We start from the raw sequence: 265,352 nt of genomic DNA on the forward strand, positions 1-265,352 counted from the left end.
TGATCACATCATCCAACTAATTTGCAAAACTTTGAATAATTTTCTTCTCTTTGTACATTGATAATTAGGCGATCTTAGAAACTGTTGTTTAACTCAGATTGTGTCTGTTTGGAGCACAAAGGTTCAAGTCTTTCTAAATATATCTAGCCTAGCACACTGGTTTAAGCTTCTGCAAAGCAAATAGAACAAATACAAAAGGAGCCTAAACAAACATCGGTAAAAATAACTCTACAGCTCACCTCTGTTCTTCCACGTCGAGCATTTCATAACTAGAAACAAACCAATTTTGCGAGCCATTCATAAATCACAACTTAGAAAAGGCTTGAACAACAAAATACAGAGTCAGCATTTTCATAAACAACTATCTGAAATTCAAAGTAAAGCAAGAGTACATTCCTCTACTGGATTTTTGAAGCTTCGTGTTGCTGCCTCTCCTCTTGAGAAGCTTCCAGTAAGCCTCTATGTGGTTGGTCTAATGTGACTTCCTGTTACGTTAAGAGTGCTTGTGTCAGACCCGTCTAATGTGTGCAGTGGATAAGATGATTCATAATGTCATAAAGGACCACATCCAGCAATTGCTCCATTATTAGCCAGCAGATAAGAGAGGGGAAGGAAGGAAAGGAGGTACAGATGGATGGAGGGAAGGCGAAAGTGAGGGTGGTGTAAATTTGTCCTTCAAAGTGTCATGAGGGTTTGCATAAAGCGTTTAATTCATTTTGAAAGAAGCATCGCATCTATTCGCGATGGACTAAATCACTTCCCTCCAACCGGCTCAGAACAACTTCACCCTGTATATGTTGAGAGGTCAAACAAGTCTTTAGATGGTTATCACTACCAGGTTGTCATTGCCAGGGTCATTCAAAGGTCAAGAGATGTCAATGAAGATAATTCATTGTTTAATTCTGCTCATCTTTGAATACCTAATGCGTCAGTCTAATGGTTTGATAGGACTTAAAAATTATTATAATTTAAAAAACATTGCACTCTTTCTTGTAAGGAGAATACAGATACTTTCTTGCATTATGTCCAGTCTTTTTGATACGTTTATTAAATGTTTAGTATAAGTACATCATTTTTATTTACTTTTTCCCACTAATCTTTGAATGATCCTTATGCAACAATTTATGTCATACTTAGATGATGGTGATTTGTAGATCAGTTGTGCCTTCTGTGAGTGAATGCCAATTAATAGATAATGTCATGCCCTGACCATAGAGAGCCCTTGGTTCTCTATGGTGTAGTAGGTCAGGGCGTGACTAGGGGGTGATCTAGTATGTTTATTTCTATGTTGGTGCTAATATGGTTCCCAATTAGAGGCAGCTGTTTATTGTTGCCTCTGATTGGGGATCATATTTAGGTAGTTATTTTCCCACCCCTGTTTTGGTGGGATATTGATTGATTGTTAGTGTGTTTGGGCACTACGTCCTCACGGTCTTTGTAAGTTTTGTTATTTTGTTTTGTTAGTTTCACTTAAATATGTAGAATTATACTCACGCTGCGCCTTCGTCCGCTCATTTCCAAGAACGTGACAGATAATCTCGGTGACCCATTCTACCTTTTGTAATATGAAAACATCTTACTTTTTATTGCTTATGCAGTGACATAACTATTTTCATAGATTATTATCATCATGCCTCATTTGTTTCTGTAGATATTGGAGATGGCGAAGTGGATATGAAGAAATGCTTGACTTAACAATTTTTATTATATATTTTGTGAAAGAAAAACTGCCTGCCTGGCGGCCGATTATTTCCTTAAGACAAGCAATACATCTATGAGAGACAATTCCATTTTCAGGCTGGTAATAAATGTCACAGAAGATAACAAACAGCTGACAAAGAATTACATTTTCTTTTGTTTTCCCTCCTTGGTGGGTGTGTGTGTGTTTATTTGCTTTCATAAAGTCAATTCCATTGCAGACATTATGTCTTCATATAAACACATTAATGAGGGGAGAATCCTTGATATTTTAACACCAATTAACTCTGAAAATAAATCATGTGTATATAATTCCACACTTATAGTGGTGATACCATATCCTTCAATCTGTTCCACATATGTTCCAATGGAGACAAACCTCAGACAAACTGGTAGAAAAAGGGCAGATTTATTTAAAGCACTTTGTCCCCTACATAGAAAAATATGATTGATTTGAGTCGACAATAATAAATAGAGTGCCTGACTATCCTCAGGCCCCATTGGTAATGTACAGCAGTACAATCAATATCCAGTTACACAATACAGCAAAGGCACTAGCATTTACTGCAATCAGAACAGTCGACAGGGGTTGTGCGAGGCATGGAAGGTGGCAGGGGAGGTGATGTCTGGATCCATCTCTTGGTAGCCAATTCAATGGCAGCTCTGTATGTACCTAACCCATAGTAGCCATGTAGGGTATGTGCCCAGCCCATAGTGACATTATATGTAACCGTTCAGTCATTACAAAGTCATCACAGTAGAAAATAGGCTTGAACACTTGTGCCGTTTCTTGTGACCGTAGGTGTATACCTATTATTTGGTATTTGGAGTGGTAGGTTCATTGGGGTTGAAAGGTTGATTTGTTTCTGCCCGGTTGTCCCATGGATTATGCAGGGTGTTCAAAACAGTAGTAGTAGCACATAGAGATTTAGGAAGGGGTTGGGATTAGAGAAAGAAGGGATGGTTTGTGAGAACAGGAGTGGGTTTCAGGATGGCGCACGAAAAAACAAGGAATGGGTAAATAGAAAAAGGAAAGTTTTAAAGGAAAGGGGAAATGGTCATCGTAAAAGGAGAAAGGTTTGTTTGGTAGATGACAAGGTTTGTTACAGTAGATGGCACATAACAGTGTATCACTCATCTAGACATGGCACTGGTAATACTCCAATCGCTCATGGAATTTCCGAAGTGATTTTTAACAATTCAACAACAGGCCGTTTATTTGCAGCCATTTAATTTCTAGCAAGTGTTTTCTTTGATGCTATTTAAAAATTGGGGTCTGTTTGCGGTGGTCCCAATCAGTAGTGACTTGTATTTTTTGGCTGAATTTGGGCTCATATTTGGCTTAAAGGGGATAAATATATGCACGAAGAAAAAATATATATTAATATTAACACATATATATAGTACCAGTCAAAAGTTTGGACACACCTACTCATTCATGGGTTTTTCTTTATTTTTACTATTTTCTACATTGTAGAATAATAGTGAAGACATCAAAACTATGAAATAACACATATAGAATCATGTAGTAACCAACAAAGTGTTAAACAAATCATAATATATTTTATATATGAGAATTTTCAAATAGCAGCCCTTTGCCATGATGACAGCTTTGTACACTCTTGGCATTCTCTCAACCAGCTTCATGAGGTAGTCACCTGGAATGCATTTAAAATTAACAGGTGTGCCTTATGTTCATTTGTGGAAGTTCTTTCCTTAATGTGTTTGAGTCAATCAGTTGTGTTGTGACAAGGTAGGGGGGTATACAGAAGATAGCCCTATTAAGTCGATATTATGGCAAGAACAGCTCAAAAAAGCAAGGAGAAACGACAGTCCACTACTTTAAGACATGAAGGTCAGTCAACACGGAAAATTTCAAGAACTTTTAATGTTTCTTCAAGTGCAGTCGCAAAAACCATCAAGCACTATGATGAAACTGGCTCTCATGAGGACCACCACAGGAATGGAAAACCCAGAGTTACCTCTGCTGTCGAGGATATGTTCATTAGAGTTACCATCCTCAGAAATTGCAGCCCAAATAAATGCTTCACAGAGTTCAAATAACAGACATGTCAACATCAATTTGTCCTTTGGTCTGGAGTCCAAATTGGAGATTTTTGTTTCCAACCGCCGTGTCTTTGTGAGACGCGTGTGGGTGAACGGATGATCTCCACATGTGTATTTCCCACCGTAAAGCATGAAGGAGGAGGTGTTATGTGGGGGGTGCTTTGCTGGTGACACTGTTTGTGATTTATTTAGAATTCAAGGCACACTTAGCCAGCATGGCTACCACAGCATTCTGCAGCTACACGCCATCTCATCTGATTTGGACTTACTGCTACTGTAATTTGTTTTTCAACAGGACAATGACCCACACACCTCCAAGCTGTGTAAGGGCTATTTGACCAAGAAGGAGAGTGATGGAGTGCTGCATCAGATGACCTGGCCTCCACAATCCTCCGACCTCAACCAAATAGAGATGGTTTGGGATGAGTCCGACCGCAGAGTGAAGGAAAAGCAGCCAACAAGTGGGAATTCCTGTTAGAAAAGCATTCCAGGTGAAGGTGGTTGAGAGAATGCCAAGAGTGCAAAGCTGTCATCAAGACAAAGGGTGGCTATTTGAAGAACACTTTTTGGGTTACGACATGATTCCATATGTGTTATTTTATAGTTTATGTCTTCACTATTTTTCTACAATGTAGGAAATTGTAAAAATAAAGAAAAACCCTTGAATGAGTAGGTGTTCTAAAACTTTTGACTGGTAGTGTATATATGCCATATTTGTTTGTTATTAATTGATAATCATTTACATTGAGAAAAATACTGATGTCATTAAATATCTTATTAAATATAATGGAAAATTATAAGGCTTAAACGTTTCTCCAGTTCGATTGGTCACTCCGAATGTGATTCCGACTCGTCCCCTTGAAGAGACCAGGGAAGATGCAACTTCATTTTCTTTCAGTTCTGTGTTTCCCAAAATTCCTGTCCTTGAGTTCCAGGTCCAGATATCCCATGTGGACGGATTGGTTTGAAATGTATTTTCCTCAGAAAAGGCCCTGATTGTCAGAACAAATCATGATAATCGTCACTTACTCCCAGACTTAAAGCAGTCAACCACTCATCCCTTTCAGAGAAATGTCTTCCCAGTGAGCCCAATATCTTGTGACCACTGTCATGTCTGATCTGTTTGGTTCTTTGTTTTTATTCCAGTTTGGGTCATAACCCATTATAGCATAGTTGGGTGGGTCATCCCAGCCCAAACCACCCCAGAAAGTTTAGCTAACACATCTCCAGAATGTTCTACAAGACTTTAAAGCTATTCAAGCTTAGTAGTGATATTGGCTGATAGTTGCCAGTATTCCCAAACCCCTTTAGACTTGCCAGGGAGCAGCATGGGAGCCGTTGGGGCCCTAGGTATGAAGCCCAGTGGCCCTTGGGAGTCCTGGTTTAGATGTTCCTCTGAGCAGTAAGGTACTTGAGGGCGGCTGCGCCGTACTTCCGGGACAGGTCTTGGTGGAACTCTTCTTTTAGGGTCTGCAGGCAGTATCGGTAACCTGGGCTGGAGCGGAACTTGGAGATGTCGAAGCTGGGTGCGTGTGGCATGTGGATCATGAACGCGTTGGGCAGAACCATCAGGTCGTACTCCTGGGGGGTGGGAAAGGGGGGGAAAATGTATTATTTTATTTGCTTATTGGACATGGTCCGTGTACAATAGACACCACATTTCAGCATTTTAGCTACGTAGCTAATACTCTTCTGCAGTCCCAGCTGTGACTGAAATAATTTAAGACTCGAGAAACAAAGTCACAAACGTTGCTCTTAGGTGCTGAACACTGAAAGGTCACAGCTTGACTTTGATTTGTGGGCAGTTACAATAGCTATTATTCCTGACTTAGCAAAAGCATTAAACCTAATATCAGAGGTCTACCGCGAATCACATCTATTCTAATCATTAGCATAACCTTAACTGAATTCCAAAGATGAGTTGAGGTTTTGAATTAAACTTAAATTAAAATGAGTTATTATGTGCAGATTATTTGGGAGTAGAGTCTTTGAGGATAAAATGTGAACAATAACTTTAACGACCATTTTTCTTCTCAACAAGCCATAAACAGATAAGTATATCCAGACTTTAACTACATTTCTTTGTCTGCCCGTCTTGTCTGCTATGGTTGTTTGGTCTACCTAGTGTGTGCAAATGTACTGTGGTGTGATAATGTGTCCTGGAGGAAAATAAATATATTATATTCTAACACCCTACCACTATCCTCCCTACTGTACCTGCGCATCTAGCTCCATGATATGGGAGACCTTGTTCCAGCCAAATCCCACGAAGCGCTGGTCGTACTCAGGACAGTCCCGCTTCACCACCACATAGGGCTCAAAGTCCGCCTCCCACTCCACCTTATAGGGCGTGGTGGCTGTCCGCCACTTGGCATAGTTGGTAGGAGCATGGCCCTTGGTCCAGACGTGATACCTGGGAAGGCAAGGAGAAAGGTACGTGTACAGGTGTGTTAATAATAGTTTTGAACTAGATTGCATACAGTGCATTCGTAAAGTATTCAGAACCCTTGACTTTTTAAACATTTTGTTATGTTACAGCCTTATTGTAAAATAGATTAAATCAGGGTTTTTTTCTCATCAATCTACACACAATACCCCGTAACGACAAAGCAAAAACAGATTTGGAGAATATTTGGTATTCAGGCCAAATAGTTCAATCTTGGTTTGTCTGAGAGCCCTTTAGGTGCCTTTTGGCAAACTCCAAGCGGGCTGTCATGTGCCTTTTACTGAGGAGTGGCTTCTGTCGGGCCACTCTACCATAAATGAAGGAAAAGCAGCCAACTAGTGCTCAGAATATGTGGGAACTCCTTCAACACTGTTGGAAAAGCATTCCAGGTGAAGATGGTTGAGAGAATGCCAAGAGTGTTCAAATCTGACATCAAGGCAAAGGGTGGCCACATTGAAGAATCTCAAATATAAATTATATTTTGATTTGTTTAACACTTTTTTGGTTAATACATGATTCCATTTGTGTTATTTCATAGTTTTGATGTCTTCATTATTATTCTACAATGTAGAAAATAGTAACAATAAAGAAAAACCCTTGAATGAGTAGGTGTGTCCAAACTTTTGACTGGTACTGCATATATTATACAATTACTTCAACGTATCAATGTACTAAATACAGTATCAAAATCAGGATGGATGCTCCAAGTTATGTCATCTATTTCAGAAGGGCCAATCAAACCTCCTGATCAACAAGCCAGATTGTCCAATGGGGTGAGCTGTTAGTGCTGGTGTACCTGAAGGTGTAGAGGGTCCCCATGTCCAGCATGGAGAGCAGCTCAGCTTTGGATTTGGGAAAGGAGAGGCGGTAGCGCAGCGTCTCAAAGGCCGGTACAACCAGAGCCTTCTTAGTGTTGGCCATGTCTAACTGGACCACTGACTTTCTGCGGGGATAAGATAAAGAAACCATTCATTTACAACCAAAACTGTACATCAGCTAGAGCCACATCTGCCACTAGTTGGTTGGAATGCATTGCTGGCAACACCTTAGCTGTGGGTTCGACTCCCACATGGGCCATATATGAACATCATACAAACAGTTGAAGTCAGAGGTTTACATACACCTTAGCCAAATACATTTAAACTCAGTTTAACCACAATTCCTGACATTTAATTCTAGTAAAAATTCCCTGTCTTAGGTCAGTTGGATCACCACTTGTGAAATGTCAGAATAATAGTAGAGAGAATGATTTATTTCAGCTTTTATTTCTTTCATCACATTCCCAGTGGGTAAGAACTTTACATACACTCAATTAGTATTTGGTAGCATTGCCTTTAAATTGTTTAACTTGGGTCAAACGTTTTTGGGTGGCCTTCCACAAGCTTCCCACAATAAGTTGGGTGAATTTTGGCCCATTCCTCCTGACAGAGCTGGTGTAACCGAGTCAGGTTTGTAGGTCTCCTTGCTCGCACACGCTTTTTCAGTTCTGCCCACACATTTGTATAGGATTGAGATCAGGGCTTTGTGATGGCCACTCCAAAACCTTGACTTTGATGTCCTTAATAAGCAATTTTGCCACAACGTTGGAAGTATGCTTGGGGTCATTGTCCATTTAGAAGACCCATTTGCGACTAAGTTTGAACTTCGTGACTGATGTATTGCGATGTTGCTTCAATATAACCACATCATTTTCTTCCTCATGATTTTCTTCCTCATTTTCTTCCTCTATTTTGTGAAGTGTACCAGTCAATCCTGCAGCAAAACACCCCCACAACATGATGCTGCCACTCCAATGCTTCACGGTTGGGATGGTGTTCTTGGGCTTGCAAGCCTTCCCCTTTTTCCTCCAAACATAATGATGGTCAATATGGCCAAACAGTTTCATCAGACCAGAGGACATTTCTCCAAAAAGTATGATCTTTGTCCCCATGTGCAGTTGCAAACCGTAGTCTGGCTTTTTTATGGCAGTTTTGGAGCAGTGGCTTCTTCCTTGCTGAGCGGCCTTTCAGGTTATATCGATATAGGACTCGTTTTACTGTAGATATAGATACTTTTGTACCTGTTTCCTCCAGCATCTTCACATGGTTCTTTGCTGCTGTTCTGTGATTGATTTGCACTTTTTGCACCAAAGCACATATATCTCTAGGAGACAGAACGCGTCTCCTTCCTGAGCGGTATGACGGCTCCGTGGTCCCATGGTGTTTATACTTGCGTACTATTGTTTGTACAGATGAACGTGGTACCTGCAGGCGTTTGGAAATTGCTCCCAATGATGAACCAGACTTGTGGAGGTCTACAATTTTATTTCTGAAGTCTTGGCTGATTTCTTTTGATTTTCCCATGATGTCAAGCAAAGAACCCTGAGTTTGAAGGTAGGCCTTGAAATACATCCACAGGTACACCTCCAAATGACTCAAATTATGTCAATTAGCTTATCAGAAGCTTCTAAAGCCATGACGTAATTTTCTGGAATTTTCCAAGCTGTTTAAAGGCACAGTCAACTTAGTGTATGTAAACTTCTGACCCACTAGAATTGTGATACAATTAATTATAAGTGAAATAATCTGTCTGTAAACAATTGTTGGAAAAATTACTTGTCATGGACAAAGCAGATGTCCCAACCGACTTGCAAAACTATAGTTTTTTAACAAGAAAATTGTGGAGTGGTTGAAAAACGAGTGTATGTAAACTTGCGACTTCAACTGTATGTTGTCTGTAAATTGCTTTGGATTAAAATGGCTGCTAAATGACTATATATCAAAAAATCTCAGCCAGTGTTCTGTCTATTTTTATGATGGAACATCTTCAGGAACAACTACAACTCACCTGAGGTAATCATAGAGGCCGTACATGGGCAGGAAGTCCACGTCTGCCAGGAACACATAGGGTGTGTTGGCGTTCCTCAGGGCCACATTTCTCACCAGGTTGACGGGGTAGAACTGGCCCTCCTTGTAAACGATATGGTAGCCCACGTTCTTACGGTTCTTCAGCACCTCGGAGGCCTGGGCGTAACGCAGAAACTGTTGGGCCTCAGCGTCTGACATGTACAGGGACAGGCTGATAGGTCCTTCCCAGTGCTTACATATGGCCTCCAGCATCTGTAACCTGAGATAAATAGAGATGTCATAAAATAGAGTATTAGAGATACAGAAATGTATAGTACATAATGATAATAAAAGCAGTGGTGGAGGTAGAGAAGAAAAGGGTGAGGAGAGGGAAGAGGAAGAAGTAGAGAAAAAAGCAAAAATACAATCATATTTGTAGAGTTGCACTCCTCATTAGCCATATCGTAATAATGAATTCATGCTCAGGGGGGTCAGAGCTATAAGGTGAGTTTTTACCTGTCCATAGAGAGCTGTGCGACCAGCGTGACGTCTGTGTCGTCCCCGGCGGGCGTGTACTCGTACTGCAGAAAGTAGAGGTGCACGCGGTGCACTGTGATTCGCTCCCGCCGGAAGTCATAACACTGGTCGTCTTCATCCAGCTCCTCCAGAGCTCCTTGTAACTGGAGAGGGATGGAAAGAGGGAGGTCAAAACCAATGTTTAGACTGTAAATATTACCTCTGATAGGCTAACATGGTTTCATGACACCATGCAGTCAGAGGTGACGAGGCCATGCGGCTCTGTACACTGTTGTATTCTGGCTGGATGTCCATGGGTATCATAGTATAGTGAATAAAGGTATGGTGAATATTAAAACCTCCTTGAGGTGTTAGGGAGTGGTTTGTTAAATGTTATACCATGGGTGGTTCTAATCTTGAATGCTGATTGGTTAAAGCCGAATTCCAGACGGTGTCTATTCCACAAGTTACCACCGGCTAAATCTATGATGTTAAAATGCCTATTTACTCTGTTCCATCTGGCTGCGCCAGCCACTGTCTCATCAGCCCAGCTAGGCAATTTATGAACTTGATCTCCACTATAAAAAGCATCTAAACGATATATCTAAACATTATCTCATATTTCTTTTAGACTAACATTTAGTTTTCAACAACGAAGATTTGTGTAGAGCTTATTTGTGTAGAGCTTGCGGTCTGTCTCTCCAACATTTGCAACATTGTTTCAATATTCAAAATCAATCTCCAGCTGTCCCATAGTAATGAACATGTTGGGAGTCAGTACGAGACAGACAGGCAGGCAGCGTTTCTCAGCCAGTCGTAATCCTGAATCAGCTGGCATAATTTTTGGGGATCTATACAAAGAAATGTCAATAGAAAGAAGGTTAAACTAATGGAAGTGTAGCTAGGTCACAGTCTTTCCAGCTTCAGTTTGAAGTGATTGTGTTAGCTGTGTTGTTGGCTAGCTCCTCTGATCAACAGTGTCCTGACAAGAGAGCACAATTTCTATGCCAGGTGAAATCGCGCCTCATTATGAAGTGAATCTACAAAAAAGTGAATTGATGCCTATTAATCCTTCTGCCATGCAAACTTATTTTAGTCATGTGCTTTTAAGAGTGACTACGCAGAAATTGAAATATTTGGGAATTTGGGTCACAAACAACAAGATCTCTACAAAGCCAATTTCCCTCCCTTGATACTCTGCCTGAAACAGGATCTTGAACACTGGGATTTACTTTCTCTTTCTCTGGGCGGAATAGTTAACATTGTTAAAATTAATGTGTTAAGTTTTTATAGTTATTTCAATGTATTTCTTATCTTTCTGACAAAATCGTTTTATCTCCATAGATAAACTGATATCTGCTTTTATCTGGAACAAGAAAAACCCTTGGATACGTAAGAGCGTATTGCAGAGATCTCATCCCCAGGGTGGTCTAGCACTTACGAACTTTCAATACTATTAGTGGGCAGCTAATATAAGAATCATTCTATATTGGATGACAGAAATCCCTGATGTTACAGGCCCGAAACGGTTGATCTTGGAGATCTCATCCTGTGGCCCCACCTCCTTAGCTGACTTACTCTGCTCAAGACTTGCATTAGCTGAGCTTGTTTCCTAATACACGAAAAACCCTATTGTGAAACATTCTCTAAAAATCTGGAAACAGTTCAGGCGATCGTTTGGTCTCAGTGAATTTTCAACTTCTGCCCCATTATTAAACAACCGTACATTATCTCCATCATTATTAGACCGTGCGTTTCATATCTGGTCTGGAAAAGAGATCTCCTCACTGAACGACTTGTACATTGATATGGATTTTGCATCTTTTGAACAGTTAGTACAAAAAATAAATATTCTGAGATCCCATTTCTTTAGATATCTGCAATTGTGTAGTTTTGTCTCTTCATACTCTAGTCACTTGCCATCACGCCCCTCTACCTCCCTTCTAGATTCTCTTTTTAAAGTGAAACGTTATATCAAAGGGGGCATCCACTTGACCTATAATTTATTAAATTCGCACAATCTGGATTCCATGAACTCTCTTAAAAACCACCTAACGTAGGCTAATGTGATTAGCATGAGGTTGTAAGTAACAAAAAAAATCCCAGGACATAGACATATCTGAAATGGGCAGAAAGCTTAAATTATTGTTAATCTAACTGCACTGTCCAATTTACAGTAGCTATTATAGCGAAAGAATATCATGCTATTATTTGAATAGAGTGCACAATTATAAACTTGAAAATGTTTTAACAAACCAATTAGGCACATTTGGGCAGTCTTGATACAACATTTTGAACAGATATGCAATTGTGCATTGCATCAGTCTAAAACATTTTTTTACATTTTTAGTCATTTAGCAGACGCTCTTATCCGGAGCGACTTACAGTAGTGAATGCATACATTTCATAATTTTTTCCCCCGTACTGGTCCCCCATGGGAATCAAACCCACAACCCTGGCGTTGCAAACACCATGCTCTACCAACTGAGCCACAAAACGTTGCATATACACTGCTACCATCTAGTGGTCAACATTTAAATTGTGCCTGGGCTGGAATAATACATTATGGCCTTTCTCTTGCATTTCAAAGATGATGGTAAAATAAATACATATTTTTTCTTTACTTTATTACACGTTTTGGACATGTCCGAAATGGACAGATTTCTGGATATCATTTTTTTTAAACATTTTCTAATATACTGGAGAGACTTACAGAACCTTCTACCTTTATTGCATTATTTGGAGTGGCACCACAGGAGGCCCCTCTAAACAGTTCTTTGGGCAACATTTACTACTCTTCTAGCTAGACGTCTTATACTATTTAAGTGGAAATTTCAAAGGAAGTTATGCAACATCTCAAGCTAGAGAAAATATGTTACTCCGTTATGGGATCTGCAATAACATTTTATAATATAACTTTTTTACTAATTTTACAACTCCATTAACAAATTTTACAACTCCATTTTACAACTCCATTAACAATCCAGAAGTTGTATAATTATTTTTACAATTTTTTAACTTTTTGTCTTATAATATCTTTTTTTGCTGATTAATTATATCACTCATTGTATATCATGCCTGCTTTAAGTCTCATTGTTATGGATGTATCCAAATAAATGTAACTAGAAAACAGCTTAAACACATGCAAATTAAGCTACTTTGTTGTTATTCTGGCTGCACTGGTTGACATGACTGCAAGTTAGCCTTAGTTGGCTAGCTAGTAAGCAAAGGATAAGAACGTTGCCAGCCAGTACAGCAATAGAACATTTAAAATTAACGACTGGGTCACGTCCATAGATACAAAACAAAAGGACTGAACGACTTGGTTGCGTCTCTGACAACTGAACCGATAGAACGAACGACGGGCGGCTTCGGTAGCAACCCTAGATTTGTGTCAGGACTGTATCTTGTGGAAGGATGAAATAGTATGAATAAATTCATCAAAATAATGTTTTTAATTAAAATATGTGACTCGTTTCAGGAAACTAGGCGTAGGTCACGGGTCACTACTTCACAGGAGAGCCATTTGAACGTAAACCTTTTTAATCAAAATATAATTTTTTCGGCAGAAATGCCTTCTGGCACATGTGAATTTTCATGTGCCTTAATAACAGACTTGTATGCCGTCTGTAAATACAAATACAATTATTAAATTATGAACCTAGTTGGTTTAGCCACAGAAAAAGTAAGCAACCTTCTCGCTAGCCATGACTGGCTGAGATAATAAGTGGGCTGGAAATGCCGAGAGATGAGTTCGGATTGGATTGCCATATAGCACGCTTCTGTCTATTTGAGCTGGTCAGTATTTGTAGGTAATCCTGTCTAACACAGCTTTTTTTATGTCTCGCGTAGTAGAACTGCATAAGTGTTGCTCTCCACTTTCTGGAGGACCGAGTTTTGAAATCAGAGTTTGATAGCTAAGGAGCTGGAGAAAACGGCTGTCTCCGGATAACATCTTTAAATTAAAGGCAACCATGGCATCTGTGACAGGGAGAGGCGTCCATCCATGATGTATATGGGTAAGATAGTTTAGCTAGGTACATTTTCAGATATTACACGTTTCTAATTTTGACAGAAAGTAGTTTTCATTTCAAGTTAAATTGTACTGTTTGCTAGCCAGCTAACGTTAGCTCGTGTATGATCTTATTATTCGTATCTCAGAGCCATTTGCTTTGCTAGTTAAAGCCTAATGTTAGCTAGCTAACATTGAACCTGGTTGGTTAGGTACCTGCAGATTCATGCAGGGTAGTAATGTCATGAGTTGGGATAATGGTTCATTGTTTAGCTAGCTACATGTCTTAACAAAAGACTCCCCTATGCAAGTAATGATTTCAATAGAAAGTCACTGTGACAACTGTTGATAGACGTAGCTGGTAAATTCACTCTAGCTATCTACTCCAGTTTCAGAACACTCTCGTCTGAGTGTGCCAGAGTACAGAATAACTGACGGATTTATGAACGCTCAACACCCGTTGAATATGGTCGGTGTCAGTAAACTTTGGCAAAAAAAGTGCAAATTGTTGCCAGCAGCACAGTTGCAGTCACCAACACTCTTGATAACATAACAACAGCCTAACCAGCTCTGCTAGGGTGAGAAAATGGTGAGGGAGATGTTCTCTCATTTGTGTCTGGAAGTAGCTAGCCAACGTTAGCCTGTTAGCTTGGGTGCTTGACTGTTGTTGTTAGGACAGAACGCTCGGATCAAACCTTAAAGAGATGGGTGGGGCTAAAGTTTAAGAGAGTGTGAATGATACTGAACGGGTGTAGACAAAGAAGAGCTCTCCAGTAGGTACCAAAACATTTAAAAGCCATTTTCTCAAAAGTGAGGTAACAAGTTTATCAACTTTCAAAGCAGAATTACTTTCCCATTGTTCAACAAATGCAGTGTATGATATACCACTTTGTAGCTCTGTGTCTCTGCTTTTATCCAATGTAAAATAAAAAAAACACAATTTCAAATTTTGCTACATATGACAGAATCAAGGCGGTCGGTCACATATGTCAATCATTATTTGCATATGTTGGTAACCCTTTGTATAAAAGTGCTAACGCACTCGAAGCCAGTGTTTGGAGGATATATTGGAACGGTTTGCCGCAACACCCATGCCAATATACCCTCCAAACACCGGCTTCAAGGGCATTATCACGTAATTATGGTTAAAGTTATGGTAATGTTCTACTCACCCGAACGCTCTCTGAGGTGGCCTGGCTGGGGCAGCCAAACAGCTCTCGTCTCAGTAGGTTCCCATCGTACTCAAGGAAGGTAAGGTAGAGGTTCCTGAAGAACTCCACATGCTTGTTCTTCACACGAAGTTTCTTAGGAGAGTTCCAATGGATCACCTGACACGGGACATGAACATATTACAGTACCATGGTGACCAGTAGCCAGATGACTAGATGCAGTACATTCATAAGGAAAGAATTGAGGGATTTTGCTATAGTGTGTGTGTGTGTGTGTGTGTGTGTGTGTGTGTGTGTGTGTGTGTGTGTGTGTGTGTGTGTGTGTGTGTGTGTGTGTGTGTGTGTGTGTGTGTGTGTGTGTGTGTGTGTGTGTGCGAGTGTGTGTATTTCACTGCATAGCCCTACCTTGAGGTCAGACACCTCTGTGTAGCACTGTTCGGAGCGTGTGTGGTCAGACAGCTGAACGTTCCAGAAGCAGGGCAGCTGATGCACTAGGACTGGGTTCTGCTTAATGAAAGCATTAAAGATGTCCTGCACACAAGATTACCCACTCACATTAAAGACCTGTGTAATACACTCCTAGAAAAAAGGGTTCCGAAAGGGTTCCAGGTTGAACTCTTTTGTGTTCCATGTACTGTAGAACACTTTGTGTAAAGGGTCCTACATGGAACTCAAAAGGGTTCCCCTATGGGGACAGCTGAAGAACCCTTTTAGTTTCTAGATAGCACATTTTTTTGTAAGAGTGTATTATACACACTCATTTTAACATTAAGATCATATAGAACTCTGGCACACAATAGTAAACATTCACATTGACACATCCGCCAAATGTTCATTAGAGATGTCCTACACACTTTACCATCTGCCTTATACACAGTATGCTTTGAGGCATAAGATTACCCTACTGTATATCATGGTTCCACAACCTTTTTTGCCAGGGGGTGGATTTATTTGGACCCCAACATTTTTAGATATATATTTTTTTATTGTTAGACATAAAAGACTGTAAAAACACCATGAAATCAGCTCCAAGTGATTTTTATTCAAGACATCTGTTCCCAAATATTCCCACGCATAATAGAGAGACACGTGGTCGAATACAAATGTGAGCAAGGTTTGAAATGATTATGTTTTAGTCAAACATATCTGTTTGGGCTTCTTGCGGTCAATTTGCGGTCTACAAATTATTTGTGAATATGTTCCGGCCCTCTGACAATTCCCTCAAGAAAAAAAAACATCCCTCTGCTGAATCTAGTTGATGATTCCTGCCCTATATTAACATATGTTATCTATGTAATGATCTAAAGACTATTTAATAATATTCTGAATAAAGATAATAGACTAGAATAGAATTTTATAAAATTGAATAAACAGACCTGGTCCGCCAGCGAGGTACTGAGCATGCTCATTAGCTCTCTCTCGGCGGTCAGCCTCCACATCTGCTCCCAGCCAATCCGTCGCAGCCTCTCCAGATAGAGCAGGATGACCCCAGTGTTGAAGCCTCGTCCCAGGGCGGGCCAGGGTTTGTGGTTCTTCCACAGGTTACCCAGGTACCAGTCACTCTGGTTCTCCACCAGACCTATCACCTGCTTGTCTGCAATCACAGCATCACCAATCATCATTTTTCCAGATTTTAAAATGCTAATTATCATTGGTAATGAGGTGGAGTCTTCAACATATAGACCGTTTTTGAACTACTAGATTATCAAATGGTATTTTTCTCCTCTAGGGATTTTAATCACTCAACCAATTAATTAATTATTCAATAAATCAACCAGAAATGTTTATGAAGGTCAAAGGTCGTACCAGTGAACTTCCTGAAGATGGCCCAGAGCTCAGCGATGTCGGTGGCGAAGGTGATGTCCGTATCCAGGACGATGACCTTTGTGAGGTCAGAGGGCAGCGCTTTGGTTAGGGTCAGCTTCATCAGGCCGTAGATACCGGAGTAGTGCTTGTTAGGTATCCATGACACCTCCGACTGGAAGAGAGGAGAAGATGGAGAGAGAAAGCAAGAGTGAGGTTGAAGAAATTTAGACCTCACAGAAAATGTTGATTTCAAAAGAAAAGGGAATATAAAGTTGCAAGGTATGAAAAAGAATGTAATTAGAAGCAACACCACTGTGGCTCTTTGTCAGGTGTGTAAGGGTATTCGCCTTCCTTTAAATAGCTAACTTGCGCAGACACCCATTTGTTTCCTAAGATCCCTTTAGTATAAAAGACCCTTTAAACCAGAGGTGAACCAATTGGAACATTACTACTGTTCACTCTATAGCATCAATCTTGAAAAATATCATCTGTTTTTATACCCAGGATACCCAATGAATACTGAAACATGCACAACATTTGGCATGTAATCTGGGCAACCATGTCTGATCATTAATTCCTCTTGATTCCGCAGAACGGGATCTGCATAAGTGAATCATTTGCAAATATAATCAGCTCAGAAGATGCAGTGTTTCCTTCTTCGTTTGAACTGAGTTAATGAAAGCTGAGTAGGTTGAGAAATTTGAGAGCACAAAGAGCTTTTGTTCCCGCTAAGCTTGTGGAGGCTGAGAGAGAATGTGATGATGGGGGGGGGGGGGGGGGGGGGCGAGAGACGGAGCCAAGTCATATTGCAGGTCGAGGCAGGTTGGTATGTGAGTAGAGAAACAATATGTTACTTTATGAACCCCTTATCAATAGCAAAGAGCCAAAGATAGACGCACACACCCGCCTGCCCACACACCCACCCACCCACCTACCCAAACACCCACAGAACAAGCACGCAACGCACACATACCACACACAAACACACACACACAATTTTTCGATTTACACGGACACATACTGACTGAGAGGAGAGGCGAGAGGAAAAGAAGGACTGAGGTGACGCATCACTGTTGTAAGAGTAGGGAAAGGGAGGAGAAGGAGGGAGTAAAGAGCATGTAGAACAAGGACAATTGAATGAGAGCAAGGACGGTCTCTGTGTCTACTGGATTTCTCTTTCTCCTGCCAACTGATTGTTTGGAAAGTGGTGGAATTCCCCTTTAATGTCAATGGTTGCTCACAGAGGGCAGACAAATTATTTCCTGAACACTGATTTAAAAGATAGAGCAGACACTCAGGCCCCTGAGGACCATAGGTGCATATCACTGAGCTAGAGCTCATCAAAAGAAAATACTGTAAAAGTGGGGGGGGGGGGGGGGGTATTTACCTTGAGTTCGTCTGCGTCGTAGAAGCTAACTTGTACAGACGGAACCATCCAGGACTGGAACAGAGAACTCAGGATCTGATTGGCTACTGCGTCTGTGATGAAGTGGAAATGGAGAGGGTTTCTCCTGAGAGAGAGGAAGAGAAAGAGAGAGATAGAAATACATATACCAAGAGCTACTCAAGTGCTTAATCTCTCTGATTAAGAAGGGCCTGACCTTCCCTAAAGTCACAACTTCCCATGAGTCCGATAATTAATTAATAAATAATTCTAATTTTTACAAGTGGTCTTTGAATTGACATCAGCCTTATTAGATTAGGATTCATCAAGTAGAATAAACAACTACTGTTGCTATATCAGGTGTAGCTGTAGCTATAGCAGTAGGTGTAGTTGTATGTGAAGCTCTGTTGTGTTACCTGTGGAACAGGATGGACTTGACCAGGGTGACCACATCTCTGCTGGCGTTGTGACCGGCACACACGCACGCTACATGGATCAGCTGCACAGAAGAGAGAGGACAGAATTAGCCACAAGCTATGCCATCAACACTGTTGGGAATATCGATTCCCTATGTTTACCTTTTAGCACCTACAGCCATATTATTTAACTATGTCTATGTTAGTTTATCCAAAACACACGAACACCACTGACAGTAGATCTGACATACCAACTTAACACCAATGACCAAACAGTGAAGCTAAACAAACACAGCTAAAAAAAACGAGCTGCGCTAAAGTACGTTTCTGATCCTGGCTCACCTCACACTTCAGTACGGTGGGCGAACGGGGACACTCGGTGTGATTGGCTCTCTCCTCTGCCGTGTTCTCCACATCCTCGGGCCCAGTGTCAGCGGATGCCCCCCATGCCGCATTGCCGTAGTTACCGCCGTCGGCGGGCTGGCCAGCCGTGCCCTGCAATTGGTTGAGCTGCAAGCGGATCTGCCTGTTCTCCTCCTCCATCTCGCGCACCCGCGACTCTAGAACTGCCCGCTCTAGAACCCGTGCCTCGGGGGTCTCTGACAGACAAGGGGACAGGAGGAGAGAACGCCCATCTGGAGAAGGGGGGGAAGGGGGAGGGACAAGAGAAATAGGATTAGGGTTGAATGAAGTCTTTCATTTCTAGAGTTGTATAACACATGAGGGAAGAAAGTGTTCACTTCACTTGCATTGTTGAAAAGATAGTATTTCGGCTTCTTTATCTCTCTCCCTCTCTTTCTTTCTCTCATCAACCCATCTCTGTCTGTTTGACACCCTGTCTGAGGAGCAGCTGGCCGACAGAGCTGAAATGTCACACCTTGTTCCTGGTTGCTTAGAGGAAGGTGGGTGAGAGATAGAAATACTGATATGTAGACAGTCAGACCCAACACTGACACAGATACTGTACAAGGACAGCCTTGTCCTCTAGTGTGGACACAGTAATTCACTGCTTCCTACGGCTATTCCGTAGAGCTGAAGGGAACAGACTGCACTATAACACCCCATCAGTCATCTTAGGTACAGTATGTCTGAGAGAGGATTTGCATGCACATTGTGTGTGTGTGTGTGTGTGTGTGTGTGTGTGTGTGTGTGTGTGTGTGTGTGTGTGTGTGTGTGTGTGTGTGTGTGTGTGTGGGTGTGTGTGTGGGTGTGTGTGTGTGTGTGTGTTTATTAATTAGGGCGCGCATCTTTAATTGGATTTAGGAGTGTATGACAGTATGTCCAGGGTCTATTGTTTTTGTTTACAACAGGATACTGACAATCATAAACAGACTGCCTAAGAACACTTAAGCACAGACATTCTCCGAAGAGCCTTGCTTGATTCTCAGAAGTCACAAAAGTAAGCGAAGCAATTCTAGGACAAAGAAATCTCAGAATCTCGAACAGCCTACAAGATTGTTAGTACAGATGCTGTATCTTAATTTGAGCCAGTTTCACACAGCAGGATTATAATCCTGCAGCAAGAGGAAATGCGAATTGTTAGGGACAGATCGAAATTTGGAAGGGTGGTTTGTTTTTTTATTGGGCACAGAGGAGGGTAGGGTGTTTTTTCCCTGGTTTACATTCGCTCTTTTGCAGGATTTATTATATAATTTATTCTATCCTAGCAACATTTCCTCATCTGCTTGCCTGCGCCTCCCTACAGTTCCTTCGGAAAGAACTCAGACCACTTGATTTTTTCCCACATTTTGTAACATTAAAGCCTTTTGCTAAAATGTATTAAATTGTTTTTTTCCCTCATCAATCTACACACAATACCCCATAATGACAAAGCTCATAAAAAAACATGAAATATTACATTTACATAAGTATTCAGACCCTTTACTCAGTACTTTGTATAAACATCTTTGGCAGCGATTACAGCCTCAAGTCTTCTTGGGTATGACACTACAAGCCTGGCACACCTGTATTTGGGGAGTTTCTCCCATTGTTCTATGCAGATCCTCTCAAGCTCTGTCAGGTTGGATGGGGAGCGTTGCTGCACAGCTGTTTTCAGGTCTCTCCAGAGATGTTGGATTGGGTTCAAGTCCGGGCTCTGGCTGGGCCACTCAAGGACATTCAGAGACTTTTCCCAAAGCCACTCATGCGTTGTCTTGGCTGTGTGCTTAGGGTTGTTGTCCTGTTGGAAGGTGAACCTTCGCCTCAATCTGAGGTCCTGAGCGCTCCGGAGTAGGTTTTCATCATAGATCTCTCTGTACTTGGCTCCGTTCATCTTTGTCTCGATCCTGACTAGTCTCCCAGTCCCTGCTGCTGAAAAACATCCCTACAGCATGATGCTGCCACCACCATGCTTCACCATAGGGATGGTGCCAGGTTTCCTCCAGATGTGAGGCTTGGCATTCAGGCCAAAAAGTTCAATCTTGGTTTCATCAGATAAGAGAATATTGTTTCTCATGGTCTGAGTCTTTAGGTGCATTTTGGCAAACTCCAAGCGGACTGTCATGTGCCTTTTACCGAGGAGTGGTTTCGGTCCGGCCACTCTACCATAAAGGCCTAATTGGGGGAGTGCTGCAGAGGTGGTTGTCCTTCTGGAAGGTTCTCCCATCTCCACAGAGGAACTCTGGAGGTCTGTCAGAGTGACCATTGGGTTCTTGGTCACCTCCCTGACCAAGGCCCTTCTCCCCGATTGCTCAGTTTGGCTGGGCGGCCAGCTCTAGGAAGAGTCTTAGTGGTTCCAAACTTCTTCCCTTTAAGAATGATGGAGGCCACTGTGATCTTGGGGACCTTCAATGCTGCAGAAATGTTTTGGTACCCTTCCCCAGATCTGTGCCTCGACACAATCCTGTCTCGGAGCTCTACGGACAATTCCTTCAACCTCTTGGCTTGGTTTTTGCTCTGACATGCACTGTCAACAGTGGGACCTTATATAGACAGGTGTGTGCCTTTCCAAATCATGTTTAGTCTATTTACATTTACCATAGGTGGACTCCAATCAAGTTGTAAAAACATCTCAAGGATGATCAATGGAAACAGGATGCACCTGAGCTCAATCTCGAGTCTCATAGCAAAGGGTCTGAATACTATGTAATTAAGGTATCTGTTTTTTGTTTTAAATACATTAGAAATTTTTTTTTTGCTTTGTCATTATGCTGTATTGTGTGTAGATTGCTAAATACCTTGTTTTATTTAATCAATTTTAGAATATGGCTGTAAGGTAACGAAACGTTAAAAAAAGTATGCAGCTTTGAATGTAAAAATATGTATGCAACTTTGAATGCTTTTATGTGTGGCATGACAGCCAGTTAGCCTATTGCAGACCTTGACAAATGGTGCACCTACCACTGGTGTCACTATGAATGGTGGATAGAGGGCAGGATAGACTGGTAGACTACATTGAGTAAACCAAACATTAGGAATAAATTCCTAATATTGAGAGTTTTTAAGGTCTAGAAAAGCACAGTAGCAGACCATCCTGGCTGTATTTTTTCTTCTGATACTGAGATGTGCTGTCTGTTGCAGATAATTATTCTTCCAAGTCGTCCTATAGTAATGTGGCCATATACAACTGTATGCTCTCGGCAGGCCCAGCTATTCAGGAAAGCTTAACGCACGCTCTGCTTCCTCTCCAATCCAAGCGGCCTTTCCTTGTGCACCTAGAACCTAACGCTTCAATAATGCCTAAATATTGACTTTTAAAATGTTTTACCTTTCATACATGCTACTTCAAAAGTCTACTGTAGGCATGCGCAAGTTTATCCTAATTCTGGCATCATTGTCACGGTTGTTGTTGGTAAAGGAGGACCAAAATGCAGCAGGTATGTGTATGCTCATCTTGACGTTAAATAAATTCAAAATGAACACCAAAATAACAAAAGAACGAACGATCAACAAAACAGTCTGGCAAGGCACAAGGCTAAACACAGAACAATCTCCCACAAATGACAAACAAAAACACACCCTAATATATGGGACTCTCAATCAAGGCAAATAGACAACACCTGCCTTCAACTGAGAGTCCCAACCCCAATTAACCAAACATAGAAACAGACTCACTAGACTAAACATAGAATACATGAATATCAAACAGTGCCCAAACACCCCGGAATACTTAAATCAAATGCCCCTTCAACAAACACACCACCCCGAACCACATAAAACGAATACCCTCTGCCACGTCCTGACCAAACTACAATAACAATTAACCCTTATACTGGCCAGGACGTGACAGTACCCCCCCCCCTAAAGGTGCTAACCCCGGAAGCACCTCAAGAATAACAAAACCCCAAACAACAACAACAAAATCCCCCTAAACTAAAGGGAGGGAAGGGAGGGTGGCTGCCGTCACCGACGGCACTTGTGCTACACCCCCCCTCCCCAACCCACCTATGCAGGTGGTGGTTCAGGCTCCGGCCTATTGTCCTCCAGAGTGCCGACCGACCCGATCAGCCTCGGACCGTAGGCAGACTCCCCCTGCTCCGGATCATGGGCAGACCTCCACCTCTCCACCTTGTATGCAGACTCAGCAATTAAACAGTTAATCTCTTTAAGTTCTGAATTGTCAGGCTTACTCAGTTCAAGGTTGCTGCTAGACTCCCTTGGGCTTTGGTCATCGGCAGACTCTGGGCAGATGGGCCACTCTGGCTGATCCTGGCCGCTGGGGCAGTCTGGCAGCTCCGGGCAGTCTGGCCACTCTGGCAGCCTGGCCGCTCTGGCAGCTCCGGGCAGCCTGGCCGCTCTGGCAGCTCCGGGCAGCCAGGCCGCTCCGGGCAGCCTGGCCGCTCTGGCAGCTCCGGGCAGCCTGGACGCTCTGGCAGCTCCGGGCAGCCTGGACGCTCTGGCAGCTCCGGGCAGCCTGGCCGCTCTGGCAGCTCCGGGCAGCCTGGCCGCTCTGGCATCTCCGGGCAGCCTGGCCGCTCTGGCGACTCCGGGCGGCTCTGGCGTCTCCTGACTGACGGGCGGCTCGGGCGACTCCTGACTGACGGCGGCTCGGGCGACTCCTGACTGACGGGCGGCTCGGGCGACTCCTGACTGACGGGCGGCTCGGGCGACTCCTGACTGACGGGCGGCTCGGGCGACTCCTGACTGACGGGCGGCTCGGGCGACTCCTGACTGACGGGCGGCTCGGGCGACTCCTGACTGACGGGCGGCTCGGGCGACTCCTGACTGACGGGCGGCTCGGGCGACTCCTGACTGACGGGCGGCTCGGGCGACTCCTGACTGACGGGCGGCTCAAGAGTCGCCCGAGCCGCCCGTCAGTCAGGAGTCGCCCGAGCCGCCCGTCAGTCAGGAGTCGCCCGAGCCGCCCGTCAGTGCTCGTACAGGGCGGACTGGGCTGTGCAGGGGCCTGATGGTTGCCGTGCGTAGAGCGGGAGTTGGGTAGCCTGGTCCTAGGAGGCGTACCGGTGACCAGATGCGCTGCGCAGGCATCCTCCTACCAGGCTGGATGCCCGCTCTAGCACGGCACCTGCGAGGGGCTGGAATAACGCGCACCGGACTGTGCGTGCGTATGGGTCAGATAGTGCGCTCTTCAGCGAAACATGGCGCCCTCCACCTCATACGCTCCTCCATATAACCACGGGTAGCTGGCTTCTGGCTCTTCCTTGGCCTAGCCAAACTACCCGTGTGCCCCCCCAAAAAAATGTATTGGGGGTGCCTCTCGTGCTTCTCCCTCAGCGCTTCCAAGGCCTCGTACCTCCGCCTCTCTGCCTTGGCTGCCTCAATTTCCTCCCGTGGGCGACGGTACTCCCCAGCCTGGTGCCAAGGTCCAGCCCCGTCCAGAACTTCCTCCCAGGTCCATTTCTACTGCCAGTCCAACTCGAAATCCCTTTGCTCCTTCCTCTGCTGCTTGGTCCTTTGGTGGTGGGAGATTCTGTCACGGTTGTCGTTGGTAAAGGAGGACCAAAATGCAGCAGGTATGTGTATGCTCATCTTGACGTTTAATACATTCAAAATGAACACCAAAATAACAAAAGAACGAACGATCAACAAAACAGTCTGGCAAGGCACAAGGCTAAACACAGAACAATCTCCTACAAATGACAAACACAAACACACCCTAATATATGGGACTCTCAATCAAAGGCAAATAGACAACACCTGCCTTCAACTGAGAGTCCCAACCCCAATTAACCAAACATAGAAACAGACTCACTAGACTAAACATAGAATACATGAATATCAAACAGTGCCCAAACACCCCGGAATACTTAAATCAAATTCCCCTTCAACAAACACACCACCCCGAACCACATAAAACAAATACCCTCTGCCACGTCCTGACCAAACTACAATACTAATTAACCCTTATACTGGCCAGGACGTGACAATCATATCAACCAGGTTTCCATTCAACATTTTTATGCGAGTAAAGTGCGTTGGATAAAGATTGTCACGGCATCATGGGAAAGCATGCAGTTTATTAGGCTACAAATGAAATAAGTTTTGATGAACTTCACAGGGTGGTGAAAGTGCATGGTGATGAATACCAGAGTGGGCACATTTGCTATACCAACGCAATATTATTTGAGACAAAACCATAAGTAGGCCTAGAGTTTAAAATGCGATGGAACCCCATTTACCTTGTTTTGTTTTTTTGGTACACGGGAATTTAACCTCAAAAGTCATTTTTATGTAGACAACGTTTTTACGCAACAAGTCAATTTGATGGAAACAACTCTGATGGGAAAATGCGCATATAGTTTTGATGCAAATTATTTAATATGCACATTGAAAATCTGTCACCAAGTGGTCAAAATCCTTGCTATAGAGATACCCTAAAGATTCTGGCAAGTGTGCTAGTCCAGTGGTTCACCAGAAGCCCCAAACATCTAAAGAATAAGCTACAGACCAAGCCAAAATAAGCTTGTTAGAATTGTACTTAAACACCCCCCCCCCTCATACTCATCTAGAGGTCGAGCATGTTTTTGTCTGTGTCTCTGTAATGTGTCTCTATCTATGTAATTGTATATGTATCTATGCAAGAAAATTGGGACCACAATGGAAATAAGTCTGACTTTATTGTGCAATCCCAGGCATTTAAAAACATTGTTGTACTGTATGTGTATATGAATATTTTTTTACTGAATCAATCAAATCAATCAATCCAAACTGCGCAGCGCAGTATTTGATTAATGGAAAGAGACATCTGTTACAAAACAGCCATTTTTTTTAGGACATTCGGTGATTGTCAAGCCAAGCCTTTGACACTGGGTAGGCCTATGAAGGTATGGAGGGATGCATTTTCTGTTTGTCGAGATTGACATCTATTTATTGCGGTGTTGAAAATGCAGACCATGATATTGAAGTGCCCGAAGTCGGTATGCTTTGTTTATTGGTTGTGGAGTGCATTGGCACAAAAACTTGTTCGTGAAAAATGCATTGCAAATATTTTATATAATTATATGAAAATCTGATTTCCCCCTAGCTGATCATTGTCTGCAGCAGGCTCTGATTGTAGTGTTACTCTTCAGCTCCACTGTATGCTTTGCGTTGCTTTGCCATCAGTGTCACGTCAGTGTGAAGTTTTACCTGCTACACAGAGTTCGTTGTTTTGAGAGAGGATCAAAGTCTTTATTCTATTTTGCCTACTGCCCCATATCATTCATAGATTATGCGTAAGTACAATAGCTTTGGTCCAGTTTTTCACAAGTACTCACTAAATTGTTGTCTGGTGGTTGTACAAAATGATCCTCTAATTTCGCAAGCTGCTTTTGAACCTAGCTAGTCAACGTAACTAGCTAGTAGTAGTAGAAGTAGCTCCTTGACTAAAATAACCGGTGGTGTATAGTCGAGGCCATATGCAACCAACATCTACATCATTTGTCATTATTTCAATTCACAAGATAGAATGAACGTTTGAAGTCAGCCATCGAGAATTGAACCCCTGATTTCTTGAGCTTGGACGCTGACATTGGACGTGACACATCGCGAGCACAACACGGGCAGTGAAGCAGCTTTCATTGATTTCAAAGGAAGCATTTCCTCAATGGCAGATGGCAGTGCCGAACACGCAATGGCTATAGTGTAGCAGGGCCGTAATGAAACAGGCAGAGAGAGTGAGTTTGTCTGTGGTGGTCGGCGAACCCTCAACCTTCTCGCCCGTAGCCCTGTATGACATCGACTGTGCCACATAAGGCACAAAGGGGCAAAGTTGAGGGGCAAAGTCGATATCCAAGTTGATAAACAAAGGGTAGTTACAGTTATTGATATTTGAGGTCGTAAACATTATTTTGAGTTCATTTCCGTTAGGGCAAATCAAGTCAGACATCTTAAAATGGAAATTACAAACTTTAGAAGCCATTTTAAACCTTGAATGCACTACAAGTTTGCATTTCCAGATTCCTGCAACAACAGGATGATCAAATTAAGATACGGCGTCTGTATACCGTTTTAATCTGTTTTTAAAGTTGTTACAGTACATGCATACATGTTTCCCATTCCTTCCTACTGCAGTTCAATGGAAAAGTAGTTTCGGTCAGTCATGTAACCATGGCGACAGGCAGGTACTACTTACTCTCCAGGTTCCCAGCCAGCAGGTAGAGCCAGGTGAGCAGGATGACGGCAGTCAGAGATGCCACTAGCAGCTTCAGACGACCTCGAAATGGCAGGTGCATGATGGGACGGCCGGGTGGGGGCGGGGGTGGGAGGTGATGGGTCAGGGGTCAGGGCTCAGGTGGGGCTCAGTCGCTCATCTGCTTCCTGCTGCATCCTCTCATCTGGAGGGAGAGATGAGGAGAAAGAGAGGAGGAGATAGAAGGTTAGTATGATGCTATCACAAAATGCTTTAGTGGCATAACAGTGCAGTTTATATTTAAGCAAAGCAGAATATAGGACACGGAAATGTCATGGGCACAATTAAAATATGTAATCTCACAACACAAATACAAGCACACACACGAATGCAGAAACCCACACGCACGCATGCACGCACGCACACACGTGAACGCAAGCAAGCACTCACGCACATACACACACCCACACACAGTTTATTCACAGCCAGGTTCACAGCAGGGTACTGTGCACAATTGGCAATAAGTGCGGGAAGACTCTCTCATTCTCTTTCTCCATTTCCTTCCCTCTCTCTCTACCTCCCTCTATCTATAAGGGCTATAAGAGTTCCAGGTCCTCTCTTTGTTTTATGATGAGCTTAATTAATCACGTTTCACCTTAATTAGATGCAGGCCTGAAGGAAACAAGATCGGATGTAGCTGCCAATGAAAAAAGAGAATTAAAAAAATATTTGGGAGTTTATGAAAAGAAGTGTCTGGCCTTTGCTTTGTTGTTGTGAAAACTCTGGTGAGCGAGAGAGGAGAGGGAGGAAAAACTGGGATGGGTGGACAGTATAGGGGTGAGATTAAACTGAATTCGCTACTTGACCCAGGTTTTTATGCAGGTTGACGTTTATTGGGATGAGTCTTGTCCTGGAGGCAGAACTGTGCAATTTCCGCTAAATGGGTAAGCTTCAAAGTCAAAATTAGCAATATTGTAAAAATTCATGAAAACAAAAATGGGATTTTTGGTCTTAATTTAAGGTTAGGGTTAGGCATTAATGTTTACGGTGTGGTTAAGGTTTAAAATCAGATTTTATGACTATCAGCTAGCGACCACTCTGCAGAACTGACTCCAGCATAAGATTCATGACAAAAAACGCTAACCTGTGAATTTTATCTACTTGACACGCGCACACACACTCAAGACTGTCAAATGAACATCCTGCCCTTCAGTGTGCGACTTTACTTAACAAAAACACAGATGCTTAGCTTGGTTGCTCGAGGTGTGTGTGTGTTTGCTCAAGGGCTCTCATTCCAATGGATTCTCGTCACCCTGTTCAACTATCATCTTGACACTGCACTTATAGCTAGCAGACTCTAAAACAACAAGGACAAAGAGCACTGCTGAGAGAGAGAGAGAGAGAGAGAGAGACAAGCAACAATACCACAATATACTGGAGAGAAACTTCAACATGTGCAGTCTATTAACCAAACGTATAATTCAATAGACAATGATATTAGTAACATTAATAACACAACAACCAAAGCCATTGCTGGGTCACAGTCAGAGTAAGTGACGGCTGTTGAGAGACTTTGTACATTGGATAGGGAAAGAGAGCCAAGGCCTGCAGATACAGAAGAGAAAGGAGAGAGGTGATCAACCGATTCAGCCACCTCAACGAGCCCCTCTTCAGGACGGGGGTTGGCCACCCCTGCCTTAAAAGGATAGTTCAGCAATCACCTCAAATCTACAGTTGATTCAACTATAACATCAAAATACATTCATGTCTAATACCTCATACATTTCCTTGCTGTGCTTTTTTAAGCACAGTTACTGCTCTTTGCCTGCCAAAGTGCGGTAATAGTAAGTGTGATCCACCCAGTATTGAGGTTAGGCCCTGGAGCTACAACACCTGGTCAAGGTGAGATCAGGAAGGGGATTTTTTACAGAAAATCATGGCTGCATCGAGTGATAAATACTGTAAGACATCTGCTTTTTAATCTTTCATCAAATGTTTTCTCTTTTCTGTGTGTGTGTGTGTGTAAGTGCTGAAAATAAACCCATTCTGAAATGATTTACACCACAGTTGTAAGCCTCAACACTGAGGTCATATTTCGTATCTCTTTCTCTCTCTCTCCCTCCCTCTCTCCCTCTCCCTCCCTCTTGCCTAGAACATAAAATAATGTTATTACCGAGTTCCCATGCTTTTAAAACAAGGATTCCGTTCCGGAACAGCATGGATCACTCCCGTTACCGGTTTCCATTCTGTTCCTTGAAAAAGTGTTCTTTTACAGTTTTCGGCTCTATTCCCTGAACCGGTTCCAACCCTTGGTTTAAACCCTACCCCAAACCTTAACCCTTACCTTAACCATTTTGAATGAATGCCTAAACTTAACCGTCAAAATGTCTATGCTTATGGACAAAAGTCGAATACTGCAGTCAGACCATCAGATTTGGTTGGAAATAGAATGGAAACTAAACAGAACATAACAGAATACACTTCCTTCATTGTCTCCCAAAGTGGAAATGCTTAATGTGTTACAAAACAGCCAAAGTTTTCCATTCCACATTATTGTAGAGCATAGTTAATGGTGCCAAGGGAAACCTGCCGGTTCCTGTATTTCTAAGCATGGCTGTCAATCAAACATGGGTTCTGAGGAACATATAATAATGCAATTAAGAGCTGAAGCCATTGTGTCTCTATGTAAAGGCCTTTAGTGAAGAATGGTGGTGGCCGCATCATGCTGTGGGGATGTTTTTCCATCGGCAGGGACTGGGAAACTGGACAGAATTGAAGGAATGATGGATGGCGCTAAATACAGGGAAATCCTTGAGGGAAACCTGTTTCAGTCTTCCAGAGATTTGAGACTGGGACGGTTCACCTTCCAGCAGAACAATGACCCTAAGCATACTTCTAAAGCAACACTCGAGTGGTTTAAGGGGAAACATTTCAATGTCTTGGAATGGCCCAGTCAAAGCCCAGACCTCAATCCAATTGAGAATCTGTGGTATGTCTTAAAGATTGCTGTACACCAGCGGAACCCATCCAACTTGAAGGAGCTGGAGCAGTTTTGCCTTGAAGAATGGGGAAAAAAATCCCAGTGGCTAGATGTGCCAAGCTTATAGAGACATACCCCAAGAGACTTGAAGCTGTAATTGCTGCAAAAGGTGTCTCTACAAAGTATTGACTTTGAGGGGGGTGAATATTTATGCACGTTCAAATTTTCATTTTTTTGTCTTATTTCTTGTTTGTTTAAAAATAAAAAAATATTTTACATTTTTACATTTACATTTTACATTCAACAACTGAGACAAACTCCACAGACATGTGACATTTTACATTTTTACATTTTGCATCGTCAAAGTGGTTGGCATGTTGTGTAAATCAAATGATACAACCCCCCCAAAAAAATCTATTTTAATTCCAGGTTGTAAGGCAACAAAATAGGAAAAATGCCAAGGGGGGTGAATACTTGTGCAAGCCACTGTATAAATGTATAATTCTTGTGCAGTTTATATCTAGGCCTATAGGACACATTGAGGTTTGCATCTGGCATTAGTGCATAAACCTAAGCTTTAGGGCCTAACTTTACACCTGCCAAATAGCCTACAAGGCAATCCCCTAAAGCTTTTGGGAACAGGCAGAAAAAGTAGATCCACTGAGGCAAAAAGGACAATGTCAGAGTTGAAATCAATAACAGAAAAGCTGCTAAATGGAGAATTGAAAATAAAGAGTAGGGACGGGCCCTAAAATGTATGTTTTGGAAAGACGTTCCTGTAACAAAACCTACTTGAACGCAATTTCACTGTTGCCCCTTGTGGACAGTTTACACGTCATCGGCAGACATCCTCAGACATGGATGGACGTCGAATACTGACTTGTATCACAGGTGACCTGGCTGATTGATACACCCAAATGTAAATTTTGACTTGGGAACAGGAGTGGAGAAATATGATTTTTTCAGCATCTTGAGTGAATGCAAATGTGCAGTTAGGGACCATCTGTAGAGATGTTATCTTTATAAGCATTAAAAAAAATACTTATCACTGAAAATATGACCCTTTTTTTTGTCATTGCATTTCCTCCTAAACGTCTTTGCTCCACGAAGGAAGCAGAGATGACAGAGAACTTTAGCAATGTCAACTACACTGCAAAAGTAGAAAGTCTCAAAACACCATGATTGTGTAATGAAACCATGAAAACTAAGCTGAGATCTGGAGTTTGGAGTGTGCAAGTGTTTTAATGCACAGAATGTGTTTTAAACAGAAATGAAGTACTCTGAAACACCCAAAGTGGTTCTTCAACATTAATATGGGTGTTTTTAAGGGGTTTTAGTGCACATAAAAGGCAACATCAAAATACAAAAACTGTTTCTTATACAATCAATGGTGTATAGCTTAAATATTAATTGATGACATGGGCCTAAGGAGAATATTTGTTGTGGAATTCCACCTTTCTTTTTTCAATGCTTTACTAAGGCAGATGAGAAACAGGTGGGCATTAAAATGGTACATTTCATTGGAATTTCACCCACTCAACCACACTGTAAGAAATTATTCTGGGGTTAATTGAAATGAACTCAAATAAACAACCAACATATAAACTCAGCAAAAAAAGAAATATCCTCTCACTGTCAACTGCGTTTATTTTCAGCAAACTTAACATGTGTAAATATTTGTATGAACATAACACGATTCAACAACTGAGACATAAACTCCACAGACATGTGACTAACAGAAATTGAATAATGTGTCCCTGAACAAAGGGAAGGGGGGGGGGGATCAAAATCAAAAGTAACAGTCAGTATCTGGTGTGGCCACCAGCTGCATTAAGTACTGCAGTGCATCTCCTCCTCATGGACTGCACCAGATTTGCCAGTTCTTGCTGTGAGATGTTACCCCACTCTTCCACCAAGGCACCTGCAAGTTCATGGACATTTCTAGGGGGAATGGCCCTAGCCCTCGCCTTCCAGTCCAACAGGTCCCAGACGTGCTCAATGGGATTGAGATCCGGGCTCTTTGCTGGCCATGGCAGAACACTGACATTCCTGTCTTGCAGGAAATCACGCACAGAACGAGCAGTATGGCTGGTGGCATTGTCATGCTGGAGGGTCATGTCAGGATGAGCCTGCAGGAAGGGTACCACCCACATGAGGGAGGAGGATGTCTTCCCTGTAACGCACAGCGTTGAGATTGCCTGCAATGACAACAAGCTCAGTCCGATGATGCTGTGACACACCTCCGCAGACCATGACGGACCCTCCACTTCACTCCACGGATCCCGCTCCAGAGTACAGGCCTCGGTGTAACGCTCATTCCTTCAACAATAAACGTGAATCCGACCATCACCCCTCGTGAGACAAAACCGTGACTCGTCAGTGGAAGAGCACTTTTTGCCAGTCCTGTCTAGTCCAGCGACAATTGGTTTGTGTCCATAGGCAACGTTGTTGCCGGTGATGTCTGGTGAGGACCTGCCTTACAACAGGCCTACAAGCCCTCAGTCCAGCCTCTCTCAGCCTATTGCAGACAGTCTGAGCACTGATGGAGGGATTGTGCGTTCCTGGTGTATCTAGGGCAGTTTTTGTTGCCATCCTGTACCTGTCCCGCAGGTGTGATGTTCGAATGTACCGATCCTGTGCAGGTGTTGTTACATGTGGTCTGCCACTGCGAATTACGATCAGCTGTCCGTCCTGTCTCCCTAATGTCCTGTCTTAGGCGTCTCACAGTACGGACATTGCAATTTATTGCCCTGGCCACATCTGCAGTCCTCATGCCTCCTTGCAGCACGCCTAAGGCACGTTCACGCGATGAGCAGGGACCCTGGATCATCTTTCTTTTGGTGTTTTTCAGAGTCATTAGAAAGGCCTCTTTACTGTCCTAAGTTTTCACAACTGTGACCTTCATTGCCTACCGTCTGTAAGCTGTTAGTGTCTTAACGACCGTTCCACAGGTGCATATTCATTAATTGTTTATGGTTCATTGAACAAGCATGGGAAACCATTTACAATGAAGATCTGTGAAGTTATTTGGATTTTTACGAATTATCTTTGAAAGACAGGGTCAGGAAAAAGGGACGTTTCTTTTTTTTGCTGAGTTTACTTCATTAAAATGAATGCAAGTCGTGTAGAGCCTGTGGTCCAGCAATAACGGACACAGCTTAGAAACGCCACACCTCTATCCACCGAAGACTGGGGTTAAATTCCCCTCTCCAACCCTTCGATCCCGGGCTGTATCACATCCGGCCATGATCGGGAGTCCCATAGGGTGACGCACAATTGGCTCAGCGTTATCATTGTAAATAAGAATTTGTTCTTAAAACTGACTTGCCTCATTAAATAAAGGTTAAATATATATATTTTTTAAATAAACATTCTGGTGAGCAAGAGTTTATTTAGTCTTTTACGGCAACATATAATGACAGAAGCAAAGCTGCACGTATCTAAATATAGTCAAGTTGACTATCAAATAGCCTACCAAAATGTCTGAAATTCTAAGCAGAAACATATTTAAATTAGACAAAAAAACAATCCTGCACCCCCTGTTAAAAAATCATTCCGCCTTCCCTGACTGTAGCCTAGGATCAGGTGCGGGCCTCCGATTTTCACTTTTATCACATATAGTCGGGTGGTTGTGGATGGGTTATTAGCAATTTCAGGCGGGTGAACAACCACCAGCATGTGTGTGAATGTGTGTGTTAGTGTTTGGTTGGCTGACTGTGTGTGTGTGTCCTCATGTATTGTTGTTGCAACCTCCCTAGATCACTTCTGTTCATTTCAAATCAGGCTTTATGTCGCTTGGGGCAATATACGGTAATGGAGTCTGGTCAGGCGTGTATCAGGGAGATGACAGAGAGATGCAGCACACACACACACACACACACACACACACACACACACACACACACACACACACACACACACACACACAGACACACACAGACACACACACACACTCATTTCTCTCTTCTGCATTTTTCTCAGAGCAGGGTAAGAAAGCCAATTATCACCACGGTCAATAATCTGTGCTCACATGATGGTTCACACACTTCACAGTAACAGCAGGGAGTTTTCACATGAAACTACAATTTAGACAGTTAGAGCTGCAGCAGATGAGATATGAGCAGCAGAGTCTGACTGCTATCATAAGAGAAGCAAATCAAATCAAAGTTGATTGATTTGCAGATGATATCGCAGGTGCAGCGAAATGCTTGTGTTTTTAACTCCAACAGTGCAGTAATACCTAGCAATAATAATACAACATTTCAAAAATACATGCATAATTGAGAAAAATTAAGAAATATCAGAACGAGCAATGTCAGAGACAGGAAAATAAATATATATGTACATATAATAGAGTCGGCATTTGGAAAGTATCCCTCCCCCTTGACTTTTTCCAAATTTTGTTACGTTACAGCCTTATTCTAAAATGGATTACATACAACATTTTCCTGATCAACCTACACACAACACCTCATAATGACAAAGCGAAAACAGGTTTAGTCATTTTTGCAAAGTTATTAAAAAAATTTAAATAAATATTTACATAAGTATTCAGACCCTTCGCTATGAGACTCGAAATTGAGCTCAGGTGCATCCTGTTTTTATTGATCATCCTTGAGATGTTTCTACAACTTGATTGAAGTCCAACTGTGGTAAACTGAATTGATTAGACATGATTTGGAAAGGCACACAACTGTCTATATAAGGTCTGACAGTTGACAGTGCATTAAGGAGCAAATACTAAGCAATGGGGTCGAAAGAATTGTCTGTAGAGCTTCGAGACAGGATTGTGTCGAGGCACAGATCTGGGGAAGGGTAACAAAAAATGTCTGCAGCATTGAAGAGCAGTGGCCTCCATCATTCTTAAAACGGAAGAAGTATGGAACCACCAAGAGTCTTCCTAGAACTGGCCGCCCAGCTGAGCAATCGGGGGAGAAAGGCCTTGGTCTGATGAAACCAAGATTGAACTCTTTGGGCTGAATGCCAAGCGTCACGTCTGGAGGAAACCTGGCACCATCCCTACAGTAAAGCATAGTGGTTTGCAGCATCATGCTATGGGGATGTTTTTCAGCGGCAGGAAATGGGAGACTAGTCAGGGTCGAGGGAAAGATGAACGGAGCAAAGTACAGAGAAACCTGTTCCAGAGTGCTCAGGACCTCAGACAATGCAGGAGTGGCTTTGGGACAAGTCTCTGAATGTCCTTGAGTGGCCCAGCCAGAGCCTGGACTTGAACCCGATCTAACATCTCTGGATAGACCTGAAAACAGCTGTGCAGCGACGCTCCCCATCCAACCTGACAGAGCTTGAGAGGATCTGCAGAGAAGAATGGGACTCCTCAAATACAGGTGTGCCAAGAAGAATAGGCTGTAATCACTGCCAAAGGTGCTTCAACAAATAACTGAATAAAGGGTCTAAATACTTATGTTAATGTCATATTTCAGTTTTTGATTTTTAATACATTTGCAAAAATTTCTAAAAACCTGCTCTACTTTGTCATTATGGGGTATTTTGTGTATATTGATGAGGTGAAAAAACAAATGAATCTATTTTAAAATAAGACTAACATAACAATGTGGGAAAAGTCAAGGGGTCTGAATACTTTTCGATTGCACTGTATAAGGAAGATTCTCTATGTATGTATGAATTAATATATGAGAGAGAGAGAGAGAGATATACTTTTCTTTCTTTAACTGAAACTTTCTCATTTCATTTAAAATATATCCTGTACTGCATACATGTACCATACTCACCTTTCCATCTACCACATGATACAAACCAACATCACAATACCCAAAAACAATACCCACTTCTACAACCGTATATCCAAAACATCTTCCCCAGCTATACAGACAGCCCCTCCAACACACCATATCTCCTGAAACATCTCCACACTTTTTATCAATCTATAGTATTCAAATTCTTCCCTAAGGCACGCAGAGACCATCCCCATTAAATAGTAAAGGGTCTGTTATCCCCCCACCTTTGACCCTGTTCCTCCTTGTTAGCCAAATAACCAACTTTGCTTGAGCAAACAGAAAATTCAACAAAACACATATGGCCTTCTCCTTAATCGAATACCTGTATCCCATTATAAACATCCCAACAGTAAACACCACCCCCAACCTCTCACACAGACATTCCAACAGAGACATTAATGGCATTAACCTGGTGCACACAGAAAACACATGAATCACAGTTTCTTTCATTACACAGAAAGGACTCCCCTGCCCGATTCCCGGTTCAACCCGTGCCAACCAGATGTTAGTGGCCAAGGCTCCATGAAGAACCCTCCACTGGAGGTCCCCTGACCTCTTTGGTACTGGGGGTTTGTAGAGCCCCCTCCATCTAACACCCACCACACTCTCCGCCACACATATCCCCTGCCACTGATGTGTCTTCACTCCTGTTAGGCTCCTAATGTTCCTAACCTTACCACGGAGGTTGTAGAGGGCTTAAAATCTAACAAGTCCTCCAGACCCCCTTGTCAGTCTCCAGTCTCTGCCGTCACCTGCAGTGGCGGAAACATTGGTGGCCCCTCCCCCTTTGGCAGCTCAAACAACCCCCTTACCGGCTCAGACAGTGCCTCCTGGACCTCCTCCAGGAATCTCTCCAGCAGCCTAAGAGATGTTATTCCTGTTTGTTGTGCCAAGACTTCCGGGGTTTTCCATCCCTCCTCTCCCAGCAGTCTCAGGTCACCCAGTCGTTGTAAACCTGCTGCCATCAGTTGCCTCTGCAGGGTGGCCGACTGAACCAATCTCAAAGGGATGGCTGGGATGTTGAAGATAGGCTCCTCCCACACCCACAGCCCAGGCTCCACACCCCCTTCTCGTGTGGCCTTAGCAGCTGCCAGGCCATCAGCACTGCAGAGTAAAAATCTGAGAGACCTGCTGTACTCAGCCTCTCCAGCTTCATGAGGAACAGCTGCCGGTCCAACCCTAATCTGCCAGCTCTCCTCAGTAGCGCGCATGCTGGTTCCCTCCAGCCAACATCAGTATGGTACAGCAGTCTCTGCACCGCCTTTAGCCGGAAAGCAGCCATCCTGCTCTCCAGTTCCACCAGGCCCTGTCCTCCTTCGTGGACAGTCATGTACAACACTGCCGCCCTCTGCCAGTGATGGCCTGACCAGAAAAAGTCCACCAGCTTGTGTTGCAGGTCTGCGAAGGTTGAGGACAGCCAGTTTATGCCACAGGGAAGATGCCACCAGGTTGTTGATTATCAGCACTCTCCCTCTATATGACACTTGGGACAGGAGCCACCTCCACCTGGCCAGTCTTGACACCACTGCCTGTGACAGCCCCTTCCAGTTCTTCCTGACCAACTTCTCCGAGCCCAGGTACACCCCCATCACTTTAAGCCATTCACAACCCCACTGCAAACTCCCTGGAAGCAGAAGGGACCTATCCCCCCATGCCCCACATAACAGAGCTTTGCTCTTGCCCCAGTTCACCTTAGCTGAAGAAGCTCCCTCGTACACCTTCAGGCAAAATAAGTCCTGTCCAATTATTCCCCTACATTTTTTATAAAACTCCACTGGGAGTCCATCGACCCCGGTGCACGACTGGGGGACATCTGGGTTACGGCCTCTGCCAGTTCATGGGACAACAGAGGAATGTCCATTTCATCCCTCTGTGCCAGATAGAGCTTAGGGAGTCCTGCAAACAAGACCTGAGCACACATAGGATCACACACTACTGCCCTATACAATTCAGTATAAAACTCCACAGTCCACTCCCACATCTCCCCACCACAGAGGTCACCCGCCCATCAGACAGCCGTAGACAATGCATACCCTTGGCTTCACCGCTCTGTCTTTCCAAACCAAAGAAGAAGGAGCTGGGAGCATCCATCTCCTTGAGCATGGAGAACCTAGCTCTTACAAGTGCTCCCTTTGCTTTAACCTGGAAAAAACTACCCAGGTCCCTACGTAATTCAGCTAAATTAGCCTGAAGGCCTACATTGCCTTGCCCCACCATCTCTACCTCCATCTCACTAATACAATGCTCTAGTTCCCCCAATACTCTCCTAGCCTCTGAGGATGAGAGAGCTGTGTACTGTTGACAGAAAACCCAAATTTGGATTTTCCCTACATCCCACCATTGACTCAGAGACTCATACTCCTCTCTTCGCTGCCCACCCCTTTCCCAAAAGGTCTGGTAACCTGAGCAAAAAGTGGCATCTTGTAAGAGCTTTACATTGAACTTTCAATAGGATGCCTGCCGGGGCCCTGGTGAAATAGACAGCCGAGCCATGGTTATGTGGTGATCCGAAAACCCCACCGGGAGAATGGTAGCGCCCAACAGCCTATTGCTCCGATTCCTAGACATGTAAAACCGATCAAGTCGTGCTGCACTCACCTTAGACCCAAAAACCTTCACCCATGTATACTGTCTTGTGTTGGGATTTTTAGTTCTCCAAACATCCACTAGGTCGAACTGATTAATGAGGTCCATTAACACTCCCACTGACACTGAATGAGGCTCTTCCCCATTTCTGTCTTTCGTAAAATCCATTGTACAGTTCCAGTCCCCTCCGACCACCAGCCTCTCCTCATGTGCTACCTGTGAGAGTTCCTGTCTAAAACTCCCAAATAGAACCCCCCTCTCTCTCCCTGTATTAGGCGCATACACATTTATGAAGACATAACCCATGTTGTTAATTTCTGCTTTAACAACAAGCAGCCTATCCCTACACACCTTTGAGGAGCACATTTTTACAGACAGACCCGGTGAAAAAAAGACTGCCACCCCTGCACTAAAATTTGTCCCATGGCTCAACACACTTGCCCCTTTCCACCAGAGCCCCCAATCGACTTCATTCAACACATCACTATGTGTCTCCTGCAGAAACAACACCTGTACTTTTTTGTTGCTGTACATATTCACCCAACACACTCCTCTTTCCCGCATCTCTGGCGCCATTTATATTGAGCGATCCCACCCGAAGAGTCTCCATAAGAAGTGGGAGAAAAGCCAGCAAAGAAAGAGACCAATAGCAAAGCTCAAAAAGCCCCAGTGTCAGAAAGATAATATTCATCTAAAGTGTCTGAAGGTAAACCTTACACACTGTTGTGACCCACTTCATCAACCTAAACCGTTTCCTGGGTGAGAGGACACCATGCCCCTCGTTTTTCATAGCATGTTGTACTGATCTTACAAACTTTCTCGGATCAGAAAAAAAGCCTCATGATTAACCTTTTTCCCCTTGGTCTCATTCAGGAACCTTGTCAGTTCTCTCAATGTGTACTTTGACCCCTCTGCTTGATTGGCTGTCAGCTCCAGGCCCATTGAAGAGGATTCTGAAAAAAATAACTCAGACACTTTCCTCCTCATCTCTATCTCCCATCCTGACCACCTGCCCTTCCTCTCTGGTCAGGGCATCCCCCACAGCAACAGGCAAAGTTTCCAGGGTGCCTTTAACCACACCCGTTTTCCTTTTCCACGTGACACCCTCCTCCTCCCCCCCCTAGTCTCTTACACTTCCCTACTATACTCTCCTCATCCACTAGCATAACCTGACTAGACCCAGCCTCATCTACACCACCCTCCATAGCATAACTAGGCCCAGCCTCAGCTACCCCACCATCTCTAGCCTGACTAGACCCAGCCTCCGTTACCCCACCATCTCTAGCCTGACTAGACCCAGCCTCCGCTCCCCCACCATCTCTAGCCTGACTAGACCCAGCCTCCGCTACACCACCATCCATAGCCTGACTAGACCCAGCCTCCGCTACCCCACCATCCATAGCCTGACTAGGCCCAGCCTCATGTACACCACCATCTCTTGCATGACTAGGCCCAGCCTCATCTACACCACCATCCCTGGCATGACTAGGCCCAGCCTCTGCTGTCTGCATCTCATTACCCCCTGCACGTTGACCTCGATTTCCCCCACTGGCACTTGTACCCTCACCTTGTCTACGGCCTTTATGTGGGCACGCAAAGCTCTTATGCACCAAATCCCCACACTCAAAACACCGTAGACTATCTGTGCTGGCAAATCCTGTATAGAGCCCCTCCCCATGCCTCACTTTAAAATGCACATTTAGCTGTTGCTCATTGTTATTCAGAAACATAAACACTTGCCTCCGGAACGAAGCAACATGCTTAACAGCATCTGCTTGAAAACCTGCCGACAGTACACGAAAACCGTTAGCAAACTTACCAAAACGACTCAGCTCTTTCCTGATTTGATCATCCGTAATAAACGGAGGCAAATTTGTAACTACCACTCTTGTCGAAGGGGTAGAGAGAGGTGAAATTGGCTCCAACACACCCCTTACAAATATTCCACTAGCAATTAGCCTACCAACCAAATTTGCTCTTTTCATGAACACAACCACAGCTTTGTTCATTCTAGAAGCAGAATGTATAAATTCAGCTTCTACCTGTTCACCGACCGCGAGCAGAACCTCCTCCACCTTAACTCCATTCTCAGGAACACACTTGAATCCATGCCGTATCGACAGCGTCTCCTCCGCGCTAGGCTGAGAAGCCATCGTGCACACCACACCTTCCAAACCCCAGGAAACTTACTCTGTCCTCTTCCACCCTAACTTTGAAAAAATTGTGGATACCGCTAAAACAAATATTGCATTAACCCTCCACCATAGAAAATAAAATTGATGAAACAAAAATAGAACTGTTTTGCCATAATGACCATCGTTATGTTTGGAGGGAAAAGGGGGAGGCTTGCAAACCCAAGAACACCATCCCAACCGTGAAGCACGGGGGTGGCAGCATCATGTTGTGGGTGTGCTTTCCTGCAGGAGGGACTGGTGCATTTCACAAAATAGATGGCATCATGAGGGAGGAAAATAATGTGGATATATTGAAGCAACATCTCAAGACATCAGTCAGGAAGATAAAGCTTGGTCGCAAATGGGTCTCCCAAATGAACAATACACCAAGCATACTTCCAACGTTGTGGCAAAATGGCTTAAGGACAACAAAGTCAAGGTATTGGAGTGGCCATCACAAAGCCCTGACCTCAATCCTATAGAACATTTGTGGGCAGAACTGAAAAAGCGTATGCGAGCAAGGAGGCCTACAAACCTGACTCAGTTACACCAGTCAGGAGGAATGGGCCAAAATTCACCCAACTTATTGTGGGAAGCTTGTGGAAGGCTACCTGAAACGTTTGACCCAAGATAATCAATTTAAAGGCAATGCTACCAAATACTAATTGAGTGTATGTAAACTTCTGACCCACTGGGAAGGTGATGAAAGAAATAAAAGCTGAAATAAATCCTTCTCTCTACTATTATTCTGACATTTCACATTCTTAAAGTAAAGTGGTGATCCTAACTGACCTAAGACAGGGCATTTTTACTAGGATTAAAGGTCAGGAATGTAATTGGCTAAGGTGTATGTAAACTTCCGACTTCAACTGTACATACATACATACATACATACATACATACATACATACATACATACATACATACATACATACATACATACATACATACATACATACAAACAGAGGAATAGAAAGCACATGTAGTACTAGAAACACATGGCATGAGGGAATTACATGCTTGAGGGCAGACTAGGATATAATTCCTGGGAGAAAGAGATACATCTATGGAGGAGTTTAGTCTAGGAATTCTAAGTGGGAATGGGTTTCAGGTTACTAAGGGCCTAAAGAAGAGAAAGTGTGTTGTTTAAATGTAACTATAGCTCTGCAGCTGCCTGCAGAAATATGAGAGAGAGCAAGAAGCAAAATAACAGTTTCTGGACAAATATCTATGATCTTTGACGTATTACCTATCTGTTAGCTATCCCTTATATATCATAGATCATCGGCATCCATCACAGAGGCCCAGAAAAACAGACTTTCAGAATATGGTTTGGAAACGTTCAAGAAACCTCCTCTCCTAATGGAAAAAAAAGGTGATTCAGCAGTGTGTACGGTGTATTTGGCTTTTGCTGAACTGTGTGAAAATCTGTTAATCTTTAGGCACGCATGCGCGGACTCTCTCTCTCACACACACACACACACACACACACAGGGAGTGTGCAATCAGAGCCATAGTAAAGAGTAAGGCAAATCCTGGCTAAGATCATTCAATTCTAGTTTGAATAATAGGTCAATGTCATAATCGTATAACGTTTGTTGACAGTATGGAGGATTGTTTTCTGAGCTAAATCCCAGCTGTCACAGAGACACAGGGGAAGGAGAAACAATAAAGCTAGAGGTTACGCTAGGTCACCAACGAACTAATCTCACCTCAGTTTACACTCAATAATTCGCCTGGTTATGCATAAACACACACGGACGCAGGCAGACACTGATACTCACGCACACGCTCAGGCGTACACACAGGCACACACACGTCGCCTCCAGCCCCCTGTATGGAGTGACGCTACAACAGATTAAGCTGAGTATCCTTCAATGGCCTGCAGGAATAACAATAACAGCAGAGATAGTTACCTTGTCCCATTTTCCCTACTTTGTTGTTCTAACACACTGTCACCTCTGACGGCTCACTCGCTAAAACAACCACACACTGGATGACTCAATAACAACATACAACAAAGAAAGAAAACAGAACAGAATACACACACACACACACACATGCACACGCACACGCACACGCACACACACACACACACACACACACACACACACAGTCTAGAGAAGGACATCCAAGATAGTAAACACAGCACACACACAAAGGTCAAATTCCTGGGGAAAACCTTTAGGAGATAGTACCTTGAGGAAAACAATTATGAGAAAAGATCTCAGAAAATATAGAGCTGCAGGACACAAACATAGAAACAGAACATTCTGTAGGTAAACCACAACAGATAGAGATACAGTAGGATGAGAGGGACAGAAGAAAATAATGGGACAGAAGTAATACAATGACAGCACAAATGCTCTATTCACTCAAGGGGGGATGGAAGGAGAGAACAGGGGAGTGCTGCTCACCTCCCACTCCTGTTCACACAGGAACACACCACTTGTTCTGTCCCCCTCTCCCTCACACACAAACACAATCTCTTGTTCTGTCTCTCTCTCACCTTTCCATCTGTAAGACGTGCTTGTAGGTCTGACAAGAACATTTGACAGCTGACAGTGAAAACAAAGCCGACCTACACACACACAAGCGGACAAACACAGACCCACACAGTTGATAATATCAAGCTATGACCTTTGCACTTTCTTCCTACCTGCGTGTGAGTAAGCTCCAATCGTTTGCTCCCCTCTCCGTGTGTTAAGTGTCTGCCAAGCGGGTAGCGGCAAGTCCGCGTTGTTGTGCACAGCCACACTTTCAATAAGCCCCTCCCTTATCTTTCTCTCCCTAATCCTCCTTTTCTTCTGCGGATCTCTCTGTGTCTCTGTTTCTCTCGGTCTCTTCTCTCTCTGTGTGCTCATGAAAGTAGTCCAACTCGATAACAGAAAATGTGCAGAAAAGGGGGCGAGAGGCTGAAAGGAGAACTAGAGAAAGGGGGAGTGGTGTCACCTTGCACATGGCTAAGCCTCTGTGACAAAAGACAGGAGTTGGTCGGAGCTCTTATTGTCTTTCGCTCTCTTTTTCTTTCTCTTTTAACACAGAGACTGGGTTACCTATGCATTACTGAGTAACCTGATTCCTAAGAGTGGATGATTAACAGTGTGTGTGTGTGTGTGTGTGTGTGTGTGTGTGTGTGTGCGTGCGTGCGTGTGTGCGTGCATTCCTTCAATATAAATGTCATTCTGCTTCCTGCTTCCAAATGTATTGTTTGAATTAAATTACATTCAGAAATTCAGAATTGACCCCAACCCTGATGTGCGCACATGAATGCAGACATGGTTGGCTCCAAGTGGTTCTATGTATATTTATACGACGGGTGGGTCTAATTCTGAATGCTGACTGGTTCCAGCCGGTGTCTATTTCACAAGTTACCACCAGCTAAAGCTATGACGTTGAAATGCTTATTTACTGTGTTCCATCTCACTGTGCAATCCACTGTCTCATCAGCCCAGCCAGACAATGTATAAGCTTGATCCCCACTGTAAAAAGCATCTAGACATTATCTCCCATTTCTTTTAGACTAGCATTTGGTTTTCAACAGCGGAAAAATAATTGTGATCTCCAGTTGTCCCATAGTAATGAACGTGTCGGGACGAGACAGACAGGCAGACAGCTTTTCTGAGCCAGTTGAAATCATAAATCAGCTGGTGTAATTTTTGTGGAAATATATAATGAAATGTCTATAGAAAACAGTTAAGACTAAATTAAATGAAGCTAGTTTGCAGTCTTTCCAGCTTCCGTTTGAAGTGATTGTGTAAGCTGTGTTGTTGGCTAGCTCCTCTGAACGACAGTGTCCTGACGACAGAGCACATTTTATATGCCATGCGAAATCGCGCATTATTAGCCTGACTTCGTCTCAAGCCTAACAAAACCGTGCCAATACATCCTCCAAACACCTTCTCTGGCATTATCACTTAAGTAGGGAATGTGTGTCCGTCTCTGCATGTGTACTTACATATGTGCATGCGAGTGTGTGGGCTCATGAGACGGGGGAGTACAGCTCTCTAATTAAAGTAGGACACAATGTTGTTTTCGCTAAACAGAAAGCTAGTTGGAGCCTGCGTCTGGCCTGCTATCTAAATGAAGCTGTGATGATGGATCCCCCATTAGAGACAGTAATAAATGGAGAAAGTCTGGAGGGAGATTGAACTGAGCTGAAAGAGCAGAGAGAGGAGCAGAGAGTACAGTCTCAGCACTCCTTATCTCTGACACAGGAGCACAACGATACTGTATCTACCCATGCAAGGCCAGTCACAGGCATTTCTATGTACTGTGTGTGTGTGTGTGTGTGTGTGTGTGTGTGTGTGTGTGTGTGTGTGTGTGTGTGTGTGTGTGTGCGTGTATGTGTAAGAAAAAATATATATATATGCTGAAATGCAATGCAATGCAATCTCAGTCCCTAGAGCACCAGTTTGCCTTTGAGCCTCCAAGCTAAACCAAGCCAGTCAGATGTGGAAACAACTACAAACAACCACACACAAACAACTGGTAGCAGCACTAGCCGTTCTATACCATTACCAAAAAGAAAACACCCTGATGAAAGGACAGTGTTCCCTACAGCACTTTTACAGGCACCGGTTATAAGATTTTATATTGCAAATGGACATTTAGTGGAGTTCAAATGCTTTCACTGCTTTCCTCTCGTCTCCAATGCTCTTTCTCCTCTGGTTGCTTTGGGTAGAAGTTACCCATAGGCACAGTTATAGATCTAGGATCAGCTTACCTTCTGCCATCCCTCCCCATTAGAGGAGACGCAGCCAGAACTGACCTTAGATCAGTGTCCAGGGTTGTTGGCTGAGGATCCAGTGGCTGTCAAACCAGATGACTAACGCAGGTTAACACCTCTTCTTATCTCCTAATTATGGGGTTAAGGGTCACCCTGGCGGGGCCTTGGCCAGTAGACCCATAGTCCCCCTACCCAAACACCAATACAGGGGGTCCGACATAAACAGGAGGGGGGTTCCCAGGGTTGGGTTTCCCCAGCACCATAAAAGGAGTGGGAAGGGGGAGAGAGAGAAGGGAGCTTACATGGTTTAGGTTTCCCTGGCTCCCAAAGGGTGTCCCATATAAATAGGTGGGTAGGAAACAGTGGAGAGAGAGAGAGACAGAGAGAGACAGAGACAGACAGAGAGAGACAGAGACAGACAGAGAGAGACAGAGAGATAGAGAGACAGAGACAGAGATTGGGTTTCCATGGCACCTGTTGTGTTTCCCCTCCAAGAACATTCTGGAACGAGACCTGCGGGGATATCCACCCTGTCTTACCTCTCCATGCTTCCTAAGAGAAACCCAGTAGCCCTATCTCGGTGCAACTTGTCTGCTCTACCTTCCAAGGGAGACGTGGCAGGGAAGGCAGCTACAGTGTTAAAAACACAGGATAAACAAGCTGCCAGACAGCCAATCTCTTCTCCAAACTTTTGACTGGTACTGTATATGATGGAGTGCATACACCTTATGGACAGTATATGAATAGAACATGCGTGTACAGCAGTAGTTATATAGGATGAGCCTTGATTAGAATACAGTATATACTGTACATATGAAGTGGGTGAAGCACTATGTTAACACTACTAAAGTGACCAGTGTCTAAGGTGCAGGGTTGAGTGCCGTGCGGTAGCCGACTAGTAACAGTGACTAAAGTCCAGGGCAGGGTATGGGGCGAAGGCCGGCTAGTTGGTAGAAAATGTCTGTAAAATATGTTGGTAGTATGAGGGCTATTGGAAAGAACATTGGCTACGCTATCTCTGCGGCTCGGTGCCTTCAAAAACAACAGCATCATTAACTTAGTAGTTAATCATCCAAAACTAACCGGGGCTCAAATAATATAAATGAATCCCTAAAAACAGAGATCATGAAGGCAAAGAACATGTAATATCAGGTCAAATCTCCATGTATGAGAAAAGGAGAGAGTAAACCATAAGGGTTTTCTCAGCTGACAGAGAGCAATAGAGGAATAGAGCGGGAGAGAGCGAAAGCGCGAGAGAGAGCTGGAGAGAGGGGAAGAGAAAGCGAGATGGACGTGTGACAGTAGGCCTTATGGGAAAAGGGGGAGGAAAGAGGGACTGTTTATGGAGGGGAGAAGAGGAGATGAGAGGAGCGGAGTGCAGTGGGGAGAGGGATGATAAAGGACGGGGTAGAGTATATTTCCCCAGTGGAGCAGAAGCACAATTTCTTACCTTCCAAAGCAGAAGATGAGAGGCATTTATCTCTCTGAAAGAGTAGTGGATGAGAGGGGGAGGAGAGGAGGAGTGGATAAGATGGACAAGAGGAGGAGAGTAAGGGCCTTTAGAAGGGGAGAAGAGGAGAGGGAGGAGAATGGGTGGAGGTAGGTTTAGAGATGGAGAGAGGGGAGGGAGAAGTGTAACAGATGGAAAGAGGGAAGAGAGGCAATGAGGACAGCAGAAGTGTAGAGACGGGTGAGGAGGAGAGGAAGGGATGAGGATGCTCACTTCAGGGAGAGGAGAGACTTCCATTATGAGCCTGTAATGAAATCACATCTCCTCTCTTTCAATCTCTTCCCTAGTTTATTTCCAAAATGCTATGTCAACCAATTGCTCACTGTGTTTTTTCATCAGAAATGATTGCTTATGGGTATGTTCATGTGTGTGTAAAATATGACAGCTTTCAGAATTTTATATTCATAGACTTTAGGTTAAAATGTGTTTTTTGAAAAACGCTATTGTCACGTTCTGACCTTAGAATGAGGTCATTTTTCCATAGTAGATTGGTCAGGGCGTGACAGGGGGGTGTTTTTGTCTATGTATTTTGGGTTTTCTGTTTTCTAGGTGGGTGGTCTAGATTGTCGTTCTATGTTGTGGCCGGGTATCGTTTCCAATCAGAGGCAGGTGTTTTTCGTTGTCTCTGATTGGAAGCCATACTTAGGCAGCCTGTTTTTCATGGGGTTTTGTGGGTGGTTGTTTTCCGTTTTGTTGTTTGTACCTGACGGGACTGTTGTTGGTCGTTTTGTTATTTTGCAAAGTGTTTTCATTAAAAGTAAATATGAGCACTTCACACGCCGCATTCTGGTCTCCTTTAGACGACCCGCGTTACAGCTATATATCCATTGTTAAGCTGGAATGGAATGTTCGAATCCTGTATGTTTGACTGTGACATGTGGTTGTCTAAACTAACTATCTTAAGATGAATGCACTAACTGTAAGTCGTTCTAGTTAAAAACATCTACTAAATGACAACAATGTCAAATGTAAAGGTATTTACATACAGATCTCATATTACTGTATTGAATATTTGTATTTTTTATAATTGTATCATTTGTACAGTTCTTTATTAAAAACGTTGTTATTTACAATTCACTGTAAAACCTAGCAGTACTACTTATTTCTCTGAGAGTGAGGCGGATACTGTATATAGCATGATTATTTGTGTCTCCGAAATGAAACCATCAAAAATGATAGATTTTAAACAAATACATCTTTGTCATTGAACAACCCAATGCCATGATTATATAGTGAAAAAAACACGCCTGAACATGTACGTATATAGCGTTTTGGAAATAAACTCTTCATATAATCCCTGCCAGTCTATACAACTGCCAGTCTAAATAAACACATCTTCATTGGATTATACCCAGTTACCATTTCTCCCTGTCAATAACTACTGGTGGACTCACACACAGGGCTATTTAAAACCCTCCACCCCACTGCCTCCCATCTCCATCCCTATAACACCCCTGCCCCCCACCATCCCTAAAACGTATACACTGAGTGCAGCAAACATTAGGAACACCTGCTCTTTCCATGATATAGACTGACCAAGTGAATGGAAGAAGGTGCCAGGCGCACAGGTTTGAGTGCGTCAAGAACTGCAAAGCCGCTGGGTTTTTCACGCTCAACCGTTTCCCATGTGTATCAAGAATGGTCCACAACACCCAAAAGACATCCAGCCAACTTGAACACAACTGTGGGGAGCATTGAAGTCAAACATGGGACAGCATCCCTCTGGAAAGCTTTTGACTTCCTTGTAGAGTCCATGCCCCGACGAATTAAGGCTGTTCTGAGGGCAAAAAGGGGCGTGCAACTCAGTATTAGGAAGTTATTCCTAATGTTTTGTACACTTAGTGTACCTATACACAACCCCCACCCCCAAAATGGGAATATCATAATTACCCCTCCCAGTCAGTAACTAATCTGCTGAGGAGGAGGTAGAACTGGATTCTCCAAGTTCAAAGTAGAGAAATATCTCATAGCCTATATGAGCAGCCATGGCCCCTGAGGCACTGCATGGCACTGACCATAAGACACAGCACAGCAGGCGCAGATATATTATGAGATACTCTAACCTCCCTGTGTGCAAAGTGTAAAGTCAGCACACCACCTGACCCTCTAAGCCCCGTGGAAGAGCCAATCAGGCAGTGCTGAAGACAATAAGCTCCGTCCACTTTCACTGGTCAGGGGTCAGAGGTCAAGGGGTAGGGGTCAGGGCAGGGCAAGAGAGGTATTGTAGTAGAAACTCCTAACCCTGACCAGTCAGCTCTGTAATGATGTGTCTGGCTCCTGTGAAGAAGAGGACAAGTGGGATGCTGTGTGTGTGTGTGTGTGTGTGTGTGTGTGTGTGTGTGTGTGTGTGTGTGTGTGTGTGTGTGTGTGTGTGTGTGTGTGTGTGTGTGTGTGTGTGTGTGTGTGGTCAGTGTGAGCCTGTGAACCACATCAAATCCCCACCACCCATGTGCCAGTGTGTATGGTTATACTAAGCGCTCAAGTTTATTACGATCCAATGCTCTGACAGAGACCTTATGAGTCTCACTGGATATAGCCTGTCACACAGCACGACCAGGAGAGAATGTGTTTAACAAAGGACACACGCACCCACCCACACATGCATGCTCACTAGGGCTGTCCCCGACTAAAAAATATCTTGGTCAACCAAGAGTTGTCTGGTCTTTCGAACAATCATATAGTCCATTTTTTTTTTACTTCTTTTGTTTCCCATATATTGACACACCCTATGTGTTTTAATCAAATCAACTATATTCACTGAGCTTGTCTGATGCTTTAAGCACACTCTTTGATGAAATAATGAAGACACAAATGACTAGGGGGTGTCTGACTAGCAATTGATTTGATTGTGCCAGGCCAGGCTCAGACTTGCTGCGCTGTGTTAAAAGAAAAGACAGCGAGTGACTGTGTGACTAGCTCCCGTTATCTCTCTCTCCTCCCTGATGCAGCGACCACCACAGAACATCAAAGTCTTTATCGCACTGTCCGTGTTGATGAAGCTGCAACATAACTACCGACATTTCTGACTGAAAAGTTCTGTAACCCTCATTTGTACACGAAAAACATTCCCTATTCCTTCAACCCTTGCTCTCTTTACGTGCCACATGTATGCATTGCATGCACATGACCAAAGACCTGTTCGCACGGGATTATTATTACTAAAGAGTGTTGATTTTGTAATTATTACTCCAGAATGTCCATTATTCCAGAGGACGATTCGGACGGGATTAGTTTATTCCAAACTGCCGCATGAAATTCTTATTTTTTAAATAAATTGACAGTTATGACAGAAGCCTGGAGGTTTTTATTCGAGGCGTAAAGATACAATATTTCAACATGTCCAGGTGATAGGGCCACACTGATAACCCAAACTTGGTTCCCAAGTTTCTAAACCATGACAAAACATTTTTGGTATAGTGTCGCCACAATATTTGAATTGAGGAAGTGTGATCATAATCATTAGGATATTTTAGCGATCCGCAGTACGTCCTGCCCCCCAGCCTTCAGATGTGAGCTAAACAAGTGTTTTAAGGCTATGGATGAGAAAGTTAAGTTATCATTTCCAAACATTTATGTCAGTTTTGTGCCATCTCAGTGCTAGATGCGTCACCACAGACCCTGGTTCGATCCCGGGCTGTATCACAACCAGCCGTGATCGGGAGTCCCATAAGGCGGCGCACAATTGGCCTAGCGTCGCCCAGTTAGAGGAGGGTTTGGCCGGGGTAGGCCGCCATGTACACTGCTCAAAAAAATAAAGGGAACACTTAAACAACACAATGTAACTCCAAGTCAATCACACTTCTGTGAAATCAAACTGTCCACTTAGGAAGCAACACTGATTGACAATAAACTTCACATGCTGTTGTGCAAATGGAATAGACAACAGGTGGAAATTATAGGCAATTAGCAAGACACCCCCAACTAAGGAGTGGTTCTGCAGGTGGTGACCACAGACCACTTCTCAGTTCCTATGCTTCCTGGCTGATGTTTTGGTCACTTTTGAATGCTGGCGGTGCTTTCACTCTAGTGGTAGCATGAGACGGAGTCTACAACCCACACAAGTGGCTCAGGTAGTGCAGCTCATCCAGGATGGCACATCAATGCGAGCTGTGGCAAGAAGGTTTGCTGTGTCTGTCAGCGTAGTGTCCAGTGCATGGAGGCGCTACCAGGAGACAGACCAGTACATCAGGAGACGTGGAGGAGGCCGTAGGAGGGCAACAACCCAGCAGCAGGACTGCTACCTCCGCCTTTGTGCAAAGAGGAGCAGGAGGAGCACTGCCAGAGCCCTGCAAAATGACCTCCAGCAGGCCACAAATGTGCATGTGTCTGCTCAAACGGTCAGAAACAGACTCCATGAGGGTGGTATGAGGGCCCGACGTCCACAGGTGGGGGTTGTGCTTACAGCCCAACACCGTGCAGGACGTTTGGCATTTGCCAGAGAACACCAAGATTGGTAAATTCGCCACTGGCGCCCTGTGCTCTTCACAGATGAAAGCAGGTTCACACTGAGCACATGTGACAGACGTGACAGAGTCTGGAGACGCCGTGGAGAACGTTCTGCTGCCTGCAACATCCTCCAGCATGACCGGTTTGGTGGTGGGTCAGTCATGGTGTGGGGTGGCATTTCTTTGGGGGGCCGCACAGCCCTCCATGTGCTCGCCAGAGGTAGCCTGACTGCCATTAGGTACCGAGATGAGATCCTCAGACCCCTTGTGAGACCATATGCTGGTGCGGTTGGCCCTGGGTTCCTCCTAATGCAAGACAATGCTCGACCTCATGTGGCTGGAGTGTGTCAGCAGTTCCTGCAAGAGGAAGTCATTGATGCTATGGACTGGCCCGCCCGTTCCCCAGACCTGAACCCAATTGAGCACATCTGGGACATCATGTCTCGCTCCATCCACCAACGCCACGTTGCACCACAGACTGTCCAGGAGTTGGCGGATGCTTTAGTCCAGGTCTGGGAGATCCCTCAGGAGACCATCCGCCACCTCATCAGGAGCATGCCCAGGCGTTGTAGGGAGGTCATACAGGCACGTGGAGGCCACACACACTACTGAGCCTCATTTTGACTTGTTTTAAGGACATTACATCAAAGCTGGATCAGCCTGTAGTGTGGTTTTCCACTTTAATTTTGAGTGTGACTCCAAATGCAGACCTCCATGGGTTGATAAATTGGATTTCCATTGATTATTTTTGTGTGATTTTGTTGTCAGCACATTCAACTATGTAACGAAAAAATTATTTAATAAGATTATTTCATTCATTCAGATCTAGGATGTGTTATTTTAGTGTTCCCTTAATTTTTTTGAGCAGTGTAAATAAGAATTTGTTCCTAACTGACTTGCCTTGTTAAACCCTGTTGGGGATCCCTGCCCGGTATTGGGATTCATTGTCATGTGACCATGGCGGGGAATTCAAAACTGCAAGAGTCTAATAATTTCAAATACTCAAATAATCAACTATTTTCCTCCATTTGAAAGATACACATCTCCTAAATCTAACCACGTTGTCCGTTTTTCAAAGAGGCTTTACGGAGAATGCATAAAGTTAGGTTATGTTAGGAGAGTACATTGACAATAGCTGTGTGTAATGTTTAGCCAATTCAAAGAAGGGTGTGAACAGAGTAAGAAAACCAGCTAGAATTATGCACTTACCTTTGACAATCTGCATCAGATGACACTCATAGGACATTATGTTATACAATACATGCATTTTTAGTTCCATCAAGTTCATATTTATATCCAAAAACAGCATTTACAGTCGCGGTGAAATTCCGAATTCTTTTAGGCTCGAATGCTCCCAGTGAATCCAGCGTTACAAATCACAGAATTACTATTCGAAAACATTGCTAAATTATAATATTGTCATTCAAAGAATAATATATTATCATCTCGTAATTGCTACCGAATGGCCAGATCTCAAAATAACTTTACTGGGAAATCACATTTTGCAATAAACGGGGTACTATGCTAATAACGACATGCTAGGCTATACAGGTTATCAGCATCTAATATCATAATAACATTGTAAATATCCCCTTACCTTTGATTATCTCCATCAGAAGGCACTGCCAGGTATCCCAGGTCCAGAACAAATGTGGTTTCTTTTGACAAAGTTAATAATTTATGTCCAAATAACACCATGTAGTTAGCGTTCAGTAGGCTCCCATAAAACGTGGTGGGTGGGGGTGTAAAATCACGCCGAAAAGCTAAAAAAAACCTAGTAAATAATCTATTTTTGTTCGTTCAAACATGTCAAACGTTGTTTAGCATCAATCTTTTGGTCCATTTTTAACGTGAAACATCAGTAAACATCAGTAATATTTTCACACAACCTATTCTTTGTCTAGAAAAACGATTATGACAAATGCACTCTTCTCAGATTTATGCGCAGGCGCAAAAAAATGAAGTGACAACATGTCAACTTCCCTGCATTCTAATTTGCTCCCTGTTAATCATAGACGCTTCAAACAACTTTATAAAGATCGTTGACATCTAGTGGAAGCCGTAGGAGTTGCGAAATGAATCCTTTCTCACTGTGGTATCTATAAAACATTTTTTTTGATCTATTTTTCACAGGTTTTTGCCTGCAATATGAGTTTTGTTATACTTACAGACACCATTCAAACTGTTTTAGAAAATTCTGAGTGTTTTCTATCCGAATGTGTTAATAATATGCATATCCTAGCTTCTGAGTTGGTGTAGGAGGCAGTTAAAAATGGGCACATATTTTTTCCAAAATTCTCAATGCTGCCCCCGTAGCCCGTAGAGGTTAAATAAAGGTTCAATTCAATTACATTTTAAAGCATGTTGCTTTGCGATAACAGCAAGGGTTGCATTAAATAGGCAAAATATATTTTTTACTGATGCATTTGGCAATATTCAATTAATTCATATGCACAAAACATTCAACAAAAGCTTTCACTGTGAAAGTTGATAGGCCACATGTAGGCCCTTCATTTACACTACTGTTCAACAGTTAGGGGTCACTCAGAAATGTCCTTATTTTTTAAAGAAAATAACATTTTTGACCATTAAAATAACATCAAATTGATCAGATATACAGTGTAGACAATGTTAATGTTGTAAATGACTATTGTAGCTGGAAACGGCAGATTTTTTATGGAATATCTACATAGGTGTACAGAGGCCCATTATCAGCAACCATCACTCCTGTGTTCCAATGACATGTTGTGTTAGCTAATCCAAGTTTATCATTTTAAAAGGCTAATTGATAATTTGAAAACCCTTTTGCAATTATGTTAGCACAGCTGAAAACTGATGTCCTGATTGAAGAAGGAATAAAACTAGCCTTCTTTAGACTAGCTGAGTATCTGGAGCATCAGCATTTGTGGGTTCGATTACAGCCTCAAAATGGCCATGCAACAAATAACTTTCTTCTGAAACTCATCAGTCTATTCTTGTTTTGAGAAATGAAGGCTATTCCATTCAAGAAATTGCCAAGACACTGAAGATCTCGTACAACGGTGTGTACTACTCCATTCACAGAACAGCGCAAACTGGCTCTAACCAGAATAGAAAGAGGTGTGGGAGGCCCCGTGCACAACTGAGCAAGAGGACAAGTACATTAGAGTGTCTAGTTTTAGAAACAGACGCCTCACAAGTCCTCAACTGGCAGCTTCATTAAATAGTACCCTCAAAACACCAGTCTCAACGTCAACAGTGAAGAGGCGACTCCGGGATGCTGGCCTTCTAGGCAGAGTTCCTCTGTCCAGTGCCTGTGTTATTTTGCCCATCTAAATCTTTTATTTTTATTAGCCAGCCTGAGATTTGTATTTTTCTTTGCAACTCTGCCTAGAAGGCCAGTATCCCGGACTCGCCTCTTCACTGTTGATGTTGAGACTGGTGTTTTGTGGGTACTATTTAACCTGTTGGGGATAGGGGGCAGTATTTGCACGGCCGGATAAAAAACGTACCCAATTTAATCTGGTTACTACTCCTGCCCAGTCACTAGAATATGCATATAATTGCTTGATTTGGATAGAAAACACCCTAAAGTTTCGAAAACTGTTTGAATGGTGTCTGTGAGTATAACAGAACTCATTTGGCAGGCCAAAACCTGAGAAGATTCCAAACAGGAAGCGCTCTCTCTGACCATTTCATGGCCTTCTTGATCATCTCTAACCAAAACAGGGGATCTCTGGCATAACGTGACATTTTCTAACGCTCCCATAGGCTCTCAGAAGGCGCCAGAACGATGAATGGTGGCTTTACAGGCCATGGCTGAAAAACATTAGCGCATTTGGTAACTGGTCGATCTGAGGACAATGAGACTGGAGGCGCGTGCACGAGACGACACCATGTTTACTTTCTCTCTCTTTGAACGAAAACAACGACTCCCGGTCGGAATATTATCGCTTTTTTACGAGAAAAATAGCATAAAAATTGATTTTAAACAGCGGTTGACATGCTTCGAAGTACGGTAATGGAATATTTTGAATTTTTTTGTCACGAAACGCGTCGGGCGCGTCACCCTTCTTTACCCTTCGGATAGTGTCTTGAACGCACGAACAAAACGCCGCTATTTGGATATAACTATGGATTATTTGGAACCAAACCAACATTTGTAATTGAAGTAGAAGTCCTAGGAGTGCATTCTGACGAAGAACAGCAAAGGTAATCAAACTTTTCTAATAGTAAATCGGAGTTTGGTGAGTACCACACTTGGTGGGTGTCAAAATAGCTAGCCTGTGATGGCCGGGCTATCTACTCAGAATATTGCAAAATGTGCTTTCACCAAAAAGCTATTTTAAAATCGGACATAGCGAGTGCATAAAGGAGTTCTGTATCTATAATTCTTAAAATAATTGTTATGTTTTTTGTGAACGTTTATCATGAGTAATTTAGTAAATTCACCGGAAGTGTTTGGTGGGAATGCTAGTCACATGCTAGTCACATGCTAATGTAAAAGCTGGTTTTGATATAAATATGAACTTGATTGAACAAAACATGCATGTATTGTATAACATAATGTCCTAGGATTGTCATCTGATGAAGATCATCAAAGTTTAGTGCTGCATTTAGCTGTGGTTTGGGTTTATGTGACATTATATGCTAGCTTGAAAAATGTGTGTCTGATTATTTCTGGCTGGGTACTCTGCTGACATAATCTAATGTTTTGCTTTCGTTGTAAAGCCTTTTTGAAATCGGACAGTGTGGTTAGATTAACGAGAGTCTTGTCTTTAAAATGGTGTAAAATAGTCATATGTTTGAGAAATTGAAGTAATAGCATTTCTAAGGTATTTGAATATCGCGCCACGGGATTACACTGGCTGTTGAGTAGGTGGGCGTCCCACTGGCCCAGAGAGGTTAATGAAGCTGCCAGTTGAGGACTTGTGAGGTGTCTGTTTCTCAAACTAAACACTCTAATGTACTTGTCCTCTTGCTCAGTTGTGCAGAGAACGTGAAAAATAAAATAAAAAGTAACACAATAAGATTACATAACAATAACGAGGCTATATACAGGGGGTACCTGTATCGAGTCAATGTGCGGGGGTACAGGCTTGTTGAGGTAATGTGTACATGTAGGTAGGGGTAATGCCAGATAGGCCGAAAATAATTTAAGAAAAACCTCAATGTAGCCTATAAGTTGCACATGAATGATGCATTTATTGTTTTTTCTCTATTCAACCTGCCTTTCATCCACACAACATTTCATGACCCTAAACGTGCCTGCCCCGTGGATATAACCGCGGGGACTGCGGGTTGTGAGTCAACCCGCGCATCACTCACACACACAAACAAACTTACCCACACATCACCACATCTGGCTGTGAATATAGATTGTGTTTTAAATGTTTAATGAGGACAAATCTAAAGCCAAGCCATTTGCAGCAATGTTAAGTGTGCATGGATCAAAGCAACTTTAGGCCAGGCAGACAGCAGGCTGACAGATGGGGGATAACAACACAGATATTAGCAGAAAGACCCAGTCTAGCGCTGCTGCGCCGAGGCTGATTGAACCACACTATACGAAGCTTCGCAGGGTACAGTTAGAAACACGCATAGACACAGGCATGCAGGCACACACCCTTCCACATTCATACAAGCTGACTTATCTTCCCTGCAACTTGCAGGGTGTGTGACTGTGTATGTGTGTGTGTGTGTGTGTGTGTGTGTGTGTGTGTGTGTGTGTGTGTGTGTGTGTGTGTATGTATCACCAATGCAGAGATCCAGTAACAGGATTACCACTACTGAGACGTATGTTTAAAATCAGACATGCTGTGGTAATAACTAGTTCATATCAATGGCTCTGGGTTTTACATTCATGACTTTGGTGTGCATCACTGTACATTACTTTGAGCAATGAACTAACACACACACACACACACACACACACACACACATACACATTTTTATTTGTTTTATTTTATTTCACCTTTATTTAACCAGGTAGGCAAGTTGAGAACAAGTTCTCATTTACAATTGCAACCTGGCCAAGATAAAGCAAAGCAGTTCAACACATACAACAACACAGAGTAACACATGGAGTAAAACAAACATACAGTCAATAATACAGTAGAAAAATAAGTCTATATACAATGTGAGCAAAAGAGGTGAGATAAGGGAGGTAAAGGCAAAAAAGGCCATGGTGGCAAAGTAAATACAATATAGCAAGTAAAACACTGGAATGGTAGATTTGCAGTGGAAGAAAGTGCAAAGTAGAAATAGAAATAATGGGGCGCAAAGGAGCAAAATAAATTAAATAAATAAATACAGTAGGGGAAGAGGTAGTTGTATGGGCTAAATTATAGATGGGCTATGTACAGGTGCAGTGATCTGTGAGCTGCTCTGACAGCTGGTGCTTAAAGCTAGTGAGGGAGATAAGTGTTTCCAGTTTCAGAGATTTTTGTAGTTCGTTCCAGTCATTGGCAGCAGAGAACTGGAAGGAGAGATGGCCAAAGGAGGAATTGGCTTTGGGGGTGACCAGAGAGATATACCTGCTGGAGCATGTGCTACAGGTGGGTGCTGCTATGGTGACCAGTGAGTGGAGATAAGGGGGGACTTTACCTAGCAGGGTCTTGAAGATGACCTGGAGCCAGTGGGTTTGGCGACGAGTATGAAGCGAGGGCGAGCCAACGAGAGCGTACAGGTCGCAGTGGTGGGTAGTATATGGGGCTTTGGTGACAAAATGGATGGCACTGTGATAGACTGCATCCAGTTTATTGAGTCGGGTATTGGAGGCTATTTTGTAAATGACATAACCGAAGTCGAGGATCGGTAGTATGGTCAGTTTTATAGGGGTATGTTTGGCAGCATGAGTGAAGGATGCTTTGTTGCGAAATAGGAAGCCAATTCTAGATTTAACTTTGGATTGGAGATGTTTGATGTGAGTCTGGAAGGAGAGCTTACAGTCTAACCAGACACCTAGGTATTTGTAGTTGTCCACATATTCTAAGTCAGAACCGTCCAGAGTAGTGATGCTGGATGGGTGGGAAGGTGCAGGCAGCGATCGGATGAAGAGCATGCATTTAGTTTTACTTATATTTAAGAGCAGTTGGAGGGCACGGAAGGAGAGTTGTATGGCATTGAAGCTCGTCTGGAGGGTTGTTAACACAGTGTCCAAAGACGGGCCAGAAGTATACAGAATGGTGTCGTCTGCGTAGAGGTGGATCAGAGACTCACCAGCAGCAAGAGCGACATCATGCACGTTACAGACAAAGATACATGCACTTACACACTCACACAAACAGCAAAGTTGCCAATGACCTCCAGATACTTGAAAGCTAAGAATTCCCATTGTTTACTCACCAGGTTCGCTATCTGAAATTCCGTCGATGGGAAAAGCAACCTCTCAGTAGTAGGAAACCTCACCGGTCAGCCTGGAAAGAGGGTAATACAAGAGGGAAATCCTCCCTCTCTCAACCTGGAAAGAAACAGGGAAACAGTGAGCATTACAGCTGAAGATAAATAACATAAAATCGTGCTCAGGGATTTGGATAACAAATAGCATACAAGTTGATCAAAATACAATAAACAAACAGGAGTTTGTTTAATCAATCAATCATAGTATACGTTAGTGTCACGTTCTGACCAGTAAAGGGGTTATTTGTTATTGTAGTTTGGTCAGGACGTGGCAGGGGGGTTTTATGTGGTTCGGGGTTTGTTAGTATATGTGTTTATGTAGAGGGGTGTTTGGTTAGAGTATTCCGGGGTTTTTGGGTTATGTTCTTTATTTCGTATTTCTATGCTCTGTCTATGTTGTATATTTCTTTGTTGGCCTGGTATGGCTCTCAATCAGGAACAGCTGTACATCGTTGTTGCTGATTGAGAGCCATACTTAGGTAGCCTGTTTTCACCTGTCCCTTTGTGGGAAGTTGTGGTTGCATAGCTGTGTGTTTAGCCTGCAAGCCTGTTCGTTCGTTCGATCGTTTTCTTGTTTTGTTTGTTACAGACCTCACTACCCTCTGGAGAGCTTTACGGTTGTGGGCGGAGCAGTTGCCGTACCAGGCGGTGATACAGCCCGACAGGATGCTCTCGATTGTGCATCTGTAAAAGTTTGTGAGTGTTTTTGGTGACAAGCCAAATTTCTTCAGCCTCCTGAGGTTGAAGACGCGCTGCTGAACCTTCTTCACCACTCTGTCTGTGTGGGTGGACCATTTCAATTTGTCCGTGATGTGTACGCCGAGGAACTTAAAACTTTCCACCTTCTACACTACTGTCCCGTCGATGTGAATAGGGGGGTGCACCCTCTGCTGTTTCTTGAAGTCCACAATCATCTCCTTTGTTTTGATGACGTTGAGTGTGAGGTTATTTTCCTGATACCACACTCCGAGGGCCTTCACCTCCTCCCTGTAGGCCACCTCGCCGTTGTTGGTAATCAAGCCTACCACTGTAGTGTCTACTGCAAACTTGATGATTGAGTTGGAGGCGTGCATGGCAACGCAGTCATGGGTGAACAGGGAGTACAGGAGAGGGCTGAGAACGCACCCTTGTGGGGCCCCAGTGATGAGGATCAGCGGGGTGGAGATGTTGTTTCCTACCCTCACCACCTGGGGGCGGCCCGTCAGGAAGTCCAGGACTGAATTGCACAGGGCGGGGTCGAGACCCAGGGTCTTGAGCTTAATGACGAGTTTGGAGGGTACTATGGTGTTAAATCCTGAGCTGTAGTCGATGAACAGCATTCTTACATACCGGAAATTCCGGACTATAAGCCGCAACTTTTTCCCCAGGCTTTGAACCTCGCGGCTTAAACAATGACGCGGCTAATATATGGATTTTTCCCGCTTTCAATTTTTTTTCTTCCAAAAAAACTCATTCTGTGACGTGCTCAGTTTTTTGGCGGCATGAAGCTTTCATTAGACCAATGAAATTGCCGAACGGGTTAAGGTCAAACAACTTTTTTGTTTACTGTTTAGATGAAATCGAGCGCTCTCAAACTTCCTATCATTCTGATTACGGTAGTCATTTTGTCACCCTCATCATGGCAAAGACACGGAGAAATGCATATGATGCAGCTTCCAAGTTGAAGGCGATTGATCTGGCTGTTGGAAAAGGAAATAGAGCTGCTGCACGGGAGCTTGGTCTTAATGAGTCGATGATAAGACGTTGGAAAAAGCAGCGTGAGGAATTGACTCAGTGCAAAAAGACAACTAAAGCTTACTGCTAATTTTTTATTTTTTGTTACAAGCCGTGTTTCGTTAAAGCCTATTTATTTTTGTTACAAGCCGTGTTTCGTTAAAGCCTGTGTAAAGTTCATTTGTTTCAATGTACCGGTAGGCACCTGCGGCTCATAGACATGTGCGGCTTATTTATGTTCAAAATAATATATATTTTTTTTAATTCAGTGGGTGCGGCTTATATTCAGGTGCGCTTAATAGTCCGGAAATTACGGTAGTTATTCCTCTTGTCCAGGTGGGTTAGGGCAGTGTGCAGTGTGATTGCGATTGCGTCGTCTGTTGACCTATTGGGGCGGTAAGCAAATTGGAGTGGGTCTAGGGTGTCAGGTAGGCTGGAGGTAATATGATCCTTGACTAGTCTCTCAAAGCACTTCATGATGATGGAGGTGAGTGCTATGGGGCGATAGTCATTTAGCTCAGTTACCTTAGCTTTCTTGGGAACTGGAACAATGGTGGCCCTCTTGATGCATGTGGGAATAGCAGACTGGGATAAGGATTGATTGAATATGTCCGTAAACACACCAGCCAGCTGGTCTGCGCATGCTCTGAGGACGCGGCTGGGGATGCCGTCTGGGCCGGCAGCCTTGCAGGGTTAACACATTTAAATGCTTTACTTACATTGGCTGCGGTGAAGGAGAGCCTGCAGGTTTTGGTATCGGGCCGTGTCGTTGGCACTGTATTGACCTCAAAGCAAGCAAAGAAGTTGTTTAGTTTGTTTGGGAGCAGGATATTGTGGTCCGCGATGGGGCTGGTTTTCTTTTTGTAGTCCATGATTGACTGTAGACCCTGCCACATACCTCTCGTGTCTGAGCCGTTGAGTTGCGACTCTACTTTGTCTCTATACTGACGCTTAGCTTGTTTGATTGCCTTGCGGAGGGAATAGCTACACTGTTTTTCAGTTTTGCACGAATGCTGCCATCAATCCACAGTTTCTGGTTGGGGAAGGTTTTAATAGTTGCTGTGGGTACAACATCACCGATACACTTGCTAATAAACTTGCTCACCGTATCAGCGTATTCATCAATGTTGTTATCCGACGCTATGCGGAACATATCCCAGTCCACGTGATCGAAGCAATCTTGAAGCGTGTAATCAGATTGGTCGGACCAGCGTTGAACAAACCTGAGCATGGGCGATTCCTGTTTTAGTTTCTGTCTATAGGCTGGGAGTAACAAATTGGAGTCGTGGTCAGATTTTCAGAAAGGAGGACGGGGCAGGGCTTTGTATGCGTTGCGGAAGTTTGAGTAACAATGATTCAGAATACTGCCAGCCCGGGTCGCGCATTCGATATGCTGATAAAATTTAGGGAGTCTTGTTTTCAGATTAGCTTTGTTAAAATCCCCAGCTACAATGAATGCAGCCTCAGGATATGTGGTTTCCAGTTTACATAGAGTCCAATGAAGTTCATTCAGGGCCATCGATGTGTCTTCTTTGGGGGGGGGGGGGGGGGGGGGGATATATACGGCTGTGATTATAAATCGAAGAGAATTCTCTTGGTAGATAATGCGGTCAACATTTGATTGTAAGGAATTCTAGGTCAGGTAAGCAAAAGGACTTGAGTTCCTGTATGTTGTTATGATCACACCACGTTTCGTTAATCATAAGGCATACCCCCCCGCCCTTCTTCTTACCAGAGAGATGTTTGTTTGTTTCTGTCGGCGCGATGTGAAGAAACCAGGTGGCTGTACCGACTCCGATAGCGTGTCTCGAGTGAGTCATGTTTCTGTGAAACAAAGAATGTTACAATCTCTGATGTCTCTCTGGAAGGCAACCCTTGCTCGGATTACGTCTACCTTGTTGTCAAGAGACCGGACATTGGCGAGTAGTATACTCGGGAGCGGTGCGCAATGTGCTCGTCTACGGAGCCTGACTAGAAGACCGCTTCTTCTGCCCCTCCTGCGGTGCCGTTGTTTTGGGTCGCCGGCTGGGATCCGATCCATTGTCCTGGGTGGTGGTCCAAACAGAGGATCCGCTTCGGGAAAGTCGTATTCCTGGTCATAATGTTGGTAAGTTGATGTTGCTCTTATATCCAATAGTTCCTCCCGGCTATAAAACTTAAGATTTCCTGGGCTAACAATGTAAGTAATAATACATAAAAAAAACAAAATACTGCATAGTTTCCTGAGAACGCGAAGCGAGGCGGCCATCTCTGTCGGCGCCGGATAAAGACAATCAGTGAGAGTGAATGAGAGTTCATTACAGACTTTGAGAGTGACTAAGTCACATGGTACTACATTATAAGAGACAGAGGGAGGCTGAAAACAATGGGGTATTTTAAGATGGAAGCAAGAGCAAAGAGAGTAAGTAACAGAACAAGTGTATTATGTCCTTCGCCCATCCTTCTCTCCTTGCTGTGTTTCCAGATGGCCATCTCCTTCTTAGAGAGAATAGAGGACGTGACCTCTGTCAAAAGCTCAAGAAATGTCTGCCTTTGGGCCCTGGGAGTAGACACATACTCACCTACACAACAGTCTCCATATGAGACACTGACAGCAGGGGCCTGAGGCATTAAAGTTACACACTGAGCCACACACAGTCATGCACGCATGCAATCAAGCACACGCATGCACACCCACACACACTCTCAGATCCACATTGGGTCTCTGTCTATTCTTCTCCTCCTGTTGACTGTTAATAGCTGGAGTATTGCCATTGTTTGTCTGTTAACAGCAGCCCAGTATGGTAACAGCCCACTGATGGTGACATGACTGGGCCAGATTGGCCTATAATGGAACGGCTGCTGTAAAGCTCTATACGACCAGGGGAGGAGGAAAACCTACTATACCCCAAACAGTCACACTCTCTGGGGGAGAGGAGGGGTGAAGTGAGATGAAAGAAGAGGAGGGGAGGGAGAGGTGAAGGGAGAGATGGTCATAGGTAGGGAGGGAAGGCCAGTGTTTCTTTACGTATTACACAGATAAAACACTCAGGGAGATAGTAGAGACAGCACTGCCCTCTAATCAAGCAATCCAGTCAATCAGTCTGACACTCTGACTCATCATCAATCAAGCAGGGTCTGGGCTGTACATATGGACACGAGCCAATTAGAGACACGAATCAGAGAAAAAAAGTGAGTAAGAAGGAGAAAGAGAGATGGAGTGAGAGAGGGAGGGAGAAAAGAAGAAAGAGAGAACAAGGGGAAGACGGGGGCAGAGAGAGAAAGAAGAGTAAGCAGAGGGAAAGGGAAATGGAGAGGGGGTAGAAAGAGAGAATGGGAGATGTAGAGCGAGAGTGGTGGCTCCAACAAGGCACAGCTGATAGTCTTAAAATAGACATTACTTATTTTTCTTTAAAAAGATGATGACTTACCGCTAGCAGCAAAAACTGAAAAAATGACATTGCTGTTTAGAATTATATTACTTCCTTGTGCGCAAAGAGAGCTTGGGTGTCGTCACGATAAGTTAACAGGGCAAAGATAAGGATAGGAGAAAAAATTACATTTCCAATATACTTTACAAATCCAGAATAAAACTTCTCAAATGAGGGTTATAGTTTGGCCAAGTTTGAGAGCAGTGAGTGAGTTTGGTGTGTAGGCCTATTGAGTGGGTGTAGAGAGCGACCTGTGTGAGATGAGTATTTTGTAGGAGAAAGATACTGTACTGTATAGCCAAATGAACCTCATTAAAAGGGCATGCGTGCATGTGTGTGTCTGTATCCCTCGAAACATTCCATGCATGACTAGTCAAAACACACACACACTGCCCTTAAGAACAATCCAATTATAACCTAACGGGATATTGTTCTCTCTTCAGGAACGACCGCAGAGATAATGAAGGTAATGTAGAACAGTAATCTCTCTCTGCTCCATTACACTCATGTCCCCAAAGGTAGCACAGTGCTACATTAGCTTAGCATACAGAGCAACAGTAGCCATTTCCCACAGCCGCCACTTTAGCTTAGCGCACATCACATCTCCCACTGTCAATGCAGTTAGCAGTGAGTGACGCAACAACACCCACACCAGTGTGCTAGCAATCTAGGGTTGCAACATTGGGCTTCCCAGAATAGGGCTCTACCGCCTGGTGAGCACTAAAGCTATTCTGGGAGATTGTTGAATACCTGGATGAAGTTGAAGAGGATTTTCATGATGAGCTCGGTCCAACTTGACAACCCTATAAAACTACATTCAACACATCGTCACCGATCCACCCCGCTCTCTGGAGATGGTGTCAAGTGTGAATCAATGCTAGCCTCTGAACGCACCACAAAGGGAACAGCAGTAGACAAAAGGCTAGGACACACACACACGAGCGCAAGTACACATGCGCAGACAGACACACACACATACAAACACACACATTGGAGTTTGGTGTAGATGGCGATAACATGTGTGATTCTCACCAAACTGACGGTCAGGGTATCAGATGGTGTTAAAAGGGGAGGGTTCACACACACACTCTCTTCCCACATTCACACACAACCTGACTGAATCCCATCACCTTGTGTTTCCAGTGTGTGTGCGTGTATTAACCCTATCCCAAAACCTGAGCCCTAACCCGCCAGAATGAATGCCTAAACTTAACAGTTAAAAATGGCCATAAAACGTCACACTTCGAAAGGGAGACGGAGTTCCTGTTGGTCACACACAAACACTCTACGATGTGAACATGTATTCAAAGAACCTGGGTTTGACATTTACCAGAGAACTAGCTTGAAGTCGCCCCCTCCCTCCACTGAGATGGAATTGCATTAGGCTAAAATTCTCTCTCTCAAGAGAGCATCCCTGATCATCCCTATTGCCTCTGATCTGGCGGACTAACTTCAATTTGAAATGATTTTTACTTTTGATATGTAATTATATTATTTTTACTTGGATGAATTTCACTTTTACTTGAGTAATTTTCAATTAAGGTATGACAATTGGGTACTTTTTCTACTACTGCATGTTTCCTTCTCCCTCCACCTGTTTTTCCCCCTTTCTTTGATCTTTTTAGTGTGCGTCCCAGCACAAACAAGCACAAGCAATTTACTTTTACTTCCTTTCACCTCCACCAGTGAGTGAGTGACTGAGTGTGTGTGTTTGTCTGTTCTCTTCAGGCCCTCCCCTGAAACAAGGCAAATATTTTTTTAGAATTTAACCAAAACAGACTACACCCCGTAATTTCAAATGGGAACAAATGAGTCATAGTGGGCAGAACAAGCAAGGAGGTGGGCAGAGCCAAGCACGAGCTAGCGAGATCTTATAGGTGCGTTCTAGTACATTTGCATATTTCCTTTAGGGAACGCTTACTCCGAATTGCGTGTGAGCAATAACTCAATTCGCCTTTGCACTCTTTCAAAACTACGCAAACAAACAAAAAAGTTTGCCAAAGGGTAAAGTTTACAAAACTTACACCACTCTGTTCGTAACATATTCCAGTTTTGGGAACAGAAAACTGTATTGAGATGAAACGTTTCACTGATGACAAAATCTGCAGAATGTCAGCCAAAATACATCTTGTTCCATCATCTCCCACTGCCGGCCACTGGGCTTCCTCTCACTACCATGGTAGTGAGAGGAAATGCCAAGCGGAGGCTTCACATTTATACATCCGGTGAAATATCTGTGTCATTGTTCTATTTGTGACCGAAGTTGTAATCGGCCTGTAGCTGGCGTAGAGAGTCAGGCGCAGGACAGCAGATATGAGTAATCAACGTATTTACTCAAGTAATCACAAATACAAACACAATATACCGAGCCCACAATAACGGACCGTATACAAGACAAACAATTACTCACAAACAAACACGGGGGAACAGAGGGTTAAATAATGAACAAGTAATTGGGGGATTGAAACCAGGTGTGTAAGACAAAGACAAAACAAATGGAAAATGAAAAGTGGGTCGGCGATGGCTAGAAGGCCGGTGACGTCGAACGCCGCCCGAACAAGGAGAGGGACCGACTTCGGCGGAAGTCGTGACAGAAGTATAATGTAAACAAGCAGTATAACACACAGGAAGAGCTTTTACCATGTAATAACCATGAATACCAGTAACTTGTAGTCTGGTTAGAAGTAGGTGAGAGGCCTTATCTGTTCACTGCACTACCAGACACCCACAACATACCCCAGTCACAAATGGGCTTACCTTGCTATAGCCATATAAATATAGACCACATACACAGAAGGAACAGAGGCAGAGAAGTGTAGAAGCGGATGAGTGTACCTACCACACACTATCGCCATGACTATACCCACACATGCATGCAAGTCTTTTAGACCAGGTTAAAAGTGCATATGAAACCAATCACATCATCAGTATTAACACTAACCATAGAGAGAGAGCTGGTTCTGGGGCTCTGTTCACAAATACAAACAGACCCCACAGAACACCAAGACAGCAACACAATTAGACCAAACCAAATCATGAGAAAACAAGAAGATACTTGCCATTGGAAATAAAACATTTTTTAAAAACAGAGCAAACTAGAATGCTATTTGGCCCTAAACAGAGAGTAAACATTGGCAGAATACCTGACCACTGTGACTGACCCAAAATTAAGGAAAGCTTTGACTATGTAAAGACTCAGTAAGCATTGCTATTGAGAGAGCATAGCATAGCCTTGCTACTGGCTCTCAAGAGAAGACAGGTTATGTGCACACTACCCACAAAAAGAGGTGTAAACTGAGCTGCGCTTCCTAACCTCCTGCCAAATGTATGACCATATTAGAGAGACATATTTCTTTCAGATCTTTTGAAAACAAATCAAATTCTGATAAACTCCCATATCTATTGGGTGAAATACCACAGTGTGCCATCACAACAACAACATTTGTGATGTATGTTTGAAACCTGACAGTGTTTTTATATACTTTTATTTTATTTTAGCTCCTGCAGCTCTGTTGGGCTTAGTTGCTGTGAGCACTGCTGTCTGTCCCGGGATCCTGCCTGATTCCGCATAGGGGGAGAGACACGAAAGCCCAGCTACTGGGGAATCCACGCCCGCCTACTTTTTATTTTTCTTCCACCCCATTTGCCGGACGCCGCTCTGGCCTGGTGGAAGTTTTACTGCCGTGTCGGCTCTCAACAGCCGACTGGCCGGTGCTCAGCAGGGTTCTATCCCCGATTGGGTCTCCCCCTTCCCTGGAGAAGGAGCTGTTCTCGACCCAACCAACCAGCCATGGAGGTTTGTTACAAGCCTTGGAAGTCGAAGAAAGCATCCTTTGGCAACGGAGGTCTCCAAACAGCTTTGCCGCCCTAGGTCCAGAGGTTCCGGCGCCTTCTTCCTTGGGGGCTTCCCATTCAAGATCGGATCCGGAGGTACCTGCGTCTTCGTCCTCGGTTCTGTCTCCCTCTCCGGTGGCTTCAACCTTGGGTTCAGATCCTCGGAGCTCCCACCCTCATCAGACCGTGAGGCTACCTGAGACATAGGCCCATTCAACATCAACAGCTGTCATCATAGGCAGCTCTATGGTGAGAAACAGCTCAGTTCCAAAGGCAAAAACCCTGTGCTACCCAGGAGCACGAGTACAGGATATCACAAGGCTGCTTCTGACTGTTCTACGACAGATGTCGGGAGCTGACACTGTCGTAGTCCATGTGGGGTCAAACAACAGCAGGAGGGCTAGCTCTGAACATTTGAAAAAGGATTTTAAAGAACTGATTTTAGCATTCAAAGTATCCAGTAACCAGTGCCTGCAACCTGGTTCAGGTTGTCAGTCAACCTACCAGGGTAGTTGGTAACAGCACACGAATGAAATCATCAACATGTATTGATCCCATCTTTACTAATGCTGCAGAAATTTGCTTTAAAGCAGTATTCAAATATATAGGATGTAGTGATCACAATATAATAGCCATATCTAGGAAAATCAAAGATCCAAAGGCTGGGCCTAATATAGTGAGTGTATCAGAGGTCATATAATAATTTTTCTGGTGATTCATATGTTGATGATGTAAAAAATATTTGCTGGTCTGTGGTGTGTAATGAGGAGCAACCAGATGCTGCACTTGACACATTTCTGAAATTTCTTATTCCAGTTACTAATAAGCACGTACCCATTAAGAAAATGACTGTAAAAACTGTTAAATCCCCTTGGATTGATGAGGAATTGAAAAATTGTGTGGTTGAGAGAGATGAGGCAAAAGGTATGGCAAGTAAGACTGGTAGCCCAACTGATTGGCAAACATATTGCAAATTAGGAAATCATGTGAATAAACTAAATACAAATAAAATAAACTATACTATGAAACAAAGATAAATTATATAAAGAATGATAGTAAAAAGCTTTGGGGCACTAAAATTACATTTTTGGGAAAAAAGCCAACTTGGCTCCATCATTTATTGAATCAGATGGCTCATTCATCACAAAGCTCGCTGATATTGCCAACTACTTTAATTCATTTTCCATTGGCAAAATAAGAAAACCTAGGGATGACATGCCAGCAACAAATGCTGACATTACACATCCAAGTATATCGGATCAAATTATGAAAGACAAGAATATTGCTTTTGAATTCCGTATGTGGAAGAGTGGAAGAGGTGAAACAATTATTGTTGTCTATCAACAATGACAAGCCACCAGGGTCTGACAATCTGGATGGAAAATTACTGAGGATAATAGCAGACAATATCGCCACATCTTCAATTTAAGCCTACTAGAAAGTGTGTGCCCTCAGATCTGGAGGGAGGATAAAGTCATTCCGCTACCCAAGAATAGTAAAGCCCCCTTTACTGGCTCAAATAGCCGACCAATCAGCCTGTTACCAACCCTTAGTAAACTTCTGGACAAAAATGGTGTTTGACCAGATACAATGCTATTTCAAGGTAAACAAATTGACAACAGACTTTCAGCACGCTTATAGGGAAGGATACTCAACATGCACAGCACATACACAAATGAGTCATGATTGGCTGAGAGAAAATGATGATAAAATGATTGAGGGGGCTGTCTTGTTAGACTTCAGTGCAGCTTTTGACATTATTGATCATAGTCTGCTGCTGGAAAAACGTATGTGTTCTGGCTTTACATCCCCTGCTATAATGTGGATAAAGATTTACTTGTCTAACAGAACACAGAGGGTGCTCTTTATTGGAAGCCTCTCTAGCATAATCCAGGGAGAATCAGGAATTCCCCAGGGTAGCTGTTTAGGCCCCTTGCTTTTTTCAATCTTTACTTGACTTTCAGTAAAGCCAGAGTGTCTTTGTACTGTATGTGGATGACTCAATACTATACACGTCAGCTACTACAGCGACTGAAATGACTACAACATTTAACAAAGAGTTGCAGTTTGTTTCAGAGCGGGTGGCAAGGAATAAGTTATCCCTAAATATTTCTAAAACTAAAAGCATTGTATTTGGGACAAATCATTCACTGAACCCTAAACCTCAACTAAATCTTGTAATAAATAATGTGGAATTTGAGCAGGTTGAGATGACTAAACTGCTTGGAGTAACCCTGGATTGTAAACTGTCATGGTCAAAACATATTGATACAACAGGAGCTAAGATGGGGAGATGTATGTCCATAATTAAGCGCTGCTTTGCCTTCTTAACAACACTATCAACAAGGCAGGTCCTACAGGCCCTACTTTTGTTGCACCTTGACTACTGTTCAGTCGTGTGGTCAGGTGCCACTAAAAAGGACTTAGGAAAATTGCAATTGGCTCAGAACATATTAGCTCTCCGTGATGTACACAGAGAGCTAATATTAATAATATGCACGAGAATCTCTCCTGGCTCAAAGTGGAGCAGAGATTGACTTCATCACTACTTGTATTTATGAGAGGTATTGACATGCTGAATGCACCGAGCTGTCAGTCTGAACTACTGGCACACAGTTCAGACACCCATGCATACCCCACAAGATATGTCACCAGCGGTCTCTTCACAGTCCACAAGTCCAGAACAGACTATGGGAGGTGCACAGTACTACATAGAGCCATGACTGCATGGAACTCTATTCCACATCAAGTAACTGATGCAAACAGTAAAATTAGATTTAAAAAACAGAAAAAAATGGTATGGAACAGCGGGGACTGTGAAGCAACACACACACACATCACACACACATGGATTTAGTACTGCAGATATGTGGCAGTGGTGTGGTGGAGTAGGGACCTGTTGTGAAATCTGTGAATGTTTTGTAATGTTTTTAAAAATGTATAACTGCCTTAATTTTGCTAAACCCCAGGAAGAGTAGCTGCTGCCTTGGCAGCATCTAATGGGGATCCATAAGAAATACAAATACGATACCTACAGCACCCGTTGTCACAGGAAGGCCAAAAAGATCATCAAGGACAACCACCCGATCCATAATAAATACAAATACAAAAAGGGCAGCCAGTGAAGAACAAAGACCATGTTTATTTGTTCCACCTTTTGTACTTTAACTATTTGCACATCGTTACAACACTGTATATAGCTATAATATGACATTTGAAATGTCTCTATTCCTTTGGAACTTTTGTGAGTGTAATGTTTACTGTTTATTTGTTATTGTTTATTTCACTTTTGTTCATTATCTATTTCACATGCTTTGGCTATGTAAACGTATTTTTCCCATGCCAATAAAGCCCTTTGAATTCAACTGAATGAGAGAGAGAGGCAAAGAGAGGAAAGTTCAGGTCTTTAAGCCTTCAGCCTTACCTTGCCTCTCCATTCCATCCTTTGTCTCTCCTCCCCTTTCTTCCTGCCTTACTCTGCCTCTCTCTCACTCTGCCTCTCTCACACATCTTACCTCCCCTCCCTCTGCGTCACCTTGCATCCCTTCATGTGTCCCCCTGCCTATGTTCTCCTCTGTTTTGCTCTTTGCACAGCATGTCAGTCCAAATGGGACTATAGAGACAACCAAGCATAAAACCTCAGTCATCACATCTACTAACACACACACACACACACACACACACACACACACACACACACACACACACACACACACACACACTGCCACTCCCATGCAGAAAGCAGCTGCTCCCCCTGACCTTCCTGAAATATTGAACTATTTCTCGTTCCTCAATTCAGCTTTTCACTTTGTCCTTACTCGGCATCCCCCGCCTGGCCTGTGTAGTCAAAGAAGAATTGCACTGTGGCTGCTCTCTTCAGCCACGCTGCCATCCTTCATGCCACTTCAGGAAAATGGCATTCAAATCTTATTTGGGGTTCACAGGAGAGAGAGAGGTGAGGATGGGAGGGAGGGAGATAAAGAGAGAAAGAAAGAGAAAACGAGAGAATAGGGACAAAATAAGAGAATCACAGTGAGGGAGAGGGAGAGATTAGGGAGGGAGGAAAGAAATCACAAGTAGTCCGGCAGTGAACAGACTTTTACAAACTCATGGGAAAGAGGGGCAGACAAATATCTTGGGGTGTGGTGGGATGGGGTGAGGTTGGGTGATGCTGCACGAGTGGCGGTCGGTGCCGTTTAAGATGAGGGAGGATGATTAAAAAAATGATGAGCATTGCCTAATTTCTATCATAGCATATTGGATGAATGTCATTCATATTCCATTAACCCAGCTTAACGTAACATTGACAAGTTTAGGCTACTACATGATAGTCAAATTATCCCTGTACCCATTATGAATTAAAAGTTGAAAATGTAGGTGCACAGGTAGAGACAATTTTGAGTAATCAATACCACCATTCAATACCGCCTTGCACACTCTTGCCTGCATCTAGCTGAAAGCAGTTTAGCAGTTACGCTGGCGGGCCCCGGTGGCAAGAAATATATATATTTTTAAAAGCTTACCTTGACTTGGAAGAGTTCTAATGTTGGATAGCCATAGCTAGCTAACATAGCATCCCTCTCTGTTTGAGTAGGCTAAAATAGCAAGCTGCATTTGCTAGCTAAGTAAAAAAAAAAATACAAAAAAATTAAAACTCCTTAATTTTGGAAGAAATGTATTTGTTCAAAACTGTTCAACTATTGTCTTTCTCTTTCTTTGAGTGAACTACTCACCACATGTGATGCACTGCAGTGCTAGCTAGCTGTAGCTGTAGCTTACATTTGATTAGGTAGACAACAAGTCAGAATAAGGCTGTAACATAAGAAAATGTGGAAAAAGTCAAGGGGTCTGAATACTTTCCAAATGCACGGTAGATGGGCTTCAAATACAGAGACAGAGGGGCCCTGTTTCGCTCAGTTGGATGCTTTCTCCAGTGAGATACATTCAGCCCTATGTGAGTTGAAGGGAACTTATGAAGCATAGAGACAAAAGATACATCTATTTTTTTTCTATATCAATTTTTGAGCCCCAAAGTTTAATTTCACCAGTAATCCAAGATTGAAACCATTGTCTACAATTCTCATGTTTTCAGACAACTGTTTTAAATCCTTAAACCAAGTGTTGTAGACTTGTAATTCTCAAGATTTGGTCAACACCGAGTACACATGTATCCGACACCAATGTACAAATGTATCGTGTCGGATACATTTGTACTTGGTCTTGACTCGGTCTCGGATAGTGAGGACTAGTAATTTCTTCCAGAGTGGCAAACCTATAGGCCTTCAGTGTGTGACAGGTTTGTGATTCTGAAAGGACAACAACCGTAATACCAGCGCACTCATATAGGAGAGCATGTAGGAGAGTGCACTTTTTGTAAAACACAAAGGCCAGTGTTGTAGTGGAGGGTATACACACAATATTTTCAGTGGGCATTGTGTATACTCACTTCTTAACTGATGTGTATCAAAGTATATCAAGGTATATACGACTTATCAATTATGTAGTACAATAGAGAAATCATGCACAAAGTAGCCTACACAATCGCAAAGCACGTGAAATACATTCACATGCGCGCCGCACCGGGTCCCAGCACAATATCATCTTCAGGGAGCAAGAATGTGCAGCTCTGAACTGGTTTTGGCATGGAGCAGCTCACAGAAGAATAACATCGGTAGCCGGTAGGGTAGGAAGTATGTTTCAATTGATGATATCTACCAGCAGGGGCACAACTTTCACTGGGACATGACCCCCCCACATTCTGAAATTGCATTTTTGCCCCTTCCAGTTTACAAAACGAGGCAACGGTGTGCTTTAGGACCATGCGGACGCCTCCGAGCGGTCAAATAGGCTGTTTGGAGTGTTTATCTGACAGAATGTATTTTTTTTTAATAAAAAGTAATGTCCCCCCCCACTTTTAAAACCAAAGTTTCGCCCCTGTCTACCATTAAATAATAACTAAGGCAATAATGGGTACGCAAACCACTTATTGAAAAAATGTAGTCTGAAGTGTTGTTTACTAGGCTATTTGTGATGTGCAATTGTCATAATGCACTATTTGCATCAGGGGCGTACACATGGATGGGGCCAGGGTGGACACAGGCCCACCCAATCAGATTGATGTGTTTTAAGCATTGTTGTGGACTTAAAATATCAAATTCAGTATATTTAATCTATAAAAAAGGTGTGATTTTGAGAGTGAAAATCTGAAAAATCTATTGGAAAACTCAATAACAAACATAGGAAAGCAGGATTTTTCACACAGGGTGCCTTTGCTTCCTTGGGCGGGCCCTTTAGGAACTTTTTGGCAAAATTAGAGTACACTGACTTCTCCAGGCACCTCTACACCATTGCATAGGGCCGATGGAAAGACAGCAGTCACACACAGCATGATGTTAAAGGATAAGCAGTCCATGAACTCGGACATAATAAGCCAGTAGGTCCCAATTGTAAGAATACAAAAACACAACCATTAAGCATTTCCCAATTGAAATGTACAACTATTACTTCCCATTGCAAAAAACATTTCACATTTAGCACACAAAGTAACCTGTGACCTAAAGTTCAATGTGTAAGTGACAGTGTTTTAACTACTTTGCAGATATGAAAAATCAGACACTCAAAATATCAGTCAAAAGTATCAAATACCCAGTTTATGTTATGTTAAAAAAACAACTTCATAATAGGTAAAAAAAAGTTATATTTGACTCAACATTCCATGATTTTTATTTTATAAAATTTTTATTTCACCTTTATTTAACCAGGTAAGCTAGCTGAGAGCAAGTTCTCATTTACAACTGCGACCTGGCCAAGATAAAGCAAAGCAGTGCGACACAAACAACAACACAGAGTTACACATGGAATAAACAAGCATACAGTCAAAAACACAATAGACAAAAAAGAAAGTCTATATACAGTGTGTGCAAATGGCGTGAGGAGGTAAGGAAATAAATAAGCCATAGTAGCGAAGTAATTACAGTTTAGCAAATTAACACTGGAGTGATAGATGAGCAGATGATGATGTGCAAGTAGAAATACTGGTGTGCAAAAGAGCAGAAAAGTAAATAAAAACAATATGGGGATGAGGTAGGTAGATTGGGTGGGCTATTTACAGATGGGCTATGTACAGCTGCAGCGATCGGTTAGCTGCTCAGATAGCTGATGTTTAAAGTTAGTGAGGGAAATATAAGTATCCAGCGATTTTTGCAAATCGTTCCAGTCATTGGCAGCAGAGAACTGGAAGGAAAGGCGGCCAATAGGTGTTGGCTTTGGGGGCTTTGGGGACGACCAGTGAGATATACCTGCTGGAGCGCGTGCTACGGGTGGGTGTTGTTATCATGACCAGTGAGCTGAGATAAGGCGGGGCTTTACCTAGCATAGACTTATAGATGACCTGGAGCCAGTGGGTCTGGCGACGAATATGTAGCGAGGGCCAGCCGACGAGAGCATACGCAGTGGTGGGTGGTATAAGGGGCTTTGGTGACAAAACGGATGGCACTGTGATAGACTGCATCCAGTTTGCTGAGTAGAGTATTGGAAGCTATTTTGTAAATGACATCGCCGAAGTCGAGGATCGGTACGATACTCAGTTTTACGAGGGTATGTTTGGCGCCGTGGGTGAAGCAGGCTTTGTTGCAAAATAGGATGCCGATTCTAGATTTAATTTGGGATTGGAGATGTTAATATGAGTCTGGAAGGAGAGTTTACAGCCTAGCCAGACACCTAGGTATTTGTAGTTGTCCACATATTCTAAGTCAGAACCGTCCAGAGTAGTGATGCTAGTCGGGTGGTCGCTTGCGTGCAGCGAACGGTTGAAAAGCATGCATTTGGTTTTTACTTGCGTTTAAGAGCAGTTGGCCACGGAAGGAGTGTTGTATGGCATTGAAGCTCGTTTGGAGGTTAGTTAACACAGTGTCCAAAGAGGGGCCAGATGTATACAGAATGGTATCGTCTGCGTAGAGGTGGATCAGGGAATCACCCACAGCAAGAGCGACATCGTTGATATATACAGAGGAAAGAGTCAGCCCGAGAATTGAACCCTGTGGTACCCCCATAGAGACTGCCAGAGGTCCGGACAACAGGCCCTCCAATTGATGTACACTAATGCCCTGGATACATTAATACGTGGTAAACTGCCACGTGCTGCTCTTGTATGGTCTGGTTATTAAATGGTTAAACAGTTTAATCCATTCTCCATTTCATGAATTCATTCACAGGTAAATAGTAATATGCTCTAAACTGCTCTGGTGACAAACAAACTTTGCTGCCCTGTTTCCAATCGTCCACAAGGCTGGGAGAACCTATTCAAGTAAGTAAACACATTTTGAAAATGCAGGCTAATTCAAATGAACTGCTAACTTAGCTAGCTAGCTATCTAGCCAACTTTACATACTGTATAGCTAGCTAGCTAAGTGAATTAAAAATCACCAGCTACCTAACTTCATATTAGCTAGCTATTGCATTTGTAGGTAGCTAGCTCACAGCCATGGAGGAGGGTGAAAGGATAGCAGCCCCAACTGTCAAAGTGAGAGAGTAGGCTATTCTGGATAGGGCAGGTACTTGTGTAGTTCCAGTCCCTAGAAGTGAGGACAGAGATAATAGTAACATAATATAAGTGCTGTCTAATTTGAGTATAATGAAGTCTGTTTTTTGTGATGTTTCCTGTACTCACATACCGAGAGCCGTGAAAGTCTGTCTGCAGATGAAGAGGTCCCAATGAAGTGCAGTGGTTCTCAGTCCTGGTCCTGGGGATTCAAAGGCGTGCACATTTTTGTTTTAGCACTTCACAGCTGATTCAAATGATCAACTCATCATCAAGCTTCAAGTGGTGTTTACTGTAAGTATTCATTTGTGATACTATCCTTGATATGATCCTGCTGTTGTCACATGCTTCACATGCACATGTGTGCACATACATCTAGCTATCCAACGCTACCATGATTTGTTATAAGAGATATTATACTTCAGTAATCCACAATGAACTGATGGAAAAGTCGAATAATGACATTATCTTCCATATTCCTACAGATACCTTGCAACTGGAGATTCCTTCAAAACGAGGGCACTGCAAGGTTGGGTGACCAGGGCCATCTGGGACTGCCTCCTAGAGGAATTCAGGTGTGTGAAAGCTACCTGTCCTGCAGAACTTCATTAGGATGGACACAAGGACCAGGAGGGGATCTGCAGCTCGCCACCGTGTGCCAGAGGACCAGGAGGGGATCTGCAGGATGTTTCAAGTATCGGGGCCAACATCGCAGCACGGGAGGCAATCCATGTGCAGGAGATTATCACCTCCTACTTCTTCGAAGAGGGTGCTGTACCCTGGCAACACCGTAGACTACACTATACACAACAAAAGTCTCTCTTTTAAGAGCTACCCACATTGCAATAAGAGTATTCTTCCAGTTTCTCTCCCCTCGATTTCTACTTACAGGCTTTTTTAAGAGTCACCCATATTGAAAAAATGTAGAACAATTAGACACCCTATAACCCACACCTACACACTTGTGTATCAATCTGATTGATGGATTGTGTTTTGCAGTAAGCAGGCTCAAGTGTATTACTGTGGCTTCTTCCACCTTCAACCAAGGAGAATAGTAAGACAGTTCATTATTTCTATAACTACGCGATATTGTTTGTCCTCATGTGTCTGCATGTTTTTCAGTATAAAGTACTCTGTAGCCACTTAGTGTGGACACCAGGTAAGGCCACACACACAGATTCCTGTTGAACACTGTCTCTTTAACTACCTGATTTTCTCAGTCTCTCCCTTCACTTTATCCATCTACCCTCTTCTACCTAAATCCTCTAGGTTATATCAGCTGTGTCGGTGAACCCCTCCCGCATCTGAACTGGCTACATAGCGGGCACAGCATGATCAGAGGTGAGAGGTCACTTGGTCGAGTCAACAGGAAGTCTTATTCAAGAGATGCTTTACATTGAAATACAGATAGAGATGGAGTAGTCCCAGAGTTAATGATCCAAGGTCAGTTTTGTATTTCACCCCCTGATGATTAAGATGACTGACAGTGCTAGAATAAAAAAAAATGCAAGGCTTAATCATGCTGTCTCTCTCCATCTGTCTCTTGTCTGCAGGCATGTTTTGATGTAAGAGAGGGTGCCAAACCCAGTCTCGTCATCGCACCTCATTCGCTCTTAAGATAACCTTCGGGCCACCAGGGAGCCCAAGGCTGTTTAGGGAGACACAGCTAGAGATACTATTATGTAATTGTGATGAACTGAGAGAATATTAAGTTTAGTAGCACTGTAATTCATTAATCATATGCTGTCTTCCCTGCTCTGTGGTTCTTAACTCTTTCCCTATTTTACACTCTCACACCTCTCTTCCCACCTTCTTTCTTCCTCCATTTTTATAATGGACACCAGATGTGCATTGAAGTACAGATTGAACTTATATTTATAATGCATGCATTATGCATTTCTAACACTTGGATAATGAACTTCTTTCGATAAAGCTTTTCACATTCTCTACTGGTTGAAATTAAGTCGCTCATTTGATGAAATACTACACAAATCCTGTGTCCTCAGATCGGTGCAGATGAAGGAAATTAGATATTGAGAAGAACTGGTTTTAGAGTATTTACATGATGCATAGGAAGTGTAGTGGTGTAGAGCTAGATTCTTTACATCCACTGTTTCACAAGACGACAGCCTGATTTCTGGTTGTTTCAGGAGGCCCTAAAACATTAAACAACCAGAATAACAATGCCCATAAAGCTAGCCAGCTAGTTTGCTAAATAGCAATTTTTGTAAATTAACTTTCTGACCAAAAATATGCATAATCGTTTGTCTCTACATTAACTAACATATTCCTCTCAACTGCATCGACGATGTCGTCCCCACAGTGACCGTACGTACCAGAAGCCATGGATTACAGGCAACATCCGCATCGAGCTAAAGGCTTTTTGATTAAAATGAAACCGCTATTAATTAAATACGAATACCAAACATGTTTTTGCATGGATTCCGCCAGTGCTAGCTGGCTGTACTACAGACACCTGTCGTCGTCGTGGGAAAGACTCATTGTCATCATTTTGTAAAACAGCTGGTTGCAGTAAAGAGTACTTGGATACTAAGGAGATCCTGAGGGAAATCGACAAGTACCAACAGCTTTACGCTATGGAGGAACAACATACTCCATCATGGAAAGATCCGACTACCTCACAAAATGTCTTTAACCCTACAAAAAAAAGAAAAACAGATTCATCTACAGACACGGACGATTTACTTACCGTTGAAGTAGAGGCTGGAATCCATACAACACTGGAAAAGTTGTGTGAGGAGGTAGCAGGGCTGAAGGGGAGTTTGGAGTTTAGCCAGAGTGAAATTATCATGCTAAAAGGAGAGAACAAGGCACTCACAGCCAAGGTTAAAATCCACGATTCCAACATGGATTGTCTACTCAGGGAAAACAGGGTGATGAAGGAGTTGCTACTAGACATACAAAGTGGTAGCATGCGTGAAAATATTTTTTTTTCTGGGATTCCTGAGGATGGATCCAATAATCCAGAGGGCGTGATCAGAGAATTCAAGCAATCTGCCTTGAAACTTCCTATAGAGACTGTAAACAAGGTGGCTTTCCACCGAGTACACAGACTTGGAGCTTGGAGCGACAAGACCAAGGGTCCCCGACCGATCATCACAAAACTTGAACACAACCAACAAAAGGAGCTGATCAAAAGCAGGGGAAGGGAGCTTAAAGGGATCAAATTCAGTCTAAATGACCAATTTCCAAGAGAGATAAACAAATGTCGTAAGAGACTGTATCCGGTACAGAGGCAAAAGAGGAAGAAGGATAAGCGTGCCTTTCTTATTGTGGACAAACTCTTTATGGATGGACAGGTATTCCGAGACAGCTCCCTAACACCATGACTATACTACATTTTTACGAGACTTACGGTTATGACAAAAACAAAGTATGGGAACTGTAAAAATATCTGAACACCATGAAGTGGATATGAACACACACGCACTCAATTACATGCTCGCTTACACATAAAGACTTATGCATACACACACACACACCTAATCTCTCTCTCTTCTCTCAGTCTCTCTTTTTTCTTCTCTCCCTCTCTCACCTCTCTCTCTATTGTTGAGAACTGTTTTATAATTTAATATGTTTCTTGTTTGTCTATCTTTTTTATGTATTTGTCTACAAGTTTATACATGTTTACAACAAGCAAGGGGAAGATATAAGAATAGGGGCATTGGGGAATAATAACATATTGTACTGTATACATTTGTACTGTAGTGAAGACATCTCTATAGTAATGCAAGGTCTCTTTCATGATCATGTGAAACGTCAATTACTATGGAAATGTTGGGATGTGTTTTTCAATGATGTTAAAGGTAATTATGATGCAACAATGACGTTGATACGATATGGATTACAATGATCATCGTGAATATTAAGGCTATATGCTATACATGTTACACACATAGACACTCAACCATGCAAATTGGCGGAGTTATTATTTATTTTGACAGCACACATTATAGTCTTACTCTTATACAGACATCGTACATACTCTCACTAAATCACATCCAATATCATACACATCAACCTACTCAGATTTACTACACACTTAATATCTTTTCTCAATTTTCTAACATATGTGGCATTGACTCACAGGCAAACAGCCAAGGGAATAAAACAAATATTGCTAGAACCTATTTCTTGAATTCTGAATATCAGACATTTGAAAGCTCTAATTTTGACTGTCATAATACCTCTGATGGCAGTAACTTTACAAGCACTAATTATGGTCAATTTAGACTGAGAATAGTATCTAATTATGGTAAGGTGTGAAATATGTATAGCCAGTTATAATTGTAACGGTTTAGCAGATTATAAAAAAAGAAGATCAGTCTTTACGTGGCTAAAAGAAAAGGAATATAACATATACTGCTTACAGGAAACTCAGTCTACATCCTGAGATGAAGTTGCATGGAAAAAGGAATGGGGTGGTGAAATAATTTTCTGTCATGAACAAAGGAACTCAAAAGGTGTGAGGATATTAATTAACAAAAATGTCGATCTGAAAGTGCAAATAGTCAAGAATGATTCGCAAGGAAGGTGGATCTTTTTGTATATGAAAGTGGATGAAAAAGAGATTTGGCTCATTAATCTATATTGTCCAAATTAGGATGATTCATACTTCTTCAAAAATATTTATACAAATTTATTGAACTTACGGGCAACAAATGATCAAATCATTGTGGTTGGAGACTATAACACAGTGTTAAGAACCTCAATTTTAATTTAATTTATTTTATTTCACCTTTATTTAACCAGGTAGGCAAGTTGAGAACAAGATCTCATTTACAATTGTGACCTGGCCAAGATAAAGCAAGCAGTTTGACACATACAACAACACAGAGTTAAGTACCTCAATGGACCGTCAAGGTAATCACTCTACAAACTATCATCACCGTGCCCTTAATTAAGGAAATCACAAATATTATGGACACATTAGATAGAGTGGATATTTGGAAACTAAAAAACCCTGACATAGTGAGATATTCATGGAGGAGACCTAATCAAGCTAGTCGTCTTGACTACTTTCTTGTCTCTTTCTCTCTTGCATCAAAGGTTACATTTTTTTTATAGGAAACAGAATGTGATCGGATCATCATCTAATTGGCCTTCACATAACTCTAATAGAATTTCCATGTGGACGTGGATGTTGGAAATTTAATCAAAGTTTACTGGAGGCCTACTTATTTTTAAGAATTTGCAGAAACGTGTTACTGAAGACGGAGTCATCTATGATTCTCCGAATTATATTTTAAAAGAGGAAGCTAAATATCTTTTCCATCTCATCCTCTCCCACTGAATGAAGATTACGGTAAGGAATTATTTCCAAATAATATAAAAAATGTTAAATTAACAAATGTACAGAAAGATCAGTGCGAAGGCCAAATTACAGAGGAAGAACTCTGAGGATATTAAATCCTTTCAGTCTGGAAAAACCCCAGGGCTTGATGGCATACCGATAGAGGTATATCAAGCCTTTTTTGAAATGCTAAAAGCTCCATTGTTAGATTGTTTTAACTACTCCTATAGAGATGGTAGTCTGTCAGGTACTCAGCAGGAAGGTCTGATTTCTCTATTATTAAAACAAGATCCAGATGGAAAATATAAAGATCCATTCTATCTAAAAAAAACTGGAGGCCCCTTACACTTCAATGTTGTGATGTAAAAATACTAGCTAAATGCATAGCACTCAGAATTAAAAGGGTTTTACCAGGTATTGTTCATCCTGATCAGACAGGTATTTTACATGGATGATACATTGGAGATAATATACAACAACTACTAGAAATAATAGAACATCATGAAACATCTAAGAAGCCAGGCCTGGTATTTATATCGGATTTTGAAAAGGCATTTGATAAAGTAAGACTGGATTTTATTTATAAATGCTTGGATTTTTACATTTCTGTGATTCTCTTATAAAATGCATAAAAATAGTGTATAGCAACCCCAGGTGTAAAATAGTAAATAACGGCTACTTCTCAGAGTTGTCAAGAGGAGTTAAACAAGGGTGTTCGCTGTCACCATATCTATTCGTTATGGCCATCGAAATGCTAGCAATTAAAATCCGATCAAATAACAACATTAGAGAATTAGAAATCCAAAGCTTAAAAACAAAGATGTCCATGTATGCCGATGACTCAAGTTTTATATTAAGTACGCAAGCAAGATCCCTGCAATGTCTCAATGAGAGATCTAGATAACTTTTCAGTACTCTGGACTAAAACCTAATTAAGTGTACATTATTACGTATTGGATCTTTAAGACATATAACTTTTACATTACCCTGCAGTTTACCTATATAATGGTGTGATGGTGAAGTAGACATATGTGGTATTCATATCACAAAATATATAAATAAGCTCTCCACAATGAATTTCAATAGAAAACTTGTAAATATAGACAAGATCCTGTAACCATGAAGAGGTATATACCTGTCTATTTATGGAAAAATTGCCCTGATTAACTCCTTAGTCATATCTCAGTTTACTCACCTACTTATGGCACTGTCTACTCCTGATGATTCATGTTTCAAATCATACGAGCAAAAAATATTTTGTTTTATCAGGGACGCTATACCTGACAAAATAAAGTGTACATATCTACATAATATATAAAGCTGAGGGTTGGGATGTGGAATTGAAGACAAGTGGGAGTGGAGTTGCTGTGCAGGAGATAGAATGATGGCCTAAGTTAAAAGATAAAACATAATAAAAAGTATGTTTGAATGACACTGAAGGGCAGTGTTTTTACAGCTAATCCCGGTTTGCCTGAGGCTTATGCCATGCAGGTGTTTTTACACATGTATATACACACACTCATTCAAATACATGCATACACGAACACACACATACATGTAATAGTGCCAGACATGCACACAAACATATACAGTTGGCATTGCTGTTATGATTTTCGTTTTTTGTTATTGTTTTTTTTGCATTGTTGTTTGCTGTTTTCTTCTGTCTTTTTCTTTTTTCTCTTTAGTTCATTTTCTTGGTTGATGGTGTATTGGGGGGTTCTTGGGGGTGGGGAATGGAATTAATTGTATTTTTTATTTTTTTATTTTATTTTATTCTTGGGGGACTGTGGGAGGGGTCTCGAATGGTAGAGGGACAGCTATTTGGGAACTGTGGGGGGATCTTGGAGGGTTCGGGTTCACATTTTCTTTTGGCCTGGTGGGAGATCTGTCAGCGTGCCCTTGAGCAGGGCATTGAACCTGGATGCTTCATTGTGTCACTCTGAATAGGAGTCTGTTGGAGGACTGATGTGGTGTAGTTGTTGAGCGGCTTCATTGAAAGTATATTGTATGTTTCGGATAATCAATAAAAATACAATTTTAAATATAAACTAGAGCTGCCGCTTTCAAGGAGCAGGACACTAATCAGGAAGCTTATAAGTTATCCTGCTATGCCCTCAGATGAACCATCAAACAAGCAAAGCGTCAATACAGGATTAAGATTGAATCCTACTAAACCAGCTCTGACGCTCGTCGGATGTGGCAGGGCTTGAAAACTACTACGGACTACAAAGGGAAACACAGCCGTGAGCTGCCCAGTGATGTGAGCCAGACGAGCTAAATGCCTTTTATGCTCGCTTCGAGGCAAGCAACACTAAAGCATGCATGAGAGCACCAGCTGTTCTGGACAACTGTGTGATAACGCTCTCGGTAGCCGATGTGAGCAAGATCTTTAAACAGGTCAACATTCACAAAAGGAACACCTAAGTGAGAATGCTGTTCATTGACTACAGCTCAGCTTTCAACACCATAGTGTCCGCAAAGCTCATCACTAAGCTAAGGACCCTGGGACTAAACACCTCCCTCTGCAACTGGATCCTGGATCCTCAACACTGGGGCCCCTCAGGGGTGTGTGCTTAGTCACCTCCTGTACTCCCTGTTCACCCACGACTGCATGGCCAAACATGACTCCAACACCATCATTAAGTTTGCTGACGACACAACAGTGGTAGTCCTGATCACCGACAATGATGAGACAGTCTATAGGGAGGAGGTCAGAGACCTGGCAGTGTGGTGACAGGACAACAACCTCTCCCTCAATGTGAGCAAGACAAAGGAGCTAATCGTGGACTACAGGAAAAGGCTGGACAAACAGGCCCCCATTAACATCGATGGGGCTGTAGTGGAGTGGGTTGAGAGTTTTGGTGTCCTTGGTGTCCACATCACCAACGAACTATCCCCAGATCCTCAAAAAGTTCTACAGCTGTACCATGGAGAGCATCCTGACCGGTTGCATCACTGCCTGGTATGGCAACTGCTCGGCATCTGACCTTAAGGCGCTACAGAGGGTAGTACATCACTGGGGGCAAGCTTCCTTCCATCCAGTACCTATATACTTGTCGGTGTCAGAGGAAAGCCCAAAAAATTGTCAAAGACTCCAGTTACCCAAGTCAATGACTGTTTTCTCTTCTACCGAACGGCAAGCAGTACCGGAGCACCAAGTCTAGGACCAAAAAGCTCCTTAACAGCTTCTACACGCAACCCATTAGACTGCTGAACAATTAATCAAATGGCCACCAGATTATTTACATTGACACCCACTCCATTTGTTTTTTACACTGAGGCTCTAGCTGTTTATTATCTATGCGTAGTCACTTCACCCCTACCTACATGTACAAATTACCTCGACTAACCTGTACCCCCGCACATTGACTTGGTACCGGTACCCCCTGTATATAGCCTCGTTATTGTTATTTTATTGTGTTACTTTTTAATTATTTTTTACTTTAGTTTATTTGGTAAATATGTTTTTAACTCTTTCTTGAACTGCACTGTTGGTTAAGGGATTGTAAGTAAGGTCTGCACATGTTGTATTCGATGATTGTGACAAATCAAGTTTGATTTGATTTGTATATTTTTTGCATGATTTGTTATGACGTTATAACTACTTACATTTGCTTCCATCGATGTATTTTTGTCAGCCATCTATTCTGAAGAAAGTCACCAGCCTTGGGTCGTGTAGCGTCAAATTCGTCATGGGAAACACTCGATATGATTGGTCATCGCCCAGCGGTCGGTGATTTGCATAAAGTTGGGAAATGTTTCACTTCTTCACGGCCTCCCAAAGGTCCCCATGCTCTCTGCTCCTCACCGCTTTCCTTCCATTGAAAATTAATGGGAAGTGGTGTTTCACCGCGCGATATGATTGGTCATCACCGCGCGGCGTGCTAGTGTAGACAAAGGGTAAGGCATTGTTGGCAGAATAGATGGATTGTTGGCAGAATAGATGGATGCATTTCAATGCATTAATATCATTCACCAATACATTTCTTGGTAGTCCCAAAAATATTGCTATCAGGTTGTAAATCACAGCTGGCCTGGTACATTGTTTTCTGCCTCCATTTGGGATGGACTGTTTCAGTTTCAATTACTCAATATTCTGGACAGAAACGGACAAATGTAACTAAGGCTGGGAATGTCAATACAATCAAACTAGCAAGGGCAATGATTACAAGTCAGTCATAACGGGGTTAATAGGGTAACGTATCTATTTATGTAGCAAGCAAAAAACATGAAGCCTAACATTAGCAAAATAGCTAGCTAGCTAGCTAGCTGCTAGGAGGATATCATGTCATGCTATTGGAGGAGTGGGTGAGTGACTGACTTTTCCCCTTCCTATCGTTTTCGGTGGCTATACACAACTAGAGATGATAAATAAATAAACCCCAATCTGACTGCTCTAGAGCAGATTTTCATCAAGAATATCTCTGTACTTTGCCCTGTTCATCTTTGTCTCAATCCTGACTAGTCTCCAAGTCCCTTCCCCTGAAAAACATCACCACAGCATGATGCTGCCAACCACCATGGTTCACGATAGGGATGGTGCCACGCTTGGCAATCAGGCCAAAGAGTTTAATCTTGGTTTCAGACAAGAGAATCTTGTTTCTCATGGTCTGAGTGTCCTTAGTTACCTTTTGACAAATTCCAAGTGGGCTGTCATGTGCCTTTTACTGAGGGGTGACTTCCATCTGGCCACTCTACCATAAAGGCCTGTTTGGTGGAGTTCTGGAAGGTTCCCCCATCTCCACTGAGGAACTCTGGCGCTCAGTCAGAGTGACCATCGGGTTCTTGGTCACTTCCCTGTTCAATGCCCTTCTCCTCCAATTGCTCAGTTTGGCCGGGCGACTAGGTCTAGGAAGAGTCCAAAATGTGGTTCCAAAATTCTTCCATTTAAGAATGGAGGCCACTGTGTTCTTTTGGAACTTCAATGCTGCAGATATTTTTTCTTACCCTTCCCCAGATCTGTGCCTCAACACAATCCTGTCTCAGAGCTCTACGGACAATTCCTTCGACCTCATGGCTTGGTTTTTGCTCTGACATGCACTGTCAACAGTGGACGCTTATATAGACAGTCACGTGCCTTTTCAAATCATGTCCAATCAATTGAATTTACCACAGGTGGACTCCAATCAAGTTGTAGAAACATCTCAAGGATGATCAATGGAAACAGGATGCAGCCGAGTCTCATAGCAAAAGGTCTGAATACTTATATAAATAAGGTATTTCTGTTTTTTTATTTGTGATATATCTGCAAACATTTCTAAAAACCTGTTTTTTCTTTGTCATTATGGGGTATTGTGTGAAGATTGATGAGGATTTTTTAAATACATTTTAGAATAAAGCTGTAATGTAACAAAATGTTGAAAAAGTCAAGGTGTCTAAATACTTTCCGAATGCACTGTAAAGGCCTACTGTAGCTCTGATTGGCTGTAGAGTACTGGTCTGTGTAGAGTCTGGTCCTGGACAAGACGGATGTTTTTATTTGGTTTTATTTACTGCAGTGTCTAAAAATTGTCCAAACGCACTGTTGCTTTCCCACTCTATATTGCTATAGAATTTTGACAAATGCCTTAGTATACATAATTCCCAAACATTCTAAGAACTTAGAAAAAAATATTCTGACAAGCGACCACTTTTTATAAGTGTCATATTCTTCCTAGAGGTGTATATGAACAGATTTGAATAAGATTTCATGTTGCTACAATGAAACAATGTTTCACACACACAATTTATTTTCAAAGAGATAGCTAACAACAGCAAGCGTGCTGCAATAAAAAAACACAGTTCCACTCACCAGATGATGATGATCATTTGAAATGTAACTTCTTGTTGAAAGTTATTCTTGAAAAGGGAGAAGCTAACAAATTAACAACAACATACTCTTTGATAAAACCTGTGCAGCCGCTGCAAACCAGCCGAAAACAAAAGATACCTAGCTAGACCAAGGGAAAACTACTGCTCGCTATTGCGCCGTGAGCTGTTGTTTTGTAAAAACAGTCCCAACCATTCAAAATGTGATTGGTTGATTCCACTGTCACTCCAAAATGTTGCCCTAAGACAGTTGAATGGCAGATGCCTTTAACTAGCTTCTGATGGCCTAGCCAATTGGCTGACTTAGCTAGCTAGATTTATCTCTCCAGAGACCAGCAAAGAAAAATCCTGATTGGAGATTTTTTTCTTTTCAGTGTTAACCCTTTATTTTCCCCAAAAAAACTGAAGAGATTAAATCTGAACATCATTGAAAATAATCATATAATTACAATTAAATGCTGCAGCTAGATTAGCCCTTCTCTGAAGGCAGAGAAGGCCCATTGTTCCACACTGTCTTTGGGTTGGTAATAATTTTTAGAGTGGCTTTATTTTCCCTCAGCATGCATTTTTTTCACTATACTGAATGTCTAAAGAATCCATAAAATGTTCTGAAATATGAACACAGAAATACTGGACATTTTTAACTTAATTTTGTATTTTTATTTATTTAATCTTTATTTAACTAGGCAAGTCAGTTACAATGACGGCCTACACCGGCCAAGCCTGGTGATTTGATAAAATTACAATCATGGTATTTTTCTGGTCTCGGTCTTGACTTGGTCTTCTACCCCTTGTCCCCCTCTCGGTCTTGACTTGGTCGCCACCCCCCGGTATTGGTCTTGAATCGGTCTCGCTTTAGGTGGTCTTGATCACAACACTGCTTAAACCCTGATTTGGACTTATTGTGTAATGTGTATGTCCAATGGCCGATGAGCACCGATATGTTTTATCTGTAATTTCTCCTCATATGACAAGGATTGAAATGAATTTGCCAGTAAATTGTTCATGCGATTCATAATGATGACTGCTTATCTAGCTAGATAGCTTGCTGCCCTAGATTTTGAAAACATGAGGTTGACACGATCAGTCCAATCAAAGCTATGGGAGATATAACGTGATTTGACGTCATTTTATGTGTGACCAATGACTTTGAGCCTTCTTGGATGGGCACTTCTGCTGTAAATCTATAGATGGGTTAACGTCACAGAAACGATGTGCACGCTTCATTGGGGCAGAAGTCCGTAAGTTGATGTGGTTCTGGGCGGCCAGATGGCTACTATGGTGGAAAATTGCAAAATGATTTTATATTATTGCATCAAATGGTTGTTTTATGCAACAGAATAAGGGGTTGCTAGAACGCTCATCTGTGTGTGTTCTACTAAGGATGGGCCTCTGGGAGATAACACTGACAGGAGATTTATGCTGTCTTTTGGGTGATTAAAACCTAAAGAGACCGCATTCCAGAGCATAAGTTAATGTTTCTGCTCTATATGGTACCAGGGAGAGATGACCCCAGGGCCAAACCCTGGTCTGTACAATGAAAGATAACTGTTGACACAGCAGATACTGTCTGCTGTGAATTTAAAGTATCTTTCATACAAATCTTAATCTTGTGACCCATTCTATACATCTGTTGCTCGTCATGTAGGTTGAAGGGGGGGGGGGTATCTTGGCTATAAAATCCCTTTATATTTTTGTCTCGGGGCTCTGAATGAATCATCTGAGCGTGATTCGTCGACCAGCCATCATTATCGTAGAGCACTCAATCGATTCACTTTATAGGTGTGCGTTGTACTGACTTGCTCCCTTATTAATAAGTGATTACATTTTTAGTTTAAGTATAACTCTGATTTGTGTGATAAGTTTCTCTCTCCTCATTTGATTGTAAAGACCTTAACCACCACACTACCAACAGTGAGAAGAAACATCCATGTGGGGAATCGTATGTGACTAATTTCAGAAGGTTTCTTCTTGTTCTTGATAGCGCGTCTTGCTTCGACTGATTTCATGTCAATGCTAATAGGGCTAGCTAGCTAACCAACAACTGTAAAGATGGATTTGAAAGCCATGTTGTCAACAATCTAAGCCAACCCCGTTTGTTTTGCCCCGTATTTGCTCACATGTCGGTTTTGTTGCTAAACAACCAACCCCTCTATGGCAGCATCCAAGGGGGCTTGAATTGCCTACGTAGATTCTGCGGTGACGTAGTGTCCCCATGAGTGACAGAACCCCGAGACAATCACAGCCCAACCGTTGAAGATTAACAACGCCTACGCACTGTGCTTTCACTGGCTGGCCCTAGGCTGAAGCATCTGCATTTTGGATATGCCTTACTCAAAGAAAGAGACCAAGTTTGTATTGTATAATTATTTATTTATTTTTTACATTATGTGCTATACTGTTATGTGACACAAATGAATGTTTGCTATGCTGATATGTGACACAAATTAATGCCAGAATCGTGCGCGACCTCCAGAGGTTGAGATGTGATAATTATGCAAGTTTACATAAGTGTTGTCTCTCAAGAATCGATACCGCTCTATAACCTCTCGAAAATGTCCCTTTGCTATCGTCAATGTGAAAATGGTCAGTCTGAGAGAACTGGAATTGTGCTCTCTCTGGGTCTGAATAGGTTATGTTCTCCCTTTGGGAATGTATTTTGGCAAAGACTCACCCCCGGAATGTTCTGACTAAAATTGAAACAGAGCTCCAGAGACAGTTGAGAGGATGTCTCCATTCTAAGGTTCTTAGGTTCCTTGTTAAATATAGGGGATGAATAAGTGAAGTAGATCATCTCTAGAGATACAGCGAGGGAGAGAGAGCAGATTTAGATATATGAACAGGTGGACAGCTTTGAGACCGTAACACTTATTCCTGTGTGGCAAGAAAGTGCATACTGTACATGCACGCACGCAAGCACACACACGTGCATGCACACACACACACACACGCACCGTCTCAAACAGCTACATCACAAACTGCCACACACAACACGGTGGCTCAGAATAGACATGCCAGTCAAAAAACAAAAACACAAAGAGAGCATAGATCAAGGATTCTTGATTAAAGGAAAAATCCATCCATAACCATTCATCAATTAATTTACAGTGTTAAATAACACGAATATGTGAGAACAATATTGTTTGTGAACAAATGTTTCATTTTGTCATTATAATGAGGTTGGTAGCAACATGTGAAAATCTGTTGCAGCTCAAGCCAACTACAAAACCCACAATGCAATGCTCTCTCTATGAGCTGGCTGGCTAGCTTTGTAGAATAGTAGTGAAGAAATCACAGCTATGAAATAACACATATGGAATCATGTAGTAACCAAAAAAAGTGTTAAACAAATAAAAATATATTTTATATTTGAGATTCTTCAAAGTAGCCTTTCCCTTGATGACAGCTTTGTACACACTTGACATTCTCTCAACCAGCTTCATGAGGTAGTCACCTGGAATGCATTTCAATTAACAGGTGTGCCTTCTTAAAAGTTAATTTGTGGAATTTCTTTCCTTCTTAATGTGTTTGAGCCAATCAGTTGTGTTGTGGCAAGGTAGGGGTGGTATACAGAAGAAAGCCCTATTTGGTAAAAGACCAAGTCCATATTATGGCAAGAACAGCTCAAATAAGCAAAGAGAAATGAAAGTCCATCATTACTTTAAGACATGAAGATCAGTCAATCCAAAAAATGTCAATAACTTTGAAAGTTTCTTCAAGTGCATTCACAAAACCATCAAGTGCTATAATGAAACTGGTGCTCATGAGGACCACCACAAGAAAGGAAGACTCAGTTATCTGCTGCAGAGGATGAGTTCATTAGAGTTACCAGCCTCAGAAACTGCAGCCCAAATCAATGCTTCACAGAATTCAAGTAACAGACACATCTCAACATCAACTGTTCAGAGGAGACTGCATGAATAAGGCCTTCACAGACAAATTGTTGCAAAGAAACCATTACTAAAGGACACCAATAATAAGAAGAGACTTGCTTGGACCAAGAAACATGATCAATGGACATTGGACCGGTGGATATCTGTCCTTTGGTCTGATGAGTCCAAATTTGAGATTTTTGGTTCCAACCGCCATGTCTTTGTGAGATGCAGAGTAGATGAGCAAATGATCTCCACATGTGTGGTTCCCACTGTGAAGCATGGAGGAGGAGGTGTGATGGTGGGGGGGTACTTTGCTGTTGACACTGTGTGATTTATTTAGAATTCAAGGCACACTTAACCAGCATGGCTACCACAGCATTCTGCAGTGATACACCATCCCATCTGGTTTGCACTTAGTGCAACTATCATTTGTTTTTCAACAGGACCCAAAACACACCTCCAGACTGTGTAAGGTCTATTTGACCAAGAAGGAGAGTGATGGAGTGCTGCATCAGATGACCTGGCCTCCACAAAAACCCGACCTCAACCCAATTGAGATGGTTTGGGATGACTTGGACCGCAGAGTGAAGGAAAAGCAGCCAACAAGTGCTCAGCATATGTGAGAACTTCTTCAAGACTGTTAGAAAAGCATTCCAGTTGAAGCTGGTTAAGAGAATACCAAGAGTGTGCAAAGCTGCAATCAAGGCAAAGGGTGGTACTTCGAATAATCTAAAATCTAAAATATATTTTGATCTATTTAACACTTTTTTGGTTACTACATGATTCCACATGTGTTATTTCATAGTTTTGATGTCTTCACTACTGTTCTATAATGTAGAAAATAGTAAAAATAATGAAAAACTCTTGAATGAGTAGGTGTGTCCAAACTTTTGACTGGTACTGAATATGATAGAGGTTTTTGTGATCTAAAAGTCGTATTCCTATTAACCTCCAGTATAGAGAGTGGCTTTATCGCAATGCTACGTCATACCGGCCGGATTTCTGCCTGCTTGAACGGCAATAGCTCAGATACTTATGAAAACATGTCACTGGGAATCGATGCACAAAAACAATATAACATTCAAAATGGGTGAACCTTTAAACACACGGGTACAGGGAGGTAGGGGACACAGCCAGCTGACAAAGCATCTCCCTCTGGATTTACAGATCTACAAACTGGGTCACAGATAAACAGAGCAGCAATACAAAGTCATGTTATTAGGAACTCCAACCCAGTATATATTGTACTACACAGATCACAACACTTCAAAAACAATACATAGCAGCTTGGGGTATAGAGGTAGCAGTGTTATGTTTCTACTATGTAACTGTAATGACGTAAGTATGCACTGTACAACAAAAAAAGTGATCTGTTGTGTCACATTATACTGTAATTACCTAAAAAAAAATATGTACTGGGCCATATTGAGAAGAAGTTACTGTCTCCCGAGTGGCGCAGCGGTCTAAGGCACTGCATCTCAATGCTAGAGGTGTCACTACAAACACCCTGGTTCGAATCCAGGCTGTATCACAACCGGCTGTGATTGGGAGTCCCATAGGGTGCCGCACAATTTGCCCAGCGTCGTCTGGGTTTGGCCAGTGTATGATGTCATTGTAAATAAGAATTTGTACTTAACTGACGTGCCTAGTTAAATAAAGGTTACACTATTGGGGCAGCTGCTACAGACACAATTGCTCAAACAACAGTGCAGGGGTATTTACTGTATATGTAAAGTGCCTATTCAGGCATGTAGAGCTATTAGTGGCTAATTAGCAAATAAATAGTTATGCATATGTTATATAGCCCAGGGGGAAGAGAGGATAAATAAGGTGCCAGTTACCTATTCAGAACAGAATGATCCCCTACTCTAAGAGACTAGCTAACATTAGTGTCGTGGATTAAATGAACTGAATAACTTTCAGTCTCATGCATGTCTCTGCACTTTTATGACCCTGACTCACCCTCACCTATAGTGTTCAGCATAACAGGTACTGTGAGTAAGTGCTGCCCATCCCTTCGGAGCACCATAGTGGGCCTAAGGAGGGACAACACCTCTACAGGTCTCACACACATGCATGCATGTGCACAAACAGACCCTGACTCCTGTCTGCCTGACGGAACCTCTCCCTTCACCATCTCAATATGAAAAGAGCAGGATGAGTGGGCACATGTTGGACAGGGGCCATTATACCAACCATCCTCCCCAGTCTCTCTTTCTACTCTGCTCCCACTCTCATCCCTCCGTTCTCTCTCTTGTCTTCCATTTCTCACTGTTTATCCATGTGGAAGAGAGGGATATTTACAAGACTATCTCATCAGACTCTGCCTTGGAGATCTCTCTCTCTCTCTCTCTCTCTCTCTCTCTCTCTCTCTCTCTCTCTCTCTCTCTCTCTCTCTCTCTCTCTCTCTCTCTCTCTCTCTCTCTCTCTCTCTCTCTCTCTCTCTCTCTCTCTCTCTCTCTCTCTCTCTCTCTCTCTCTCTCTCTCTCTCTCTCTCTCTCTCTCTCTCTCTCTCTCTCTCTCTCTCTCTCTCTCTCTCTCTCTCTCTCTCTCTCTCTCTCTCTCTCTCTCTCTCTCTCTCTCTCTCTCTCTCTCTCTCTCTCTCTCTCTCTCTCTCTCTCTCTCTCTCCAAATAGAAAGTATTGAGGGCATATATCCTGGCTGATAGTGATTACACACGCCCATAAGACTCTGAACCAGAATCTGAATGTTGGAGAGGGTCTTAAACTCCATGCATAGTGCAGCATACATATAACAATGGAGGTGGGGGAGTGGAGTGGACAAGGAGTGGAACCCATACAGTATGTGGATAAAGGACATAGCCTTGCGGTTGAAGGGAAGATAATAGAGCAGGGATGCTCTGTGAGTCAGAACTCACACAATAGCCAATAAGAGAGATGTAAGGCACAATGCAGTGCTGTGGAAAAACCAAGGCCTCAAACTTGTTAAGTTGTGAGAGATGGGAGCAGGGAGGGAGAGAGCTAACTAATGTGTTTCTGCTTGGGCGAACACGTTATTTATTTCTCATTGTGCGTGGCCATAGGGCCGTAAATAGACTTATAATTACCCGCATAACCATCAGGTGGGGTTGATGGAGAAAGCATTACCATTAGAGGAACAGGGGAGCGTCTAGAGGAGGGGAGAGAGGGATGGGGGAAGGTGGGGGGGGGTCTTTCATAATCAGCCATGGGTGTATTAAAGAGATTTTGGCTTAATATGGAAATGTCTGCCATCTCTGCCAATTTACTGCTGAGCAAAAGAGCGAAGGAACGAAAGGAAACAGGATAGAAATGAAGAGAGAGGTAGAACATATGGTGAGGAAATTGCATAGGGAAAGAAAGAATGAACCACAGTGAGGAAGTGTACGAGGTAGAGGGCGAGAATGTTAACGAGCGAACCTAATAATCTCCATTAGTCAATAACTAATCAAAGTTTTTTTCATCCGGTCCAGAGAGCACGCCACCAGTTCATCAATCAGCGGCCCTGGGGGAGGGTACTAACACGCTTGACCTTACAGGGTTTACTCTGGGGTCCCATGGGACAAAGAGGGATCACTCTGAACTCATACATCATGTTGGGCAGAGGGGAAAGTTTAGTCATTAAGCAGATGGTCTTATCCAGAGTGACTTACATGAGCAATTAGGGTTACGTTCTTTGCTCAAGTGCACATCGACAGATTTTTCACTTAGTTGGCTCAAGGATTCGAACCAGAAACCTTTCGGTTAGTGGCCCACCACTCTTAACCGAGAGGTACTGATATATGTGAGGGGTGAGACCGTTCTTCTTCCACCTTCCCTCTCCCTTTATCTTTTTATGGGGTATATCTCATCCCCTCGTTTCATCTATCCACCTTTCCACACATCCCCCTCTCTCGATCGTACCTCTTTCCAGCCTATCTATCTCCCCCTCTCTCTGTATGATTGATGACCATCTGCCGCTACGGTAACAGGTCACAGTGTCAAAGAGCACATCTGACCACCACTGGCTGAGCAGCGCGCGTGTGTGTGTGCACGTACTTCCATGTCTGTGCTAATAACACAATTACACTTAAATTGCATAAATAAATGTATTTATAGCACAGAGTTTAATCTCTCTACGGAGTTTAATCTCTGTTCCACGTTCACACGAGAAGAGAAGGATGCCGTTTTAACTCCTCTTAAAACTGATACTGCTAAAAAAATATATATATCTTGTTGCTAAAGACACTGACACTTTGGTCTTCATGTCTGTAATCGGAATCACAAACGTACATGCATACATACGTCTCAGCCGCTGAGGGCTGGGTATCTGAGAGGGCCGGGCTAAAGGAACACACGCATGCACGCACACAGACACGGATGCACACACATCACCAATAGGCTGCAACCGTTAACGCGGGCTGATAAGCTCCTTCATGGTGGCAGCTATGCTACGCATCAGTGGGTCTTAATTGAGCGTCACATTAACATATTGCGCTAGGCACCGGAGGATATATGGGGAATGGACTGGGAAAACCCATGGGGGTACAGAGTTGCGTAGCTAAAGCAAAAGACTGACGCTAGAATTCAATCAGGGCAGACTGGGAGCAGGGGGATAGAAATACGTTATGTAGAACAAACACGCCTCTCTTGACATGTAGGATTAGGAATCGTGCCAAAATCAGGATCACCTTTATTCAACAAGTACATTTAAACATACTCAGAATTTTACTTGGTAATATGGTGCTGCTACTGATAAACAACATTTAGACACATAATACATACAGAGGAGTTTATACAAAGTTTACATACATTATATACAAATAGGTAGAGTGAACATAATATACAGTGGATACAGTTCTATTCGTGACATGTCTATCTGCAACGTTCCACAACGTCTGCCTCCTGATCGTGTACCAGGTGTTAACACCATCCATCCAGGACACACATCTAGCTGTTGGGCAAACCAAACACACATCTGAAGTGCAATGATTCATGACTCATTTTGGCACAGGGTTTCGACTACAGCCACCCCCTGCTACAGAATGAATGGGCATGACCAGCTAAAGCAGTGGTATGGAGTTAGGCACGTAAGGAGCTCATGCTGAACACACGCAGGGGAAACGTGTCAGAAAACTTTTATCAGCCTTACAAACATCAGCCCACACACACAGAGAGAGAGCGAGATAGTAAAAAATACTTCAATCAGTTATCGAACCCATTGCCCTCTATGGTTGTGTCACGTCCTGACTATAGTAAGTTGTTATTTTCTATGGTAGAGTAGGTCACAGCGTGTGACAGGGAGTGTTTGTCTGTTTTTGTATTTCTATGTTCAGTTTCTAGTTTTGTATTTCTATATTGGTTTTTGTTTGGCATGACCTTCAATTAGAGGCAGCCGGTTGTCATTGTCTCTAATTGGAGGTCATATTTAAGTTGTTTGTCCCACCTGTTTTTGTGGGTGATTATATTTTGTGAGTAGTGTTTGTTTCTCCTGCGTCACGGTTTGTTGTTTTGTCCTTCAGTTTATTTTTGTATTGCATTAAGTTTCACAGTCTAAATAAATATGTGGAACTACGAACACGCTGCATTTTGGTCCGGTCCTTCCGACAGCCGTGACAGAATCACCCACCAAAAAAGGACCAAGCAGCGTGCCCAGGAGGAGCAGGGATACTGGGCCAGGGAGAGGAGTGAATGGAGGACGTCCTGGACATGGGAGGAGGTAATGGCAGGGGACAAGACCCTGCCATGGAAGCAGGTGGAGACAGTGAGGGAGGAACGGCGACATTACGAGGAGCTAGCCCAACGAAGGAAGGATGAGAGGCAGCACACAAAAAAAAATTGGGGGGGAGGGGTACACGAACAGATTGGCTAAGGCGGTTTTAAGACCTGAGCCAACTCCCCGTGCTTACCGTGGGGAGCGAGTGACTGAGCAAGCACCGTGTTATGCGGTGATGCGCACTGTGTCGCCAGTGCGTACTCACAGCCCGGTGCGCTCGGTGCAAGCTCCTCACCGTTGCCGTGCTAGAGTTGGCCGTCAGCCAGGAAGAAGTGCGCCGGCTCAGCGTATCTGGTCTCCAGTGCGTCTCTTCGGCCCAGGTTATCCTGCGCCTGCTCTACGCACGGTACCCCCCGTTCACCAGCACAGCCCAGTTTGTCCTGTGCCAGCACTCCACCCTTGCTGGGCTCAAACAACTATCCAGCCAGGATGGGGTGTGCCAGCCCTAAGCTCCAGACTTCCGGTGCGCCTCAGGAGCCCAGTACGTCCTGTGCCTCCTCCTCGCACTCGCCCTGACATCCTTCCGACAGCCATGACAGGTTGTGAGGTATGGGGTCCACTCACCAACCAAGAATTCAATAGATGGGAAAAATACCCAACTGAGACTCTAAATGCAGAATTCTGCAAAAATATACTTTGTGTACAATGCAAAACACCAAACAATGTATTCAGAGTAGAATTAGGACTATATCCGCTAACTATCAAAATCCAGAAAAGACCTGTTCAATTCTACAACCACCTAAAAGGAAGTGATGCCCACACATTCCATCACAAAGCCTTCACCTACAGAGAGATTAACCTAGAGAAGAGTCTCCTCAGCCACCTGGTTCTGGGGCTCTGTTCACAAACAGAGCCCCAGAACAGAAACACATTTAGACCCAACCAAATTATGAGAAAGCAAAAAGAGAAATATTTGACACACTGGAAAGAATCAACCCAAAAACTGAGCAAATGTGAGTGCTATCTGGCCCTAAACAGAGAGTACACAATGGCAGAATACGTGACCAATGTGACTGACCTCAAATTAAGAAAATCCTTGTCTATGTACAAACTCAGTGAGCATAGCCTTGCTATCCAGAGAGGCCACCATAGAGCCAGGTCTGCCCACAAAATGAGGTGGAAACTGAGGTATACTTCCTAACCTCCTGCCAAATGTATGACCACATTAGAGACATATATTTCCCACAGATCACACAGACCCACAAAGAATTTGAAACAAATCAAACATTGATAAACTCCCATATTTGTTAGGAGAAATACCACAGGGTGCAATCACAGCAGCAATATTTGTGGCCCATTGCCATGAGAAAAGGGTAACCTATGGAGCACAAAAATTGTAAATACAACTATTTATTTATTTTCCCTTTCATACTTCAACTACAGTGCCTTCGGAAAGTATTCAGACCTTTTCTACATTGTGTTACAGTGCTATTCTAAAATTCATGAAATAATTTTTTTCCCCTCATCAATCTACACACAATACCCCATAATGACAAAGCAAAAACAGGTTTTTAGAATTTTCTGCAAATGTATTACAAATAAAAAACTGAAAAAGTATTCAGATCCTTTACTGGTACTTTGTTGAAGCAACTTTGGCAGTGATTACAGCGTCCAGTCTTCTTGGGTATGAAGCTACAAGCTTCACACACGTGTATTTGGGGAGTTTCTGCCATTCTTCTCTGCAGATCCTCTCAAACTATGTCAGGTTGGATGGGGAGCGTTGCTGCACAGCTATTTTCAGGTCTCTCCAGAGATATTCAATTGGGTTCAAGTCTGAGCTCTGGCTGGGCCACTCAAGGACATTCAAATCAAATCAAATTTTATTTGTCACATGCCCCGAATACAACAGTGAAATGTTTACTTACAAGCCCTTAACCAACAATAAGGTTTTAAGAAAATACTTTGGGGTCGAAGCTGTTTAGAAGCCTCTTGGACCTAGACTTGGCGCTCCGGTACTGCTTGCCGTACGGTAGCAGAGAGAACAGTCTATGACTAAGTTGGCTGGGGCCTTCCTCTGACACCATCTGGTATAGAAGTCCTGGATGGCAGGAAGCTTGACCCCGGTGATGTACTGGGCCGTACGCACTACCCTCTGTAATGCCTTGCGGTCGGGGGCCGAGCAGTTGCCATACCAGGCAGTGATGCAACCCATCAGGATGCTCTCGATGGTGCAGCTGTAAAGTCTTTTGAGGATCTGAGGACCCATGCCAAATATTTTCAGTCTCCTGAGGGGGACTTGTCCCGAAGCCACTCATGCGTTGTCTTGGCTGTGTGCTTAGGGTCGTTGTCCTGTTGGAATTTGAACCTTTGCCCCAGTCTGAGATCCTGAGCGCTCTGGAGCAGCTTTTCATCAAGGATCTCTCTGTACTTTGCTCCGTTCATCTTTCCCTCGAACCCGACAAGTCTCCAAGACCCTGCCCTTGAAAAACATCCCCACAGCATGACGTTGCCACCAACATGTTTCACCGTAGGGATGGTGCCAGGTTTCCTCCAGACGTGATGCTTGGCATTCAGGCCAAAGAGTTCAATCTTGATTTCCTCAGACCAGAGAATCTTGTTTCTCATGGTCTGAGAGTCTTCAGTTGCATTTTGGCAAACTCCAAGCGGGCTGTCATGTTCCCTTTACTGAGGAGTGGCTTCCATCCTCCCACTCTACCATAAAGGCCTGAATTGTGGAGTGCTGCAGAGATGGTTGTACTTCTGGAAGGTTCTCCCATCTCCATAGAGGAACTCTGGAGCTCTGTCAGAGTGACCATCGGATTCTTGGTCACCTCCCTGACCAAGGCCCTTCTCCCCCGATTGCTCAGTTTGGCCGGGCAGCCGCTCTAGGAAGAGTCTCGTTGGTTCCAAACTTCTTCCATTTAAGAAAAGCCACTGTGTTCTTGGGGACCTTAAATGCTGCAAAACATGTTTGGTACCCTTCCTCAGATCTGTGCCTCGACACAATCCTGTCTCGGAGCTCTACAGACAATTCCATTGACCTCATGGCTTGGTTTTTGCTCTGACATGCACTGTCAACTGTGGGACCTTATATAGACAGGTGTGTGCATTTCCAAATCATGTCCAATCAATTGAATTTACCACAGGTGGACTCCAATCAAGTTGTAGAAACATCTCAAGGATGATCAATGGAAACAGGATGCACCTGAGCTCAATTTGGAGTCTCATAGCAAAGGGTCTGAATACTTGTGTATATACAACTGAATGCTTTCAACTAAAATGCGTCTTCCGCATTTAACCCAACTGAATCAGAGAGGTGTGGGGGGCTGCCTTAATCGACATCCACATCTTCAGAGCCCGGGGAACAGTGGATTGTATTAACTGCCTTGCTCAGGGGCAGAATGGCAGATTTTTACCTTGTCAGCTCGGGGATTTGATCCAGCAACCTTTCGGTTACTGGAGCAACGCTCTAAATACTAGGCTACCTGCCTTCCCTTAATAAGGTATTTCTCGGTTTTATTTTTTAATACATTTGCTAAAATTGAGTGTAGATTGCTGATGATTTTTTATTTATTTAATACATTTTAGAATAAAATAAAATGTGTCAAATTTTACAAGACTGTACATAGCCAAAAATTACATTTTACATTTCTATATTCCTAAAAAATAAAACATGGGTGTAATGTTAACTAATGTTTCCCTTGTTTATTGAATTTTGAGAGAGAGAGAGAGAGAGAGAGAGAGAGAGATTTCTCTCCCTGGGTAAAGGACCCAGGAAGAGTAATACAGCATTCCTCCAGAGGATACAAGGTCTAAGGCATATAACACACAAACTGGTTACTGTTTTACAGGAGCTCGTTGCAGAGGTAGCCAATAGAGTGGTTGACGGTACACGGCAGCAGGGGAGATGAGGAATGAAAGAAGGGAGGAGAGGAGCAAGGGAGAGAAGACGTGGAGGAGGAGACTAGTGAGGGAGGGATGAAAGGAAGGGTAGAGGAGAAGTGGAGGGAGGAAAGAGGAGCAGCCGAGTGTTTCATTTTTTAAAATATAATTATATATATATATATATATATGTTTTTATTATTTTAATACAGCTTTTCTGCTACGTATACATACATTTTATATATACATTTTACATACATGGTACTTTTACATAAAGCAATCACATAACAATAATACATTACCAAGCATAAGCTCTTTAATCCCAACCCTCAGCCACTCTCAGCCCATCCCACCTATCAGCATAGACCACCCTCGTTTGGTTTCCATGTGCCATTTCTTTTTCAATTGTGCCGTGATGTTTTACATACATTTTGAACCTTTCTAATCATATAGTATCTACAGATTGTGAGCTAAAGATGAAAACCTTTCCTACCAGTATTATATTATTTATGGACTGACTATGGCTTTCCAAATCACCCAACACAGCTATTTGTAAGGTTCAGTATTAAGTGAATGTTGGGATTTTTTTTTAACAATTCCTGAAACTGTGACCAGCGGAGTGTTTAAAGTGTAGAGGATGTAACAGCTGTTGGAGCGAGACCCCAGGGGTAGACAGCGATTGTGTGTGTGTTTGTGTGTGTAGGGGAGGATGGGGAAGCAATAAAGGTTGTGTGTGTGGGGGGGGGGTGGGTGTACAGGAGCTGGATGGGGATGTGGGAATGGGGCCTTAATGGGTGGGGGGGTGATGCAAGCAGGGTGCCTGAGGGGAGGGTGCGGATGTGATAGCTGGTGAGGGGGCAGGACAGGGGGGGAGGGGTACAGACTGGGGTATAAGGGGATAGTAAGGGGGATGTCTCCATATTCTGTGGCTCAGCAGAGAAGAATGTGGTTAATTTATCTCTAACCTTTCCTTGGCTATAGCCCACAGACCAGTCACATGGACCTGACCACACACACACAAACTATCAAAAAGCACACTGACCTACACAATCACAAAAGCACCAAAACATGGAATCTGCCCACAAACCACACAGACAAACATCCAAGCAGAAAATACTAGTCAACACATTCAGTTCAGTTTAGGGTTTACTGCAGAAAGCCGAACACAAGCTCTGCTTCCTCTGAACAGGACTCTAGTGTATGCAACTCAATATGAACAGATTTGCAAGCTGACACACGTAAGCACCTACCTCAGTCCATGTGGATAGCCAGTGAAATAAGTGGTACGTCTCTCTCACCTGCTCAGTGAAGTTGTAATGTGTAGTCCTCTCTGTATCCACAATGCAGAGGAGGCTAAACCTTTATACACATATCCCAAATCCTTGGGAATAGTAGGTGCGTGTTCCGTTAGATCCGAAGGGTGTATGAGAGACTCAAGTGTGGCTCACGGAGCGAGAGGCGAACAACACACTCACGAACGAAACGCCCTCCACCGTACCAGCTTGTACCAGAGTGCATACAGACTGCCTAATCCTGCCGAGTAAAACACACTCTCACACACTCCAAATAAAGAAAGTCAGACAGTCGGTGGAGAGCAAACGCTGAAGGTGAGAGAGGGAGCTCCAGAGTTCCCAAAGGAGGGAGGCTGAGCTGATCTAGTGTTACACCATCAGCAAGCACCCTGCCGGGGTAGAGAGAGAGCCAGGGGAGTCCTGGGTGTCTGGAGGAGACAAATAAACCCGAATAGAACCGCTCTCTATTTCTATCGTCTGTTCTTTCTCTTTTGTGTGTACACTCACACACTCCGCTCTTGACTGAGCACACTGCAAGAGAAAGACTGAACTCACGGCCCCTCCCCACAAGCACTGGCCCAGCCCTGAAACACACCCTCTCGGGTATCAGCCAATAGGAGAGAGGTGTATCTCTCTGACCTGCCACACACACTGAAATACACACAGTCCCAGCCCCTCCCTCTCCCTCAGACAGTGTGACGACAGAGACATTGGCCCAGGTTAACACTTAGGAGTAATCACACTAAACACTCACTAACTCAAACAGATGCACACACATGCTTCAACACTCACACTTGCACATGGAAGCACACACAGACGCGCACACAGACAGACCAGCCGGCAGGTGTCTTCATTGACATTTTCAACCTCTCCATCAGTATCAATCTATTCATCCTGGTACTGGTCACTATCACTCCTGTTTACATGTATATAATACCACTAGTATATGACCATAAGTATTTATATATTCCTGATACCAGTCACTTTTCAGCCCTCTTTACATGTACTGTATGATCGCCTATAACACCGACACTGACACTCTTGCGCACGCACGCACGCACGCACGCACACACCACCACGGACACACCACCACGGACACACCCACCCACCCGGCTGCCATACTATTAATATTAACCAGTTACTTTCTCCTAATACAGTACATGCTTACATGTACAAACATACCGCAAATACTCCAGTATCTTTGCACATTGTATATTTGGTACTGGTACTGACAGCTTACATTCTTCTAAATATTCTTTGTGTTTTAAAAAAAAATGTTTTTAGTTATACTATTTTTATATTAAATAATGCACTGTTGGGTAGGGCTTGCAAGTTAAGCATTTCCCTACACTTGCGCATGTGACAAATACTTCAAACATTGATATAACTTACTAATGCTATGTGACAGAAAACCACATCAAAAATAGCAGACAACCGTTCTCTCTCTCCCTCTGTTTGTGCCGTGCATCTGCATGTGTGTCTGCATCCGCGTATGTCTCAGACAAACACTGCAGCAACAGAAAGCAGACAGAATGGGATGTAACAAGTCTTTCCGTATATAAAAAAACATTGCTTAGCCTTTAGGCTGCGTTTGTAGAGAGAGCAAAACACAGTCACACTATCACAAGTAATTCAGAGAGAAGGTCCACTCAAGAACAGCACAGATACAAAGACACTTTGTGCTCTGACACTTAAACTTCTGCTCCTCTAAACGGCAAAATCTGTCCCCTCACCTTTTCAGAAACACACGTATACACGCAGACACACACTAAAAACACACAAACACTAAAACACACACATGGACGTGCAAACACACTCACGGTGAGGCGTGATAAGCAAATATGAGTGCAAATGCTAATAGACCACATGGCACTGTCATGGCTGTACAGTCACAGAGAGCCGGGACTCTGGACAGCAGGGCAGGTGTGTGTGTGTGTGTGTGTGTGTGTGTGTGTGTGTGTGTGTGTGTGTGCGTGCGTTCGTGCGTGCGTGTGTGTGTGCGTGTGTGTCACAGGAGGTTGGTGGCACCTTATTTGGGGAGGACGGGCACGTGGTAATGGCTGGAGCAGAATAAGTGGAAAGGTATCAACAACATCAAACACATAGTTTCCATGTGTTTAAAACCATTCCATTTGCTCTGTTCCAGACATTATTATGAGCCATCCTCCCCTCAGCAGCCTCCACTGGTGTGTGTGTGTATGTGTGTACAGTAGGCATCTGTGTGCGTGCAAACCTTTTGTTTCTATGACCAACAACCTTAAGCCTTTCAAATACACACTGAGTATACAAAACATTAAAAACACCTACTCTTTCCATGACATAGACCGACCAAAATGAAGGCAGTTATATACAATTAAAAACATGACATTACACAACAGATTTCAGAACAAATGAAGTGTGAGCCCTCAGGCCACTACACTACTGCCACATATCTACGACACAAAATCTGTGTGTACGTGTGTGTATACTGCGTGTGTCTGTAGAGTCCATGCCACGACAAATTGAGGCTGTTCTGAGGGCCAAAAGGGGGAGAGGAGGGGGGTGCAACTCAATATTAGGAAGGTGTTCCTAATGTTTGGTACACTCAGTGTATATATTCCATGACCAGATAAACAAAATTAGGGTTTGTTTTGTTTATCTATCTAGTTTTGTTTATCTATCTATCCTATTCCTTACTGTAAACACGGTATATGATCATGCTGTGAGTCTGTTCCAGAGGGCTACTGATCGCCCACGCGGGTCAAGAGGGAGGCGCCGGAGAGTGACTGGATGCCTCCGGGACAGCTGGAGGACTCTAGAAATGCCCATCCCTGTATCACTTTCTCTTTTCCTCTCTCTTTCTACCTCTCTCTATTTCTTTCTCAGTGTCTCCCTCTCTCTGAGACGAGATTCCCAGAAGCCCGTGAGCGGTGTTCAATGGTCCGACTCCCTGCTGCTCTGCTGCCCTTATCATGGTGCCCTCCGCTACACTCGACTGGTGTGTGTGTGTGTATGAATGTGTGTTTGCGTGAGTGTGTGTGTGTGTGTGTGTGTGTGTGTGAGTGAGAGAAGTGTGTGTTCCGTTAGAGCCGCAGTTCCAGACGGATGGTCAATATTTGATGAGTCTCCAGGTGGCACAGTGGCTCTTCTAATGGCCATCTTTAACACTGGTGTGGGTGTGCGTGTGTGTGCGTGCGTGCGTGTTCTCGACACTTTTAAGACAGGCTCTCCAGCTCAAAGAGCTCTTTCTCACACATGCCAGACACACACGTCACACGCCAGACACACACATCTACAATGTATCACATACTGGCACCCAGGAGTGTGAAGGAACCTGCGATGCTGTTAACAGAGAGAAAAATGAGACAAAGAGAAGCAGAGGAGGAGAGCAGTCAGAGGGGGTATGTGTCAACTAAGCCAACCCCACCATGACATGGGGGAGGGGGGCCTAATCATCCCATCGCAACACATTCAGCAAAAGTGGCACGGGGTGAAGTGGAGGGATTGGAAAAGGGGGGGGGGGGGTTGGGGTCACCTGACTTTGGGGTAAAATCTAGTACTATAGATTTTGTCCGTGTCTATATACCCATACTTGCGTCCTAAATAGTAGGCCATTTGAGTATGCGAAAAAAATGAAGTTTAATAGTATGAAATGAGCTACCATCAGACTGGTTAATGAAATGCATGTCTGTTGAATTTGGAAAAATCCACCCACACACGGCCCGCCCCACCTACTCAGCCAGTCAGGAGCCATTACTGCGTTGCGGCCGTAGCATACTGCATAGTTTTTACTGAACAGTACGTGCCGATGAGTGCATTCAGTATATGCAGTTTAAGCACAGTTGAAGTTGGAAGTTTACATACACTTAAGTTGGAGTCATTAAAACTCATTTTTCAACAACTCCACAAATTTCTTGTTAACAAACTATAGTTTTGGCAAGTCGGTTAGGACATCTACTTTGTGCATGACACAAGTCATTTTTCCAACAATTGTTTACAGACAGATTATTTCACTAATAAGTCACTGTATCACAATTCCAGTGGGTCAGAAGTTTACATACACTAAGTTGACTGTGCCTTTAAAAAGCTTGGAAAATTCCAGAAAATGATGTCATGGCTTTAGAAGATTCTGATAGGCATCATTTGAGTCAATTGGAGGTGTACCTGTGGATTTATTTCGAGGCCTACCTTCAAACTCAGTGCCTCTTTGCTTGATATAATGGGAAAATCAAAAGAAATCAGCCAAGACCTCAGAAAATAATTGTAGACCTTGGGAGCAATTTCCAAACGCCTGAAGGTACCACGTTCATCTGTACAAACAATAGTACGCAAGTATAAACACCATGGGACCACGTAGCCGTCATATCGCTCAGGAAGGAGACACGTTCTGTCTCCTAGAGATGAATGTACTTTGGTGTGAAAAGTGCAAATCAATCCCAGAACAACAGCAAAGGACCTTGTGAAGATGCTGGAGGAAACAGGTACAAAAGTATCTATATCCACAGTCCTATATCGACATAACCTGAAAGGCCGCTCAGCAAGGAAGAAGCCACTGCTCCAAAACCACCATAAAAAAGCCAGACTACGGTTTGCAACTGCACATGGGGAAAAGTACAAAGATTGTACTTTTTGGAGAAATGTCCTCTGGTCTGATGAAACAAAAATAGAACTGTTTGGCCATAATGACCATCATTATGTTTGGAGGAAAAAGGGGGATGCTTGCCAGCCGAAGAACACCATCCCAACCGTGAAGCACGGGGGTGGCAGCATTGTGTTGTGGAGGTGCTTTGCTGCAGGTGGGACTGGTGCACTTCACATAATAGATGGCATCATGAGGAAGAAAAATGATGTGGATATATAGAAACAACATCTCAAGACATCAGTCAGGATGTTAAATCTTCGTCGCAAATGGGTCTTCCAAATGAACAATGACCCCAAGCATACTTCCAAAGTTGTTGCAAAACAATTTAAAGGCAATGCTACCAAATACTAACTGAGTGTATGTAAACTTCTGACCCACTGGGAATGTGATGAAAGAAATAAAACCTGAAATAAATCATTCTCTCTACTATTATTCTGAAATTTCACTTTCTTAAAATAAAGTGGTGATCCTAACTAACCCTAAAACAGGGAATTTTTACTTGGATTAAACGTCACGAATTGTGAAAACTGAGTTTAAATGCATTTGGCTAAGGTGTATGTAAACTTCCAACTGTATGTAGTACGCTTGTATGGGTATTCGGACACTATCTGTTTGACATGAATAACGTTCTTCTCACTTTTACCCCCCCCCCTCTCATTCTCTTATTCTGTCTCTCTCCTCCCTCACACACTCCCTCCATTCTACCTCTCCATTTCCTCTCTCACTCCATGTGTAGACAAAGAGATATAGGCAGCTGACTCGATCAGAATGACTCCACAAGGAGCCCCCTATGCACACCTGCTCCGTGAGTGTTTGTGTGTGCATGAGTGCATGTGTATGTGTGCGCTGGTCCTCAGAAAAGCACGGGCAGATGGAGGCAGATGGAGATTCATACTCCTGCAGTAAATGAGGCATCTCATTACAGCTCCACCCGTTTAATCTACATCCAATAAAACTCCACACAGACGCTAGAAGACCACACTGGACATACAGGGACAAACAGTAGGGAGAGAGGGACAGAGAGGAACTGAGGAGAGAGGGACAGAGAGGAACTGAGGAGAGAGAGAGAGAGGAGACAGATGAAGAAGGAGTGGGTAGAGAAAAGGAGGGGGCAGAAAGGGAAAGTGACAGGGGATAGAAAGGGCAGAGGGACTGAGAGGGGAAGTGGGATGCATCTTTATACCCCAAGTAAGTCCCATCTCACACACAGGATAAATTGGATAATGGTAGTGGAAAATGGAGAAAAGATATGGAGGTGATCGATTGGAGATAGGGAGCGGAGTTTAAATGGAGATGTTGAGTGTAGAGAAATGGGTGGGAGCAGATAAGAATACGTGCACTGATAGAGAGAGAGAGCTGCTCCCCAACTTAAGGAAGTGAATAGTTATTGGAGTTGTAGCAGGTTCATCCTCTGTTATTGTTGCAGACTTTTTATTACAGAACAAGAGTATGCCACTCACACTCTAATAACTGTTCACCTTAGCTGTCCTGTCATCCCAGTAAATGCTACAATAAAGCAATCCACCAGCTACTCTATACAGACATGTGTAGACATGTAAACTGTCACAGGTTATGTCGTGGTGTTGAAGAGAGGACCAAAATGCAGCAGAGTTGTGGATACTCATTTTCTTTTAATGAGACACACGCAAAGCATCCACAGTGAAAAACAAAACAATAAATGATACTCACGACAGGCACAGTCTTACAGGCATACAAAAACGCAGTGCAAGAAGAACTACCCACAACCCCAAAGAAAAACACACACACCTATATAGGACTCCCAATCAAAGGCAACTCAACACACCTGCCTTCAATCGGGAGTCCTAATCACCAACACAACATATAACCCACAAAAAACCTGCCACGTCCTGACCAAAACTAATACAATACCTCCCTCTGCTGGTCAGGACGTGACATAAACACACACGCAGGAACGTACACACACACACACACACAAAACAATGCATAGCTTATTGTGAAAAGATTGGAGCAGTGCAATGATCAAGAGACAGCTAGCCAATACATGAGCAGGAATAAAAATGCTTCCACAAATTCAATAAAAATGACATATTGGCTAACTGTCATCATCAGGTGGAGAAATGTTCTTGACAAAACTCTCTCCTTTGTACTATTACCCTTCAAGCAAAGCTGCAGAGCAAGTTGATTACAATGCACTGACTGCACACACACAGATTTTTTTACATTTTAGACATTTAGCAGATGCTCTTATCCAGAGCGACTTACAATTAGTGCGTTCATCCACTTCTCCTAACATACTACGAAGCCGCCAGATCTGCCCTGAGAACGATCTCCATTTCCACTAATGTAATACAGCAAAGATGCAGCTCCAGCAGCCTTCGTGCACTTTCCAAACAGCCTACATTTTGTTTTGAATTACTTGTAAACGTAATACTTTTTATTAGTTACAATAGGCATCCAGTGCTGTTGGACGGTTGAATGGACAGTCGCTGAGGCTGTATTTGTCTTTATTTCAGACGCAGTAGGTTTAGCTACAGTACTTAGCTAGCTAGCTTTGCTAACGTTAGCACCAAAGATACAGGCTGAGAGGCTAGGAATCCGCAATAATTTGCCTGTAAATTTCATTATAAATGTTGTGTTCTAACAGGCCTACATTTTGTTTGGACTGTTGTGAAATGCACTCATAATTTATGACATAATAAGCACTATATTTAAACTAAGCTTAGTCTGGGCTTGATAGCCAGCTAAGTAAGCTAACTGCAGGCTAACTATGCGGAGCATTGCATCATGGGAGATGAAATGCACCCTAGGACTCGTAGTATGTAATAGACGATGGCAATACAGATGCTTCAAAATGACAAAAACAAGGAACTGTGCAGTATGACTAATAAAAATGATAAAATATCAAAATGTGTATCAAATCTTACAATAGTGCATATTTTCTAGCAGCATAATAACTGGTTATAAAGTAACCAAATTGTCCTTTAAGATGCACTACATGATCATGATCAATAGTATGTGGACACCTGTTCATCGAACATCTCATTCCAAAATCATAGGCATTAATATGGAGTTGGTCCCCCCTTTTGCTGATATAGCAGCCTACACTCTTCTGGGAATTCTTTCGACTAGATGTTGGAACATTGCTGGGGGACTTGCTTCCATTCAGCAACAACAGCATTAGTGAGGTCGGGCACAGATGTTGGGCGATTAGGCCTGGTTCTCAGTCGGTGTTCCAATTCATCCCAAAGGTGTTCGATGGGGTTGAGGTCAGGACTTTGCGCAGGCCGGTCAAGTTCTTCCACACCGATCGCGACAAACCATTTCTGTATGGACCTCGTTTTTTGCACGGGGGAATTGTCATGTTGAAACAGGAAAGAGCCTTCCCCAAACTGTTGCCACAAAGTTTGAAGCACAATGTCGTCTAGAATGTCATTGTATGCTGTAGGGTGAACATTTCCCTTCACTGGAACTAAGGGGCCTAGCCTGAACCATGAAAAACAGCCCCAGACCATTATTCCTCCTCCACCAAAATTTCCAGTTGTCACTATTCATTGGGGCAGGGTAGCATTCTCCTGGCATCCACCAAACCCAGATTCGTCCGTTGGACTGCCATATGGTGAAGCATGATTCATCACTCATGAGAACGCATTTCCACTACTCCAGAGTCCAAAGGCGGCGAGCTTTACACCACTCCAGCCGATGCTTGGCATTGCGCATGGTGATCTTAGGCTTGTGTGAGGCTGCTCGGCCATGAAAACCCATTTCATGAAGCTCCCAACGAACAGTTAATGCGCGGACAGAGGCAGTTTGGAACTCGGTAGTGAATGTTACAACCGAGGACAGACAATTTCTATGCGCTACGTGCTTCAGCACTCGGTGGTCCCTTCTGTAAGCTTGTGTGGCCTACCACTTCGAGGCTGAGTTGTTGCTCCTAGACGTTTCCACTTTCCAATAACAGCACTTACAGTTGACCGGGTCAGCTCTAGTTGACCGGTGTCCACATACTTTTGTATATATAGTGAAGCTAGGTCAGATGAGATCCCAATAGAGAATGAAACATCCTCATAAAAAACATCTGTTGTCTTGCCTCCACAGTGTCTGCTGAACTCAACACTCCCCCATCACACACACACACACACACACACACACACACACACACACACACACACACACACACACACACACACACACACACACACACACACACACACACACACACACACACACACACACACACACGTACACACGCGCTCTCTCTCTATGTGTGCCTTCCTTTATAGTCAGCCAGCAGTACTGCCACTCACTGGCTATGGGATTTGTTTATAGGCATTCATAGAGTCTTTAGTGGGTGTTGTTTTTGATGGCAGTGGCTATTAAGGGAGCGGTATGTGTGTGTGTGTGAGGTGTACAGCTTATCACAGAGAGAATAACAGAAGAAACAGCATAGGACAAATTACCGTCAGTTCAATCACTCACACAGAGCGTGCGTGCACACACACACACACACACACACACACACACACACACACACACACACACACACACACACACACACACACACACACACACACACCCAAGGGTGAAACATGGCTAATGTAATGTGTTCCATGATGGGTATCAGAGAGGAAGGATCTCCTAAGAGGCCTGAAAGGCAATCTGACATGCTGACATGTATTTTCACCAACAGCACACATGCATAAACATTATTTTGTAAGGGCAAGCTGGTTTGATGTTGATGATGTGTTTTCCTGTGTGCCAAATACGATATTGTTGTTGTGGGGGGAGGCCAGGGAGAGGTGCTCATTTTGGAAGTGGGCTGCTCATTTGACGGCAACATGGAACAGGCCTTTGTCGAGAAGCTGCTTAAATACCAGCCCCTCGTGGTACCCTTGGACTGCCTCGGGTGTAGGTCCAAGCTGGTAGCGCTGATATTTGGCAGTCTCGACCACGTACACAGGCTTGCATTGCGTGGCCTCCAGATTGCGGGCCTGATAAAACTAGGGCAAAGCAATTGGCTAGGTACTGTTCTGTTTCAGCCGTTGTGGGCAGCCTAGCTGTTTGGACAAGGAGGTGCATTCTATATGCTCGATCTCCCTCTATTCAATACACACCAGGGGTGAAACATGGCTAATGTAATGTGTCCCGTGATGGGTATCAGAGAGGAAGGATCTCCCAAGAAGGCTCAAAGACAATCTGACATGCTGCTATCAGTTTTATTGACCTTTCTTTCACTCTCTCTGCTTCTGTTCTGTTTCCTCCTCAATCTCATCTGTCTTTCCTCATCCCTTCTGTAAAATATCCTTCTTTCTTTCATTCATTCATTCATTCATTCATTCATTCATTTTTTCTCTGTCTGTGTCTTTCTCTCTCTCTCTCTCTCCTCTCTCTCTCTCCATCCCCTCTCTAATCCCTCTGGAGGGGGTTCTGGTTACCTTCCCTTTCCGTTTCCACGGTAACTCCCCGACCAGAAAACTTCCTCTCAGGTTGGAGAGAGCTGCACGGCTTTCGTTTTGCTTTCTTTCCTTTATTTTTCTGAGGAATTGGAGAGAGGGATTCGTTTCTATATAGCCTAATCGTCCTGAGAGAGACAGAGTGGCTAAACTAACTCAGCACAGCTACTACTGTCTCATACTACTGTTGTGTTTCTCCTGCTCTGTCTCATCCAGTGAGGAAGTGTTACCCTTACAATTATTTTTGTGAGGTAGACCACATTGTCAATGGCTTCAGTTGGTTTTCTATACAGATTGTTGGTTTTGGTAGCACTGTATACTGATTCAAGGAATCAGTATACAGGATATCTAGGAATACAATTAGGAAACCCTGAGAGAATAGCAACAGCCAATCTAGTGACCAAATGCTACATGGAAGTTGATGTTGAGCTTCCTAATGAAAACACAACTTGCAAAGACTTAAACGCTTAACTGATCCTAGCAGAAAGCCACTGAGCGCCACTGGCATCAGGCAGGTAAAACGCCTCATTAGCCCCTAGCAAGAGGAATACGGAGAAAAAGCTAACAGTCAATATTTCTACACAGCAAGCAGGGTGAAATGAAGTGGACACAAAGCTTACTGTGGTCTAGACTGGGAGATGGAGAGAGTCTACTGTAGCAGAAATTACTAAAGATGGCAGGGCTATCTGTCATATGGGTCATAGGAAATCTTTTTTTCCCCAAGTACCACTGGTACACAGTACACCGACACAGTCTTAATAGGACAGTTCTAGTGCCTATTACTCAACATAGTTGTGTGACGTGGTGAGGTTGGACCCAGGTGCAGAGAAGAGACCAAACGAGGAATCGGTGGTTAAGGACAAACGAAAACGGTAGCCGCAGGATCACAGTACAATTAAAAACACAACAGAACACTGTGTCTCGAAAACTCACTCAGGAAACGACCGCACGCGGTAAACATATTCAAGCTTCTGCAAAGAGATACAAAAAACACACCTCTTTTAAAGGGGAAATCATAATGAGTAATAGAACACACTTGAGTGTCATAATTGTCTCTAGGATGGTCCCCCCTCTGGTGAGAGGTGGAACCATGACAAGTTGATGTTAATGTGTTTATTTGCCTGTCTGATGTTTGCTTATGTTATTAATCGGTTGCTGAGTTTCTGCAATCCCTCCTTCAGAACCTGCGCACGTGCACAATACAACACACTGTTGTGGAAATTCTTATACAGGGACACTCAAAGTCAGTCTTAAATGAATAATTGTTTATTATCAGTTAACTGGAGAGGTTCCAACAAACTTGATGCACCATAGTGAACGTCTGTCAGGAGCTCTAATGGGGCAGTCCCATTAGTTCCCTTATATACTGGTTACAGACACGTTACATAGGCATAGTTCATAGGGTTGGTTCCGGCATGTGTCTGGCACCGTCTCCTATCTTAACTTAAAGAACATATTCTCGGCGTTCTGACAGATGGTCCTAACGATAAGGTCATGACGGTCCCCCCTCATATCTTTACGAGAAACAGGCAGGAACCAAGGACTGTTTATGACACTAAAGACAAGATTAATATTTTCAAGACTGTTTCTTGATAAAAAAATTAGATTTCCTTCAACACACACACACACACACACACACACACACAATCACACACACACTCCAAACCCACGTCACATGAATAGCGAGATAACACAGCTGAATAGCGCTTTATCTGGTTTAAATAATCTCTGCTGTGATGATACTCAAGCCCAGAGAATGCAAATGATGACCTTCTGTTGTCTCTTTTACCATATATGATTAGTATGTGTGAATGAAATGAGCTAACGAACCAAACCATCACCAATCCTACACATGTAGGATCTTCATTTGACCACCCTGTTGCAGGAGAACATTCCTTTAAAACGTGTTGTTTAAAAAGGCTTCTGACGTTTGATTTTTCCACTTAGAAACTCCCTTACAAAAAATGTATCAACCCCAACAAAAATGTCCATTAATTACAAACGTATATAATAATTCACATTTCCTGTTGCTGCATGATTATATTCATGCTGTAGCAAACTGGCTCAAATGAAGGTCCTACATCTGTACAGTATGCAGATGTAAAAGTGATAATGGGCACACTAGAGGATAGACACCAGAGGGCATGTTCACACACACACACACACACAGACACACACACACACACACACACACACACACACACACACACACACACACACACACACACACACACACACACACACACACACACACACACACGAAAGCAAGCACACCTGCAGGCAGGCACACGGGCTCACACATGCATGTGCACATACTGTATACAAATACACACCTATAGGCATAATAATATGCACACAGCCACACACGCACAAACACTAACATGGACACAATTACCATCAAATGCTAGGAAAAGCTTTGACAGGTTGGCAGATGCTAAGTGGGTCATTAAATCTATTGGTGCGTATATTACAAACATACAGTAACTAAGCTTTTTATTAGAGTGTGCTAGCAAGGAGAACAAAAGATACAGAGCTCAGTAATGAGATTGATCATACGGTAAGTGTGGAATGAAATGGCATGCATTAAAATAAGCCATCAATCAGCTTAACCGAACATGTTTAGGGTAATGATTTTCAGAATGATTGATTTCAGACTAGTTCAACGGAACGGTCAATAAAGTTATAATAGATTGTAACTAAAAAAGTAATTTCATACTTGACTGAACACACAGGAGCAAGCACACACGGAACGCACGCACGTGAGCCCACACACGGCAGACACACACATACCTGAGGGAATCAAAAACGGAGGCAGCCGGTCACTCAAAAAAACTAAACGGTAGCACACAGTGGTTTTCAGGAGTGTCTCTCCCCTCCTCTTTCTCCCTATCTCTCTGAACCAAATATGACCATGTGCCCAATCACACATTCACTACTTATTTGTATTAAGCTGTTTATGTTCTTTAGACCTGTTGAAAATCAGAGTGATGTATTAGCATCCCAGTCTTACCTTTATGCTTCTGCCTTTGTGCTTCTACTCAGTAGACCCCTTACACACCCAACGTAGCTTCAGCTCCAGCCTGTAAAAACATACACACATGAATCATGATCTAGTATTTCCTCACTCACAAACACAGAGCACATAATAACGCATACAGTACCAATCAAAAGTTTGGACACACCTACTCATTCAAGGGTTTTTCTTTATTTTTAAAATGTTCTACGTTGTAGAATAATAGTGGAGACATCAAAACTATGAAATAACACATATAGAATCATGTAGTAACCAAAAAAGTTTTAAACAAATCAAAATATATTTTAGATTTTAGATTCTTCTAAGTAATCACCCTTTGCCTTGATGACAGCTTTGCACACTCTTGGCATCCTCTCAATCAGCTTCACCTGGAATGCTTTTGATAGTCCAACTAAGCGCAAACCAGATGGGATGGCGTATCAATGCAGAATGCTGAGGTAGCCATGCTGGTTAAGTGTGCCTTGAATTCTAAATAGATCACTGACAGTGTCACCAACAAAGCATCCCCACACCATCACACCCCCTCCTCCATGCTTCACGGTGGGAACCACATATGCGTAGATGATCCGTTCATCTACTCTGCGTCTCACCAAGACATGGCGGTTGGAACCAAAAATCTCACACTTGGACTCATCAGACCAAAGGACAGATTTCCACCAGTCTAACGTCCATTGCTCGTGTTTCTTGGCCCAAGCAAGTCTCTTCTTATTATTGGTGTCCTTTAGTAGTGGTTTCGACCATGAAGGCTTGATTCACGCAGTGTCCTCTAAACAGTTGATGTTGAGATGGGTCTGTTACTTGAACTCGGTAAAGCATTTATTTGGGCTGCAATTCCTGAGGCTGGTAACTATAATGAACTTATCCTCTGCAGCAGAGGTAACTCTGGGTCTTCCTTTCCTGTCGCGGTCCTCATGAGAGCAAGTTTCATTATAGCATTTTTGCAATTGCAATTGAAGAAACTTTCAAAGTTCTTGAAATGTTCCACATTGACTGACCTTCATGTCTTAAAGTAATGATGGACTGTCATTTCTCTTTGCATATTTGAGCTGTTCTTTCCATAATATGGACTTGGTATTTTACCAAATAGGGCTATCTTCAGTATATCACCCCTTCACAGCACAAATGATTGCTTCAAACGTATTAAGAAGGAAATAAATTCCACAAATTATCTTTCAACAAGGCACACCTGTTAATTGAAATGCATTCCAGGTGACTACCTCATGAAGCTGGTTAATGTAATGCCAAGAGTGTGCAAAGCTGTCATCAAGGCAAAGGGTGGCTACTTTGAAGAATCTCAAATATAAAATATATTTTGATTTGTTTAACACTTTTTTTGGTTACTACATAATTCCATATGTGTTATTTCATAATTGTGATGTCTTCACTATTATTCTACAATGTAGAAAATAGTAAAATAAAGAAAAACCCTGGAATGAGTAGGTGTTTCCAAACTTTTGACTGGTACTGTACGTGTCCAAACAAGCTCCCCGAGGAAAAGAGAAAAAATAATCCCAACACCAATCCCAGTTTGTGAATAAACAGCTGATTCACGTAACCCCAAACACAAATGTACGACAACAGCATCAAAACCCTAACCCACCAATGCCCCAGAGCACTGACTTTGTGTGTATGTCTTGAGACCTACTGTGCAGTACTTCAGTGTTCTCAGAGACATACTGTACTGTTCTCTCCCGTAGCATACTTCATCCGTCTCTTTGACAGGAAACCTTAGAACGGGAAACCTTTTGTTCCACCTCTGCAACCCCCAATTACCTTAATCTTCTTACTCCAGTAATCCCAGCAGGGGAACCTTTTTGATGTGACACGCTTGAACAAACATCAAAGTTGGCATCTTGATGATGTGGGCACTGTGGGCTGGGCTGTATGTGCCTGTGTATGCCCATCAGAGCAGGACTAGTGGATTATTCTGGGATAGGAGGAGAGAGGGCCTAATAAAGGCATTGGATGTGATGGGCAGACGAATGTGTGAGCAAATATGAGCAGATTCAATGGAGGTGAAGTGTGGGAGAGAGTGTGTGTGTGTGTGTGTGTTTACTGAATGTATGTGTGCATACAACTTTAACAGCCTGCATGGGCTTCTAGCATCAGAGAGTGAGGATTGGATGAGGACGTTCTTTCTCCTCTTTGTGCTAAGGCTTGCACTGACATGAAAGTCAGTCATAACTATGCTACATAACGACAGCAGCTTCACCAGAACACAACAAAGCACTCAAGGACAAGACTCCTATTATGATTCCAACAACACACACACGACCATCAGAACATTCCACTCATTTTCCCTTTCACCCCTGTAATTCAAGGCCTTTCTCAAAGGTCAGTGTCTCAGTGTGTGTGTGTGTCTGTGTGTGTGTGTTGCCGTGCTTGCTTGTCTGCGTGTGTGGTTGGGTAGGTCAGTGCGCGCGTGTGTGTTTAGTGCACGGAGTGTATGTGTTTGCTCGCTAACAACTGGCTTTTGCCCGGACTATATCTTCTGGTGGAAGGATGAAATAAAACAAATGTACTCGTTAAAATAATGTTTTTAATGAAAACATGTCATTAATCTTATTTTTGTATATGTTGGCAAATGTTTTATAAAAAAATAAGGCCCTTGCACCTGAGAATTAACGTTTGATATGATAACTCCCTCTTAAGGGCTGTTTCCAAGCCCTTGGCTTCGCCTCGGGCCTAAGAACAGCCTTAGTCGGGAGTTATCACTTGATAATCCCTGGGTACTCATGCCTTATTGCTTAATTGTGTTGATATTACATAATCACTTTTTGTATTACCAGATGCCTGTCAGAACAAATTGCCTAATTTCATTCTTCAAAGGACTTCTTTGATCTTTAGTATGTGAATGACCAATCGCTTTCCAAGCATAAAGTCATTTTTAATGCAGCCTGATAGGACTCTTTGCCAGAGGAATGTGCAGCAACAGGTGTCTTTTTGGTATGAAAGGAGTTCCATGACTCTTGGAAATACTGAAACGAAATAGATAGTTCTCACCTGTCCTATTTATGTGGGATTTAAGCCTGCAGATTTATTCTAATGCTTATAACACTGAACATAAATATAAACACAACATGTAAAGTGTTGGTCCCATGTTTCATGAGCTGAAATAAAAAACTCCCCAAAATGTGCACAAAAAAGCTTATTTCGCTTATATTTTGTGCACAAATGTATATATCTCCCTGTCAGTGAGCATTTCTCATTTACCAAGATAATCCATCCACCTGACAGGTGTGGCATATCAAGAAGCTGATTAAACAGCATAAGCATTACACAGGTGCACCTTGTGCTAGGGACAATAAAAGGCCAATTTAAAATGTGCAGTTTTGTCGCACAACACAATGCCACAAGATGTCTTATGTTTTGAGACAGCAGTGCAATTGGCATGCTGACTGCAGGAATGTCCACCAGAGCTGTTTCTAAATAATTGAATGTTCATTTCTCTACCATAAGCCGCCTCCAACGTTGTTTTAGAGAATTTGGCAGTACGTCCAACAGGCCTCACAACCGCAGACCACGTTTTACCACGCCAGCCCAGGACCTCCACATCCGGCTTCTTGGAATATTCCAAAGGACATGAGGGTAGAATAGAGAAGAAATAAGTAGAAGATGACAGGGATTCTGCCTTGTTATATGACTTTCTCATCACAGTCAAGTTAATTATCATGTATTTTACCTTTATTTAACTAGGCAAGTCAGTTAAGAACAAATTCTTATTTTCAATGACGACCTAGGAACAGTGGGTTAACTGCCTTGTTCAGGGGCAGAACGATAGAACGATAGATTTTAACCTCAAGTTTTGAGGGAGCGTGCAATTGCCATGTTGACTACAGGAATGTCCACCAGAGCCGTTGCCAGAGAATTTAATGTTAATTTATTTCTACCATAAGCCACCTCCAACGTCGTTTTAGAGAATTTGGCAGTACGTCCAACCGGCCTCAAAACCGAATACCACGTATATGGCGTTGTGTGGGCGAGTGTTTTGCTGATGTCAATGTTGTGAACAGAGAGCCCCATGGTGGCGGTAGGGTTGGGCAGGCATAAGCTACAGACAACGAACACCAGATACTGACTGTTTTTCTGATCCACACCCATACTTTTTTATTAAGATATACAATATGTGACTAACAGATGCATATCTGTATTCCCATTAATGTGAAATCCATAGATTAGGGCCTAATGAATTTATTTCAATTGAATTCGTTATATGAACTGTAACTCACCAATATCTTTGAAATTGTTGCGTTTATACTTTTGTTCAGTATAGATACAGGTCTATAGTTTCCCTTGTCTGTTTTGCTGCCCTTCTTGTGACAACTCTGTATAGTGCGGTAAGTAGTTGGTTGTTTTGTCTTGTTTCTACCGAAGTAATTCATATGGAAATGACCCAAGCTGCTTGCTATAGCTAGCTACGGTAGCTAACTAGATAGTTAACTGTCAGGTTTGTCTGTCAGGCTACAGTCTTTACGGTTATAATCTAAGCCTACTGTTCATCGATGAACATATTTATGAATGTATTTTTGTGTGCTCTTTCCTGTCTGATTATCCATCCGTCTGACAAACAGGCCGCACACAATGAACTGAGAAACCAATCTGGCCATTTTGATTGATGGAATGAAAGTGCTGTATAACATTATGATGATACTGTATATGTGTATGTGTGTTTGTGTGTAATAAGATTTTTTATTTTTTTTATTTCACCTTTATTTAACCAGGTAGGCTAGTTGAGAACAAGTTCTCATTTGCAACTGCGACCTGGCCAAGATAAAGCATAGCAATTCGACACATACAACAACACAGAGTTACACATGGAATAAACAAAACATACAGTCAATAATACAGTAGAACAAAAGAAAACAAAAAGTCTATATACAGTGAGTGCAAATGAGAAGTTAAGGCAATAAATAGGCCATGGTGGTGAAGTAATTACAATATAGCAATTAAACACTGGAATGGTTTATGTGCAGAAGATGAATGTGCAAGTAGAGATACTGGGGTGCAAAGGAGCAAGATAAATAAATAAATACAGTATGGGGATGAGGTAGGTAGATAGATGGGCTGTTTACAGATGGGCTATGTACAGGTGCAGTGATCTGTGAGCTGCTCTGACAGCTGGTGCTTAAAGCTAGTGACGGAGATATGAGTCTCCAGCTTCAGAGATTTTTGCAGTTCGTTCCAGTCATTGGCAGCAGAGAACTGGAAGGAAAGACGACCAAAGGAGGAATTGGCTTTGGGGGTGACCAGTGAGATATACCTGCTGGAGCGCGTGCTATGAGTGGGTGCTGCTATGGTGACCAGTGAGCTGAGATAAGGCGGGGCTTTACCTAGCAGAGACTTGTAGATAACCTGTAGCCAGTGGGTTTGGCGACGAGTATGAAGCGAGGGCCAACCAACGAGAGCATACAGGTCGCAATGGTGGGTAGTATATGGGGCTTTGGTGACAAAACGGATGGCACTGTGATAGACTGCATCCAGTTTGTCGAGTAGAGTGTTGGAGGCTATTTTATAGATGACATCACCGAAGTCGAGGATCGGTAGGATGGTCAGTTTTACGAGGGTATGTTTGGCAGCGTGAGTGAAGGATGCTTTGTTGCGATATAGGAAGCCGATTCTAGATTTAATTTTGGATTGGAGATGCTTAATGATTGATTGAAAGTGCTGTATAGCATCATGATTTAGTTGAGCTTATTAGGATTCTCATCAGCTATTGCACATGCAGCAGCTACTCTTCCTGGGGTATCAAATTATTATACTGTGAGTGTGTAAGTAATGGGAGGCGTATTGTAACTGTAACACACAATTTATTATGGAAACCCCTAAGAGGTGATCATCAGAAAGTATATGTATGGCTGACAATAGGAGAGAGAGAAAGGTAGAGAGAGAAAGTGTGTGTGTTTGAGTGAAAGAGAGAGAGAGAGAGATTATGATCCTGACCACAATTGTACCCTCTGTTCCTCTCTCACTCTCTACCCCCCTTTGTTACTCTGTTCCTCTAGGTCAGTGAAAGCGGAGGAAGTGATGTGGAGAGTCAGAGCTCAGCAAAAGTGCAATTTGTTGGTCTCATTGGTTGAATTTGGATCCGAAAAGTGAATGTACCTACATAGCTGCTCAAAACGGTTGCGTGGCATATTGTTACTTATGTACACTACATGGCCAAAAGTATGTGGACACCTGCTCATTGAACATATTCTAAAATCATGAGCATTAATATGGAGTTGGTCCCCCCTTTTGCTGCTATAACAGCCTCCACTCTTCTGGGAAGGATTTCCACTAGATGTTGGAACATTGCTGCGGTGACTTGCTTCCATTCAGCCACAAGAACATTAGTGAGGTCGGGCACTGATATTGGGCGATTAGACCTGGCTCTCAGTCGGTGTTCCAATTCATTGGTTGAGGTCACGGCTCTGGCCAGGCCAGTCAAGTTCCTCCACACCAATCTCGACAAACCATTTCTGATTGATCTCGCTTTGTGCACTGTGGCTTTGTCATGTTGAAACAGGAAAGGGCCTTCCCCAAACTGTTGCCAGCACAGAATCGTCTAGAATGTCATTGTATGCTGTAGCATTAAGATTTCCCTTCACTGGAACTAAGGGGCCTAGCCTGAACCATGTAAAACAGCCCTAGACCATTATTCCTCCTCCACCAAAATGTACAGTTGGCACTATGCATTGGGGCAGGTAGGGTTCTCCTGGCATCAGCTAAACCCAGATTCGTCCGTCGGACTGCCAGATGGTAAAGCGTGATTCATCACTCCAGAGAATGCATTTCCACTGCTCCAGAGTCCAATGGCGGCGAGCTTTACACCACTCCAGCCGACGCTTGACATTGCGCATGGTGATTTTAGGCTTGTGTGCAGCTGCTCGGCCATGGAAAGCCATTTCATTTTGCTCCCGACGAACAGTTCTTGTGCTGGCGTTGCTTCCAGAGGCAGTTTGGAACTCGGTAGTGAGTGTTGTAACTGAGGACAGATGATTTCTATGCACTATAGCACTCGACGGTCCCATTCTGTGAGCTTGTGTGGCCTACCATTTTGCGTCTAAGCCGTTGTTGCTTCTAGACGTTTCCACTTCACAATAACAGCACTTACAGTTGACCGGGGCAGATCTAGCTGGCAAGAAATTTGACGAACTGACATGTTGGAAAGGTAGCATCCTATAACGGTGCCACGTTGAAAGTAACTGAGCTCTTCAGTAAGGTCATTCTACTGCCAATGTTTGTCTATGGAGATTGCATGGTTGTGTGCTCGATTTTATACATCTGTCAGCAACGGGTGTGGCTGAAGGGGTGTCCTCATACTTTTGTATATATAGTGTATGTATAGTACCCTGAGGGTGGTGTCAGTAGACCAGTGTGGGGGACCCTGCAAAGGCCCCTTCCCAGAAACCACAGGTGCTGGTCGCTGAAGGCATTAAAAATGCAGCATGTGCATTCACTTTGTAATGGCTACAGTGGAAGGAAACGGGGTGCCAATCGTGTGGCACCAGGGGGTGTGGACCGAGCTGTTACTCATCATTTGAAAGCAGGCCACTCCCTGGTGAAGTTTGAAGGGCGCAAGAGAGGATGTGTGGCGTGCATCCAGAGTGGACGAAGGGCAAATACTGGGAAATGTGTAGAAACCTCCTTTGGGTGTTCTATGTGTTCTATGCCACTTTGCAGGATGGCGCTGTGCTTCCAGAAGTACCATGACTGTGCGAAATATACATTTGTCCTAAAAGTCTTATAGGGAAATTGTGTATTTTTTTAAATTGTGTTTTGTATTTTCTCTTTTCACTGAATTGCTGTCAAAGTAGGCTACTCAAACCTGGTCTGTACTAAACTTTGCTGAGACAGGTTATCTACATTTTCAAAATCTATGAATAGTTTCTTGCATTTTTACATAAGTAAGAATCGTTGTCATTCGAATAGCCTACTTTGTGTGGGTTTTGAAATACTTCCTGAATATTGTCCTCGGGTCACATTTTGGATAATATATTACACTTGGTACATTTTGAGTGAATTATTTAGTCAAATTTACTACAATTTACAGTGCCTTCAGAAAGTATTCATACACCTTGATTTATTCCACATTTTGTTGTGTTACAGCCTGAATTCATAATGAAATAAATCTGTTTTTTTCTCTCACCCATCAACACAAAATACCCCCTCATGACAAAGTGAAAACATGTTTGTAGAAATGTTTGCAAATATATTGAAATTTAAATACAGAAATATCTCCTTTAGATAAGTATTCACACCCCTGAGTATTGTATTGTATTTATAATGGATCCCCATTAGCTACTGTGAAGGCAGCAGCTACTCTTCCTGGGTCCAGCAAAATTAAGGCAGTTATACAATTTTAAAAACATAACATATTTCAAAACACATTAAGTGTGTGCCCTCAGGCCACTACACTACTAACACATTGTGTTACTGTTCCACAAGGTGTGTTTTTATCTTCTTTTTTTTATCTGATTCTACTGCTTGCATCAGTTAATTGATGTGGAATAGAGTTCCATGTAGTCATGGCTCTATGTAGTACTGTCCATAGTCTGTTCTGGACTTGGGGACTGTGAAGAGCCCTCTGGTGGCATGTCTTGTGGGCTATGCATTGGTGTCCGAGCTATGTGCCAGTAGTTTAAAACAGACAGCTCGGTGCATTCAACAAGTCAATACCTCTCACAAACACAAGTAGTGATTAAGTCAATCTCTCCTCCACTTTGAGCCAGGAGAAGTTGACATGCATAATAATGTTAGCTCTCTGTGTACATCCAAGAGCCAGCCATGCTGCCTTGTTCTGAGCCAATTGCAACTTTCCTAAGTCCCTCTTTGTGGCACCTGACCACACGACTGAACAGTAGTCCAGGTGCGACAAAACTAGGGCTTGTAGGACCAGCCTTGTTGATAGTACTGTTAAGGGAGAGCAGCGCTTTATTATGGATAGACTTCTCCCAATCTTAGCTACTGTTGTATCAATATGTTTTGACCATGACAATTTACAATCCAGGGTTACTCCAAGCAGTTTAGTCACCTCAAAATGCTCAATTTCCACATTATTCATTACAAGTTTTAGTTGAGGTTTAGGGTTTAGTCAATGATTTGTCCCAAATACACTGCTTTTAGTTTTAGAAATATTTAGGACTAACTTATTCCTTGCCACCCATTCTAAAACTAACTGCAGCTCTTTGTTAAGTGTTGCAGTCATTTCAGTCTCTGTAGTAACTGACGTGTATAGTGTTGAGTCATTCGCATACATAGACACTCTGGCTTTACTCAAAGCCAGTGACATGTTGTTAGTAAAGATTGAAAAAAGAAAAGGTGCCTAGACAGCTGTCCTGGGGAATTCCTGATTCTCCCTGGATTATGTTGGAGAGGCTTCCATTAAAGAACACCATATGTGTTCTGTTAGACAGGTAACTCTTTATCCACAATATAGCGGGGGGTGTAAAGCCATAACACATATACGTTTTTCCAGCAGCAGACTATGATTGATAAAGTCAAAAGCTGCACTAATGTCTAACAAAACAGCCCCGACAATCATTTTATCATCAATTTCTCTCAGCCAATCATTAGTCATTTGTGCTTGTGGAATGTCGTTCCTTATATGCGTGCTGAAGTTCTGTTATCAATTTGTTTACTGTAAAATAGCACTGTATCTGGTCAAACACATTTTTCCCCAAAAGTTTTCTAAGGGTTGGCAACAGGCTTCTAAACAGCCTCTACCCCCAAGCCATAAGACTCCTGAACAGCTAATCAAATGGCTACTCAGACTATTTGCATTGCCCCCCCACCCCACGCTGCTGCTACTCTCTGTTATTATCTATGCGTAATCTAGAGGCGAAAGAAACGCACCGTCTATCGACAGCCCCTCTATCGACTTGTGTTGACTTTTTTATTTGACCACTCGCAGAACAGCTCCCCTACTTTGTAAAGGACACCAGCAGTATGATCTCTATTATTGAATCTCTTGATCCTCTCCCTGAGAATAGTTGTTAGTTACTTTTGATGTTGAGTCCTTATACACAAATATTCCACACGAGGGCGGTATTGAAGCTATGGAACATTTTCTTCTGCAAAGTGACCCTAATGAACTACCTTCCAGTGCATGCATAATAACATTGTCTGAAATAGTACTCACACACAACTACTTCATGTTTCTAAAGGATTTCTTTATTCAGACGAAGGGTACTGCTATGGGATCCCCCATGGCTCCTAACTATGCTAATTTGTATGTGGGTTACATGGAGAGGGCTGATAGTTGTCACCCACTTCCCTAGAAAAACAGTTTGCCCTACAGCCAATTCTGTCAAATCAAAAGAATTTGTAAAAAACAATCAAATTTCGACAGAAATATGGTTGAGACGCAAAGAAAATTCAAGGAGAGGGGGTACAAAAATGGTCAGATTAATATTGCCATTGAGAAAATTCAAAACAAAATGAGACATGACCTTTTTCAAGGTCAGTCTCGCAAAAATAAGCATTATTGCGTTCTAACTACCCGCTATTCAAAGTGCTCTGAACAAATTAAGGGAATCGTTCACAAACATTGGCACATTTTAAGATCTGATGATAGTATCAGTAATGTGTTTTCGGACCTTCTCGCCGGGCAGAAACCGCAGAGATCAATTGGTAAACTCTGATTTACCACACCAAGATATCCCTGCACAACGTGTATTTCTGCCCCTACTGGATGGAAACTACAAGTGTAATGGCTGTGCTCAATGCAATGGCACTTATAAATGTAGATCCTTCAAACACCCCCAAACAGGGAAACAGATCCCAATCAAAGGCGTTATCACGTGCTCCACTAAGGCAGTTATTTATCTTATAACTTGTCCCTGTGGTAAAAATTATGTGGGTGAAGCAAAGCGCGAATTAAAAGTACGTATCTCGGAGCATCGTAGCACCATTAGGTGCAAAAACTCGACTTAACCAGTTGCGGCCCACTTTTTGGAAGAAAACCACTCGATTTCATCTCTACGTTATATTGGCATCAAACATGTCACCCTCCCTAGGAGAAGGGGTGACCTTGACAATTTATTGTTAAAACGAGAGGCTGCCTGGATCTGTAATTTAAAGACCCTTGCTCCCTTCGGTCTCAACGTAGACTTTGATCTGAAGCTATTCTTGTGATTCTTGTGATTTTGCTATTGTAAATGTTTGTAGGCTTATGTAGCCAAATTGTATCTATGATCGTATGCTATCGATTTATGTATTTTGTATGCAATTTTATCATATGAGAATTAACCAATGATATCAGGCCACACCTGGCCATGATTACAGACACCTGTGTGTCTTTTGACACTATATAAATGAGTCATCTCGCAGTGTTTGTCATTATACTCTGATGAAGATAGCTTATATATTTTTAAATATTTTTGCATCAGAGCTCCTAGAGCGTGCGGCTCTCCTTTCTTTTTTAATTATCTATGCATAGCCACTTTAATAACTCTACCTACATGTACAGAAATATCTCAATTACCTCGACACCGGTGCGCCCTGCATATTGACATTTGACTCTGTACCGGTACCCCCTGTACAGTTGAAGTCGGAAGTTTACATACACTTAGGTTGGAGTCATTAAAACTCGTTTTTCAACCACTCCACAAATTTCTTGTTAACAAACTATAGGTTTGGCAAGTCGGTTAGGACATCTACTTTGTGCATGACACAAGTCATTTTTCCAACAATTGTCTACAGACAGATTATTTCATTTATAATTCACTGTATCACAATTCTAGTGGGTCAGAGGTTTACATACACTAAGTTGACTGTGCCTTTAAACAGCTTGGAAAATTCCAGAAAATTATATCATGGCTTTAAAAGCTTCTGATAGGCTAATTGACATAATTTGAGTCAATTGGAGGTGTACCTGTGGATGTATTTCAAGGCCTACCCTCAAACTCACTGCCTCTTTGCTTGACTTCATGGGAAAATCAAAAGAAATCAGTCAAGACCTCAGAAAATAAATTGTAGACCTCCACAAGTCTGGTTCATCCTTGGGAGCAATTTCCAAACATTGTTCCAAATGTTCTCTTCCAAATGTTCTCTGGTCTGATGAAAGAAAAATAATACTGTTTGGCCATAATGACCATCGTTATGTTTGGAGGAAAAATGGGGAGGCTTGCAAGCCGAAGAACACCATCCCAACCATGAAGCACGGGTGGCAGCATGTTGAGGTGTTTTGCTGCAGGAGGGACTGGTGCACTTCACAAAATAGATGGCTTCATGAGGGAAGAGGAAAATTATGTGGATATATAGAAGCAACATCTCAAGACATCAGTCAGGAAGTTAAAGCTTGGTCGCAAATGGGTCTTCCAAATGGACAATGACCCCAAGCATACTTCCAAAATTGTGGCAAAATGGCTTAAGGACAACAAAGTCAAGGTGTTGGAGTGGTCATCACAAAGCCCTGACCTCAATCCTATAGAAAATGTGTGGGCAGAACTGAAAAAGCATGTGCGACCAAGAAGGCCTACAAACCTGACTCAGTTACACCAGCTCTGTCAGGAGGAATGGGCCAAAATTCACCCAACTTATTGTGGGAAGCTTGTGGAAAGCTACCCAAAACGTTTGACCCAACTGAAACAATTTAAAGGAAATGCTACTAAATACTAATTGAGTGTTTGTAGACTTCTGACCCACTGGGAATGTGATTAAAGAAATAAAAGCTGAAATAAATCATTCTCTCCACTATTATTCTGACATTTCACATTCTTAAAATAAAGTGGTGATCCTAACTGACCTAAAACAGGGAATTTTTACTCGGATTAGTTGTCAGGAATTGTGAAAAACTGAGTTTAAATATATTTGGCTAAGGTGTATGTAAATTTACGACTTCATCTGTATATAGCCCCGCTATTGTTATTTACTGCTGCTCTTTAATGATTTGTTATTCTTATCTCTTACTTTTTGGGGGATTTTCTTAAAACTGCGTTGTTGGTTAAGGGCTTGTAAGTAAGCATTTCACTGTAAGGTCTACACCTGTTGTATTCGGCACATGTGACAGATACAATTTCATTAGATTTGATTGAGGCTGATTCCTCTGATATTTGAGCCACTAAAGCTGGCTTTACTATTCTTAAGTAGCGGAATGACTTTTGCTTCCCTCCATGCCTGAGGGCACACACTTTCTAGTAGGCTTCAACTGAAAATATGGGAAATAGGAGTGGCAATACTGTCCTCTATAATTTTCAGTAATTTTCCATCCAAGTTGTCAGACTCCAGTGGCATGTCATTGTTGAAAGACAACAATCATTTTTTCACCTCTTCCACACTTACTTTATGAAATTCAAAATTGCAAAGCTTATCTTTCATGATATGGTCAAATATACTTGGATGTGTAGTGTCAGCATTTGTTGCTGCAATGTCATGCCTAAGTTTGCTAATCTTGCCAATGAAAGAAAACTTGAAAGTAGTTGGCAATATCAGTGGGTTTTGTGATTAATGAGCCATCTGATTCAATGAATGATGGAACTGAGTTTGCCTCTTTGGCAAAAATGTAATTTAAGGTGCTCCAAAACATTTTATTATCATTCTTTGTCAATCATCTTTGTTTCATAGTTTAGTTTATTTCACTTTTTATTCAGTTTAGTCATTTGATTTCTCAATTTGCACTACTTTGCCAATCAGTTGTGCTGCCAGACTTATTTGCCATACCTTTTGCCTCATCCCCTTAACCATACCATGTTTCAATTACTCATCAATCAAAGGTGATTTAACAGTTATTACAGTCATTTTCTTAATGGGTGCATGCTTATTAGTAACAGGAATAAGATATTTCATAAATGCGTCAAGTGCAGCGTCTGGCTGCGCCTCATTACACACCACAGACCAGCCAATATTCTTTACATCATCAACATAAGAATCACAACAAAACATATTGTATGACCTCTTATACACTATATTAGGCCCAGCCTTTAGAACTTTGGTTTTCCAAGATATTTCTACTACATTGTGATCACTACATCCGATGGATTTGGACACTGATTTAAAGCAAATCTTTTCAGCATTAGTGAAGATGTGATCAATACATGTTCATGATTTCATTCCTGTGCTGTTTGTAACTACCCTGCTAGGTTGACTGATAACCTGAACCAGGTTGCAGCCAATGGTTACAGTTTGAAGCTTTTCTTGAGTGGGCATCTTGATGAAAGCCAGTCAATATTGAAATCACCCAGAATATATACCTCTCTGTTGATATCACATACATTATCAAGCATTTCACACATATTATCCAGATCCTGACTGTTGGCACTTGGTGGTGTAAAGTAGCTTCCCACAAGAATGGGCTTTAGGTGAGGCAGATGAACCTGTAGCCATATTACTTCAACATTATGTAACATTAGATCGTATCTAAGCTTTACAAGAATGTGGTTCTGAATATAGACCGCCGCACCGCCCCCATTGACATTCCTGTATTTTCTGTAAATGTTTTAACCATGCATTGCTACCACTGTATCCTCAAAGGTATTATCGAAGTGAGTTTCAGAGATAGTCAGAATATGAATGTCATCTGTTACTAGCAAGTTATTGACTTCATGAACCTTGTTTTTTACGCTACATATGTTAACGTGGGCTATTTTTTAGCACTTTTCTGGGATGCTTGATTGTTTTCATTGCTTTACTGGGAAGCATAGCAGAAGTAGACATGCTCATGCTATTTATGTTAGTTCAGGGTGAGCTGCACACAGTGGACTTCCTACTAGGGCACACTGCCTCAGTGCTAACAGTTCATAGGCACTTGATTACTGCATAAAACAGCTGTGGGATCAGCAGAGGCATTCAGAGCAGTTAGAAGGACATACATTAGGTTACTTACATTGTGTCTTCCAATGCCCCTGGGTAATGTACATTTGCTGAAGCATTATGACAACTCAGCAACACAATGACAGGGATTAACTGAGCTGGGCTTGGGTCATTGATAAGTCATTGTCTCAACGCAGCCTTATAATGCTGTGAAAGGATCCAGGAACCCAAATGATTTGGGTGGATCCCATCCTTCTTAAAAAACAAGCTTTGTTTCCAGAAGGTATCAAAATTGTCAAAAAATGTTACACCCACATAATGTCATTGAATCCCACATGAACTATGAAAGACTACATTTTCTGATGCTGGTTTAAAATGTTTGGGAGCAGCTTATTGATGTCCTGCCCTCATGCTCCTGGATAGCACAAAGTTTTTACTCAAGGGATTGAGAAATTTCTCATCATTGAACTGCCCAGTACAACGCCCAGAGAAGGAAATGGATAAATCCACCCATTCCTACCCCTCACACAATTTGTTGAACCTTTCACGGTTACATGAGAAGCAGGATAGCGTATACCAGTTGCTCCTGGCAACAGGTCCAGACCTCCCACAGCAGCCAGTACCCCGTCCAATCCAGAGAGATGGAAAGGAGCCGAACTCGACAATGAAGCCGCTGCTGGAGTCAGCATAGTTGGACACAGGCAATCCCAGCGATGAAGGCGCAGGTAGATCAGGCACCAGTGCAGTGAAGCTATTCCTTATGTCAATCTGCTCCGAACCTCTCGCAGTCACTTCCGTCCACTTAGCAGCATGCCGCTGCCATCGGCTTCCACGACTTGTGACATGGAACCAGTGCTGATTGGAAAAGTATTTTTGTTGTTCTCCGTCTTCTTCATTACAAGATGAAGGAGGAGAAGCAGATGGAGTCAATACTTTGTAGAAGCACCTTTGGCAATGAGTCTTTCTGGGTAAGTCACTTTCCAAACCTGGATTGTGCAACATTTGCTCATTATTCTTTTCTAAATTCTTAAAGATCTGTCAAATTGGTTTTTCATCATTGCTAGACAACCATTTTCAGGTCTTGCCATAGATTTTCAGGTAAATTTAAGTCAAAACTGTAACTTAGCCACTCAGGAACTTTCATTGTCTTCTTGGTAAGTAATTCCAGTGTAAATTTGGCCTTGTGTTTTAGGTTATTGTCCTGCTGAAAGGTGAATTAATCTCCCAGTGTCTGGTGGAAAGCAGGCTGATCCAGGTTTTGCTCTCGGATTTTGCCTGTGCCTAGCTTAATTCTTTTTCTTTTTTTATCCTGAAAAACTCCCAGACCTTACTGATTACAAGCATACCCATAACATGATGCAGCCACCACTATGCTTGAAAATATGGAGAGTGGAACTGTGTTGTAATGGATTTGCCCCAAACATAACACTTTGTATTTAGGACAAAAAGTTCATTGCTATGCCTCATTTTTTGCAGTATTACTTTAGTGCCTTGCTGCAAACAGGATGCATGTTTTGTAATAGTTTCATTCTGTACAAGCTTCCTTCTTTTCACTCTGTCAATTAGGTTAAACTCTCACAGTTTTAAAGTCACCATTGGCCTCATGGTGAAATCCCTGAGCGGTTTCCTTCTTCTCTGACAACTGAGTTAGGAAGGATGCCTGTATCTTTGTAGTGACTGGGTGTATTGATACACCATAAAAAGTGTAATTAATAACTTTACCATGCTCAAAGGGATATTCAATGTCTGCTTTTTTACCCATCTACCGGTAGGTGACCTTTTTTGCAAAGTATTGGAAAACATCCCTGGTATTTGTGGTTAAATCTGTGTTGGAAATGTACTGCTCAACTGAGGGACCATACATATGAATGTGTAGGATACAGAGATGAAGTAGCCATTCAAAAATCATGTTGAACACTATTATTGCACACAGAGTGAGTACATGCAATTCATTATGTGACTTGTTAAGCACATTTTTACTCCTGAACTTATTTAGGCTTGCAATAACAAAGGAGTTGAAAACGTACTGACTCAAGACATTGCACATTTTTAATAACATCATTCCGATTTCAAATTAAGAGGTATTGTGTGTAGGCCAGTGACAGAAAATCTCAATCTAATATATTTTAAATTCAAGCTGTAACACAACAACATTTTGAAAAAGTCAAGGGGTGTGAATACTTTCTGAAGGCACTGTAAAATACTCATGTGTTTTGTTGTGGTGTTGAGTGTCTTTACACAATGGAATAAAAATGTGTGTAATTCCTATTGAGATGAATGTGGTGTCAAATCAAAGAAGAGGTTGTGCTCTTCAAATCTAAGCTAACTTGTATGTAACGCCGGTTGAAAGGAGAGGACCAAAGTGCAGCGTGGTGAGCGTACATATTCATCTTATTGGAACAGACGCCGAACAAAACAATAAACACTACCCAACAACCGTGAAGCGAAAGGCTAATGTGCCCTAAACAAAGTCAACTTCCCACAACCCAAGGAGGGAAAAAGAGCTACCTAAGTATGGTTCCCAATCAGAGACAACGATAGACAGCTGTCCCTGATTGAGAACCATACCCGGCCAAAACATAGAAAATAAAGAACATAGAAAAAGGAACATAGAATGCCCACCCTAGTCACACCCTGGCCTAACCAACATAGAGAATAAAAAACCTCTCTATGGCCAGGGCGTGACATTGTAATTGTAATTTATTCTTAGTTTTTTAGCTATGTGTATTTATTTGAAATGTGTGGTGAAATTGGCTTGATTTAAAACAATCTCAGTAATCTACAGCAGCATTAAGGAATTCTATTGAGGTCTAAGGGTTAAAGAGCCTTTTCTGAACCTTTATTGTGCAGTAAATCATTGAATGGTAACTAAACCCATAGACAATGAGTCCTAGGGCTGTGGCAGTTATGACATTTTGACACCCGGTGGTTGTCAAGCAAATAACTGTCGGTCTCACATTAATTGACCGTTAAATAATATATTTATATTTTAAAAAGTCGAATAAATCCATGTAATATAGCCTACACCATCACAATAAATCGATTATTTGTTTTGACAGTTCTAAAGAAATTATATGAAGAAAATGCAGTCTATTTCAGTAAAACAGAATAGCATTCTATGCATTCTCCTTATTTTAGGCCCTGATCTAGCTACAGTTGAAGTCAGAAGTTTACATACACTGATGTTGCAGTCATTAAAACTCGTTTTTCAACCACTACAAATTTCTTGTTAACAAACTATAGTTTTGGCAAGTCGGTTAGGACATCTACTTTGTGCATGACACAAGTAATTTTCCAACAATTGTTTACAGACAGATTATTTCACTGTATCACAATTCCAGTGGGTCAGAAGTTTACATACACTAAGTTGACTGTGCGTTTAAACAGCTTGGAAAATTCCAGAAAATTATGTCATGGCTTTAGAAGCTTCTGATAGGCTAATTGTTTCAAGGCCTAGCTTCAAACTCAGTGCCTCTTTGCTTGACATCATGGGAAAATCAAAAGAAATCAGCCAAGTCCTCAGAAAAAGAATTGTAGACCTCCACAAGTCTGGTTCATCCTTGGGAGCAATTTCCAAACGCCTGAAGGTACCACGTTCATCTGTACAAACAGTAGTACACAAGTTTAAACACCACGCAGCAAAGGACCATGTGAAGATCCTGGAGGAAACAGGTACAAAAGTATCTATATCCAGTTTGAAACAGTTTGCAACTGCACAGGGGTCAAAGATCATACTTTTTGGAGAAATGTTCTCTGGTCTGATGAAACAAAAATAGAACTGTTTGGCCATAATGACCATCGTTATGTTTGGAGGAAAAAGGGTGAGGCTTGCAAGCCGAGGAACACCATCCCAACCATGAAGCACGGGGGTGGCAGCATCGTGTTGTGGGGGTGCATTGCTGCAAGAGTGTGCACTTCACAAAATAGATGGCATCATGAGGAATAAAAATTATGTGGATATATTGAAGCAACATCTCAAGACATCAGTCAGGAAGTTAAATATTGGTCGCAAATGGGTCTTCCAAATGACAATGACCCCAAGTATACTTCCAAAGTTGTGGCTAAATGGCTTAAGGTCAACAAAGTCAAGGTATTGGAAAATCCATGCATTTTGCAGACAGTGGCTGTTATGCCCTTGGGCTAAATATAATAATTACAATTCCCTTCTCCCCGCTGGGTGCTGAAGCGCCTCTCACTCACATGGCTCTCAGTCACGTGATCAGGTTTTTCTCACAGGCTACGAGTGAAGACAGACACATCGGGGACGCAACTGCGCGCGTCCTTATCCAATTCTGAGGCGCATATTTAAGATATCGGAAGAACTGTCCACTTTTTATGTCAATCTACTGTCCCCATTGTACAAAAGTTGACCTATTCTATTCTGTGCGAGAAATAAATATTCCGAACATAGTCCGAGACAGTTGTGGGATGCGATAGATCCCAAATTAATACAACCACTAGCATCAAAAAAAAAGTTTTAAGAAATGAGCCTGATGCAACAGATGAGAACGTTTAGCTTAAAATATTGATAAACTATTAGGCTATTGCTTCACATTATGAGCACAACAATGCGCACCCGGCAGTAGGCTAAAAACGCAAATGTTCCATTAGCAGGAAAATACCATTCTCAAAAGTGACCACAAATGCAATTATGCATGTAATGTTTTTATTATAAAGGTGCATTTTTATGGTGAAAATTATCTTCTCCAAACTTGAAACTCACGCGCTGCTTATGTATTCCAGTTAGGTTCTACACCCGTTTTAAAGCGCATTAATTTTAAGAAGTTATTTGGCCACTTTAGTTGTGATACATACCTTATCAAAACATATAGGGCTTTGGGCTAGGCTACATGAGGTGTACGACAATGATTTGAAAAGTTGCCCATCACACTATTCTTGATTTAATCTAGTTATTACATATAATAAATAAGATATGTGTGAAATTTGTTTTGATTTAGAATGGACCATTATCATGTACCTGTCTCGAAACAGGGGCAGAGGAAAGAAATACATGTCATCTATGGACTTAGATAGCGAATGGGGGAAGCTTTTCCTGTGGTTCATTTTCATGTCAGCCAGGTAGGCTATACTCCTGTTTTAAGGAGAAGCAATGTGCTTAAAATTAGGATAAATTTGATAAATAAAGGTTTGTTAAATAAATATAGCTGATGGGATCCTCCTCTTTTTAATAGAGGCCATCACTTTCTTACGCAATTACATAGCCTATAGAAATGTTGCACAACATGAGCTCATGGCCTCTCATGAAGTGTTTGATTCGATTTTCAATCACATTTGCATTGATGTCAGAGTGATTAGAGGGACAAAAGAGTGTAGAGTACAAGGCAGTTACCAAGTTTGGTAGGTTACTAATGACCATCAGCAGCATCAGAGCTTGGAGAACCCTAATTACCGTGACTAAACCATCACATGGAATTTGACTGCCATCATGACTCGTGACTGCCAGTGTGGCGGTCACCGTAACAGCCCTAGGAATGACACCACTTTGAGAAATATTAGATTTATCAGACACCAAGATCAAATTTATGATGATTTGGGTGGAGTTACATACTCTAGTGGGCTCTTATACATTTACATTTTTGTCATTTAGCAGACGCTCTTATCCAGAGCGACTTACAGTAGTGAATACATACATTTCATTTCACACGTTTTTTTCTGTTGTACTTATCAGTTGATACAAGTCAAACACCTAGCAAAAAAAAATGTATGAAAGCTTTAAATAATGGTTTGTCCTTAGCTTTAGTATCCATGTTAAAATCACCAATCAAAACAGTTTCATTACATAGAAAATCTAAACATTTAGAGCATGCCTCCTCCAGTGCTTGGTAAAAGTAATTATGATCAGGTGGTCTCTGTAGCATGCCCACACCAGGATTGGCTTACTCTTTGGAAGTAGAATGTCCATCCACACTAGCTCAACACAATCACGATATACCAGTCCTGATATTTAATACCCCACCCCACCACACACCTTAACAATTCCGTAAATGTCAGAGTCATTGATGTTCAGCCATGTCTCAGAGAAGCAAACAATCCCAGCCCTAGTAGTGTGTGCAATTAGACAAATCTCATACATTTTTGGCAACAAGGTACGCAATTTTTTTTTTTTTTTAAGTGCATACCTCTTGCTGAGATCTGCACTCTCAGATCCCTCTGTCCTCTGTCTGTCTCGACTTGGCATCAAGTGCAGCAGTTCAACCAGTGTTCTCATCTTCATCAAAGAAAGGCTACCGACTGAATTGAAAGGTCATCTGTCTTCTCTCCCACAAAGGGTTCAGCTCAGTTCATGCAGCGGTGTGCCTCCGCCTCGGATGGTGGAGTGACCAACCCCTCCACCTGGCACCTACCACCGTTGATGGGCTGCCCGAGGACTTGAGGACATGTCCCGGTGAGCCTCGAGCCTTAGCCTCACTCCCCCTCTTCTCCCTCCCTTCCTGGGCTGTCCTATCCAAACGTGAGCTTGCTAGTGTGGCTTGAATATGTCCAGCATCTTCTCCAGTCCTGGTGGAGAGTAGTATTAATGCCTTAGAAGAAGCAGTCTCTCCTGTGTGTACCGGTGTGTCTAGTTTAATTCCCAAGGTTAACACAGATGAGATGCACATCAAAAGCAGCACAAATGCAGCTAAAAGTCTCATTAAGAAAACCTGCCATCCAGCAGTTGAAGCGACCATTCCGAAGAAATGAACAGAAAACTGCACGCATATAAACACAATGGTCCTTGGCTCCAGGAGATGAGATGATCTAGCAATATAGTCTGCTATTTTAAATCCAAACAACTAGCTAGTTGAGAGATCCCTGTCTTCTATACTTCTATAGCTATCAAAAAAACTAAAGGTTTTGCTTTATTTTACTATTTTCTACATTGTAGAATAATAGTGAAGACATCGAAACTATGAAATAACACATATGGAATCACGTAGTAACCAAAAAAGTGGAAAAAAATCTATATATATTTTAGATTTTAGATTCTTTAAAGTAGCCACCCTTTCCCTTGATGACAGATGTGCACACTCTTGGCATTCTCTCAACCAGCTTCATGAAGTAGTCACATGGAATGCATTTCAATTAACAGGTGTGCCTTGTTAAAAGTCAATGGAATTGTGGACTTTATTTCCTTCTTAATGCGTTTGAGGCAATCAGTTGTGTTGTGACAAGGTAGGGTTAGTATACAGAAGACAGGGCTATTTTGGTAAAAGACCAAGTCAATATTATGGCATTATATTATTATATTATAGAACAGCTCAAATAAGCAAAGAGAAACAACGGTCCATCATTACTTTAAGACATGAAGGTCAGTCAATCTGGAAAATTTCAATAACTTTCTTCAAGTGTAGTCGCAAAAAACATCAAGCGATATAATGAAACTGTCTCTCATGAGGACCACCACAGGAAAGGAAGACCCAGAGTACCTCTGCTGCAGAGGATAAGTTCATTAGAGTTACCAGCCTCAGAAATGGGCAAGTAACTGCACCTCAGACTGTAGCCCAAATAAATGCTTCACAGAATTCAAGTAACAGACCCATCTCAACGTCAACTGTTCAGAGGAGACTGCATGAATCAGGCCTTAATGGTTGAATTGCTGCAAAGAAACCACTACTAAAGGACACCAATAACAAGAAGAGACTTGCTTGGGTCAAGAAACACGAGCAATAGACATTAGACCGGTGGAAATCTTTCCTTTGGTCTAATGAGTCCAAATTTGAGATGTTTGGCTCCAACTGCCGTGTCTTTGTGAGAGACGCAGAGTAGGTGAACTGATGATCTCCGCATGTGTGGTTCCCACCGTGAGGCATGGAGGAGGTGGTGTGATGGTGTGGGGGTGCTTTGCTGGTGACATTGTCTTTGATTTATTTAGAATTCAAGGTACACTTAACCAGCATGGCTACAACACCATTCTGCAGCGATACGTCTCCCATCTGGTTTGCGTTTGGTGGGACTATCATTTGTTTTCAACAGGACAATGACCCAAAACACACCTCCAGCCTGTGTAAGGGCTATTTGACCAAGAAGGAGAGTGATGGATTGCTGCATCAGATGATCTGGCCTCAACAATCACCCGACCTCAACCCAGTTGAGATGGTTTGGGGTGAGTTGGACCGCAGAGTGAAGGAAAAGCATTTGTTAAAATGTTTTGGGTTACTACATGATTGCATATGTGTTACTTCATAATGTTGATGTCTTCACTATTATTCTACAATGTAGAACATAGTAAAAAACAAAAAAAATTGAATGAGTAGGTGCGTCCAAACCTTTGACTGGTACTGTAGAACTTTTCAGCAGTAAACTACCAAGGCTGCAACTAGGCTCCATGGGATTTTGCATCATATGATGCTGCGTTTTGCATCATATGATGAAAAATGCATCATACAGGCTGTATTTCTATAATGAAACAAATACCAAAAGATAGTTTTGGGCTGGAATTTAACTTTAAGGAGTTTAAACTGCCTGCATTATCACTGCTAGTCTCTAATTAAAGAGAGATGATTAACCTCCGTTATACTCACAGATCTGCTAAGCCTATGTATTTATGCATGCTCTCCTCAAAGAGAGAGGCCCTATCTCACACCGACAACTTATTGCAAGCTGAATAAGCATCAAATGTTGATTGAAGTCTGTCTGTGGATCTAAACTGAACATAAGTAGAAACGCAAAGTGGAACAATTTCAAAGATTTAACTAAGGTACAGTTCACATAAAGCAATCAGTCAATTGAAATAAATCATTAGAATCGAATTAAATAATCATCTTTAAATCATTAGGCCCTAATCTATGGATTTCACATGGCTGGGAATACAGATACAGTGCCTTGCAAAAGTACTCATCCCCTTGGTGTTTTTACTATGTTGTTGCATTTCAACCTGTAATTTAAATGGATTTATATTTGGATTTCATGTAATGGACATACACAAAATAGTCCCAATTGGTGAAGTGAAATGAAAAAAAGAACTTGTTTCAAAATAATTTTAAAATTACAAAAAAAAAAAAAAATGGTGCGTGCATATATGTGTTCACCCCATTTGCTATGAAGCACCTAAATAAGACCTGGTGCAACCAATTACCTTCAGAAGTCACATAATTAGTTAAATAAAGTCCACCTGTGTGCAATCTAAGTGTCACATGATGTCAGTGTAAAAATACACCTGTTCTGAAAGGCCCCAGAGTCTGCAACACCACTAAGCAAGGGGCACCACTAAGCAAGTGGCTCCATGAAGACCAAGGAGTTCTCCAAACAGGTCAGGGACAAAGTTGTGTAGAAGTACAGATCAGGGTTGAGTTACAAAAAAATATCAGAAACTTTTAACATCCCACGGAGCACCATTAAATTCCTTATTAAAAAATGGAAAGAATATGGCACCACAACAAGCCTGCCAAGAGAGGGCCGCCCACCAAAACGCACAGACCATGCAAGGAGGGCATTAATCAGAGAGGCAACAAAGAGACCAAAGATAATCCTGAAGGAGCTGCAAAGCTCCAAGGCGGAAATTGGAGTATCTGTCCATAGGACCACCTTAAGTTGTACACTCCACAGAGCTGGGCTTTACGGAAGAGTGGCCAGAAAAAAAGCCATTGCTTAAAAAAAAATAAGCAAACACATTTGGTGTTCGCCAAAAGGCATGTGGGAGACTCCCCAAACATATGGAAGAAGGCACTCTGGTCAGATGAGACTAAAATTGAGCTTTTTGGACATTGTCTGACGCAAACCCAACACCTCTCATCACCCTGAGAATACCATCCCCACAGTGAAGCATGGTGGTGGCAGCATCATGCTGTGGGGATATTTTTCATCGACAGGGACTGGGAAACTGGTCAGAATTTAAGGAATGATGGTTGGCGCTAAATACAGGGAAATTCTTGAGGGAAACCTGTTTCAGTCTTCCAGAGATTTGAGACTGGGACGGAGGTTCACCTTCCAGCAGGACAATGAAAAAATGTTTTGCATCTTCCAAGTGATAGGCATGTTGTGTAAATCAAATAATACAAACCCCCCAAAAATCTATTTTAATTCAGGTTGTAAGGCAACAAAATAGGAAAAATGCCAAGGGGGGTGAACACTTTCGCAAGCCACTGTATGCATCTGTTAGTCAGAGATACCTTAAAAAAAAGGTAGGGGCGTGGATCAGAAAACCAGTCAGTATCTGGTGTGACCATCATTTGCCTCATACAGAGCAACACATCTCCTTTGCATAGAGTTGATCAGGCTGTTGATTGTGGCCTGTGGAATGTTGATCCACTCCTCTTCGATGGCTTTGCAAAGTTGCTGGATAATGGCAAAAACTAACACGCTCTCGTACACATCAATCCAGAGTATCTCAAACATGCTCAATGGGTGAAATGTCTGGTGAATATGCAGGCCACGGAAGAACTTGGACATCTTCAGCTTCCAGGAATTGTGTACAGATCCTTGCGACATGGGGCCGTACATTATCATGCTGAAACATGAGGTGATGGCACTACAACGGGCCTCAGGATCTCATCATGGTATCTCTGTGCATTCAAATTACCATCGTTAAAATGCAATTGAGTTCATTGTCGTAGCCTATGCCAGCCCATACCATAACCCCACTGCCACCATGGGGCAGTCGGTTCACAACATTGACATCAGTAGACCGCTCGCCCACACAACGCCATACACGTGGTCTGCGGTTGTGTGGCCGGTTGGATTTCCAACCAAATTCTCTAAAACAATGTTCAAGGGGGCTTATGGTAGAGAAATTAACATTACATTTTGTGGCAACAGCTCTGGTGGACATTCCTGTATTCAGCATGCCAATTGCACACTCCCTCAAAACTTGAGACATCTGTGGCATTGTGTTGTGTGACAAAATATCATATTTTAGAGTGGCCTTTTATTGTCACCAGCACAAGGTGCGCCTGTGTTGTGATTGTGCTGTTTAATCAGCTTCATGATATGCCACACCTGTCAGGTGGATGGATTATCTTGGCAATGGAGAAATGCTCACTAACAGGGATGTAAACAAATTTGTGCACAAAATGTGAGAACTAAGTTTTTTGTGCGTATGGAACATTTCTGGGATCTTTTATTTCAGCTCATGAAACATAGGACAAACACTTTACATGTTGCGTTTATATTTTTGTTCAGTGTACATTCAAGAGGACACGAGCGACTGAAAACAGTGAAATCAAACAGACTTCTTCTGAATTATTGATTTAAAAACCACAGAAAAAAGCTCTTAAGCGTCATCTCAGCCACTCTCTCTGGTTACTCACTTATGATCAAAGACTTACAGTGTCCCAGTCAGAGAAACAAAAAAAAGTATATTTAAATGGGATTTATAAAGGGCCATTGTTACAGGTCCTTCAGTTAAGTCTCAGAGGAAGGAAGTGGTGATGTAGCCATGCTAAACCCAGAAGGCTGAATCAAGTGGACTGGGATTATAGTGAAAGGAAAGGAGGAAGAGGAGGGGTAGGAGCTGACAGCAGAAAACTGAAGACTGGAGACAAGGATTCATTACTTCTTGGACTCTTGTAATCATCTCTCAGAAAGAGGAATGACGAGCAAGAGTTTTTATTCTCTTTTTCTGGCCCTATCCCAACAGACAGTCGTGGATTTGCTCACTTCTCCAGGCTATTTGCACTGGACTCTTGGATGAAATCAGGACTCTGTCAATAAAATCCAACGCTTTTTCAAAGCAATCTGTTTTTGGCGCAACCACAGTTCCTAAAAAGGAATGGCCTGCTCTCAAACAGGAGACGAGCTTGGATGCTGAGCGCTAACGCTGGAAAGATACTATGAGATATCATTCCTTGCCCGAAAAAGGTAACCCTCATTGAGTATTAATCCACATCCTTGTTCGAGGTATAGACACAATGGCACAGTTCTAAGCAATCTTGTATCTATATCATTTCAAGCCAACCCCATGGTTATTTTGTATAGAGGGTTACCTACTGATCACAACATGTTTGTGTTAAAGACTCCTTCTGATGTGAAATTCCACATCTCTTGCCTTGGACTGATTTATTTTAATGTCAGAAGTTTGATTTCGAAAATGGATCTTACTGTAATTCTGGCTTCTCAAACTAACTCTGAACATTCTGATAGTTACTGAGACTTGGTTAAAAAAAAGTTTGTGCCACACTCGGATGTGTCTCTGAATGTTTATAATGTGTATGGATATGACAGAGCTGGAAGAGGTAGGGGTGTTGACATATTCATAAATAACAACTTGTGTGTATTACTACCTTTGTCCCTAAGCAATTTGAATGTCATGTTCTAAATGTGGGCCTTGGTAATAATGCCCAACTAATATACGTTTTTATTGCCCTACCTCGGCCCTCCCAATTGCTCAAGAGCAAATTATCTGACTTGCTATCTAACTATGCTAAATCTGAATTATTAAAATTGGGTGGTCTTTACCTGGATTAGTTGATGCCAGTATCAGATAGACTGAAAGATTGAGCTAAATTGAACTCAACTGATACCTAAACCATCCCACCCAAACTTAAAACAACTGAAAAATTATAGAAAGGCAATTAAGGTCACCGTTTTGAAAACTTAGGACACTAAAGAGGCCTTTCTATTGACTCTGAAATACACCAAAAGAAAGATGCCCAGGGTCCCTGCTCATCTGGATGAATGTGCCTTAGGCATGCTGCAAGGAGGCATGAGGACTGCAGATGTGGCCAGGGCAATAAATTGCAATGTCCATACTGTGAGATGCCTAAGACAGCGCTACAGAGACAGGATGGACAGCTGATCGTCCTCGCAGTGGCAGACCACGTGTTACAACACCTGCACAGGATCGGTACATCCGAACATCACACCTGCGGGACAGGTACAGGATGGCAACAACAACTGCCCGAGTTACACCAGGAACGCACAATCCCAACATCAGTGCTCAGACTGTCCGCAATAGGCTGAGAGAGGCTGGACTGAGGGCTTGTAGGGATCGATTTGGAGGTAGAGGGTCCATCATGGTCTGGGGCGGTGTGTCACAGCATCATCGGACTGAGCTTGTTGTCATTGCAGGCAATCTCAATGCTGTGCGTTACAGGGAAGACATCCTCCTCCTTCCTGCAGTTTCATCCTGACCCTCCAGCGTGGTAAATTAACTGTCACACCCTGATCTGTTTCACCTGTCTTGTGCTTGTCTCCACCCCCACCAGGTGTCTCCCATTTACCTCGCGCGTCTGCATCTGGGTCTCATCCTGAATCGTGATTTACTGCACAAAAAGTGTCTGTTTTCCAAGTTATTTGATCAAAAAAAGATTTAATTTGATGTGGATGTTTGTGTCTTTGCCTATAACTTTGTAACTTTTGATGTACTGTAAATGTTTGAGAATAGGGTTTTGTTCTTTCTGGATTCTATTAGAATGACAATTGCAGAGAAAGGGACAGGGCAACAACCAAAGTAGAGATACCACAAAAAAACATTGCCCGTGCTACAGACGTCTATATTGGTCTGCTAATACTAGTAAAGGCCCAGTGCACTACTTTTGTATAAAAAAATGATTTTCTAAAATTAATATGTGATGACTGTTATTTAATCTACTATGTTTAATTGTTACCCGATTAAATTAATAATGTAAAAATTAACTCATTAGGAAGTTGGGTCACCACAGAAGAGGTTGTTTAAAGAGTTACCATCTCCAAATGAAACTCTATACAGGTCTTTACCTATAACATCCATAAAACAGTCAACATATTAATCATAACCTCTTATCATATCATCATTCTGAACAGTCGTAACCTTTCGCATCTGCAAAAACCCCAGCCTTACTCATGACTCAGTACTACACCACTTGGTTAAATTATTTATTTACGAGTTAACTAAATGATAAAACAGGATAATATAAACACGTAATACATGAGAAGAATATCCCTAGTGAACTGATAATGAATGATGGCTAAACAGAAAATGAAGATGGGTGGGGAGAGAGAAAAAGGGACACTTATCGTGGATACATTTTTGAACTATTCTCACATTAATCATACGCTTTGCACATGAACCGCCGCCCGCTTGAAGTAAGAAATCATGAATGTATTTACACGTGAGTGCCGTTCGACGTTTCTCTAATCGGAACTAGTCCTCCTTCGGAAGAATGTTGGTTTGGCCTTTCAGCGGCATGCTTTTAAGGCTCTGATTGTCCAAAAGGGGGGGGGTCCCCCCTTTCCCGTCTTCTTACGTCTGTTCACTCTGGACGATGCTCCTAGGGTGATGGTTAGCCAACCGCGTCGACAGTTTCCCTTGGTGATGAGAGTAGGAGAATACAGTGACTTGAGACCGGAGTAGGCGGGGATAGTTTGAAGAGTAGTAGAATGGTCCCACTTCAATTCGCTTTTCTTGATATCTGACATAGGGCAGCTAATTAGCTGTACCAGTGATTGTCTGAGAAGTGAGCTTCTCGCCTCTTCCTCCTCGTGTTGAGATTCAGCATTTAAACCACTTTAGACGTGGGCTGCAACTCCCCGTCTTTCCTGGTCTAAATGAAGGTGAGTTGGGAATGCTTTTTAAGCACTCTCATCAAAAGGGGATAGTTCTGTCATTCTGACATGCTCTCTGACCTAACTCAGGGCGTGGCTACTTACTTACAGTTTATAGATAGATTCTCTCATACCTCCTCAAGTCGCATTACTATCTTAACAAAAATATGTTTATCATTTTTCATATTATATGCACAACGTTAAGGAAGGAGACTTGTAGTGTAAATACATTTCAAGTTACAGTATTTATTTTATACTAGTTTTAATGACATCCCAAAATAAAAAACAATATGACGTTAGTTTTCTATAACTCCCCACTGACCATTCCCCACATTCTTATATTAGAAATATTGATCCAGTATTCACTTTTGGATGTGTTAGAGTTTCGGCGGGAAAAGCTGTCTGTTAACAAAGTTTTCCTTTGGTTGATACTAAAGGGGGAGAAAGAGCCCCCCTTCTCCTGTAATTTACAACAGGGTGTGAACTGTCATACAGGCCCAGTTCCCTCCTCCCCTTTTCTGTGGGTGAGAGAAGGTCTGGTTATTTATCAACCATTGTCAAGATGATCTGACCCATTGTGATCCTCACAGGGCAAATTAGGACAAATATATACAAACAAAAATATTCTACTTCCCATGGCTATGCTCAATGGGTTCCCCTGAATGAATAAAAGTCAAACAAAATAGAAGTCCTGGATGGCAGGGAGCTCGGATCCAGCGGTGTACTGGGCTGTACGCAGTACCCTCTGTAGCACCTTACCGTCGGATGCCAGGCAGTTGCCATACCAAGCAGGGACGCAGCCAGTCAAGATGCTCTCAATGGTGCAGCTGTAGAACTTATTGAGGATCTGACAGCGCATGCCAATCTTTTTAGCGTCCTGAGGGGGAAGAGGCATTGTGTTGCCCTCTTCACAACTGTGTGTTTGGACTAGGGTTGTCACAATACCAGTATGGCGATACTAAGAGGTATCCTGGCAAGGAAACAGTAGGAGAACGAATTTAAACCGTACATGAATAGGTTCTCCTACTGCCACAGTTTGTATTTGTAATTGTATGCCTTGGCAGCAGCTACTCTTTCTGGGTTCCAAACACATTGAGGCACTTACATCATCTGTACCGGGCAGATGGCAGACAGCGTGTATGGCATCGGGTGGGCGAGTGGTTTGCTGATGTCAACGTTGTGAACAGAGTGCCCTATGGTGGCGGTGGGGTTATGGTATGGGCAGGCGTAAACTATGGACAATGAAAACAATTGCATTTTATCGATGGCAATAATGCACAGAGATACCGCGACGAGATCCTGAAATGGTGGTCACACCAGATCCTGACTGGTTTTCTGAACCACACCCCTGCCTTTTTAATTTATTTTGTATATCTGTATTCCCAGGTATGTGAAATCCATAGATTAGGACCTAATGAATGTATTTAAATTGCCTTATATGAGCTGTAACTCAGTAAAATCTTTGAAATGGTTGTATGTTGTGTTTATATTTGTGTTCAGTGTATAAAGGGTAACTTAATGTTTCATTATTTATTTATTTTTCCTGAATTTCACTGAGTAGGATGGTCCTCCCCTTCCTCCTCTGAGGAGCCTCCACTGGTGCAACTGGTTCTGAGGTGGAGAGTGAGATTCATGACAAAATGTGTAGAATAGCATGAGAATAGCTATATCAAATAAAAAGTCGGGTCACCTTTACAGCACACTTATAGGAATGCACACACGTACACCCCATTTCTGTTTAAAATGTATCAAGACTGCCCAAATATACCTAATTGGTTTATTAATACATTTTCAAGTTTATAACTGTGCACTCTCAAACACTAACATGGTATTCTTTCACTGTAATAGCTACTGTAAATTGGACAGTGCAGTTAGATTAACAATAATTTAAGCTTTTTGACCATATCAGATATGTCTATGTCCTGGGAAATGTTCTTGTTACTTAAAATATCATGCTAATCACATTAGCACGCGTTAGCTCAATTGTCTCGCTGGGGTACACCGATCCCGTAGAGGTTAAGGGCTTGTAGGTAAGCATTTCACTGTAAGGTCTACACCTCTTGTATTCGGCGCATGTGACAAATAACATTTGATTTTATTTGATTTATGAGCTGATCTCAGTTGGTAGTAGAACACAGGGAGAGGACAGGGATGGCTGTTCATTGGCTGGTTCAGCGTTCCAAAATGTTCCACAGGCCCATGGCCTCCCCTCAGGCGTCAGCCAACCACAGGCTCCCAGGTCCATTACCCAGAATTATCCCTGAGGGCCGATGGGAAAGAGAACGGACTGGACTGAAAACAGGGATGGCAGGAAACTGGATGGACAGGGAGAAGGGAGGGTGAGGAAGTAAGGAAGCCCAGGATGGCAAACTTCTGCGTAGAGGGAGGGAGGTGGAGGGGGGAAGGAGAGGGGGAGAGGGGGAGAGAAGGAAAGTAGGATATGGATCACGGAGGAGAGAGAGTGAGAGGAGAGGGGGATTGCTGTAGGTGCTGGGCTAAAGACGAAAAACATTAAGTTGATCGATCCCGTTGAGGTAGAAGATTTTTTTTGTATATGACAATTAAATATTCTTCTGATTACTATAAAATACAAATTCTTGCACTATTTCTCAGAAAATAATATTTCACCATTGTTTGCCCAGGCAAATTTGCTGAACTGCCAAATTAGGAACCAATTAGAACTCCTGCTTTTAACCCTAGTGATGTAGGCAGCCAATGGCCTACTTCTATCTAAGATGTTAACACAGACTCACGTGAAATCACAAGCCCAAAGACTGAAATAAGACAAACATCTGTTTCCGATTGCACTTGAAATAACTACAAAACCCTGCAAGCTCCTGCACGTCATCTCTAGCTGACACCTTTGCTAACAGGTATTGTGTCAATTTAACATGACAGTTCACAGAATTATCAATTTAAAGAAATGTTGCCAATTTATTCATTACTACATTTAGCTAACAGATATTTCATCCAGAGATTCTTAGCTTTGCCTCGATTCGGCAGTCTCGTCCAGATCATAATTGCATTTGTAGTTCTTTATAATAGCCACATTAGCATTTCACTTTTGGTGGGTAAATACAGGTGTATATATTGATAAAAGTCTCCTTGTCCTAGAGGGATTTACACGGTTATCAAAATGTCACACCAGGGTAAGCCTACACGAAACAGCCCTTATTTTAAGTGATTTTAAAATCCACGAGGGAAAAATGTACATACAGTATGGTGGAAAAAAGCCTAGAACTATTTCCCTGTTTGACCACCAGGTTTTGTTGGTATTATGACTCATACTGTGGTACTCTATAGGATTCTCACAATCCTATAGGATATTGTGTCACCTGTACAGTGGCAATTTTAGCATGTAAATCTTGGTGGGGCAAAAAAAAAATGTGGGATGCATGCCAGCCAAGCAACAACACAACACTAACTAATACATTAATGGCACTATATCGGTGACAAACGGTGCCCACAAACTGTTAGGGCCTACATAAAGCTGTCCCAACAGCAGAGTCCCAACAGCAGTCCCAACACCTTACCACTGCTACAGTTCATTCCACGTCATTTACTGCCTTTAAAAAAAACGTAACTGATATGGCTGACTTGCTTAAACAAATGTGGTTTCTACTGACAATTGAGATGTACAAACTATGGCATAAGGGGACGACAAGCGGATAAGAGGAAATCTGTCATTTCGATTAAGACATTAATGAGCGAGAGACGATGGACGTAGTCAATATAACTATTTGTTCAGCACTTTTATAATGTACAACAACAGGATTCAGAACATGAGCCGATCTTACATATAAACAGACAATGAAAGCTCTTACAATAGTTGATGATTACATTTCTCTAAAACAGGTTATAGGCAAACAAGCACACACTGGCCACGAAGATGTGTTTACAATACCGCGTTGGTGAAAATAGACCAAATTATTACGGTGAGGCACATGGGCTACTAACAGCTTACTACACAACATACACTTACAGTACTATTACTTTAGCTACAGTACACATCTCTCTGGCATCCTATATCATTTATGAAGCAGCATAAGATATTTTTGGACTCACGGCGGTCCTTCGTGGGCAAATTTTGTCATCAAAGAGAAAGATGCCGGATTTACAATTCCGAGTTGAACGTTTTTTCCCAGTCGTAGCTCGTTTTTCCCGAGTTCCCAGTTGTCTTGAACTCACAGTTAGCCACTGATTCCTTCCCGAACAACTCATTGTTGAATTTGCGATTTCCAACTTGTTGTGTAATGTTTATGTCCAATGAGCACAGAGACGTTTTATCTCTAATTTCTCTTCAAATGACAAGGATTGAAAAGGATTTGATTGTCGACTTGATTCATGGTGACGACTGCTAGCTTGCTAACTAAGATTTTGAAAGTATGATGTTGACATGATCAGTCCAACCAAAGCTACTGTAGCTATAATGGGATTTGATGTCATTCTATCTGTGGCCAATGACCTTGAGCCTTCTTGGATGGTCACTTCTAATATAACTCCATGGCAGAACCCAAGGGGCAATAAACTATCAAAAATAAAGAAAGTCGCACACTCCATGTATAATCTCCCAGCAATTGAATGGGTATTTACCAACATTTCGGCATCACTGTGCCTTCCTCAGGGAAAACATTTTTGAGCTCTAACCTTAGAATTGGGGATGACGTACTGTCCCATGAGTGACAGAAAACTGAGCCAATCAGGCACAACACTGTATTTTCTGCTTGCTAGCCCAAACTAGCTCAAAACAGGCTCTGCCCCACCTGACCTGAATGACGGGTCACCACTGCACCTGTATCAGAATCCTATTGGAGGGGGGGATAGATTGGCTTTAATATTGCGGCTTTAATATTGCAGATAGAGTGTAGCTTCCATCAATGTAATTGTGTGCATCATTTCCAATCGACTATATATTTTTTTTGTAAATATATATATATATATACATACATGCATACATACATACATACATACATACATACATACATACATACATACATACATACATACATACATACATACACACACATCTTTAAAAAAAATATTTTCCTTTATTATTTTCCACTAAACCTACCACCCCTCCCCTAATTGGAGTAAACTAATGAACAACAACACTTAGGCTTCTACTTCCAGCTTATACATACTATAAACATTTTACAGACACAATCTATTTTACAATAGTTATATTTTGTTTGTTTTTAGTCCTGTCATTCCTCTACCCTCAACCTCTCCCATCTATTTCTGATGTCCATCCAGTTTGATTTCTATTTGCCATATATTTTTAACTGTGCTGTTTCACAAAAGTTCTGAACCTATATACATTTTACTGACACAGTATATTTTACATTAGTTATCTTGTTGTTATTAGTCCCAACCTTCAGCTCCATTCAACCTCTCCCATCTATCTCTTAAAACCATCCATATTGGATTTCTATTTGCCATATATTTTCAACTTTGCTGTGATGTTTCACAAAAGTTCTGAACTTTTCTATTCTCATAGTTTCTAGAGATTGTAAAGTAAAGATAAAACGTTTTGCCAAAACTATTATCATAACACTGATCGATTGACTATGACTTTCAAATCACCCAGTAGTGCTATCTGCAGAGTTAGCTCCAGATAAATGTTTAATTTCTTCAGCCATTCCTGGACCTGTGACCAAAAACAAGCACATATCAATTAATCACATTTATTTATAAAGCCCTTCTTACATCAGCTGATGTCACAAAGTGCTGTTCAGAAACCCAGCCTAAAACCCCAAACAGCAAGCAATGCAGGGGTAGAAACACAGTGGATAGGAAAAACTCCCTAAAAAGGCCAGAACCTAGGAAGAAACCTAGAGAGGCACACCTGTATTTGTGTAGTTTCTCCCATTCTTCTCTGCAGATCCTCTCAAGCTCTGTAAGGTTGAATGGGGATCACCACCGTACAGCTATTTTCAGGTCTCTCCAGAGATGTTCGATCGGGTTCAGCTATTTTCATGTCTCTCCAGAGATGTTCGATCGGGTTCAAGTCCGGGCTCTGGCTGGGCCACTCAAGGACATTCAGAGACATATCCCGAAGCCACTCCTGCAACGTCTTGGCTGTGTGCTTAGAGTCGTTGTCCTGTTGGAAGGTGAACCTTTGCCCCAATCAGTGGTCCTGAGTACAGTGGAGCAGCTTTTCATCCAGGATCTCTCGTACTTTACTCCATTCAGCTTTCCCTCGATCCTGACTAGTCTCCAAGTCCCTCCCGCTGAAAATCATCCCCACAGCATGATTCTGCACACCACCATGCTTCACCATAGGGATGCTGCCTCCAGACGTGACGCTTGGCATTCATGCCAAATAGTACCATTTTGGTTTCATTCGACCAGAGAATCTTTTTTCTCATGGTCTGAGAGTCCTTTAGATGCCTTTTGGTAAACTCCACGCGGGCTGTCATGTGCCTTTAACTGAGGAGTGGCTTCCGTCTGGCCACTACCATAAAGGCCTGATTGCTGGAGTGCTAAAGTGATGGTTGTCCTTCTGGAAGTTTCTCCCATCTTCACAGAGGAACTCTGGAGCTCTGTCAGAGTGACCATCAGGTTCTTGGTCACCTCCCTGACCAAGGCCCTTCTTCCCCGATTGCTCAGTTTGGCTCAGTTTCCATTTAAGAATGATGAGGTATGATCAAAATCTATTCATCTCTGGTATTGGTATGAACCGTGACTAAACTATTCCATTTTCCTTCACTTCATAACCTCAAAGTGAGCTTCAGAGAGTTGGGATTCCATTCCCTTTCAAACCCAGAGCTCACCTCCACACCCCAATCCTGCCAGCCTAGAAATTAAAACTAGAACATTAGGGCTGTGTCCGAAATGGCACCCTATTCCCTATGTAGTGCACCAACTTTGAATAGGGCCGATAGGATACAGCCTAGTTGTTTTCATTATTTCCCCGATAGGTATCTTCAGAGAAAATTAAAACTTCCATCCACTCCATTCAACCCCCTGTTGTAGAAGAAGGAAAACTATCAAGATGACGGTTGATTATTCAGCCTTGTTCCTCCATTCAGAAGTCAGCTTGTTCCTCATTGAGTGGAACGACATTATAATGTATTCACCGCCGTGAATATAGAACGTTTTTATCTCAGAGTTAGGATAAAAGAACAATTAATGAGCCAGTGGAAGTCTGTTTGGGAAGAAACACACACATGCGCATACACACACAGACACAAATGTGCATGCAAGTGCCCAGGCAGACAGACAGACAGGCACACACACACACACACACACACACACCAGAGAATCTGATTAACAAGCAGTCAGGAATGAGATATTACAGAGAGAGAACATATCACACAGCTAGTTAGTTTAGCTCAAGCTTTCCCCCTATCTGTTAAGACAGTGAATTATTATACTGGGTTCCACATGAGAGACTCAAATTACAGATTGTTTTGCGCAATCTTGTCTCGTCTTGCTTTGACGACTCATAAATCCTACATTCGACCTATGTTCCAATTTTCAGAACTTTGAGGTAAGGTAAAACAAAATTATTTTTGAAGACTGTAAATTGGATATAGAGCAAAAACAGCCAAACAGGCTCAGTAGAGATACAGGTAAACTGAGAAAAAATGACTATCTTTGTTGTCTTGTTTATGTTTACTTGGTTTTATAACCAGTCTTCTTAACCTGGTTCTTTTACTCTATCCACCTAATGCTACTATTTCAGTCCCAGTGTGTTGAGTAGGGTTAATGATGTTTATTAAGGCTGACACTCTGGATACCCCACACAACCATCTGGATAGGTGTGCGTGTTTGTGCTAGTGTTTAACTACACTTGTGGGGACCAGAAGTTGGACCAACTGGGGACATTTTGTTGGTCCCCACAAGGTCAAATGTTATTTCTAGGGGGTTTAGGGTTAAAGTTAGAATTAGTGTTAGGGTTAGAATTAGGTCTAGGGTTAGGAGCTCAGGTTAGTTTTAGGGTTAGGCTAAGGGTACAGGTTAGGGAAAAGAGGATTTTGAATGGGACTGAATTGTATGTCCCCACAAGTTTTGCTGTGCAATAGTGTGTGTGTCTGGAGCTGTGTGTCTGGAGCTGTCTAATTACTTTTCCCAGGGTGCAAAGCGGTCTAAAACTGAACCATATCCAATCAGATGGCCCAGCCCTCTGGCACGCTGTAGTGTCCCTTCAGACCAGGACGCTCTCTTCCCTCTTCTCTTCTCTCCTCAGTTCAATTCCTTTCTTTTTCCTTTTATCAACCCGTTCCCTCTGTCCACTTCTTGACTCATTCCCTCTCCTCGACTCCATCCCTTTTCTTCACTCCCTCCTTTCTTTAGAATTCACTCATTCTTTTCTCCTGTGCTTGATCAACTCCCTCTCCAATCTTTGACTCATTCCCTCTTGACTAATCTCTTCTCCTGCTCCTCTCATTCCCATGGGTCTTGATTCCCTCTCCATTCTTGGAGTTTTAGGGTTATGCCACCCCTTGATCAGACAGAATCCGTGTGTGTGTGTGCATGCGTGCAAGTGTGTGTGTGCTTCTCTAGAATGTCCAACAGTCCCCCAGTCTCAGGGTTATGGCACGCGTCATATGGGAAAAGCCCCTTACATCTCCCAACAGCCAGCAACATGACATTTAGAAAACACTTCAACACTCCAACAGCATTTAAAGAGCCCTGAAGCTTGCCCAATCTACAGCCATAAAAAAATGAAGAGCCTCCAGCCAGAGAGTGACAGTTGTGTGTCTAGGGGCAATCAATCCTCATAGGCTTTAAACTACAGCTTCAGTAGGGAGTGCAGACTGTGCACAGCTGGGTGTCTAGAGGGGTGTTGGCTGGTCTTTTAGGTTTGGGGTAGAGAAAGAGTAATATAACTAGTTCAAACAGTTTGTAGCCAAAGCTTATGTGTATAAGGTCAAAGCGGTCCCCTCCTGTTGTTCAAAGATGAATGAAATCCCAGCCCAAGTTCAACCAAGATAAACATGTACACACACACTTTGTACTATTCAACGATGATCACCCAGCTGTGACACAATGGCCCAGAGAACCTGCTCCTAAAGACCCCGTCACAGAATGTTGCCTAGCAACCCCATATCAACACACCCCTCGGAATTCAAACGTATTCTTTTTTTAGTTTTTTAGTTTTTAGTTTTAGTTTTTTTTTACAGACAACAGTCATTCTGAAGGATGTGAGGGACAGGGTCCCCCTATTACTGAAGCAACATTGAACAATCGAACAGCTGTCACCAGCACAATAATCTCATTGTCAGGTGGACCAGCGGGAGTTCCTCTGTGACGGCATGCCAGTATCTAGCCTGGTCCCAGAACTGTCTGTGCGGTCTTGCCAACTCCTATTGACAATGACCATAGAAGTTGGTAAACCAGCACAAACAGACCCGGAACCAAGCTAACCCAGATTAGCAGTACATCCCACACCCATTTTTCAAACTTCAAACACTAAATCAACTATTGTTAAATAACAAAGCTAACAGCTTAGAATCCCTCTCATTCTGGCGTCACACCAACTGTACATAAACTACTAGAATTCTGTGTAAACTACACTGAACAAAAATATAAACGCAACATCTAAAGTGTTAGTTCCATGTTTTATGAGCTGAACTAAAAAGATCCCGGAAATGTTTCATATGTACAAAAAGCTTGTTTCTTGCCAATTTTGTGCCCACATTTGTTTACATCCCTGTTAGTGAGCAATTCTCCTTTTCCAAGATTATCCATCCACTTGACAAGTGTGGCATATCAAGAAGCTGATTAAACAGCGTGATCATTACACAGGTGCACCATTTGCTGGGGACAATAAAAAGGCCACTCTACAATGTGCAGTTTTGTCACACAACAAGATGCCACAAGCCGCCTACGTCGTTTTAACTGCAGACCACATGTAACCACGCCAGCCCAGGGCTTCCACATCTGGCTTCTTCACCAGGGGGATCGTCTGACACCAGCCATCCAGACAGCTGATGAAACTGTGGGTTTGCACTACCTGAGGAAATTCTGTGCAAACTCTCTCAGCGAAGCTCATCTGCGTGCTCATCGTCCTCACCAGGGTCTTGACCTGACTGCAGTTCGGCGTAGTAACAGACTTCAGTGGGCAACGGCTCACCTTGAATGGACATTGGCACACTGGAGAAGTGTGCTCTTCACAGATGAATCCTGGTTTTAACTGTACCCGGCAGATGGCAGAAAGCGTATATGGCGTCGTGTGGGCAAGTGGTTTTCTGATGTCAACGTTGTGAACAGAGTGTGCCATGGGGTTATGGTATGGGCAGGAATAAGCATTTTTACCAATGGCAATTTGAATGCACAGAGATACCATGACGGGATCCCGAGGCCCATTGTCGTGCCATTCATCCGCCGCCATCACCTCATGTTTGGTTTTCTGATCCACGCACCTACCTTTTTTTAAGGTGTCTGTGACCAACAGATGCATATCTGTATTTCCAGTCATGTGAAATCCATAGATTAGAGCCTAATAAATGTATTTAAATTGACTGATTTCCTTATATGAACTGTAACTCAGTAAAATCTTTGAAATTGTTGCATGTTGCGTTTATATTTTTGTTCACAAGGGGGATACCAGACTTGTAAAACTATTTGAAAAGAGGTGCATGGCTCAACGTCTAACTTTTACTAAGTGCTCTATCTAGGCTTATATAAGTGTGCTGCCCTTTGCCAGGGCCTGTCCAATGAACCACAGGTTTACTCAGAAGTTAAAACAGTCTCCCCTCGCTCTTTCAACCCCAGGAACCCGGAGTAGAGGAGAGGACAGACGGAAAGCGAGGGGAGGAAAAATAGAAGAGAGAGAAAGGTCAGAGGGAGCGTTAAGCATCAGTGAGCTTTGAGAGACATTGGGAGATTCTCTCAGGTGGAAGAGAGACGCTGAGTTTGGGATGGTTGGTGTGTGTGTGTGTGTGTGTGTGTGTGTGTGTGTGTGTGTGTGTGTGTGTGTGTGTGTGTGTGCGCAGACTTAAGTGGTCATTAAAAAACCTGCTGCCCATAGTGCACTCTGTCCCTCTAAGCTCTTAAAACATTTAAGACTCCCAAAGGATTCTGAGTGCAAATGAGTCTGGGCAAGTTCCCTGAACAGATCTAGGATCAGCTTACTCTTTCCCCAATTCTAGTGGGAAACACAAAACTGACCTTGGATCAGCATCTACAGGGGCAACCTCATCATACACTGCACTCTGTGGAATGGACACAGTGCGGTGGATAACGGCATTACAACAGATAACTAGGTATGGATAGTTTGTATAGACCAGTCCTATCCCCAGTCCAGTTCAACTGCCCAGTCCAGTCCACTTCACTAGAAAAGTACAGTACAGTAGCTAGCCAGGTCATCTGAGGAGAACAGGGTGACACCAAGGTAAGACCATCATACAACGTTCAGCAATGTTTTGCTGCCTCTGAAAGGCCAAGTTACCTCGAGGGAGGAGAGAACGGGAGAGAGGGATATACATGTATATAGACAGTGATGGAAATGATGAGCAGAGGAGCACGGGGTAGCGGTATGAGAGAGAGCGAGAAAGAGAGCAGGCAAGAGATTGAAAGAGAGAGTACGCTGACCAGAAATGTTCTGTGTCACAGGGGGCTGAGGAAGTTGTCAAGTTTCAGCTTTCTTTCTGCAATGTTCACTGCCCTTGTCCCCTCTTCAGAAATGGAAGGCTTGACCTCCAAAATGGAAAGAGAAAGGGAAGCCATTTTCTATTTGTGTTTGTTATGGATCCCCCTTAGCTGAGCAATGATGCAAAGCAAAATGAATTAACAATTTAAAAAAAACATTACATTCATAACAGATTTCACAACACAATAAGTGTGTGCCCTCAGGCCTCTACTCCACTACCACATATCTGCAACACAAAATCCACGTGTACGTGTGTGTATGCTTGTGTCTGCCTACTTCACAGTCCCGCTGTTACATAAGGTGTATTTTTAACTGGTTTTTTTTAAATCAAATTTTAATGCTTGCATCAGTTAGTTGATGTGGAATAGAGTTCCATGTAGTCATGGCTATGTGAATTCTGATTGCAAAGAAAACTTCTTACCAGCACCGTACGCAGACTCCTAAAATATTCACAACCTTTCATCAACAAGCTCAAACTGATGCCTTATTTTCTTTTGGAGGAATTCATTTTAGGAAAATGTATCTTTATGAAGATATTTGATAGACACCAGGGAGGTTAGGGTAAAAGCATAAACAGGTTAAATGCGAGTCAGGAACAATGCCTATGAATTATCTAAAAGCTCCAAATGAAAAAAGACACAGAGCAGAAGCTCAGAAGCTAATCACATTCATGTAATTGAATTATTCTGTAGAGAGAGAGGCACTGTGCTGTATTCTCATGCTAATCTGAGTAGCGCTCTGAGAGAGCAGCATCAACACATCAGTCACAATACAGAGATCAAAACGTTGACGTCCTCACATGGATAAAAGAAAGCACCGGCTTTGGTTGAGAGAGGAGGAGAGATGTTTCGGTGAGAAAATGATAAGATTTGAACAGCAATTGCATGAAAATACTTACTGTAGACGGAGTGTTGAGGGAATTAGGATGTGAAATATGGTCACTAGAGTGGAAAATGAACTTATATGTGTAACGTAAAGGATAACTTCTACAGTTGCGAGAGAGAGAGAGAGAGAGAGAGAGAGAGAAGGGAAAGAGAGTGCTATAAAAGAGCATGATCCATATAAAACTGTCTAGACTATGAAAGAGACTGATCCATAGTAAAGTTAGTTTGATCTGGAGAAGGCAGCCATGTGGTTCAATGGGCTGAGGAAGGTGTGTGACTGACAGACAGAGACAGACAGAGACAGACACACACCAACAGAGACACGCTCTCTCTCTCATACGCATGTGCACACACTTGATTTAATCCAAGCTGGCAGACCACTGGAGCTTGACTAGTTGACGTTCCACAGTACACACACAAATACGCACACCTGAGCAGCGCGCACACACACACACCAGCAAGTGCAGACCAAGCCCAAGCTTTTACCACAAGAACCATCATTATGTATCCATGTTGCAAGGTGGCGTGTTTATCCCAGGAGGAGGGCGGCTCATGCTGATATGGGACGTAAATATGTTCTTAACCCCCCATCAACCAGTCAGCGCGGATCGAATAAAGAGGAGCGGGAAAAACAAGCAGGAAATGTCAGACCTAATGAGACACATTAAGCCTACAGTCAGAGAGGGAGGTCAGATTTCTGACTGCTGCATTTAACCCACAAGTCAATTAAACATCTATTCCATGTTGGTTCAATGTAATTTCATTGAAATTCACTTGGAAACAACATTGATTCAACCAGTTTGTGGTCAGTGGGAAAAGCGTATATTACAGGTAGGAAGATATCACACGTTGTTTTCGTCTGTCATTTTTTTTACCTTTATTTAACTAGGCAAGTCAGTTAAGAACAAATGCCCACTGAAATGCCCACCCACTGTTCCTAAGCCGTCATTGAAAATAAGAATTTGTTCTTAACTGACTTGCCTAGTTAAATAAAGGTTAAAAAAATGATAATAATTTGGTAAAGACCGTAACATCTGAACTCCACATATTGCTGAAGGTGACTGCTGAGGTAAAACCATGAAGAAACCGTTAGAAAGAGAGGCACTGTAATGGGATGTTTGTCTGAATTGAACACAGGACACAGATAGTCTCACTCCCTCTCACAATTTCACCAGTAAAGTCAACAGACATGTTTGTTGTTCCTAGAGAGGACATTGTTATTATTGTCTTCACCTCCTATAGCACAGCTAATATAAAGTAAGAGCAAAACCCTGCACAGTGTGTGATTATGTTTTAAACTGTTTCTCTGTAACACTTTGTTTTCCTCAGCCTCTGAAATGCCGCAGAGTGCACTAAGTGCGGTAGTAAAGCCAGCTGTAAACAAGTGAACCCATCCATTAGAGCACCAATCCATTACCTCGCTCTCTCATTTTATCTTTCTCTAAATTTATAAAGGACAAGGGAGGACCTGCACTCTCAGTCCAGTGTCCGAGCGGCTTTTCCTCGAGCACCTAGAACCTAATGCTTCAATTCAGCCTAAATATGTACATTTTAACTTGTCAAATGCATTGCCTTTAATATGTGGCATAAACACAAACAGTCACAATGTTTTAATCTGATTAGGCGACTTGAAAAGTTTCCTGTAGGCATGCGCACGGTCGTCCTTCATTATAATTCCAGCATCCTCAAAATGGCTTGACATTAACAAGGAACTTGACTGGCCTGCCCAGAGCCTTGACCTCAACCCCATTGAACACCTTTGGGAGGAATTGGAACACTGACTGCGAGCCAGGCCTAATCGCCAAACATCAGTGGCCGGCCTCACTAATGCTCGTGGCTGAACGGAAGCAAGTCCCCGCAGCAATGTTCCAACATTGTGGAAAGCTATCCCAGAAGAGTGGATGCTGAGGGGGGACCAACTCCATATTAATGCCCATGATTTTGGAATGAGATGTTCAACGAGCAGGTGTCCACATACTTTTGGTCATGTAGTGTACTGTATAAGGCTCAAATATTCATGTTTCAGAGGAGATCTATGCACAGCAAGTTATTTGTCAATGAAACATTTTTTTTTACATGTTTGATGTCGCAATTACATGGCTACTGTTAAGTAGAGGGGAATCTCAGCTTTCCAATGGTGCAGATTTATTTAGGCTATAGTGCCGATGGAAATGCGACAATGAAATGAATGCTTAGTTAGCTATAGTTAACTAGCAAGAACTGCTACACATTTTGAATTGGCTATCTAGATAGTTTGTTGGCTGTCATTTTTTTATACCTGCTGCTGAAATGTTGCGCTCTCCCCTCAGGCCCACACATAGCACACACAGACACTGATATGTCTATTTTTAAGTGACTGATAATATTTAAAAATGTCGTTTCATAAGAAAAAACAAATTTCCATGACCTTACAAACCCTCATTTGAAACAGCTCATCATGCGCATTCAGGTTGGCGCATTTTCAATCTGCACAATCTCCAACAGTTTACTGTACATGCACAGATTCACAGACTAGCGACAATTAAACTTGAACAAAGTGGAATCAGGAAATGAATCCCCACTTCCCATTGCTTTCAATGCATTAATTACGCTTTTTGCGCCGGTGTGTGAATGTGGGCCTGCGATAGGCTAATTTATTATTTCAAGTGAATTTCAAAACAGATTTAACCAGAAAGACCAGGGAGGTTTTCCACTGCCTCGCAAAGAAGTGCACCTATTTGTAAATGGGTAAAAAAAAAAAATTAAAAAAAACAGACAATTGAATATGCCTTTGAGCATGGTGAAGTTATTTATACACTTTGGATGGTATATCAATACCCCTAGTCACTACAAAGACGCAGGTGTCCTTCCTAACTCAGTTGTCGAGAGGAAGGAAACCTTATGAAGCCTTTATAAGCTTAATGGAATTTAAAGCGGGACCGATAATTGTATGTGTGGGGTACAGAAATGAGGTAGCCATTCAAAAATCATGTTAAACACTATTATTGAACACACTATCATTGCACTAGAATAAGTCCATGCAACTTATTATGTGACCTAAGCACATGTTTAATCCTGAATTTATTTAGGCTTACCATAACAAAAGTGGTTGAGTACTTAGACTGAGGACATTTCACCTTTGCATTTTTTATGAATTAGTGAAAATTTTTAAAAAAATGTATTCCACTTTGACAATATGGGGGACTGTGTAATTAAATTTAAACTGAATAATTTAAGACACTTTAAATTCAGGCTGTAACACAGCAAAATTGGGAAAATGTCAAGGGGTGAGAATACTTTCTGAAGACCATGTACTAGTTGAGAAATAGGCCAATTTGTTTTAGCTCATTTCAATCGTGGCCATTAAAACAATGTTTAACACACGATTGCATTTAGAATTGTTGGGCAATGATTGGGCTTATAAAAGTGCTGTACATGTATGCTGTATGTGTGTGTGCATGTGTGTGTGTATGATAGGCTAAATAAGATACACATCCACCAATTTAAGTCCACTAAATTATGCAAATTGACCGATAAGCATGACCGGTCAAATGTATTTCCATCGACTGGTATTTCCATCAATGAATAGGCTAAAAAATTTTTTTTTTTTTCTCCCAGACAATTTCTTTAAAAAAAAAAACATGCCAAAAGCCGGCTATAACCGGTTAACGGAAACCCTGCACTTGAGCAGGGAAGAGCTTAATTTAGCGGATATTTGAGAAATGTACCTTATACATTGGGTGCATAACCCATTAGGGTGTCCAGTGTCTACCCACGCAGCCAGCGCCATCAATAAACAAGGGATAATTGGCCAAATGAGCCTAATTTACATGTTCTTAAAAACAGCCTACAACAAATTACAAAACCACTATTCCTTGTTTCTAATTCCAATGTGTATCACATGTGACGACCCTCCCACTCTGTCTGCCGTATTCTTTCTCTTTGCTCTTGCTTTCCTTATTAGGATGTCGGCGGGCAGAGCTGGGAGGGTCGTCAGCGACATGGGACACACCTGGGCGTGTTCCGGGATAAATACACCTCTTCCCCATTCATTGAGGAGACTCTCTCCATGCAGACACACTGTTAGATTTTGGTTGTGCCATTTTTGTGGCCGTTTTGTTTGTTTGCTTTGGCACCTTTCAACATCCCTCATTATCACATCAATGCACGCAACCACTCACTTACACTACTGATTACTGACTACACGCGCCATTGTTAATTGTATTGACGTTACTTCAGTTAATAAATATATTTTTGTTATTCCTTTTCTCCACTTTGTCTCCCTTTTTGTTACGGATTTCGAGCCGGTTCATGACACATATGCAAAACTCTATAGTCTATTGTTTTATTGGTTTTTATTTTCCTAAAATAATAAATTGTCCACCTCACGGTTCAGTTGTCAGATTTCAGCACTAAATGCATTGCATACATAGGCCTATAGGCTCAGGCATCCCACTGTATGATATTAATATTGAAAAAATACAAAAAGGAAGAGAAGCTAACATGCTGACCAGACCGGATGTGTCTCGTGCGGAAGCGTTGCAAAAATAAATGTACACATACATGTTATTCAATCGTTGCACCCACACTGCTCGCACGCGTCAGTGGCTAAAATAGACCTTGGTTCTATTTGTGACGTTCAACGCGCTGAAAGTCCTGCCTCTCCCATCTCCTCATTGGTTTTTAGGAGCATATACCCACGTGGGTGATTGAAAGATGAACTGAGGTCCACACTCCAGTCCAGTCGGTTGTGGTAACGCACCTTAAAGTTGGTTGCCAACCACCATATAAAGTCCAAAGAAGAAGCCTGAAGGAGGAGAGATTACTAGAAACGAACTCGGTTGACCGTTTTATCTGTGGATTAATAATCGGAGTAGAGGACCTTGTGCATTTCAGGTAAAATAACAACCCAATGTTTATATCCCAGGACAAATTAGCTAGCAACAGAAAGCTAGCTAGCTAATTTACATAATTATTTAATGCTTTTCGTCCTGTCCCCAAATTAATATAATTGGTTCAGTTTGTTTTGATATTTCAACCTGTGTGTCCTGATCGTGTCTGGTGTGAGGGGACAAAATCAACATGTGAGCGATGGTGCACGCAGCCGCACCCGTGCGTGCGGTCTGGTCAGCATGTTAGGCCTAGCCCCAGAGAGAAAGAGAGCGAGAGAAAGAGAGAGAGATATGCAGACGGCATGGTACGACACCAACATGCATTTATTGATCCTTGTCAGATCTGCTATACAGATATATGCATACAGAGGGAGGCTAATTCATACATTTTTGGTCTGAATATTTTTTTATAAAGATAAGCATTATATTGTCAAATTATAGGAGTAACTCTGGTAGGCCTAAAACATTCTTCCTCACCTCAAGTTCAACTGTCGGAGTTAGTTGGAACGACGGTGCGCACTACTCTCATATCAGGCCTGCAGTATAATAGGCTAATAGCCAACCTGCACCGAATCTTCACAAAAGTGTATTAAGGTAATATCAAAAGCAAGTCAAGCCATTGTTTATAGGGAAAATCAGAGCAGGATATTACAGTATGACATGGCAAATATTTGGCCAAAGAAAATGGTTCGACAGAACGAAACAAAACAGAATTAAACCAAAGTTTTGAACAGGCTATATTGCAGCAATTACCTAGAAAGGCTAATCCCTATTGTACCCAACAAATGACAGCAATAGGCTAATGATAATCATTTTACAACAGGCCTACCTAAAACCTAACACACAATTCAGACTTAATTTGGACAGATCTGACTTAACTTAGCCAATGAAAATGTCTCAATTTATCAGACCTCAGGATAAGACCCAGATGCAGACAGTTCGAAGTAACAAAAGTTTATTACAAAAACAGGGGGCAGGAAAATGACAGGTCAAGGGCAAGCTGAGGTCAGTAATCCAGGGCAGTGTCGCAAGGTACAGAACGGCAGGCAGGCTCAGGGTCAGGGCAGGCCGAGGTCAGTAATCCAGGGCAGTGTCACAAGGTACAGAACGGCAGGCAGTCTCAGGGTCAGGGCAGGCAGAGGTCAGTAATCCAGGGCAGTGTCACAAGGTACAGAATGGCAGGCAGGCTCAGGGCAGGCAGAATGGTCAAAACCGGGAAAACTAGAAAATAGGGACTAGAGAGAAAAACAAGAGTATGGGAAAAACGCTGGTAGGCTTGACGAGACAAGACGAACTGGCAACAGACAAACAGAAAACACAGGTATAAATGCACAGGGGATAATGAGGAAAATGGGTGACACCTGGAGGGGAGTGGAGAAAAGCACAAGACAGGCATAACAGATTAGGGTATGACACAACTAGGGTGAGGATATTCCCGCATTTTGTCCAGTGTCCTGCAACCAAACAATCATGTCTCGCATTTTATGAAGAAATTAAAACACCACTAACTTACAAGAAATTGTCAATTTGTCCTGTATTTCAGTCTGACGTCCTATTCATTTGATGCGAATTGACATTCCAACCTCTCTTTTGCAATCATGTTGGGCCTTTGACAAGATCTATATCATAAGGATATGGTACTGGCGATGTTAAACACTTCTCCAATAATTGCAGCGCAAGAGGAGACCAACAAAAAACCAAATCACATTTGTCAAATCCTTGGGCTAAATTCCAATTAACTTGGAGAGGAAAGTTCCACCAAATTTTGCACGAGGCAAAAGAGTAGGCTACCTGCACTTCAATTTGCTCTGTTTTGTGCAGCGGGAGGGGGATTTGTGTGTGTGTGTGTTTGGGCTACACTGTTCTGTGTATGTCCAGTGAAATCATCCCATTGTCCTGCATTTGTTTTGTTTTTAAATGTGGTCAACCTAGTCTCAACAGAATGAAACAAATCACGTTTTGCAGAGAGGGTATTTAAATAACTGGTTTAAATTAGAAATAAATATGAACAAATGTATAAATTAAGTTCCAAAATTGCATCCTCCCTGAATAGCAAGTTGCACAGTAGCCTGCATTTGGCCATTTCTGTGGTATAAAAAAAATATTCTGCTAGTGCCTTCTATCACTGTCCAGCACCCCCAGCTCAAAACATCTTCTCGCGACTATGGTCCAAAGAACTGTCCGTAGGTCTCTGAGATAGAGCTGTGATGAGGCATATATCTGGGGAAGGGTATAAAACAATTTCTAGAGTGTTGAAAGTTTCCAAGAGCAAAGGTCTCCGTCATTGGGAAAAGGAAAAAATATGGAACTACCTAGACTCTGCCTAGAGCTGGCCGTCCGACCAAACTGAGCAACCGGGCAAGAAGGACCTTGGTCAGGGAGGTGAACAACAACCAAATGACCACTCTGACAGAACTACAGAGTTCCTTGGCTGAGATGGGAGAACCTGCCAGAACTTCACCAATCTGGGCTTTATGGGAGAGTGGCCAGACTGAAGCCATTCCTGAGAAAAAGGCACATGACAGCACACCTGAAGTTTGCAAAAAGGCATGTGAAAGACAGATCATAAGGCAAAAGATAATGTGGTCTGATGAGACAGAAATGTAACTTTAGCCTGAATGCAAAGTGCTAAGTCTAACACCATCCCTACCGTGAAGCGTAGTGGTGGCAGCATCATGCTATAGAGATGCTTTTCAGTGGCAGGGACTGGGAGACTGGTAAGGAGACAAGGGAAAATGAATGGAGCAAAATACAGGCAAGTCCTTGATGAGAGCCTGCTTCCAAGTGCAAACGACCTTAGAATGGGGCGCGACGATTTACATTCCAACACGACTATGACCCCAAGCATACAGAGAAAAGAATGCTGGAATGGCTTCAAAATAAGAATGTGAAAGTCCTTAAGTGGCCCAGCAAAAGCCCAGACATGAATCCCATTTAAAATTTGTGGAAAAACTTGAAGATTGCTGTTCACCACTGCTCACCATCGAACTTAACAGAGCTTGAGAAAATCTGCAAGGAAGAATGGGAGAAAATCCCCAAATCCAGATGTGCCAAGCTGATTCAGACACACCCAAGATGACTCAAATATGTAATCGCCGCCAAAGGTGCTTCTACAAAGTATTGACTCAGGGGTGTGAATACTTATGTAAACTAGATATCTGTATTTCATTTTCAATAAATGTGCAAACATTTCTAAAAACATGTCTTCACTTTGTCATTATGGGGTATTGTGTGGAGATGGGTGAGAAAATAAATAATACATTTTGAATTCAGGCTGAAGAATCTGGAATAAGACCTGGGGTATGAATACTTTAAGGCACTGTATATACCAAACATTAGGAACACTTTCCTAATATTGAGTTGCACACCCCTCTCCATCCTTTTTGCCCTCAGAACAGCTTCAATTCGTCAGGGCATGGACTCTACAAGGTGTTGAAAGCGTTCCACAAGGATGCTGGCCCATGTTGACTCCAATGTTTCCAACAGTTGTGTCAAGTTGGCTGGATGTTTTTTGGGTGGTGGACCATTCTTGATACACACAGGAAACTGTTGAGCGTGAAAAACCCATCAGCATTGCAGTCCTTGACACAAACCGGTGAACCTGGCACCTACTACCATACCCCGTTCAAAAGGCACTTACATTTTTGTGTCTTGCCCATTCACCCTCTGACTGGCACACACACACAATCCATGTCTCAATTGTCTCAAGGCTTAAAAATCCTTCTTTAATCCTCCCCTTCATCTACACTGATTTGAAATGGATTTAACAAGTGACATCAATAAGGGATCATAGATTTCACCTGGATTCACCTGGTCAGTCTGTCATGGAAAGAACATTGGTTCTTAATGTTTTGTATACTCAGTGTACAGTATGTAAAAAAAATAGGGACCACAATGGAAATGAGTCCCCGACTTTATTGTGCAATCCCGGTCACTTTTAAAAATCTTTGTACTGTGTGTACATATATTTACTGACAGCAGCCAATTGAAAGAGACAACTGTTACAAAACACCAAAAAGTTGAATTACATTCGGCGTCAAGCCTTCAATAACGTGTAGGTCTACAAGGTAGAGAAGGAAGTATTTTCTGTTTGTCGAGATTAAAAGTCTATTTACTGTGGTGTTGAAAACGCAAACCATGATATTGATGTGTCCGAAGTCAGTATGCTTTTTTTACTGGTTGTCTGGTGAATTGGCACAGAAACCTATTGGTGGAAAATTCATTGCATATATTTTATATAATTATGGCATCAAAATGTTTCAAATCAGATTTTCCCCCAGCTGATCATTGTCTGCAACTGGCTCAGATCGTAGTGTAATGAAACAGGCAGGGAGAGTGAGCTCATCCGTGGTGGTCGGCGAACCCTCAACCTTCTGGCCTGTAGCCCTGCGTGGCATCGACTGCGCCACAAAAGCATTCTGAAGCGGCAAAGTTGATATCCACATTTAGAAAAACACAGTTGTTGTTATTTGTTTAATAATTTATTTTACAGTATAAGTGGGGGGTCATTTGAAAATAGCACATTTCGAACTGTCCCTACACTGCCAAGAGAGGCTGTTTCTGCTGACTCGGGCTGTGCAGTGTTTGGTGGGGTGTCCACTGTAAAATACTGTATTTATGTCCGGGTGAAGTGTGTTTAACTTCATGGTCCATGGTTGTCGAGTGATGCACAGAAAAATATTCTCTCTCACACTCTCTCTCATTCTCTCTCATTCTCTCTACTTTATTTGTAAGTGGAGCAATATATCTTTCACAATATATGAACTTTGCAGTATTATTTTTTTGTGTGTGTGTTATTTCTTACATTATTAGCCCAGAACGTGTTTTGTGTTATTACATACAGCCGGAAATAACTTTCAGATATCAGAGCGGTGGTAACTCAACAGTATTACGACCAGGAATACGACTTTCCCGAATTGGATCCTTTGTTTGTACCCCCCGGGCAGTTGAACTTAGTGTTTAAAAGTTGTGTCGTAGCGCAGCACACTTGTGGGCTGCCGCAGAAATCTATGGCCCGTTATTTAAGTGTCAGCCATTGGTGCCATTAATCCTGGTTAGTGCTAGTTTGACCAATGGAGGGCATCTTTGTAAGAACATAGTACAGTCGTGGCCAAAGGTTTTGAGAATGACACAAATATACATTTTTACAAAGTTTGCTGCTTCAGTGTCTTTAGATATTTTTGTCAGATGTTACTATAGAATACTGAAGTATAATTACATACATTTCATAAGTGTCGAAGTCTTTTATTGACAATTACATGAAGTTAATGCAAAGAGTCAATATTTGCAGTGTTGACCCTTCTTTTTCAAGACCTTTGCAATCCACCCTGGCATGCTGTCAATTAACTTCTGGGCCACATCCTGACTGATGGCAGCCCATTCTTGCATAATCAATGCTTAGAGTTCGTCAGAATTTGTGGGGTTTTATTTGTCCACCCGCCTCTTGAGGATTGACCACAAGTTCTCAATGGGATTGAGGTCTGGGGAGTTTCCTGGCCATGGACCCAAAATATCGATGTTTTGTTCCCCAAGCCACTTAGTTAGTTATCACTTTTGCCTTATGGCAAGGTGCTCCGTCATGCTGGAAAAGGCATTGTTCGTCACCAAACTGTTCCTGGATGGTTGGGAGAAGTTGCTCTCGGAGGATGTGTTGGTACCATTCTTTATTCATGGCTGGGTTCTTAGGAAGAATTGTGAGCGAGCCCACTCCCTTGGCTGAGAAGCAACCCCACACATGAATGGTCTCAGGATGCTTTACTGTTGGCATGACACAGGACTGATGGTAGCGCTCCCCTTGTCTTCTCCGGACAAGCTTTTTTCCGGATGCCCCAAACAATCGGAAAGGGGATTCATCAGAGAAAATGACTTTACCCCAGTCCTCAGCAGTCCAATCCCTGTACCTTTTGCAGAGTATCAGTCTGTCCCTGATGTTTTTCCTGGAGAGAAGTGGCTTCTTTGCTGCCCTTCTTTATACCAGGCCATCCTCCATTAGTATTCGCCCCACTGTGCGTGCAGATGCACTCACACCTGCCTGCTGCCATTCCTGAGCAAGCTCTGTACTGGCAGTGCCCCGATCCCGCAGCTGAATCAACTTTAGGAGACGGTCTTGGTGCTTGCTGGACTTTCTTGGGTGCCCTGAAACCTTCTTCACAACAATTGAACCGCTCTCCTTGAAGTTCTTGATGATCCGATAAATGGTTGATTTAGGTGCAATCTTACTGGCAGCAATATCCTTGCCTGTGAAGCCCTTTTTGTGCAAAGCAATGATGACGGCACATGTTTCCTTGCAGGTAACCATGATTGACAGAGGAAGAACAATGATTCCAAGCACCGCCCTCCTTTTGAAGCTTCCAGTCTGTTATTCGAACTCAATCAGCATGACAGAGTGATCTCCAGCCTTGACCTCGTCAACACTCACTGTGTTAACGAGAGAATCACTGACATGATGTCAGCTGGTCCTTTTGTGACCGGGCTCAAATGCAGTGGAAATGGTTTTTGGGGATTCAGTTCATTTGCATGGCAAAGAGGGACTTTGCAATTAATTGCAATTCATCTGATCACTCTTCATAACATTCTGGAGTATATGCAAATTGCCATCATACAAACTGAGGCAGCAGACTTTGTGAAAATTAATATTTGTGTCATTATCAAAACTAAACTGTGATATGACTAAAGAGTTAAATCAGGGTGATTTTTCCACAACCAAACAGGTATTTTCATCAAGGACACGTTGTTGGCAGAGTCCACAGACAGGAGGTGGAGTTCCAGAGCTCACAGGTGTGCCTGGCATGGATTGTGACTCCATCTCGTTCCTCGCCCTCTTCAATGCCTGACTCTCTGCCAATAATTACATATAGAGGATTGGAGGATTCGAAATTAATATCTAAGGGGCATTTTTTGTTAGGGCAAGTCTGGTCTGTGAGAATATTTAAGGGGATTTTATATAATTATAATGCAGGGTTATTAATAATAATAATAATAATAATCACTTTGTAAATAAGGATGCATTATGAAAGGAAAATGACAGGCGCAAGAGAGGGTGGTAATATTTTTCCTTTTAGAGACTATAATACATGGCATCTAGGTCAGGATAACCAATAATATACACAAACAACTAACCCTGACTCTCGTTTTTTAAGTGTTCATAGGTCTAGGTCTATATATTCCTGGTGTTTTTTTAACAAACTTGCTTATTTTAGTTAAACGCTCTTTCTCAGACCGTACTTATTTGAGACCAAAACTAGCGATCAATTGGAGAGTCGGGACTTTTTATAATCACTTCTATTTTCAGTGCATTAAAGTTTGGCCATGTCACTTGATTACTACCTTTTGTATCTACCTTTCCAATTACTTTTAGAGTTTGGGATTTACAAATGTGAGATTCTCATGTCATTTTTTGTTAGGGCAAATCTGGTCTGTGAAAATATCTAAGGGGATTTTATATAATGCAGGGTTAATAAAAATAATCGTTGGATAACTAATCGACTCTTGGAACTCATTAAGAGGCGGCTTCTATCTTCAATATGCTTTAAACGCTTTATTATCCAAATGTTTAAAGTGCATATGGGCAACGGAGAGAAACAAAATGGTGCAGTTTGAGGTCACGAGGCGGATAGTCAAAACATTTCTTTATTAAAGACTATTGGTACTTATTTATTTTGATCCAAAGCCATGAATCAGTGAGTCACTCAGTTTTATGTAGTTGCAGAGGCAATATGACCGCGCCATCAACTTGATTATTTAGCAGATATCACTTGCAGCTTATATTCAGTCAACACATATCTTAAGAAGACTGTGGAATATAATTGAACATTTTCGTTTGTCTTAGAATAAAACCTTAGTGTAACAACAGTGTTAGTAAGTAATATGTTACAGTCCAGTTACAGCTTCTTCTGACCAAGTAGAAACAAAAACAATAATTTTTTAAGGTGTGCATGCAGGACAGAGGAAAAGCAATTCCTACACTATTGTTCTAAATTCAATCACCTTCTCCATCCTCATCATTCAGTTAATTGAAATCCAATTTTGAAGTTGTGCACAATTATAAGTTTCTATTTGGTTTATATCACCCATTCATTAACAGCATTCATTCAGGTAGAGACACATTAGCGCCCTGGGACCCAAAAGCATAATCAGTGCTCTAACTCCCCCTTGTGGTGGTCTGGAGCAATGAAGCAGTGACGCAGGTTAACGTACTAAACCACAAATTATCTCTAAATCCCGCGGCATAATCTCAAAACTTTTAATTGAGGAACCACTGTATACCAGAGACTGCTCCAAGACCGCTGGCGGAGAAGAGGTATTCGGAGTGGACTTTAGTCCAACTCAGGAGGCTTGCACACTATCCACCGCTTCTAATTATATTACTCACTAATGTTCAGTCTCTGGACAATAAAGTAGATGATCTCAGGGCGAGGAAATCCTTCCAGAGAGACATCAAGGACTGTAACAAACTCTGTTTTCCAGAATTATGGCTCTCTTGAGATATACTGTCCACGTCCACATAGCCAGCTTAGATCTCAGTACATCGCACAGACAGGAATACATTTCTCTCCGGGAAGAAGAAGGGCAGGGGTGTATCTTTCATGATTAACTACTCATGGTGTGATTGTGATAACATACAAGAACTCAAGTCCTTTTGTTCAATCAACCTAGGATACCTTACAATCAAATACCGACCGTATTACCGCCCAAGATAATTCTCTTCGATTATAGTCACAGTCGTGTATATTCCCCCTCAAGCCGATACCACGACAGCCCTCAACAAACTACACTGGACTTACTGAAACCACATTTCCTGAGGCCGCATTTATTGTAGCTGGGGATTTTAACAAAGCAAATTTGAGGAAAATGCAACCGAAGTTCTATCAACACATTGAAGGTAGTTCTCGCTCTGGTAAAACACTCGACCACTGCTACTCCCCCTTCCGGGATGCCTACAAGGCCCTTCCCCGCCCCCCCTTCTGCAAATCAATCAGATCACGACTCCATTTTGCTCCTCCCTTTCAATAGGCAGAAACTCAAACAGGAAGTACCCGTGCTAAGGACTATTCAATGCTGGTCTGACCAATCAGAATCCATGCTTCAAGATTGTTTTGATCATGCGGACTGGGATATGTTCCGGGTAGCCTCAGAGAATAACATTGACGTATACACGGACACGGTGACTGAGTTTATCAGGAAGTGTATAGGGGATGTTGTTCCCACTGTGACTATTAAAACCTACCCAAACCAGAAACCATGGAGAGACGGCAGCATTCGCGCAAAACTGAAAGTGTGAACCACCTCATTTAACCACGGCAAGGTGACTGGGAATATGGTTGAATTCAAACAGTGTAGTTATTCCCTCCATAAGGCAATCAAACAGGCAAAACGTCAGTACAGAGACAAAGTGGAGTCGCAATTAAAGGGCTCAGACACGAGACGTATGTGCCAGGGTCTACAGACAATCACGGATTACAAAGAGAAAACCAGCCATGTCGCAGACACCAATGTCTTGCTCCGGGACAAGCAAACACCTTCTTCGCCCGCTTTGAGGATAACACAGTGCCACCGACGCGGCCCGCTTCCAAGGACTGTGGGCTCTCATTCTCCATGTCCGACGTGAGTAAGACATTTAAGCGTGTTAACCCTCGCAAGGCTGCCGCCCAGATGGCATCCCTAGCTGCGTCCTCAGAGCATGCACAGACCAGCTGGCTGGAGTGTTTATGGACATATTCAATCTCTCTCTATCCCAGTATGCTGTCCCCACATTCTTCAAGATGTCCACCATTGTTCCTGTACCCAATAAAGCAAAGTTAACTGAACTAAATGACTAGCGCCCCGTAGCACTCACTTCTGTCATCATGAAGTACATTGAGAGGCTAATTAAGGATCATATCACCTCTACCTTACCGGACAACCTAGACCCACTTCAATTTTCTTACCGCCCCAATAGATCCACAGACGATGCAATCGCCATCGCACTGCACACAGCCCTATCCCATCTGGACAAGAGGAATACCTATGTAAGAATGCTGTTCATTGACTATAGCTCAGCATTCAACATCATAGTACCCTCCAAGCTCATCATTAAGCTCAGGGCCCTGGGTCTGAACCCCGCCCTGTGCAACTGGGTCCTGGACTTCCTGACGAGCCTCCCTCAGGTGGTGAAGGTAGGAAACAACACCTCCACTTCGCTGATCCTCAACACAGGGGCCCTACAAGGGTGCGTGCTTAGTCCCTTTCTGTACTCCCTGTTTACATTTTACCTGTTCACCCATGACTGCGTGGCCACTCACGCCACCAACTCAATCATCAAGACGACACAACAGTAGTAGGCCTGATTACTAACAATGACGAGGCAGCCTACAGTGAGCAGGTGAGGGCCCTGGCAGAGTGGTGCCAGGAAAATAACCTCTCCCTCAACGTCAACAAAATGAAGGAGCTGATTGTGGACTTCAGGAAACAGCAGAGGGAGTACGCCCTTATCCACATAGACGGGACCGCAGTGGAGAAGGTAAAAAGCTTCAAGTTCTTCTGCACCACAGCACCTCTTCAACCTCAGGAGGCTGAAGAAATTCGGCTTGGCCCCTAAAAACCTTGCAAATTTTTAAAGATGTACAATTGAGAGCATCCTGTCAGGTTGTATCACCGCCTAGTTCGGCAACTGAACTGCCCGCAACCGCAGGCCTCTCCAGAGGGTGGTGCGGTCTGCCCAATGCATCACCAGGGTCACACTGCCTGCCCTCCAGGACACCTACAGCACTTTGATGTCACAGGAAGGCCAGAATGATCATCAAAGACATCAACCACCTGAGCCACTGCCTGTTCACCCGCTATCATCCAGAAGGCGTCATCAGTACAGGTGCATCAAAGCTGGGACCGAGAGACTGAAAAACAGCTTTCAACTTAAGGCCATCAGACTGTTAAATAGCTATCACTAGCTGGCTACCACCCGGTTATTCAACCCTGCACCTTAGATGCTGCTTCCCTATATACATAGACAGGGAATCACTGGTCACTTTAATAATGGATCACTAGTCACTTTAACATGTTTACATACCGCTTTAGTCATCTCATATGTATATACTGTATTCTATTCTACTGTATTTTAGTAATGCCACTCCAACATTGCTAATCCTAATATTGATATGTTTCTTTATTCCATTCTTTTACTTTAAAATGTGTGAATTTATAGATACTACTGCACTGTTGCTAGGAACACCATCATTTTACTACACCCGCAATAACATCTGCTAAATATGTGTATGTGACCAATACAATTTGATTTGATTTTGATATATAATTTACCTGAGAGGCTTTTATGTAAAGACCAAATAATGACCACCTCCTTTGCAATTTTGACCTGTTAAAGCTGCCTCTCTTCTGTTTTCAAAACCTAGCGCCAGGATTGGCTACGCTGAGGTGGAAGGGGTGGCAATATCTGAGGTGTGTCCTTAAAAACGTGCGCCAAAGTGCAGTCAAAAACATGACTTTCCTGTGTTTTATATATATTTACACACTATGAGGTTGGAATAATACTAATAATTGAGTGTAAGAGCTGTTTGAAAAGACTACCTGAAATATCAGCCTGTTTTGGTGGGGTAGAGTTTGCGTTAAATTACTTAATAAACCAAAAAGAGATTTCCAAACCTCTCTGCAAAAAAACAGCTAGTTTCCAGTTTCCCCCTCCCCACTCGGACCACTCCTAGACAGTCCTAGCAAAGTTCTTACTTGATAAATTCTTGTTCTCACCAAGAAGCAATTCTTGTTTCCTTTTGACCAATTGAATTGAAAACAAATCACAGTAAGGAACTTAATCGTTACCCAGAAATAATTTTATATTGAGATAAAAACGGCTGCATTGGACCGTTAAGACCAACCAAAAGCTGGTCTTAGCCGTAACATTTGGACTTTGACAGTGGAAGCGCAGTCTCCATATGCACATAGAACAGTAAACCTCATATTTAAAAATCTTAAAATCACCAAAGTTATATTAAAAGATTGGGAGCATCCCCTTCTTATCGATATAGGCTATTGTCCATTATTTTAGCCAGCTCCTGTCAAAATCTCTCCATGTAGGTTGTATGCCCTTACCCGACTATAAAGAAAGCTGGTTCAACAGCAATGAGTCCGGTCTTTCTTATGTTGGCCATGCATTAGCCAAGTAGGCTATCCATAACATTTTTCTAAATGGTCTACTCGTAAGGCTTGTGCCGTCATCTTTTTGCATTATTCACAATTCACACAGGCCAACCTGCAGTGCATATGCTACTCCAGTCAGCTTGTATCCATCCCATTTCCAAAGAGCACTTCTTGTCTGGATACCAAAGACGCGCTCCTCCAAACATTTTAAAATGATTCAGTCCTGTAATGCCATATGAACGGTAGGCCTAGACAATATAAACTCAGCAAAAAAAGAAACGTCCCTTTTTCAGGACCCTGTCTTTCAAAGATAATTCGTAAAAATCCAAATAACTTCACAGATCTTCATTGTAAAGGGTTTAAACACTGTTTCCCATGCCATAAACAATTAATGAACATGCACCTGTGGAACGGTCGTTAAGGCACTAACAACTTACAGACGGTAGGCAATTAAAGTCACAGTTATGAAAACTTAGGACACTACTGACTGAAAAACACCAAAAGAAAGATATACAGGGTCCCTGCTCATCTGTGTGAACGTGCCTTAGGCATGCTGCAAGGAGGCAAGAGGACTGTAGATGTGGCCAGGGCAATAAATTGCAACGTCCGTACTGTGAGACGCCTAAGACAGCGCTACAGGGAGACAGGACGGACAGCTGATCGTCCTCGCAGTGGCAGACCACGTGTAACAACACCTGCACAGGATTGGTACAGCCGAACATCACACCTGCGGGACAGGTACAGGATGGCAACAACAACTGCCCGAGATACACCAGAAATGCACAATCCCAACATCAGTGCTCAGACTGTCCACAATAGGTTGAGAGAGGCTGGACTGAGGGCTTGTAGGCCTGTTGTAAGGCAGGTCCTCACCAGACATCACCGGCAACAACGTTGCCTATGGGCACAAACCCACCGTCGCAGGACCAGACAGGACTGGTAAAAAGGGCTCTTCACTGACGAGTCGCCGTTTTGTCTCACCAGGGGTGATGGTCGGATTCGTGTTTGTCGTCGAAGGAATGAGCGTTACACCGAGGCCTGTGCTCTGGAGCGGTATCGATTTGGAGGTGGAGGTTCCGTCATGGTCTGGGGCGGTGTGTCACAGCATCATCGGACTGAGCTTGTTGTCATTGCAGGCAATCTCAATGCTGTGTGTTACAGGGAAGACATCCTTCTCCCTCATGTGGTACCCTTCCTGCAGGCTCATCCTGACATGACCCTCCAGCATGACAATGCCACCAGACATACTGCTCGTTCTGTGCGTGATTTCCTGCAAGACAGGAATGTCAGTGTTCTGCCATGGCCAGCGAAGAGCCCGGATCTCAATCCCATTGAGCACGTCTGGGACCTGTTGGATCGAAGGGTGAGGGCTAGGACCATTCCCCCCAGAAATGTCTGTGAACTTGCAGGTGCTTTGGTGGAAGAGTGGGATAACATCTCACAGCAAGAACTGGCAAATCTGGTGCAGTCCATGAGGAGGAGATGTACTGCAGTACTTAATGCAGCTGGTAGCCACACCAGATACTGACTGTTACTTTTGATCCCCCCCTTTGTTCATGGACACATTATTCCATTTCTGTTAGTCACATGTCTGTGGAACTTGTTCAGTTTATGTCTCAGTTGTTGAATCTTGTTATGGTCATACAAATATTTACACATGTTACGTTTGCTGAAAATAAACGCAATTGACAGTGAGAGGACATTTCTTTATTTGCTGAGTTTATATCTTGCTTATTGACAAGTGCCTCACACATCCAATACAACTTACAGGAGCCTAGTGTTTTTTATTTGAGAAAAAGTGCGATGTGTAAAGGCCTATAAAGGCCTATACTCGTTGAAGCCAATTACAACAATGTTGCCTGTCAACAATCCAAACATATTTTAGCAAACACTGGATTTGTTGGTTGGTTGTTTGGTTGGTGTTGGTGCTGTTGTTGTTGCTGCTGCTGCTGCTGTTGTTGTTGCTGCTGATGTTGCTGCTGCTGCTGCTGTTGTTGCTGCTGTTAAAGTTGTTGCATGCTTTTGTTGTTGCTGCTGCTGTTGTTGCTGCTGCTGTTGTTGCTGCTGCTGTTGTTGCTGCTGCTGTTGTTGCTGCTGCTACTCATTACTGTAGCCTATGCCAGCCTTTCTTAAGGTATGGGCTGCGACCCAGCGTGGGTGGCGGAACTGTTAATGGTGGGTCACAACGTGTCAGAGTAAATCTAGACTTATTGAATAGATTTCGCTAAGTGCAACTACCCTCACTGTTCAGTGCGCTCTATGCTTAGCAGCGGTCTCTGCTCAGTTTGGCAGCCGTACTAGTGGGAAATGCCCGTGTGCTTCCAGGTTTATCAGATCTTTGTATCTGCAGTTTTTTAAGATCACTCCGTGACCCACACGCCGCAGCACTGTCATTCAGCAGCAGATGATGCGCTGTCATGAAATGGACTCAAGCTAGCCACAAGTTCTGACTAAGCTCAAATCGTCATGAAACCCAAATACAGCAATGAGTTTCTCTCTTGGTTTCATACGGTAAACCCAGGGAGATCTTTCAGAACAGGGCAGAAAGCTTCAGGAAACAGTGCTTCGACAGTGGAAAAGTAAGTCAGCTAGCAAGGCATTGTTGTCATTTTATAACAGGTGACGATAAGCATAAATAAGGGAATACTCCTTCTCATAGTACGTAGTAGATGTGAGTTTCTCTTTCAATCATCCCCTGGCCTTGTACACAGCTAATAGCAAACGTTAACCAAAGCAAGCTAACTACCTACTGTGCAACAGTAAGTAACAGTAAATACATATGAAGATTAAACATTTAAAATCAGGCCTACTGTATATCTTACTGTAGAAATGATTGTTGAAAACAAATCTAGATTGGAACTGTTGGTGTTAAAATACAAGTAATCAATTATATTCTGAACTGGATGCTTTTTGAGGCAAACACACTCACATAGTTCTGGGTTGCTCATCTACAGCATGAAGTGGTCTCCTGCCTGATTGAGAAAGCAGTAGATGTTCCGATCCAGTTTGGCACCACATACCTCTGCGAGTCAGGGTCCTCAACTCTGGCATACTTAAAAAACAAGTACAGAAACAGACTCAATGCTGAGCATGACCTCAGTATTGCACTGTCAAAACCTAAATGTCAACATGTGATTTGATCAATCAGTTTAATCCAGTTCAGAATAAATACATTTATTGTATTTTAACAGCAATAGTTCCAAATTAGACTTTGTTTCAACAATACTTTTTACAGTAAGATGTACAGTAGGCCTGATCCTCTTTCATCTGTACTGTTACTTGGGGTTGAACTATCAAAAACTGAGCCTGTGTGTGTGTGTGTGTGTGGTGTTCTTTCTACATCTGTATGATGTGATCAATCAGTTTATTTTAGTTCAGAATGAAAATGATTTATTGTATTTTAACAGCCACAGTTCCAACCTAGACAGACATGTAAGAGTATTTTTAATGGGGAAAAATAAACATGAATTGCTATTTATGTGGGTATTTAATTTCATTGTTATTTGTTTTTGTCTATATTGCATTTGTTTTAGGCAAAGGGGCAATAAAATGTACTAATATTTACACAGAGTTACATATTTTCAAAAGCTTGGGTCCCAGGAAAACAGAGAATTTCTAATTTGGGTCCCAGGCTGAAATAGTTTAACACCTGGCCTATGCTATTTAATAAACTGTGTCAATCCACAATGGACTAGGAAGAGAATATTCCATTCCCTCAGCCAAATTGGAGTTGATGACAATGCAAATGCTATCAATAACCTACAGAATTGAAGGCAATGGCATGCAGTATTAAGCCATGAAACACATTGATTGGCCAGTGAGTGGCCAAGTCCTCCTCACATTTCTAATCTATTTACTTATCAAAACCCAGCCCTTTTGCGCCACCACCAGTTATTGTGCTAATAAATCCCGCAGTGAAAATGGCAAAAATCTTTCTGATACACCCCCGGACCTATAGCCCTAACACCAGCGCTAAGATTTACCATTGCTTTAGGTTTGTTAAAATAGAGCCCCGGATATTCATTTCAGAGTGGGTAATGATGCTACACAGAGAACTCAATCGGAGCAGCCCTCATCTCTCTGCTGGGGTGGCCTGTGTGTGTGATACGGGATGTCTTGCCCATTCAATTATGGCTTGTGGGCTGTGTGTGGGGCCATCTGTAGATTATGGAGTGTGTTGCCATGTCTTGCCTATGTTAGCGGTCAGTCAAACTGAGGAAAAGTGAAACCAAATCGAACCTTGACTTTCAAGTTTAAGCATTAATTCCAAGATTTTGATCAAATTTAGCATTAGGGTTAAGGTTTGGGATACGGTTAAAACAACCTCACCCTTAGAGTAGTTGCCAACAACCGGACGTTCCGGTTTTCAGGGATACAGATGTTATCAGTCTAGCTTCCTTTTCCGCTGAAAACTGGATGTGAGAATTCCTGCTCGGGCATTTCAAATCGAATCAAATAAAATTGTATTAGTCACATGAGCCGAATACAACAGGTGTAGACCTTAGACTGAAATTCTTACTTAAAAGCCCCTATTCAACAATACAGTTAAAAAAAAATATGAATAGAAATAAAAGGAACAAGTAATAGCAGCAGCATTCGGAGTCGCATCTTCACTGTTGACGTTGAGACTGGTGTTTTGCGGGTACTATTTAACCTGTTGGGGATAGGGGGCAGTATTTGCACGGCCGGATAAAAAACGTACCCGATTTAATCTGGTTACTACTCCTGCCCAGTAACTAGAATATGCATATAATTGTTTGATTTGGATAGAAAACACCCTAAAGTTTTCTAAAACTGTTTGAATGGTGTCTGTGAGTATAACAGAACTCATTTGGCAGGCCAAAACCTGAGAAGATTCCAAACAGGAAGTATCTATAATTCTGTATCTATAATTCTTAAAATAATTGTTATGTTTTTTGTGAACGTTTATCGTGAGTAATTTAGTAAATTCACCGGAAGTGTTCGGTGGGAATGCTAGTCACATGCTAGTCACATGCTAATGTAAAAAGCTGGTTTTTGATATAAATATGAACTTGATTGAACAAAACATGCATGTATTGTATAACATAATGTCCTAGGATTGTCAAAGGTTAGTGCTGCATTTAGCTGTGGTTTGGGTTTATGTGACATTATATGCTAGCTTGAAAAATGGGTGTCTGATTATTTCTGGCTGGGTACTCTGCTGACATAATCTAATGTTTTGCTTTCGTTGAAAAGACTTTTTGAAATCGGACAGTGTGGTTAGATTAACGAGAGTCTTGTCTTTAAAATGGTGTAAAATAGTCATATGTTTGAGAAATTGAAGTAATAGCATTTCTAAGGTATTTGAATATCGCGCCACGGGATTACACTGGCTGTTGAGTAGGTGGGACGCAGCGTCCACTTGAGGACACCGACATTCATTTGGTTTTGAGCATATCAACCATTGGTTTGTAGCACTGTGTTACTCAGCAATTTACTTAGCAATGTTACCATTCAAATACACATGTTTTGGTGATGTAACTGCTAGGGACTTATGAGGTGTCTGTTTCTCAAACTAGACACTCTAATGTACTTGTCCTCTTGCTCAGTTGTGCACCGGGGCCTCCCACTCCTCTTTCTATTCTGGTTAGAGTCAGTTTGCTCTGTTCTGTGAAGGGAGTAGTACACAGCGTTGTACGAGATCTTCAGTTTCTTGCCAATTTCTTGCATGGAATAGCCTTAATTTCTCAGAACAAGAATAGACTGATGAGTTTCAGAAGAAAGTTATTTGTTTCTGGCCATTTTGAGCCTGTAATTGAAACCCCAAATGCTGATGCTCCAGATATTCAACTAGTCTAAAGAGGGCTAGTTTAGCACAGTTTTCAGCTGTGCTAACATAATTGCAAAAGGGTTTTCTAATTATCAATTATAAACTTGGATTAGCTGACACAACGTGCCATTGGAACACAGGAGTGATGGTTGCTGATAATGGGCCTCTGTATGCCTATGTAGATATTCCATATCAAATCTGCCGTTTCTAGCTACAATAGTCATTTCCAACATTAACAATGTCTACACTGCATTTCTGATCAATTTGATGTTATTTTAAAATCGACAAAAAAAATGTGTTTTTCTTTCAAAAACAAGGACATTTCTAAGTGACCTCAAACTTTTGAACGGTAGTGTATGTACAGTCGTGGCCAAAAGTTTTGAGAATAACACAAATATTAATTTTCACAAAGTCTGCTGCCTCAGTGTCTTTAGATATTTTTGTCAGATGTTACTATGGAATACTGAAGTAAAATTACAAGCATTTCGTAAGTGTCAAAGACCTATACTGACAATTACATGAAGTTGATGCAAAGAGTCAATATTTGCAGTGTTGACCCTTCTTTTTCAAGACCTCTGCAATCCTCCCTGGCATGCTGTCAATTAACTTCTGGGCCACATCCTGACTGATGGCAGCCCATTCTTGCATAATCAATGCTTGGAGTTTGTCAGAATTTGTGGGTTTTTGTTTGTCCACCCGCCTCTTGAGGATTGACCACACGTTCTCAATGGGATTAAGGTCTGGGGAGTTTCCTTGCCATGGACCCAAAATATCGATGTTTTGTTCCCCGAGCCACTTAGTTTTCACTTTTGCCTTATGGCAAGGTGCTCCGTCATGCTGGAAAAGGCATTGTTCGTCACCAAACTGTTCCTGGATGGTTGGGAGAAGTTGCTCTGGGAGGATGTGTTGGTACCATTCTTTATTCATGGCTCTGTTCTTAGGCAAAATTGTGAGTGAGTCTGGTCTCAGGATGCTTTATTGTTGGCATGACACAGGACTGATGGTAGCGCTCACCTTGTCTTCTCCAGACAAGCTTTTTTCCGGATGCCCCAAACAATCAGAAAGGGGATTCATCAGAGAAAATGACTTTACCCCAGTCCTCAGCAGTCCAAGCCCTGTACCTTTTGCAGAATATCAGTCTGTCCCTGATGTTTTTCCTGGAGAGAAGTGGCTTCTTTGCTGCCCTTCTTGACACCAGGCCATCCTCCAAAAGTCTTCGCCTCACTGTGCGTGCAGATGCACTCGCACCTGCCTGCTGCCATTCCTGAGCAAGCTCTGTACTGGTGGTGCCCCGATCCCGCAGCTGAATCAACTTTAGGTGACGGTCCTGGTGATTGCTGGACTTTCTTGGGTGCCCTGAAGCCTTCTTCACAACAATTGAACCGTCCTCCTTGAAGTTCTTGATGATCCGATAAATGGTTGATTTAGGTGCAATCTTACTGGCAGCAATATCCTTGCCTGTGAAGCCCTTTTTGTGCAAAGCAATGATGATGACGGCACATGTTTCCTTGCAGGTAACCATGATTAACAGAGGAAGAACAATGATTCCAAGCACCACCCTCCTTTTGAAGCTTCCAGTCTGTTATTCGAACTCAATCAGCATGACAGAGTGATCTCCAGCCTTGTCCTCGTCCTCGTCAACACTCACACCTGTGTTAACGAGAGAATCACTGACATGATGTCAGCTGGTCCTTTTGTGGCTGGGCTCAAATGCAGTGGAAATGTTTTTGGGGGATTCAGTTCACTTGCATGGCAAAGAGGGACTTTGCAATTAATTGCAATTTATCTGATCACGCTTCATAACATTCTGGAGTATATGCAAATTGCCATCATACAAACTGAGGCAGCAGACTTTGTGAAAATTAATATTTGTGTCATTCTCAAAACTTTTGGCCACGACTGTATGTATAGAGATATCTTTTTTTTTATTACACACACAGGTGGTGTTGATTTTTCAGCTTGCCCTTTCGTGACTGTATTCCCTGGAGTACATTTGAAGAAACATACTACATCATACTGTGGTGTAGCGTCCTGGACTCGTTCCTCTGGGCCCCAAGGGGTGCACATTTTGTTTTTTTGCACTAGTACTACACAGCTGATTCAAATTATCAAAGCTTGACGATTAGTTGATTATTTGAATCAACTGTGTAGCGCTAGCGCAAAAAAACAAAACGTGCACCCCTTGAGATCCAGAGGACTGAGTTTGGGAAATGCTGATTGTAATGAAATAATGGTAAGGTCTGTCTGTCTATTTCTCCCCCTCTCCCCCCTCCCCCTTCCATTTAGGGCACTTTGAAGGGAAACTGTTTTAAAATAGCTTCCTGCTTTGATGGAAAGCTCAGTGGATTTGTGTCGAATTGGGCTGTGTGTCGGTGAAACTCCACACAGACACATCTATCTTCAAGTTACTCCACATAAGCAGGCGCAGTCATTTATCTTATCTGAAGTTTTAATGAGCAGAGACGGGCTAATCCTATTTCAAAGTCCTGTCCAGTCTGGCTGGGGTGGAGGGATCTGAGCCAGAGTGGAATTGAGTCAGACAGAGGCAGTTCCATTGAGGGTGGTAAAATAGGAAGAAATGTTCTAAAATCAATGATGCTATCCACCTCATTTTCAAACGTTTCTATGGGCAGAGCCAAACAACGGAAGTGATAGGTTCAACTTCCGCTTTACATCCCTACTGCAGCGTGCCAGTGCCGAACTTGCCAGAGTAAATTATTTGAAAGAGTAAATTTATAGAGTATATTATATTATATTCAAGTTTGCTAATGTTAGCTAGTTCTGTTGTGAGAATAACAGTTGTGTTGTGTCAGATTTAAGACCCGGGCCTTCCACCAAGCCAATAACTATAATAATAAACTATAGGCGATATAACTATAAACAGTTGGTGAGCAGCCACACTAGAAGAAAGTTTATCGTTCTACAGTCCTACGCCTGTCAATCAACTGATCAACGCATCCTACTGCACGGTGTTAACACGACTATTCATGAGGTCTCTAACGCACAGATACTGATTCAGACCATTCAGTGCTTTCAGGGTGTGTTCATTGTCATAGTGACAATTGCAAATAATACTTCAATGTACATGTAGGCCGAATGAAAACGATTTTTTATTTCAATTTTGCATATCAACAACAAACGTAATTTAGCCTGCACATCTTTTGCCTCATTGCGAGTGATTTCCATTTTTCAAATGGTTGTCAATTCCTTCGGGTCTTATTTTTCCACTGTGCTCATCTCTGTATGTCCTGTGCAACTATTAGCAATGCATCAGCGTAACAATGTTATCATAACTGGACAAAAGTGATCACACCAATGCACTCTCCCCTCAACTTTCCCCGACATGCATTTTCTTTGGTGTAGGCCTGTTTTACATTCAGCAATTAGCAAGAGCAAGCCTGCTTCTTTCCAGGAATAGGCTATTATGCCTAGTATAAACAATTATCAAAATAAATGTCCTATAGCTTTTGTAGCCTACAGCTTTTCCAGGGATTTCACGAGCAGAGGAATGGCCTATTGTGGAGAGGCTTGTGTAGTCTATAGCCTGCTGCGCATGGGAACAGCTGGAAGAGAGAGGCTAGTGATGTGTAGCCAAAGTAAGAAGCTAAATATTAGCTCAATATTAGGCCATTCATTAGCTAAATATGAACAGATTATGAAATGGCAGATCTGTAGTGCGTTCCTCCAGGCTGCACTCTGTGGTCCCCGGGTACGCAAAGCTCCACTATTGACTAGGCCTATGTTTTTAGACAAGAACATTATTTTACCTGGGATACAACAACTCAGTGCAATGAGGAATTGATTCATGTTATCAAGTGAATACCCAATTATTGTCCATAGGTTGTAAAAGCTACAGTGATGTGCTCCTGTTTTGTTTCATGCCAAAATAAATAGGCCAACAGCTTAGACCTGATTATGCAACCACTTGGATCCGTTTGGGTCTATTCTCGACAGTTTAGAAGGTCCAGAAAGGTACATTAGCAGGCCACATCATATGGTCTAGGCCTATTTTGTCAGGATGTAGCCCGGTGTTAAGATAGATAAAATATGGGCTTCTCCTTTCCAATTCCCCGCCCGTTAATGCTGTAGCCTATTTTACATTCATCAAGCGTGCATTTCTCCTCCAACATGCTTAAGAAAATACGTTGAAATAAGTGTCCAACAAGCTTTTGTAGTTTGGCTTTTCCTGCGTAAACAGAACAATGAAGACAGACAGGCTCGAGAAGTAGCCTATGGCCTAAATTAGAGGTGTTTGCATATTAGCCCATAATTCATAAGCTCAATGTTAAGCTTAATACTGCAGTGAATATATCCAGTCAATTTACAAAGAAAGGAAGTCCCTCCCAGTCCCCGGGTACCAGCTCGGAAAGCTACCTTATTGTTTCAGTTTTTTGGGGGATAAGAAACATATCCTACCTAGGCTACAACAACGCAATGTAATGAAGAATGTTATTAATGGTTTAAGTGAGTACAACACTGTTGTCTCGGCTGTAAACTGCAGTGAATAGCCTATATCATTTGAATAACCGCTCAAACACCTGGCGTTTTGAATGCATATTCATTTCGAAATCACTGCAACTAGCCTGCTTGATTGGATAACCACTTGGATTAGTTATGGGGTTTTTCTCCCCAGGCACATTAGGTCCAGGCACATTAGCAGGACAGTAATATGGTGTTTTTCATCGTAATGTATCAGCTAACAGAAACATGCTAATGCAGGGATTTCTAGTGGGGGGGGGGCTCATGAATAATGATAATGTGCGAGAGCAGACGAAGTTGTGTCCACAGTTTCTGCGTTTGGCTTCCGTGTTTAAAAAGTGTTCGAAAATTAGGTGGATAGCATGTTCATTTTGGCAGCAATTTTAGATTTAGTTTCCCTTAGTTTTAGTCTTAAAATACCTTTCAGTCTTAGTCACATTCTAGTCATTTCATCCATTGTTAGTTTTAGTTATTTTCGGTCGACTAAAACTCTGGACAATTTTAGTCTAGTTTTAGTCACAGCCATTGGTCACATAATCGTGTGATAGAGAGAAGGATAGACATATAAACGTGTAGGGTTCAAACATTCAGTGTAAATGCTATATGGCTAAGATCATAAAGTCAACGCTTACTCCCTCGACTTTGGTTGTGTGTGTGCATGTGTGTGTTAGTTCGAGCATGTGTGCATTTGTGTGTGTGTGTCTGCCCTGTATAAGAGCATGACAGCCTTGATTCATTTTGCCCTGGAAAGATAGAGCTTCCTCTACCACTAACATCTGCCCGTCTATTTCTTTCACTCTCTCCACCTCTCTCTCTCGTAAAACACACACACGTAACATATTGGGTATGGTTTACCCCTGTGGGAGCTGAAGCCCTTTACAGTGACACTGAGCTCTGACCTTTCACCTTCCCATCATATGACCTCTATATAACAGTGTTAATTTCGTCAATAGTAACTATGTCAACTATGTCAATAACAGTCAACTACCTATTTTTCCTGAGTAAAACTATCACTGTAATGAGAGAAGATGCGCTGGAAAAAATGACAACTATTACAAATTACTTTTCATTTAATGGAATCCTTTCATTGGCAGAATTGACATCTTTCAGTTGCACGGTTTGTTTGAGCTGATCTGCCCAGCACTCCCACACAGCTCCCAGGCGGTCACTTCAGTCACTCGTCAATCCTTTGAACTGATGCGAAGGCCGGACACTTGACTTGTAACCAACCTCAACTAGAAACAATAATCATCAAGGACAACAATCAAACGAGCCACTGCCCGTTCACCCCGATACCATCCAGAAGGCGAGGTCAGAACAGGTGCATCAAAGCTGTGACCGAGAGACTGAAAAACAGCTTTTATCTCAAGGCCATCAGACTGTTAAACAGCCATCACTAGCACAGAGAGGCTGCTGGCTACATACAGACTTGTAACCATTGGCAACTTTAATAAATGGATCATGAGTCACTTTAATAATGTCACGTTAATAATGTTTACATATCTTGCATTACTCATCTCATATGCACATACTGTATTTTATACCATCTGTTGCATCTTGCCGATGACGCTCTGTCATTGCTCATCCATATATTTATATGTACACTACCGTTCAAAAGTTTGAGGTCACTTAGAAATGTCCTTGTTTTTGAAAGAAAAGCACATTTTTTTTGTCCATTAAAATAACATCAAATTGATCAGAATTACAGTGTAGACATTGTTAATGTTGTAAATGACTAGTGTAGATGGAAACAGCTGATTTTCTTGGGAATATCTACATAGGCGTACAGAGGCCCATTATCAGCAACCATCACTCCTGTGTTCCAATGGCTCATTGTGTTAGCTAATCCAAGTTTATCATTTTCAAATGCTAAATGATCATTAGAAAACCCTTTTGCAATTATGTTAGCACAGCTGAAAACTGTTGTGCTGAAGCAATAAAACGGGCCTTCTTTAGACTAGTTGATTATCTGGAGCATCAGCATTTGTGGGTTTGATTACAGGCTCAAAATGTCCAGAAACAAATAACTTACTTCTGAAACTCGTCAGCCTATTCTTGTTCTGAGAAATTAAGACTATTCCATGCAAGAATTGCCAAGAAACTGAAGATCTCGTACAACACTGTGTACTACTCCCTTCACAGAACAGTGCAAACTGGCTCTAACCAGAATATAAAGAGGAGTGGGAGGCCCCGGTGCACAACTGAGCAAGAGGACAAGTACATTAGAGTGTCTAGTTTGAGAAACAGACGCCTCACAAGTCCTCAACAGGCAGCTTCATTAGGTAGTACCCGGAAAACACCAGTCTCAACGTCAACAGTGAAGATGCGACTCCAGGATGCTGGCCTTCTAGGCAGAGTTCCTCTGTCCAGTGTCTGTGTTCTTTTGCCCATCTTAATCTTTTCTTTTTTTGGGCCAGTCAGAGATATGGCTTTTTCTTTGCAACTCTGTCTAGAAGGCCAGCATCCCGGAGTCACCTCTTCACTGTTGACGTTGAGACTGGTGTTTTGCGGGTACTATTTAATGTTTACTCTCTCTCTTACTTTCATGTAGGCTATTTTTGCTTTGATCACATTAGAAGCTCTATTTTCCCATGTGCACTTCTTAGGGATAGGCGTCCCGTCAACAGGACAGTTGTAAATCATGCAGCGCTGCATGTCACGATCGCAGATTTTAGAGAAACAACAAATGTCGGTACTTATAAGTGTCTTATATCAGCTGAAAGCTTCAATTCTTGTTAATATAACTGCACTGTCCAATTTACAGTAGCTGCTACTGCGAAAAAATGCCATGCTATTGTTCGAGGAGAGCTCGTAACAAAACACTTTGTTCACTGCGATAGGTTTGATAAATTCACCTCTGAAGGTGAAATGTGTACTTACATTCTGAAATCTTGCTCTGATTTATCATCCAAATGGTCCCAGAGATAACATGAAGTGTTTTGTTAGATAAAATAATTTTTCATATCCTAAAAAGATCCATATAGCATGCACGATCGATTTTGTATTTCCACTCGTTCAATTTGCAATTTGTGGAAATCTAACCCTAAACATTGTTTCAACCAGTCAAATCACATTAGTATTTATTCCTCAGAGATCCTAGAACGTAACCAGACTTCACTATATCATTAGGAGTGTAGTATATCCTATAGGACACCAAATTTGGTCAGAGAGCGATGCCTTCATGGCACGCCGATGACGCGGGTGGTCTTCACTTTATTGACTGTAACTTTGTCAAATAAGCACCAATCGGGGTCAAACAAAGCTAGCTAGATAGCCAATGAGATGGGCTTTATGGGAGTATGCGGAGCCTTTTCCTTTTGGACAAAAATTATAAGAATATGGAGAGTTATGAAGTTAGGAAAACTGGTTGTTTTGCAAATGTTTAACTTATAATATGGCTACCATCGGAATTAATACTCGAAAAGCTAAAATCAAAGTCCAAGTATACAGATTTGACGATATTCTTGCAGAAAAATTGTATGTGAATATAAATGTCTCCTTCATGATTTGCCCAAATGTACTCACTGTGTGCTCATACTTCAAGTTATCCATCTGAAACTTTGCACATACACTGCTGCCATCTTGTGGACACCATCGGAATTACAACCAGAGTGATGATGGAAGTTAGAGGTAGCCTAAATATAAATTATTTAATATTTAAAAAACATTGTCATGTGGTTAATCATAAAAATCTGAATTAAAATTCTAAAAATCTAAAAAGTTAAAAGTAATCTAATGCGAGATCACCAGCCTCTTCTATATGGACACATTGATACACCATGATCCATTGGCCGCTAAAGAAATGAGCTCACGGAACTCATAGTCTATAGGCCAAATGCAGCAGTAGGCCATTGCTCTTTCACACCGAGGATTGGTAATTATTGAGGGGGAGATTGTTGGAAAGATTTTTTTTAAATAGCTTACCGTGAGGAACTATGGTTTTATATTATCAGGAACTATATGATATATTAGGAGCTATATGATATATTATCATTCACAATGGATTCCTACATTTGCGCGCAGCAGGCCAGGTATTTCTATGCGTGCTCCCTCAACATTAATCGAGACAGAGAAACCAGACATACTTATTGCCCACATGTAGCAGGTTGTGAACTCTGCAAACAACGTTTCCACTACGAGAATGAGAATGGTAAATGACTGTAATTAATACATGCAATAACAGAAATTAATTAACCAAATGATGTGGATTAACGGTACATTTACCGTTGATGACATTTCGCCACACACCCTTCCCCTTATTCTTGTCTCAAATTTTTAGATGCTTTTCACTGACAACTGCAACTCAATCAGCTAGGCCTATTTCCACGCATCCTGCCCAAATTGCAGGCTTCCCAAAGCTTGTGATTTGAAACAATCCACAGCTATGTTTTTAAAGAAGATAATGATCCTCTATGGCTAAGTCTTATGGTGAAGCATTTTGAATGATTATATAAGTAGTAATAACAGTATATTATTTTTCATTTCCATTTAGCCTACTTCCTTATTGGACCCACCACTATGCCATTACTCTTCTGTTCTATTGGTTATCCTATCCAGAAGCCAAAGGCACAATCCTAGTCATATTAGCAACCCATCCTAGTTGTTGCATCTTTAGGTTCCCCCTCATTCTAAGTTTCTAACAGAGATGTTCATCTCTGTCACATATGGAACCGCTAGAAGAATGGTGCTTTCCCAGGTGCGCGGTATAGAATGGTGTTTTCACCCGAATTGCATTTTGGGCAAATGTTTGGAAATTATGTTCTGTTAAAACGCATCAGCATAATCTAAAATGTGATTTCTGTCATTCTGAGCACCGTGAGTGGACGCCCTAATTATGCACACAATGCATATGGATCCGGTAAATTTCTCAAATGGAGGGTAAATTAAAATCTTCCCGGGTCATGTTGTCCAGCACCACATTTTCCTAACGGAAACCCTGGTGTGTGTTCTTGGCTGGCATCAAAGTCAAAACGCCCACCGAGGATGAGGACAGACAGACAGGGGTCCACTCTGCACTCATCCACTTACCTTCCACTCCTCCTTTTTATTCCCCCTTCCATCTGCCTCTACACTTATTACCATGGAGTTAGAGAACAGAGAGCCAGGGCCCTGCCCAGCCAAATGTCTTCGTATCACACTCACACACGCACACAAACACACACACAGGCTCCAAGGAGACAGTGGTTCATTAAATGTGGCTCGGAGTGACAGATCCGTCATGGTTGTTTGACAATAGCCGTCATAACCCTCTATGATTTGACAAGATCCACTCAGCAATCAATGGGAGTAGGGTGGAAGGTCATGACCTGTGAATGACACTGTTATTCTCGGACATGAAAGTTGTGACACCCACTAGGGATGCTTGCTAGCCAGCCTGGTAGGCAGACTTGTTGCTACTATAGCCAATTACCTTCTCTCTGTATGCCAAAGAATTGTTGTCTGGCATTGACAACGAAACAACTTAGTTATAGGAGAAATATATCTGCCAACAAAGCTAGCAACAATTCATGTAACAAAGACTCTATAGAAATCCAAAGGTTATAGGTCAAACAAATACATACATTATACATGGCTACACATACCACAGAGACGCACACTGAACGTATGTCCAAGGTTACTGCTGACAGAAGTTACTACAGAAGTCATGGAGAGAGCTAGGAGTCGGAGAGCGAGAATTGAGAGAAGACATACGGAAGAAAAGAGAGAAAAGAGAGACTCACAGAGACAGACATATACACACAATAAAAGTACTTACAGTATTCTTCTTATATTTATGGGACTAAAGGACTACAATCCTATCTCCTTGTGGCACCTCAACCACCCTGACTAGTAGCAAGAGGCTAAGCTAACTTGCTAGAGATGAGCAAAAAGAGCCCGCAGATAGCAGTAAAGGATCCCCTTTAAGCAGCTATAAAAGCAGGGGCAGCCAACTTGGGCTAATCTGAGCCCTCTCCCTCAGTCATACAGTGACGTACCATTCCTTGGGGCCCCTGACACACACACACACACACACACACACACACACACACACACACACACACACACACTATATCCAGGTTATGATGCAGGAGATGAGGCCCCAGCGCTAGCCAACTCCACTGAAAATAGCCTAGCTACAATTAGCCTGCTGTTGCCCCCCAGCACAAAAAAATACATCAGTAAGAATTAGCATTTATTCTAACTCGAGCATGCATGGTGGATAGCTTTGGGGAAATCACATGCAGGAGAATGGGTCATATAAACATGGCTGGTGAATCTGTAGAAGGACTGTTATACAGTAGCTCCAGCCCTCTAATTGAGCTGAACGAATTACTGATAAAGATATGAACACTGGAGATTAGACACTTCCTGATCCACTTTTGAAAGGTGAGCATTAGGCCAAAAGACTGGTTGATAGTGTTTCAATTGATAAGTGTTCTCTGTACAGTGCTGCTTTGTGGAAATTGGATCAATCTAAAATAAGGGATGGTTGAAACAACAACCTGAAATGTATTGGAAAGAAACATCCCCTACAAATGTTGTTTGACCCTATATACTGTAAATAACACAGACAGAACTTTGGAACATTTAACACACGGACACACACATGCAGGCACGTACACCCTCACCCACAGAGCGGGGGAACTACAGATGCAATCTGCCGTTAATGTGAAACCCATTAAACATAGGACATATTAGGAATTGAAATATTCCCCAAGGACCTCCTCGCTATCCTCCAAAATGACATTACCAGTACTGAAACAGAGAAAGCAGCTGAGGCTTAAAACACTTGACAAGCAGAGGAAAGAACACCCCCCCCCCACCCCCCCCCCCCCCCCCCCCCATCCTAGAAGAGGATACTCCAGGACAAATTGAAAGTTGAAAGAACATGCCATCCCTCTCTTCCACTGTAAACATGTATTTATAATGTATTTCTACAGCTCCTGGCTGGTTTATCCGAAAGCTAGAGAAGATTAAATGAGGTATGAGTAAGCCTATACGTGATAGATTGATTCAACTGAGTTTCCATTAACTGGAGTACAGAGTAGGAGAACGCGGGGACTCCGACGCAGGCTCATGAACACGCACTTATGTACGTGCGTACATGCTTAACCTGTACCATCAAATAGCCTATACAAAATAGCCAATACAAATTGCTGATAAGCAAAACTAGCATTCCCATTGAGGAATGAGAAATACACCGTTCCTGATCGAAAGTAATCTCTTCTAACATGATGAAAAATAAAACGAATAAAACACGAGTTCTGCCAGTGCTGGCCGATGACGTCAAATTATTTTTTTTTCTCACGTGGCGAATACAACAGGTATACAACCTTACAGTGAAATGCTTACTTACAAACCCTTAACCAACGATGCTTTAAGAAAAACAAGTGTTAAGTAAAAAAATAGAGAAGTAAAAAATAGAAAATAAAAGTAGCCATTAATTAAACGGCAGCAGTAAAATAACAATAGCAAGGCTATATACAGGGGGCACCGGTTCAGAGTCAATGTGCGGGGGCACCGGTTAGTCGAGGTAATTGAGGTAATACGTACATGTAGGTAGAATTCTTAAAGTGACTACGCATAGATAATAAACAGAGAGTAGCAGCAGCGTAAAAGAGGGGCCTGGGTAGGCCTTTTATTAGCTGTTCCGGAGTCTTATGGCTTGGGGGTAGAAGCCTTTTGGACCTATACTTGGCGCTCCGGAACCGCTTGCCCAGCGGTAGCAGAGAGAACAGTCTATGACTAGGGAATGGGAGAATGCTCGGTCCTCCTTTTCTTGTCGTCCACAATCATCTCCGATGTCTTGATCACGTTGAGGGAGAGGTTGTTGTCCTGGCACCACATGGCCACCACACAACCTCCTCCCTATAAGCTGTCTCGTCGTTGTCGGTGATCAGGCCTACCACTGTTTTGCCATCGGCAAATTTAATGATGGTGTTGGAGTCGTGCCTGGCTGTGCAGTCATGAGCAAACAGGGAGGACTGGAGGGGACTGAGCATGCACCCCTGAGGGGCCCCCGTGTTGAGGATCTGCGGCCTTGTGAATGTTGACCTGTTTAAAGGTCTTACTCACATCGGCTGCGGAGAGTGTGATCACACAGTCTTCCGGAACAGCTGGTGCTCTCCTGCATGTTTCAGTGTTACTTGCCTCGAAGCGAGCATAAAAGTAATTTAGCTTGTGTGGTAGGGTTGTGTCACTGGGCAGCTCTCGGCTGTGCTTCCCTTTGTAGTTTGTAAGCTCTGCCACATCCGACAAGTGTTGGAGACGGTGTAGTGCGATTCAATCTTAGTCCTGTATTGATGGTCAGTCGGAGAGTATAGAGGGATTTCTTATAAGCTTCCGGGTTAGAGTCCCACTCCTTGAAAGCGGCAGCTCTACCCTTTAGCTCAGTGCGGATGTTGCCTGTAATCCATGGCTTCTGGTTGGGGTATGTACGTACAGTCACTGTAGGGACGACGTCATCGATGCACTTATTGATGATGAAGCCAGTGACTGATGTGGTGTACTCCTCAATGCCATCGGAAGAATCCCGGAACATATTCCAGTCTGTGCTAGCAAAACAGTCCTGTAGCTTAGCATCTGCTTTATCTGACCACTTTTTTATTGACCAAGTCACTGGTGCTTCCTGCTTTAATTGTTGCCTGTAAGCAAGAATCAGGAGGATAGAATTGTAGTCAGATTTGAAAATCTAGGTAGATAGGGTGGTCTACAGCTTATCATGAGATAATCTACCTCAGGCGAGCAAAACCTCGAGACTTTCTTAGATATCATGCACCAGCTGTTGTTTACAAATATACATAGACGCCACCCCTTGTCTTACCAGAGGCTGCTGTTCTATCCTGCCGATACAGTGTAAAACCCGCCAGCTGTATGTTCTTCATGTCGTCGTTCAGCCACGACTCGGTGAAACATTAGATATTACAGTTTTTAATGTTCCATTGGAAGTTAAATTTGGTTCGTAGGTCACTGATTTTATTTTCCTATGATTGACGTTGGCCAATAGGACAGATGGCAGTGGGGGTTTACTCGCTCACCTACGAATTCTTAGAAGGCAGCCCGACCTCTGTCCCCTTTTTGTCCTTCTTCTCTTCACGCAAACAATGGAGATTTGGGCCTATTCCTGGGAAAGCAGTATATCCTTCACGTCGGACTCGTTAAAGGAAAAGGCTTCTTCCAGCTCGTGGTGAGTAATCACTGTTCTGATGTCCAGAAGTTATTTTCAGTCATAAGAGATGGTAGCAGCAACATTATGTACAAAATAAGTTTAAAAATAAGTTGCAAACAAAGCAAAAAAAATAAAAAAAATAACACAGTTGGTTAGGAGCACGTAAAACGTCAGCCATCCTCTACGGCACCATTTCTCCAGCACCATTTTTAAAGTCACTGGTGCAGTTCCAGTAAGTTATGGCAATAGCTCTGCTGCCCTTCAACACAAATAGCTAGCTGCCCTCTCACACTCCCCTCAAGTAAACCTTACTGTCTAGGGTGGGAGAAAGACGGAGAGAGACACAGGGAGAGAGCGAGACACAGACAGAAGGAGAGGATAGACAAAGAGTAGGGGGTGGAGAGAAGTTGGAGAGAGAGACACTGTAGATAGAAAGTGAGAGAAACCTCTCTCTAACATCTCTTTTGATAATACTGTATGTGTAACTCACAGACAACACTGCTGACGCCATAGCTCATCTATATCATTTAATTTAATTGCCTGAGAGAGCGGTGGCGATGCATCTGTTTCCATGGTCGACAGCCTCCGGATGGTGATGGCCCCAGTCATGTTCAAAGACAATGTATTTAATTACCACGCCACACAATATCTGCCCTCCCCAGCAGGATTGCACAGGGGTCAGCAAGGAGCAGTAGCTATAGCCGCACCAAATGGGATTCAGTGTTTTCTGTTAATTATAATGAGGACAAATTGGGGTGTAAGTGCCTCGGCTGAGCTGGGAGAGCTGGGCATCTAATGCTAGGTCCTGTGGGGTCACTAGGCAGTCTCAAACAGAAGCAACGATGCAGGGGTACGTAATTAAAGGTGATCGCATAATTGTTGAATGATGACGCACACAGGAAACACACACACACACACACAAAAATAAAGGAATTGGAATACACAAGTGCATGCGCCTATGCGCACACACACACACACACACACAATCCTAACTATTAGGTAGGGGAGAAAAACTGAAATCGTAACTATCCTAAAGCTCTGCCCACAGAGAATGAGGACCACAATGAGAATAAGCCTCCAGGCTTTGTGTTTTTATCCTTGATCATTTTTTTTATGTACGCAATGTTGTCTCCGGCTGGAGAAGCCTACTAATTTTTATTATCCAATAAATAATACTGCTTTTTAATTCCATGGCTCTACCAAGGTATTTTATATAGCAATTCATACTACCCAAGCAATGTATAAAACAAAGTGAATGACTGCACATGATGACCACTTCATCCATAGAGTTTAAATAAACACCTTCAATACACCTCCTTTCATACATTTGTAAGTTTTCATATAGGATGCACATCAGGTCACTTGCACATTACCTAGTATTTCTGTAACGCCCTGGCCATAGAGAGGGTTTTTTGTTCTCTATTTTTGGTTAGGCCAGGGTGTGACATGGGTGGGCGTTCTAGGTTTCTTTTTCTATGTTGGTGGTTTTCTTTGTTTCAGCCGTGTATGGCTCTCAATCAGGAACAGGTGTAGATCGTTGTTGCTGATTGGGAGTCATACATAGGCAGCCTGTTTTTCCTTTGGGGTTTGTGGGTGAATGTTTTCTGTCTAGTATTTTGTTATTCCTGACAGAACTGTTTGGCTGTCATTTTCGTGTTTTCTTTTGCTAATGTTCATTCGGTCATTAAAATCATTTAAGATGAACACATCCTCCGCTGCACCTTGGTCTCATTCTGACGACGGCCGTTACAATTTCAGTCAATAAAGGGGCTTTTGGAGAACATTTAAGACAGGGCGCCAAACAATAGCTATTGCTTTTAAGACCTAACTCGTCCCCAATCACCAACTATCGCCAAATGTGGAGAGTGTACATTATGAACTAGCCACTAATTAGCACTGAACACATGCGAGCACCAATTCAGTGCAGGCTAATGGCTAATTAGCTGCTAACACATGACATTAGCCATAGAACGCTATCGTTAATTAGCTATGGCTAACCCTTATTTAAATTCTATGGCGCATCTCTCCTATTCTAGAATTGGATAGAATTTCGAAATCCCTACTTTCTCCTTTAGAACGCACTCATGCTATATGGCAGACCGCTCAGAATACCAGCTATTGTTTGTCCACAGACAAAAAAGTGTTCCCAAAATCGGTTTTCCGAGCTGGATTATGAGCAGTAATCTGGGATTTGGTGGGAAAGACATCAAAGAGGTCCCTCCCAGTCTACTGCAACACAGCTGTCACCCCCACCTAAAGATGTTTTAGTATAGTGCAGATGAAGGGGAAAAGTGACTGAAGAGACCACTGGCGAGAGAGTAGTGATATTTCTGTGTTCGCTCATTAAGGTGTTATGTGGCGTCAGCTAAACACAAGTAAATTAACTGGATAGAGAGAAGAGGGGAAGAGAGGAGGGAGGGGAGGAAAAGGAGGAGGTTTTTGAAACACAGGTGAGGTCAATAAAAGGAGAGAGGGGTGATTAGTAGGAGGAGAGAGAGGGGGGGAGGAGAGGGAAAGAAGCGCAGAGGGATATGCTTTTTGACAAGCTCAGGTGAATGGCGATGCCATCGAAATGCACATTGTGTTTCCAGCCCTTGTGATGACGGAGAGTCACTTCAGCAGCAATCTGTGTTGTATTCCCTGTGATTTGTTAACTAAATTAGTTACATCCCACTGAATCCCCTGGGAAACATTAGTTTGAAAACAGCAGCGGGAGAGGAGAGTGATCTACAATGCTGACAGAGAAACTGATCCACAGACTGCACTGTAACAATGTGAGGGGCTGAGTTAATTAATGCATTCAAAACGTGTAAACAGGCATACCCATGCACAAACAAACAATGAGGAACACTTGTGAGATAAAGAAGTAGGAAGAATAGAGAGAGAGAAGAAAAACCGAGGGGTCGTTAGAGTTTGTGCTTTGTAAGGATTTATGAAATCTGTTCACATGCACCTGTCTCTCTAAGCTCATCTTGCCTCGTCATCAAGGTCACCTAGACCGTGTGTGTATGAGTGCGTGTGTGTCTGTCACATTCCATATTTTTCATTTCCTCCAGTTACTTTATTTCAGTGCACCTTGAAAGATCTTCAAGGTCCAGAAAGTGTATTTCCTGGTGCTTGGAATTCTAACTTTTCAATCTACAGTGAAAGCTCGGGGATTTAGAAGTGTTATGGTTCTCTGTGCATAGGAGCGATGCCTGAATACCAATAGATTCTCACTTAATAATGGCGCAATATACATCACTGGGGAACACAACACTTTGTATATTGGGTATTAGTCAACGGAGAGCCGTATTGACAGAAACAATGGGGAAAAAAGCTACTTGGTTGATCGACAGACTTGATTGACAGATCAGTTGAATGGACGGTTGAAGGTTGAAGGTTTTGCCTTCAATGCATCAGTCCTCCTGCAGTCATGGATACTGATCACGTCGCTGAGAGAAAGAGAGCGCGACCCTCTACACCGTTGGACTTTTAGCCTACACAGTGTGTGAAGCTTCCCTGCTTACGACAATAATGTCATGTGTCAAGTCGGCAAACATGCTAAAATATGGCATTATTCGACTCCTTTACTGTGACCTGTCATTTACGGTGTCATGTAATGAACGTGTTATGACAGGTGTCATGAGACATGTACTGTTGATGAGTTACTCGTGAGGTGTTATTAATGCACTTCCTTAGTTTGTTCTACAGGTGTGGAAATACAATTGGTCACTGTGTGTGTGTGTCTGTGCCTACCTGCCTACAATCCTGTGTGTGCATATGTCAGTGCGTGCATGGGTGCGTTTGTATGTGCGTATGTGCGTATATTTCGTTAACCCTTCTTTCTATTCGAGCTCGGTCTTCAGTGTGATCGGAGCTACCATTACAGTAAAGTGCCACGGGAGTCCATCACACCTACGCTCATCATGCAAATATGCTTTTTTTAATGGCAAACACTCAGCCACTGATAACATCCATTTAACATGCGTGTCTATATGCTTGTGCTGAGTGTGTGGTAATGGCCCTTAAATTGTAGTGAACATAAGCCATTAGCATCAGAGCAGACACAGACCGGAGCCTAAGAGCACAGCGTTTCTAAACCTAGAGGCGCAACATCGCAAGTCTTCTGGGAACGCTTGCAAAACAGACCAAGCAGACCAGGCCAGTGTTTGGGGCTGGAGAAGTCAATGAGAGAAGTGAAAAATGTATTCCATAGTTCATTTTCTTGAAATCTAAAAAGGCACTACCTGGATTCGAGCCAGTGTCTAACGTAGTTAAACATGTTATTACTTCAACTGACGTGAAAGTGACAAACTGACACATTTTCATTTGGTCACAAACAACTATATATATATATATATATCAAAGGAGTGCCTTTGCTTTGATGGCCTACACATGCGCAATTCGGCGTGAGACGACCGTTAGACCTGATGACGTGTTTAAATACGCATAAGCTTAGCTAGCCAACGTCGCCATGACATCGCCTACAAGCGTGATCGGGGATTTCTATTGGAGAAGAAGTTTCTGCCCATCTTCATACTGTCTTTGCTAACAGCATACAAGAACACACACTCGCACACAGCCAGCGCAGCAGGAGCCTTAGGAGGAACACAAAGAGTTTCAATGGCACGCCCACCGTGTCTGGCATAAGGAGCAGACAAAGAGAAACCCAGACAGGTCATAAACATCAGATGGTACATGAAGACCAGAGATAAGACAACAACAACAAGGCTTTAATCACTAGTCTCTGTCCAGAGATGAAGACAAGATACACAATAATATATCTGGGCCTGTATTCGTAAAGTCTGCGTCTCAGAGTAGGAGTGCCCATCTAGGATTAGTTCCTGTCCACATAATCACATTCATTATTATCTAAAAAGCTAAACTGATCCTAGATCAGCACTCCTACTCTAAGATGCTTAGCATGCCCTGCGGTTGCTGAAGGAGAACTTAGTGTTGAAAGCCCTTTATTCATAAAGTGTCTCAAAGTAGGAGTGCTGATCTAGGATCAGGTCCCCCCCAGTTCATGTAATTTGTTAGGATCAAAAAGGCAAACTGATCCTAGATCAGCACTCGCTGAAACACTGTATGAATATGATGTCAGTATTTGAGTCTATATGTCGAGAACACAAATGATCATGTGATAAAGTTCACGCTGGTTGGTCATAAAACAAACATATATTAATGAAAAGACAGTAGATATAGGCTCCTTACAAGATGAATCATTCCAACATACTAGCTACAGTCGAAGTCGGAAATTTACATACACCTTTGCCAAATACATTTAAACTCAGATTTTCACAATTTCTGACATTTAATCCTAGTAAAAATTCCCCGTCTTAGGTCAATTAGGATCACCACTTTATTTTAAGAATGTGAAATTTCAGAATAATAATAGAGAGAATCCTTTATTTCAGCTATTTCTTTCATCACATTCTCAATGAGTCAGAAGTTTACATACTCAATTAGTATTTGGTAGCATTGCCTTTAAATGGTTTTACTTGGGTCAAATATTTTTGGTAGCCTTCCACAAGCTTCCCACAACAAGTTGAGTGAATTTTGGCCCATTCCTCCTGACAGAGCTGGTGTAACTGAGTCAGGTTTGTAGGCCTTGCTCGCACACGCTTTTTCAGATCTGCCCACAAATTTTCTGTGGGATTGAGGTCAGGGCTTTGTGAGGCCACTCCAATACCTTGACTTTGTTGTCCTTAAGCCATTTTGCCACAACTTTGGAAGTATGCTTGGAGTCATTGTCCATTTGGAAGACCCATTTGCGACCAATCTGTAACTTCCTGACTGATGTCTTGAGATGTTGCTTCAATATATCCACATCATTTTCCTACCTCATGATGCCATCTATTTTGTGAAGTGCACCAGTCTCTCCTGCAGCAAAGCACCACCACAACATGATGCTGCCACCCCCGTGCTTCATGGATGGGACGGTGTTCTTCGGCTTGCAAGCATCCCCCTTTTTCCTCCAAACATAACGGTGGTCATTATGGCCAAACATTTCTATATTTGTTTCATCAGACCAGCGGACATTTCTCCACAAAGTACGATCTTTGTCCCCATGTGCAGTTGCAAACCATAGTCTGGCTTTTTTATGGCGGTTTTGGAGTAGTGGCTTCTTCCTTGATGAGCGGCCTTTCAGGTTGTGTCGATATAGGACTCTTTTACTGTGGATGTAGATACTTTTGTACCCGTTTCCTCCAGCATCTTCACAAGGTCCTTTGCTGTTGTTCTGGGATTGATTTGCACTTTTCGCATCAAAGTACGTTCATCTCTAGGAGACAGAACGCGTCTCCTTCCTGAGCGGTATGACGGCTGCGTGGTCCCATGGTGTTTTTTGTTTGTACAAATGAGTGTGGTACCATCGGGTGTTTGGAAATTGCTCCCAAGGATGAACCAGACTAGTGGAGGTCTACAATTGTTTTTCTGAGGTCATGGCTGATTTCTTTTGATATTCCCATGATGTCAAGTAAAGAGGCACTGAGTTTGAAGGTAGGCCTTGAAAAACATCCACAGGTACACCTCCAGTTGACTCAAATTATGTCAATTAGCCTATCAGAAGCTTCTAAAGCCATGACATAATTTTCTGGAATTTTCCAATCTGTTTAAAGGCACAGTCAAGTTAGTGTATGTAAACTTCTGACCCACTAGAATCTTGATACAGTGAATTATAAGTGAAATAATCTGTCTGTAAACAATTGTTGGAAAAATGACTTGTGTCATGCACAAAGTAGATGTCCTAACCGACTTGCCAAAACTATAGTTTGTTAACAAGAAATTTGTGGAGTGGTTGAAAAACGAGCTTTAATGACTCCAACCTAAGTTCAGTAAACTTCCGACTTTAACTGTATATTGTTCATCTCAGTTAAATAGAAGATCTGATATTCATGGCAACACAATGTCCATATACTGTAGATACATAAAAAATGCAATATTCATGAAAACACCGCACCATAAAGGGGTTGCAGTGAATTTGACAGTGACTTACAGGCAGCATTGGCAAGTAAATTACTGTATTTCAATTTGAGTACACCTAATATAATCTAAATACAGTATCAAAGCAACTAATGTGTTATGAACACAGTACAATACCGTAGAATTCACTGCATTATACTGTAAAAAAAGTACATGTGACTGTAATAGTAATGAATGGATGAATTCATGAAATCCAGTCAGAGGAGATGGGAATTGTATTTCACAGTATTTTACAGTAATTACATGGGAATGGTGAGAGCAGGTTGATTTACACATAACAGCATATAAATGAATATTTGGTGTTTTATATCACTTGCACTTCTAGAGGGCTTAACAAAGACTTCCAAACTGGCAGTGACTACAGTACGTACTCATATCATTTACTATTGGATATGTTGATACTCAAAAGCCAACAATTTGGTGAGTCCACAACAGAAATAACACCTAGTGACCACGCTGGAGAATTGTATGATTTACACTCAATACATGAGTATTATATACTAATAAAGAGGAGATGAACACTGTAAGCTAAAAATGGGCATAGTGAGACACTTAATCTAACTAGTCTTCATCACTTGACCCGCCTAACCCATGCGGGAGAGAGACGGGGAGAGAGCGAGGATGGACGGGAGAAGAGCCAGAGAAAAAAAAAACATGAAAAGATGGAGCGAGAAAGGGGAGTGAATTATTTTTTTCCTCCTCGTCTTCCTTTATTCTGCACGGCCACCCCGGAGAACAAGTGAGAGTATAAAGAACAGATTTTTCCAATTATCATGAATGAGGCTGGAGATTAGATGCAGATTGATTTCTGAAGCTGTTGTCATAACATGAATCAGGGGAAAAATCCATACTGTTATTGTTACCAAGTGGAATTGGCCTTTCAATAAAACATGAATGGGGAGTTTTTAAAAATGTGATTCCCTCTTAATCTCCACACACACACACAAACACAATTAATTGAATTGGTCCTCTTCAATTGGAACCCAGTGTGTGTGAGTGTAGCTGTTCAAAGTCAGCGTTTCCCTAACAAAAGACGACCCAAAGGATCTGGTCTTTCTATTTACCGTCTCTCTCACCGACTGTGTGTTTATCCCAGCATGTCAGCTGGCCAGTGAACCATTCAACCACCACAGGGCTTTCTCCTCTTAACTCTGCTAATTACTACTGTCTCTGCCTCTGAAAAGGAAAGAGGGCAAGTGTGCGCTCGAACATCTATTTTCTCTCAGTAAACTGACTAGATAGTATCAATTGCAACTAAAACAATTTTCTGTCTGCAAAACTGCATTCAACACCACAAAAACAACTTACTGTTGTTGTGGAAATCTTTCTTTACCATGTCAAAAAGAACATGGCAATTGTTTTACGTGGATGTAAAGTAAATGGCAGGAAAATGCCTTTCACACTATGCAATCCCTAGCTGAGGGATTACAAACATATTGCCACTTACTTAGAATAGACAATGAGCTGAATTCTCCGGAATACTCTGTGGAGGTTATGACAGAAAACCGGTGGTGGAAAAAGTAGCCAATTGTCCTACTTGAGTTAAAGTAAAGATACCTTAATAGACAATAACTCAAGTAAAAGTGAAAGTCACCTAGTAAAATACTCCTTGAGTAAAAGTCAAAGTATTTGGTTTTAAATATACGTAAGTATCAAAAGTAAAAAAGTATAAATAATTTGTAAATTCCTTATATTATACAAACCAGACGACACCATTTTCTTGTTTTTTAATTTATGGACAGCCAGGTGTACACTCCAACATCATTTACAAACGAAGCATGTGTTTAGTGAGTCCGCCAGATCAGAGGCAATAGATGACCAGGGATGTTCTCTTGATAAGTGTGTGAATTGGACCCTTTTCTTGTCCTGCTATGCATTCGAAATGTAACGAGTACTTTTGGGTGTCAGGGAAAATGTATGGAGTAAAAAGTACATTATTTTCTTTAGGAATGTAGTGAAGTAAAAGTCCTCAAAAATATAAATAGCAAAGTACAGATAATTAAGTACTTTACACCACTGCAGAAAACCTGTCTGTTTCTAATGCTCCCATGATGCTATTACAAACTTGTCATAACTCCTACCATGAGCCCTGTCACTTGATTTAACACATACAGCAATCTCAATAACATTTGGTGTAAACAGTAACAAATTGCATTGATGCTGATAGAATTTGGATAGCTGTCTGTCGCACAAGCTCTATTTCTCGATTGTCTCTCACGCTCACCCTCTGACATTGCTAGATCCTCTCATTTGGTACCAAACTGAAATTGCAAATGTTTGCTAACGTTGGTTTATCGTTTTCAACTCTATCACTAAACACGTCCCACAGTTCCAATACAAAATATATCACAACATACTGTGTATCATATAAATTGTAACATCGTTTAGAGTTTAAAGTTACATTGTATCACCAACCTGTAGGTCTAGCCTACTCACCACTGCGGATTGTTTGAGGATTGATTACGAGAGCATGCGCCGGTCAGGTCCACATAGTTACAGTATCTAGCAGGACCTCACGCTCAATAGGAATATTCTATGTTGATGGGGGGTTTCCTAATATCGTTATTTGTTAAATGTTTGTAATATTCTGTCCCTGTGTAACGCCCTGACCATAGAGAGGGGTTTTTTGTTCTTTATTTTGGTTAGGCCAGGGTATTACATGGGTGGGCGTTCTATGTTTTTGTATTTCTTTGTGTTGGGCCGTGTGTGGCTCCCAATCAGGCACAGCTGTAATTCATTGTTGCTGATTGGGAGTCAAACATAAGGAGCATGTTTTTCCTTTGGGTTTTGTGGGTAATTGTTTCTGTTAGTGTTTTGCACCTGACAGGACTGTTTGGCTGTCAGTTTTCTTGTTTTCTTGTATAGTGTTCTCTTTGTTTGTATTAAATTGTAATGATGAACACTTACTCCGCTGCACCTTGGTCTTCTTCCGACAACAGCCGTTACACCCTGATATGAATGACATATCAATATATACATTTATTAAAGATGTTTATGTGCAATTTTTTTTACTATTCCAGAGTTAAGGGCTGGGCATTTAACCTGTCCAGATGGTTCGTTTCAGGAGCGTTAAGATAGCTGTGTGAGGAATCATTGACGCTTTGTCCAAGTTTTAGGCACTCTGCCTAGTTTGAGGGCGCTCTGCCTCCAAAGCCAGTTGTAGCTTTGGAGAATTGGCCATTTAAATTACTGTTTGTCATATTTCTTGAGTGTCGGTGTTCATCAACATCCTGTATATTTTGGATCCAGCTTTATTCACCTTCTGCACCGGTAAGTAAAACAACCATTTTGTACATGATTCCTGGCCGACTCCTGATGCTCCATAACCCCCTGACAAGACTGTAGAGTCCATTAGTTTACAGACAGGCAGGCAGGCATCTGAGTAAAAAAAAGAGAGTGAAACTGTACAGCAGCACAGCCCTCTAAAACCCCCGCTTCTCAGTTCTTTCCCTTTCTCCTCTGGTGAGCAGCTCCACACTGAAGGGTTTGTGATGGATGCGCTTGTTGCCTTTAAGCCTCTACAACCCAGCTCTCTCCTCAGCATGCACACATTAGGAATAGTTTATTTGGATCCTAAAACATTAAGCAGTGCCAAGGACCAAGTCCTACGGATGCCAAGCCCGGGCTTACGTGTTTGAAAAGTATCTAAAATAACTATAGACTCACAACTGCATTAATGATGGTAGTTAACGTGTGTTTTTAGTTGTGTTATTGGAAAAGCTTTTTGTTAGTTTCAGATCTAGAGCACTTACCTCACAGAAGAAAACACACATGCGTACCCGCACACGCAATCATTACACCCCCAAATGTCATTGGTGAAGTTATTACATTGTGTTACCCCTCCCTTACACTACGCTTGCGGTGTTAGGTGGGGGTGGATAGAGGGTAAGAGGGGTGTGAAGTCGAAGAAGAGACTTGCAAGTCTCCAAGGAACTTTAGGAGCCAGTGATGGGTGTGTGGGTGTAGGGGAGAGAGTGGTTGAGGAACGAAAGAGCGGGGTAAATTAAGCATGCTAATGTGTTCTTTCATCTATCCCACATCCTTCTCTCGCTCCATCTCTCCCTCAGGCTCCCATGCTCCTCATCCGGCTATTCTGCTCTCACGTTAAGTCACATAATTCACTTTAGAGATCTTAGAATAACATGGTACAGACACAGACAGACAGACAGACGTCTGGCAGATAGAGAGGGGCAAATTGTGCAATCATTAGATTGAATTAACTCAGTGCTCGGTCAGAGTTCAAATGTCATAGGATTGGGAACAGGCCAATAGCACTGAACTCTAACTTTGCTCCAGCTAATATTCTACAGTCTGTAACTAAGCTGATAACATATATGGCGAAAGAAAAGGTGGAAACTAACGAGATGTCGACGTCTTCTTCTAATAATCTACATTGTGAACACAGGAAAGAGAGCACGAGAGAGGGACATCGACAGACAGAGCGACTGAAATTAGTGTGAAACAACTCTTCATTCTGGAGCCAGCATGTTGGCAATTCCCCAGATCCTACTTTTGGCTCTACTGTATTCTCATCTAGGGCTAGTTCAACAGGCAGCTTAGAAATCTAACCCACAGAACTCACCCTAGCGTCCCACTCCAGTCCCTTCTCACAAAGCACTAACAACCGTTAGAGAATGACTCCACAGATACAAGAGTTAGGTCCTGACTATGTGGATGGATACGTGCTCTAGGGGCTGACCACTGCTCAACTCCTCCGCCCTACTTTACAATCCCATGTGGACCCTGTGAAAAGAGCCAGTGGACAGGAAAAGCCAATTGTGAAGAGAGGTACTGAAGGGCTGATCTGAATGAACACTAATTAGGAGGCGATTAAGGCAGTGTCTCACTACGGTAAAATCCATTAACCTCTAACCTCAGAGTTCATCACATGCCATGGTGGGAAGTAAGGGGGAGTGGTGGGGTGTGTGTGTTTGGGCGTGCTCGCACATAGCATGTGTGACTCGCCTGTGTGATAAGGCGTACAATAAGGACACAGACAATGCCGGTGTGATCAAAGCTAAGGGAGAAACGCAGGGAAATCAAAGAGTAATAGCTACATACAGAAGCCCTTGTGACTCTCCATGAGCCTGGGTTTATGACTGTGGCACAGTGGCATGATCTGGTATCTAGCATGGTCTTCAGGTTGGAGTGTGGGAGTTCTGCAGATGGAAGCTATTCTCGAGTAGGGATCTGAACTGGGGGGCTGCTTTAGTTATATCGAATGGGGATTGGGTTTATTACATTCTCATAACTCTGACAACAAGGGCATTACTCCTTAGCCTGAATGTCAGTCTGCATCTGCTTAAGCCGTCGTTGTCGTCGGCGCGCCAATCAAGATGTAACGTTGTTGAATGCAGGAGATATCTGGCAGCCAGGTTATTATTCTGAAGCACGCACACACACACACACACACACACACACACACACACACACACACACACACACACACGTAACACATGTAACACACTAGCTGGAAGCAGCCATGCCGGGGTTCAAGCTTTGGCCCCATAGTGCCACCATCAGTACAAATCGGACACATTGCCATAGGATGAGCTACATCTGTATTCCTTACAGATGTAGCTTTTTTCCTGTCCAACAGAGCCACCATGGAGCCAAAGAGAACCATACTCTACAGGTTAGCTATACTCACATCCCTGAGCATGTGTGCCAAATGTCAAACAGATTAACATGTATAAATATGGCCAAATCTCAAATTTCAGGACTCTAGGTCTGACGGCGTGAGACTTTTCAAAATGTTAATGTTCAATTTCTTGTTATAGCGCCACCATGTGGTCAATTGACATGGCATTGCTTGAGAGGGTGTAAACCCTTGGCTATTTACCTTTTAGCAAAGTCTCAACCTTGCAACTCTTACCATCTGAATTTCCCCTTACGGATGAATAATAATAATAATGGCAACAAATACAATAGGGTTTCACCCAGCTTCGCTGCTTGAACCCCCAATAAAAGGGCTGCCGTGCTGCAAGAAGGCTATTCTTTGAACTACAAAACATTAAGATCAGCAAAAAGCAAAGTACGTCTCCCATCTCCCATTCAAGCTTCACCTTTCCTGACTCTTGCCCATCTAAAACACTCCCCCTCTATAGAAATGATTTCTATTTATTTGTGTTATACCTGTTATTACCCGAGTCACTGATCTAACACACCGGTCAGGATACCTACCTCTGGTAAATGACAGGGTGCATCCCTGCACACTCTACACTTAGCTACCCCAAATAGATGAGGTGTGATGCAGTTGTGAGATGGAAATTATAGCTTTATATAGAGAGAAAGGAAGAAAGAGAGATTTATGAAGATAAAGTTTGATTGTCTGTGGGAGGTTGAGGTGTGTGTGTGTGTGTGTGTTCAACTGAAGGCCTGTTAGTGACGCAAGGCTTTTAGCACCATCTGTTGGTGAGAGTGCAGTGGTGGACTTCATTTTTAAATTTTCAAAGTTCGCTTTGACAAATGTATGCACACACGTTAAACTGTCAAACCTAACTGTCAAAGCTCTCCAATCTGAATTTAGCTTTCAGGAGAAAGAGAAAATAAGTTGTTCGACAGCTCGTCTCTTTCAGGAGAGAGGGAGAGTCTTTTAGAGCCTATTAGGAGAGCCTTTTGGTCCAAGACTTGGCACTCCGGTACCGCTTGAAGTGCGGTAGCAGAGCATAAAGTCTATGACTTGGGTGAGTGGAGTCTTTGAAACATTTTTGGACCTTCCTCTGACACCGACTAGTATATAGGTCCTGGATGTCAGGAAGTTTGGCCGCAGTGATGTACTGGGCCATACGCACAACCCTCTGTAGCGCCTTGCTGTCAGATGCCGAGCAGTTTCCATACCAGGCGGTGACGCAGCCAGTCAGGATGCTCTCGATGGTACAGCTGTAGAACTTTGAGGATCTGGGGACCCATGCTGAATCTTATCAGTCTCCTGAGGGGGGAAAGGTGTTGTCGTGCCCTCTTCAAAACTGTCTTGCGGTGTTTGGACCATGATAGATTGTTGGTGATGTGGTCACCAAGGAACTTAACTCTCGACCTGCTCCACTACAGCCCTGTGGATGTTAATGGGGGCCTTTTCGGCCCACCTTTTCCTATAATCCACGATCAGCTCCTTTGTCTTGCTCACATTGAGGGAGAGGTTGTTGCCCTGGCACAACAGGACGAGGTCTCTGACCTGCTCCCTATAGGCTGTCTCATCGTTGTCGGTGATCAGGCCTACCACTGTTGGGTCGTCAGCAAACTTAATGATGGCGTTGGAGTCGTGCCTGGCCACGCAGTTGTGGGTGAACAGGGAGTACAGCAGGGACTAAACACGCACCCTTGAGGGGCCCCAATGTTGTGGATTAGCATGGCAGATGTGTTGTTGCCTACTCTTACCACCTGGGGACGTCCCGTCACAAAATCCTGGATCCAGTTGCAGAGGGAGGCTGAGCTGTAGTAAATTAACAGCATTCTCACATAGGTGTTCCTTTTGTCCAGGTGGGAAAGGGCAGTGTGGAGAGCGATGGAGATTGCATCATCTGTGGATCTGTTGGGGCGATATGCGAATTGGAGTGAGTGTAGGGTTTCCGGCATGATGGTGTTGATGTGAGCCATGACCAGCCTTTCAAAGCACTTCAGGGTTACCGGGGCATGTTATTAAAGACTATAAAGGGAGAGGTTGAAAATGTCAGTGAAAACACTTGCCAGTTGGTCCACACTTGCTTTGAGTACTTGTCCTGGTAATCCATCTGGCCCTGCGGCTTTGTGAATGTTGACCTGTTTAAAGGTCTTGCTCACGTCGGCTATGAAGAGTGTGATCACACAGTCGTCCGGAACAGCTGGTGCTTTCATGCATGCTTCAGTGTTGCTTGCCTTGAAGCGAGCATAAAAAGGCATTTAGCTCATCTGGTTGGCTCGCGTCACTGGGCAGTTCGCAGCTGGGTTTCCCATTGTAGTCCGTCATATTTTTCTAGCCCTGCCACATCTGACGAACATCAGAGCCGGTGTAGTAGGATTCAATCTTAGTCCTGTATTGACGATTTGTTTGTTTAATGATTCGTCTGAAGACATAGCGGGATTTCTTATAAGCATCCGGATTTGTGTCCGTAAATGTAAATGTGTCCCGCTCCATGAAAGCGGCAGCTCTAGCATTTAGCTTGTGTGGATGTTGCCTGTAATCCATGGCTTCTGGTTGGGAAATGTACATATGGTCACTGTGGGGATGACGTCGACGATGCACCTATTTGATGAAGCCGGAGACTGAGGTGGTATACTCTTCAATGTCATTGGATGAATCCCGGGACATATTCCAGTCTGTGCTAGCATAACAGTCCTACAGCATAGCATCTGCGTCATCTGACCACCTCCGTATTGAGCGAGTCACTGGTACTTCCTGCTTTAGTTTTTACTTGTAAGCAGGAATCAGGAGTATAGAATTATGGCCAGATTTGCCAATTGGAGGGTGAGGGAGAGCTTTGTATGCGTCTCTGTGTGTGGAGTAAAAGGTGGTCTAGAGTTTTTCCCCCTCTGGTTGCACATGTGACATGCTGGTAGAAATGAGGTCAAATGGATTTAAGTTTGCCTGCATTAAAGTCCCTGGTCACTAGGGGCACCGCTTCTGGATGAGCATTTTCTTGTTTGCTAATGGCCTCATACAGCCCGTTGAGTACCGTCTTAGTGCTAGCATCGGTTTGTTGTGGTAAATAAAAGGCTATGAATAATATAGATGAGAAATCTCTTGAAAGATAGTGTGGTCTACAGCTTATAATGAGGTATTCTACCTCAGGTGTGCAATACCTCGAGACTTCTTTAATATTAGACATCGCGCACCAGCAGTTATTGACAAATCAACACACACCCCCGCCCCTTGTCTTACCCAAAAAAATCTTTGTCCAGTTCGAGGTGAGTAATCACTGTTCTGATGTCCAGAAGCTCTTCTCGGTCGTAAGAGACGGTAGTACCAACATTATGTACAAAATCAGTTAAACAATACAACAACAAAAAAATAGCACAGTTGGTTAGGAGCCCGTAAACGGCAGCCATCCCCTCCGGCTTCATTATTCTATTTCTATGATTCCAACTGTTCACCCAAATGTTTTGATCTACAATTAGTGTACAACACATTAAGAACACCTTCCTAATACTGAGTTGCACCCAATGTTTCCTTGCGTATGGTGTGCATGCGCAGTAGCACCGAGACTGTCGTGCAGAAATATTTGCCCACAGAGTGAAGTGCGAGATTGAACTTCGCTCAACTTTCTAGAGCAGTGGTAACGAACCGGTTGTTTGTGATCGACTGGTCGATGTCAAGGGCATTCCTGGTCGATCGCCAAACATTTATGTAAAAAACCCAGTGTTAAAGCCATTTTTTTATTAATTCTTGGGCTGTTGGTGGTAGACACACCCGATTCAGCTGCTCTGCGTGCCAGATAGGCGAACTGTTGCCATTTTGACCCATTTCATGTGTCTGAAGGTACAAACTCTGCCTTCCCGGAGGGTCCAGAGAGCAAATTAAGTGCACTATAGGCCTACCACTGGCCAATCGGATGACAATGTCTGCAGTAACATAGCAGGCATAAAAGCTACAGCAAAGTTGATACTGTGAGATTTCAAAACATTTAAAACAATGACTAGAGACTGTTAAATGAACACAGCAAAGATATGCTATTTTTATGAATGAGTTCATGTTTAAATTCTTAGTCAGCAATGTCAATACTTTGTGTTCAACACCTTTGTCAGCCATAAAATGCACTTTATTCCTATTTCCACCCAATGCTACAACAAGCACTGCAGCAGTAATGAATGAGTAGGAAAGTGTATCTATAGGCTTGCGTTGTTGTTATTATTAGCGTCCTGGGTCTTTTTTAATATTAATAAATATTTAACTTTCTCTGTTCATAGGAGAATCAACATGAATTTGAGCATGAGGCAGAAATAATGCGATGTAACTCGAGTTTCGGCATCATCTGGAAGACAGTGTCCATTTTTGGTAAGGGAGAGTGGTGGGATGTTGAGAGGCGGACCCTTAGTCTGCTGCTTTCTCCCTCAGCTGGGATTGATCATCAGATGCAGGCACCATCAGCCCAGTAAATAAAAAGCAAATTATTTTAAATGTATGCTCACTCAGCTGTGCTTCACAAGTAATAAAACAACATATCTATTACCGGTGGGATCATATACCCTAATTCAAATTTGTTAATATAATTTTGCATTGGCAGGGCAATTCAAGCAAAGCCAATATGCAGTGATAATGTATTGGGCCTATAACTTACTGCACAAACCTCATTACTACAGTACTGTTTTTAAGAGGTTAATGTTGCATAGGCTTACGTTTTTTATTAAGTCATATTACCAAAACATCTGAGTGGAAATCTCAGCTTGCATTTTGACTCAGAAAAAGGTTGGTGACCAATGATCTAGAGTTTTCCCTGTTAACACTATCAAAGATTCCTTTTACCGTGGCAATTGTGATTGAATCAACGCAATATTATCAACTTTTAATGCAACATACCGAAACAAAAACAAACTATGCAAAATATTTTGTTGTAGGCAGAACGCATTGGAGTAGGGTTATATTGCATTACCATGCACTACTCAGCCAGTATTCTACCCCGACTGGTGTGGCATAAACAATCAGAGCTGCAGTAGGCCTATATTCAAAACAGACCTTTGCCATATATGGATATGGGCCCTTTACTTTGAACTGGACTGTGTTTACAGCATGAGAGGTTGTTAGAAGAGGCACTTGTTTTGAGATCAAAGCGAGAGCGGCATGTAGCCACGTGTGCACATTTTGTTCATATCGTTTTTTTCTAGTTAGTTATTACCCCAGTTATAGATAATTTGTAGTCAGTAGTAGGGGTGTGATGGCTTCTTACAAGAGCACAAAACGTAAAAAAATATTTGTAAAGCGGGTCAAGCAAATAGCTTTTTTTGTCTTCAAGGGGCAGTGTTTGTAATTTGATACAGGCTTGAATAAGCTAAGTAACCAATAGGCAGAGGGTAGCATACAGTGGCTTGCGAAAGTATTCACCCCCTTGGCACTTTTCCTATTTTGTTAACTTACAACCTGTAATTAAAAATATATTTTTTTGGGGGGGGGGGGGGGGGGGTTGTAAAATAAACAGAAAAGCACCCTCAAGTTAACTATTCACCCTCAAAGTCAATACTTTGTAGAGCCACCTTTTGCAGCAATTACAGCTGCAAGTCTCTTGGGGTGTCTCTATAAGCTTGGCACATTCTAGCCACTGGGATTTTTGCCCATTCTTCAAGGCAAAACTGCTCCAGCTCCTTCAAGTTGGATGGGTTCCGCTGGTGTACTGCAATCTTTAAGACATACCACAGATTCTCAATTGGATTGAGCTCTGGGTTTTGACTAGGCCATTCCAAGACATTTAAATGTTTCTTCATAAACCACTCAAGTGTTTCTTTAGCAGTATGCTTAGGGTCATTGTCCTGCTGGAAGGTGAACCTCCATCCCAGTCTCAAATCTCTGAAAGACTGAAACAGGTTTCCCTCAAGAATTTCCCTGTATTTAGCGCCATCATTCCTTCAATTCCTTCAACCAGTTTCCCAGTCCCTGCCGATGAAAAACATCCCCACAGTGAAGCATGGTGGTGGCAGCATCATGCTGCGGGGATGTTTTTCGGGGTGATCTCAGGGTGATGAGAGGTGTTGGGTATGCACAGACATAGTGTTTTCCTTAATGGCCAAAAAGCTCAATTTTAGTCTCATCTGACCAGAGCACCTTCTTCCACATGTTTGGGGTGTCTCCCACATGCCTTTTTGCGAACACCAAACGTGTTTGCTTATTTTTTTCTTTAAGCAATGGCTTTTTTCTGGCCACTCTTCCGTAAAGCCTAGCTCTGTGGAGTGTATGGCTTAAAGTGGTCCTATCTCCACTGTGGAGCTTTGCAGCTCCTTCAGGGTTATCTTTGGTCTCTTTGTTGCCTCTCTGATTAATGCCCCCCTTCTCTGGTCCGTGAGTTTTGGTGGGCGGCCCTCTCTTGGCAGGTTTGTTGTGGTGCCATATTCTTTCCATTTTTTAATAATGGATTCAATGGTGCTCCGTGGGATGTTCAAAGTTTCTGATATTTTTTTATAACTCAACCCTGATCTGTACTTCTCCACAACTTTGTCCCTGACCTGTTTGGAGTAGGTTGAATGATGAAACAGCTTTTCCCATGTTTAAATGTTATGGGATGCATTTTCTCCATTGTTTTTGATGGTAGGCCTGCATTATGATCAAATAGCCTACATAGCCACTGTTAAAACTAACTTAAAGCGGATACAGCCTCAGTGTTCACAGTGAACGCACACTGAAAGTTGCACAGAATGTTCACAATGTTCAAGTTTGCACCCAGCAAACTTGCTCAGTGCCAGAAAAAATTTCAGGGAACATTTGTTGCACCCCCCCAATTTTGCCTTCAGAACAGGCTCAATTAGTCGGGGCATGGACTCTACAAGGTGTCAAAAGCGTTCCACAGGGATGCTGGCCCATGTTGACTCCAATGCGTCCCACAGTTGTGTCAAGTTGACTGGATGTTCTTTGGGTGGCGAGCCTTTATAGATACACCCGGAAAACTGTTGAGCGTGAAAAACCCACCAGCGTTGCAGTTCTTGACAAAAACCGGTGCACCTGGCACCTATTACCATATCCCATTTAAAGGCACGTACATATTTTGTCTTGCCCATTTACCCTCTGAATGACACACACACACACACACACACACAATCCATATCTCAATTGTCTCAAGGCTTAAAAATCCTTATTTAACCTGTCTTGTACCCTTCATCTACAAGGATTGAAGTGGATTTAACAAGTGACATCAATTAGGGGTCATAGCTTTCAACTGCAGTCATCTGGTCAGTCTGTCACGGAAAGAGCAGGTGTTCATAATATTTTGTGCACTCATATTGTGTAGGCTACATACACTATCAAACAAGCAAGACACATGCAGTTAATAACGATTTGATGTTCTTTTCTCATCATCATTGCAAACATTGGATAAACAGGAGGCAGACTGCTGGCTAGGCCTATATGGGACTATAAAGATTACACATCACACAAAACGCTAATTGTTTTTGCCCCACGTACCGTGTAGACTGTGTCTTGCTTGTGCTACAGCAACATTCATTACATCAGACAGAGAAGGTTGTAGTCTTCATATATATTTTTTGGAACGTTCTTTCAAATTGCAACTGTTCAGAAATATGGGGCAGAAACATAGGCTACATCATCATATCGATCAAATTGGTTGAGGGTTCAAAAGAGGTCGAGTAAAGAGAGAAACGTGAATGTGTGTGTAAAATAACACAGGCGCAGAACGTGATTCGGATCCTTAGATTTGAGAAAGAAGATTCCAGAGAGGCGGGGGCAAAAACTCTGTCTTTGTAGCCTCGGCCTTTAGCTAAATTGCAGCCACCGCTGTCTTGTTTGAGCAGTGTAGAGAAGAGTATTGTGGCGAAACTAAAACGAGGTAGCAATGCAAAATAGTTCGTCCCATATGCGACCAGATTGGTTACACTTTAGAGCCCAGCATGCAGACACACCACACACAGAGCGATCCTCCCCCCAGATATGAACAAATAAGAATTATCAGAATATCATTATCCATCTTAAAAACCCAAACACACAACGTTTATTAAAAACCTTTTGGGGATAGGGGGCAGTATTGAGAATTTTGAAAAAAATATGTGCCCATTTTTAACTGCCTCCTACACCAACTGAGAAGCTAGAATATGCATATTATTGTTCAGGTTTGGATAGAAAACACTCAATTTTCTAAAACTGTTTGAATGGTGTCAGTAAGTATAACAGAACTCATATGGCAGTCAAAACCCTGAGACAAATTCTGACAGGAAGTGGATACCTGATGTGTTGTATTACCTTTAAGCCTATGCCATTGAAACACACAGGGGCTTATTAATCGTTGAGCACTTCCTATGGCTTCCACTAGATGTCACCAGTCTTTACAAAGTTGTTTGAGTCTTCTACTGTGAGAACTGAACGAACAAGAGCCTTGGAACGGTGGTGGCCGACAAGACTCTGGCGCGCGAGTTCATGTTGGGTACTCTCGTTCCAATACGTTTTAAAAGAATGCAATCGTCCGCCTTGAATATTATTCATGTTCTGGTTGAAAAAGGCCCTAATGATTTATGCTATACAACGTTTGACATGTTTGAACGAACGTAAATATTTTTTCTCCCCTCTTTCATGAAGAGGAGTCCGGCGGGCTTAGATCATGTGCTAACAACACGGAGCTTTTTGGACATAAATTATGAGCTTTTTCGAACAAAACTACATTTGTTATGGACCTGGGATTCCTGGAAGTGACATCTGATGAAGAGAATCAAAGGTAATGGATTTTTTACATAGTATTTTCGATTTTAGATCTCTCCAACATGGCGGTTAGTCTGTATCGCAAAGCGTATTTTTCTGGGCGCAGTGCTCAGATTATTGCAAAGTGTGATTTCCCAGTAAGGTTATTTTTAAATCTGGCAATCCGGTTGCGTTCAAGAGATGTAAATCTATAATTCTTTGAATGACAATATAATATTTTACCAATGTTTTCGAATAGTAATTATTTAATTTGTTGTGCTGATTTGACTGGCGGTATTGGAGTGAAAAGATTTCCTCAACATCAATGCCATAGTAAAACGCTGTTTTTGGATATAAATATGAACTTGATAGAACTAAAAATGCATGTATTGTCTAACATAATGTCCTAGGAGTGTCATCTGATGGAGATTGTCAAAGGTTAGTGCATAATTTTAGCTGATTTTCTGCTTTTGGTGACGCGTGTCTTTGCATTGACAAAACATTACACACAGCTATTTTCAATGTACTGTCCTAACATAATCTAACTTTATGCTTTCGCCGTAAAGCCTTTTTGAAATCGGACAACGTGGTTAGATTAAGGAGATGTTTATCTTTCAAAGGGTGTAAGATAGTTGTATGTTTGAGAAATTTGAATTATGACATTTAATTGTTTTCAAAGTTGGCGCTCTTGATATTTCACCTGTTGTTGATAGGGTGTACCAGGGGTGGGACGCTTGCGTCCCACATAGCCCATAGAGGTTAAAGGGACAGGAGACATGGACACGTTACCAGATATCGCAGCTCATTAAACATGATAGTGTGCGTTGTGTGTGTGTGTGTGTGCGCGCGCGCGCGTGGTAGTGCCTGTCTGCATGCGGCATGTGTTTGTGAGTGCGTGTGCATGTACAGCTGTGTTTCTAAGGGAATACATGGCACACATACATGTCATGTCACTCCCCATAACTATAGTACATCTGCTCAGCACATACAGCGGGAAGGAAGAAAGGAGAGAGGGAGCGATGGAGGCATTTTAGGGAGTGAAAGGGAAAGACTAAATTAAAGAGCATTAGGGAGGGAAAAACAGAGGAAGAGACAATGAGAGAAAAAAAAGGAATGGGGAAGGAATGAAAGTGGGAGAGAAATAGACGGATGGAACCAGATGGAAGAGAGACGTTAACTGTACTGTATGCAGGCCTGCGATATTCATTATGGGCCGACACCCGCACAACTCGTCAGGAACAACGACCACATAAACCCATCAACTCCTATTAGCTCTAATGACATGTTATCAACACATACACACACACACACACACACACACACACACACACACGTATCAGAAAGAGAAAAAACAACTTCAAAACTCAAAATAAATCAACACAAACTCTCACATCCGCAGCCCAAACGCCAGTCAGTGTGTGTATGCTAACAAGCACGAATACCTTTCAACAAACCCTGAATACACAAATATCACCACGTGCAGTACACCCACACACAATCAATAGGTGGGCAGAGTAACCTGTGGCGTCACTTACCACAGTTGCAATTAAACACCAAAGGAGAGAAAGGATGCCTACTGCGAGAGATGTGCACACATTTCCATAATATATCTTCTAATCGTGCACATTTATAATGAGAACATTAACCATCTCTTCCCTTCCTCCCGCACACACATCCCTGCCATCTTGAAAAGCACTATGGACTAAGCCCATGGCACAAACACACACAGAGAGGCGGCAGGTAGCCTAGTGGTTAGAGCGTTGAACGATCGAGATCGAATTCCCAAGCTGACAAGGTAAAAATCTGTCGTTCTGCCCCTGAACAAGTTCCTAGGCCGTCATTGAAAATAAGAATTTGTTCTTAACTGACTTGCCTAGTTAAATAAAGGTAACAAAGGTAATGTGAGCGGCTGGCTGTCATAACAAGACAGGGGTTATAGTGGTCAGACAGTCGCAGATGGACACACACACACACACACACACCCCAAGGGGTTGGTCCAGTGAGTCCCTTCTGGACCAGACCATTTGGGGTCACTACTGCAGATCTGGGATGGCAGAAAGCTTTTTCTATAAAATAAGGTGACTACTGTCAGCTCTGGACAGAAAACAAGGTCAAGCCTGGACAATGGCACAGATCACTGTATACTGCAGTCGTCACGACTTCCGCCGAAGTCGGTCCCTCTCCTTGTCCGGGCGGTGTTCGGCGGTCGACGTCACCGACCTTCTAGCCATCGCTGATCCATTTTTCATTTTCCATTGGTTTTGTCTTGTCTTACATCACACCTGGTTCCAATCTCATCAATTACATGTTGTGTATTTAACCCTCTGTTTCCCCTCATGTCCTTGTCGGTGATTGTTTGTTGTATGTGATGTGCAAGTTATGTTCTGGTGCGCGACGGGTTTTGTACCCACTTTTATTATTTTGTATATTTTGGTTTTCTGAGTTTTGCGAGCACTTATTAAACGACTCGGTTTATACCACGTTCGTTCTCCTGCGCCTGACTTCCCTGCCACCAGCACGCACCCATTACAGCAGTGTGTTTTACCTCCAAACTCTTCTCATAATGCCATCTTCTGATCCTTCCACCTACAAACATTCCCTTGAACATCCGACCCACAACATCCAATAAAGTGAAATAAAGTTGCCTGGTTTACGTGTATATTTGTGTGTCCTTTTGAAATCATATGACGTTGTTAGTCTTGTATATGTCAGAAGTGCATGTGCAAAGAGCAAAGAGAGATGTACTGTAGCTATAGGCTAATAACTCGAGATGCGTTTGACCTTTTGTCTCTGTGGGCTCATATGTGTTTCTATATCCCTCCCACCCTCTCTCCCTCACGTCCCCCTCTCTACCTACGTCCTCCCTGTTTCTTCCTCCCTTCTCCTCCCTCCCGCTCTCTACATTGAGCCAGAGGCTACATGTGGAAGCTCTATATTATTTATCACATAACCAACTAAAGAAATTGTTTAATTGCTGTTCCTTTTCAAGATGCTATTCGAAGAGCTTTTTGGACATTCACAGATGAGACCATACATTTGGGGGGGTTGGACCCATGACTCTACAAATCTAATATATTTTTTCAAAAAGCAGTTTGGCAAAAAATTCTTTCCTAGCCTACTTCAGAATCAGAATGAAAGCAAATAGTTTTCAAACCCAGAGGCCCAACAGGCTGATACTTTCTGGAATGCCTCGCGAAACAGACTCGACAGACCAGACCAGGGTTTGGGGTTTGGCAAGTCAATGGGAGAAGTAAACATTTCATAAAGCCATCCTCAAAATCTAAAGGCAAAACCTAGATTTGTTCTGCAACTGTCATTACTACAACCTCGTGAAAGAGACAAACACGTTTTCATAAAAAAAAAAAAAAACATTATTGGCCTATCAAAGGAGTGCCTTTGATTTGACAGTCTGCACATGCACAACTCGGCGCAAAACGACCGTTAGTGTCACGGTTGTCATAGGGTAAAGACCAAGACGCAGCGGGAAAATGTACACTCATCTTCTTTATTACGGACAAAGAAGGAAAACCCAAAACAAACACGTATACGAAAACACAACGACGAATAACAGGCCGGTAAGGCACAAAGCTATACACAGCACAATCTCCCACAGACTAACAGGTGAAAACAGGCGACCTAAGTATGACTCTCAATCAGCAACAACGATGTACAGCTGTTCCTGATTGAGAGCCACACCAGGCCAACACAGAAATACAACACTAGACCAGCCCCCTAGAAATACAATACAAGAACATACCCAACAACCCAGAACAGCTAAATCAAACACCCCATCTTACATAAATACATATCTAATAAACCCCGAACCACTTAAATCAAATACCCTTTCTACATAGATACACCACTAAACCCAGAAACACTCTACACAAAATAACCCTCTATATAAACACATAACCAAAAACATGTACAACAAATACCCTCTGCCACGTCCTGACCAAACTACAATAACAAATAGGCCCTTTACTGGTCAGGACGTGACAGTTAGACCCGATGACATGTTTCTGCGCTTGCGCTTAACTAGCAAACTTTGCCATGACCTACAAGTAGGATCAGTGATTTCTACTGGAGAAGCAGTTTCTAGGCCTCTTAATTTAAATTATCTTTGATGAAAGCTCTGATTCCTCAGTTTCCATGGCAACAGCAGAAGAGCTAGCATTCCGTTCTGTTGCATGCCTATCATTCAGTTTTAAAGAGGCATTAAACAACGAGTTTATGGACTGTAACCTACAGTACATTCAAAGTATTCAGACCCCTTGACTTTTTCCACATTGTTACGTTACAGCCTTATTCTAAAATGGATCAAATTATTTATTTTCCTCACCAATCTACACACAATACCCCATAATGACAAAGAGAAAACAGGTTTTGACATTTTAGCAAATGTATTTAAAATTAAAAACAGATGCCAGATACCTAAAAACAGATACCGTGCTTCTACACCTGCATTGCTTGCTGTTTGGGGTTTTAGGCTGGGTTTCTGTACAGCACTTTGAGATATCACCTGATGTAAGAAGGGCTATATAAATACATTTGATACCTTATTTACATAAGTATTCAGACCCTTTGCTATGAGACTCGAAATTGAGCTCCGGTGCATCCTGTTTCCATTGATCATCCTTGAGATGTTCTACAACTTGATCCACCTGCAGTAAATTCAATTGATTGGACATGATTGGTTATTTAAGGTCCCCAAGAACACAGTGGCCTCCATTATTCTTAAATGGAAGAAGTTTAGAAGCACCAAGACTCTTCCTAGAGCTGGCTGCCCGGCAAAACTGAGCAATCGGGGAAGAAGGGCCCTGGTCAGGGAGGTGACCAAGAGCCCGATGGTCACTCTGACAGAGCTCCAGAGTTCCTCTGTGGAGATGGGAGAACCTTCCAGAAGGACAACTATCTCTGCAGCACTCCACCAAACAGGCCTTTATGATAGAGGGCCAGACTGAAGCCACTCATCAGTAAAAGGCTGTCAGCCCACTTGGAGTTTGCCAAAAGGCACCTAAAGCCTCTATGAGAAACAAGATTCTCTGGTCTGATGAAACCAAGATTGAACTCTTTGGCCTGAATGACAAGCGTCATGTCTGGAGCAAACCTGGTGCCATCACAACGGTGAAGCATGGTGGTGGCAACATCATGCTGTGGGGATGTTTTTCAGTGGCAGGGACTGGGAGACTAGACAGGATTGAGGGAAAGATGAACGGAGCAAAGTACAGTGAGATCCTTGATGAAAACCTGCTCCAGAGTGCTCAGGACCTCAGACTGGGGCAAAGGTTCACCTTCCAATAGGACAACAACCTTAAGAACACAGCCAAGACAACACAGGAGTGATTTCGGGACAAGTCTATGAATGTCCTTGAGTGGCCCAGCCAGAGTCCCGACTTAAACCCGATCGAACATCTCTGGAGAGACCTTAAAATAGCTGAGCAGCAACGCTCCCCATCCAACCTGACAGAGCTTGAGAAGATCTGCAGAGAAGAATAGGAACTCCCCAAATACAGGTGTGCCAAGCTTCTAGCGTCACACCCAAGAAGACTTGAGGCTGTAAATCGCTGCCAAAGGTGCTTCAACAAAGTACTGTGTAAAGGGTATAAATACTAATGTAAATGTTTTTTTTTTATAAATTAGCAAAAACTTCTAAAAACCTGTTTTTGCTTTGTCATTATGGGGTATTGTGTGTAGATTGATGAGGAAAAAAACAATTGTATACATTTTAGAGTAAGGCTATATAAAAAAAAGTCAAGGGGTCTGAATACTTTCCCAAAGGCTGTTGTCTATATGCCTGTTTTTGCCAGCACTTAGAGTGGGGTTTGAGACTCCATAGAAGTGCCTGTCACCTAAAAGTGGGCTTGATAGAAGTGCTGTCACCTTAAATGTGGAGTTCACTTTAAGCCTTGTGCCCTTAGAATGGACTTCACAAACTTCAGCCATTCAGCCCTGTCCAGTGACCCCTTAAAAGGGTTCTTTCCAGCCTTGTGCTCTTACAAGAGGATACACACTAGTACTGTAGATGTAATAGACTTCCAGTCATTGCGCTAACGCTAGTTAGCATTGGCTCGCAAACCTACCTCTAACTTACTTTATACTTGATGCAGAGACATAAAAATAGTATCCTTTAGTTCATAAAAGGGCTTTATTGCCAAAATCCCTAAGTATCCCTTTAAAAGTAGCTCAGGCGGTTCTGGGCATAAATTATTGACACAGACAACTCCCCTAAACCACTGTGACACCTTAAAATTGTGGTTTCTTTCAATCTTGTGCCATTACAATAAGGCTTCAGTGTGGGACAGGAACTCCCAATTACCCCTTAAGCACAGACCAAATAAGACACTTCAAAGACTTCAGAATGGGACGGACACAGAGAATGAGTCTGGAACTACCTGTCTGTTTTAAGGATCAACAGTGTCCTGGCAACAAGCAGAGAGGTAAAATGCTGCTCAGGGTTAAGCGACCAATACAGCAGGGGAACGGACAGCAGCAGTCTGGGAGTGATGCATATCAAGGAACAGCTAGACCAAAGGCCAAATTGGACCAATTTTACCAAACAGGCTGGGTGACTCAGCAAGGAACAAAGAGATGGAAAGGTGGTCTACCTAAATAGCAGAGAATGACTCACAGGGCAAGCCTAATGGGTGAGTGTGTGTGTGTTCACAAGCCTGTACACGTACGCGAGTGTGCTGATGGTTCGGACACAACTACACTACAAAACACACACACACTATGCCTGACACAGAATCAGGCTAAACCAAAAAACTAGACTAGATACCAGAACCAGCTGCACACTAATGGACCCATCAGTTTTGGAACATATTTTTTTATGGTTTTAAATGGTTACTTTGAGGCATTTAAAAACATTAAAACAGAGTGCAGACTTGTTCCTCTCATAGACAACGAGTTCAGCCACTCAGTTTAATGTCAGTTATTAATAGACACTGGGACAGCCCTCTGGACCGACCCAAATGCTTATAGAGTTTATTTTATTTCCGCTCTCTTAAAGGTTTTTGTTCCGCGACAGGTTGATGTGCGACATCACTTCATTTTTTTGAAACTTTCCATTTCTCGTTATACAGTCAGAGTTCCAGGAATGAAAAGGGGCTAATTTTCTAAAAAATAAAGACAATAAAAAAAAGAACAGTGTCAAGAATGGACGGCACTTACAAACGAGATCTATATACTCAAACTATAGGCTCTCGGATATAGATACAGGCACTCAGACCAAGACCTTTGAATTATAGGCCTGACAAAGGCTATGACATAAAACCATTCGATTACATAATCTGATATTTTCAAATTCTATCATCTTTCAAATAAAGGTTAATCGACCTTTACTAGGGTTATCTGGGAACCTTACATAACCCAACACAACAGACAAAGCTACAATGAGAAACCCTACAAATGGAAAAATGCACCAGCTGATACCTAATAAGGTCAACATAATGAGAATGGGATTGCAATATAACATGTGTCTTAACCAGAGGGGGCTGGTGGGAAGAGTTATAGGAGGATGGGCTCATTGTAATGGCTGGAATAAATGGAGCGGAGTCAAACACAAACACACTCCGTTCCATTAATTTCATTGCAGGCACTACAGTGAGTCCATCCTCCTATAACTCATCCCACCAGCCTCCTCTGGTCCGTACAGGTTTTGACAACTGACTTAATGCTGTTGGCTTGCTGCAGCATTGTTTAACCTTGCATGGTAGCCTTAGGATGGACAATCTGACCACTATTGGACAATTCTTACCCCTTTCAGGAAAGTTTTACCACTTTTAGTTTCAATTGAATGTCCAGCCCTGAATGTAGCTTTAAATGTGTCTGCATCCCACCAAGATATGACATAGAGCTAGGGGAAACACTGTGGTAAGGAGGCATACTCCTAACATAAGCTGTAATGACCCTTTCTGTACTTGCGCCTCCAACTCTGTGACTTCACTGTGCCTGTGCCAAAATTAAACCCAGTGTGTGTGGCATGCGTGGTATTCATGATGACGGACCTCCCCCCCCCCGGCCCCGTCCCGCTAATGTGCCATCATCACAGTTTATTAACATGCCCGACTCAGTGGGGCTGAGGAACTGAGACACACTGAGGGGATGAATTACACTGGAGCTGTGGTCGGGACCCACTGGTGTATCACTCACAGCTAATTCCAGCTGGGCCTGTGGCTTGCTGAAACACTGTTTCGGTTAACTGAAGGGAGATGGCAAAAATGTTAATGGCCTTAGGTTAGTCACAACATAAGAACATTTAAGGAATTACATATTTACATTTAAGTCATTTAGCAGACGCTCTTATCCAGAGCGACTTACAAATTGGTGCATTCACCTTATGATATCCAGTGGAACAACCACTTTACAATAGTGCATCTAAATCTTTTAAGGGGGGGTTAGAAGGATTACTTTATCCTATCCCAGGTATTCCTTAAAGAGGTGGGGTTTCAGGTGTCTCCGGAAGGTGGTGATTGACTCCGCTGTCCTGGCGTCGTGAGGGAGCTTGTTCCACCATTGGGGTGCCAGAGCAGCGAACAGTTTTGACTGGGCTGAGTGGGAACTGTGCTTCCTCAGAGGTAGGGAGACGAGCAGGCCAGAGGTGGATGAACACAGTGCCCTTGTTTGGGTGTAGGGCCTGATCAAAGCCTGAAGGTACGGAGGTGCCGTTCCCCTCACAGCTCCGTAGGCAAGCACCATGGTCTTGTAGCGGATGCGAGCTTCAACTGGAAGCCAGTGGAGAGAGCGGAGGAGCGGGGTGACGTGAGAGAACTTGGGAAGGTTGAACACCAGACGGGCTGCGGCGTTCTGGATGAGTTGTAGGGGTTTAATGGCACAGGCAGGGAGCCCAGCCAACAGCGAGTTGCAGTAATCCAGACAGGAGATGACAAGTGCCTGAATTAGGACCTGCGCCGCTTCCTGTGTGAGGCAGGGTCGTACTCTGCGAATGTTGTAGAGCATGAACCTACAGGATCGGGTCACCGCCTTGATGTTAGTGGAGAACGACAGGGTGTTGTCCAGGATCACGCCAAGGTTCTTAGCACTCTGGGAGGAGGACACAAGGGAGTTGTCAACCGTGATGGCGAGATCATGGAACGGGCAGTCCTTCCCCGGGAGGAAGAGCAGCTCCGTCTTGCCGAGGTTCAGCTTGAGGTGGTGATCCGTCATCCACACTGATATGTCTGCCAGACATGCAGAGATGCGATTCGCCGCCTGGTTATCAGAAGGGGGAAAGGAGAAGATTAATTGTGTGTCGTCTGCATAGCAATGATAGGAGAGACCATGTGAGGATATGACAGAGCCAAGTGACTTGGTGTATAGCGAGAATAGGAGAGGGCCTAGAAGAGAGCCCTGGGGGACACCAGTGGTGAGACCGCGTGGTGCGGAGACAGATTCTCGCCACGCCACCTGGTAGGAGCGACCTGTCAGGTAGGACGCAATCCATATCTAGGCAAAATTGACTGCTATCAGGCTGTGAACAATCAGGCATTGAATACTTTACAACCACCTAAAGAACCCCATCTGGCCACATAAGCCTCAACACAAAGGGGGGTGGACACCTAGTCAGTTGTACAACTGAACACATTCAACTGAAATGTGTCTTCTGCATTTAACCCAACCCCTCAATCAGAGAGGTGGGGGGGGCTGCCATAATCAACATCCACGGCTTCGGCGCCCAGGGAACAGTGGGTTAACTGCTTTGCTCAGGGGCAGAACAACAGATTTTTACCTTGTCAGCTCGGGGATTTGATCCGGCAACCTTTCGGTTACTGGCCCAACACTCTAACCACTAGGCTACGCTGCCACCCCCAATGAGGAGGGGTTAACCATCAGAACACAATCAAATCAGGTGGGGAGGTTTTAGTACAAGAGAGCTTGTTCTGAATAACTTCCCTGGGTACATACAGGTTAAATAAATGTCTTCTGACAGCAATGAATCCTCTGAATTGTAAATGCTCTGCATCTCCTACGCAGAGCATTTCATTCACAAGACAACACACACACATACACAAACCACCCGCGCATATCAGCACAGGCCGACTACCATAGCTCAGACATGACTTTTTGAAATTACAGGGCATCAGAAACACGGCGGAATCAAGTTATTTCCCCGAATGAACAAACATCATACACCGCTCTGGTTAAATTAACACACACACACACACTGAGAGGGATGCAGGGAGTGAAGGCAGGATGGTGGTAGAGGGAGGAAGGGATGGAGCACCTTAATTGGGGAGGACGGGCTCATATTAATGGTTGGAACAGAATAAATGGTATTAAACATGGTTTAAATGTGTTTGATACCATTCCATTCTAACCATTATTATGATTAGTCCTCCCTACCCACTGGGCACCCAGGCCCAGCCAGGCCCACCCAATCAGATTGTGCAACACGGGCTAGCTCAGCAGAAGCTAGCCCACACCAAGCCAACATCAGCCCAAGACTGGCTAGCCAAACACAGGCTAGCCCACACCAAGCCCAGCTAGAGGCGGGGCGCATTAGAATATTTGGGGGCGTGGTTTGCACACCGTTATTCTTGTGAAACCGTTACTGAGAATGTTGTTCCAGTTTAAAGGTGCCCTATGCAGAAATCGCTCAACCATTTCCTAGTTTGCCAAATTTCAGTTTATGAGACAAAACAAGTAAGTGTAGTGTAGAGAATAATTGTACCTTCTAAACCCTTGTGAAATATATTTTCCATAACCAAAAATATTGTATTTTCAGCTGTTTGAAGCTGGTGTACAAAATCGAAAGTAAAAGATGCAAAACTATAGCCCACTTAGAAGCGCTTCTTAGACTTGCTTTCAATATCTTTAACAGATTTCTACATTTGCGAATTTGGTCGGGTCACCCAAAAAGTTACTGTAACTTTGTAACTTTAAGTGTTCCATTGTGTGATGCCCAAATGTTGTTGATATTGTACACTGCCAATAATGAAGTCTTAAATAAGTGTATGTGACATATGAGACAATTAAAACAGTTTAGCAAAGGTGCATCTGCCCAATATTTTTGCCCACATTGAGTCAAAATCGTGCCATTGTGGGCATATTTACTGGGAAAAGATGGGCTTATTCAGGCAACGTGAGGGCTGCCCTCTCCAGATATGCTCTACCCACAATTGGGCACACTGCGCAAATGCCTTGGGGGGTCAACGTGGAGATGATGAGCAAAGGCGGTTTGGCCAAATGTTGGCAGCCTAGATGGGGGTCAATATTTTAGCCCGCATGTGGGCATGTTTAATGGGTATAGAGCTATGCATGTTTGGTGCCTCATAGACCAGATGGTAGGAGCACAGTACCTTGGTGTAGGGCCATTTGGAGCTATGGAGTGTTTGGTGCGTCATAGATCAGTGCCCATATGGTTGGATTCAGTGGTTGGATTCTGCTGGCATGACCATGGCAATGGGGAGAAGATATGCCCGGCAGAGCAGAATAAGCCCAGCGCAGCAGAATAAGCCCTGGGCCGATGATGGTGAAGGCAAGAATGGATAAACTGAAACATGGACAGCTGATTAAACCTAGTTGGAGCTATGGTGTCTACCTGTGAAAGAAACATGGACAAGAGTTTTTGTGAGAGACGATGAGATATAAAACACAAGAGGAAATGCTGGTGAGAGAAAATTCTCCACCAAAAAGAGAGGTGTATTTGTAGAACGAGACAGTGGAAAAAGAGATGTGCCTTTGTGGGGGAGATTACTGCAGCAGAAAGCAGAAAGTCATCCAGGGACTCATAAAATAATTATCTCCTCTCACTCCCCGAAAGGCCATTTTAGGCCAGGAGTAAGACACTGTCGTTCAAAATGTCCGCCGGCCATTCACCTCGGAAGCACGCAGATAATTAACCTGAGCTAGGGCCCGGCTGGGGTGAGACAAACACACAACACATCATCTGGATGGACCACTCAACACAGTGCTCACAGCACTACACTACACTGTAGTGTACGCCATCTGGATTGAAAACTACACATCATCGGGATTTACCAATGACCATGTGTTTGTTTTAAAGGACAAAAAGCAACAAAGAACTAATCAAACACGCTAAATAGTTTGGACAACTAACAAACAAGCAGCTTCTGGATAAACCCCTCACTCTGACAGCATAGCTCAGATTAATCTCGGAAACCGAAAACTAAAAATGGCTTACAATTGGGTCAGATCCTCGATTAGGTTCGGGTTTTATGAGCACCCTCAAGATTTCCAGGCAGTCTCAAGGGTTCTGTAGCCCAGTAGCACAGAGCAGATCTCTCGGATATACATGTACATTTATATGTAACACATGGCATCGGAGGCGCTGTGTCTCTGGCGTGGCTAATTTGTGTCGTCTGCAGTCATTACAGGAAGCATTAAAGCACTGACAGTCTAGTGCATGTGTCCCATGAGTCTTATTCCCATGAGGAAGAGTGACAGTGTCGATCGGGACGTTAATGCTCTGTCAATCTCTACAGCGTCAGAGAAATGCTGCTCACGGGACATGACACGCACACACAGGGAAGCTCATACAGTCAGAGAGGGCTGGGGTGGCAGATAAGCCCTGGCAATAGCTAGCGCGCGCACACACACACACACACACACACACACACACACACACACACCGGTAAACCACCAAGAGTTGGCTGGTAAAGTCACACTGGCATGGTTAGGTTGGCATAGCCAAGTCGGCATTTTAACACTGGCAGGGGTAGGCTGGCATGGTTGTCTGGCAGCTTGGCACCTTTCGGTGTGTTGAGGAGGAGTGAGAAGGCAGCAGTGTGGGCTCCTCACAGTGACCCTTCATCTGTCACACGGTCACAATAACATTCTGAGAAATACACACAGAACCACAGCTTGTGTGCTGGTATCAGGACGGGTGTCCTGTTGCTCCAGGTGGCCAGTGGAAAAAGCACAGATGGTGATGCCATGGTAACACACAACAGACGTGGTTCATTGCCATGCTACTGGTCATTTTAGGTTGGCGGACATTTTAGGTTAGCACATAATGTCTGACTCAACGTGCAAAAGATAAGTGTCCATTTACAGAGTCACTTGGAGCACAATTGCACAGACGCACGCACACACACGGACTTATATCATATTGATATTCTGGCTGGAGGGTGGTCAAATTCAGCAAATACACAAAATAAATATTTATCTTTCTCCTATAAATATTTATCTTTCTCCAATATTAGTGGCATGGCTATTTGGGCAGGACAATTAGTCAGCAGGCTTGCAGATAAATGCAGCACAAGCGAGCTGCTGTTGATTAAAAAGCTGTTCCACTGATGGACTGCAGGAAGCCAGGGGGAGACTGTGTTGAGAATGTTTACTCCTTTGTTTACTCCTCATACCTTAGCACTGAAATGTTTTACTATTTATAATATTTACTACTTCAACATCAAACCTGAAACACTGTTCATTCTAAACTGGTCCAGGAGACTTCTTGGCTGCTGCTCTGAGAGTTGTGTATCGTTAATCTAGGACTATTTCTCTATGAATTTCATTAAAGTTCACTTCCCCAATCGATTGAAATAAAATAAAAAAATGGACTTGATCCCAACCCTGCAATATGGTCAGAACACTATCCTGTAGCCATGACCCATTCGTTGGTCCCGCCATACCATTTGGAAAACCCTTTTGGACGCCAATCGCATTACAATAACACAGGGTGTCCCCCAGAGATTGGTGCTGGTCCCCTTACTCTTCATATATTATTATGATTACAATGTACGGCACTGATCCTGTCTACTTTCCACAGGTTCCTAGATCCTGACAGTGATGTGTGTTTCCCTGTTGCTAACGGGACAGCTACAGTTGAAGTCGGAAGTTTGCGAACACTTAGATTGGAGTCATTAAAACTCATTTTTCAACCACTCCACAAATTTCTTGTTAAAAAAACTATAGTTTTGGCAAGTCGGTTAGGTCATCTAAGTTTTCCAACAATTGTTTACAGACAGATTATTTCACTTATAATTCACTGTATCACAATTCCAGTGGGTCAGCAGTTTACATACACGAAGTTGACTGTGCCTTTAAAAAACTTGGAAAATTCCAGAAAATGATGTCATGGCTTTAGAAGCTTCTGATAGGCTAATTGACATAATTTGAGTCAATTGGAGGTGTACCCGTGGATGTATTTCAAGGCCTACCTTCAAATTCAGTGTCTCTTTGCTTGACACCATGGGAAAATCTAAATAAATCAGCCAAGACCTCAGAAAAAAAATTGTAGACCTTCTCAAGTCTGGTTCATCCTTGGGAGCAATTTCCAAATGCCTGAAGGTACCACGTTCTGTACAAACAATAGTATGCAAGTATAAACACCATGGGACCACGCAGCTGTCATACCGCTCAGGAAGGAGACTCGTTCTGTCTCCTAGAGATGAACTTACTTTGGTGCGAAAAGTGCAAATCAATCCCAGAACAACAACAAAGGACCTTGTGAAGATGCTGGAGGAAATGGGTACAAAATATTCTATATCCACAGTAAAACAAGTCCTATATCGACATAACCTGAAAGGCCGCTCAGCAAGGAAGAAGCCGCTGCTCCAAAACCGCCATAAAAAAAGCCATACTACGGTTTGCAACTGCATATGGGGGCAAAGATCGGACTTCGGGGGCATATAGGGGCAAAGATCGGATTTTTTTTTGTCTTCCCTTTTGTCTTCCCTCTGTTAGCAAAAGGTAAATTACTGGTGGACCTCAGAACATGTCCTTACATGACTTTAGGATTTAAGAGGGACATCTGAAAACATGTTTTTTTCTTAAACCTTTGGACCACCATATATTAAAAAGACTGAAATCTTACTTTCCTATAAAGTTATTACCTCAGAGTTTCCTGTGCCTTAGAAACAAAGCCCGGCACGTAAAGCCACTAGAAAGTAAAGGATCGGAGGATAATTTAAAATCAGAGAGGGTTAATTTGTCAAGCAGGCTGACAAGCACACCTTAATCAAACACACTACCAATTTACCATGTTTTCAACAAGCTGCCAGTCAGTTTAATACACTACACTCAAAGTCAGCACTTGCGTGGGGTTTCCAGCTCTATCTACTGAATTAGGAGACACACACATACACTCGACATGGGCATGATTTAAGGCACGCACACACACCCCGAATCAGACCTGTCACACATGCTCAGCACATCTATTTCGGTCCTGGGCCAGGTGTGGAGATAGGAGAGCAATACTGTGGAATCTGTTTAGGGAGATGCACTGCAAACACACACACACTTACACAGAAACAAACACTTATACAGATACACACACAAAACAGTTGCGCACACACACAAATGCATTCAGACAAATGTATGCATTCATACTTACACTCTATCGCAAACATACACACAGAAAGAATGAGTAGGTGTGTTGGCCCCAGGCCCTTCCGTATCTGTATCCATATCCATTCTCATTTGCAGCTCTGATTATACTGGGCTTGAAAAGAGAACAAGGAGAGTGGAGGCCTCAACACTGTTACCAGTGAGAATGTGGAGGAGAAACATCACTCAGTGGAGCCAACCACAGCCACAGTGTAACCCAGAGGGAGAGAGACAGAGACAGCTTTATATCAGTGAATTCCACCACAGAAACACAGCCACGCCAGGCCTACAGACACGAGCCAAGACGCAAAGAAAAAGCACACCAAGAAAAGACAAGAGATTCTCTCAGACTGTCACAGTTTTTTTATTTTTTTTTAAAGACAAAGCGAACGCTCGGCTCGCTCGGTTAATATTTTAGCACTCCACTTAGATGAGCATGAATTATTCAGATAGAGGCGTTTACAATTAAAAGCTCTGCCAATCACAGCTTCCTCGTGGGATTCCGGCGTCGAAAGGAATCTTATTTTACACCACCACAGCTAGAGCTGGGACGATAAACAGGATCGACACCGACCACTTACCGCAGGCACTTTGCTGATATCGTTCATTACGATAAGTAGCCTATAATAGAGAAACGTGACGTTTGAAATGAAATAAGTTCGCTAATATGGGTGATTGTTAATGGGGGGGATTCCACAGTAACAGATTTTTCACTTTAAAATGTATGCCAAACAAAAACCATTGATATCAAAGTTTAACAAACTCTATGCACCAGGACAACGTTGAACAATTTAAATTTACACAGATGCTAAATTTGGTAACAGAAATACGGTAAAATGTCCCTCAGTTTTTTTTATGCGACCACATCCAAAACCTCTTAAATATCTGCTCCGAATTAAGACTCAAAGATGTCTGCAATAGGGTGTCAGCTATGACATGACACAATGAATTAGAAATGTTTTATTTTGGTAATTGAACTACAGTGGGTGAAGTGGATTTACATCCGGTAATGGAATCACGTTCCCTGATCTGTACTACAGTGGTTCGTCCTTTAAAAGTTGCAGCGCACTGCGACACAGCTTGCATGGTGCCGCAGAATTGCCAACCACTGGTACCATTAATGCTAGTGAGTGCTAGTTTGACCACCAGAGGGCATCTTTGAGAGAAGTATTTGATAGACTTCACTAGTGGCTGTACTAATTTAAAACCTTTTTTTTCTAAGAACATAGTAAACTCAGCAAAAAAAGAAACGTCCCTTTTTCAGGACCGTGTTATTCAAAGATAATTTGTAAAAATTAAAATTACTTCACAGATCTTCATTGTAAAGGGTTTAAACACTGTTTCCCATGCCATAAACAATTAATGAACATGCACCTGTGGAACGGTCGTTAAGACACTAACAGCTTACAGACTGTAGGCAATTAAGGTCACAGTTATGAAAACTTTGGACACTAAAAGAGGCCCTTTCTACAGTCTCTGAAAAACACCAAAAGAAAGATGTCCAGGGTCCCTGCTCATCTGCGTGAACGTGCCTTAGGCATGCTGCAAGGAGGCATGAGGACTGCAGATGTGGCCAGGGCAATAAATTTGCAATATCTGTACTGTGAGACGACTAAGACAGCGCTACAGGGAGACAGGACGAACAGCTGATTGTCCTCGCTGTGGCAGACCATGTGTAACAACACCTGCACAGGATCGGTACATCCGAACATCACACCTGCAGGACAGGTACAGGATGGCAACAACAACTGCCCGAGTTACACCAGAAACGCACAGACTGTCCACAATAGGCTGAGAGAGGCTGGACTGAGGGCTTGTAGGCCTGTTGTAAGGCAGGTCCTCATCAGATATCACTGGAAACAACGTTGCCTATGGGCACAAACCCACTGTCGCTGGACAAGACAGGACTGGCAAAAAGTTCTCTTCACTGACGAAAGTGCTCTTCACTGGTTTTGTCTCACCAGGGGTGATGGTCGGACTCGCGTTTATCGTCAAAGGAATGAGCGTTACACCGAGGCCTGTACTCTGGAGCGGGATACATTTGGAGGTAGAGGGTCCGTCATAGTCTGGGGCGGTGTGTCACAGCATCATCGGACTGAGCTTGTTGTCATTGCAGGCAATCTCAATGCTGTGCGTTACAGAGAAGACATCCTCCTCCCTCATGTGGTACCCTTCCTGCAGGCTCATCCTGACATGACCCTCCATACTGAACTGTATTGTTCTCTACTGTGCTGTCCAAACTTGTGAAATATAGACATCTACGATTAGGTCAGACCAAATTTCAACATCCATGGACATCAGGTGTCTGTCAGTGCTCAGTGGGTGAAGACACTTGTTAGGATAGATAGATAGAGAGACAGAGAGAGAGACAGAGAGACAGAGAGAGACACAGAGAGAGAGACAGAGACAGAGAGAGAGATAGAGAGAAATATATATATAGAGAGAAATATATAGAGAGAGAGAAATATATATATAGAGAGAGATATATAGAGAGAGAGAGATATAGAGAGAGAGATATAGAGAGAGAGATATAGAGAGAGATAGAGATATAGAGAGAGAGAGATATATATATATATATAGAGAGAGAGAGAGAGAGAAGCCATGAGCAGATGAGCTCCTGCATTTTTCAGCGTGTTCCTAAAAAAAGATAGATAAACTTGGATTTTTTTTGTCAGGGACATATACAGGATACTACCCTCTACAACATAACCTTCACTCCAACTCAAAACCTACAACCTGATTTTGGACATAATTACAAAATCACCTGGAAGGCTTACAACTACCAAAGATTATTATTGCAAAGCTACACAGCAAATGCTCTGGAAAACAACAGAAACCTGAAAACATCCAACCTGGAACTGAGTGAGTAATGTTTAGTCTGAAGCTATATTTCATTTCCAAAAGCCAAGAAGAAAAATACTTTATAAGGACTGAATGCTAAGTTAAGGCTACCAAGCTTCATACAACTTCAATTAGCACTGACGTGTCAAGTGAGAGGTGTCAAAGTCCTTGAGCCCAGCAATGGCAGGAGAGTCACACAGTCTACTCCAACCAAATGGAGAGGCCTTAGAAGCTGCCTCCCGCTGTTCAGAGGTAATTAAAATACAGTACCTTGTGTATGTAAAGAACGATAAGACATGAAAAGAGACACTTTTTGCTGACTACCATAAAAATGGGAACATCAGCAACCTCATCTTCCACACAGACCATCCCCTGGCATGACACAGTGCTATATTAGCACATACCCCTCTGTTACCAAGGGGTGGAAACTCAGGATACTAGACAACGAGGACTCTGAGAAGGCTAATATAAATCTCTCTAAGTCTGGAACAGTATTAGCACAGGGCAACCCCAAACAGTTTCAGCTGGACTTTCACCTAATCAAAGAACTCGCTCAGCAGGAGAAGCTCTCCCTTGAGAAAGGTACCCCCACCCCGAGCGGGTCAGACCAGACCTATTCATTATATAACCCCACAGACGAGAAACCCCAAGCGGAAAGTCAACCTCCCAGCACTGAGTACTACTCCCTCATTGAAATGGAGCTGGAGGTGGAGAGAGACATATCTGCACTCTGGACTGTGGTGAGACAACTTCAACAGGATAAAAAGCAGGAGCAGGAGAAGAACAGAGCACTAGAGGAGAGGATCAGACTGCTGGAGGAGAGGGTAAGGGAGATGGCGTGTGACAGAGAACAACCTACTAGAGAGGTGGCCACCCCCACAGAGAAGCCAGCAGAACAGCCCACCTCAGCTCCCAACAAAAGTCTCGACACCATAGCGTAACAGTCCACCCCAGACCCTAATCATTGTGTCGACGTCACAGCAGGACAGACAGATGAAGAACCCCAAGCCCAGGAGATCTCACCCCCCCCCCCCCCCCCCCGAGCACCGATCCGGTCAGCCACCCTGATAGCCAACCTGATACCCTCAGCACACAGGGGGACAAACACCTGCCTGGAGGTGACAGCATTCCCTCCCCCATTTTCCCCCCTAGGCACAACTATGACAACATAACCAACAAAAACGGGTCACAACTCCTGCAGCTCTGTCGCACGCTGGGTATGTACATAGTCAATGGTAGGCTTCGAGGGGACTCCTATGGTAGGTTCACCTATAGCTCATCTCTTGGCAGTAGTACTGTAGACTACTTGATCATTGACCTCAACCCAGAGTCTTTCAGAGGGTTCACAGTCAGCCCACTGACACCCTATCAGATCACAGCAAAATCACCGTCTACTTGAACAGAGCAATACTCAATCATGAGACATCAAAGCCAAAGGAACTGAATAATATTAAGAAATGCTAATAATGGAAAGAATGTAGTGTGGAAACCTACCAAAAAACAATTAGGCAACAACAAATTCAATCCCTTTTAGACAACTTCCTGGACAAAACATTCCTCTGTAATAGTGAAGGTGTAAACTTGGCAGTAGAAAATCTTAACAATATATTTGACCTCTCAGCTTCCCCATCAAATCTAAAAATGTCAAACAGAAAACCGAAGAAAATGAACAACAATGACAAATGGTTTGATGAAGAATGCAAAAACCTAAGAAAGAAATTGAGAAACCTGTCCAACCAAAAACATAGAGACCCAGAAAACCTTAGTTTACACCTTCACTATGGTGAATCACTAAAACAATACAGAAACACTAACCCAAGATGGCGGACTGAACACAGCTATGTAGACCACCTCAAGATAAAAATGTAATATTCAATTTCTTTAAGTTAGACTAAATATTAGCACTACACAATCTGGTAGGTAATAACCTTCAAACTGGATAACACCACAAAACAAATCATAAGACTAGAGAAATTTATCGACAAATATTACGAAAACAAGCAACATCCAAACATGGAGAGTAAGACAGGGGAACCTATTTTAAAACGAAACTCTTCTACAGACACAGACGATTTAATATTTTCACCACCGGGAATGGTAAAGGCCGAAACCGATCTGTTAAAATCAATAAATGACAAACTGGGTATACTTGAACTAGTCAGTAAGGATATAAAAGAGTTGAAGGCAAGCCTCCAGATGAGTGACGAAAAAGCTGCGACATTGGAGAAAGACAAAAACAAGCTAAAAGGGACAGTCAATAAGATTGAAATCGAAGTTAATGAACTTAAAAAGGAGAACATCGTTCTGAGAGAAGCCTTACTTGACGTACAGATTAGATCCATGAGAGAGAATCTGGTACTTACAAGTATCCAAGAGAAAGGAGATGTTCCTGAGTCTGTATTTAGAGAGTAACTCCTTACAGCTCTTCAGATCCCATGCGAAGCTATCGACAAAATCCTACTCGAACGTGTACACCGCTTCGGACAGAGAGTGCAGAGGTATGAACACCCAATCGTTGCCAAATTTGCTTTCTTTAAAGATAAAATAATGGTTAAAAGACTGGGTAAAAGACTTGCTGGCACAAAAATAGGCATGAATGACCAGTTCCCGAAGGAAATTGCAGAACGGCGTAAAGTTCTGTATCCAATTTTCAAGGAAAATAGATTGAAAGGGAAACGCGTAGCTCTCGTGGTCGATAAACTGTACATTGTTCAGAGACACAAAGACTACTCCATGGCTATTAAAACAATTCTCAAAGAGGCAAATAATGAAACACACAATTCTAGCCCTGTTATAGATTGTAATATTAGAACCCTAAAATATAGCTTTTCTATCCATCTTCAAATATAACTAATTGGAACACAAAAGCACTAATTCAACATGGTGGAGATAAAAACGCAGTAAACAGAAGGCACAGTATGTGTGGATGGATGGTGTGGTGTGTGTTTTATGGTGTTTGGGAAAGTGTGGCGTTGAGTGAGAAAGGAAATGGTTGCATATCCCAGAACCAATGTATTTCTGTGAGCAGGGGTGGTGAGAGCTTTTTGTGCAGATGAGGGATATACTTTTATAATGATATACTTATTTATTTATTGTCCCTATCATGCTGGAACAGTGTTTTAAAATACATAATACATCTAATTTATTTATTGTCCTATCACGGGTAACTACATTTTTAAAATAAATTATACACCTAATTTATTATTTATGGTCCTATATTGATGGAACGGTCCATAACCCTATACCCTAGACAACCACCTGAACGACCCAGATACTAAGGAGAAGTACCTATCTGTTTTATGGGCCTGCTGTAAGCAGCCTGTATGCAGCCAAAATGCGGTCAGAGACCTTCTAGAGCAGCACTGCCCCCTCAAGATTCTGAACCTGCTTGGCAGGGTTGGTCCTGCAAAGCCAAAGCCCCCTGATGGGAGAGCATAATATACAAGGATATTCTCAAAGCTGCTAATGAGAACCTTGACGACCTTGTACCTAGCCGGTGGGGATTCCGGTGGGGTGCCCCCACCCAGGCAGTGGCAGTGCTGGCAACACTAGCTGCAGTAACCCACGGGGAGGGAGGGTCACACTCGGACATTCAGAAAGGGGGCATATTATTGTGGCCCTGGTGGCACAAAATCAAAGGTCTGACTGCACGGAGATGCTTGAGAATATAGTCACTACGGGGGACCATGTAGTGGGTGTTTCAGGGGAAGGAGGTATATCTGACCTCCATCATCTAGGACGTGACAATGGTTCATCAAATCTCCCCATTTCTTTGCGCAGTTTTGCAGGCCTTCTCATACAGCTGCAACTGTATATGCATTCGTAAATCAAGACCTTTGAGTTGGGCTCTGGGATGGTGCAACTGTTGAGAATCTGAGTCTATGGTTGTTGTGGGGGAAAGGGGTAGTGTGTGTATGAGTGTGTGGGTGTGTGTGTATCCCACAACTGTTGCGAGGGAGTAAAATATGTTAGGGACAATATAGGATGATTCACAGTAATTGTTTGCTAATATAATAATTGCTTGCCATAATGTAATTATGGTAATGGCGAGACTGGTGAGAGGTAAAAATCCTTTGCATAAATTGCCTACATTACTACAAATATTAATAGCTAATTATATATAATACAAGTCGAGGTGAGGGCAATAGAAATGCATTTGGCGGTTGATCTGCTTCTGTTCTGTGGGTGGCACTGTGTGCTCTTTTCGAAAAAATGGGTCCCAGTCTCTCCGGGGCCATGGGATCCGGGGGGGTCTGCCGGGCATTGGGATGACAACCCAACTCGGGATGAGGAGGGCTTTTAGTGGGTGGAATAAAGGGGACCAATTGGAGGTTTACTTAGTAGCAATGCAAATATCATGGTACAGCTATACAGACACTCAATCATCATGTTACTTTTTAATGGTATGTTTACAAACACATATTTTGATAAATAGAATTGAAATTGTCATTATGGTAAGTGGTGAAATAAGTATAGCCAGTTATAATTGTAATGGCTTAGCAGATAATAAGAAAAGAAAATCAATATTTACCTGGCTAAAAGAGAAGGAATATAATATCTATTGTTTACAGGAAACTCATTCAACAATTCTAGATGAAGTTGTGGAAAAGGGACTTGGGGGGGGGGGGGGGGGGGGGGGGGGGGTATTTCTCCCATGGGCAAAGAAATTCAAAAGGGGTGATGATATTAATTAACAGTAATTGTGATCCAAATGCGCAAATTGTCCAACCAGATCATCAAGGTAGATTAATTATTTTAAATATGTTATTGGACAATAAACAGATATGGCTTATTAACCTATACGGTCCAAATAATGATGATCCAAGCTTCTTTGAAAATATATACTGCTCAAAAAAATAAAGGGAACACTTAAACAACACACAATGTAACTCCAAGTCAATCACACTTCTGTGAAATCAAACTGTCCACTTAGGAAGCAACACTGATTGACAATAAATTTCACATGCTGTTGTGCAAATGGAATAGACAACAGGTGGAAATTATAGGCAATTAGCAAGACACCCCCAATAAAGGAGTGGTTCTGCAGGTGGTGACCACAGACTACTTCTCAGTTCCTATGCTTCCTGGCTGATGTTTTGGTCACTTTTGAATGCTGGCGGTGCTTTCACTCTAGTGGTAGCATGAGACGGAGTCTACAACCCACACAAGTGGCTCAGGTAGTGCAGCTCATCCAGGACGGCACATCAATGCGAGCTGTGGCAAGAAGGTTTGCTGTGTCTGTCAGCGTAGTGTCCAGAGCATGGAGGCGCTACCAGGAGACAGGCCAGTACATCAGGAGATGTGGAGGAGGCCGTAGGAGGGCAACAACCCAGCAGCAGGACCGCTACCTCCGCCTTTGTGCAAGGAGGAGCAGGAGGAGCACTGCCAGAGCCCTGCAAAATGACCTCCAGCAGGCCACAAATGTGCATGTGTCTGCTCAAACGGTCAGAAACAGACTCCATGAGGGTGGTATGAGGGCCCGACGTCCACAGGTGGGGGTTGTGCTTACAGCCCAACACCGTGCAGGACGTTTGGCATTTGCCAGAGAACACCAAGATTGGCAAATTCACCACTGGCGCCCTGTGCTCTTCACAGATGAAAGCAGGTTCACACTGAGCACTTGTGACAGACGTTGACAGTCTGGAGACGCCGTGGAGAACGTTCTGCTGCCTGCAACATCCTCCAGCATGACCGGTTTGGCGGTGGGTCAGTCATGGTGTGGGGTGGCATTTCTTTGGGGTGCCGCACAGCCCTCCATGTGCTCGCCAGAGGTAGCCTGACTGCCAGTAGGTACCGAGATGAGATCCTCAGACACCTTGTGAGACCATATGCTGGTGCGGTTGGCCCTGGGTTCCTCCTAATGCAAGACAATGCTAGACCTCATGTGGCTGGAGTGTGTCAGCAGTTCCTGCAAGAGGAAGGCATTGATGCTAGGGACTGACCCGCCCGTTCCCCAGACCTGAATCCAATTGAGCACATCTGGGATATCATGTCTCGCTCCATCCACCAACGCCACGTTGCACCACAGACTGTCCAGGAGTTGGCGGATGCTTTAGTCCAGGTCTGGGAGGAGATCCCTCAGGAGACCATCCGCCACCTCATCAGGTGCATGCCCAGGCGTTGTAGGGAGGTCATACAGGCACGTGGAGGCCACACACACTACTGAGCCTCATTTTGTCTTGTTTTAAGGACATTAAATCAAAGTTGGATCAGCCTGTAGTGTGGTTTTCCACTTTAATTTTGAGTGTGACTCCAAATCCAGACCTCCATGGGTTGATAAATTGGATTTCCATTGATTATTTTTGTGTGGCTTTGTTGTCAGCACATTCAACTATGTAAAGATAAAAGTATTTAATAAGATTATTTCATTCATTCAGATCTAGGATGTGTTATTTTAGTGTTCCCTTTATTTTTTTGAGCAGTGTATATGGAGATATGGATTTTTGCCCATATCGCCCAAAACTAACCACAGCAGAGGTCTGGAAAAGAGGGGATCTTGGATGAGAAGAGAAACTGGGGGGGATCTTGGATGAGTTCACACCTCCGTTAATTTAGCAGATGGTGCCAGTGTGTTAACGAGTTGGGGGAGGGGTGTGCCATGGTGTCACACATTATGGGGTGTGTGTGTGTGGGGGGGGGGGGGTCTATTAAGCCGAGTCCGGCTAGGCGCCAGCTGAACTGAAGCATGCTGATGCCTTAAGTGTGCGTTCGTGCATATACTGTACAGTACATTCTGAAAGTATTCAGTCCCCTTGACTTTTTCCACATTTTGTTACATACAGCCTTATTCTAAAATGGATTAAATAGTTTTTTCCCTCTTCAATCTACACACAATACCCATAATGCAAAAAAAATGTTTTTTTTAAATATTTGCAAATAGTAAAAAAAAAAAATGTAATGACATTTACATAAGTATTCAGACCCTTTACCCAGTGAAGCACCTTTGGCAGCGATTACAGCCTCGAGTCTTCTTGGGTGTGACGCTACAAACTTGGCACACATGTATTTGGGGAGTTTTTCCCATTCTTCTCTGTAGATCCTCTCAGGCACCTTCAGGTTGGATGGGGAGCGTCGCTGCACAGCCATTTTCAGGTCTCACCAGATGTTCGATCGGGTTCAAATCCGGGCTCTGGCTGGGCCACATTGAGACTTGTCCCGAAGACACTCCTGCGTTGTCCTGGCTGTGTGCTAGGGTCATTGTCCTGGCTGTGTGCTTAGGGTCATTGTCCTGGCTGTGTGCTTAGGGTCATTGTCCTGGCTGTGTGCTTAGGGTCATTGTCCTGGCTGTGCGCTTAGGGTCATTGTCCTGTTGGAAGGTGAATGCTCTGGAGCAGGTTTTTCTGAACATTGCTCCTTTCATCTTTCTCTTGATACTGACTAGTCTCCCAGTCCCTGCCTCTGAAAACAACCCCACAGCATGATGCTGCCACCACCAAGCTTCACCGTAGGAATGGTGCCAGGTTTCCTCCAGATGTGACGGTTGTCATTCAGGCCAAAGAGTTCAATCTTGGTCTCATCAAACTAGACAATCTTGTTTCTCATGGTCTGTCCTTTAGGTGCCTTTTGGCAAACTCCAAGCAGGCTGTCATGTGCCATAGTTACCATTGGGTTCTTGGTCACCTCCCTGACCAAGGCCCCTTCTCCCCCAATTTGCTCAGTTTGGCTGACCAGCCAGCTCTAGGAAGAGTCTTGGTGGTTCCAAACTTCTTCCATTTAAGAACGATGGCTGCAGACATTTTTTGGTACCCTTCCCCAGATCTGTGCCTCGACACAATCCTGTCTCGAGCTCTACAGACAATTCCTTTGACCTCATGGCTTGGTTTTTGCTCTGACATCCACTGTTAACTGTGGGACCCTATATAGACAGGTGTGTGCGCCTTTCCAAATAATGTCCAATCAATTTAATTTACTGCAGGTGGACTCCATTCAAGTTGTAGAAACATCTCAAGGATGACCAGTGGAAACAGGATACACCTAAGCTTAATTTCGAGTCTCATAGCAAAGGGTCTGAATACTTATGTAAATAAGGTATTACTGTTTTACATTTTTAATAAATGTGCAAACATTTCGAAAAACCTGTTTTCGCATTGTCATTATGGGGTATTGTGTGTAGATTGATGTAGAAAATCAATTTTAGAATAATGCTATAACGTACCTGAATGTGGATAAAGTCAAGGGGTCTGAATACTTTCCGGATGCAATGTATGTGCCTGTACCCTTTGAGGCCCCTGTGACTGTTTTAATGACAAATCTGGCCCTTTAATTGTGTTGTAATGATGAGAGCTCCATTAAAAATTGTGATAATCAATCCTAATGCACAGCATGCAAAATACATTAAATGTGTTATGGATACAATGTACAGTATATGAAGGAACTTCACAGAATTAATTTTCTGTCTGGGCATTTAGATTCTTCCTCGAGTTGAATAATACATTAGATTAGGCTTGGATTTTATAGACAGGTTGGCTGACAACATCATGAAAATGATGTGTGCACATCGATGTGACAAGAAGGCATGGGTTGTTATGATACTGAATGGTCAGATAGCTAGCAACAATGACATGAAGCTGCCTGGTGGGGAATCGTAGGTGGCTCATTTCAGCTCGTTGTACTGCATCTTGTTATTGATACAATGTCTTGCTTTGACTGATGTCATGTCTATGCTAATATGGCTAAAATTCGCAAGCTGGCTAACCAACAACTGTAACAATATATTTGAGAGACCACAAGTGCTCAATGTGCAAATATATATATGTTTTCAATAAACATTGAGACAAAATAGTCTACATGTTCTCAATCTAAGCAAACCCCGTCTGTTTTGCCCCATAGTTGCTCACGCATCGGTTTTGTTGCCAAACATTCAACCTGTCTATACAGTGCTGCATACAGGTAGCTGCCAAAACAATGGAAACACTTGAGTAAATGAGGGATACAAAGTGTATTGAAAGCAGGTGTTTCCACGCAGGTGTGGTTAATGAGTTCATTAAGCAATTCATATCCCATCATGCTTAGGGTCATGTATACAAATTCTGGGCAGGCGATTATTTTGGCTACCATGGCTATGTCCCCATATGATGACAATGCCCCCATCCACAGGGCTTGAGTCGTCACTGAATAATTTGATTAGCATGAAAATGATGTAAACCATATGCCATGGCCATCTGTCAGCAGATCTTAACCCAATTGAACACTTATGGGAGACTCTAGAGCAGCGCCTGAGACGGCGTTTTCCACCACCATCAACAAAACACCAAATGATGGAATTTCTTGTGAAATAATAGTGTCGCATCCCTCCAATAGAGTCCCAGACACTTGTAGAATCTACGCTAAGGTGCACTGAAGCCGTTCTGGCTTGTCGTGGCCAAACGCCCTATTAAGACACTTTATATTGATGTTTTCTTTATTTTGGCAGTTACCTGTATGTGTGTGTTCTCCATCTGACAGACAAGCGAGGGAGCTAGGGTTAAGGTGACCAGGGGTCATAATCAGTGATGGCTATGGCAGAGAGAGAGGGGATACACACAGACAAACCGCACACTCAAATCTGTGTGTGTGTGTGTGCAGTCAGAGACAGAAAGTAAATCTGCCCACTCTGGGACACTTAGAGAGAGATGAGAAAGTCAATTATTCTCATGTCTGTCAGTAAAGAAGAGTGATGACTTCCCTCTGATCATCAGAGACCCCTTGGAGACCGCAGGACTAAGACATCATAAAAACACTGAGGTCCAGCAAAACAACCCCCCCCCCCCCCAATCAAAAAATGATATCCTTGATCCTTAAATGAACTACTTTCTCAGACCCACAACCATAGCTCAACTTGAAATGTCATTACCACCCCATCACAGCCCCCGCCCTTCTCACACACAGCTGATATAACTCACAGCCACACAGGAACAAACAGTGTTTTTTTTAATAATTGGGGAAACAAAGTAACTAGATTAGATTTTTCCCTTGTGTAATCTTTGGCCCATTTTTTAAAACATTTTTTTATATCATATCTGCCTAAACCCTTTCCAGCAAGGCAGTTGGTATTCATTCCAGGAATAACAGTAGAAGTATTGCAGCAGGTAGTGACTGTGGTGATCATCTAAAAAGAGCCTGGGGGTGCTTTATATACGCGGTAATGACAAACAGAATGGGTGACATTGGTTCAGCAGGACTCTAAACTAATATCTACACTGGCTTATGTCCAATACACACACACACACACACACACACACACACACACACACACACACACACACACACAAACAAACAAAACACACACAAACAAGCAAAACACACACACACACACCTCAACACAACAAATAATGACATTTCTGAACCCAGCTCACCTCTCTCTCTATCTCTCCTTGTTGACCAGTGTTGAAATGGGTAAAGACAGAGATTGTGCGGTTTAGGGCCCAGCCACAAATCCACATAACAATGTACAAGTGGAAGAGAGGAAGAGTAGGAGAGAAGGGAACCAAAAAGGAGCCAAATCTGCTTTAAGGTTCAGGAAGGGGTCAGGGATGTAAGGCACAATAATAAGCCTATGACTGTTCCTTATTAAGTATGTATTTATATTGTATCACCTTCCCCAACTCTTCTATATCTACTACATAAGGATGTATTATTCTGGTAGATCTCTGACTCTGCAATCCAATAATATGAACAGCTTCTATAGCATAGGCCTATAGAAACACAGAGAAAGCTTCAAACAAGTCACAGCCTACAATTATTTGCACAGTATAAAATGAGTCAAAATGTCTCTTTTCAATTCCCATGTGCTCCAACTCTATGGATTGCTCTGGATTATGCTAGAGTTGTTGATTCTATAGGTTAGCCTACCTAAACTACAGTATGAGGTTATTTTAGGTAACGTACGTATCATCTAGTTGTTCATACAAAAACGTCTCTCAAAGTTTTCTATGCAAGAGTGCAACCATCAGAACATTCTCGTCAATTACACTGCGCTTCATCATTTGCTAGCGAATAGGCTACCTCAGAATCATATCACTAACCTGCATACCTCTTGCGCTATCCTCAGATGACAGAACTGTTGCGATGGATATGCGTTGACGTATCTTCCTTGGCGGGACTATCCCCTTGGCGGGAATTGACCGATCGATCGCTGTGATCATTGATTGGGTTTATCGAATCCCCTATTATTGGTCCCTATAACTTCTATACCTGTTCCATCCGTCGACATCGATGCACAGTGGGTACGGGAAGACAGCTGTTCGCTTTCAACCAGTGACTATCATCGCACCGCGAGCCTTTCACTCACTTGCGCCCTGAGAGAGAGAGAGAGAGAGAGAGGAGGATATTTGCGAGTACATTACAACCTCTAGTGTTCGCAAATTCAATAGACATTATGGCCCAATCCCAAATAGACCACAGGTGTCAAACTAATTCCACGGAGGGACGATTGTCTGCGGGTTTTCGCTCCTCCCTTGTCCTTGATTGATAAATGAAGGTCACTAATTAATTAGTAAGGAAAAAACTAGAACTTGCAGACACTAGGCCCTCCATGGGATGAGTTTGACACCCCTGCCCTAGACCCTACTATACCGTATGCATTTGTGGAGATAAGAAAGGGTTTGAAAGGTGTAAGCAATATGGTATTTAGCTCCACTTGCTAACTGACGCATCACCGTGGGCTAGGTGTAAGTTTCATCATGTTGTTTACACTTGCCAAATCCTCTGAAATCTCCACAGGGGCTAGGGTAGGGATCATTAATTCGGAAAAGATGGTCAGGGGGCCGCTGCCTGAACATAATGAAAAATAATTTGTGGACTGCAAATTGATCACAAGAAGCACAAACAGATATGATACTTGACTAAAACATAATCATTTCAAACCTTGCTTACATTTGTATATGATCACATACAGAGGTGTCATGCACCCCAACAATCTGAGGGGGCACAAAGTACTTGAGGGTGGCTGGAGGGCAGTAGGCCACCCGCCCTGAAGTTGGAGAATGTTGCATTTTCCAAACAAATGATATAGCTTTTTCCTGCACTTTAGAGTCATCATTATTATGCTAATTACTATGTAAATAAAAGTATATTTTTCTGCATATTTAAGCATACCTCTTGAGCTGTCTGTATCGTCCTGACTGGTGGTTCTTTTTTTTAAAGAAATGAAATATGCTTCTCTGCATCTCTGCTAAAATCTGGGTAAAAGATTGAAAGGAGTGTGAGTCTTATTCAGTACATTTAATTATTGCTTGATTTTCTTAAGGTGGCAATATGTAACTTTTTGGGCAACCTGACCAAATTCACATAAGTGAAAATAAGTCTAAGAAGCTGTATATATGTTCTATGTGTGCTATTTCTATGCTTCCCATTCCTAAGTTATGTTTTTGCATCTTTTTCTTTTGGTTGTATACATCAGCTTCAAACAGCTGAAACAACAATATATTTGGTTATGGAAAATATATTTCACATCAGTTTAGATGGAACAACGATTATCTACACCAGGTATTCGCAATCTGGGGTACCCCTGCAATGCCGTCAGTGTAAACCAAATAAAAATGTGAAAAAGCTGTCTACATACCATCACAGACTGATGCTGGCACTAAGACTGCACTCAATGAGCTGTATTCTGCCATAAGCAAACAGGAAAACGCTCACCCAGAGGCGGCACTCCTAGTGGCCGGGGACTTTAATGCAGGGAAACTTAAATCCATCTTACCAGATTTCTATCAGCATGTTAAATGTGCAACCGGAGGGAAAAAAACTCTGGACCACCTTTACTCCACACACAGAGACGCATACAAAGCTCTCCCTCGCCCTCCATTTGGCAAGTCTATGCTCCTGATTCCTGCTTTCAAGCAAAAATTAAAGCAGGAAGCACCAGTGACTCAATCAATAAAAAAGTGGTCAGATGAAGCAGATGCTAAGCTACAGAACTGTTTTGCTAGCACAGACTGGAATATGTTCCGGGATTTCTCTGATGGCATTGAGGAGTACACCACATCAGTCATTGGCTTCATCAATAAGTGCATCGATGACGTCGTACCCAAACCAGAAGCCATGGATTATAGGCAACGTCCACACTGAGCTAAAGGCTAGTGCTGCTGCATTCAAGGAGCGGGCCTCTAACCCCTGAAGCTTATAAGAAATTCACTGTCATTTTCAACCTCTCCCTGTCTGAGTCTGTAATACCAACATTTTAAGCAGACCATCGTAGTCCCTGTGCCCAAGAACGCTAAGGTAGCCTGCCTAAATGACTTCCGACCCATAGCACTCACGTCTGTAGCCATGAAGTGCTTTGAAAGGCTGGTCATGGCTCACATCAACACCATTATCCCAGAAGCCCTAGACCCACCATAATTTGCATACCGCCCCAACAGATCCACAGATGATACAATCTTTGTTGCACTCCACACTGCCCTTTCCCAGCTGGACAAAAGGAACATCTATGTGAGAATGTTAGTTATTGACTACAGCTCAGCGTTCAACACCATAGTGCCCTCAAAGCTCATCAATGAGCTAATGACCCTGGGACTAAACACCTGCCTCTGCAACTGGATCCTGGACTTCCTGACGGGCCGCCCTCACGTGGTAAGGGTAGGTAACAACACATCCGCCACGCTGATCCTCAACACAGGGGCCCCTCAGGGGTGCGTGCTCAGTCCTCTCCCTCGACATGATCAAGACAAAGGAGATGATTGTGGACTACAGGAAAAAGAGGACCAGACACAACCCCACATTCTCATCGATGGGACTGTAGTGGAGCAGGTTGAAAGCTTCAAGTTCATTGGTGTCCACATCACCAACAAACTAACATGGTCCAAGCACACCAAGACAGTCATGAAGAGGGCACAAAAAAACCTATTCCCCCTCAGGAAGCTGAAAAGATTTGACATGGGTCCTCAGATTCTCAAAAGGTTTTACAGCTGCACCATCGAGAGCATCCTGACTGGTTGCATCACTGCCTGGTATGGAAACTGCTCGGCCTCCGACCGCAAGCCACTACAGAGGGTAGTGCATACGGTCCAGTACATCACTGGGGCAAAGCTTCCTACCATCCAGGACCTTTATACCAGGAGGTGTCAGAGGAAGGCCCAAAAAATTGTCAAAGACTCCAGCCACCCTAATCATAGAGTGTTCTCTCTGCTACCGCATGGCAAGCGATACCAGAGCACCAAGTCTAGGTCCAAGAGGCTTCTAAACAGCTTCTACCCCCAAGCCATAAGACTCCTGAACATCTAATAACAAATAATGTGATTTTACATCCTATTCTTACTTATGGCATGGAGCTGTGAAGTTCAACCCTATGCTTGCAGACTTGTTTACGTGCTGCTGGGCGTTTTGTTGCTAACCTTACTTTGCTACCTGACAACTTTACGGTTTTTACTTTTAATTTCCGTTTATATTTTTAGTTTTTCCCTCACTCAACTTTTTTTTGCGTTTTGTTGCTAACTTTACTTTGCTACCTGACAACTTTATGGTTTTTACTTTTTAATTACCATTTATATTTTTAGTTTTGACCCTCACTCCCTCACTTTTTTCATTGAACTTTTTCACTCCGGACGCTTTATCTGGACGTGGTTCATCAGGACCTCCACCAGCCGAAGCTAAGTAGTAACATTAACACGAGGCCTTCTAATTGCAGTCGCTGTACTCATAATATACAGGAGAATGATCGCCTTATGGTGAGGATAGCTGTGCTGCAAGCCCAGCTTCAGACGCAATCATTAGGCAAGGGTAATTTAAGTGTAGGAAAGGATGAAACAGTGTCTGTGCCAGCAGTAAGTACAGATAGTAGTATAAATCCCCTCGCACGGTCCCCGCAGCCGGACAACTTTCTCATGGCTTCTGGAGGGAAATACTGTAGGAATGCTCAACCTGTGTCGCTCATTCAGCCGACAGAAACTTTCAACCGGTTCTCCCCATTAAGCAGCGAGTCAGAGTCAGAGGCCGAGCCTTCTCTGGTCTCTACTCCTATCGTTACAGGGTCTGAGAGGCCGAAGCCTCCCACCATTAGCTCTGACAAATTGAAAACCCTAGTCATTGGCAACTCCATTACCCGCAGTATTAGACTTAAAATGAATCATCCAGCGATCATACACTGTTTACCAGGGGGCAGGGCTACCTACGTTAAGGCTAATCTGAAGATGGTGCTGGCTAAAGCTAAAACTGGCGAGTGTAGAGAGTATAGGGATATTGTTATCCACGTCAGCACCAACGATGTTAGGATGAAACCGTCAGAGGTCACCAAGCGCAACATAGCTTCAGCATGTAAATCAGCTAGAAAGATGTGTTGTCATCAAGTAATTGTCTTTGGCCCCCTCACAGTTAGGGGGAGTGATGAGCTCTACAGCAGAGTCTCACAACTCAATCGCTGGTTGAAAACTGTTTTCTGCCCCTCCCAAAAGATAGAATTTGTAGATAATTGTCCTTCTTTCTGGGACTCACCCACAAACAGGACCAAGCCTGGCCTGTTGAAGAGTGACGGACTCTATCCTAGCTGGAGGGGTGCTCTCATCTTATCTACGAACATAGACAGGGCTCAAACTCCCCTAGCTCCACAATGAAATAGGGTGCAGGCCAGGCAGCAGGCTGTTAGCCAGCCTGACAGCTTAGTGCAGTCTGCCACTAGCACAGTCAGTGTAGTCAGCTCAGCTATCCCCATTGAGACCGTGTCTGTGCCTCGACCTAGGTTGGGCAAAACTAAACATGGCGGTGTTCGCCTTAGCAATCTCACTAGAATAAAGACCTCCTCCATTCCTGCCATTATTGAAAGAGAGTGTGATACCTCACATCTCAAAATAGGGCTACTTAATGTTAGATCCCTCACTTCCAAGGCAGTTATAGTCAATTAACTAATCACTGATCATAATCTTGATGTGATTGGCCTGACTGAAACATGGCTTAAGCCTGATGGATTTACTGTGTTAAATGAGGCCTCACCTCCTGGTTACACTAGTGACCATATCCCCCGTGCATCCTGCAAAGGCAGAGGTGTTGCTAACATTTACGATAGCAAATTTCAATTTACAAAAAAACCCCGACGTTTTCGTCTTTTGAGCTTCGAGTCATGAAATCTATGCAGGCTACTCAACCACTTTTTATAGCTACAGTTTCAGGCCTCCTGGGCCATATACAGTGTTCCTCACTGAGTTCCCTGAATTCCTATCGGACCTTGTCGTCATAGCAGATAATATTCACATTTTTGGTGACTTTAATATTCACATGGAAAAGTCCACAGACCCACTCCAAAAGGCTTTCGGGGCCATCATCGACTCAGTGGGTTTTGTCCAAAATGTCTCCGGACCTACTCACTGCCACAGTCATACTCTGGACCTAGTTTTGTCCCATGGAATAAATGTTGTGCATCTTAATGTTTTTCCTCATAATCCTGGACTATCGGACCACCATTTATTACATTTGCAATCGCAACAAATAATCTGCTCAGACCCCAACCAAGGATCATCAAAAGTCGTGCAATTAATTCTCAGACAACCCAAAGATTCCTTGATGCCCCTCCAGACTCCATCTGCCTACCCAAGGACGTCAGAGAACAAAAATCAGTTAACCACCTAACTGAGGAACTCAATTTAAACTTGCGCAATACCCTAGATGCAGTCGCACCCCTAAAAACTAAAAACATTTTTCATAAGAAACTAGCTCTCTGGTATACAGAAAATACCCGAGCTCTGAAGCAAGCTTCCAGGAAATTGGAACGGAAATGGCGCCACACCAAACTGGAAGTCTTCCGACTAGCTTGGAAAGACAGTACCGTGCAGTATTGAAGAGCCCTCACTGCTGCTCGATCATCCTATTTTTCCAACTTAATTGAGGAAAATAAGAGCAATCCAAATTTATTTTTGATACTGTCGCAAAGCTAACTAAAAAGCAGCATTCCCCAAGAGAGGATGGCTTTCACTTCAGCAGTAATAAATTCATGAAATTCTTTGAGGAAAAGATCATGATCATTAGAAAGCAAATTACGGACTCCTCTTTAAATCTGCGTATTCCTCCAAGGCTCAGTTGTCCTGAGTGTGCACAACTCTGCCAGGACCTAGGATCAAGGGAGACACTCAAGTGTTTTAGTACTATATCTCTTGACACAATGATGAAAATAATCATGGCCTCTAAACCTTCAAGCTGCATACTGGACCCTATTCCAACTAAACTACTGAAAGAGCTGCTTCCTGTGCTTGCCACTCCCCCCCTATGTTGAACATAATAAACGGCTCTCTATCCCCCGGATGTGTACCAAACTCACTAAAAGTGGCAGTAATAAAGCCCCTCTTGAAAAAGCCAAACCTTGACCCAGAAATTATAAAAATCTATCGGCCTAAATCGAATCTCCCATTCCTCTCAATTTTTTTGAAAAAACGGTTGCGCAACTCACTGCATTCCTGAAGACAAACAATGTATACGAAATGCTTCAGTCTGGTTTTAGACCCCATCATAGCACTGAGACTGCACTTGTGAAAGTGGTAAATTACCTTTTAATGGAGTCAGACCGAGGCTCAGCATCTGTCCTCGTGCTCCTAGACCTTAGTGCTGCTTTTGATACCGTCAATCACCACATTCTTTTGGAGAGATTGGAAACCCAAATTGGTCTACAAGTTCTGGCCTGGTTTAGAGCTTATCTGTCAGAAAGATATCAGTTTGTCTCTGTGGATGGTTTGTCCTCTGACAAATCAACTTTCGGTGTTCCTCAAGGTTCCGTTTTAGGACCACTATTGTTTTCACTATATATTTTACCTCTTGGGGATGTCATTCGAGAACATAATGTTAACTTTCACTGCTATGCAGATGACACACAGCTGTACATTTCGTTGAAACATGGTGAAGCCCCAAAATTGCCCTCGCTGGAAGCCTGTGTTTCAGACATAAGGAAGTGGATGGGTGCTAACTTTCTACTTTTAAACTCTAAACAGAGATGCTTGTTCTAGGTCCCAAAAAACAAAGAGATCTTCTGTTGAATCTGACAATTAATCTTGATGGATGTACAGTCATCTCAAGTAAAACTGTGAAGGACCTCGGCGTTACGCTGGACCCTGATCTCTCTTTTTACGAGCATATCAAGACTGTTTCAAGGATAGCTTTTTTCCATCTACATAACATTGCATAAATCAGAGATTTTCTGTCCAATAATTATGCAGAAAAATTAATCCATGCTTTTGTCACTTCTAGGTTAGACTACTGCAATGCTCTACTTTCCGGCTACCCGGATAAAGCACTAAATAAACTTCAGTTAGTGCTAAATACGGCTGCTAGAATCCTGACTAGAACCAAAAAATGTGATCATATTACTCCAGTGCAAACCTCCCTACACTGGCTTCCTGTTAAGGCAAGGGCTGATTTCAAGGTTTTACTGCTAACCTACAAAGCATTACATGGGCTTGCTCCTACCTATCTTTCCGATTTGGTCCTGCCGTACATACCTACACGTACGCTATGGTCACAAGATGCGGCCCTACTAATTGTCCCTAGAATTTCTAAGCAAACAGCTGGAGGCAGGGCTTTCTCCTATAGAGCTCCATTTTTATGGAATGGTCTGCCTACCCATGTGAGAGACGTAGACTCGGTCTCAACCTTTAAGTCTTTATTGAAGACTCATCTCTTCAGTAGGTCCTATGATTGAGTGTAGTCTGGCCCAGGAGTGTGAAGGTGAACGGAAAGGCACTGGAGCAACGAACCGCCCTTGCTGTCTCTGCCTGGCCGGTTCCCCTCTCTCCACTGGGATTCTCGGCCTCTAACCCTATTACAGGGGCTGAGTCACTGGCTCACTGGTGCTTTTCCATGCTGTCCCTAGGAGGGGTGCGTCACTTGAGTGGGTTGAGTCACTGACGTGGTCTTCCTGTCTAGGTTGGCGCCCCCCTTGGGTTGTGCCGTGGCGGAGATCTTTGTGGGCTATACTCGGCCTTGTCTCAGGATGGTAAGTTGGTGGTTGAAGATATCCCTCTAGTGGTGTAGGCGCTGTGCTTTGGCAAAGTGGGTGGGGTTATATCCTGCCTATTTGGCCCTGTCTGGGGGTATCATCGGATGGGGCCACAGTGTCTCCTGACCCCTCCTGTCTCAGCCTCCAGTATTTATGATTCAGTGGTTTATGTGTCGGGAGTATTTCTCCTGTATTATCCGGTGTCCTGTGTGAATTTATGTATGCTCTCTCTAATTCTCTCTTTCTCTCTTTCTTTCTTTCTCTCTCTCAGAGGACCTGAGCCCTAGAACCATGCCTCAGGACTACCTGGCATGATGACTCCTTTCTGTCCCCAGTCCACCCGGTACAGCCAGAAGAGGACTGGCCACCCCTCATATCCTGGTTCCTCTCTAGGTTTCTTCCTAGGTTTTGGCCTTTTTAGGGAGTTTTTCCTAGCCACCGTGCTTCTACACCTGCATTGCTTGCTGTTTGGGGTTTTAGGCTGGGTTTCTGTACAGCACTTTGAGATATCAGCTGATGTAAGAAGGGCTATATAAATACATTTGATTTGATTTGATTAATCAAATGGCTACTCGGACTATTTGCATTGCCCCCCGCTGCTGCTACTCTCTGTTGTTGTCATCTATGCATAGTCACTTTAATAAGTCTACCTACATGTACATATTACTAACCAGTGTCCCTGTGTCACGCCCTGACCTGAGAGAGATGGTTTATTTCTCTATTTTGTTAGGTCAGGGTGTGGGGTGGGCAGTCTATGTGTTATATTTCTATGTTGTCTTTTTCTTTGATTGGCCGAGTATGGTTCCTAATCAGAGGCAGCTGTCTATCGTTGTCTCTGATTGGGAATCATACTTAGGCAGCCCTTTTTCCCTCCTTCAATGTGGGATCTTGTTTTTGTTCAGCTCAGTTAGCCTGCAGAACGTGATGGTCGGTTTCCATTTATTGTTTTGAGTTAAAAAACATTTATCATGAGCACTCACCACGCTGCACCTTGGTCTCCTCATTACGACGATCGTTACACCCTGCACATTGACTGTTATTTTGATTATTTTACTGCTGCTCTTTAATTCCTTGTTACTTTTTTAATTATTCATATGTTTTTATAATTTTTTAACTGCATTGTTTGTTAGTAAGCATTTCACTGTAAGGTCTACTACACCTGTTATATTCGGCGCATGTGACTAATCAAATTTGATTTCTTTCAAGCACACCCTTCTCATTAACCTGTGAGTTATTCACAATGTTTGATGAACAAATTAGGTTTTATATTTAAAATGTCTAATTAAAGAGCAAAATTAATGATTATTATTATATTATTATTTGTGCCTTGGTCCTATAAGAGCTCTTTGTCACTTCCCACGAGCCGAGATGTGACAAAAACTCACTCTCATTCTTATGTTTATAAAATGTATTGTATAGTGTGTGTGTGTGGCAGGCTTACAAAGATGGCAAAAAAACACATTTTGAGAGTGAGCTGACCCTTGTGCTAGAGGAGGTACGCAGCTGGAGGTTGAATATTTGAAGGGGTATAGGACTATAAAAAGTTTGGAACCACTGATCTACATTATATTTCACAAGGTTTTAGAAGGTACAATTATTCTCTACACTACACTTACTTGTTTTGTCACATAAACTGATATTAGGCAAACTATTGAGGTTTTACCAACCAGGAAATGGCGAAGCGATTTCTGCATAGTGCAATTTTAAGTCCACCAAACTTGCCAGCAGGTATGCCGGCTAAGATAGTTAGACAAGCTAGCTACTCTAACTTAATTGATAGCCTGAAATGGCTCCTTGATAGCTAGTTATGAGGTTGGGAGACTGGGAACCTATCTGGGCTAGCTAAAGCCAACTTCATAAAATTGCTAGGTGGCTTGTAGTGAAGTCAGGAAAAAGAAACGTCCCTTTTTCAGGACCCTGTCTTTCAAAGATAATTTGTAAAAATCAAATAACTTCACAGATCTACATTGTAAAGGGTTTAAACACTGTTTGCCATGCCTGTTCAATGAACCATAAACAATTAATGAACATACACCTGTGGAACGGTTGTTAAGACACTAACAGCTTAAAGACGGTAGGCAATTAAGGACACTAATATGAAAACTTAGGACACTAAAGAGGCCTTTCTACTGACTCTGAAAAACACCAAAATAAAGATGCCCAGGGTCCCTGCTCATCTGCGTGAACGTGCCTTAGGCATGCTGCAAGGAGGCATGAGGACTGCAGATGTGGCCCGGGCAATAAATTGCAATGTCCGTACTGTGAGACGCCTAAGACAGCGCTACAAGGAGACAGGATGGACACCTGATCGTCCTCGCAGTGTCAGACCACGTGTAACAACACCTGCACAGGATCAGTACATCCGAACATCACACCTGCGGGACAGGTACAGGATGGCAACAACAACTGCCCGAGTTACACCAAGAACGCACAATCCCAACATCAGTGCTCAGACTGCCCACAATAGGCTGAGAGAGGCTGGACTGAGGGCTTGTAGGGCTGTTGTTAGGCAGGTCCTCACCAGACATCACCGGCAACAACGTCGCCTATGGGCACAAACCCACCGTCGCTGGACCAGACAGAACTGGCAAAAAGAGCTCTTCACTGACGAATCGCGGTTTTGTCTCACTAGGGGTGATGGTCAGTTTCGCGTTTATCGTCGAAGGAATGAGCGTTACACCGAGGCCTGTACTCTGGAGCGGGATCGATTTGGAGGTGGAGGGTCCGTCATGGTCTGGGGCGGTGTGTCACAGCATCATCGGACTGAGCTTGTTGTCATTGCAGGCATTCTCAATGCTGTGCGTGACAGAGAAGACATCCTCCTCCCTCATGTGGTACCCTTCCTGCAGGCTCATCCTGACATGACCCTCCAGCATGACAATGCCACCAGACATACTGCTCATTCTGTGAGTGATTTCCTGCAAGACAGGAATGTCAGTGTTCTGCCATGGCCAGCAAAGAGCCCGGATCTCAAACCCATTGAGCACGTCTGGGACCTGTTAGATTGGAGGGTGAGGGTGAGGGCCAGGGCCATTCCCCCCAGAAATGTCCAGGAACTTGCAGGTGCCTTGGTGGAAGAGTGGGGTAACATCTCACAGCAATACCTGGCAAATCTGGTGCAGTCCATGAGGAGGAGTTGCACTGCAGTACTTAATGCAGCTGTTGTCTACAACAGACACTGACTTTTGATTTTGAACCCCCCTTTGTTCAGGGACACATTATTCCATTTCTGTTAGTCACATGTCTGTCAAACTTGTTCAGTTTATTTCTCAGTTGTTGAATCTTGTTATGTTCATTCAAATATTTACACATGTTGAGTTTGCTGGAAATAAACACAGTTGACAGTGAGAGGATGTTTCTTTTTTTGCTGAGTTTATTACAGAGAAACAATAACAGGACAAATGTGTCGGGGCATGTGCCCCTGTGCCCCTTATGGTCATGACACCTCTGATCACATATATCTCTGTATTATGCATGGGAATACTTTGGAACAGATTTCCAAAATTAAAACCACTTGGAGCTAATTTGCTGGTGTTTTGACAGTATTTTATCTCCCCCCCCCAAAAAAAATGTAAAATAACAATGCAGTTTATATAAAATATAAATAAAATCACCTGCGGGCCAAATTCGGCCCGCAGGCCACCAGTTGGGGAACCCTGACGTAGAATCAAGGGGTCAATTTGGGATTGGGTTTGTAAATATGTAGGGTATTAGATCAGTGTGGCTTGCCAGGCTACTAGGCTATAGCCTATGTGGGTGAACTATGATTGTTGACTGTTGGGTTATATTTCCAATTTGTCTAATTTAAAATAGGCTGTAGGTCTATTTGTTATGCACGGATATGATTGCAGTGTAATAGCGCAATGATCCTTGCTGTATGTTGGCAGAAGTGGGATGGTGCCCGTGAGGCCATCAGAGAGATGTGTATATGTGAGGGACTTTGTATAGAGGAAGGGCGTAATGTAGTAACCTTAACCCAACACCTAAAGACCTCATCTAGAGGTTAAGTTGTTGGCTTGAAAGTTGCTGGACCGGGGTTCGGGTCCCGGTCTGGGTTAGCAGTCTACCCCTTCCTCTAGCCCTTAAGATCTGCAACAAACTAGCAATGTGCGAGGCAGGTACAAAGCCTCATCGTCACACATTCATATAAATCCGACAGTGAATTTAAAAAAAAAAACGTACTTCACGAAAATAGTTCATTTTGGACTATATATTTATCTTGCCTAACCTACTGCAGAATTCACTGGAATCTCACAAAACCAAAGGGATAAACAGACCATAGTCTCGAGGTAGATAGACTACCTCTAATCCCAGTAACCTATGTGTAATTTGGTCTAGATGAAAGTAGATTTGAAGAGATTAAGGGTGAAATTGTTTCTATAAATGACCTCTCAGCTGTGCTGTCTTCCTATCAAATCCTCTTATGGAAGCACAGTGAGATAAAGAGGTTTTCTCTACAACCCTGAACTCAGTCCTGCTGTATAGGAGAGAATAAGTCATATCACAGCAAAGGTCATGGCATGTCAGTGTAGAGGCACCCTCTGAGGTGGTTGACAACAAATCAAATGAAAATCTAATTTTATTTGTCACAGACACGTGTTTAACAGATGTTATTGCGGGTGTAGCAAAATGCTTGTGTTACTAGCTCCAACAGTGCAGTAATATCTAACAACCAATATCTAACAATACACACTATCTAAAGTAAAGGAATGGAATTAAGAATATATAAATATTTGGATGAGCAATGCTGGAGCGGCATAGACTAAGATACAGTAGAATAGGATAGAAAACAGTATATACATAGTATATACAAAATATGTAAACATTATTAAAGTGGCAGGTGATTTTAAGTCTATGTATATAGGGCAGCAGCCTCTAACGTGCTGGTATGGCTATTTAACAGTCTGATGGCCTTGATGTAGAAGCTGTTTTTCACTCTCTTGGTCCAAACTTTGATGCACATGTACTGACCTCGCCTTCTGGATGATAACGGGGTGAACAGGCACTGGCTCGTGTGGCTGTTGCCCTTGATGATCTTTTTGGCTTTACTGTGACATTGGGTGCTGTAGGTGTACTGGAGGGCAGGTAGCTTGCCCCCAGTGATGCGTTGGGCAGACCGCACCACCCTCTGGAGAGCCCTGCAGTTGACCGCAGTGTAGTTGCCGTACCAGACAGCGATACAGCCCGACAGGATGCTCTCAATTGTGCATCTGTAAAAGTTTGTGAGGGTTTTAGGTGCCAAGTCAAATTTCTTCAGCCTCCGGAGGTTGAAGAGGCACTGTTGCACCTTCTTTATCATACTGTCTGTGTGGGTGGACCATTTCAGTTTGTCAGTGATATGTACGCAGAAGCTTCCACCTTCTCCACTGCAGTACCGTTGATGTGGATATGGGGGTGTTTCCTGAAGGACACGATCAGCTCCTTATTTTTATTGACGTTAAGTGAGAGGTTATTTTCCTGGCACCACACTCCCAGGGCCCTCACCTCCTCCCTGTAGGCCGTCTCGTCGTTGCTGGTAATCAGGCCTACTACTGTTGTGTCGTCTGCAAATTTGATAATTGAGTTGGAGGGGTCCATGGCCACGCAGTCATGGGTGAACAGGGAGCACAGGAGAGGCTGAGCAAGCATCCTTGTGGGGCCCCAGTGTTGAGGATCAGCTTAGTGGAGGTGTTGTTTACTACCTTTACCACCTGGGGGCGGCCCGTCAGGAAATCCAGGACCCAGTTGCACAGCACAGGGTTCAGACCCAGGGCCTTGAGCTTAATGATGAGCTTGGAGGGTACTATGGTGTTGAGTGCTAAGCTATAGTCAATGAATAGCATTCTTACATAGGTATTCCTCTTGTCCAGATGGGATAGGGCTGTGTGCAGTGTGATGGCGATTGCATCGTCTGTGGATCTATTGGGGCGGTAAGCAAATTGAAGTGAGGTCTAGGGTGTCAGGTAAGGTGGAGGTGATATGATCCTTGACTAGTCTCTCAAAGCACTTCATGATGACAGAAGTGAGTGCTACAGGTTGATAGTCATTTAGTTCAGTTACCTTTGCTTTCCTGGAACAATGCTGGACATCTTGAAGCATGTGGGGACAACAGACTGGGATACGGAGAGATTGAATATGTCTGTAAACACTCCAGCCAGCTGGTCTGTGCATGCTATGAGGTCACAGCTAGGGATGCTGTCTGGGCCGCCAGACTTGCAAGGGTAACACGCTTAAATGTCTTACTCACATCAGCCACGGAGAAGCACAGCCACTAGTGGTAGCAGGCCGCATTGGTGGCACTGTGTTATCCTCAAAGAGGGTGAAGGTGTTTAGCTTGTCCAGAAGCAAGACGTCGGTGTCCGCGATGTGGCTGGTTTTCCCTTTGTGGTCTGTGATTGTCTGTGACCCTGCCACATACATCTCATGTCTGAGCCGTTGAATTGCAACTCCACTTTGTCTCTATACTGACGTTTTGCCTGTTTGATTGCCTTATTGAGAGAATAACTACAATGTTTGTATACAGCCATATTCCCAGTCACCTTGCCATGGTTAAATGCGATGGTTCGCGCTGTTGGAAGGGAACGCTGGCATCTATCCACGGTTTCTGGTTAAAGTAGGTTTTTTATAGTCACAGTGGGTACAACATCTCCTATACACTTCCTGATAAACTGAGTCACCGTATCAGTATATTTGTCTATGTTGTTCTCGGAAGCTACCCGGAACATATCCCAGTCCGGGTGATCAAAACAATCTTGAAGCGTGGATTCTGATTGGTCAGACCAGTGTTGAATAGTCCTGAGCACGGGTACTTCCTATTTGAGTTTCTGCCTATAGCAAAATGCTGTCGTGATCTGACTTGCCGAAGGGAGGGCGGGTGAGGGCCTTGTAGGCATCCCGGAAGTTGGAGTAGCAGTGGTTGAGTGTTTTAGCAGCCCGAGTACTACAGTCAATGTGTTGATAGAACTTCGGTACAGTTTTACTCAAATTTGCTTTGTTAAAATCCCAAGCTACAATAAATGCGGTCTCAGGATATGTGGTTTCCAGTTTATATAAAGTCCAGTGAAGTTCTTTGCGGGCCGTCAAGGTATCGGCTTGAGGGGGAATATACATGGCTGCGACTATAACCGAAGACAATTCTCTTGGGAGGTAATGCAGTCTGCATTTGATTGTGGGGTATTCTAGGTCGGGTGAACAAAAGGACTTGAGTTCCTGTAAGTTATCACAATCACACCATGAGTAGTTAATCATGAAACATACACCCCTCGCCCTTCTTCTTCCAGGAGAGATATTTATTCCTGTCTGTGTGATGAACTGAGAACCCAATTGGCTGGACCGACTCAGACATTATATCCTGAGAGAGCCATGTTTCTGTGAAACAGAGTATGTTACAATCCCTGATGTCTCTCTGGAAGGAAATCCTTGCCCTGAGCTCGTCAACTTTTTAATCCAGAGACTGAACATTAGCGAGTAATATACTAAGAAGAGGTGGGTGGTGTGTGCGCCTCCTGAGTCGGACTAAAAGTCCACTCAGGGTATCTCTTTTCTGCCGGCTGTGTTTTGGAACAGCCTCTGGAATCAGTTCAATTGCCCTGGAGGGTACGAACAAAGGATCCGATTCGGGAAAGTAGTATTCCTGTCACGTCCTGACCAGTTAAGGGTTATGTGTTGTTGGAGTTTGGTCAGGATGTGGCAGAGGGTATTTGTTTTATATGGTTTGGGGTGGTGGTGTAGGTAGTAGGTCGTTTTATTTATGTATTCAAGGGGTTTTGGGCACTGCTCTGTGTTTATGTATTTCTATGTTTAGTTAGTTAGTTGTCGGTATAGGTTCTAGGTTTGTTTTCTATGTATAGTTAATTGGGATGGGACTCCCAATTGAAGGCAGGTGTGTTGAGTTGCCTTTGATTGGGAGTCCTATATAATAGGGTGTGTTTGTCTTTGTGTTTGTGGGTAGTTGTTTTTGCACTGCGTTTGTATAGCCTGCAAAACTGTTGCTGTCGTGAGTATCGTTTATTATTATTATTGTTCCTGTGGATGCTTTGAGTATTTTCATAAAAAAAATGAGTATCCACATACCCGCTGCAGTTTGGTCAATTCAACACGGCACCTTTTGTGACAATTCCTGGTAGTAATGCTGGCAATGCTGGTGAGTTACCGTCACTCTGATATCCAAAAGTTCTTCCCTGCTCTATGTAATAACACAAAAAATGTATGCGGCTAATAATATAAGAAATAACACATAATAAAACAAAATACTGCTAGAAGCTGGAATCCGGTTTTCAGGGGAAATGGAAAGAGAGCCTGTGACGCAACTTCCGCTTTTTGACGTTAACAAGGTGACACTCAATCTTAACTCCACCACATTTACTGGATTGATTGAACAGTGTAGAAGAGAATTTCCCCAACTTTTTTTTTTCTCCTTGTCAGGACCAGGTTGAAACGCTGCTCAGGCATTCTGTATTCTGAGGGTAGGTAGCAACACATCTGCCACGCTGATCCTCAACACTGGAGCTCCCCAGGGGTGCGTGCTTAGTCCCCTCCTGTACTCCCTGTTCACCCACGACTGCATGGCCAGGCACGACTCCAACACCATCATTAAGTTTTCTGACGACACAACAGTAGGTCTGATCACCGACAACAATGAGACAGCCTATAGGGAGTAGGTCATTGACCTGGACGGGTGGTCCAAGAATAACAACCTATCCCTCAACGGAACCAAGACTAAGGAGATGATTGTGGACTACAGGAAAAGGAGCACGTCCCCATTCTCATCGACTGGGCTGTAGTGTAGCAGGTTGAGAGCTTCAAATTCCTTGGTGTCCACATCAACAACAAATTAGAATGGTCCAAACACACCGAGTCAGTCGTGAAGTGGGCACGACAAAGCCTATTTCCCCTCAGGAAACTAAAAAGATTTGGCATGGGTCCTGAGATCCTCAAAAGGTTCTACAGCTGCAACATTGAGAGCATCTTGACCGGTTGCATCACTGCCTGGTACGGCAATTGCTTGGCCTCCGACCGCAAGGCACTTCAGAGGGTAGTGCGTACGGCCCAGTACATCACTGGGGCAAAGCTGCCTGCCATCCAGGACCTCTACACCAGGCGGTGTCAGAGGAAGGCCCTGAAAATTGTCAAAGACCCCAGCCACCCCAGTCATAGATTGTTCTCTCTACTACCGCATGGCAAGCGGTACCGGAGTGCCAAGTCTAGGACAAAAAGGCTTCTACCCGGACTATTTGCATTGTGTGCCCCCACCCCCCACCCCCCCGCTACTCTCTGTTTGTCTTATATGCATAGTCACTTTAACTATACATACCTTCATGTACATACTACCTCAATTGGCCCGACCAACCAGTGCTCCCGCACATTGGCTATCTGCATTGTGTCCCACCACCTGCAAAACCCTCTTTTTACGCAACTGCTACTCTCTGTTCATCATACTGTATATGCATAGTAACTTTAACCATACCCACATGTACATACTACCTCAATAAGCCTGACTAACCGGTGTCTGTATATAGCCTTGCTACTCTTATTTTCAAATGTCTTTTTACTGTTGTTTTATTTCTTTACTTACCTACACACACACACACACACACACATACCTTTTTTCCCGCACTATTGGTTAGAGCCTGTAAGTAAGCATTTCACTGTAAGTGTGTGTGGGCTTGTGTGTGGGCTTGTGTGTGGGCTTGTGTGTGTGTGCTTGCATACATGCATTTGTGTGCACACATGCCTGTGTGTAGGTGTGTACCGTTACCGCCCCACACAATAACTTCCCAATCTTCCAGGCCTTTTCCACTGGCGGTGAGAGATAACCTTTTATGGTTTATTTTTGGGTAGATCAATCTCTGTTAATAATTTTCCCCATTCACCATCACCTAGCAGTCCCAAAGTTGCAGACAGAGCCGGGCTCTAACATGTTTAGACCACTGTCTGTCTGCCTCTTTACTGCAGCAATAAAATCAGATTGACAGGCTTCGGGGAACAGGAAGACTGAGCTAGACACAGTTAGCCAACATTAGCCCCAGTAGATAGGCCTCTGGTTTCCGTGGAGAGGCTTTACGAGACTAAACTGAAATTTCTCTGAGTTATTCCGAAGTTGATTTGATTCTATAGGCCACACCTGCTTTCTACTGATTCTATCTCACTCTACTGACACACACAGAGCCTGGCCTAGGCCCACCTCAAAGCCAAGCATGGGACTTTCCTGATTTTGCTTCCATAACAAGATGGGGGCCACCAGGCTGTGTATTAAAGAAGGATGCTGTCAGGTCCTGATAATATCGTATAAGATACATTACAACCTAGGTAGCCCTGTCTGCATTCACATCGGTAGTAGATTCACTCACATCACATCAACTCAAGATAGATCTGACCCAGTTATAGTTGACTGATGTTTATTGTTTATTAGCTTGTTTATTCCTTCCCTTGGGTTTGCAGCACTACTCAGTAACACGTGATTGGTTCAATGATTTTAGGAGGACATGAAGAAATGTGTTGTATTATCCTTGGACATTCTTAATGCACTTACTAATGCACTTCCATGCAGTTTTGGATCTGGATAGGGATCAGCTGCGATTCAGTAAACATTAGAGCAGCTCTGTCCCCCCCCTGACCATTAACCCCATCCTCACCCCTCTGTCCCTCACACCATCAAGACTGATGCAGCTATTATACTCCATAATTCATCAAAATCCTGCACAAATAATTCACTGTAGCAGGGAGGTTATTTAGACAAAAGTTTCACATAACAATACACACACACACGGGAGTCCCCAGCCGTTCATAAGTCACAGTGTAATTCGGGCCAGCTCTCTCCCTGGTTGAGATGAATGTCACTGCTCTGAGAGTAAATAAGATTCCTAGGCTGTGTTAATATTACCCAGCCGGCTGGAACTGAAACCAATGACTTCTGGGCATTTTTCCTTCTTCTCATTTCTGTTTCATGGCACTGTGGAGGGTAATGTTATTGCTGTGCTAAATGGATAGTGTGCGAGGAGGCGAAAGAATGCTAAAAATAGAGAATCGACCCCCTGAGAGGGACACTAGCTTTGGGTAGAGAGATAGAGCGAGGGAGGGAACGGTGAAAGAATGGAGGGAAGGATAGAGGGAAATAGGCCCACACCTCTGACTACAGTGTCCCACTCACTATAATATAACCCTTCCTAGTGTGCTCTTTGTTCAGAGTCCTTGTGAAAAGGTTACTGCTACCTTTTCATTAGAATAGATTACCCCATAGGCAGGGTTGGGTTTGTAACTTTCTAAATGTAAGCCGGTACAGTTACATTTCACATTTTAGCAGACGCTCTTATCCAGAGCGACTTACAGTAGTGAATGCATACATTTCATAAATTTTTTCGCCGTACTGGTCCCCTGTGGGAATCAAACCCACAACCCTGGCATTGCAAACACCATGCTCTACCAACTGAGCCACACGGGACCACCTGTAATCAGTAAAGTAACTTTTGGATTACCCAAACTCAGTAATGTAATCTGATTTCATTTCAGTTACTTTTAGATTACTTTACCCCTTAAGAGGCATTAGAAGAAGACAAAAATGTATGTTACCAATTGAACGACATCTATTGCAGGATAAATCAATGTTAAAGTTACCCTAGATGTCCATATATGGATGTTACATTTACATTTTTGTAGGCTTCTTCTAACCCATCGCTTTCTACTACATATAATAATACCATTAAATATATATTTTCATTAAAAACCAAAGTCTATCAGAATTCCAGTCATTCCAATAAATGTTATACCCCTTGATCTTCAAGAATAGGACTTGGAGATATGGAAGTATAGATTAGCCAAACTGTTTAACCTGAGCATGACCCCAAAACTAAGGACTTATTAGCCAGCCCTACTCTGTTGTTTATGATTTTGTTGTCATGGAGGACTGATTGAGCTCATTGATTTGAGTTGAAAAATAAATGCTGTGCTCATGGAATGGTATGCTTTGAGCAATACTGCAAAATGCTATTTACACGTGAAAAATGTATGCCATATGCTGCATTTGCTATAGGCCTATTGTTTGCCTTATTGTTGGGGACACTTTGATATCTTGATAACATGCAGCTGTTTAAAGGGTAAATTCACAGATGAAACAATAACAGAATGGATGCCCCGCCTCTGTTTTGGTAAAAAGCTGAGGGATGGGCCTGGAGAAATGCAACCACTCTCAGATTAATAGACAGAGCTATGGATACAAGGACTGGCCATCCGTGATATCAAAATGATTGTTTTAACCATGTTATAAGGCTATACAGTGTTTGTTTAAATTGACAATGTTTACAAACATTGGAGAAAAACAAGCTTATGTTTTGGGTTCTCATGCGGTGTGAAAGTTGAACTAACCTCATTAGGCATTTACAATTTATATTATTCAAGAGTCAATGGGTATCTATATAAATCCAAAAATGGATGTAGCAAGTACAGATTGTCCCTTTTAAGTCTATCAAAAGTGTACTAGTTTGAGCAGGTGTCCATTAGGCCTATGGATGAATTTATTTTATCAGCATGAATTAGATTGAGCAATAAAAGCCCCACTTTTATTCCATAGGGTGGGATCCGCACTATGCAGCTGTTGCAAGAGCGCATTTTTCACTGTCTGTCCACTGGTTTCAAAAACAATGATTGATAGGCAGCTTAAACTTTTTGAATTCAACCATTATAGGGTTCAAATACACATTTAGATTTGTGAACAGCCATCCACAACGACCACAATCTATAAGGCGCAAATAGCTAAATGAGAGAGCAGCAGTGTGGTTCACATCAATGCGCTATGTAGATATCAATAATAAGTGATATCTGTATTACCATAGACTACATCACTCTATCATCCATACCTCCAAGCGTTTATTCAAGTTGGATAATCTTTGGATGCCGACAGCAGTCGCACCATTGGAAGATATAGCTTGGACTGTAGCCTACAAAAGCCTATTCCTGCTCTTTTCCTGCGATCCATCAAACATATTTGGGGTGTCATCAAAGTGGTCTCTGACTTGTGGTCAGACTTGCTCAGGTGGAACAAACTTAAACTTGCACCTTTTTTCAATGCTGATTTGAATGTCATTGAGAAAACAGAGAAGTGTCAAAGATTTTTTTTCCGCAAACATCCTTTCTGAATTTAAAAGTAATCCTCGAAGTAATCATCTACTTTTCAAAAGTATTGGTAATCTGATTACAATATTTTTGCTGGTAACGTACCAGATTACAGTTACTGTTTTTTTGTAATCCCTTACATGTAACGGATTACATGTCATTTGTTACTCCCCAACCCTGTCCATAGGGATACCTCTAGCTCCTTGCTAGAATACCATTCCCTCCCTCCATGTACCAAAGTGACCCTCTCAATCAATACAGATCAATCCGTGAAAGCCTGTGTGTGCAGGAACTCAGGGATTATCAGTCAGTCCATTAACCCAATCAATCAATTAGTGCCCTATAGGTATTGACCTGTATGAATTATTCTAATGCAGGGATGGACAACTTTGATAGGGGTGGGGCCACAAAAAAAATCGAAACTCATCATGAGGGGCCGCAATGGCTTGCGTACTCAAATCTCCCCCCGCCCCCCTTGCAAGCAAAACATTTTAGCAGCCCCCCTCGTGACAGCGAAGAGAGAAAAAAAATAGTTTAAAGTGAATTTCCGTCAATTCTGCACATTTTGCCATGTGGCGTAGAGAAAATGTTGCCGTTTTAAAGCAAGTTTGCTGCAATTCTTTTCCTTTTGCCATGGGGTTGGAGAGAAAGATTTGCAGTTTTACAGCTAATTTCTTGCAATTCTGCACATTTTGCCATAGATAACTTGGTAATTCGACCATGCTTAGATAGCTGGCCGCTAGACTAATTTATCAATCTAAATAAATGTAGCTGACATGGACTAATTGAGTGACTGCTGATGCACAACCAAATATTCTATTATTCTAACTCTCAACAGTAAGTTGAAACCCCGACTGAGCTCTTCCCCCCAAAAAATTCTGCTGGCCTACAAAACGGAATCCGCAGGCCTATAAAAGAGGGGCCGCTGGCCCGCAGTTGCCCATCCCTGAGCTAGCTAATAGCTAGTTAAATTTCTCTCACGCTTATAAAGCCAACAATTTTTATATACAAAAACAGCATATTATTGATCTGAAAGGTTAGCCGTGTTAGCCCAGTC

At 42.7% G+C, this 265,352-nt stretch overlaps 1 protein-coding gene across 6 annotated transcripts; it reads right to left on the reverse strand.

Annotated features, from left to right (window-relative positions):
* Positions 1–4,666: 4,666 nt before the first annotated feature.
* LOC115167589 (LARGE xylosyl- and glucuronyltransferase 2) lies at positions 4,667–243,560 on the reverse strand. 6 transcript variants are annotated; one of them, XM_029722163.1, is made up of 16 exons: positions 243,332–243,560; positions 114,812–114,881; positions 58,355–58,469; positions 26,852–27,053; positions 18,682–18,974; positions 18,340–18,422; positions 17,927–18,050; positions 16,540–16,711; positions 16,110–16,327; positions 15,139–15,264; positions 14,737–14,892; positions 9,553–9,716; positions 9,038–9,316; positions 7,008–7,154; positions 5,983–6,178; positions 4,667–5,346 (listed from the first exon to the last, which is right to left on the reverse strand). In XM_029722163.1, exons 4-16 carry the CDS (start codon positions 26,949–26,951, stop codon positions 5,149–5,151), a joined length of 2,256 nt encoding a protein of 751 aa, XP_029578023.1. In that variant the 5' UTR covers positions 26,952–27,053; positions 58,355–58,469; positions 114,812–114,881; positions 243,332–243,560; the 3' UTR covers positions 4,667–5,148. The 6 variants fall into 6 exon arrangements, with proteins under 6 accessions (XP_029578023.1, XP_029578021.1, XP_029578022.1 ...); XM_029722161.1 differs by having other exon boundaries at positions 243,324–243,560; XM_029722162.1 differs by lacking the exons at positions 114,812–114,881; positions 243,332–243,560 and adding an exon at positions 101,755–102,263.
* Positions 243,561–265,352: the final 21,792 nt, after the last annotated feature.

This window comes from Salmo trutta, chromosome 29 (assembly GCF_901001165.1).
Source record: "Salmo trutta chromosome 29, fSalTru1.1, whole genome shotgun sequence".
In the NCBI taxonomy this organism is placed as follows: Eukaryota; Metazoa; Chordata; class Actinopteri; order Salmoniformes; family Salmonidae; genus Salmo; species Salmo trutta.

Coding starts and splice junctions, on each gene's coding strand:
- LOC115167589 (XM_029722163.1), bottom strand. CDS start 26,951: ATGCACCTGCCATTTCGAGGTCGTCTGAAGCTGCTAGTGGCATCTCTG. Junction 18,975..26,851: donor GCTGGCTGGGAACCTGGAGA/GTAAGTAGTACC, acceptor CCCCTTCTCCAG/ATGGGCGTTCTCTCCTCCTG. Junction 16,712..17,926: donor ACGACGCAGACGAACTCAAG/GTAAATACCCCC, acceptor CCTCTCTTCCAG/TCGGAGGTGTCATGGATACC.